Genomic DNA, 243,793 nt, shown 5'->3' on the forward strand with positions numbered 1-243,793 from the left:
CAGGCAGTAGATTACCAGAGAATAAACACAACGACACAATCAGTGGCAGATTATTTGAGTCCATGAATCAGCCACAAACCGGATTTATGAGTAGATATGATACAGACCACTTCCCTACAGTTAGAAAATTTCAACATTTCAAGGAAGAAGGCGGTAGCTTGCATGCACGCACATTCATCGACCAGTTTCAAATAGGCTTACCAAACCACTGGAGCGTAGCTCACAAACTTGACTTCATTTGTGCACACATGTCAGGGACAGTAGCAGAGGTGATGCAAAAGATCGTGGCTACCTCTACGTCTTACCTACAGTTCAGGACAGCATTTCTCGAAAGATATTGGTCTAAGGAGGCGCAAAACAAAATTAAATACGAGTTACTTCAGATGGCACCATATGAAAACTCAGGAGAGAAAAGCGTGGTAAAATTCTTTGATACAACGGACAAAAAGAATCAATGCCTATGCAAACCATACAGTAACGGAGAGCTGATACGTCTGTGTAGAATGAAATTACCGGTAAAGTATCAACAGGCGACAGTAGGAAAAAATGAAAATACTGAAGAATTCAAAGAGGTTTTAAGGGAACTTGAATTTATGTTTAAAGAAGACGAGGTGAAAGAAAAAAGAAAGGAAAGGGAACAGCAAAAGGAGAGGACTAGGAACGAATATTTCAATAATAATAATAATAATCGTAATCCTAACACCAATAATTTCAGGTAATTTAACAGACAAGGACAGTGGCACAATGGAGACAATTGGCATAGAAACGATAACCAGAATAATTGGTATCGAAATAGTAACGGTAATAGACACTCACACAGTGGCGGATATGGGTTTGGGAATCAAAATGCCATCGGTCAAGGGTACTTTGAAAGAGGTCACGATGTTAGAAACAGCAACTGGTGAGACCAGGACGAGAATAATTACCGAAGAAATTATAGTCCACAGAGACAAGAACAACACAGCAAAGAGAAACCAGATGTAGAAGTTAGGCCACCCAATACAGCAAAACGTAAAGATTGAATTGAAAAATGCGGAAGAGGTTAATCAAACTAACGTCCACCCTATCTTATACTAACCACTAAATAAAAGTTAAATTAATATATCAACAAAATAACACATTAAATAAAAGAAAAAGAGACACAGTACACACTAACAATCTCTTGTAGTATCAAGTACAGTACAACATGCACACAAACAATAAATGGTGCACAACAATTAAAAGAATGTTGAAGTGGTAGTACATAATTAGAATAAAGAAAAGAAATCATGTATATACAATAATTTTTGCCACCATCAGAAAATTTTTGCATTATATAAAATAAGAGGTTTTTTTTGTAAATAACAAATATATGTAAAACAAAAATTTTAAATATTTCTATGCATCAGAGGGACACCGCCATCAACATCAATCACCAGCTCCCTTAACACCAGATGCTTCGAGATAGCGACAGAGAGGGTACAGACATGTTGAGAAAGCACTTAGGGCAATAACAACAACATGAAGACCAACGCCACACTGGAAATGCAGGTTGCAACCAGGTTGGACTTCGGGAGGACAACGCACAACACGGGAGGACAACGCACAGCACAGACATTTCATATGTCACGACACTGCTACACAACGGAAGAGCGTGGAGAGAATCATAATACGACGAGATCACAATGAAGGTACAAAAAATTACTAAGATCTACAAACTCAGCAAGTAAATTTGGATAGGCAGTCAGATCCTATAAATCCTTATCACTCCTACACTAAAATTCACATATTCCTAGCCCAAGAAGAACAGAAGAATGCAAGAAAGAAGAGAAGAAAAGAAGGTGCAAGATGAAGAAGGGCAGAAGACAGCACGATACCTTTCTCTCCTACCCTACAAAGCAAATTGCTACAAACGTCTTTCCATGAACTTTGAGGCATGGCAACTGCTACAATCACCTCTCCAAAAATAAACCTTTAATCGTCAAACAAATACAAGCGAATGACAAACGGAATATTAAGTAGTACCAACCAACATTATCTAGAAATAATTCAGCAAAATGAACAGTATTCTCCCTACCATATCATCAAATCATCATACCAAACCAGGTGTGAAGTATCAAGACGTCACAGCACAATATTGGGTGATGATCGTCGGTAGTCAACTACAATCATCGAACTTCCATACCGTCCCAGTTGTGACAACAAAGGAGCACCAAAACATCACTGTTTATGCAGTAAACCACAGTCATCATCATCGGTTAAAACTACCACTCCATGATGACAATGTCAACAAGTAAGACCCAGCATCGCATGCTAGAGTGCTTCTCTCATGATTTGTGACACCCATACAAATGAGTCGACGCCTTCCGGTATTTCAGTGGGGATTGTTGAGCACAGAAACTGATGCAGCAAAAAAGGAAAAGACAGATATAACACAAATGTAGAGTTAAGGAAATGATATATTTGTAAAAGTACCTTTTTCCTTTCTTGTAAAAGTCATTATTTTTATTATGTATGTAAAGTCCACAATTTATAGATACCTTAAACCTTTTGTAAAGAAACTTAGTTAGTATAGTTATATAATCTCGCAAACTCATGGAAAGTCTATTTATTTCTTTTATATGTAAAATTAGGAAAGGATTTATGCAGGAATTTTCTTGAAAGTAACATTCAAACACACCTTTTTGGGGTAATAATATTAATACTGGGGATAGAATTAAGAGGAAACACTCCTTCATTCATACAAAAAAAGGAAAAACACATTGACACATAAAGAAAAAGATAATGCTTAAATAAATAAAACAGAGTAACACAACAGAGCTTTTGCGAACATTTATGCAAACTTAACTAAAGAAAAGATATAACCACACTAAAACATGATACACTGTACACTTACGAGTTTAGAAAAATTAATATTGTAAAACCAAATTTTTGGAAATGAAAAAGAAAAACAGAGACACGTACTGGCAACAACAAAGAATAACAACCTTTGTAAAGTCTATATTTGCCTAACAACAAAACATAAATTGTAGAATTAAAAAAATAGAAACAATAGCTATAAAGAATTCATTAGAAAAAATTGTTAAGAGTGGCTGAGAAAAGCTTATTGGAAAATATAAAAGAACAATTTTTGCCTGACTTTGTCAATGTTTTCCTCGGCATTGACAAACCCCAGACATAAATTTTGTCAGAAGGAGGGAGGTATGTAACACGTCGTGGTCTCCTGACCTTCATTGCTTATATATTCCGCCCTCACAATCATATTTCACACATCAAGACGCTTCATTCGAACCCAAACTCGATGAGATAAAGTCAATGTTGTATGAATTCATGTAAGCAATATGCAAATAACTAATAAATCGCAGGTGCGCACCGTGGTAGTAATACACGATGGTGGCATACACACATACATTCCAGACACGGTGGTCACAGGAGCTTTTAGTTCGAGAGGGGTAACCGCACACCAGGAGGCCAATCCAACTCATCTACGTCGGCTGGTGGCCACCCGTGGAGCGGACAGTGTTCACCCGAGGGAAAGGAGGAACGACCCCGTGTTCGGCTTAAAAGCAAATTCCACTACATTGTGTGGGAGCAGCCAGCCTACGCATTCTTTACACATAGCACACAATTTCAGAGATTTTCACAGGGAGACAGCAAACGCCAAACGCTGACTCTACAGATTTCCAGATTGGTCACCTTAAACGAAACGTCATTCTCCCGTTTTAGAAGAGCAATGCTGATTTGCAAACGATATTTCTGATGCCTTGAGCTGAAGGAGTAATGGAAGAGACCGAAAGATATACCCCTTCACATCTAGTGTGGAGAGGCGCCGTTACGTTGTCACTCTTGGAGCGAGGAACAAGTCTCTCCTCAGTACTTCACTGGGAGAGCACCTCTGTTGAGAGCGAATCAAAGTGCGACTCTCTATACTGAGTCCTTGAGATTAAGCGTTGTTCACTGTGTTGGCCAACACACTTATTGTGCGGTGTGAACGGACAGAGTTATAGTTAAACGCCTGCGAGCAAATTTTTGAGTGGCATCGCGGTGGACTGGTTATCTGACCGGTGTACCACGCCAATAGTTGGACTGGGGGCGAATAGGAGTCCTTGACTTCATCAAGGCATAGGGAGAGTTTGATTGGCGAAGGTCAATCCAGATAGAACGAGAGTTATCTTATTTGTCAGCAGCGAGCGGGCACAGACAGCAGTCATCATAGCTTATGGTATTGTGCGCTACAGCTATTGCGAGCCCCATATTTCCTCCACAACAGTACACTTCACTGCATTTCACATGCGACAGCCTCGACCATACCTAGCAACATTCTAAAGGATAATTATTCAAGTTGAGTAGGTGCGCCTCGCAGCCATTCTGCCAAGTCAACAACAATCTTAAACTTTGTATAGAAATTTCATTAGCGAATCCTATCCTTGAGAGGTAACTTCACATTCCGAAAAGAACCAGGATAAAACTTGTTCAGTTCATAACTAAAAGTGTCATTGTGATTTCTCAGAATTTTTGCAAAATACATAATAACTTTCGTTAGTTTCATGTTTTTCTTACACTAACTAGCACTACTCCAGTACCCAAGTATCCCACTAGTTACGTAAGAAATTTTGTGAATTTTTGTGTCATTTCCTTACAGCGGACGACTCAAGAAGATATTTATTGCTGAAAGTTTTTCAAGAATTTCTCTTTAGAACGTTAGGAGCATCTGTCTGACTTCTGTAGTAGTGTGGAGGTGGAAATTGCATCTTGCAGGAGCCACAGGGTAAAGGGCACATCTCAGATTAATCCGTTGTGCAGAATAACAGAATCTCAGATCAACCCCACGCACACAACATTTCGAGTTATACCTTTCTCTGACAGTGAGTCGTCCCAATTGCTGTTTCCTTGGCAACTGATTTGTATCCTGTACTGTGTAGATTAGCTGCGGCAACAGGATAGTAATACTAGTGAAAGCAAGGAAGCAACATACATAACACTACATTGCTTTGTTTTTCAACATTCGTTTTTGTCTTTCCAGTGCATCACCTGTGGTAATTTGTGATGTCATTTTTCAAAGCCGACAGTTGTATCCCATTCTTGAGTATTCCCGCTTTTTTTGTGAGTAGAAGTCAGTTTATCACGGATGTGGAGAAGTGTATCATTTGCAGTGTACCAGTGCTACAATTATATCAAGAATATAGCTGTAAAAGAAAGAAAATTGAGTTTGGACCTTCTCGTTAACAAATGCTGAGAAGAAAAGTTCATTATTTCAAAATTTAGGTGACTTGGTCAAGGAAGAAGACATACAATGTCGTGGCTACAAGAGATGTTGGAAAAATTTTCGTCATGCACGAAATAGTCACTGAACAAAAGGCTTGGTAAGAAAATACAAGAAACTGCACACACCTTTAATGAAATACGCGGATTCCAAAAATTGACTGAGGAATCAATTGTAATTATTTTTGCAGCATAGATCTAACATTCCGAGATCAGTCACACTGTTGTACCATCACCATTATCACTCTATATATTTCAATATAATGTCTACTGTGACAGGACTTGCATAGAATTCGTATTATTTGCCTTTTATTCGAGTCACACGACAGTTTGGGCCTGGTAAAGACAGAAGTATTAACAGTGTGTGAATACAATTTTTCATAATTACGAGGGTTGTTTTTCAAGTAAGGACCGTTCGCGCAGACACCGCAATAAGCCACCGCGCCACTTGCCGGCTTCCTTTCAGTTCACACTGATGCAAGTTGCAGCTCTGTAGCTGACGTGTACGCATCGCTGTGCTACTTTATAATGTTTACGATTATTGAATCGCCCGCCGCGTGTGAGATACGGTCAGTGATACGTTTTTTGACCGCGAGAAGCCTATCAGCTGCAGAAATTCATCGTCAGTTAACAGAAGTTTATGGCTTGAATGCAATGAGTGAAGGTAAAGTGCGTCAATGGGTTAAAGAGTTTAAAAATGGCCGTCAAAACGTCCAAGACGAAGAACGCTCAGGCCGGCCCTCTGTGATCACTGATGATTTGGTGGCTGCAGTCGAAACAAAGATTAGTGAGGACAGAAGATTCACAATTTCCACTCTTTCTTTGGAATTTCCACAAGTTTCAAGATCGGTTTTGTACAAAATTGTGTCTGAAAACCTAAACTTTAAGAAACTGTGTTCTCGGTGGGTACCCAGACTCCTCACAGAGGACCACAAAGGGAAGAGATTTGCCACTTCATTGGACTTTTTGATTCGTTACGAGGAAGAAGAGGATGACATGTTGAGTCAAATTGTCACTGGAGATGAAACGCGGGTATCCCATATCACTCCCGAAAGCAAGCAACAATCGATGGAATCGCGACACACAACCTCACCCGTCAAGGTCAAAGCCAAACAGACGCTGTCAAAGCGCAAGATTATGACAACTGTGTTCTGAGACCGGCGCGGTGTTTTGCTAGTGGACTTTATGCCACGAGGAACGACAATCAACTCAGATGCCTACTGTGCAACTGTAAAGAAGCTCCGCAGAGCACTTCAAAACAAAAGGCGCGGCATGCTGACAAAAGGAATTTTGCTCCTGCACGATAACGCTAGGCCTCACACCTCTCAAAAGACTCGGGATTTGATTGATTCTTTTGGCTGGGAAGTTTTGGACCATGCACCATACAGCCCCGACCTTGCTCCTAGCGATTTTCACCTTTTCCGGTGCCTGAAACACCATCTTGGCGGGCAGCCCTTCAATGACGACGATGAAGTGAAAGCGGCCGTGAACTCTTGGCTGTCGGAGCAGGCGGCCGAATTCTTTGAAGAAGGAATTAAAAACTTAGTTGTACGGTATGACAAGTGCTTAAATAAACAAGGCAACTATGTAGAAAAATAGGTAAAAGTGTGTAGAATCAGAAAATAAAAGTTTTTTTGCAAAAGTATTTGTATCTTTATTTAAAAATAAAAACGGCCCTTACTTTAAAAACAACCCTCGTATTCGAATGTGACTGTACTAATGCCTATAATTGTCCATTTCACGAAAAAATTTCCGATATATGAACAGAATATAATCATTGGGTAAGAAGAATCTTGGAAAAGTACCAATAATTAAAGAATGTAATAATCAAAGAACGTGTAAGTATTACAGGTAACGACATCTACAAATGTACTCGTCTTTGGAATACGGGAACAGAAATCCAGTTAACATTATCAACTGCATGGTACTGGGCACATTTGCATCCACTTGTACAACTCATTTAGAAGTGTGTTCGTAGTACTTCTAGAAAAATAGTTCTTTCTTTCGTACAGATAATTTCACTCATTAGAATAGCGAATTACAAGTAGTGGCGGATGGCGTAGCCGATTGTGTTGTTGTTACATCCTAGGTTTAGATGGAAACCATCCTGCAAGCAAACTACTCATGTACACAGTAATAAATAGTATCTTTTAGTAAACGTAAACATCACTTATAGAGTTTTGCTATGGAAGTTGTTGTGACGTAACAAGACTGTTACGCCACACTGAAGTAGCCGAAAGAAAGGCACGCGTACACACACACGCCGACGGGCGTGAATTCTGGAACAGGATAACTATTGAATGGTAGCAAGAAAAGTACGTAGCTGCTTTATACTTAACTTTATTAGTTGATGACTACAGCGTTCTTCTTGAGACATTTATACTATAATTCTCAAACTATGTAAGGCTAATGGCGCCTTGCTAGGTCGTAGCCATGGACTTAGCAGAAGGCTATTCTAACTGGCTCTCGGCAAATGAGAGGAAGGCTTCATCCGTATTGTCGCTAGCAATGTCGTCGTACAACTGGGGCGAGTGCTCTATCGTATCTCGAGACCTGCCTTGTGGTGGCGCTAGGTCTGCGATCACACAGTGGCGACACGCGGGTCCGACATGTACTAAATGGACCGCGGCCGATTTAAGCTACCACCTAGCAAGTGTGGTGTCTGGCGGTGACACCACAGAAGTGATTAATATAACTGAAAAACCGGACGAAATAACGCAATCTGACGAAATGAATGTACCGACAATTGATAACGTATCTCCAGAGGAGAGAGCTGAAAGTGGGTCAGATGATAACGGTACATTGAACTCAGAACAAATAGCAAACAAAGGTTTGTCGAAAATATACGATACAACAATAACTAAATGATAAGTAGGAGCCGTGTGGGTCGAGGCAACCGAACGCGTTCTCGCGCGATGGTTTTTATCGAAACGACTCTACGTGAATCACATGTCGTGCGTTCCGTTTTTTTTTTGTTTTTTTTTTTTTTAGTAATTCTCCAGCTGCTCTCGCATACGATTATCAGTGGGGAAAAAAGATTAAGACTGGATGACCGGGTCGCGGGTCGGCAGCGGCTGCTTCTCCAGCGACTCACAGGCCACAAACTTTTGTCATCCGGTCGTCCTCCGCTGATTGTGTTATACAACATTCCGGCAGCTGATACTGAGCACACTGGGCATAAATAAGTGGAGAGGCACAAACCTGCACTGTTATGCTGTTGGTGGCAAATCAATAGACGCGGTAACCAGTGCAAGAAACCCGTGAGAGCGGCAGCCTAGAGGAACCTGAAGCGGAATCATCACACGAAACAAACAAATTACGGGAAACGCAGGCGCCAGGGTGAGATTCATAGCCAGAGCCTTTATGAAATGTGGTTCATCGACGGAAGAAGTGGCTCACAAAACACTTACTCGACCGACTCTCGAGTGCTGCTTGACCGTCTGCGACCCTCACCGCATTGGACTGAGGGAAACGACAGAAGAGCGGCGCGTGGAGTAGAGATGGGCAAACTGAAACACGTAACTGTTTCGAAACAAATGAAACAGTACAATGTAATGTCTCGATACGCTGTTTCGAAACAGTGAAACAGTTTGTGTTTTGTAATCTAATAAACCTACACACATTTTATCATCTTGAATGTCTACTGTATAAGTATGTCCATATAAACTCAAATGAGGTGCGAGAGAGCTAATCACATCGCAGAAAGTATGAAACTATCACTTAGGCGTATTGGCGGTTTCGTATTTCCTGCAGCAAATGCACTGCTTTCGTGTCGTGTGACTTTCATACTTTTCAATTGGCTGAGGACAGCCATAGCTGAAGACAGAAGAACCACAACGAACGGAACTGGAGGTGGGAGCAAACTGCAGAAACTACGGATATGCTGCTGGGATTCCCACATTCCGTTAGTATGGGTAATATACCCATCACGCTAATTTCCATGCACACAAAGGGAATCATTGTGGATAATAGGCACATTGACTATAGACACACAAATAACGCCAAATAATTCGAATAAATAACAAAATATGACAGAGAAAAATTTTGTCTTTCAAGGTGTTTCGAACCATTACTATAAATTCACCATGCTCTGCAGCCCTTCCCGTTCACCATTACACTACCAGTGATATGTCAAACAGATTACCTACATCAAATTTATGTATATGTCTAATAACTGTCACTCTACGCCCTTTTTTATTCAAAATGTTGTAGTTACTGTACTTGAACAGAGAAGCGTATGTTATAAACAAAGTGTAATTTAACTGAATAATTTTCACATATTTATTATTTTGAATGCGAATAGTATGCATTGTTTTATTGTTTGGTTAGTGTTTATAAATCAGATGTTACGCCATTTCGAAATAGGACAGTCAGCTAGAAACGAAGCTTTATTTTCGGATATCTTAAGCTTCATGCTATTGCTTGTCAAAAAGATTTCGACGCTCTTGAAAGTGTCCCATGGAGTGGCATGTTGTGTTTCAGTACCTGTGCCGAGCCCGAATCTCGTCCGACACAGAGCGGAATGAAACATCACTGTTTCGATACAATTAGTCCGTTCCAAGCACAGGTGGACTGAAACAGCCTTATTTTGAAACAACGATACAGTTTCTGTGTCTGGCTCGAGATCGAATCTGGTCCGGTTATCCGAGACAGGGGCGGAGTGAAACACCACTGTTTCGAAACAGTGAACCACAGATGTTCCGAAACACTGAAACAGTTCCACGTATCGATACACTGTATCGAAACATAGAAACAGTGGCCAAGTCTAGCGTGGAGTCGCCGCCACAGCGTTACGGAGACTCCAGTGGCAGGTGCTCCACGAGAGGCATGTGCATTCTGGACAGCTTTAGTACTGAAATGGCGACAGAGTGTGTACCGGGAAGAGTCAGGCGCCACATTGCTTCCTCGCTTATACTTCTCGGGAAATAACCGGAACGAGAAAACGACGAAAATTAGAGGTGATATGGACGTTTACCGACAATCATTTTCCTCACAAGAGAATCGCGAATGCCACAGAAAGTGGGAACCGGAAATATCCTCCGGCAAAAAACTGGCTGTGTTGACTTAGCTGCTGCAGCTACATACAGCTGTGTGCGCCGCCATCTTGGCGGGTGACCTTGAACGAGTTTCGCTCGGCCGCCGCTAGAGCAGCGAGGATCGCGCTATAGTTTCAACTAAGCGCGATCCGCTGGAAAAATGCAGGAAGCGGCCGCCATGTTGGATTTCGAGCGCCGTACTTCCTGCCACGCCTAGTGAACTTCCTGTCGCGCCTTGGCTACTGCTTATTATCTGCAGGAAATGTGATGTATGGCGCTGCTCTTGTCAGTACTTGCAGGCTTGTACGGCATGTAATTCAGAAGAGGGTGTTTATATTGTGTCCCCTCCCAGTTGCGCGTGGCGGAGTTGCCATTGGTCACCACCGCCAGATCCCTGTTCAGCTCCAACCTCTCCTTCCCGACCCCACTGAACACCTGATCCATAGTCTCTTCTTCCCCGGCCTTACCATTACCTGTGCCACCATCTATGTCCACCCCAACGCCCCTCTTCCTTTCGACTTCCTCTCCCACATCGACCGTACCTTCTCCTCCTACGTGATCGCCGCCGACCTCAACATCCATAGTCGCTCCGCTGCCCAGTTATGGCAGTGGCATCGGTTCCTCTCCTCCCTTCAAGGCGACCTCATCCCCATCCCCCAGCACACCCGTCCCGAATCCAACTCCACTCCCGATGTTATTCTCTCCTCCCCCAACCTCCTTGGTCACATTACAGTGGATGTCCTGGAGCCTCTTGGTAGCGACCATCTCCCTGTCCTCCTCACCGTTTCAGACGGTCGTCGCCCCCGCCCCGACCCTCGTACTGACCCTCCCCCTAAGTACATCCATGACTATTCCCATGCCAACTGGAATGCCTACCGGGATACCCTCTCCACCCAGGTCGATAGCCACCCTCTCACCTATCGCCATCCCGATGATGTCACCCATGCCGCCTCCTTTCACCAGCAGACCTTGTCTGAGGCCGTGGAGGCCCACGTCCCTACTGCTGTTGCCATCCACCCCCACCGTCCTACCTTACCCCCACAGGCCGTCCTCCTCCTCCGTGAATCCCATCGTCTCTACCGTGCCTTCCTCCGCACGCGTGACCCGGACACACTACGACACCACTGGCAACTCCAGCGACACATTCGTAATTTGCTCGCGGCTAAGAAACGCCGGGACTGGCGACAGACATGCACCCGTTTAAATGCTACCCTCCCTATAAACTCGTCCAAGTTCTGGTCCGCCTTCCATCGCCTTACCGGAACTAAGCCCTCCCCCTACTATCCTCTTCTCCATGATGATCATCCCTTCCCTGACGCCCTTAGTAAGGCCAATCACTTTGCCTCCTACCTGTCCGATGTGTTTTCCATCCCCGATGATCCCCAGTTCGATTACTCCCTCTTCCCGGATATCCGCGATCGAACTGACACCTCTGTCCCTCCCCTCACTCCTGGTTTCCAGTACTTGGACAACATTGCACACACGGACCTCAATACTCCTATCACTACACAGGATCTCATCGCTACACTCCGCACAAAACGCAACACCGCTCCTGGTCACGATCGTGTCACCTACCGTCACCTTCGTGAAGCTCCTGTCTCTTTTCTCTCCACCCTGGCCAGGCTCTACAATGTAGTCCTGTCCACCGGTTACTACCCCGACCTGTGGAAAACCTCCCGTATCCTCATGTTCCTTGAACCGGCAAACCGCCGTCCGCCGTCTCCTCCTACCGTCCCATCAGCCTTACCTTGGTCTTCAGCAAGGTCCTGGAATCTATCCTCACCCGACGCATCCACCAGCATCTCCGCCAGCACCGCCTCCTTCCCGTTACCCAGTGCGGCTTTCGGCCGTCCTTCTCTTCCGACGATCTTCTCCTTCACCTCACTCATCTCCTTTCCGAACAGATCAATTCCCGTCGCTCCGCAATCTTCCTCTCTCTTGACCTCGAACGCGCTTATGACCACGTATGGCATTCCGGTCTCCTCTTCAAGCTCCAAACCTTCGCCCTTCCCATTAACTACGTCCGTCTGATCGGTTCCTTTCTCTCCCGCCGTCCTTCCTATGTCACCATCCATAACACAGATTCCTACACCTTTTTCCCCTCCGCCGGTGTGCCCCAAGGCTCCGTCCTCTCCCCCCTTCTGTACCTTTTGTACACGGCGGACATGCCGCCGCCGTCACCCCCCATCCACCTTCTCCAGTTTGCCGATGACACCACCTTCCTTGCCCTTGCCCCCACCCTGCTGCAACGCTCCCAACGCCTTCTCCAATCCCATCTTGACTGGTTCACCGCTTGGTGCAACCAGTGGATGCTCAAGGTCAATCCTTCCAAAACCCAGGCGATCATTGTAGGCAAAACCACCCCTTCCTTCCGCCTCCTTGATTTCTATCTCACTGTCTATGGCCGTCCCATCGCCCTCACTCCCACCCTTAAGTACCTTGGCGTCACCCTCGACTGTCGCCTCTCCTGGACTCCCCATCTCCAGACAATCCAAGCCAAGGCACGTTCCTGACTCCGTCTCCTCAAGCTCCTTTCCGGCCGTACGTGGGGTCTGGACCCCTCCACCATCCTCCACACCTATAAATCCCTCATCCGCCCTATCCTTTGTTACGCCCATCCAGCATGGATCTCTGCTCCCCCTACCTATTATAAATCCCTCCAAATCCTTGAACGCCATGCTCTCCGCCTCGCCTATCGCATCCATCTCCCCTCCCCCACGCGGATCCAGTATGATCTCATCCCCTTCCCCCACCTCCTCCTTTTCCTTGAAAGGATACGGATCCTGTACACCTCCCGTAAACTTGATCCTCCTCACCCGCTCGTATCCCCGATCCTCTCCCGTCCCCGCCCGCTGCCGCGCCTGTATTCCCACGTCCCGCCCAGTCTCCATCTCTCCACCCTCCTTACCCTCTCCAAAGGTGGCTTCCGCCAGCTCCCTCTCCCTGATGATGTCCTCGTCCCCTCCGTCTACCCCTCCTATCAACTTTGACCCTGCCCTGCCCCCCACTTCCGGTGTCCTTTCCTTTCGGCACCCTCCCTCCCTTCTCTTCTCTTCCCTTCTTTTTCCTTTTCCCCGTCCCCTCCCTCCCCCTCTTCCCCCGGGCTTCCTCTCCCCATTCCTCCCTCCCCCCCTGTCTCCCCTGCCCGTGGCATCTCTGCTCTCCCCTCTCGCTCTCCCACTCCCCTTCCTCCTCCTCCTCTCTTGGCAGGTCCCCGGACTCGCACACGCATAGTGAACATTCGCGCGCCGGAGATCATCGTCTTCTGTGTCTCGTGTGTGTGACGTCGTTTAGTGTTTTTTGGTGTCCGCCGTCCCACTACTATGTTCACTTGTGCCGTCGGATTCATCAGTGTTCTGCGCGCCGTGCCAACGTGTTTTCAGTGTTGTTATCGCCACGTGTGAACGACTCCATGTTTTTTCTGTTTCTGTGACCTCTCTCTTTTGCCTGTCACTTTGTTCACTATCATTCGCCGTTCTTATACTATTGTAAACACTATGGCTGAAGAGCGGCGTAGTGTGCCGCTGCCAGCCTACCTGATTTGTACTGGTTTTAAAATAACAATACAGTAAAAAAAAAAGTTTATATTGTGGTATGTGCCAAGAAAATCACGAGTAGTGTAATAGCTGCTAGAAGAAAATACACTACTGGCCATTAAAATTGCTACACCAAGAAGAAATGCAGATGATAAACGGGTATTCATTGGACAAATATATTATACTAGAACTGACATGAGATTACATTTTCACCCTATTTGGGTACAAAGATCCTGATAAATCAGTACCCAGAACAACCACCTCTCACCGGAATAACGGCCTTGATGCGCCTGGGCATTGAGTCAAACAGAGCATGGATGGCGTGTACAGATACAGCTGCCCATGCAGCTTCAACACGATACCACAGTTCATCAAGAGTAGTGACTGGCGTATTGTGACGAGCCAGTTGCTCGGCCACCATTGACCAGACGATTTCAATTGGTGAGACATCTGGAGAATGTGCTGGTCAGGGCAACAGTCGAACATTTTCTGTGTCCGGAAAGGCCCGTACAGGAACTGCAACATGCGGTCGTGCATTATCCTGAAATGTAGGGTTTCGCAGGGATCGAATGAAGGGTAGGGCCAACGATCACAACACATCTCAAATGTAACGTCCACTGTTCAAAGTGCCGTCAATGCGAACAAGAGGTGACCGAGACGTGTAACCAATGGCACCCCATACCATCACGCCGGGTGATACACCAGTATGGCGATGACGAATATACGCTTCCAATGTGTGTTCACCGCGATGTCGCCAAACCCGGAAGCGACCATCATGATGCTGTAAACAGAACTTGGATTCATCCGAAAAAATGACGTTTTGTCATTCGTGCAGCCTGGTTCGTCGTTGAGTACACCATCGCGGGCGCTCCTGACTGTGATGCAGCGTCAAGGGTAACCGCAGCCATGGTCTCCAAGCTGATAGTCGATGCTGCTGGAAACGTCGTCGAACTGTTCGTGCAGATGGTTGTTGTCTTGCAAACGTCCCCATCTGTTGACTCAGGGATTGAGACGTGGCTGCACGATCCGTTACAGCCATGCGGATAAGATGCATGTCATCTCGACTGCTAGTGATACGAGGCCGTTGGGATGCAGCACAGCGTTCCACATTACCCTCCTAAACCCCCCGATTCCATACTCTGCTAACAGTCATTGGATCTCGACCAACACGAGAAGCAGTGTCGGGATACGATAAACCACAATCGCCATAGGCTACAATCCGACCTTTATCAAAGTCGGAAACGTGATGGTATACATTTCTCCTCCTTACACGAGGCATCACAACGACGTTTCACCAGGCAACGCCGGTCAACTGCTGTTTGTGTATGAGAAATCGGTTGGAAACTTTTCTCATGTCAGCATGTTGTAGGTGTCGCTACTGGCGCCAACCCGTGCGTGAATGCTCTGAAAAGCTAATCATCTGCATATCACAGCATCTTCTTCCTGTCGGTTAAATTTCGCGTCTTTAGCACGTCATCTTCGTTGTGTAGCAATTTTAATGGCCAGTAGTGTAGTACATAATGTGGTTGCTTACCGTCAATGTTAATATACATAAAAAATTTTACACTGTGTAACAGATAATAATTTTCGTTCTTCCGTTTCTGTTCATTCTACAATAAAGTAAATCATTATTTGCTGTCGTGGTTGGTCCACTGCATTTGGTTTGCTTTCTTTCTATTCTTCATCCAACACCCACTTTGTACGGCTAAACAACATTCCTTTTATCCTAGGATGTCCGATATAGGTGCCCTATACTTCAAAACGCCTTGTAGTACTCTGAAAGAAAGGGAAAAGTAGCTTTCATAACTAAAATTTAGGTCAGGTCTTGCGCGAAAATTTTTGCTCATTTTCCGAGAGGGAAGCCTCTTACACTACTCGTACGTTAAACGCAGATCTATGAGAGAAACAACTTCTGAATGATAACAACTAATGTATTCGAACTATGGCATATTGGCAGTTTCAGTGAATGGATTAGAATAGTTTCAGATATTGCAATACTAAGTTCTTGTTGTTTTTTAGCAGCATGTTGGCAATTGAACTAGAATTCGACAGCAATATATTTAGTGTTCTTGATTACACTCAAAAATAAGAATACTTTTAAAAAAAGGTCGAGAGAAAAACAAGAGAGACGTTCTTCAGTATGTAATAAATGATGAAATGATGAAATTTGATATATCTGGCTTCTACAAGTACCCACACTACTAAGACATAATTTACGTGGTCAACAAGACACTGTGATCACGGTTCCCAGTTATCATGTAGAGAGAGTTGTTCAGATCAGCGTAAGGCACTCTATTCGACATGCGCTACTACAGTACAGTCGTATGTGTGGTGCATTCTCGTACAATACACGTTTCATTAGTATTCACATTGGTTTGATGCGTCCCGCCACGAATTCCCCCCCGGTGCCAACCTCTCCATCTCAGAGTAGCACTTGCACCATACGTCAGCAATTATATATTTTTAAATACTATACACATTTTAAACCTTCGACGTTGCATCTATGACAGTAAAATTGAGACTTAGTCATTACATTTGCTTAAATATGTCATGGAAATGCCGTCAAAGAATTATAGGTAATTCCAGCAATAAATTAAATATTACTTCATTATTCACTTTGCAACAGTAAACAAACTAATTGACAGGACGACACAACAGTAAGTATTTAATGGCCTCAACAGTGCTGTAGGGCCCACGCTGTATTATTATTATTTTTAGTGGCAGTGGTCTAAGAAAGCATTCGCAAACTGAAATCTCTGGCATTTCTGAACCATGGAATACAGCAATCAAATGATTTACAAACAGTAGGTCTAAGTATGTTGGACACATTTTAATTCCGTTAATTGTAAATGGGGGTGTGTAAGGTGTGAGCGAAGAGGGTGCCGGTAGCGGCAGCAGGCGTGTTTTGTAGCGGCAGGCATCTGCCCGCCCTCGATGTGGACAATGAGCTTTCTCTTCTAGAATTGTTTCAACGTTCTACAAAAGAAGGCTGTTAGAAATAAGCAGTGTAAATTGCCTCACTAATTCATTAGTCCCTTGTTTAATAAACAAATTATAAAAATAAGTGTAATTTATCTTTCGTCATTTTAAAAATAAAGTGTTCAAAGAAAATTCCGTTTCGTTCCTAGATTTACTTAGGTGCTGAAGTTCATGTTGACTTGGGCGGGGGGGGGGGGGGGGGGAGGAGTAGGTAGGGAGGCGTCGGAGCTATCAGCTAACATCTGACTGCACTGGGTGGCAGATGTCTCAGAGTGTCTGGGACACACATACCCCTAGCACTGTGCAAGTTGTTCCCTGTTGTCTTAACACACATCCTACCCTTTCTTCTTGTCGTTTTTTTTCCCCAGATGTTCTCTTCTTCGCTAATTCTGCAGAGCCGGCCGGAGTGGCCGAGCGGTTCTAGGGGATACAGTCTGGAGCCGCGCGACCGCTACGATCGCAGGTTCGAATCCTGCCTCGGGCATGAATGTGTGTGATGTCCTTAGGTTAGTTAGGTTTAAATAGTTCTAAGTTCTAGGGGACTGATGACCTCAGAAGTTAAGTCCCATAGTGCTCAGAGCCATTTGAACCATTTGAATTCTGCAGAGTACCTCCTAATTCGTTTTCTCACGAGTACATCAAATTTTCAGCGTCCTCCTATAGCAGAACACTCCAAACTCTTCGATTCCCATCTTTTCTGGTTTTCCCACTGTCCATGATGCACTAGCATGCAAAGCTGTGCTCCAAGCGAACGTCATTAGAAATCTCTCCCTCAAATTGAGAACTAAGTTCGATACTCGCAGATCTCTCTTGGCCACTCTGCTGGTCTGTTTTTGATGTCCTCCTTGCTCCGTCTGTGATGTGTCCTTTTATCGCCACGTGTGAACGACTCCGTGTTTTTTGTGTCTCTGTGACCTCTCTCTTTTGCCCGTCACTTTGTTCACTATCATTCTCCGTTCTTATACTATTGTAAACGCTATGGCTGAAGAGCGGCGTAGTGTGCCGCTGCCAGCCTACCTGATTTGTACAGGTTTTAAAATAACAATACAGTAAAAAAAAAAGTTTATATTGTGGTATGTGCCAAGAAAATCACGAGTAGTGTAATAGCTGCTAGAAGAAAATACACTACTGGCCATTAAAATTGCTACACAAAGAAGAAATGCAGATGATAAACGGGTATTCATTGGACAAATGTGATTACATTTTCACGCTATTTGGGTACATAGATCCTGATAAATCAGACCCAGAACAACCACCTCTCGCCGGAATAACGGCCTTGATGCGCCTGGGCATTGAGTCAAACAGAGCTTGGATGGCGTGTACAGGCACAGCTGCCCATGCAGCTTCAACACGATACCACAGTTCATCAAGAGTTGTGACTGGCGTATTGTGACGAGCCACTTGCTCGGCCACCATTGACCAGACGTTTTCAATTGGTGAGAGATCTGGAGAATGTGCTGACAAGGGCAGCAGTCGAATATTTTCTGTATCCAGAAAGGACCTACATGACCTGCAACATACGGTCTTGCATTATTCTGCTGAAATCTAGGCTTTCACAGGGATCGAATGAAGGGTAGAGCCACCGGTCGTAACACATCTCAAATGTAACGTCCACTGTTCAAAGTGCCGTCATTGCGAACAAGAGATGACCGAGACGTATAACCAATGGCACCCCACACCATCACGCCGTGTGATACGCCAGTATGGCGATGACGAATACACGCTTCCAATGTGCGTTCACCGCGGTGTCTCCAAACACGGATGCGACCATCATGATGCCGTAAACAGAACCTGGATTCATCCGAAAAAAATGACGTTTTGCCATTCGTGCACCTAGGTTCGTCGTTGAGTACACCATCGCAGCCGCTCCTGTCTATGATGCGGCGTCAAGGGTAACCGCAGTCATGGTCTCCGAGCTGATAGTCGATGCTGCTGGAAACGTCGTCGAACTGTTCGTGCAGATGGTTGTTGTCTTACAGACATCCCCATCTGTTGACTCAGGGATCGAGACGTGGCTGCACGATCCGTTACAGCCATGCGGATAAGATGCCTGTCATATCGACTGCTGGTGATACGAGGCCGTTGGGATCCAGCACGGCGTTCCGTATTACCTTCCTGAACCCACTGATTCCATACTCTGCTAACAGTCATTGAATCTCGACCAACGCGGGCAGCAATGTCGCGGTACGACAAACCGCAATCGCGATAGGCTACAATCCGACCTCTATCAAAGTCGGAAACGTGATGCTACTCATTTCTCCTCCTTACACGAGGCATCACAACAACGTTTCACCAGGCAACTCGGGTCAACTGCTGTTTGCGTATGAGAAACCGGTTGGAAACTTTCCTCATGTCAGTACGTTGTAGATGTCGCCACCGGACCCAACCTTGTGTGAATGCTCTGAAAAGCTAATCATCTGCATATCACAGCATCTTCTTCCTGTCGGTTAAATTTCGCGTCTGTAGCACGCTATCTTTGTGGTGTAGCAATTTTAATGGCCAGTAGTGTTACATTTCCTTAAAATTCCTCCTATGAATCGCAGTCTGTCGTCTCTACTCTCAACATAGTCTTTTACACGGTGATTGTACTTCAGGTCGCTCTAGATTGTTACCTGTAGGCATGTAGCAGTAGTTGCTGTCTCCAGTGATGTGTCAGCGGCGGTGTTCTTATGCAGTGGCAGACCTCTTTGCCTGTGTATGCCGACTGTGATATACTCCATCCGTCAGTGCTCTGCAGGTTCTCCTTCAGCGCTCTACAGATTTCTGCCGTCAGTGTCTTCTAACAGCCAGCGGCATCATTGAAAACAAACAGATGCACCTTGTCCACTAGATCATTTATTATGAAGCACCTCGAACAAAACGATATATTGACATATAGTCAGCACGGATTCAGAAAATATAGTTCTTGTGAAACACAACTAGCTCTTTATACTCATGAAGTAACAAGTGCTGTCCACAGGGGATGTCAAATTGATTCGATATTTTTAGATTTCTAGAAGGCTTTCGACACCGTTCCTCACAAGCGTCTTCTAACCAAACTGGGTGCCTACGGAGTATCGCCTCAGTTGTGCTACTGGATTCGTGATTTCCTGTCAGAAAGATCACAGTTCGTAGTAATAGACGGAAAGTCGTCGAGTAAAACAGAAGTAATATCCGGAGTTCCCCAAGGAAGTGTTATAGGCCCATTGTTCCTGATCTATATTAACGACATAGGAGACAATCTGAGTAGCCGTCTTAGATTGTTTGCAGATGATGCTGTCATTTACCGTCTTGTAAAGTCATCAGACGATCAAAACGACTTGCAAAATGATTTAGATAAGATATCTGTATGGTGCGAAAAGTGGCAATTGACGCTGAATGAAGAAAAGCGTGAAGTTATTCACATGAGCACTAAAAGAAATCAGCTAAATTTCGATTACGCGATAAGTCACAGAAATCTGAGGGCTGTAAATTCAACTAAATACTTAGGATTACAATTACAAATAACCTAAATTGGAACGATCACATAGATAATATTGTGGGTAGAGCAAGCCAAAGACTGGGATTCATTGGCAGAACACTTAGAAGGTGCAACAGTTCTAACAAAGAGACTGCTTACACTACGCTTGTCCATCCTATTGTGGAGTATTGCTGTGCGGGTGCGGGATCCGCATCAGGTGGGACTGACGGATGACATCGAAAAAGTACAAAGAAGGACAGCTCGTTTTGTATTATCGCGAAATAGGGGAGAGAGTGTCACAGACATGATACGTGAATTGGAGTGGCTATCATTAAAACAAAGGCGTTTTTCGTTGCGACGGGATCTTCTCATGAAATTTCGATCACCAGTTTTCTCCTCCGATTTCGAAAACATCCTGTTGGCACCCACCTACATACGGAGAAATGATCACAATAAAATAAGGTAAATCAAGGCTCGCACAGAAAAATTTAAGTGTTCGTTTTTCCCGCGTGCCGGCGAGAGTGGAACGGTAGACAGCATGAAGGTGGTTTATTGAACCCTCTGGCAGGCCGTTTATTGTGAATAGCAGAGTAATCTCGTAGATGTAGATGTATTTACATTGTAAACACAAACGTCCTCTGCCGGCCGGAGTGGCCGAGCGGTTAAAGGCGCTACAGTCTGGAACCGCACGACCGCTACGGTCGCAGGTTCGAATCCTGCCTCGGGTATGGATGTGTGTGATGTCCTTAGGTTAGTTAGGTTTAAGTATTTATAAGTTCTAGGGGACTTATGACCACAGCGGTTGAGTCCCATAGTGCTCAGAGCCATTTTTGAACTAACGTCCTCTCACATTTTCTTAGGGTACTCCTGAAATCACATTTACAACTGTCGATTCGTTCCGTTAATAGCTACCTGTTGAGTTCTGTCGCCAGAGAAGTTCCGAACACACTCACATGTCTGCTCGGACATTCGGTGAGGTAATTTTTCTCACTTAACGACAGTGCGGGGCGGTGTCAGACGCCTCCTTCAAGTTAAGGAACACGGCAACTGCCTGAGCAGCTTTCTCACAGAAAAACGGGGCTAGCTGAGTTTCACAATATCTCTGTTTGCGGAATCCATGATCTTTATAGAGGGTACTTCGTTCTAAAATAGCGTCATTATAAGTGAACCTAAATCATGTTCGATAATTCTACAACAAATTGACGTCAGCGACATAAATCTGTGATTATGTTCATCAGTCCTAGGACCATTCTTGAAAATGGGAATGACCTCTGGGATTTTCCAGGTACTTGGCGCCCTTCGTTGCTCCAGCCGGATATTGTAAACTACTGCTAGAAGGGAAGCAATTCCTTCTGCCGGAAGGTTAGTGAGTTACTAGACTGGTGGACAAGCTCGTAGCGTCTTTTCGTAAGTTTAATAAACACAGCAGATACATAGACCAGAGACTTTAGTTATCAGTAATATATTCCCCTTCACTGTTTGCAACAGTCTGCCAACACTGGGATAACTTTCTGATACCGTGAGTATAGAATTACTTTTAAATTCGAGTAGTTATTTTATAAACCGTCGGAGTGGTGCAATAAATTGCAGTCTCAAAATTAATTATTACAACTCTTTCTCCCTATTAATTAATACATATTCAGAAACTAGTTCCTTAGTTACAAAGATATCTGCTTTCCATTTACTTACAGGTACGTATCAAAGTTTATCCATCAAGCAAAAAAAAAATCGAAAACATACATAACAACAATTTAATATTATTAGTGTTTCCTATCAAGTATTGTTGCTCCTTTACAAAATGTCGACAGTTTCTCCCACGGGCACTGCTGCCGAGGCCCCTCGCACATACCCGATGTGGTGGATCCGCTGTCAGTGCAGGGCGAGTGGCGGTCGGCGACACGTCCACACTGCTCGAGGCGGAGAGCCATTGTGGAAGCTGGCGGTCTGGCGTCGCCCCGTGGGAGGGGGGGGGGGGGGGGGGCAGGTGGCCGCCCCTCCGGCACGGTATGAGCAGGAGCCTGGGGGGAGAGGGGGGCGGGGTTCGTAGAGCTCTAGCGTTGTAGACGTTAAACCGTCGGCACACGGACCGTGCTGTCGACCGTTAACGCTAAGCGTGCCAAGTTCAACGTGCTGCTGAACGCTCAGGAACGATGCGACTTGTGCATGCGGTACGTGGGACCAACGTGGTATACGCGATCGCAACGCACTCCAGCGGCAGTTGAGGGATGTTTCTAGTTCGTAAATCACAGTATTTACTCAAAGGGCGCACGTAAAATTCCCACGTTAGCTCTATTAAAACGCACATTTCCTCCATCGTCCACGAAAAGGAAAGTACCAAGTCCAATCAATAAGGACACAGACTTACAAAAAGCTCCATTACAAACAGTGCGGTACAAATTTGCAATACTTCTCCGCATAGCCGGCCGAAGTGGCCGCGCGGTTCTGGCGCTGCAGTCTGGAACCGCGAGACCGCTACGGTCGCAGGTTCGAATCTTGCCTCGGGCATGGATGTGTGTGATGTCCTTAGGTTAGTTAGGTTTAACTAGTTCTAAGTTCTAGGGGACTAATGACCTCAGCAGTTGAGTCCCATAGTGCTCAGAGCCATTTGAACCAACTTCTCCGCATAAGATAAACATTATTCCATCATTCCCACATTTTAGTAAAACCCCAAGGTCAGTCTTACTTGATCACTGTTCCTACCCAGTAGCACAATCTGTGCAACATGTGAATTACGAAGCGTAAAAGAAAAAGGAGCAAAATATCTTTATACAAGTAGCGCAAGCTGACCTGTAGATCAAGCAAATCGAACAAAGTCATCCCTCAAAAAAAGGTGAACTTATATTTACATAACATAAACTATTCTAGTATATACTTATATTAAACTAATAATAAAGTATCAGAACGTAATAAAACGCGAATGTTAGGAAAAAAAGTTTGGAAGTACCAAGAAGCGAACCATCGCCCTATAAATCACCTTCTTTTTTTTTTTTTTAATCTCATTTTGTTCGATTTTTTTCTTTGCATCTGCTCGGGGCGGACGTCGTAAGACACCTGTTTAATTTCGTCGTTGATCGATTAACTGAGTTTTTTTTATTACAGAGGACACGTAACCCTCTGACCGAACACGCTGAGCTAACGTGCCGGCAATATTTGGAAGTACCAAGAGGCGAACCACCGCCCTATAAATGACCTTATTGGTCAGTGACGTTACTCATTACGCTAAACCAACGCAATGTCATTTAGGTCTAATCATATTGTATTACAGTTTCTGAAAACCTTAATGGTAGATGCGTTGCCAATTGAAATTTAATTACAACAAATTGTACCAAGAACAATGCGTTTTGGGTGGATCTTCAGTGTGTCGCTGACTTCAAATAGCCTACTCTCATAATACGCAAGTTACAATAATTCTTTTGCCACGAATATGATATTTCTCATTATTTTATTGGAACGAATCACACAGTTAACGAGTTTTCCAGTGATTCTCAATTTGCTGATGCTCAGAAACGGCATATATACGTATAGGTTTGAAATGAATGCCAATATGGCTTCTCACAACTCTGTAATGAAGGGAGATGTCGCGCGTTTGACGTAGGTGGCGTTGTGCCATCTCATTGGCCAACGCTCAGACGCACGCTGAGAATATCTGACATGCCAGATATTTCTCTGCACGTTCGGAAAGACTCCCGAACGTGCTGTTCAACGCTATGACGTCAGAAACTCGGGACGCTCAGCGCTCAGCGTTCGGATGCAAGGTTCGTGTGCCGACGGCTTTACGGGGCCCCATAGGGAAAGCAGCGTCCAGGGCCAGAAAGAAATCCAGTGTGCACCTGGTGTGTCAGACATGAGGAGATGTGGAGGCGGCCTTCCTTGCCTGTCGCTGCGTAGTGTACAAGGGTGCAGTACCGAGCGAGTTGTGGCTCATTTCTACATACCTACATATATACTCCGCTAGCCACCAAGCGGTGTGTGGTGGAGGGCACAATTCGCGCTGAAGTCATATTCCCCCCCCCCCACCCCCCTCTGTTCCACTCACGGATAGCACGAGGGAAAAACGACTGTCTGAACGCCTCAGTAAAGCTCTTATTTCCCTTGTCTTTGAATCGTGATCATTGCGCGATCTGAAAGTTGGTGGTAACAATATACGCTCTACATCCTCGACGAAGATCAGATTTTTGGAATTTAGTGGCGGCCCCTTCCGTTTAGCGCATCGTCTGTCTGCAAGTGTGTAATTTTTCCTCCTATCTATGTAATTATGTAGTTACGTAGTTCTCAATTCGTTCGAGCAATCATTCATTCATAATAGGAAACACAGTCATAACTCAGTCACTCAAAATGATTCAGAAATTTTACTTGTTAGAATGAAATCAGGCGATGATTCTTCTTCTCTGCAGGCTCGTGCTTTGCGGCAGTCTGCTAATCTGTACAAATAAAATGCGTCGTATTTTAGGGAGCGTTGTATAATCAGGCGGGAAACCTCAGATCAAGAGGATATTTGGCTTTGATGAAGTTTAACCTTCCGAAGAAGTTATGGAGCTCTTGGATTACTAAATGCTGGTTCGTATCCAGTCTTTCGGAAGTTGTCTTCTGATTAACAACTGCGCAATATATCGATGAATATAATTAATTCTCAAATGTCAAATAACGTAAATTGTTACACGCCTTTTGTATGAAGGAGCAATATATATATATATATATATATATATATATATATATATATATATATATATATATATATATATATATACCCCTTTTAATCGTACAATTTCGTATCAGTTATCTTTTGTCATAAATCTCAATATTCAGATTACAATTCTTCAAACAATGCTCAGGCTAATCGGCACGACGACAATCTCGGAAGCTATTTTTCACTAACAACTACCAGAGAGAGTACTACAAAGAATAATAATGCGCTCATGGCATAGCTATTGTATGAAACTACTTTGCGCATGGATTCTGCGAGTATGAAGATAGAAAATTAGTAAGCGTCATTCAAGGGTAGAATTGTATCAGAATAATTCATCGAATATAAAGAGATATTACAAGTGTGTCCCACTTCAAACTTTCTATGAGATTTTTAACGCTCTCGCGATGGCTAAGAGTACCAGTCACGAATCTTGCCGCTCTTCTTTGTAACTTCTCAATCTCTTGAATCAGACCCAACTGGTAAGGGTCACACACACACGAACAATACTCTAAGACTGGACGAAATAAAGTATTGTAAGCAATTTCCTTTGTTGAAGGACTGCATCGCTTCAGGATTCTGCCAATAAACCGCAATCTAGAGTTCGCCTTACCCTTTACTTGTGTAATCTGATCATTCCATTTGAGATCATTTCGAATGGTCACACCCAGATACTTGACTGATGTTACCGCTTCCAAAGACTGATCATTTATTGTGTACTCATACATTAATGGGGATTTACGCCTTGCTATACGCAGTAGGTTACACTTACTAATATTGAGAGATAACTGCCAGTCATTACACCACGCATTTATTTTCTGCAAATCCTCATTGATTTGTTAACAACTTTCGCGTGATACTACTTTCCTGTAGACTACAGCATCATCGGCAAACAGTCTAAGGCCGCTGTCAATACCATCAACCAGATCGTTTATGTAAAGTGTAAAAAGCAGAGGACGTATTACGCTGCCCTGGGGCACACCTGAAGTTACTCTTGTTTCTGTTGAAGTTATCCCGTTCAGGACGACATACTGCTCCCTGTCTGTCAGAAAACTTTCTATCCAACCGCATATGTCATTGGACAAACCGTAAGCGCGCACTTTTTGTAGCAAGCGACAGTGCGGAACTGAGTCGAAAGCCTTTCGAAAGTCGAGAGATATGGCATCAACCTGGGAGCCGGTATCTAGAGCCTGTTGTATATCATTCACAAAGAGGGCCAGCTGTGTCTCGCATAATCGCTTGTTTCCTAAAACCGTGCTGGTTTCTGCAGATGAGCTTCTCAGAGTCTAGAAAAGTCATTATGTCTGAATACAAACTATGTTCCATGATTCTACAACAAATCAATGTCAGTGAAATTGGCCGGTAATTATGTGCATCCGATTTTCTATCCTGTTTATAGATTGCTATGTCTTGGGCCTTCTTCCAATCCCGTGGAACTTTCGGCCTTTGCAATGATCTCTGATAAATAACGGATATGAATGGTGCTATATTTGTAGCATAGTCAACATAAAATCTTATGGGGATACCGTCTGGGCCATATGCCTTTCTGGCGTCTTAGGATCTCAACTGTTTTACAATCCCAGATACGTTAAACACTATGTCAGCCATCCTTTCGTTTGTTAAATAATTGAGAGGGAGAATGGTGCTGCAGTCCTCCATCGTAAACGAGTTTTTGAAAGCTAGGTTTAGAATTTCGGCCTTCTGTTTATCATCATCAGTTACATTACCCGTACTATCAGCAAGAGAAGGTATTGAATTACTTGTAGCGTTCATAGATTTTACGTACGACCAAAATTTTTTGGGGTTATTTTTAGAATCTGCATACAAAATATTGCTTTCAAATTCGTTAAAACAGTCTCTTATTGTCCTTCTGACAACTGCTTTCATTTCACGTAATTTCTGTTTGTCAGCGGGGCAGTGACTACGTTTAAAACGACTGTGCAAAATTCTCTGCTGTCTCAGCAACTTCCTAACATGTTTGTTGTACCAAGGTGGATCCTTTCCCTCCCCTATACTTTTCCTAGGCACATACTTCTCTAGCACATGGTGGATAATACCTTTAAATTCCAACCAAAGATGCTCAATATCTTTGTGTCCCACGGTGAATGCTTGGAGCTGACTACGAAGATATTCATTAATGACACTTTTATTTGCTTTCCCAAACAAGAATGGCGTCTGTTGCTTGGGTTCTGAGGCCATCCCCAGTTCGTACTGGTAGCTGGCGTAAGTGTAGAATACTACTGGCCTTTCATGTGGGGGCAAAGCAGAGCTGACAATGTGCAGCACCGTTTCCACAGTTTATAGGTGTGCTTTGGTTTTGTGCTGAGTAGAGGGTCTCAACCAAACGCTCTGTCGATTCTGTGATGATCTCGGCTGCAGATTTCTGGGCCTGCGTTATGGCGTGGAGAAGCGTAGGTCTGCCATTGACAGATCAGGATTGCACCTTACTAAGGTAGCGGCGTACTTGTGGAGTGTATCTGTATGCGTAGTTTTTTTCCTAGATAGAGCAGATAGGCAGTTATTAGCATCTCACTTAAACAGTGATATGGCATCACTTAGCTCCAGTAAGGAGGATGTAGAGGAATTACAGGCAAAGCTTGAGCAGACTGTAAATCGTGGTCCGGAGAGTTAGATGCCTAGTTGGCTGGTGTTGTTGTTGTGGTCTTCAGTCCTCAGACTGGTTTGATGCAGCTCTCCATGCTACCCTATCCTGTGCAAGCTTCTTCATCTCCCAGTACTTATTGCAACCTACATGCTTCTGAATCTGCTTAGTGTATTAATCTCTTGGTCTCCCTCTACGATTTTTACCCTCCACGCTGCCTTCCAATGCTAAATTTGTGATCCCTTGATGCCACAGAACATGTCCTACTAACTGGCCCCTACTTTTTGTCAAGTTGTGCCACAAACTCCTCTTCTCCCCAATTCTATTCAATACTTCATCATTAGTTATGTGATCTACCCATCTAATCTTCAGCATTCTTCTGTAGCACCACATTTCGAAAGTTTCTATTCTCTTCTTGTCCAAACTATTTATCATCCATGTTGCACTTCCATACATGGCTACACTCCATACAAATACTTTCAGAAACGACTTCCTGACACTTAAATCTATACTCGATGTTAACAAATTTCTCTTCTTCAGAAACTCTTGCCTTGCCATTGCCAGTCTACATTTTGTATCCTCTCTACTTCGGCCATCATCAGTTATTTTGCTCCCCAAATAGCAAAACTTCTTTACTACTTTAAGTGTCTCATTTCCTAATCTAATTCCCTCAGCATCACCCAACTTAATTCGACTACATTCCATTATCCTCGTTTTGCTTTTGCTGATGTTCATCTTATACCCTCCTTTCCAGACACTGTTCATTCCGTTCAACTGCTCTTCCAAGTCCTTTGCTGATAAAGGATGGAAAAGACCCCCCAAGGTTTAATAACGGAATTCGGCGGTTGCTGAGGAAGTAGCGCGATGCATACAAGAACTACCACTGTCACACCTTAAAAGGATTCCACTGACTCTCTGGGCTTCTGGGCCAAGCTGCTTGCTTTTCCCTAAAATATCTCTCATTATTGTGTTGTTGACAGCGCTGGCGCAAGCCATCTGGTCCATCCTGGAACGCTTCTGGCTTGGAAAGTGCCTCATGACCTATTACATATGTTTAGCTTCACCCACTAACGGTAAGTTAGTCATAAGTAGAGATATTTGACATCTCCAGTATAGGTTATACATCTCTAATGAACACAGTCACATCCTCCATCGTTTTACTGCGAAAGGGCGTTACCAAGTTTGCTGTTGATCAATCAAGAGAAGGGGAGGGTACACTCAGCTGCCTCAGCCTCCCCTGACCCATCAGCAACCGCCGTGCCACATCTCGCAGAGATTCGACCTGCCTGTGTAGGCCTTCATTTTCCTGCTCATGCGTCTGTACTCAGTCTGTAAAAGCGGTAACTGTTTCATCCATAGCAGCAGCCCATGTTTCTACCTCTTTGCTTGTTATCCATCTGTCATTACAACAACAGAGATAAGGGAAAAACTAGACTTATATTACACAACAACAACGAAATAGATTAGTTTCTACACTGGATCGTGACCCAACACGGTTCAGAACAGTCCCATGCTAAATGACCATTAGTCTACTAGTGTCACATGTAGATAGTAATGAATGCATGGAAACTCATGCCGGGATAAATTAAAGTTTGCGCCTCACTGGCGTTACTTACATCTCTCTGGTATTTCCCCTAAACAACAAAAAGTCTGCAGATTTCACAAGTGACACTTTGAGACTGGAATTAATGTTCTTACGACATCGCCACACGCATTAAAGGCAACTGGCAAGGCCAACAGAAAGATGCTCACTCACCTCACTGCATCACAGTGCTATGGAAGTCCAGGGGGCGATGACGATGATGCTGCAGATGTGGTTCCAATATGGCGATGTAGACATGTCTGGCATAGATTTCTGAGGACCACGCTAATAAAGTTGTATTAGCAAGACTTACACGTATATATCTATGTATATGTGTATGTATATGCATATACAGGGTGGTCCACTGATCGTGACCGGGCCAAGTATCTCACGAAATAAGCGTAAAATGAGAAAACTGCGAAGAACAAAACGTGTCTAGCTTGAAGGGGGAAACGAGATGGCGCTATGGTTGGCCTGCTAGATGGCGCTGCCATAGGTGAAACGGATATCAACTGCGTTTTTTTTTTAAATAGGAACTACCATTTTTATTACATATTCGTGTAGTACGTAAAGAAATATGAATGTTTTAGTTGGACCACTTTTTTCGCTTTGTGATAGTCACAAACATATGGCTCACAATTTTAAACGAGCAGTTGGTAACAGGCAGGTTTTTTAAATTAAAATACAGAACGTAGGTACGTTTGAACATTTTATTTCGGTTGTTCCAATGTGATACATGTACCTTTGTGAACTTATCAGAACGCATGCTGTTACAGCGTGATTACCTGTAAATACCACATTAATGTAATAAATGCTCAAAATTATGCCCTTCAACCTCAATGCATTTGGCAATACGTGTAACGACATTCCTCTCAACAGCGAGTAGTTCGCCTTCCGTAATGTTCGCACATGCATTGACAATGCGCTGACGCATGTTGTCAGGCGTTGTCGGTGGATCATGATAGCAAATATCCTTCAACTTTCCGCACAGAAAGAAACCCTGGGACGTCAGACACGGTGAACGTGCGGGCCATGGGTGGACCTCCATCATGTTAGAAGTACATCGCCATTCTGTCATGCAGTGAAACGTCTTGTAATAACATCGGTAGAACATTACGTAGGAAATCAGCGTACATTGCACCATTTAGATTGCCATCGATAAAATGGGGGCCAATTATACTTCCTCCCATAATGCCGCACCATACATTAACCCGCTAAGGTCGCAGTTGTTTCACTTGTCGCAGCCATCGTGGATTTTCCGTTGCCCAATAGTGCATATTATGCAGGTTTACGTTACCACTGTTGGTGAATGACGATTCGTCGCTAAATAGAAAGCGTGCAAAAAATCTGTCATCCTCTCGTAATTTCTCTTGTGCCCAGTGGCAGAACTGTACGCGACGTTCAAAGTCGTCGCCATGCAATTCCTGGTGTATAGAAATATGGTATGGGTGCAATCGATGATGATGTAGGATTCTCAACACCGACGTGTTTGAGATTCCCGATTCTCGCGCAGTTTGTCTGCTACTGATGTGCGGATTAGCCGCGACAGCAGTTAAAACACCTACTTGGGCGTCATCATTTGTTTCAGGTCGTGGTTGACGTTTGACACTTGGCTGAACACTTCCTGTTTCCTTAAATAACGTAACTATCCGGCGAACGGTCCGGACAATTGGATGATGTCGTCCAGGATACCGAGCAGCATACATACCACACGCACCTTGGGAATTTTGATCACAGTAGCCATACATCTACACGATATCGACCTTTTCCACAAATGGTAAACGGTCCATTTTAACACGGGTGATGTGTCACGAAGCAAATACCGTCCGTACTGGCGGAATGTTACGGGATACCACGTACTTATACGTTTGTGACTATTACAGCACCATCTATCACAAAGCGAAAAAAGTGGTCCAACTAAAACATTCATATTTCTTTGCGTACTGTACGAATATGTAATAAATAATGGGGGTTCCAATTTGAAAAATGCTGTTGATATCCATTTGACCTATTGCAGCGCCATCTAGCGGGCCAACCGTAGCGCCATCTGGTTTCCCCCTTCAAGCTAGACGAGTTTCGTTCTTTGTAGTTTTTTCGTTTGGTGCTTATTTCGTGAGATATTTGGCCCGGTCACTGTCAATGGACCACCCTTTATATGTATACATGCTTCAAAGTATGTGCACAGGCCCACAGGGGTTCCACACAAATGTGGAATCGTTGTGAGAAACACGTAGTTGAGCATAAATGCAAATTCTGAACGAGTCTGCTGGTTACGTTGTTGTATTTGACTAAGAACCGTACTTGTACAATGTTCTCAATAAGTCTCAAGTGTCAGTCGCGGTGGTTGTGAGTGCGTTATGTCGGAGCTAAGTGTATTCGAACGTGGACAAATCGTCGGTGCTCAAATGACGGGTGCTTCCATAACCGAGGCAGACAAAGTGGCTTGAGAGGCACCATATCAAATATTTATTGTGCATACAAGGAAAAGGAAAAAACATCATCACGGACGAAAGCTTGTGTTGAGTGATCGTTACAGGCGATCATTGGAGAGGTTTGTCACGAGAAACTAGAGGATGACAACAGCAAAAGCCACTGAAGAGCTGAATGTCATACTCGAGTGCCTTGTCAGTACCATGACAACATAAAGGCGCTCCATAAGCAGGGAATTGCAGGGCAAGGTACGATTCCAAAACCACTCATCAGTGATGCAAGTGCCAGTAACAGGGAAACGTGGTGTGGTGCCGGAGCCGTCATACCTGGGCTGCCAAGCACCGGATGAGAGCCGTACAGTCGGAAGAGTCTTGTTCCACGCTGTTTCCTCCTTCTGGACCAGTTTAGGTGCCAAGAGTGAAGCATGGCACCGGTTTGGTAATGCTTTGGGCGGCCACGACGTGGTATTAAGTGGACCCCGAGGTTACTCTGTAAGTTCGCATTACTGCCAACGATTATCTGTCCATTTTCTCTGGTCAGGTCCATCCCGTGGTACAATTTTTGTTCCTCGAGCACAGTGCTCTGTTCCGAGACGGCAGAGCCCCCGTTCACTCATCTCGCATCGTCCAGATCTGGCTTTGTGAGCATCGCGAGGATAAACTGTCTCATCTCCACTGAGCACAACACCTCCATACTGCTGAGTCTTTGTTTTCCACTGCGGACAGAAGTGTGTGTGGTCGCTATGCACCTTAAAAGCGGGGGCTCGTTTTTTTTCAAGTTACTGTTCCTTGCTGTGGGGGCTGTGATTTTTGATATTTTTTGTCTAAACCAGCAAGGCAAAACAGAGGCCACTACTTCCACCACATCAAGTGGACTTAGTGCTCACGTACTCACACTGAGCCGTGAACACTTCCCAGTTTATCAGTGGGGAATAGTTGAATATGATTACTACTGTTATCGGTGCCAAGCGTGCAATGGTCGTGCCAGGCGCGCGATATTGAATCTTTATACTATCGTTAGCGGCGCGAGACCTGCACGACATTATAGCAACCGTTATAGTTCCACATATTCTGTTACACTAGGGGTGAGTTCAAGTAAGGAAAGAGAGAGAATGTAACATTTACGGACTCATTTACTAAACAGTTGAGAATCGAACAATAATACAACCAAATGGGGGTGGGGGGGGGGGGAAGATAGATTCGAGTTCAGCAGCCTGGCCTAACGAACGTTCATAACGCGCCACGATAGCAGGAGGAAATGAATTTTAGTAATGATCGCCGTATTATGAAATAGAATCCCATTTAGTAAAGGAAGAGGTTGCAGGGGTGCAACGACCACCACCAGCATTTAGCCAAAGGCTAAGAAGATACTACTGTGCGTGAATCGCTCGGTAGCCTCCCGTACTAAAGCAATAAAACCCGCAAGACGCGAAACTATTCACAGTGACCTATCAGGTTCCCTCTAGGCCCCAGGGCGCGATCAACAGTGCACGTCGGCGCTCATGCTAACCGAACTTCATCTCCTGGAAGCGGCACCTCCGGTCTCCGGCACGGTCACACTGGAACTGAACTATTGCCCCTTTGTCCACCACCCATCCGCGGAGGGCGGTTGGCGAACGCCGGCGAAAAAACTGGCCAATCATAGGGCCGGAATATCACAGGGAGGCGACCTCGCGACGTTAAAATTGAGCAGAAATAGCGTTTACAAGGTTGGTAAGGCAGGTTGCGGAAATGAGAACAGGAGAAGCTTTGGCCACTACTGAACATTCAAACGACACCACGTGCTACCCTGGCGATCGCAAAAAGGATAGGAAACGGGGAGCCATCATGGCTGCTAGGAAGACTGCTGCCCTCGCCCGTAAATAAAGAAAATTCCTGGCGCCAAGCTCCTCCCACAGATCACCGTGAGACAAACTGTAAAAATCGTCAAATAAATCAGGCAACCCATAGAAATTATTAATATTGCCTGAATTATTATTTTACCGGATACCAGAATGCTGGGATTAGGAATATGAAATATGAGCACTGAATGGTGAATGAAGCGCACGTCTTTCAACCTCCATCTTCGTCACCTGAAGAAGCCACAATTCTGCAGGCAGAAAGGCATAAGATTCACTTGAAAACAGTGCGGGACCTGTGTTTATCCATTTCGAGACGATTGGAAGTCGTTCTGAATGCCAACGGTTTTTCTACGCCGTATTTGGCACGGTAATGCGTTGTGTTTTTGCTGTTTCCATGTTTTTGTCCACCTCCTGAATGTACAAAACTTTTTTGAAAACTGCTGTAATGTTATTTTAATATCTAATGTCTGCTCAGAGAACGTGTAACAATTATGTTGACACAGACGCGTTATGGAGCCTGTGAACACAGTACAAGAAAACAGTACATTAGTATTACGTGTACACCGATGAGCCAGAACTTATGACCACCGACCTACTATCGATATACCAGGTGTAGAAGTATGAACCTGTAATTTTGTTGCATTTTATTCAAAATAATCTCCATTGCTGTTTATACATTTCTTTCTCCCATCACCCATCACGCCGAGGCTATGAAAAAAAAAAAAAAAAAAAAAAAAAAAAAAAAAAAAAAAAAAAAAAAAGGAAGTTATTCTTTTGAACCAAAAATGTCTGCGAGGAATTTTCGTACATTTCCATACGAATTGAAGCGTTGTTCAGCGAGAGAGTGTCTCAGTGATGCAAACAGACGATGGAGACAAGTCTGAGAAATAAAAAGGCCGCGATTCTTTCCCTGACCCGTTTTTCTTTGTTTTGCTTTGTATGATGGGGCGACATTATGGAGAATATGATTTTTTGTTGCCTTTTTCTATATTCCGATTGTTTTTCACGTAATGCTCGATTTAAATCAATCATTTGCCGTTGATAGCGATCAATGATAACGGTTTCACCAGGTTTTAGCTGCTCCTAATAGATGACACCCTTCTCATCCCACCAGACACAAAGCATTGTCTTCTTTCCAAAGCGATTCGGTCTTGCATTGGATGTCAATGGTTTGTCTGGATTCATCCATGATTTAGGACGCTTGGGAACCTCTTAATATATTCATTTTTCATCACCTGTCACTATTCGATGGAGAAACGACTTTCTTTTGCATCTGGTGAGCAGTATTTCATAAGTGATCTTTCGATTTGCTTGCTGTCTTTCATTCGATTCATGCTGAACCTGTTTTCCCACTTTCTGCACATTTACCACAGCTTTCAACTGAAGAGAAACGGCTTTCTGCGTCACCTTCAGTTGTTCCACGAGTTCCTGTTGAGTTTGAGTATCATCTTCATCCAATAAGGCCTGCAATTCGTTGTCTTCTAATTTTTTTCTGTGGTTTCCCGCTCTCGTCGTTTCTCACGTCAAAATCGCCACTTTTGAATGTTTTGAACCACTCGGAACACTGCGTTTTCCCAAGAGCATGTTCGCCCAAAGCTTCGACAAGCATGACGGGGCGACAAGCCATTCTGCAGCAGTTTTCTTCAAATGATAACAGAAAACCAATGCTGTCCGCAGTTTGTAGTTAGTAGGCACAAAACTCGACATGTTTACAAGTTTGAAACAGATATCGATGCATGGACCTTGGGATACTGTGTGTTGACATTCGTCGTCAGCCGTTACAGGAAGCAGACGCGGTCTGACGGGCCCTACACTGGCGGCTAGCACCATCTCATAGGGAAATTCCGGTTTCACGCTTCTACACCTGGTAAACCCGTTCAGGCGACAGCAGAGCCACCTGCCGAGGGATGGCTGCTAGTCAGACACACGCACGGTGGACGTACACTACTGGCCATTAAAATTGCTACACCACGAAGATGACGTGCTACAGACACGAAATTTAACCGACAGAAAGAAGATGCTGTGATATGCAAATGATTAGCTTTTCAGAGCATTCACACAAGGTTGGCGCCGGTGGCGACACCTACAACGTGCTGACATGAGGAAAGTTTCCAACCGATTTCTCATACACAAACAGCAGTTGACCGGCGTTGCCTGGTGAAACGTTGTTGTGATGCCTCTTGTAAGGAGGAGAAATGCGTACCATCACGTTTCCGACTTTGGTAAAGATCGGATTCTAGCCTATCGCGATTGCGGTTTACCGTATCCTCATGGTCTCTTCGCGAGATGTACGTAGTAGGGAGCATACACTGCTTGACTCCTCGGTGATGGTATGTTCTCGAAACTTCAACAAAAGCCCGTACCGAGCTACTGAGCGTCTCTCCTGCAAAGTCTTCCACTGGAGTTTATCTATCATCTCTGTAACGCTTTCGCGATTACTAAATGATCCTGTAACGAAGCGCGCTGCTCTCCGTTGGATCTTCTGTATATCTTCTATCAACCCTATCTGGTACGGATCCCACACTGGTGAGCAGTATTCAAGCAGTGGACGAACAAGTGTACTATAACCTACTTCCTTTGTTTTCGGATTGCATTTCCTTCGGATTCTTCCAATGAATTTCAGTCTGGCATCTGCTTTACCGACGATCAACTTTATATGATCATTCCATTTCAAATCAATCCTAATGCCTACTCCCAGATAATTTGTGGACTGAACTGCTTCCAGTTGCTGACCTGCTATATTGTAGCTAAATGATAAAGGATCTTTCTTTCTATGTATCCGCAGCACATTGCACTTGTCTACATTGTGATTCAATTGCCATTCCCTGCACCATGCGTCAATTCGTTGCAGATCCTCCTGCATTTCAGTACAATTTTCCATTGTTACAACCTCTCGATACACCACAGCATCATCCGCAAAAAGTCTCAGTGGACTTCCGATGTTATCCACAAGGTCATTTATGTATATTGTGAATAGCAACGGTCCTACGACACTCCGCTGCGGCACACCTGAAATCACTCTTACTTCGGAAGACTTATCTCCATTGAGAATGACATGCTGCGTTCTGTTATCTCGGAGCTCTTCAATTCAATCACACAATTGGTCTGACAGTCCATATGCTCTTACTTTGTTCATTAAACGACTGTGGGGTACTGTATCGAGCGCCTTGCGGAAGTCAAGAAACACGGCATCTACCTGGGAACCCGTGTCTATGGCCCTCTCACTCTCGTGGACGAATAGCGCGAGCTGGGTTTCACACGATTGTCTTTTTCGTCCAGAAAAGTCATTATACTCGAACATAATACGTTTTCCAAAATTCTACAACTGATTGACGTTAGAGATATAGGTCTATAGTTCTGCACATCTGTTCGACGTCCCTTCTTGAAAACGGGGATGACCTGTGCCCTTTTCCAATCCTTTGGAACGCTACTCTCTTCTAGAGACCTACGGTACACCGCTGCAAGAAGGGGGGCAAGTTCCTTCGCGTACTCTGTCTAAGATCGAACTGGTATCTCATCAGGTCCAGCGGCCTTTCCTCTTTTTACCGATTTTAGTTGTTTCTCTATCCCTCTGTCTTCTATTTCGATATCAACCATATTGTCATCTGTACGACAATCTAGAGAGGGAACTACAGCGCAGTCTTCCTCTGTGCAACAGCTTTGGAAAAAGACATTTAGTATTTCGGCCTTTAGTCTATCATCCTCTGTTTCTCTGTTTCAGTACCATTTTGGTCACAGAGTGTCTGGACATTTTGTTTTGAACCACCTACCGCTTTGACATAAGACCAAAATTTCTTAGGATTTTCTGCCAAGTCAGTACGTAGAACTTTACTTTCGAATTCATTGAACGCCTCTCGCACAGTCCCCCTTACACTACACTGTGAAGTTCCCTTTGCTTCCGCAGCAGTTTTATAACTCGGTTGTTGTACCACGGTGGCTCTTCTCTATCTCTTACGATCTTGCTTGGCACATACACATCTAATGCGTATTGCACGATGGTTTTGAACTTTGTCCACTGATCCTCAACACTATCTGTACTTGAGACAAAATGTTTGTGTTTAGCCGTCAAGTACTCTGGGATCTGCTTTTTGTCACTTTTGCTGAACAGAAAAATCTTCCTACCTTTTTTAACATTTCTATTTACGGCTGAAATCATCGATGCAGTAACCGCTTTACGATCGCTGATTCCCTGTTCTGCGTTAACTGTTTCAAATAGTTCGGGTCTGTTTGTCACCAGAAGGTCTAATATGTTATCGCCACGAGTCGGTTCTCTGTTTAACTGCTCAAGGTAGTTTTCAGATAATGCACTCAAAAAAAAAATTTCACTGAATTCTTTGTCCCTGCCACCCTTTATATACGTTTGAGTCTCCCAGTCTATATCCGGCAAATTGAAATCTCCACCCAGAACTATAACATACTCGGGAAATCTACTCGAAATATTTTCCAAATTTTCCTTCAGGTGCTCTGCCACAACAGCTGCTGAGCCAGGGGGCCTATAGAGACATCCAATTGCCATGTTTGAGCATGCTTTAACCGTGACCTTCACCAAAATTATTTCACATTTCGGATCTCCGTCAATTTCCTTCGATACTATTGTACTTCTTATCGCTATAATCACGCCTCCCCCTTCTCTGTCCAGCCTGTCTCTGCGGTATACATTCCAATCTGAGTTTAGAATTTCATTACTGTTTACATCTGGTTTCAGCCAACTTTCTGTCCCTAGTACTATCTGAGCGTTGTGGCCGTTTATTAATGAGAGCAGTTCTGGGACCTTTCTATAGACGCTCCTACAGTTTACTATTAGTACATTAATATTGTTATTCCCTGTTGCGTTTTGCCTGCTACTACCTTGTCGCGTCTCAGGAGGCGTCTTGTCGGGCCTAGGGAGGGAATTCTCTAACCCAAAATACCCACATGTGCCCCCCACACGTACTCCGTTACCCTTGTAGCCGCTTCCTGCGTGTAGTACACGCCTGAGCTATTCATGGGGACCCTACATGTCACCACCCGATAGCGGAGGTCGAGAAATTTGCACCCCAGATCTCCGCAGAATCGTCTAAGCCTCTGGTTTGAGCCTTCCACTCGGCTCCAAACCAGAGGACCGCGATCGGTTCTGGGAATGATACTACAAATAGTTAGCTCAGATTCCACACCGCGAGCGAGGCTTTCTGCCTTCACCAACTTCGCCAACCGCCTGTACGAACTGAGGATGACCTCTGAACCCAGACGGCAGGAGTCACTGGTGCCGACATGAGCAACAATTTGCAGTCGGGTGCACCCAGTGCTCTCTATCGCCGCCGGCAGGGCCTTCTCCACATCTCGGATGAGACCCCCCGGCAAGCAGACAGAGTGAACACTGGCCTTCTTCCCCGACCTTTCCGCTATCTCCCTAAGGGCTCCATCACCCGCCTAACGTTGGAGCTCACAATCACTAACAAACCCCTCCCCCCGTGTGCCTGCTCGGACTTTGCTGAAGGAGCAGCCACATGTCCACTCACAGGCAGAGCGGGCGATGCCACACGGCCAGCCTCCACATTGACCCTCCGCCTCGGCACCGCGAACGCCGCTGAACCCGCCACTCCCCTTGGGGAGAGGGTGGCCCAACCGCACCCGGTACCCGCGAAGATGTCCCGACAGCAGGGATTGTGGGCGAAGCATGTAACACCTGGGGTGTACCATGCGACGCACCAGACTCCCCACTGCCGCTACACTCCGAGGCAACAGCCTGAAGACGGCTGACCACGGCCATCAGAACGTTCAGCTGTTCGCGAACAGTGGCCAGCTCCTCCTGCGTCCGTACACAGCAATCACACATCCTATCCATCCTAAGAAATCAATTTACTGTAGAGAGTTAATCAACTTTTAACTAGGCTGCTAATTCACTAAAGGCGGCTGATAGCTGGCTAAACTGTGGTTACTAGACACTTAATTGTTGAAAACAATGAAAATAAGCACTACCAGTCTCTGGACTGTATTCAAAACAAACACTAGCACTACTGGCACTACAGCTGACTAAAGGGACCCTCTCCGGCTATATTCAAAAACAAACACGAAATCTATGGAACACTATTACTCGTACTCGACAATTAAAGCTTCCTAAAAGCAATAACACGCGGAAGGAGAAGTGACACGTAAGAAAAATACCGTTAATACTTAAATTAACGTAGCTCGCTGCACAGTAGTTGTGAAGCAGACAACAGTTACGACGAGACTGACACTACTGGCACTATGGCTGACTAAAGGGACTCTCTCTGACTGAATTCAAAACAAACGCAAAATCTATGGAACACAATTACTAGTACTCAAATATTAAAGCTTCCTAAAAGCAAAACCACATGGAAGAAGAAGTTATAAGTAAGAAAAATACAGTTAATACTTAAATTAACGCAGCTCACTACACAGCAGATGTAAAGCAGACGACAGTTACGACGACACTGACACTACTGACACTTGTTGTTGTGGTCTTCAGTCCTGAGACTGGTTTGACGCAGCTCTCCATGCTACTCTATCCTGTGCATGCTTCCTCATCTCCCAGTACCTACAGCAACGTACATCCTTCTGAATCTGCTTACTGTATTGAACTCTTGGTCTCCCTCTACGATTTTTACCATCCACGCTGCCTTCCAATACTAAATTGGTGATCCCTTGATGCCTCAGGACATGTCCTACCAACCGATCCCTTCTTCTAGTCAAGTTGTGCCACAAACTTGTCTTCTCCCTAATTCTATTCAATTCCTCCTCATTATTTATGTGAGCTACCCATCTAATCTTCAGCATTCTTCTGTAGCACCACATTTCGAAAGCTTCTATCCTCTTCTTGTCCAAACTATTTATCGTCCATGTTTCACTTACATACATGGCTACACTCCATACAAATAGTTTCCGAAACGACTTCCTGACACTTAAATCTATACTCGATGTTAACAAATTTCTCTTCTTCAGAATCGCTTTCCTTGCCATTGCCAGTCTACATTTTATATCCTCTCTACTTCGACCATCATCAGTTATTTTGCGCCCCAAATAGCAAAACTCCTTTACTACTTTAAGTGTCTCATTTCCCAATCTAATTCCCTCAGCATCACCCGACTTAATTCGACTACATTCCATTATCCTCGTTTTGCTTTTGTTGATGTTCATCTTACATCCTCCTTTCAAGACACTATCCATTTCGTTCAACTGCTCTTCCAAGTCCTTTGCTGTCTCTGACAGAATTACAATGTCATCGGCGAACCTCAAAGTTTTTATTTCTTCTCCATGGATTTTAATACCTACTCCGAACGTTTCTTTTGTTTCCTTCACTGCTTGCTCAATATACAGATTGAATAGCATCGGGGATAGACTACAACCCTGTCCCACTCACTTCCCCACTACTTCCCTTTCATACCCCTCGACTCTTATAACTGCCATCTGGTTTCTGTACAAATTGTAAATAGCCTTTCGCTCCCTGTATTTTACCCCTGCCACCTTTTGAATTTGAAAGAGAGTATTCCAGTCAACATTGTCAAAAGTTTTCTCTAAGTCTACAAATGCTAGAAACGTAGGTTTGCCTTTCCTTAATCTAGCTTCTAAGATAAGTCGTAGGGTCAGTATTCCCTCACGTGTTCCAACATTTCTACGGAATCCAAACTGATCCTCCCCGAGGTCGGCTTCTACTAGTTTTTCCATTCGTCTGTAAAGAATTCGCGTTAGAATTTTGCAGCCGTGACTTATTAAACTAATAGTTCGGTAATTTTCACATCTGTCAACACCTGCTTTCTTTGGGATTGGAATTATTATATTCTTCTTGAAGTCCGAGCGTATTTCGCCTGTCTCATACATCTTGCTCACCAGATGGTAGAGTTTCTTCAGGACTGGATCTCCCAAGGCTGTCAGCAGTTCTAATGGAATGTTGTCTACTCCTCCTGGGCCTTGTTTCGACTCAGGTCTTTCAGTGCTCTGTCAAACTCTTCACGCAGTATCATATCTCCCATTTCATCCCTTCTACATCTTCTTCCATTTCCATAATATTGTCCTCAAGTACATCGCCCTTGTATCGACCTTCTATATACTCCTTCCACCTTTCTGCTTTCCCTTCTTTGCTTAGAACTGGGTTTCCATCTGAGCTCTTGATATTCATACAAGTCGTTCTCTTTTCTCCAAAGGTCTCTTTAATTTTCTTGTAGGCAGTATCTATCTTACCCCTAGTGAGATAAGCATCTACATCCGTACATTTGTCCTCTAGCCATCCCTGCTAGGGCATTTTGCGCTTCCTGTGGGTCTCATTTTTGAGACGTTTGTATTCCTTTTTGCCTGTTTTAATTATTGCATTTTTATATTTTCTCCTTTCATCAATTAAATTCAATATTTCTTCTGTTACCCAAGGATTTCTATTAACCCTCATCTTTTTATCTACTTGATCCTTGCTGCCTTCACTATTTCATCTCTCAGAGCTGCCCATTCTTCTTCTACTGTATTTCTTTCCCCTGTTCATGTCAATCGTTCCCTAATGCTCTCCCTGAAGCTCTCTACAACCTCTGGTTCTTTCAGTTTATCCAGGTCCCATCTCCTCAATTTACCACCTTTTTGCAGTTTCTTCAGTTTTAATCTACAGTTCATAATCAATAGATTGTGGTCAGGGTCCACATCTGCCCCTGGAAACGTCTTACAATTTAAAACCTGGTTCCTAAATCTCTGTCTTACCATTATATAATCTATCTGATACCTTCTAGCATCTCCAGGCTTCTTCCATGTATACATCCTTCCTTCATGATTCATGAACCAAGCGTTAGCTATGATTAAGATATGCTCTGTGCAGAATTCTACCAGGCGACTTCCTCTTTCATTTCTTACCCCCAATCCACATTCACCTACTACGTTTCCTTCTCTTCGTTTTTTACTACCGAATTCCGGTCACCGATGACTATTAAATTTTCGTCTCCCTTCAATATCTGAATAATTTCTTTTATTTCATCATACATGTCATCAATTTCTTCGTCATCTGCAGAGCTAGTTGACATATAAAATTGTACCACTGTGGTAGGCGTGGGCTTCGTATCTATCTTGGCCGCAATAATGCGTTCACTATGCTGTTTGTGGTAGCTTACCCGCATTTCCATTTTCCTATTCATTATTAAACCTACTCCTGCATTACCCCCATTTGATTTTGTGTTTATAACCCTGTATTCACGTAACCAGAAGTCTTGTTCCTCCTGCCACCGAACTTCAATCATTCCCACTGTATCTAACTTTAACCTACCCATTGCCCTTTTTAAATTTTCTAACCTACCTGCCCGATTAGGGAACCTGACAGTCCACGCTCCGATCCGTAGAACGCCAGTTTTCTTTCTCCTGATAACGACATCCTCCTGAGTAGTCCCCGCCTGGAGATCCGAATGGGGGACTATTTTACCTCCGGAATATTTTACCCAAGAGGACGCCATCATGATTTAACCATATAGTAAAGTTGCATGCCCTCGGGAAAAATTACGGCTGTAGTTTCCCCTTGCATTCAGCCGTTCGCAGTACCAGCACAACAAGGCTGATTTGGTTAGTGTTACAAGGCTAGATCAGTCAATCATCCAGACTGTTGCCCCTGCAACTACTGAAAAGGCTGCTGCCCCTCTTCAGGAACCACACGTTTGTCTGGCCTCTCAACAGATACTCCTCCGTTGTGGTTGCACCTACGGTACGTCTATCTGCATCGCTGAGGCACGCAAGCCTCCCCACCAACGGCAAGGTCCATGGTTCATTGGGGGGGAGGGGGCGGGGGGGGTACTGGCACTATGGCTGACTAAAGGGACACTCTCAGACTGAATTCAAAACAAACACGAAATCTATGGAACACTATTACTAGTAGCCGGCCGGTGTGGCCGTGCGGTTCTAGGCGCTTCAGTCTGAAACCGCGTGACCGCTACGGTCGCAGGTTCGAATCCTGCCTCGGGCATGGATGTGTGTGATGTCCTTAGGTTTGTTAGGTTTAAGTAGTTCTAAGTTCTAGGGGACTGATAACCTCAGATGTTAAGTCCCATAGTGCTCAGAGCAATTTGAACCATTTGAACTATTACTAGTACTCGAAAATTATAGCTTCCTAAAAGCAAAAACACATGGAAGATGAAGTTACAAGTAAGAAAAATACAGTTAATACTTAAATTAACGTAGCTCGCTGCACAGCAGATGTGAAGCAGGCGACAGGCATCTTATCCGCATGGCTGTAACGGATCGTGCAGCCACGTCTCGATCCCTGGGTCAACAGATGGGGATGTCTGCAAGATAACAACCATCTGCACGAACAGTTCGACGACGTTTGCAGCAAGGTGGACTATCAGCTCGGAGACCATGGCTGCGGTTACCCTTGACGCTGCATCACAGGCAGGAGCGCCTGCGATGGTGTACTCAACGACGAACCTAGGTGCACGAATGGCAAAACGTCATTTTTTTCGGATGAATCCAGGTTCTGTTTACGGCATCATGATGGTCGCATCCGTGTTTGGAGACACCGCGGTGAACGCACATTGGAAGCGTGTATTCGTCATCGCCATACTGGCGTATCACACGGCGTGATGGTGTGGGGTGCCATTAGTTATACGTCTCGGTCATCTCTTGTTCGCAATGACGGCACTTTGAACAGTGGACGTTACATTTGAGATGTGTTACGACCGGTGGCTCTACCCTTCACTCGATCCCTGTGAAAGCCTAGATTTCAGCAGGATAATGCACGGCCGTATGTTGCAGGTCATGTAGGTCCTTTCTGGATACAGAAAATGTTCGACTGCTGCCCTTGTCAGCACATTCTCCAGATCTCTCACCAATTGAAAACGTCTGGTCAATGGTGGCCGAGCATCTGGCTCGTCACAATACGCCAGTCACTACTCTTGATGAAATGTGGTATCGTGTTGAAGCTGCATGGGCAGCTGTACCTGTACACGCCATCCAAGCTCTGTTTGACTCAATGGCCAGGCGTGTCAAGGCCGTTATTACGGCCAGAGGTAGTTGTTCTGGGTACTGATTTCTCAGGATTTATGCACCAAATTGCGTGAAAATGTAATCACATGTCAGTTATAGTATAATATATTTATCCAATGAATACTCGTTTATCATCTGCATTTCTTCTTGGTGTAGCAATTTTAATGGCCAGTAGTGTATTATCAGTGAGCTTGCCGTCCGTTTGTACAATGGGGAAGATAACCGCAATCTATCTGAGTTTGACCGAGGGCAGACTGGGCTTGCCCAGAGACTTGTTACGAGTATTTCGGAAATTACACGACTTGTCAGGTGTTCGAGATGTGCTGTGGTGAGTGTCTTCAGCACGTGGCGAAACCAAGGTAATGGGGTTGGGACACCACACCTCATTTCAGATGTCGGACATTGTAGGCTGGGTAGATTGGTAAAACAGGACAGGCGGCGCACTGTGGGGAAACTACCATCAGACTTTCATGCCGGGAAGAGTACAAGTGTGTCTGAACACTGAGGGTACCGAACGTTCTTAATAATGGGCCTCCACAACCGACGACCTTTGCATGTGCCAATGTTAACACCATGACATTGGCAACTACTACTTTAATGGACAAGTGACCGTTGTACGGTCTGATGAATCCGAATACCTTATTCATATGCCGATGAGAGGGCGCGAATCCTTCGTCTCCCAGACGAACAGCTCTTTGACACCTGTGCTGTGGGATGGAGACAAGCTCACGGCGGCTCCATTATACCTTGGGGAACATTCACAAGCGCACCCATGGGCCCAGTGGGGCTTGGGCAAGGCACAATGACGGCCCAGAAGTATCTTACACTTGTTGCAGACCACATACACACTGTCATGATGGTCGTGTTTCCCAACGGCAGTGTCAGTTTTCAAGAAGATAATGCACCATGCCACTAGTCTAGTAGCATAATGGAGTGGTTTTGGGAACACAGTGCGGAGTTCCAGTTAATGTTCTGGCTCCCCATCTCGCCAAGCTGAACTCGATCGAATATATCTGTGATGTGACGGAATGTGGCATCAAAGCACCCTCCCTGGAATTCACAGGCATTACGTGACTCGTGAGTGCAGATGTGATGCCAACTCCCTCCAGTGGGCTACCAAGGCCTCACTGTTTCCATGCCACGACGAGTCGCCGATTTTATCCGTGCCAAAGGTGGACACACCAGCTATTAGTTATGTTCTGGTTGATGAGTGTATTCTCTAAATACTTATAAATTATTGAAATAAATTTACAGTCCTTGAAAAAGTGACCGAAATGGGTTATAAGCTTCACAGCTCGCTGTTATCCCATAATCACGAGTTATCATTACTAGAAGAATATGCAAGTAGTGCACCTTTTGGTCGCAGGGATATAAAAGTCACATTGCTCTGTGCTCGATTTTCGTTTGATGCAGTACAAATGCTTTCACATTATGAAGGCAACATAAACTAAAATACAGCAATTTTGTTTGTATTGGACGAACTTTATACGTTTTTCGAATGAAGCGTGGACTGTAGCATCGAACCTTCTTATGATACCACTCTTTCTCTTGAGGGGTACACTTATAATTGTATACACTTCATCGCTTAAAATATGCATTGCACCCTCCAGTCTCGCAAAACACAGCTTTGTCAGAGTCAATCTGATCCCGATAATCACGACTACTCTTACACTCCAGCTCACTTCAGTAAGGGAGAACGAGTCGACGAGCAGGAAGCAACCACAGCACCATTGTTTTCAGACTCGTCACAGAAGGAAGGAAGGCAGGAAGCCGGTACAGCACTAGCCCAACAGCGGCGCCTCGATCTGCTGTAGTGTAGGCAACCCTCAACACTAGATTCGCACTCGCTCCACTTCTCAGTTGTAAAAATGACCGACGTCAGAGACGCCAGGGGTAGAAGTGAAACCATTATTATAACTTGGCCTGATTTCAGCAAGGATTTTGACAGTATTGATTTACATACATAACTCATTACAGTGAAATAGCTGAATTTGATGAACAGTGTAATGTGTTGGTCAGACAACTAACTCAAATCAAATATCAATGAGTCACCTGTGAGCAGGAAAAGTCATCATGAAAAAATTTGTTCGCTTGAGTCCCCCCAGTGTTCTGTCCTTGGTTCACTGCTTTCCTCACCGTATATTAATTGAATACCACTTATATACTGATGATATACAGTTGTACCTAAGTAACAAATCCTCAGAACATTGAAGTATGAATAAACAATCATTGTTCAATACTGTGATGGGCAGAATACCTCAGTCTTTAACTAAATTCCAGAGTCACAAGTCAACCTAATGTCATAATGAAAGATGATCAGTGGACATTATCTTGAGTACTTCCTCAAATACTTCTTCATGGTATCCAATTGCTGTTTCAAAAAACAACAATAATATATCTTAGCATTATCGTGAATGAGCATCTAAACTGGGAAGAACAAACTGTTGTAGACAGCAGGAAATATCTTTCTCTCCTACGTAAAATCCAAAAGTTTTGGAAATTGTTTCCATCTCGATGTAAACAAAAATTAGTCCAGTTTTTAGACCCAAAACAGCTTTGTTACTGTCAAATATTTCAACGCTGCCACAAACAGTGAAAACTGCAGATGACTCGAGCTAGATATGAACGCTTTCGTATGATATATGTGCATCATGCGACTTCCCAATTGCATCCAAGGAAGGAAAGAAGGAAGGAAGATTAGGGTTTTACATCCTGTTGACATCAAGGTCACTAGAGACATACCACATACTCCTATTGTTTCAAGGATTTGAATGCAATTCGCCGTGCCCTTTCAAATGCACCATCCCAGTATTTACTGCAGTGATTTAGGGAAATCAGGAGAAAGCTAAATCTGGACACCCAGACGTGGATTTTAAGCTTCATCCTCCTGAATGCCAGTTAATCACTGTGCCACTACACTCAGTCTTATTGCATGGAGTAACATTTTAGAACGAAGTACAAATATTTGTTATTTAAACAATCAGCTTATCCACACAACAGAAGTATACACTTAAAAAACACTTCGTCTCGATATTTTGAACTGTTTATGAAACGTGACAGTGTTATGACTACACAATTCCCGATTCGCCAGGACGGAAAAGGGCATGCCGCGCGCGACCTTCTGTCGAATATAAAAGTCAATAACTCGAGAACGAAATGAGATATCGCTCTGGTCTCAATTTTAAACAAAATTTCAATAGACTTTTCCACATTTAATATACCACAATGTATGAGCTAAAGTCAAATGGAAGCAAAGTTTACGCAAGGCGCTTTTACCTCTGAAATCTCTTTAAAATATCGTGCAGTCTTTTACTTCATTTTATGCAGCGCAGTAACTATGAAATATAATGAAAAGAAATTCAGTCCTTTATGGAGTGAGGATTCAGACTGTAATTTGTGCAAAAATCAATTCTTCAGTGAACAGTTTTCTTAACATCTATGACAAGTATTTCTTAGTGGAGAGAACGCCATCTCTAATCACAGATTCCTGCATTTGGTGACCAGTACAACCACGACAAAGTCGCACTCAACATGGAATACAGAGAGCTCTTGTGTAACAGTGAAAGGGCTAATGACCACATCAATTGTAGCTCTGGTAATTAGGAGGGGTGTTCAGTAAGCAATGCAACACTTTTTTTCTGAAAGCAAGTTGGTTTTATTCAGGATTACAGTACACCATACTATTCCCAAATCGTTTGGTTACAAAACCCTATTTTACAACACAATCTCTGTTCATTGTGACTCCTTATGTTACCTTACTGGGAGGGTCTGTGTGCCCATATCATACCACTCTACTGGTCGATATCAGATCCAACGACATGCTGTATGAATAATCCCCCATCATCCATGTACTGCTTCATTGGGCCAGAAAGATGGAAGGTGCAATATCCAGGTTGCAGGGAGGATGAGGAAGAACAGTCCTTTGAGTACCCTAGCTGGTGGACAAGTCTGTCAACACCACCAACAGAGATGTCCAGTTGAGTTGATTGTCATCCGCCGATCACATTGAATGATGAGTGTTCGAATCTCCCGAAACTGCAAGAGTTACAGCTGTGTGTGCCAACGGGAGGTCGGACAAGTTTGTGCGACCATACTGCAATGCTGACAGACGGCTTGGCCAATGACTCGCCGTGCTTTTGTTTGCTGCCATGTCCCATAGAAGCTCTGCAAGAGCCTATGAATATCTGCGATGCTCTGGTTTTCCGCCAAAATAAACTCAGTAACAACTGTCTGGCTGGAACCCACCTCCGTTGCAGATGCCATTTTGAAGGCTACGCACAATACTGCCACCTATCAGAAATTCATGAAACTATAGGGGCTAAGCTGGAATATTCCAAGATGTCCCACAGCAAATTTCACATTTTTTCAACCGAAACTGACTGAAAAAAAAATGGTTCAAATGGCTCTGAGCACTATGGGACTCAACTGCTGAGGTCATTAGGCCCCTAGAACTTAGAACTAGTTAAACCTAACTAACCTAAGGACATCACAAATATCCATGCCCGAGGCAGGATTCGAACCTGCGACCGTAGCGGTCTTGCGGTTCCAGACTGCAGCGCCTTTAACCGCACGGCCACTTCGGCCGGCATGACTGAAAAAAAATGTTGCAGTACTCATTGAAAATCCCTCACATTTTACTCTGGATTAACATTTCGAAGCAAAATAAGGTGCAGTTTCGTTTGTTTAAACTGTGCAGTATCTTAAATGAATATCATTCTTAATTGACCCAAACATGAATTCAACTAATCAGCAACAATGTGTCAGAACTTGTTCTAAGTTAACATGTAGACTGAAAACAATATTAGATATAAGAACGTAGGCTTCCGCGGCCGGTGTCATAATGATTAAAATTCTTCTGGGTATTATGCCGCGTCATTGCTAAAAACTAACAACAAGAATAAACTAAAACCGACGTTTCGGCCGAATTGCAACGGCCTTCCTCAGGGCACGACTGGTTTTGCATGGGGATAGGTGCTTCTTTTTATTACAGACTATCGATGTCTGACGTCACAGTTGTAAAACTTTTAATTGGCCCTCTAATATGATTGGCCAGTCATGACGTAAGGGAAGATGGAAGGAAAGAGGCTATTCGTGGATGTCCGTGTCGTCAACGATTGGTAGCTGTCCGCCAATCAGCATTCGGCTTCTGGTCGGCAAGTTTTCCTCCTGTGCGCGGAAGTGGACTGACAGTTGCTCTACAGCTGTTTGTGCAGATACGTCCGTGTCCCGTGTAGCTTCTGCCCCGCGACCGCTCGCGGCCCGTTGGACTGGGATGGCCGGCAGCCAGGACGCCGGGACTTTGTAGCCATCTTCCCTGTTGATGTTGTCAGGCTCCTTAACAATTTCGATGGCCTCCCGTATTCTGCGTTCTCGCATCCACGATTCTTTCGCCAATACTCGGGCTTCCTGGAACCTGATAGGTTGTCCACAGTCACGGTGGTGTTCCGCTATCGCCGATTTATTATTTTGTAATCGTACATAGCGTTCGTGTTCTGCTACTCGTAAGCTGACAGGTCTCCCTGTTTCTCCAATTTAGGCAGCTCCGCGCTCACACCGTAATTCGTAAACACCTGCAGTGTTAAGATTGTTGACTACATGCTTGGTGGAACCTATCATTTCGAGGATCCTGTGACGGCTTCGAAAAATCGGTAGTTTTTAGCAATGACGCGGCTTAATACCCAGAAGAATTTTAACCAATATGAAAACAACATTGTGCACAGGTTAATTTATATAATGTTTTTAAATTTCTTATCGTGATATATTGCTTTTTAAACTTCGGAAGGTCTTCTTGAGTTAGGCTAACATTGGTAGGTAAATTTTATCTTAGAAATATCTATATAACTAGGTTTCTTCTTTAGACCAATGGTGGCAAATGTATCCTGGAAGAAGAAAGTTTTCACATTACTATGGTAACAGTGTTAACAATATTCAGTAAATCCTTTATATGGATTGATAGCTTGTTAAAAATCAAATGCACATAATTCGGAGGCAATCATTCGCAAACAGTTTGATGGTTTGATGTAGCAGTGCGAGTAGAGCGACGCCAGGATCTGATTTTTAGGTCTCTAACTTGCAAAACAAATCATACAGGGAACATTTAAAATTGTCCATACGTGGAAGAGCAACTTGCTGTCCTTTTGTGTGTGTGCATAGGATTGAAATAATATTATACACGGGAGTCGAGGTGTGAGATAAAGAAGTATTTTCGGTGGTCAGATGATGGCATTTAGGCGTATTACGACATAAGTAGCCAGTGTGACGTATTGAATGATGTGGCGACGCTCAAAAGCATGAATAGTTTGCAGTACACAAATAATGTCTGCCGCAGCAGGAGATGGGTGACAGGAACTGTTTGGGTGAAGTGGTGTATCGGCTAGATCAGGGGTGGGCAAATAGCGGCCCGCGGGCCAAATGTTGCCCGCGGAGGGGTTTTGTGTGGCAAGTCAAGACATTTACAAAAATCATAGGAAAAACAAAATGTCCCTTCCTTGCGCGACTAAAAAAATCCGCCAGCGTCTGCGCTACTTGGTAGTGCGTACTACCGAAAGATGTCTCTACAGTCACGCAATCAACCTAGATGCATGTGGGCACGGTGGATTATGGGAGCACTACCATCAGCCACCACGGGCACTGAAAAAAGCACTGTGCATCCTGCTGTCGGCGCAAATTTATGCTCCATGCGTTGGCTGATGGGAGCGCTGTATTTCTCTCGTGCCGAGTGAATAGTACTCCTAAGAAGAAGCATAAAGTCGGTGATAAGTGCCGTCTGTTTAATGAAGACTGGACGACCAAATATTTTTTGTTTGTTAATGCAGGAAATAAAGCCACATGCTTACTATGCTATGATACGGTTGCCGTATTCAAGGAGTACAATCTGAAACGACATCACGAAACAAAACACAGTGACTTTGGTTGCAAATTTTCACTGGAAGAACGAAAAAAAAAGCAGCGGAGTTCGTGAAACGCTTGAAGAAGCAACAAGCGTTATTTACGAAGCAAACACCACTTCAAAATAGTGCCACAGAAGCAAGTTTCATAGTCGCCTATAACCTTGCTAAACGAAACAAACCTTTTTTGGATGGCGAGTTTATTAAAACAGTGCATGGTAAAGTGTGCAAGTGTATTGTGTCCTGAGGTTAAAACCAAATTTGAGAGCATTTCGTTGTCAAGGAGGACTATAGCGCGGGGTATTGATTTAATTAGTGACGAACTTGCGGACCAGCTAAAGACTGCGAGCGAAGATTTTGTTTGGTTTTCACTGGCAATGGACGAAAGCACAGATATTGAAGACACTGCACAAGTACTCATCTTTATCCATGGAATTTATGAACATTTCGTCATCACCGAGGAATTACTTGGTATAGTATCCATGAAAGATAGAACCACTGGTCAGGACTTGTTAGAATGTGTTGTTAATTGTGTGGAAACAAGTGATTTATCCTGGAACAAAATGGTAAGCATTACAACAGATGGGGCAGAGCTTTCTGTGGGAAAAATATAGGTATGGTGAAACTTTTAAAAACAAGTTACAAGCCGAGGACACAGACAGTGATATTTTGGATTTTAATTGTATTTTACATCAGGAAAGCCTCTGCAAGACTGCACTAGACTTAATGCATGTGGTAGATCCTGTTGTTGGTGTTGTGAACACAATCAGAGCAAGGGCACTCCATCACAGACAGTTCAAATCTCTTCTTGAGGATGTGGGGGCAGAACATTAAGATGTAATTTACCATAACAGTGTGAGGTGGTTGAGCTTGGACAAAGTATTAGAAAGAATCTGGGCATTACAGGATGAAATTATTTCATTTCTGGACACTAAGGAGATATCTCATGATTCTGTTGCAAAACTAGGATGTGAAGAGTGGAAATATGAGATGATGTTTGCAGCTGATCTTTTTGAAAAACTGAATGGGCTGAATGTGACATTGCAGTGAAATGGGTTGTTTGCTCATGAAATGTGGGCACATGTCAAAGCATTTAAAACAAAACTAGGTATGTTTGCAAGGCAAGCAAATGAAGGCAAATTTTGTCATTTCCCTTTACTAGGGAAACAGAAAGTACCTGGAAGTGTTTCAGCTAAGATTAGGAATTATCTGCAGAGTTTAGAGGCTGAGTTTACTACAAGATTTCAGGATTTTAAGAAAATTGAGCTTCAATTTAATGTTTTATCGTATCCCATCACTGCTGATATTGACACTGCACTACAGGAGATGCAACTTGAACTGATTGACTTGCAGGCAGATCACACAGTGAAAGAAATGTTTAGTGCTGTAACTTTAGTTGACCTTTATAAATCTTTGTCAGCTGATAAATTTCCGTGTATCAAGAAATGTGCAGGCAAAATGTTCTCCATATTTGGATCAACGTATATTTGTGAACAAAGTTTTTCTTGCTTGAAAATCAACAAGAGCAAATACTGAAGCTGTTTAACAGACAGTAATTTGCAGGCTGTGATGAGAATATCAACTAGCAGTATGACTCCTGATTTCAAAAAAATTGTGCAAAATTGTGGTAGGATACATTTATACCATTAAACTTGTTTTAAAATTTAATGTACTTGGAGATGATATTAAATTAGCAAAATAAATGAAATTGAACACAACTATCTTATTTGAGGATGTCAGAATGAAAGAGGTACAGGTGACTTTAGTTTTATCAAAATTATAAGAAGTATACTTACACCCCTTTGCTTCTGACTCTTTCATTTATATCTAATGATTTTTATGATACCTTTTATGAAATGTAAAGTTAACTAATCAATGCATTTTAACCTTTTCACTGCTACACCCGAAATTGCAACTCTGTGTGTGATATGTGATTAGAAATAAAGAAAACTTGCATTGCCGCCAGTATATATAGGGCATTAGAAGTGAAAGGTTTATAAGGTGCGGCCCTCCACTAACCTGTGTGTCTATAACATGGCCCCCGAGCCAACACAGTTGCCCTCCACCGGGCTAGATGGTAAATGACAGCTTATTCAGGTCTGATCGGATAAGGTTGTGGCTTACTTTTAAGGGAGTGGGTGTACTGGGATAGCCTCCAGCCACAGAGTGTTGGTCCATACTCAGTCTTAGGAGACAGTTAAAGTCTGCAAAGTGGGCGAGTGGAGGAATTTCTCCAGGACAAGTTAGATGTTCTTTGTCTTTCAGTCAATAACATACTTGTACTTGGAAATGAGCATGTTCAACCCATTGTTTATTGAGATAAGAAATAATTGATTTCTGAGAACATATATGCTACGGATGAGGTTCGGAAGTTGTTGCAGATGCAGCAGGAACACCATTAGGTGGCTTGTGGAGTATGATGTAGACAAATGAGGGCTGATGTAAATTTCCTGTTTAAGCTCCTCTACTGCAGTCTCAGGATGAAATTCACCAATCAGAGCAGTATGAGGGGACAGGAGCAGGGGAGGTTGGGTTCATTTTAGACATGGGGTTGAGCTGGAGGAGGAGTGGGGGGAAGACGTATAAATCATATAGCAGGCCTCATATCACACCTGTTCCACTCCTGCCTCACTGAGGCGACTGGCGTAAAAGAGGATCGTGCTAAGAAATGGTTCAAAGGCTCTCATCACTGTGGTACTTAACATCTGAGGTCATCAGTCCCCTAGTCCGCCCCTGGTAGCTGAGTGGTCTGCACGATGGAATGTCATACCTAAGGGCCCGGGTTCGATTCCCGGCTGGGTCGGAGATTTTCTCCGCTCACGGACTGGGTGTTGTGTTGTCCTTATCATCATCGTTTCATCCCCATCGACACGCAAGTCGCCGAAGTGGCGACAACTCTACCCGACTGGAGGCCCTAGCCACACTGCATTTCCATCAGTCCCCTAGACTTAGAACTACTTAAACCTAACTACCCTAAGGACACCACACATATCCATGCCCGAGGCAGGATTCAAACCTGCGACCATAGCAGCAGCGCGGTTTTGGACTGAAGCACCTAGAACGGCTAGGCCACAACGGCTGGTGATCATGCTAAGATGTGTACCTATGCTTACACGGCAAAGTCTCTTACAAATAAGAACTGCTGACGCTTTCAAACTTGTACATGCCCCATTAACCACATTACAGAGATTCCGGCAGTATATGTATCAGTTTGCTGACAGACGGGACTGCCTGTATGCTTGTGCACTGTCAACCATCCATTCTGTAGTTATAAATTGTAGCTTCCAGCCGGGTAATACCATGTTCTTCAGAAAAGGGCGATGCAAAACTTCCTTTTAGATTAGTACTTTGTGAAATCAAACGATCATTATTCACTCTTGGGCTTGTGATTTGACATATATATATCTTTATTTTCATCCCTTCCCACGTCCCCAATGAGTCATTGACCTTGCCATTGGTGCGTGCTTCAGTGATACAGACAGCTGTATCATAGTTGCAACCATAAAGAAGGGGTATCTGTTGAGAGGGCAGACAAATGTGTTGTTCCTAAAGAGGGGTGGCAACCTTTTCAGTAGCTGCAAGGACAACAGTCTGAATTAGTGACTAATCTGGCCTTGTAACATCACGCTAAGACTGTGCTGTAAATAGCTGAAAGCAAGGGGAAACTACGGCCATAATTTCTCCTAATGGCATCTAGCTCTGTTGTATGGTTAAATGATGATGGTATCATCTTCAGTTAAATATTCTGGCGATAAAATAGTCCCCATTTGGAGGACTACTCAGAAGGAAGGATTCTTCAGAAGAAACAAAACTAGCATCCTACGGGTCGGATCATGGAATGTTAGATCCCTTAGTTGGGCAGGTAGATTAGAAAATTTAAAAAGAAAAATGGATAGATATAGTGGGAATTAGTGAAGTTCAGTTGCGGGAGGAACAGGACTAGGCGCTACAGTCTGGAACCGAGCGACTGCTACGGTCACAGGTTAGAATCCTGCCTCAGGTATGGATGTGTGTGATGTCCTTAGGTTAGTAAGGTTTAATTAGTTCTAAGTTCTAGGCGACTGATGACCTCAGAAGTTAAGTTGCATAGTGCTCAGAGCTATTTGAACCAGCCAACAGGACTTATAATTACAAAATCAAATAAGGGTAACACAGTAAGTGTAATAATTCGTAAGAAAATAGGAATGTAGGTAAAGAGGAAGCTGCCTGGTAGAATTTTGCACACAGCATGATTTCATCACCACTAACATTTGGTTTAAGAATCATGAAAGGATGTTGCACATGAGGAAGAGACCTGAAGACACCAGAATGTTTCAGACTGATTATATAATAGTAGGACGGACAGTTTGGAACCAGATTTGAAATTGTAAGACATTTCCCGGGGCAGATGTGGACTCTAACCACAATTTATTCGTTGCGAATTGTAGATTAAAACTCGGGAAATTGCTAAAAGGCAAAGCATTAAGTTGAAAGAACCATAGTTTGTTGAGTGTTTCAGAAGGAGCATTAGTCAACGATTGACAAGAACTGGGAAATGAGTACAGTAGGAGACAAATTAGTGCATTTGAGAGAAGAAGTAGTGAAGGCAGCAGAGGATCAAATAGGAAAAAAAGACAAAGCCTAATAGAAATCCTTGAATAACACAAGAGATATTGCATTTAATCGATGAAACGAGAAAACATAAAATTACAGGAAATGAAGCAGGTGGAAGGGAATATAAGCATCTAAAAATGGCATTGACAAGAAATGCAAAATGGCTAAGCACGAATGGTTACAGGACAAACGTAAGGATTCAGAAGTATATATTACTGAGGTAAAGATGTACTCATGTTCAGGAAAAAAACAAAACCAGAACACATTGCATGACTAGACATAGGACGCTCATACTCACAGGACATGCACATTTGCATGTTCTGCGGAAATAATCAACATTTCAGTCACCTCGGTTCAGCATGTGCCCAACTGCCTTGTAGGAACAAGTCCACCATGGGCCCTGATAACTTGTTTCATACTGGATGGCACTGGCGCGTATAAGGCGCGAATAGCGTGTAACACCTATGGACGTCACTGTGTCGAGAAATTATGCTATGGAAAATGAACCATGTTTAGCAGCAGTTGCAGCTGGTTTCCGTGTCCCCAGGAATACTTGCAAAACATAAATTTAAATTAAATAAGATTTATAATTTATTAAACTTGTTATGAAACACTAGGAACTGTAAGTTATTTCGCAGAATATATTACATTTTTCACTGACGCCAGATGGGTTGTGTGTATCTTTCCAGTGTGACAGTACAATTCTTTTTATATTAATTAGTCCACAGTTCCTTTTTAATCATTAATGTTATAAGGAAGCTGTCGTTGAGAAGGGAGTGAGACAGGGTTGTAGCCTATCCCCGATGTTATTCAATCTGTATATTGGACAAGCAGTAAGAAGAGAAATAAGTTAACATCGAGTGTAGATTTAAGCGTCAGGCAGTTTTTTCTGAAAGTATTTGTATAGAGAGTAGCATGTATGGAAGTGAAACATGGATGATAAATAGTTTAGACAAGAAGAGAGTAAGAGCTTTCGAAATGTGGTGCTACAGAAGAATGCTGAAGATTAGATGGGTAGATCACATAACTGATGAGGAGCTACTAAACATAATTGGGAATCAGAGTAATTTGTGGCACAACTTGCCTAGAAGAAAGGATCAATTGGTAGGGCACGTTCTGAGACACCAAGGGACCCTCAATTTAATATGGGAGCGAAGTGTAGAGGGTAAAAATCGTGGAGGGAGACCAAGAGAGGAATACACAAAGCACGTTCAGAAGGATGTAGGTTGTAGTAGTTATTCGGAGATGAAGAGGCTTGCACAGGATACAGTAACATGGGGAGCTGCATAAAACAAGTCTCTGGACTGACGATAACAACAACAACAATCTTAGAATTTAACTGCAAGTTTTTATACAGTTTTCTTTCTGTGTCTGTAGAGATGTTGTCAATAGCAGCATACTGATTACTGTATCTCTTTTTATAAATTATATGAAGAAGAGTTGGTTTATATCAAATTACAAGGCGTTTGAGTACAACTGTATAATAGATTGCCCTGAACATTTCCATTAAAATGACCTCTTAACATTACTGTAGGCACGAATGTCATTCTGTTTGGAAGTTAAACACTTTATAAAGGTACATAATTATTTCATAAATAGCTCAAAATCACAAGAGGGACCCCACTGTATAACTACTATCAACTTCTCATCAGTTGTACATCTAGAGCACGAGCTGAAAAATCGGAGGGTGTGTTTTGCATTAATTCTTAATATAAATGGCAACTCCGTCTACCAATTCACTTCTCCAAGTGGTTCGTGGTCCCTGGATAATATAAAATTCCAAAGCAAATTTCTTACTCAGTGTGGGCAAAGTGAAACGAAACAAAACTGTGTAACTATGCTTCATAAATACAGAAACGAGTTGCTGTCATATTACCACACACCAGTGCTGAACAGCCATGCAGCCAATAGCTCAAATTGCATGCGATTTCCACGCTACAAGCGATCGGCGACCTATAGCCACGGCTTGCCCACACGAATCATTTTATTTGTTTATCTTTATTTTAATCAGTCCTCTTTCAATCTAAATAGTAAGTAACGTAACATTAGCAATTTGTAAATTTCTACTGTCCATTGCTCGTGACCGGGCCAAAATTCTCACGAAATAAGCGTCAAACGAAAAAACTACAAAGTCGGAAACTTGTCTAGCTTGAAGGGGGAAACCAGATGCCGCTATGGTTGGCCCGCTAGATGACGCTGCCATAGGTCAAACGGATATCAACTGCGTTTTTTAAAATAGGAACTACCATTTTTTACTACACACTCGTGTAGTACGTAAAGAAATATGAATGTTTTAGTTGGACCACTTTTTTCGCTTTGTGATAGATGGCGCTTTAATAGTCACAAACATATGGCTCACAATTTTAGAGGAGCATTTGGTAACAGGTAGGTTTTTTAAATTAAAATACAGAACGTAGGTACGTTCGAACATTTTATTTCGGTTGTTCCAATATGATACATGTACCTTTGTGAACTTATCAGAACGCATGCTGTTACAGCGTGATTACCTGTAAATACCACATTAATGCAATAAATGCTCAAAATGATGTCTGTCGACCTCAATGCATTTGGCAATACGTGTAACGACATTCCTCTCAACAGCCAGTAGTTCGCCTTCCGTAATGTTCGCACATGCATTGACAATGCGCTGACGCAAGTTGTCAGGCAATGTCGGTGGATCACGATAGCAAATATCCTTCAACTTTCCCCACAGAAACAAATAAGGGGACGTCAGATCCGGTGAACGTGCGCGCCATGGTATGGTGCTTCGACGACCAATCCACTTGTCATGAAATATGCTATTCAATATCGCTTCAACCGCACGCGAGCTATGTACCGCACATCCATCATGTTGGAAGTACATCGCCATTCAGTCAGGCACTGAAACATCTTGTAGTAACATCGGTAGAACATTACGTAGGAAATCAGCGTACATTGCACCATTTAGATAGCTATAGATAAAATGGGGGCCAATTATACTTCCTCCCATAATGCCGCACCATACCCGCCAAGGTCGCTGATGTTCCATTTGTCACAGCCATCATGGATTTTCCGTTGCCCAATAATGCATAGGCCTATTATGCCGGTTTACGTTACCGCTGTTGGTGAATGACGCTTCGTCGCTAAATAGAACGCGTGCAAAAAATCTGTCGTCGTCACGTAATTTCTCTTGTGCCCAGTGGCAGAACTGTACACGACGTTCGAAGTCGTCGCCATGCAATTCCTGGTGCATAGAAATATGGTATGGGTGCAATCGATGTTGATGTAGCATTGTCAACACCAACGTTTTTGAGATTCCCGATTCTCGCGCAATTTGTCTGCTACTGATGTGCGGATTAGCCACTACCGCAGCTAAAACACCTACTTGGGCATCATCCTTTGTTGCAGGTCGTGGTTGACGTTTCACATGTGGCTGAACACTTCCTGTTTCCTTAAATAACGTAACTATCCAGCGAACGTTCCGGAGATTTGGATGATGTCGTCCAGGATACCGAACAGCATACATACTACACGCCCGTTGGGCATTTTGATCACAATAGCCATACATCAACACGATATCGACCTCTTCCGCAAATGGTAAACGGTCCATTTTAACACGGGTAATGCGTCACGAAGCAAATACCGTCCGCACTGGCGGAATGTTACGTGATACCACGTACTTATACTTTTGTGTATTACAGCGCCATCTATCACAAAGCGAAAAAATGGCCCAACTAAAACATTCATATTTCTTTACGTACTACACGAATAAGTATTAAAAAATGGGGGTTCCAATTTAAAAAAAAGAAACAGTTGATATCCGTTTGATCCATGGCAGCACCATCTAGCGGGCCATCCATAGCGCCATCTGGTTTCCCCCTTCAAGCTAGACGAGTTTTTTCGTTTGATGCTTATTTCGTGAGATATTTGGCCCGGTCACGATCAATAGACCACCCTGTATATGTACGCCCAAAGTTGCTAAATTAAAAAAAAACTATTTTTGTTAAGAGTACAATACTGGGTACCAACAATCTTTTTTGCAACAATTACGTCGTTTGAAGGTAGAGTTTCGCACGATTGCCACCATTCTGCTTTCACTGAGTAATCCTACATATACTAAAGAGCGTTTTAAACTTTTACAAGCAGCCAAGGTATTTTTTGTGGTAATATATCAGCCGTCAGCATTGGGTTAACTGTGGTTTCATGTTGATATGTATTTTACACATATAGTTATTTCAAATTAGGGCCTGAACATTTGTATTTCTAGCGCTCCTTTTCGTTTTCTGTACCAACTTGTGGTGCCAGAACAATTATATTTGTTGAAGTACTGTACTGTACGAAATATTTACGCAGGGTGTTGAACGTCTGTGTTAAATGTACTATATCTTTATTTGTGTCGTTGCAACATTGTTAATCGGCAATGTTGTTACTGTATGTTGTTCTTTTTTCTTTTCTGTTAAAATACTGAAACTTATTGTATAACACGTTACATGCATGTCGAACAACAGCTGGCTTCTAAAGTCCTTTGTTACAACTGTATCACCATTCCCGGTATGTCATCAATTTATGGTTTGTACCGATACTGCATTTCAATTTGTTACTTAACTTTCAGCTAGCTGAACGACCGTTAGCTGCCGGAGGTCAAATAAATAAATAGTACGTTGCCGTGACGACAACTAATATATGCTTTGAACATCTGGTGAACAGTGGCGCTGGCAGAGCTTCTGAAACAAGGAACAATTCGACGGCACTATTAGGTAATAACCAGCACAAATGAGTGACGACTTGGAGCCCGGAGTAATAGACGCCGAACTGTTGAGGCATCTGGTTCTCAAGCAACGGCCGAAAGGGGAAGCTGGCAGAATAAGCGGCCCGGTGATTCTGGAAGAAGTGCTCGTCATACGGCTGGATGACCTCAGTCAGTACAAGACACATTGTTTGCGCTTAACCTTGTTTACTCCTCCTCTAGCAAGATATTTCCTATTCCAGTTGTGATCGTTACACCGGGAATGAGATTGTGATTTTGTTTTCATGGCAGTATGACGACTGGGCGTAATCTTTGCTTCTTTAAATGGCTGTAATATCACTTACGTCGTTAAAACGTTTTGGCATGTTAGAAATGCGTGTTAACTGACCCAGTCAAGAAGCATCAGCACTTCTTTGATTTCTCTGCTTGATGTAATGTATATTTGCAAGGACGGAGTTAGTAGATGTGTCACTGCTGGAATCAGAAATTCCCCTTCGAAAAAGTATTGCTCCCTTGTGGTATTATTTTTCATGTATCGTAATTCTGTTAGCAACTTCAAACTGTTTGAATGCGTGTTTGTTATGGTGCCGAAATTATAAAATTCTCAGACAAGGCTTTATTCCCAGTTTCAGTTTGGAGTGTTTATGAGCGTTCATTCGGTGCTGACAGCAAACCAACCGGAATGGTTCTTCAGTAGTATTATATCTCGCCATTCGTTATTTTCTTCCTGCCTTCGTGTAGAATTGGTCAATAAGGCGAGATATTACGGGAAACAAATATTTCTGTATGTATCAAAATTGTGGTTACCCTAACAGGCGAAGACAGGTAAAACGAACAATGAATAAAATTATTTTAAGTTCAATAATGAACTGTTCAACGACAAGTTCCAAATTCCAGACACTTTCGGTAACTTTTTTCCACTCCCAATAGCAGATGTTTTAGATTTAAACACTTCCTCAGTATGTATAGGCTACAGTATTATACATCATTCCAAAACATGTTTACAGAATTCTGGTACATTGAAAAAACAAGTTTTCAGTGTTAAATGCCTTAAAAATATTTTATCTACCAGTGATTATGAAGAAATCAAATGTTGTTTAGCAAAGGCGTGTAATGTCACTTACCGGCACTTCACAGGAGGAAGGATACAGATCAATAGTGAAGAACAATTGTCCCATGTCATTAGAGACTGTATTTTCAAAAAAAAATTGTAGGTGATCATGTACAGTAAAACTTATAAACACTCAGTACAGAAAACCATTCACAATAATAAGATTTTATTGTCGTTAAGCTTACAGAAGCAATAGACAACCGAGCGAGGTGGCGCAGTGGTTAGCACACTGGACTCGCATTCGGGAGGACGACGGTTCAATCCCGTCTCCGGCCATCCTGATTTAGGTTTTCCGTGATTTCCCTAAATCGCTTCTGGCAAATGCCGGGATGGTTCCTTTGAAAGGGCACGGCCGATTTCCTTCCCCATCCTTCCCTAACACGAGCTTGCGCTCCGTCTCTAATGACCTCGTTGTCGACGGGACGTTAAATATCACTAATCTAAATAACACTAAATAACACTAATATCCTCCTCCTCCGCAATAGACAACGTCAAATTACAAAATTATATGCAGGAGTTATAAGTACAATATTACAATAGTTTTATAAATAGTCAATAGACAGGAGATACAATATGTAAAGTGAGGTAGTACAACCAAATCAATCAGAATGTACCAGTACAAAATACAGGAAAAAGTCAGAATACCAAGACAGGAAAACATATTATATACAAAGAAATATTGCATCACATTATAATAACTGTCCTTTGCAACTGTGCAGAGAAAAACAGATTAATGTGTATTACTAGCTTCTAACAAATAGGTAACTAGAACTGCCAATGAAATAATTAATGTAGTAGGCCTATATCAGTAGCAGCCAAATTTTATAATATTATTTGTTTTTGACTGCAATCAAGCAATTCATCAAGGGAATAAAAAGGGTGCTCGATGAGCCACTCATACAGTTTTGGCTTGATCTTTTCAATAGAACAATCGAATTTACAAAGAGAAAATTTATTACAACATTTGGAACCTATTACATGATAGCTTTTTAAAGACTTAGTTAAACATTGAAAAGGTACATCAATGTGTTTCCTGTTTCCTGTATTATACGAATGTATATTTTCTCCTAATTTCTGGTTTGGTAAATTGCTCATGGTATGTAGAACAACAGTATACAGGGTATTACAAAAAGGTATGGCCAAACTTTCAGGAAACATTCCTCACACACAAATAAAGAAAATATTTTATGTGGACGTGTGTCCGGAAACGCTTAATTTCCATGTTAGAGCTCATTTTAGTTTCGTCAGTATGTACTGTACTTCCTTGACTCACTGCCATGATTTCATACAGGATACTCTACCTGTGCTGCTAGAACATGTGCCTTTACAAGTACGACACAACATGTTGTTCATGCACGATGGAGCTCTTGCACATTTCAGTCGAAGTGTTCATACGCCTCTCAATAATAGATTCGGTGACCGATGGATTGGTAGAGGCGGACCAATTCCATGGCCTCCACGCTCTGCTGACCTCAACCCTCCTGACTTTCATTTATGGGGGCATTTGAAAGCTCTTGTCTACGCAACCCCAGTACCAAATGTAGAGACTCTTTATGCTCGTATTGTGGACGGCTGTGATACAATACGCCATTCTCCAGGGCTGCATCAGGGATTCCATGCGACGGAGGGTGGATGCATGTATCCTCACTAACGGAGGACATTTTGAACATTTCCTGTAACAAAGTGTTTGAAGTAACTCTGGTATGTACTGTTGCTGTGTGTTTCCATTCCATGATTAATGTGATTTGAAGAGAAGTAATAAAATGAGCTCAAACATGGAAAGTAAGCATTTCTGGACACATGTCCACATAACATATTTTCTTTCTTTGTGTGTGAGAAATGTTTCCTGAAGGTTTGGCCGTACCTTTTTGTAACACCCTGTATATGTAGGTAATGATAGTAAATAGTCTGGACCTCAGTTGGGAATGTCACCAGTCTGTTTATATACTACAATAAGTGTGTCAAACCATTTTACCACTGATAGTGTTTTGTGAGTTGGTTAAAGATTTTAATTGCTTGAATGGTGTTGTCATGCAAAAGTTAAAATAGTTTGAAATGATGGACAGAGCTGATTAATGTTTTTGTTTCATAATATGCAAGATGAAAGTAGTTTGTACTGGTATGTGAAATCACACTGCAATACACACTCAGAAATTTGAAGCAAACATACACAATAATCCACAATAATTTTCTATTCTTTTTTGTTTCTGATAGTTACAAATCTACATCAATATCTTACATCGCATGGCGGAGCGTCCTCTGTACCTCTACTAATCATTTACTTTCCTGTTCCACTCGCAAATAGAACAAGGGAAAAACGGCTGTCAATATACCTCCATATGAGACCTAATTTCTCGTATCTTATCTTTGTGGTCCTTATGCTTAATGTACGTTTGAGGCAACAGAATCTTTCTGCAGTCAGCTTCAAATGCCGATTCTCCAAATTTTCTGAATAGTGTTCTGTGAAAAGAATGTCACCTTCCCTCCAGGTTTTCCCATTTGAGTTCCTGAAGCACCTCCATTACACTTAGGTGTTGTTCGAACCTACGAGTAAGAAATTTATCAGGCCGCCTTTGAATTGCTTTAACGTCGTCCTTCAATCCAACTTGGTACAGGTCCCAAACACTCGAGCGGTGCTCAAGAATAGGTCACACCAGTGTCCAACATGTGGTCTCCTTTACAGATGAACCACCCTTTTGTAAAATTATCCCAATAAATTGAAGTTGACAATATGCCTTCGCTACTTTTCTCACCTGCTCATTCCATTTCATAACGTTATGCAACATTATGCCGAAATACTTAAATCAATTGACTGCATTAAGCAGGACATTAGTAACACTGTATCTGAACTTTACAGGTTTGCTCTTTCTACGCATCCGCATTAACTTACAGTTTTCTACCTTTGGAGCTAGCTGCGTTTCATCACTCCAACCAGAAATTTTGTCTCGAATCATCTCGTATCCTCCTACAGCCACTCAACTTCGACACCCTACTGTACACCACAGCAGCAGCATCCACAAACAAGCGCAGATTGCTCCCCAACCTATCCACCAAATCATTTATCTATATAGAGAATAATAGCAGTCCTGTCACACTTTCCTGGGGCAGTCCTGCTGATGCACTTGTCTCTGATGAACACTCACCCTCAAGGATAACATACTGGTTTCTATAATTTAAGAATCTTTGAGCCATTCGTATATATGTGAACCGGAAATACGGAAGCGTCCGATCCCGCCCGTCTGCTTTGACCCATGACATCACAAATATGGCGGAAACAAAAACAAACACACACACTTTCCACAAGAAGCCTAATGACACTAACGGGACAAGCGCGGGAAATGGGGTGTTTTGGGTGGGGGGCAAACTAAATATAAACAAATTTAGACGCCTTGCATAGCTACAACGTGTAAGTGAAGACAGCCATGCATGAACACCCACCCACCTCCCCAGGGGCCGTAACCCCTGCAACCCATATAAAATAAAGATGCTTCAGTAGCTGATTATTGTTTTTTGTCTTTTTAAAAAAAAAATCTCACGGGATAGAACGAACAGATCAGAAAGATAAATATAATAAACTAAAACAGAAATTGGAGGAAACAGATAATTAACATAAGTAATAAGTGTTTTTAAATTTTAAAAAAAATCTCACGAGATAGAACGAACAGATCAGAAAAGTAAATAAAATAAGATAAAACAGAACTGGAGACAGCCACACTCAAACCAAACTCCGCGCCGTCATGACGTCACACACGACAACACCCTTATGTCACGGGTCAAAGCCGACGCGTGGGATCGGACGCTTCTGTCGACCCTGTGAACCTAATCCACATACTCGTACCTTCTTTTAACAGCCTGCATTGGATCACAGTGTCAAATGCTTTCCAGACATCTAGGAATATGGAATCTGCTTGTCGCCCTTCATCAATAGTTCGCAGTATGTCATGTGAGAAACCATGGAAATAAGCTGGTGGGTCTCAAGAAACTTTATTATATAAGAACTGAGAAAATGTTCAAGGATTCTGCAGCAAAGCAATATTACTAATTTTGTAGTTCCATTCCTTTGACCTCCTTATACGCAGCAGTCACATGCACTTCTTTCCAGTTGCTTGGGACTTAGCGCTCATTGAGTGACTCAAAGTAAATGCAAGCTAAGTAGGGGCCAATGCTGTAGAGTACTCTTTGAAAATTTTCCAGACCACAATTTACAGTCTACTTAAACTTCGCCCTCAATACCTCTACATCCATCTTCGTGTAACTAGAGATGTGAATTCACTTTCTAAGTGAAGTATTGACAACTCCTTATCTGCTCTTTTCAGCAGAAACACTCCCCTAGCCTTAACTGATTTATTAACTTTTATAACCTTAGTTGCTATAATGACATCACTATCACTAATCTCTGTTTCTTTACTGATTTCGATGAGGTCTGGCTTATTTGTAGCTACAAGGCCTAAGGTTTTCCATTACATGTTGGCTGCCAAACTAGCTGCTCAAGACAGTTTTCAGAAAAGTTTTCAATAGTACTTCACATGACCGTCTGTCTGTATCTCCTGCAATGAGTCCATTGATATCACAGTCTATACTCCAGAGGCTAAAGCTAACTGGTGATGCATGATCGGGTATTTCTGTGTTACTGACCATAGACATTTCTTTGAATGACTCCAGAACTGTTGGAGGAAAATTGGGTGACCGGTAAAAACATCCAACAGTTAACTCAGTTTCACCTAGACATGTTGTATGTGACCAGATAACTTAACTGTCATATTAGACTTCAACCTCAATAGAGACAGTATTTTTGTCAACTACAGTGAAACTCCACCTCCTATGGCCTCTAACCTGTCTTTCCAACATACATTCCATGACTCGCTAAATATCTTGGAGCTTTCCATTTCGGTTTTTGGCCAGCTCTTTGTCACGAGAATAAATTGAGAGTGGTCCCTCACTTGCAGTCTCAAAAGAGTTTGGCCTTACAGAGGAATGTATAACTTACAGAACAACAATGTGTACCTTTCTATATGGCTGAAAAGCTAACTAACAAGATATTTGTAAACATTGGAGGACTGTTGAAGGCATATGGATTGTTACAATTTTTTTTCCTTTCTTTTTGATGGGGTTCAGGTTTTATAATTCAGTACTCTACAGCCTTTATAAATAGCCTTTTCAAACAGTGAAACAGAAGAGATAGATAGTGTTTAGGTTAGAGAACCACGTATACATTACAACCTTACCTAGAAAAATGACACCAAAAAGGAAGCCTCTTAGTTCGTTTATTTTTGCAGTGCATGTAAGAGTTGTAGATGGTTTCAAAATGAAGAAATCAATTAGTTCTTCATATGTCTGATCAGTAACAAGCTACAGTATAATATTTTTGGAAAACTACACTTACAGGGGTAATGTTTTAAGACTTTGCTAGTTCTAACACATATATGCAGACCTCTATAAGGAAAAAGGTACTTCGATAACTGTTTGCATAGTACGCGTATATTAATGTAAGTTTCATTATCATCTTTTCTGCTTTCTTAGCAAATGGCACAAAATGGGGATACAGTATTAGGCCAAGAAAATAATAATAATAATTTGTACAGTGAAATTATGGAAACTCCAGGCAGGAATATCGACAATGTAGGAAAAGATAGATTGCTACTTACTGCAAAGATAACATGCTAAGCTGCTGGTGGACACAATTAAGACACTTCTACATAAGCTTCCGGCCACAGCCTTCCTTTTTCCAATGGAGGCTGTGGCCAAAAGCTTATGTCTAGGTGTCTTTTAGGTGTGCCTGTCTCCAACTTTTGCATGTTATCTACAATGACATCGGTAGTGTAATAGTAGTAGGGCTTACAGAAAAAGGCTACATGTGGTACTAGAACCCACAAAAATCTTGGTTATGGTGATGGACCGATCTGTAGCTTAGCCAGAGATCTTGGTTAGAATTGAAGTGATAATTTTGTTGAGAATTGGTGAAGCTGACAAATGTGAATGCCAAGTAAAAGTTGTGCTACCAGATTGGTATGTAGTATAGCCCAAAGTTTATATATGCCCAGTATTTAAGCACTTTGTCAATAATGCAATTTTCCTCATAACTAGTAAGATAAATTCAAAAAACTCATGGTATACAGAGAACAGGTCCCTGATGAGTATTGTGATGCAGATTATGTGCATATATCAACAATATTATGAAAAGGCTAAGTTGCTACTCAACATAAAGATGATACATTGAGCTGCAGACAGATGCAATGGAAAGAAGTTAAAAATTTAGCTTTTGGCTGAAGCCTTCTTCAGAAAAGAAAACACAGACATTCGCACAAGTAAGCACACCTGACACTCACGTGACCACTATCTCCAGCCAGAAGGTAGTCTGGATTGTGTGAATGTGTGTGTGTTTTCTTTTTACTGAAGAAGGCATTGGCCAAAAGCTCCTTGTATAATAGTCTTTCACTGTGCCTATTTGCAACTCAACATGTTATCTTTACAGTGTGTAGTAATCTAACCTTTTCAAAATATTATTGATATTTCAACTGGAACATTCCTTTTCCTTTCCTTTGTTTTATTTTGTGGAAATAAAATAACATCATTGGTCTTAATGAAACGTATATACCATATGGCTTGCTTTCTCCATCTAAAAACAGTTCATTGCAAAAGATGTTGGGTTACTTGCCCTTGAGACCACAGCTCTTTTGTGGGTACATGTGTGGCGAGCATGGGTCCCAGAGCTATTACAGCCTTTATTCTTTTCCAAGCTGCTTTACTGTCCCCTACCATCTCCTTTCCTGTCCTCCTTCCTTTCCCTTTGCTCCTTTCTTTCATTGTCTTGGTGTTCTTATTTATGTCATTCTTGCCATCCTCATGACTTTGCTTCACAGTTTTGGTTGGTTGCTTTTTCTCCTCCTTTTTGGCTTTCTTTTTTTTCCCCCACAGGGGTTTGATCTCCATCTCCAAATTTGAAATCTGTATTGTGAACCAGATGGGCAAGAACTCCCTCCTTAGCATCTTTGAGGTGGATTCCTCTCCCCCCCCCCCCCCCCCCCCCCTCCCGGCCAAAACCCTTTGGCCTCTTTGCTAGGTCACTAGCTTAGTAGCCAGGCCGGATGGTCGGCTGTTATCTACCCATCCGGCTGAGCTCCCTGACAACACTGGGATCACATTGCTGGTACCTGTGCTGACGACATCTTGTGCAAGCCTAGGAGTGGTTGCCCATCTTTTTGGGGCGTCAAGACCCCCGACATCGACCGTTGTTCCAGAAAGCCATTGCTATGGCTGGGTGGTGCACACAAGGTGAGCCCCTGTTCTGAGTGGGTGGTGCCAGAGCAGGCATTTGGCACATGAAATGTGTTACTCTCTGTCCATTCTCCTGCAGCCGTGTCTTTTCCTCAACACAGTTCTGTCTTAGTTCCTGTTTCTGCCTTACCCTCCTTGGATACACCCTGGGAGGAGAGCCAGTCCTGCCGGATTGAGGCGAACCTTTTCCACAGTTCTTGGTCTGTATCAGGACTGACTGGGAGACTTTTGCCACCACCAAAATCCTTTTATTTGTGGATCATATTGAGGACAAGTTCGGTGAAGTTGAGTCATTAAGTAAGGCGAGATCTGGCTCTCTCCTTATATAGATAGCTTGTGCCAGTCAGCCTCCCTCTGTGTGTGCAGCCATTTAGTAGACATCTCTGTGACTATTGCCCCTCACAAGCCACTCAATATGACACTGGATGTAATTTTCCAAAGGGACCTTCTCCAGCTCGATGAAGCACTTAAGGCTAATCTGGACTGACGTGTTGTTCATTTTGCCCTTTGTGTCCAGAAAGGCTCTAAGAACCATAGTGCAGACAGTGGTGCTTTCATCATGGCATTTGAGGGGGTATCTTGCCTGAGAAGGTCAAAGTAATGGTGTACAGATGTGACATGAAACCATACATTCCACCTCCCTTGTGTTGCTTCCATTGCTTCAAGTTCGACCACATGTCCTCGCGATGTGATGCCACTTCCATTTGTGGTGACTGTGGCTGCCCTCTTCATGTGGGGAGCCCTTGCACCCTGCTGCCTAACTGTGTAAACTGTTTTGGTATCATTCTCCCCACTCACCGGACTGCCCAATGTACATGAAGGAAAAAAGAAAACATGGAATAAAGATCCTTGACCGTCTCAGCTACTTTAAGGTCTGGAAGAAGTTTGACAGACTTCACTCTGTGAAACTCCCCTCTACCTTTGCCTCAGTTACATCTGCCCTGCCACCCCTCCCCCTTACCCCCATCCTGCCCCCTTCCCTTTCCTCACCCTCAGCAGCTACTGTCCCTTCCCCTCCAGGAACTGCTCCTCGTCCTCCTCCTCCTTCTCCTCATCCTCCTCCTCGGCCAGGAGAGACATCCTCTTCGCTGGCTCCTGCTAGGGATGGGCTTCATCCAGAACACACCTCCCTGGCGTTCTCAGGACAGGAAGCTTGCACCGTGAGGCTGGAGGAGAGACCTGTGTTCTGGGGCCCCAAAACCACTCGCTCTCTGCCCGATCCCGTCACTGCTATCTGTTCCCTTATTGATGATGCCTCCTCCCTCCCTCCAAGGGAGAAGAAGAAGACGCAGCATCACAAGTCAAAGGATCAGGCTTCCCCAGCTTCCTGGAGGGCTTCACCACTTCCACCTCATCCCGAATCGAGACCCAGTTTTTATGGATGTCACCCCATCCTTGTTGGTGATGACCACCGACCAAGTGACATGACCTATCTTTGGCTTCTTTATGCCTCACTGGGACTCTCACCACACCATAATCCAGTGGCATTGCAACGGATATTATTGTCACCTGCCGGAAATACAATGTCTTGTTTATTCGTACTCATTTTTCTGTTTTGCTCTTCAAGAAATGCACTTTTGTGATGACCACCCACCAACATTATATGTTATTGGGTATTCTGTTGGAACCGCACCAGACCCGGAGTAGTGTCTGGAGGGGTCTGCACTTTGGTCTGCACCGATGTCATTACTGACTGGATCCCCTTCATGCCAACCTGGAAGCAATAGCAGTTAGAGTGGAGACACCTCTGGCAATCACAGTTTGCAATGTCTACCTCCCTCCAGGTAGGCCATTTCCTTATTTTGAACTGTCTGCTTTAATACAGCAACTCCGTCCCCTGTATCTTCTCTTTGCGACTTCAGTGCACACCACTGCCGTGGGTAGGGGTCTTCTAATTGACCGACTTACTACAAACTTCGGTTTGTGTTTCCTCAATGACTGTTTCCCTACACATATCTGTGCCACTCATGGAACCTTTACTGGTATCAATCTCAATAATCTCCTCCCCTGCTCTCATAGTGTGCCTGCAGTGGTGAACCCATTTTCATCTTTGTGACTAAGACCACTTTCCGGGCCATTCCCGTGCTGACGCCAGGCAGATAAGTCCCCAAGTTGGGCATTTCACAGGGCCATTGGCAATTATGTACGTCTCCTGTGCACTTCAATGCCTCTCTCTTGAACTGCATTGATGCAGTCTTGCAGGGCATCTCTGCCACTATTCTTCATGCTGTTGATACTGCTGTACCTCTATCCACAGGTCACCCTCCTTGTTGACCAGTATTGTGGTGGACCAAGGATGTAACAGTCACTGTCTAGGACAATCGACAGGTGCTGCAGCGATTTAAATGACATTCTTCACAGACCTGCCGCCTTGCTTTTAAGCATCTCCATGCTAAGGCTCATTACATTACTAAGTGAAGTAAAAAGAAATGCTTGGAGCACTATGTTTCATCCCTGGAGATGTATGACTCTTCATCACAGGTTTGGTCTAAGCTCTGTAACCTTCTGGGCCACCAGTGACAGTCAGCTGTCCAGGGGCTTATCCTCCAAGATGCTCTGTCTACTGATCCATTGGTCCTTTTCAAACACATCGTGTCACACTTTATGAGAGCATCGGCACCCTCTTACTATCCTGCTTTCTTTCTCCAGCACAAACACAGAATTGAACAGACCTCCCCTTCATTTCAACCCTCACCAAGCTGAACCCTATAATGAACCCTTCACTGAATGGGAATTCTTGCAGGCTCCCACCTCTTCACATGAGATGGCCCCAGGCCTGGATTCCGTCCACAACCAAATGATTCAACACTTAGAAATTACACAGGGGCAATATCTGCTCAAAGTCTTCAACTGCATTTGCTAGAGGGTGCCTTCTCCTCACAATGGTGAGGCAGTTTAGTTATCCCCATCCTTAGGCTTGGGAAGAACCAAACATCTCTTGACAGCTACCAACCAATTAGCTTGATGAATGTACTTTGTATACTGCTTGAAGGGATGGTTAGCTTCCATCTATGTTGGGTACTCGAATCTCGGGGCCTTTTTTCCCTGTATCAGTGTGGCGTTTAGGAAGGACGATCTCCAACTGACCATGTACTTAGATTGGAAACTGCAATCCGACAGGCTTTTACTAGCCGTTGGCACCTTGTCATTGGCTTCTTTGATCTATATAAGGCATACAACAAGGCTTGGTGCCATCACATTTTAGTTACCCTGCATGATTGGGGCTTTCACGGCCCCCTTCTGATTTTTATTCACGAGTTTTTATCCCACCGGCTCTTCTGAGTTCGAGTTGGCACTTCACTCAGCACCCCTCGGATTCAGGAGAACAGTATCCCACAGGGTTCTGTATTAAGTGTCACACTGTTCCTCATAGCCATCAATGGGCTTGTAACCTCTGTTGGCCCTCAGGTTACCCCAGTGTTGTACATCAACGATTTTTGCATTTGGTGCAGCTCCCACTTGATAATGTGTGGTGAGTGCCAGCTCCAAGGTGCCATCCAATGTACCTCTGCTATCTCCCATGGCTTCCAATTTTCTCCAACCCAGAACTTTATTTAGGTGATCAGCTCCTCGATGTTGTAGCACAGTCCCCTTATTTTTGATAAAAAGCTGACGTGGTTGCCACACATTCACCACCTGAAGACCACATGCATGCGGAAGCTTACTGCTCTCTGCCTCCTGGCCCACACATCTTGGGGTGCAGACTATACTACTCTTCTCCATCTTTACCGTACGCTCTGGTCTTGTCCAGACTAGAATATGGCTCAGTGGCTTCTTCCACTCTGAAAATACTTGATCCCATTCACCATTGTGAGGTGCGTCTTGGTATTTAGTCCCGTTCAGACTCCTCACAGAAGTGGGGGATTCCCCCTCTACAATACAATGAAGCAAACTCCTAGTCTCTTATGCAATTGCCATTCGCAGATTCCCTGACCATCCTGTGTACCTTGTGCTCTTTACAAGCCAGGGACGCCTCCCTCCTGATCACTGCCCATAGATGGGACTGCCGGTTGGAAAGCGTCTCACTTCCCTCTGTTGGGATCTCCATTCACTGAAATGCACCCCATGTATTTCCTCTCACACCTCCCTTGGATGGTGCCTAGACCACAGATTAGGACTGACCTATTCCAGGGTCCTAAGGTCTCTTCCCCCCGCCCCTCCCCCCCTCCCCCATGGGCTTCCAGTGGCTTGTAGATTCTATCCTTGCTATCATCTTCTACACTGATGGTTCTAAGACAATAGATAAAACGGGATATGCTTTCATCTCTCCTACTGGCTTAGAACACAATTTATTGCTGGAATCATGTAGTATGTTCACAGCAGAGCTGCTAGCCATTACCAGGACCCTCCATTTTGTTACTCAGGCCTTCCTCCACAGTGTTGTAATATGTACTGACTCAACGAGCAGCCTGCTTCTCTTGTCATCCTTTGGTTTCTGCTATCCATGACCTTCTCTCCTCCCTTGGCTGTGGCCCCTGCTCATTTTTCTTTCTCTGGGTCCCAAGTCATGTGGGTATCCCAGGGAATGGACTGGCTGCCCATTTGGCTAGAGAAGCTGATACTTATCCCCCGTTTCCTTTCATGATTCCAGCTGTGGATATGTGGATCTATCTCTCTTTGCCCAAAAGTGGAATGACATCTGTTGCGCTACTGCTCTCAGTAATAAACTCTGCACAATCAAGGAGGCTACTGCAGTTTGACGCTCTTCTTTCCACTCAGAAGGAGTCCACTGCTTTATGCCATCTACACATTGGTCATACCAGCTTCACCCATTGTTTCCTCCTGCATAATGAACCTACCCCCACAATATGGTTGTGGAGCCAGACTGACAGTAGCCCATATATTGGTGGAATGTGGCCTCCTTTTGGCCATTCGTGTTAAGTGTAGTCTTCCTTAATAATAGCTGACAATTCACGGATGGTAGAACTGGTCCTCAGTTTCCTCCATGAAAAGTTATTTCCAGATACAAGGTTTTGCTTTACTCCTGGAGCAGGGGCACGGTGGTTGCGATTGGGGCCTCTCTTCATGTTTTCTCACTCTGGGACCCCATGACCACTCTCCTGTGGAAAGACCACTCTTTTTTCGATTTTTAGATTGGGTCTAACCTTTTATGCCTTTTACTGTGTGTGTTTTAACTTCCTTGTTTTATAGTTTGACTCCTCTGACTGGATCCATCCACATTTAGCAGACCCTCTTTCTTCTGTGAGCAAGTTTGGAATCATGGGACTGATGACTTTGCCGTTTGGTCCCATAAACTGTCTCAATTAATCAAACAATCAGTCTCAAAATTTGTCAGGGAAAAATGCTAGAACTTGTCTGGAAATCAGCGAAATATTAGAGAATTTCACTTGGGGAAATTTGTGGCAACCCTGGTAATGATATTTAACTCAAGGCACTTTCCTGAGAGACTGAAATATGCTGTTGTTAAACCTCTCTTTAAGAAAGGTGATAAGAGAGATGTCAATAATTACAGACCTGTTTCACTGCTGACATCATTGTCCAAAATGTTTGAGTTTTTGATGTACAGGGTGATTCAAAAAGAATACCACAACTTTAAAAATGTGTATTTAATGAAAAAAACATAATATAACCTTCTGTTATACATCATTACAAAGAGTATTTAAAAAGGTTTTTTTTTCACTCAAAAACAAGTTCAGAGATGTTCAATATGGCCCCCTCCAGACACTCGAGCAATATCAACCAGATACTCCAACTCGTTCCACACTCTCTGTAGCATATCAGGTGTAACAGTTTGGATAGCTGCTGTTATTTCTCGTTTCAAATCATCAATGGTGGCTGGGAGAGGTGGCCGAAACACCATATCCTTAACATACCCCCATAAGAAAAAATCGCAGGGGGTAAGATCAGGGCTTCTTGGAGGCCAGTGATGAAGTGCTCTGTCACGGGCTGCCTGGCGGCCGATCCATCGCCTCGGGTAGTTGACATTCAGGTAGTTATGGACAGATAAGTGCCAATGTGGTGGCACTCCATCCTGCTGAAACATGAATTGTTTTGCTTCTTGTTTGAGCTGAGTGAACAAATTCTTGCTGGATGCGTGCTACATTTTCATCACTCGTTCTCAGCCGTCCATAACTTTTCCCTTTGCACAAACACCCATTCTCTGTAAACTGTTTATACCAACATTTAATACACCACATATCAGGAGGTTTAACACCATACTTCATTCGAAATGCACGCTGAACAACTGTCGTCGATTCACTTCTGCCGTACTCAATAACACAAAAAGCTTTCTGTTGAGCGGTCGCCATCTTAGCATCAACTGACGCTGACGCCTAGTCAACAGTGCCTCAAGCGAACAAATGTACAACTAAATGAAACTTTATAGCTCCCTTAATTCGCCGACAGATAGTGCTTAGCTCTGCCTTTTGTCGTTGCAGAGTTTTAAATTCTTAAAGTTGTGGTATTCTTTTTGAATCACCCTGTATTTTAGAATAGTATCTTCATCTTACCAACAATTGTATCCTTAGCAAATCACAGTTTGGGTTTCAGAAGGGTTTTTGCTCTACTGAGAATGCCATTTACATGTCCACTAACCAGATTTCACAAACTTTAGATAGTAAAATAGCACCATTAGGTACTCTCTGTGACCTCTCTAAGGCATTTGACTGTGTAAATAAAAAATGTAAATGTCGTGTGACTAGGGCATCCTGTCGGGTAGATCGTTCGCCGGGTGCAAGTCTTTTGATTTGATGCCAATTCAGCGACTTGCACATCGATGGGGATGATAAGATGATAATTAGGACAAAACACCCAGTCCCTGAGTGGAGAAAATCTGTCGCGCTGATCACTCTGCTACCGGGATCGGAAACTGTAAATCTCAGTATTCACCTAGATAAATTAACAATTTATGGGATTGGTGGTATGGCCAACCAGTGGATAATGTCATCTAACCAAAAGAAAGCAGAAAGTTGTACTTTGTAATTCAAGGACATAATTCGGGCTGGGGGGGGGGGGGGGGGGGGGAAGAAATCAGATATGGGCTTTCCCAAGGTTCAGTCTTAGGCCCACTACCATTCCTTATGTATGTAAACGATATTCCATGTAGTATACAACAAGCAGAATTAGTTCTTTTTTGGAGATGACATTAGTATTGTAATCAATCCAAGCATATGTACAGAAACAGAAGAAATGGTAAACAAAGTTCTTAAAAAGTATTATTGACTCATTTTCTGCAAATGGTTTCACCCTCAATTTTAAAAAGATCCAGGAAATGCAGTTCTGCACTTCTTGAGGTACTACCAATGATAAATGTTACACATGGTGTGGTAATAATAAATAGGGTGGGAACTTCAGAATTCTTAAAGGTTCATATGGATGAGAATTGAAATTGGAAAAAAAACATTTTGGAACTCCTAAACTTAGTTCAGCCACATTTGCAATTAGAATCATTACAAATCTTGGGGGAGAGAGAAATCAGTAAGTTGAAATATTTTGCATATTTTCATTCAGTAATGGCTTTTGGAATAATGTTCTAGAGTAACTCATCTTTAAGAAAGTAAGTCTTCATTGCGCAAAAATGTGCTGTGAGAATAATATGTGGTTCTCACCCATGATCATCTCATAGACATCTGATAATTAAAGGAGTTGGGCATTCTGACTACCTACTCATAGTATATTTATTCTCTCATGAAGTTTGTTGTAAATAAACCACAACAATTTGATAAAATTTGATAACAAACTGATAAAGTTTACCCTTGACAACTCCTTCTATTCCATAGAAGAATTCCTATTATTGTAATGTGTAAAAGGTGGTGGTAGGAATTACTAACTCACTTCTGTATATTAAAAAATCTATAAAAATAGCCATATGTACAAATTAATTTGTGACATGAATGTCTGTCACGCAGAATGATTCATGGAGTATGTTACTAACACAGACATTGTTTTTAATGACTGAGCTGTCAAGCGCAACATCTGGCCTGACCCCTCAGCTTCACTTCTGCTATTATGCCTCTCTTATTTTCCAAAATTCACAGTAGCTTCCATGCATACTTTGCTTGATTAGCTCTATTGGATGAAAGGGTATTGCAGCCTAGATAACGGGTTCCAGAGTGAATATTTCACCCTGAATCTGAGTGTTTGTTGTTCTGAAACTTCCTCATGGATAAAAATTCTGTCCCAAACTAGGATTTGAATCGGACACATTGCAGAGTGGAAGATTCATTCTAGGAACATCTCCCTATGCTGTAGATAATCCATTTATGTGCATTGTCCTTTCCATTTATGTGCAGTATCCTTTCTTCAGGGACTGCTAGTCAAGCAAAATATGCAAAAAAATTACTGTGAGTTTCGGAAAATAGGACAGACATGACAGAAGTGAACCTTTTGGATATTTTGTTAATCTTGCCTGGATAGCTTGTGGATAATGGCATTTCCCACAAAAGTTTATAGAGGTTTCAGTCCCAGTTTCACACACAGTACCTTCTGCTGCAATGCGAAAAAATAATTCTGAAAATCTTTTTGTGTATTATCGAACTTTGTTTTGTTTTCTTGTGAGTTCATTTGGTCCAGTAAGCAAATAAACTTAGTGACTGATTTTTATGGGGTCTCATGTAATTACATTATATACAGATTGTGTACTTGTATGAGGGTCACTCCAAAAGAAATGCACACTATTTTTGTAAAAATACAGTTTTCATTCTGCTTGTGTGAAAGTTTTAGTGTGTAGATACATCCTTCCCACTTGTTTTCAAACTTAGTTCAACCCATTCCCGTGAGTGGCACCATCATAGCATGTCAGTTCAACCTGTTCCTGTGAGTGGTGCCGTCACAGCATGTCTTCAAGACAGCTGCTACACTTGATATTCATCAGAAGCAACATTCTGTCATAGAATTCCTGTGCTGTGAAAACGAGACAGTGGGAAACATCCACAAGAGGTTTAAAAAAGGTGTATGGAGATGCTGCTGTCGATCGCTGTACAGTTAGTCGGTGGGGAATCAGGTTGCGCGATGAAAGCGGGCACAGCAGTATTGAGGATTGTCCTTGCAGCGGCAGACCTTGTTCTGCACACACTCCAGACAATGTGCAGAGAGTTAACGAATTGGTGACTGCTGACAGACACATCACAGCAAACGAATTGTCACACTACGTTGGGATAGGGGAAGGGAGTGTTTGCAGAATACTGAAAGTGTTGGCGTTAAAAAGGTTTGTGCCAGGTGGGTTCCCAGGATGTTGACAGTGGCTTACAAAAAAAAACAAGAAAAACGGTATGCAGTGAACTTTTGGAACAGTACGAGAATGGTGGAGATGAATTTCTTGGAAGAATTGTGACAGTTGATGAAACATGGCTCCATCATTTTTCACCAGAGACGAAGAGGCAATCAATGGAGTGGCATCATGCAAATTCACTGAAGATAAAAAAATTCAAAACCACACCTTCTGCTGGAAAAGTTATGGCTTCGATGTTTTTCGATTCTGAAGGAGTTGCTTGTGGACATCATGCCAAGTGGAACAACCATAAATTCTGATGCATATGTGATGCCACTGAAGAAACTTCAAGCTTTACTGAGTCATGTTCGACCACATCAGCAAAAGCAGGATGTTTTGCTGTTGCACGATAATGCACGGCCACATGTCAGTCAAAAAACCATGGATCACAAAACTCTGATGGACAACACTGAAACATCCACCTTACAGTCCTGACCTGGCTCCATGTGACTATCATCTCTTTGGGAAACTGAAAGACTCTCTTTGTGGAACAAGATTTGAAGATGATGACTCCCTTGTGCACGCTGCAAAACAGTGGCTCCAACAGGTTGGTCCAGAATTTTACCGTGCGGACATACAGGCACTGGTTCCAAGATGGAGTAAGGCAGTTGAGAGGGATGGAAATTATGTGGAGAAATGAAAACATTGTTCCTAAGGGATGTATCTACACACTGTAAAACTTTCAAACATGTAGAATAAAAGATGGATTAAAAAAAAAATAGTGTGCATTTCTTTTGAAGTGACCCTCGTAATATCTGACAGGTCGGGTTAAATTGATATCTTAAAATATGTAGCCTACATATTACAGTACAAAGCAACACCCTATACGTTGCTTGTATTCGTAGTATCACTGTATTCTCCCCCACCCCCTCCCCCAGGGAGCTCACATCTCTTTTGTGAATATGTCCTTGGCAACAACAGGGCCCTGGCTTGTGCAGCACTGCTTCCCTTTCCATGCTACAACTCTGTCCTTCCACTATTCATTTTTCCTGTCTGTCTTTTCATTGGATGGTCTTCTTGGTACTGATTGTATTCGGATCTGGTTTGTGACTTTGGACACTTGTTTTCTTCCCTTCTGTCATACTACAAGTTTTCATTCTTAACTATATGGTATTTTGATGGGTTTGACTTGCTATACCTTTTACAAATTTTACAGAATTGTAGATTGTGCAGGGAAGGTCGTTCAGCATGGCATATATTCCACTTATTGTATCTTCATGCGACGCACCCTTCCTTTCTTGCAAAGAACTATGCCCAAAACCCAGCAAAGTAGCCATTCCATTGTGTTGGGGGGTGATCAAGAACCTGCACAGTGGTAGCCCCCTGATGATGCAGGGATCACACTATTGGTGCCTGAGCTGGAAACTTCCCATTCAAGCCAAAGATTATGTGCCTGGGGACTTTGGGTAATAGTTTATTGGCCAGGTAAATGTCACGGTGATTGGATGCCACCCATGTTGAGAGCCTCCATTTGGGATCGGTGGTACTGTGGCGGAAGATTTGCACATGAAGCAATTCAAACTTTCTTCCCCTAGTGGCCACAAGGCTCCAGTAGTCTCCTCATTCTAATGCAGAGAGATACGACCCCACGATGAAGTTAAGTCTCTGGAGAAAGTGTGGAATGATTCATTATTAATTAAAACTTCCTCTGCCGCCCAGTCTACAGCTCTTCAGTCATGTCATTGTCTAGAGATTAGATTTATTTTCATTCCAATTGACCCATGACCTTTTGTCCCATGGTAAACTTTTAACATGTTCCAAGGAACTAATCTCCAGCAGTGATGTGTACATTTTTTAGGGCATACAAAACCAGCCCAAGGATAATTGTACTGATGCAGGTGCCTTTATCATGCCCTTTAAAGGGAATGTCGTCCCAGATAAGGTTAAGGTCATGATGTACAAGTGTGCTGTAAAACTGTACACCACACCACCTGTGAGGTGCTTCAGATGTTTGTGCTTTGGACATGTCATCCTGCTGCACGGCAGACCCAAAACATGAACCTTTGTCTGTCAACTGCACAGAACATCACCCTCCACCTCCACCAATTTGCCCAGTTGTCAAGCAAGCACAGAAGACCCAGGAATACAAATCTATTGACTATCTGTCATATACTGAGGCACGGAAGAAATATGAATGTCTACATCCTGTGGCTGTGGCAGTCAATTTCACTATCATCACAAACATTGCCTCCCCCCTCCTCCACCTCACCCTTCCCCAGACCAGATTTCCCACCACCTCCTCCATCCTGGTTCCCACAGTACCTTATTTGGGAAGTACTCCCTGCGCCCGGCCAGAGAAGCAGTCTTTTTCTACAGCTTCTACCAGTAACAGGGCTCCCTCATATGGAACGATTTGAAGTGGAATGATCACACAAAATTAATTGGTGGTAAGGTGGGTGCCAGGTTGAGATTCATTGGGAGAGTCCTTAGAAAATGTAGTCCATCAACAAAGGAGGTGGCTTACAAAACACTCGTTCAGCGTATACTTGAGTATTGCTCATCAGTGTGGGATCCGTACCAGATCGGGTTGACAGAGGAGATTGAGAAGATCCAAAGAAGAGTGGCGCGTTTCGTCACAGGGTTATTTGGTAAGCGTGATAGCATTATGGAGATGTTTAGCAAACTCAAGTGGCAGACTCTTCAAGAGAGGCACTCTGCATCACGGTGTAGCTTGCTGTCCAGGTTTCGAGAGGGTGCATTTCTGCATGAGGTATCGAATATATTGCTTCCCCCTATTTATACCTCCTGAGGAGATCACGAATGTAAAATTAGAGATTCAAGCGTGCACGGAGGCTTTTTGGCAGTCGTTCTTCCCGTGAACCATACGCGAGTGGAACAGGAAAGGGAAGTAATGACAGTGGCACGTAAAGTGCCCTCCTCGACATACCGTTGGGTGGCTTGCGGAGTATACATGTAGATGTAGATGTAGATGTAGATCTCTATACCTGGCAATTCGTGGACCAAAGGCCTGTTGGCAAACCATGACAGAAGGACCTGAGGCCTGTGGGTCCCATGTCTGTCTGCTCTTCATCTGTCCCCGCACTCAATGCGGATAGCACCTTGAATGAATCTTGGCCACCAAAAGCTTTGAAGGAAAAGCGCCCATGCGCACGTGCATGCACACACACACACACACACACACACACACACACACACACACACACACACATTCTAAGCTGGTGTTTGTGGGTGTGGTTCCAATCCCCCCTGGTGACAGGCAGTGATCTCCTGCTGCAGAGTGAGGGGGCCCTCTTGGCCTCTTTCCCCCTAACCTGGCCACCAGTCACATGACCATTCAGTGGTAATGTAATGGATACTACTGTCAGCTGCCAGAATTACATCATCTTACTTCCTCCTCTTCTGGAGCCTCCAAGAAACACACTTTGCCGGTAACCATTCGCCAACACTCCGTGGTTATCGTGCATTCTGTCAGAACTGCGTTGGATCCGAGAGCACGTCTGCAGGGTTCTGTACTTTGATTCGTGCAGGTGTCATCAGTGAATTGATTTCCCTTCCTACATTTTTGGAGGGAATAATGGTGTGGATGCAAATGACCTCAGTGGTTACCATTTGCAACATTTACCTATCTCCAGGGAGGCCACTTACCGACGTTGGATTGATCATGTTGATCCGACAACTGTCCCACCTTTCTTTCTGTTTGGGGACTTCAGTGCACACCACTCTCTGTGAGGGAGTACTGCTTCATCCATAGAAGCCTTCTAATTGACCATCTTCTCACAGACTATGATCTGTGCCTCCTGAATGATGGTTCTCCTACCCACTTCATTGCAGCACATGGCACCTTTTCAGCTATCAATGTAATGATCTCATCCCCTAATCTTGTGGCCTCACTAGATTGGTCATTACATGATGAGCTTTGTGACAGTGGCAACATTCCATTGATCCTGTCATTTCCTTGCCACCATCAGACAGACAGAGTACCACATTGGGCAGCATCTCCTTAGGGTCTTTAGTCACCTCTGGCTCGAAGCTACTTCCCCTTGCAATGGTGAGGTAGTACGGTTGTCCCAATCCCTAAGCCAGGCGAGAACCCAACATCTCTTGATAGTTACATGCACTGTGTAAACTGCTTAAAAGGATGGTTGCACGCAGATTATGCTGGGTTCTTGAATCTCAGGGCCTTTCGTCTGCCTATCAGTGTGGCTTCCGGAAGGAATGATTCGCACCATACTGTCTCCTTAGGTTGGAAACAGCAGTCCAACAGACCTTGTTGCAGTCTCTTTTGACCTGTGTAAGGCACATAACATCGTATGGTATCATCACATTTTACTCATCCCCCCCCCATCGACTAGGGCTTTTAAGGCCCTCTCCCGATTTTTATTTGTCAGTTTTTGTCTCTCTGGTTGTTATGGATTAGACCCAGTACTTCATTCAGTTCCCCACAGATCCAAGAAAGTGGTGTCCACAGGGCTCTGTGTTCAGTGTCACTCTTTACCACACTGCCATTACATTGCTTAGTAATCTCTATTTATTTTTTACACTCCTGGAAATGAAAAAAAGAACACATTGACACCGGTGTGTCAGACCCACCATACTTGCTCCGGACACTGCGAGAGGGCTGTACAAGCAATGATCACACGCACGGCACAGCGGACACACCAGGAACCGCGGTGTTGGCCGTCGAATGGCGCTAGCTGCGCAGCATTTGTGCACCGCCGCCGTCAGTGTCAGCCAGTTTGCCGTGGCATACGGAGCTCCATCGCATTCTTTAACACTGGTAGCATGCCGCGACAGCGTGGACGTGAACCGTATGTGCAGTTGACGGACTTTGAGCGAGGGCGTATAGTGGGCATGCGGGAGGCCGGGTGGACGTACCGCCGAATTGCTCAACACGTGGGGCGTGAGGTCTCCACAGTACATCAATGTTGTCGCCAGTGGTCGGCGGAAGGTGCACGTGCCCGTCGACCTGGGACCGGACCGCAGCGACTCACGGATGCACGCCAAGACCGTAGGATCCTACGCAGTGCCGTAGGGGACCGCACCGCCACTTCCCAGCAAATTAGGGACACTGTTGCTCCTGGGGTATCGGCGAGGACCATTCGCAACCATCTCCATGGAGATGGGCTACGGTCCCGCACACCGTTAGGCCGTCTTCCGCTCACGCCCCAACATCGTGCAGCCCGCCTCCAGTGGTGTCGCGACAGGCGTGAATGGAGGGACGAATGGAGACGTGTCGTCTTCAGCGATGAGAGTCGCTTCTGCCTTGGTGCCAATGATGGTCGTATGCGTGTTTGGCGCCGTGCAGGTGAGCGCCACAATCAGGACTGCATACGACCGAGGCACACAGGGCCAACACCCGGCATCATGGTGTGGGGAGCGATCTCCTACACTGGCCGTACACCACTGGTGATCGTCGAGGGGACACTGAATAGTGCACGGTACATCCAAACCGTCATCGAACCCATCGTTCTACCATTCCTAGACCGGCAAGGGAACTTGCTGTTCCAACAGGACAATGCACGTCCGCATGTATCCCGTGCCACCCAACGTGCTCTAGAAGGTGTAAGTCAACTACCCTGGCCAGCAAGATCTCCGGATCTGTCACCCATTGAGCATGTTTGGGACTGGATGAAGCGTCGTCTCACGCGGTCTGCACGTCCAGCACGAACGCTGGTCCAACTGAGGCGCCAGGTGGAAATGGCATGGCAAGCCGTTCCACAGGACTACATCCAGCATCTCTACGATCGTCTCCATGGGAGAATAGCAGCCTGCATTGCTGCGAAAGGTGGATATACACTGTACTAGTGCCAACATTGTGCATGCTCTGCTGCCTGTGTCTATGTGCCTGTGGTTCTGTCAGTGTGATAATGTGATGTATCTGACCCCAGGAATGTGTCAATAAAGTTTCCCCTTCCTGGGACAATGAATTCACGGTGTTCTTATTTCAATTTCCAGGAGCGTATTTATTTACACATCTAGTTCTGTAGGACCAAATTGAGGAGCAAATCTCCAAGGTCATGGAACACATCAGTACATGAAATTACAACATATAACAGTAAAATAAAATGTTTATGAACCCAAAAAAAATCAAGGCATAAGTTTAAGTAAACACAATCAACAATATAATGTAAGATTCCGCTTGATTTTTCGAGGAACTCCTCAGCAGAATAGAAGGAGTGACCCATGAGAAAATTCTTTAGTTTCAGTTTGAAATCACATGGTTTACTGTTAAGATTTTTGGATTACTGTTAAGATTTTTGAATTCTTGTGGTAGCTTATTGAAAATGGATGCAGCAGTATACTGCACACCTTTTTGCAGAAGAGTTAACGAAGTGTGATGCAAATACAGATTGGATTTCTGCAGAGTATTAACTGAGTAAAAGCTGCTAATTCTTGGGAATAAGCTGATATTTAACAAGAAATGACAGTAAAGAATATATATTGAGAGGGCAATGTCAAAATACCCAGACTAGTGAACAGGGGTTGACAGGTTCGCGAACTTACACCACTTATTGCCCGACCTGCCTGTTTGTGAGCCAAAAATATCATTTCTAGAATGGGAAGAGTTACCCCAAAATATAATATCATACAACATAAGCAAATGAAAATAAGCAAAGTAGACTAATTTTTGTGTCGAACGATCACTTACTTCAGATACCATTCGAATAGTAAAAATGACAGCATTAAGTCTTTGAACAAGATCCTGAATGTGGGCTTTCCACAACAGTTCACTATCTATCGGTTGGGCCGCTAGTCATCCCTGTGTTTTAGGTCACCAATTTTTGCATTTGTTACAGCTCCCAATCAGTAACCTCTGCTGAATGCCAACTATGAGCTGCTACCTGGCCAGTATTTGCATGGGCTGTTTCTTTTAGTTTCCAATTCTTTTCTAAAAAGGCAGGTAATGCATTCCTGTTATCATACCATGGACCATTCTGATCCAGAACTCTACTTAGGTACCCAGCACCTGGACATGGCCTGTTTCTAGGGCCACCTCCTTCATAAAAAGCTCACCTGGCTGTGCCATATTAGACACCTGAAGACCAGCAGCATGCAGAAGCTGAATGCTCTCCACTTCCTTGCCCCCTCATCTTGGGTTGCGGATCGTGCTGCTCTTATTCATATTTATTGGGCCCTGGTGTCCTCCTTATTGAACCATGGTTGCAGGGTTTATGGTTTGGATGCTCCTACATCTTTAAAAATTTTAGACCCTGTCCACCATCATGGTGTGCATCTGGCCACAGTGCCTTTTGGACTCATCCCATAAACAGTTCCTTGCCGAAGCAGTGGTTATGCCCCTTAGATTCGACAGTATCAGCTCTTGGGGTGCTATGCAAATCGCTATTCAATAATTCTCTAGTCATCCTGTGTGTCCCATTCTCTTAACATACGAGGGGTACTGTTGTCCTGGCTCACCCTCATGTAGGACTACCAGTTGGAATGTGCTTCTCTTCCCGCTGCTGAAATCACCTTTTCACCTCCTTGGAGTGAGCTCCCATAGTTTTCCTGCACACTCCTCCTTGGATGACGCACAGGCCATGGATTAGGACTGATCTCTACCAAGGTCCTAAAGTCTCAGTTGCTGCCCCCCCTCCCCCCCACCCCCATGACCTTTCAGTGTCTGTTACATCCAGATTTTCAGAAGTTCCAGGGTGCTACCATGTTTTACACCAACTGCTCTAAAACTGTGGATCAGGTGGGATATGCTTTTACATCCCTTGCTGTTGTGGAATACCTTTAGCTCTAGGAACATTTCATGTGTTTATGACAGAGCTGACAGCCATTCTATTACACTAGCCTCCCTTGACCATATTTTAATATGTATTGACTCAATGAGGATTTTTCAGTCTATTGACCAATGCTATTCTTACCACCCTTTGGTCTCCACCATCCATGACCTTCTCGCTGACCATCGTCGTGCTACCTGCCCAGTTGTCTTTCACTGGGTCCCAAGTCATGTGGATATCCCAGGGAATTAACTGGTCAATCTTATGGCTAGAGGAGCACGTAGTTGTTTCCTGTTCACTTTGCTGACCCTAGGTGCAGGTCTGCGGGTGCACACGTGATCTCTGCTTGTTTTAAAATAGAACATGCTGGGGATTGGGTTGCAAAGCGATATTTCCAGTTGACAGCACACGTGAAAGGAAGTAGGTCATTCACCAAAGCAGCATGATTAAATGCAGATTTAGGGCTGAAAGTAAGACCCATGGCTAATACAGATTATGGAGGAAGAGAGAGTGCTTTAGACGAGGAGTTAAGAACATTGTATTGTGGTGCAGAACAAACCTTTCCCACAACAAACCTGACACTGAACTCTGCCTTGAACAGTTCCGACTACAATCTCAGCTTGATCCACCACCACTACCTCAAAATCACCCTTACAAGCCTTCTAAGAATTCCTCACATCCAGCATTGCTTCACAACCCTTCCTCAGGTCCCCACAACATGACCCTAACCTGTCCTCTGCAGAACTCCAGGCTCTGCATTCTCTAAAAGTTGATGACTCCATCATTATCCTCCCAGGAGATAAAGGATCTACCATTGTGGTACTTTACCAAGAGGAGTATGTTTAGCGAAGGTCAGTGCCAGCTGTCTGACACCTCTACATACAGTGTCTGCCATCAAGATCCTATCCCTGTGATTCAAACATCCCCCATGTACATGGTCTGTCTGCTGCTGAACATTTCCTCAGTCAGTGCCCACTTGATTCCAGACCTGTGATATCCTTCCTGCTCACATTAATCATCTTTGTACTTATCCAAGTACTACTTCACCTTTGACGAACAGACATACATAGATCTGGGCTACAGCCATGAGAACAAGGATGGCTCCTTCCTATGCCAACCTTTTCATGAGTCACTTGGAGGGAGCTTTCCTGGAATCCATAGAAGCCTTCAGTCCTTGGTTTAATTTAGATACATTGATGAATCTTTGCCATGTGGACTGGTGGAGAAGCTCATCAGTTAAAATTTCTGGAATCTCTAAATACCTTCTCCCAATTAAATTTCACATGACCCTATTCCAAATCCCATGCCACTTTTCTTGGTGTTGATCTCATCCTCACCAAAGGCTAGCAACACACTTTTGTCCACATTAAACCTACTAACAAGCAACTACGTACATTTTGACAGTTGCCATCCTTTCCATCTCAAATGTTCCCTCCCTTACAGCCTTGGCATTCAACATAAACATATTTGTGGATATAGACTCTTACAGCAATACATCACCATTATGACCTCAGCCTTCACTGGATATAATTACCCCACCAGCCTAGTTCAAAAGCAGATTTCCCAGGGCACCACATCCAATCCTGGTACTCCTGGTCCCTCCAAAAACACAACTTAAGAGTACACCACTTGTCAGTTGTTATTATCCTCGTCTTTAATGTATTAATCAGCTACTTCGATAAGGCCATGACTCCCTAAAATCATGCCCTGAAATGAGATCCATTCTGTCTGAGATTTTGCCCACCACACCCAGAATAGCTTTTCCTCGGACTCCTGCTCTCTGCAAAATTTTTGTCAGACCCCATGCTCCTTCTGCACCCATCTCCCTACACTATGGCTCCTACCCCTGTGACCATCCCCACTGCAAGACTTACCTTATGCACTCTCTTACCACCACCTATACCAGCAGTGTAACTGACATAACATATACTACAAAAGCGAGAGCCACCTATGAAATGGCATTTGTCATATACCAGCTGTTAAGTAAACACTGCTCGGTCTTTTACAGTGGCATGGCTACCACCAAGTTATCAGTTAGGATGAATGGGCATACCACCGACCTGTCTCACCATGTGTGTCATCTGGATTCTTCCCTGAGGCATCAGTTTCTCAGATCTCCACAGGTGGGAATTAGTGCTACAACATATCCTTGGTTCTCGCCACCCACCTGGCCTTAATTTACATTAATTTCTTCTGTCTCAGCATTTCTTCACTCCTTTTTAGTTTTGCACTTCTTTATTTTCTGACCTGTCTGTTTTTCACTGTCCCACTCCCAATTCTGTTGCATACAATGAATTTAACTTTTCACTCTAATTAACTCATGCATAGTGTTTTAATGTCATCCATCTTTAAGCTCTCAGCTTTTCAAATGTTGTCTGGTGCAGTCCCCAACAATTAGTCTTTCCTATTCATACTATCCAATAAGTCTCCCCTGACCTGGGGCTCTGGATAACTTTTCCAGACTCTACTCAATTTCCTAAACCTGTCCAGTTCCTTTGCCTTCTTCCCCCTTCCTTCCCCTTTAACCCTTCCGCCAGAATGAGCCACTTGCTCCAAAAGCTTGCATAAGTAAAATCTTTGTGTGTGTTACCCTGCTGCCGCTTGGTGAGTAGATTTTTTTTATTAGTCCAATTATAGAATATTGTCAAAAATTGATTATTTTAGTGAACGTCAAGCATCTTTTCCAGCTGTTGTCAATTTGTGTGAAGTATTTCTCAGCAGGCTTTTATTTATTGTGTGATATGAACAAACCTCTGCATTTTTCTCCAGTAATGTACCGCCTTTGATTAATGAAATTATTGTTCTGTGTGTGTACATGGCCAATGGTCTTGCTGCAGTGGTAACACTAGTTCCCATCATCACCACAGTTAAGCGCTTTTGGGTGTTTGATGTGTCAAGTACCATCCTCTCCTGTTGATCCTGTCTCCTCTGCAGGAAGTATAGGATCTGTGATTATTTGTCCACTTGACTGCAAGTGGCATGTCAGTGGCAGATCTAGGCATCGTGTACAGAGCGGTTGGGGACCAAGGAGGGCTCATGGTGTTGCACCAATGCCGCAACTGACAAGTTTGAACTGCTATCTCTCACTGATACTTGAAAGTGAGTGGGACTCACTTCATGGGACTTACTTCACTTGTTTTGGGGAAATCTGTTTTGTCTAGTACCAAGAGAAAGCAGATGCAAAAGTGTAGGGTCCATTAATCGTCAACACTTCAAATGTACGGCGAATGATGGTACCACATAGGGAAACGTCAGCAAGGGACAGGAAAGGACACCATGTGCACTCAGTGTGTATGCTTGGGGGCTTCGTTCAACATGTTGAAGAGGCTATTACTACGGCCATTGAGGGAGCAGGATGCAACCAACTCCAGATTGTGCCATACATTCCAACAAAGGATGCCTGTTGTTTGGGCTCTGAGGTTATACTTGGGCCATTCCAATGACTGGCAGTGAAGGTTGAAAAGACCAGCTTCACACATGGAGTTTCAATGAAGTTCACAATTTGCAGCATTTTCCCCAGAACTGGTTGTGGGCCTTTGTTTCTGAGTTGAGGGGGTGGATTGAACCAGAGACTTCTGTGACTTCCTGGACTTGGGCCATAGGGCCGAGAACTGTAATGTCCCCCAAAATGGGTCAGGTGTGCACTTCACAAAAGAGACTGCTACTCAGATACTGACTTTGTGTGGATGCACACAAGGGGTTTTTATATTAGGCTACTCTCCATGCAATCCATATAATGCTGTAGGAAACTCAGAAGTATCAGTGAAAGATCGAAAGAAATCCCTCCCATAGGTGAGAGTATTAAAATCCTAATGGTAAACTGCTGAAGCATTTCCAACAAAGTGCCAGAGTTTGAAGCACCCATGAAAATCAGTGAAGCTCATGTAATACTAGGTACAGAAAGCTGGTTGTAACCTGAAATTGATAGTGATGAGATGTTTGGGGAAAATTTAAGTGCATATTGAAAGGGTAGACAAATCTGAAATGGAGGTGGTGTATTTGTTGCAGTAAATCCGCTGAGGTGGAAATGGAAGCTGCATGTGAGATTGGCAAGACTCAGTATCAGGGGCGGGCATAAAATGATAACTGGATACTTCTATTGCCCAAGAGACTCATCTTCCAATACAACGAAAAACTTTAGAGGAAACCCTCAGTTCACTTGTACATAAGTTCCGCAATCATACCGTAATCATTGGTGGAGACTTTAATCATCCGACAGTTAATTGGGAATATAACATCCTGTGACACATTACTAAATGCTTTCCCTGAAAACTACCTACAACAGGTAGTTAGGAACCTCACTAATAATGAAAATATATTGAATCTAATGGCGACAAATAAACCTGATCTCTCTGAGGGTGTCCACACAAAACTGGTATTAGTGACTACAAGTAGTAACAATCATTACCAAAGTACGAAGGACAGCTGAAACAAGCAGAAAGATATATATGTCCAGTAAATGAGATAAAAAAGTCAGTACTGTCATATCTCAATGAGTAACTTGAAACTTTCAGTGCAGAGCAGGAGCATGTGGAGGAACCCTAGCTCAAGTTTGAGAATGATTGACCATGCACTTGGCAGATATATACACAGTAGAACAGTTCATAATAGGAGGAAACCTCCATGGTATACAGTCACTGTAAATAGACTTCTAAAGAAAATAAGATTACCACATAATAGGAGTAAAACAAAGAGTAGGGCTATGGATAGAGAAATGCTGAATGAGATGCGTTTGCCTGTCGAGAGAGCCATGCATGATGCCTTTAATGACTACTGTAGCAGAACATTGTCAGATAATCTTTCACAGAACCCAGAGATATTCCGATCTTATGTAAAGGCTGTTAGTGGCACCAGAGTTAGTACCCAGGCTCACATGAATGAGACAGAAACTGAAACTTGGGGTAACAAAGCAAAAGGTGAAATGCTTAATTTTGTTTTCAAGTTTCCCTTTACAAAGGAAAACCAGGAGAATAGTCCCAATTTAATCCTCTTACCACTGAAAAGATGAATGAAATAATTATTAGAGTCAGTGGTGTTGAGAAACAGCTGAAATCGTTAAAACTGAACAAAGCTCCAGGGCCCAATGGAAACCCTGTCAGACTCTGTACTGAATTTGTGGCCGAGTTAGCCTCTCTTCTAACTTCAATCTATCGTACATCCCTCGAAGAGAAAACCATGCCCAGTTCTTGGAAAAAAGCATAGGACACACCCCTCTACAAGAGGTTCAGTGGAAGTGATCCACCAAACTACCATCCAATATCCTTGACATCAATTTCTTGTAGAATCTTAGAATATACAGGGTGATTCAAAAAGAATACCACAACTTTAAAAATGTGTATTTAATGAAAGAAACATAATATAACCTTCTGTTATACATCATTACAAAGAGTATTTAAAAAGGTTTTTTTTCACTCAAAAACAAGTTCAGAGATGTTCAATATGGCCCCCTCCAGACCCTCTAGCAATATCAACCCGATACTCCAACTCATTCCACACTCTCTGTAGCATATCAGGCGTAACAGTTTGGATAGCTGCTGTTATTTCTCGTTTCAAATCATCAATGGTGGCTGGGAGAGGTGGCCGAAACACCATATCCTTAACATACCCCCATAAGAAAAAATCGCAGGGGGTAAGATCAGGGCTTCTTGGAGGCCAGTGATGAAGTGCTCTGTCACGGGCTGCCTGGCGGCCGATCCATCGCCTCGGGTAGTTGACGATAAGGTTTCATAACTAACCTTTTTCGTAGGACTCTCCATACAGTTGATTGTGGAATTTGCAGCTCTCTGCTAGCTCTGTGAGTCAATTTTCCTGGGCTGCAAACAAATGCTTGCTGGATGCGTGCTACATTTTCATCACTCGTTCTCGGCCGTCCAGAACTTTTCCCTTTGCACAAACACCCATTCTCTGTGAACTGTTTATACCAACGTTTAATACACCACCTATCAGGAGGTTTAACACCATACTTCGTTCGAAATGCACGCTGAACAACTGTCGTCGATTCACTTCTGCCGTACTCAATAACACAAAAAGGTGTCTGTTGAGCGGTCGCCATCTTAGCATCAACTGACGCTGACGCCTAGTCAGACATATTGAATGTATATAGACAAGGGTAGCACAAATAGTCACAGGTTTGTTTAGTCTGTGGGAGAGTGTCACAGAGATGCCGAAGGATCTGAACTGGAAGACTCTTGAAGATCTACGTAAGCTATCCTGAGAAACACTTTTAACAAAGTTTCAAGAACTGGTTTTAAATGATGACTCTAGAAATATAACACAACCAACTATGTATCGATCACATAGGGATCATGAGAGTAAGATCAGATTAACTATTGCATGCAGAGGGGCTTCAAAGAATATTCTTCCTATGCTCCATACCTGAATGGAATTGGAAGAAACCCTATTAATTGGTACAATGATACGTACCCTTTGCCATGCATCTCAGTTTTTTTGCAGATTATAGATGTAGATGGATGGATGGCTGGTGGATGACCACCTGGACCTGCCAATCACAATTGGCAGCTGGAGTGCACTCGGCCATCGTGAGACCAATTGAGACACTACTTGATTAAGAAGTAGTGATACCAGTAATAAAAACAAATAACAACCAGGAGAGCAGTGTGCTGACCACGTGCCTGCATCTGGCTGAGGATGGCACACTGGTTGGTTGGTAACATTTAGCCTTCCAAGAACTGTTAAGATGGATATGTACATGGATGACAAAGTCAATATTTAGATTATGGAAGGCAATGCTATATATATTCAAAATGGTCCTAATGAACTTTTTGCGAAGGCACAAATGCTTTTTTCATTATCGCTGCTGTACTTCCAAATAGTCACATTCAAATTGAGCATGATATACTGTACATAGAAGTTTTTGTTAGAACAATGTGCAAGCTGTTTCATAATAAATGGTACAGTTCTTAATTAGAATAGACATTGACAATATGTTGTCTGCCTTGGAGCTTATTGTCAACTGTAATTCCCAAAAAATGCTAGGGAGGTAACTTCTTTCAACCTTGTTTCCTCTACGAATTTATCCATGTGATCTTCTTTTTCTCTATTTGTGAACATCATGAACACTGTCTTTATTTATATGTATAATTAAGTAATTCTGAATGAGCCACTGTACTGTTTTATTTGTCGACATTGAGAGGCACCCACATGCCTTGCTCATACTGTGGCATCAAGCAGTCAGGCCTGCAAGATGAGGGGTCTGCCAAGCGAGTGGATTCATTCTTATTTATCAAGTAACATGAGCTCTAGTACTCACAATTAAGTTACAAATTATTCTCCTGTTTGAATATTACGCAACGGAAACGGATAACGCCGATCTGACTATTAGTAACTTACACAACTCTGACTGGTCACTATGCACTGGCAATACCACATTTTCTTTCTTACCCAACGGATTTGATCAACATGTGGCCATCGCACTGAATATGAATGGTGCACACATTATAAATTATGGATATCATGACAGCATACTATTCGAAGGAAAAGGCCACCAATCTTTTTCTTTTCACTATCTTTTTTATTCCGATAAATTCTATAACATAAACACACCATTACATTTTCTACAACAATTACACATGAGAAACTCCACCCAGTGGGCATGGCTTTACATTGGTGATTCTCTATCTTATGGTCTCGTAATTATCTAACACTACAGTGCACTTTCTGGATAGGATGGTGGACCTTTTGCTATATCTCACACTTCGACTCTCACATCCATCATCACGAAAATTTCCTCCAGACCAAGCGGTACAAAAGGAACATGCATAACCCACTGCCTCTAAACCTATCTTGCTACTCTCCCATGCAAACCACACATACTTAAATTACATGAAATACACTACACTGGCAACATGGAATACACCACAAGGAATAGTCACAACATTATAATCACATCACTTTCAGCTTTCCCACTTCAATTAGTATTCATCCCAGTTTCACACGACACTGCCCCACTTCATAACTTTTCTTTCCTACTATGAACTCTGGAAGATATATGCACGTCTTCCTGTGTAATGCAAGCCAAGTGGCATTGCTGGATAGACGGCTGACTCACCTTGCTTCACTCTCAGAGTATTATAATTTGAATCAAGCGTCACACGGAAACATAACACGCAAAGCAATATTAAGAACATATTCGTCACACACGCGAGTCCTCAACTGATACCATGGATGAGTACTTCTCTTTATCCTTTGTCTCATACACAGATTGAGACTCACACAGTACTCACCACGTGGAAGTACTCGTCTCTAATTTTAAGTCCTGCACACGCCCTTTCTTAAATATTTCCAACTTATAGTACACACGCCAGTAATTCAGCTTAACTTTAGCACTCGCAAGTATTTAAACTTATTGCTACATGTGGTTTCAATGTGACCGTTGGTCACTTCCGAAGATTACTATGATCCCCTTAATATTACCAGCCTGACATTTAATTCTCCCCACAAAAGTTCCTGAAATAGAGAAATTATTATTCCACACTACTCTTAAGTATTCCACAAGCATACCATTCTCTCCACTCTTTTGTCTTTACGGAGCACACCTAAGACAGGTCTTACCAACACAAGATCCAGCACCAGAGTGCTGAAACATGGCCGTTCTTCAAGTCAGCTCGCACCTCTGTCAAGGTGGGGGAGCACCTTGCTACCATATTGGTCAGCCACATTTCAGGCGCTCAAAGCTCAGGTAAATTTCATCTCTTTGGTTCCACCAAAGGTGACCAAAGGACCGTCTCAAAGATGATCATATATTGCACATTCACTATCTGTGGTTAGCAGACGACCATACATTCATTCATTTCACAGATCTCACCAAATTGGATGCAGGGATTTATTTTGTGGAAGTGCACATGTGATCAATTAAGTAAATAAATTGTCATTCTTTTCTACACTGGTATCCGGCTTAAGTGTATTAAGTGAAATTGAGTTATTATTACAAAAAATATGTCGTTCTGACAAGAATAACGAAGAATGTTGTACCTATTTTCAATGTTGGGCGGTACTGTACCCTTTCAACATAAACACATCTTTTTCCAATGTTTCCAGTTTTTCCTCTACATTCACTATTGTCATGTCATCAGCATACAGTATCTCTTGATCCTTTTCACTGACTTCAATATTATTTATGAATATATTGAAAAGAAGTGGGCCAAGTACATATACTTTAGGTGCTCTGTATTTAGTATCTCTGATTTCAGATCTGTGTCCAGGTCCTGTTGTCACACACTGCTTTCTGGTACTGACATATGATTTTATCCATTGCACTACTTGTCCGTGTATGTCCCGAAAGCCATGGCTCAAGGCAGTCAGGCTTTTTGACTTCTAAAAAGTGTTTGACACAGTAGCACACCTACACTTACCATCAAAAGTACAGTTGTATGGAATATCAAACAAATTTGTGTGTGGCTTGAGTATTTCTTGGTAGGGAAGATACACAGAGTCATTGGTAGATACAAAAGTGACTTCAGATGTGCCCCAGAGAAGTGTGTTGAGACCCTTGCTGTTTGTGCTGTAAATTAATGACCTTGCAGACATTATTGATACCTTACAGATGACGTGATTACTTATAATGAACAGTCTGAAAAGAACTGCACAGATATTCTGTCAGATCTTGATAACATTTCGCAGAGATGCAAATTTTAGAAACACTCTTTAAATGATAAGAAATGTAACAAAACAAAAACTATTAGTATCTTGTGACTACAATATCAAGGAGTCACAGTTGGAGTAGATCAACTCAAAAATTTCTACGTGTCACAATTTGTGGGGATATGAAATTGAACAGTCAGATAGCTCAGTTGTAGGTAAAATGGGGCAGACTACATTGTTCAAAGTAATAAAAAGCCTGAAACCTAAAATGTCAGCAGGAATATATGAGGTGCCTGTGTATATCATAACAATGACAGCTGCACAAATTATAAGGACCTTGACATACATAACCAATTTATCGTTTAGTGAAGGAGTGTTTCGAGAAAGGATGAAAATGTCAAAAGTGAAGCCATTATTCAAAAATGGCGACAAGCATAAGGTAGAAAACTATTGGCCAATATCCCTCCTTCCAGCATTTTCCAGAATAATAGAAAAATTAATTAAGCGCAGAATCAACAAATATCTAAAGGACCATAAGTTACTAAATAGAAATCAGCATGGCTTCCAGGCAGGTAAAAATACAGAAACAGCACTAATGTGCTACACTGAACAAATAATCAAAATTCTTGAAAAAGACAATTTAGATCTCTCCAAAGTATTTGACACTGTCAATCATGGCAGTCTTTTAGAAAAACTGGAAGCATTAGGTATTCATGGGACAGGGAAAATGTGGTTTGAGTCATACCTACAAAACAGAACACAGATTGTAGGACTGATGTTGGATTTCTCAAACCACAAAATAAATTTAGTATCAGATGCAAAAATAGTGGAAATAGGACTGCCAAAAGGCAGTATTCTAGGTCCCTTGTTGTTCCTTATCTACGTAAATGACTTTCACACCTCAGATGGAGCAGCAAAGGCCATACTATTCGCAGATGACACTAGTGTGATTATAGGTGCACCAAAGCAAATTCTACAAACAACTACTGATAAAGAAATAAAGAATGTCTACACTTCGTTCAACGCAAACAGGTTGACATCAAATGCAAATAAAACAAATTATATGCAGTTTGGGAAAATATGCCAAAATGTAAATCCTGATCTGTTGTTGGGTGACAGGGCCGTAGAAAGAGTGGCATCAACAAAATTGCTGGGGATTCATGTAGACGAAAATCTTAATTTTAATGATCATGTGATGAAACTTTTGCAGACACTTAACTCAGCCTGTTTTGCTCTTAGAACAATTGCAAATGTTTATACTGCAGAGGGTGCCAGATTGGAATATTTTGGGAATTTTCACTCTCTTGCAACATACGGAAAAATACTTTGGGGTTCCACCACTTGCTATCTAAAACAAATATTTCTGTTACAGAAGAGGGCTATCTGAATAATAACACAGTCATCCACAGACACAATGGAAACCCTTGTTTAGCACGCTTAAAGTTTTAACAGTTCCTTCCTTATACAGGGTAGTCTATTGATAATGACCAGGCCAAATATCTCATGAAATAAGCATCAAACGAAAAAACTACAAAGAACGAAACTTGTCTAGCTTGAAGGGGGAGACCAGATGGCGCTATGGTTGGCCCGCTAGATGGCGCTGCCATAGGTCAAACGGATATCAACTACACTTTTTTAAATAGGAATCCCCACTTTTTATTACATATTCGTGTAGTACGTAAAGAAATATGAATGTTTTAGTTGGACCACTTTTTTCGCTTTGTGATAGATGGCGCTGTAATAGTCGCAAATGTATAAGTACTTGGTATCACGTAACATTCCGCCAGTGGGGACGGTATTTGCTTCATGATACATTACCCGTGTTAAAATGGACCATTTACCAATTGCGGAAAAGGTCGATCATGTTGATGTATGGCTATTGTGATCAAAATGCCCAATGGCCCTGTGCTATGTATGCTGCTCAGTATCCTGGATGACATCATCCAAGTGCCCGGACCATTTGCCGGATAGTTAATGTTATTTAAGGAAACAGGAAGTGTTCAGCCACATGTGAAACGCCAACCATGACCTGCAACAAATGATGATGCACCAGAAGGTGTTTTAGCTGCTGTCGCAGCTAATCCGCACATCAGTAGCAGACAAATTGTGCAAGAATCGGGATTCTCAAAAAGTCTGTGTTGAGAATGCTTTAATTAACATCGATTGCATCCATACCATATTTCTATGCACCAGGAATTGCATGGCGACGACTTTGAATGTCGTGTACAGTTCTGCCACTGGGCACAAGAGAAATTACAGGACAGCGACAGATTTATTGCATGCGTTCTATTTAACCCGCACGCTCACCGGATCTGACGTCCCCGGATTTGTTTCTGTGTGGAAAGTTTAAGGATATTTGCTATCGTGATCCACTGACAATGCCTTATAACATGCGTCAGTGCATTGTCAATGCATGTGTGAACATTACGGAAGGCGAATTACTCGCTGTTGAGAGGAATGTCGCTACACGTATTGCCAAATGCATTGAGGTTGATGGGCATCATTTTGAGCATTTAATTCATTAATGTAGTATTTACAAGTAATCGCGCTATAACAGCATGCGTTCTCAGAAATGATAAGTTCACAAAGGTACATGTATCACATTGGAACAACCGAAATAAAATGTTCAGACGTACCTATGGTCTGTATTTTAATTTAAAAAACCTACCTGTTACAAACTGTTCATCTAAAATTGTGAGTCTTATGTTCGTGACTATTACAGCATCATCTATCACAAAGCGAAAATGTGGTCCAACTAAAACATTCATATTTCTTTACATACTACATGAATATGTAATAAAAAATGGGGGTTCCTATTTAAAAAAAACACAGTTGATAACCGTTTGACCTATGGCAGCGCCATCTAGCGGCCCAACCATAGTGCCATCTGGTTTCCCCCTTCAACCTAGACAAGTTTCGTTCTTTGCAGTTTTTTCATTTGACGCCTATTTCATGAGATATTTGGCCCGGTCATGATCAATGGACCACCCTGTATATACACAAATGTGTGTTATATGTTAGGGCCCACCTTGCAGATTTTCAGACAAATGCCGACTTACATAACTACAGTACTAGAAATAGCACAGCACTCCATACTCAGCGAACAAAAAGAACACATACACGAAGGCATGTGAGCCATATTGGTACAAAACTCTACAACATACTGCCAGCCAACATCAGAAAATTAGAAGATGAAAACAGATTTAAAACAGAATTTAAAGGATTTCTACTTGAACAATGTTTTTACTCAGTAAATGACTATTTAGCCCAATAAATAATTATGATAATGTTTATATTAAGGCAAAACTGAAAACACTGTCTTTTATCCCCTAAAGTTTCTGTTAATTTTTTAATTATGATGGACAGCTGTTGAGTGTGGTAAAATCTTTTCTGTATTATTGCAGTGAATATAACAGATTCCTGTTTAGGGAAGACAAAAGTAAAGCCTTAGGGCAAACAGACTATGCAGCTACAATACTGTCAGTAAACATGTAAAAAAAGTTATATTACTGTGATGTGTATGACCAAATATTATTCTTTGTGCAGTTGTTTGTACAATTTTGTATGTATTATACTTTGTACTACTTAATGTAAAATTTTTTTATGTTCCTGTTGCACAAATTGTTCTCATAAATTTACATGTACTTTTGGACAACATCCATACAATATTTATTGTCTACAGACGGATAAATAAATAAAAAATATTTTGCAACAGAATATGTTAATTTCTGACCTTCACTATTTATTTCAATGGTGCACTTATGCACATTAACTAAACATCTGTATAAGTGAGTGTCCAGAAACTGATTGCTATATATATCCATTCTTAAATTGTTATCTTCAATCAGTGGTCATTATCCAGCAAGATTGACAGGAGTGATAGAATAGATTGAAAAGACAATGACAATTTCTTTATTAAGCCAGTGTAAATTTGTTGCATTTGTAGTCATTATACTACAGACAGATGCTGAAGCAAATAAGAATGGTTATCTATTGTCAGGCTATGTTATAATATGATCGAATTGGCATCTGTCTGATTATTTTAAATGAGAAGCTTATTTTGCTAATAAATGGGAAACCTAGAATGAAGATGATACCTAGGTAGTTTTCAGAAGGACATGTTGTTAAAATCTTTTTTCAATTTACAGTTGTAAACTTGCAAAACTTCCTGTGTAAAATCTTCCAGTACTATTACTGTTGCTGTTCTGTGTCTTTATTATCATCATAAATAAAAATTTGGAATTTCAATTTCTCCAGTGATAAAAAGGTAAGACATTGCATTGTGTTGTCAACAAATTTCAGATATCCTAAGAATTGATAATCTGTGGATGATGACGTCCCTTGTGAAACTGCATCTAGCACTGAATAAAATCCAGAAGATAGAAAATTTGGATGCCCTGGTAAATCTGAAAGAATTGGATTTATCCTTCAACTACATAGAAGTTATAGAGAACTTGGATAATTTGACTAAGCTTGAAATCTTCACCATATACAATAACAGCATTTCAAAGGTGGAGAATATGGACAGTTTAGTCAATCTTAGGCTTTTCAGCATTGGAAAAAACAAATTAGCAGACTGGGACAATGTAAGGTTTGTTTTATGAAAATAAACTACATGCTTATAATTAATTTGGAGCTTGATGTTGAGTAGAGTGTAGTAGGCTCAAAGCACCTCAGTAAAGCGAATGTTAAATTAGCTAAATCTCTATACAGGTTTTAATATTCTAAGCATATCATATTGGCTGCAACATCGCTACAGCTTGAGTTTCTCGATACAACATATATTGTCTGTAAATTCAAATAGCTACTTGTTAAAACTAGTTAGCTTTATTTGCATACTAATTCAGTAGTACATATGGCTGTTCATGTATGCCCTACTGTAGCTGTATTTCTGTAACAGTAGGTTGAATTCAGTAAATCAATAACTTCTTGCTTTTTGAATTATAACAGTAATCGACAACCAGTGATTGACAATAAAAAAAAGTTAGCCTTCAGCTGCCAGTTGCCCCCTAAAAAGAGGACAGAAGAGCAGGCAAAAAGGATAAGGACTCTGTCCTACACTTGGAGTGAGAAACTGCCCTTAAGAGGTGAAAGAATCAAGAGCAAGTGAGGAAACTACTGTATTAATGACACAGAAAATACAGCCACAAGAAATGTGGTCTCTAATTATTATTAATGGGCTGCATCAAATGCAAGAGAAACATAGGGAGGGAGGGGGCTGGGGGGGGGGGGGGGGGGGGGGTCGTAATCACAGGCCCAGTTGCAATTTGGTTATCTAACAGCTTCCAGGGACAACAAAAATTTGATTTTCAATATTTCATGCAGCTATTGACTATATGCCATCTTGAGGTCAATGTGCACTTTGTGTATACACATTCAGATGTACCGATATTGGCATACTGGAACCATCAGTATCCAGATACCAGGAATTCGTATATGTCTTGAGTCATCATAATTCATGGTGCACACATTACTCAAACTGTATTCATCCAGTATTTGAGAATGACAACACTTAACGACTCCCAACAAACTTTGCACATAATCCCACACTTTTAAAAAACTTTTTCTTACTGACACCCTCACAAAATGATGAGAGGAGAAAAAGTTCATTGCTTACTACATTTCTACTGTTCAAGCAGTGAAAATGCAGCATCAGGCACAGTGTTTTAATTTATTACTTCTTTCCTGTCAATTTGCAACACACTCTGCACACATACCACTGACTGTACTTGCTGTGTTATGTTATTTTATGACACATAGTTGGGGAGATATGGTATTTTATGCATGAAAATACAATTCTTTACAGGATCAGGAGTCTATCCTAGTCTATGATATTTCAAAAACTAGACCAGTTATTTCTTCATTTGGAAAGGAATGTCTCAACACTATCCAGATAGATACCATTCTCTGCTGCAATAAACAATGTGCTGAGTATCCTGAAGGGCCTTAAACACAAGTTGTGATGTGCAAAAAGTGTGATTCCAGTTTTAGCTATCAAGTAATTAATGTTGGATATTAGGTACATGATATACAGAACAGCAGTGCCTCCAGTGTACGTCAGGTCAACAAAATATTTATTCAGATGGGATTGTAATGATAATACACAAATCATGCCTTTGAAAGGTAAAAGTAGTGTTCTTTGGAATTAAGCATGCATTGTGATGAAACAATATTGATTTCTTCCAAAATCAGCAATAAAGAATAATATAAAGGGTGTCCCACTCAAACCTCCCTTATTTTAAAGACTCAGGAAAAAAAAGTGCAATAGATATGACAATGAAAAATGCACCACACTGTAGAGCATCTCAAAGAATTTATGTATTTATCATCAATACACCTCTACATGTGAACCATTTGTAACTTGAAGAATATCGAGTTGATATTCAGTTTCTTACCAAGTTCTTTGTAACATTTACTCTGTTATTGTTGCATATCACATTAGTGATACGATGTCGCAATGTAGGAATATCGTCCACTTTGGTTGCATACATGCGGTCCTTCACAAATCCCCACATGAAGAAATCAAGCGGTGTAATGTCGGGTGAATGTGGTGGCCAGGCAATGGGTCCTCCGTGTCCGATTCAACGATTGGGAAATTTCCTATCCAGGAACTTGCGAACAGCTGTTGACCAATGCAGCGGAGCTCTATCTTGTTGAAAAATGGTGTTGGGTTGCAAGTCGTGTATCTTGGGGTACACAAACTGCTCCAAAATGTCCAGATACACTGCCCCATTCACTGTTTGTTCTGCAAAGAAGAACGTTCCAACAATCCTGTCATGCATTAGCCCGCACCAGATGGTTAGTTGAGGGCTATCACGAACATGTTCAATGAGAACGTGCAGATTTTGCGAACTGCAAATCCAAGCATTATGCCTGTTAACCCTTCCTGATAGATAAAAGGTTACCTCATCTGAGAATAAACACCTTTCCCAGGAGCTGGCATCCATATCTATATGCTGCAGCATATTCACAGAAAAATGTTGTCGGCATGGTTTGTCGTTCAGCATCAGATGTTGCAGAATTTGCACTTTGTAAGCACACCTATTAAGACACTGGTGAACTACATGATGAAATGTTGATCCAGGTACATCAAGTTGCCTAGATGCTTGACGAATTAACTTACGTGGGCTTCTGAGAAACTTTTGTCTGATGTCCTAAACTGTCTCTTCTGAAACTCCATAACTTGCAATGCCCGAATGTTTCAGAACACTTCCTGTTCCCAGAAACTTCCTATACCATTCCTTAGTTGTTTTCACATCAGGTGGACAACATTCATACTCACAATGATAACTTCTTTGGACAGTAATCAGCGATTTTGTTTCTGCAAACCATGCTACTGCTTGCGCACGCTGCTGTGGAGTCGCCATTTTCACTTCATGCTACCATGCTGCACTCTTGCGATGATAATTGGCACTTCTCACATGGGAATATAAATTATTTGAGATGCTCTACAATGTGGTGAATTTTTCATTGTTGTATCTACTGTGGTTTTTCTCTCCTGGGCTCTTGAAATCAGGGAGGTTTGAGTGGGACACCCTGTATTTTTAGAGAACCAAGGTGTGCCATAAAAAATATGCCTCACAACAAACTTATTATGACACTATATGAAAAGAAGGCATCCCCTTTGAGCTTACAAACCAGAATATGGTATAAAAGTGGATCTGGTACAGTAATTTTTAGATTTTTAATCTCTTTCTTCAAAAACTGTCTAGCAGCTGATGAGCTTTTATTTGGAAAAACATCAAATATTTTCTGCCCTAAGAATCATGATACGTAAATCTTCCTGCCCCATAATACATAATATCCACGTGCTTTTAACATTTGGATTAATTATTAATCAGATACACACAACACTGGTGTAATATTCCACAATATTAATTATTTGTTACCTGAACCAGTTTTTGGCTGTTACACCACCATCAGGTACAAAGATAAGTATGTGGTGCAGTGAAGTTTTGTTGGATCCAAGATTTCAGACTAGTGCATCTACAGAGTATCTCCATATCCAGAGACAAAAAATGTTAATGTTACAAATAGGAATAAAACAGTAGTAATTACTTCTGTGTAAATGCAATGTAGGATTATTTAACTAAGATAAAATGTCAGATACATTAACTAATGAACTATAGACAAATTACAACAGTTGTACGTAGAAAAAAATAATGGAGCAATAAATTTTGGTGACATATTCCATAGATGTGGCTAATACAAATAATCTTGTCTTTAATAGGTCCTAAATTACAAACAGATAAGGTATAGTAGTGATACTGAACAGGTGACTGGAGCATCTGTGATTATAAAATGTAAATTATTTATGTGATGAGAGAAATTATAGTAAGTTAAATAAAGGAAAGTGGGATACATGAGTAAGAGGACTAATTTACAACAAGGCCTGCATGGGATTATGGGTAGCATCTGCAGTTAGAATTGGCAAGTAAGGGAACTGTGTCCAGCCATTCGATACTAAACTTGGGTTGATGGACATATGTTTATTAATTTCCATTAGCTAGTTCATCCTCCATGAAGGAAAGATAATGACCTATCTTGACATGATGGAAATTAACAAACACATGTCCATAAACATAAGCTTAGCACTGAATGGCCAGACTTAGCTCTCTTACTTGCCACTTCTAATTGCAGATATTACCCATAATCCCATCCAGGCTATGTTGTGAATTACTCCTCTTACTCACATGCCCCATCTTCCTTTGTTCAGTTACTATAATCCCCTTGTTGTGTTAAAAAAATTGCTTTGTATTGCTGTATCCTGGTACTAGTGCATGTGGGTGTGAGTGCATCCAGTATAGTGTCACCATACGTGTGTACTCATATCAACTGCCAACTGTGTCAGTGCAACCAGCCCCTAGAGGCCACCTGTAAGAAGCATGCACACAGCACAGTCTCCATTGTGCCTTATACCAGCGACTCGCAGCTATATATGCATGGAGCAGCATTGACTGAATCAGTTTGCACCGTTCACATCAACTGTTCTGTGTCTTGTTAAGTGTGGAGTCACAAGAGGTTTATTTCTGTTATTATGCCAAGTTTTATGAGAAAGCCATATTTCACTTACTTGGATCAGTTTTGCGTATTAAGTGGTTACTGCACAACTGACAACACGTTTGGAATGGTTTCTGGATGTGCAGTCTTTAAGAGTGGTTTCATCAGGTTTAGTAATTATGGACACAGTGCTGCAGGCCCTGAGTGAACAGATTACTTCGGCAGTGACCACTTTGTTGCCTTCCATTAACAGACGGTACCGTTCCATGGGTCCAATCACCCACTTTTCCTCTGTATAACGATTCAGCTGAGGATTGGGTAGTGTACGAAAAAAGAATCGGGCACCTTTTTTTATCTATCAGTGTGACAGACTTAAATTTTTGCAAAACCCTCTTCTGCTCATTGATTCCACCTGAGGTGTATCAGTTACTATGTCAGCTTGCCCCTTTACAAAAACTGGAAACTCTTACTTTAGATCAAATGTGTAGTTTATTGTTCCTTTGTCCCTTTACCATCACAAATGAAAGCATGTCATAGCGGTACAAGTTCTTGTTCAGCAAGAAATCAGACCAATTGTACAGGGTCTGGGCAGCTGAACTGAACAGACTTAGCTGTAAATGTCAATTCATTACTGATGCCCATAATGACTTTTATGCAGACTCTATGGTGCTGACAGAAGTTTTGCAAATAACGCAATCTTTTGAAGTTTCTCAGGCAGCGGGGCATTAAATTGGAACTTGGGGTGATTTGGCAGTAGTGTCACAAGATGTGCCCACTGAGACAACAGATAGCTTGCACGAGGAAGTGGCAGGAAAGATGCGGGCCCAATGCGAAGCAGACCAAGGCCAACACAACAGCCATGATCACCACAGTGACAACAGCAGTGTTCTCTGTTTCCTTCTTGTATTTCTGTTTTGTCCAGTTGAATGTTTGGCATGCTTAAATTTTGGGCTACTTATAAATCTTGTGAGAAGAAGGACCACATCACCTCTATGTGTCATTCACCAAAGATTGCTCAGGATATGGACATGGACGTAAACTGTGCCACTCCAACAATGCTTGGGAGTACTCCCAGCTTGTTTATCGAGTTAAGTGTTTTCACCAAGTGTTCCGTCTACAGTGATGTTATTGAATTCTCAAACCTATATGAGTTTAGGCTCGCCACCGTTCACGTGGAAGCTGATCAGTTATAACAAACAGAACACTATTGCATTGTTGGGACAATTTAAGGCATCTGTCTGTTACAAGTCAGTAGTTTGTTTCATTACATGCTTGGAGGCCATTGATGTTGGTGTTGAGAACTTGTCCAGTAGTGATGCATCTAAGGCATTTGGATTTTCTGTCACCAATGCAGTACACCTTGTGTCTGATCAGGTACTGTATTCCCAATTGGAAACCCTGTATGGGGAGTTTGTGGGCCTGTTTTCAGGAGGTGTAGGGTGTGCTACGAATTTTTCTGTTCATATTTTTCTTTTGAAATCCATGGCTCGTCCTCATTTTTGTCATTCACGTCCTATTCCTGTCGCCTCGACAGACTTCAACCTCTGGAGGTGGTACAATCTGTTATGGATGATGAATGGTCATCCCCTTTGGTTATAGTTTGGAAGCCATTGGGGAAACTTTGCCTCTGCGGCGACTTCAGTATTAATGTCAACACGCAGTCGATTGTGGGTACGTACCCTCTCCAACACAAGGAGGAACTGTTGGCGAAAATATCGTGTGGCCAGTAATTTTCTAAAAGTGATTTGTCTGAAGCACATCTGCAGGTTCCTGTGCACGAAGAGTCTCTGTGAGGTATGGCTTTGAATACTCTTTTAGGTCTCTATCAATATTTGCACCTACCTTTTGATGTGGTTAGTATTCCTACTATTTTCCAATGATGTTTAGAGCAACTGACTATGCCTGTCCTGGGTTGCATTAATTATGTGGATGATGATATTGTTGTCGTGGTTCCTCCATGGCCAGTCACTTGAAAAATTGGCGCGTTTTGTTTTCGACCTTACAGTTTGCAGGTTTACAGTGTAACCTCACGAAATCTCAGTTTTTTTAAAAAAACCTTCTATCGTTTGTTTGGTGTTCGAGATCTCGCATGATGGGGTTTGCCCTAAGCCAGACCACATCTCTACTATTGTGTCTATGCCTCACCCTTCTCCCATGAAGGGGCTTCAGATCTTCCTTGGGAAGATAGCCTACTACCATAAATTTCTACCAGGGGCAGCCACATTGACCTGCTTGTTGCATGTTGTGCTATGCAAGAACATATCTTTTTGCTGGAGACCAGATTGCGAATGTTTTTCAAATGTTGAAATTCAAACTGCCCTTGGCTCCTTGTTTAGCTACGTTCTCTGCAGACCAGCACCTAGTTTTGGTGACTGACGTCTCATAGTATGGCCTTGGAGTGATTCTAGTGCACCAGTATGCCGAGATCTCTGAATGACTTGTTGCTTTCACCTCAGATCTCACCCTCCGGCCCAGCAGCATTACTCTGAGGTGAGAAAAGAGGCTCTTGACATAGTCTATGCTCTCCAGAATTTTTTTGTATGAATCCAAGTTTCACCTTATTATTGACCATAAACCCATGGTTTCCTTGTTATCCTCACACTTCCTCACCTGATAAGGCAGCACACCACCTACAATGCAGGGTGCTGTTCTTGTCTCACTACTATTACAAAATACATTTTCTACCTATGTCTAAATGTGTCATTGTGGACACTTTGTCCCACCTTCCTGTGGGTCCTGATCCTAACTTTGATCACAAGGAATTGCTTTGCTTCCACTTTGATACTGAAACACAGACCAAGTTTGAGGGTTTCCCAATTACAGGCTTGCGCATAGCAGTTGCTGCTGCTGCTGACCTGGTTCTCTATCAGGTGGTTCAGTTTTTTCAACAGGGCTGGACAGAAAAACCACCAGGTCAGGTTACAAACCCCTGTGTAACTATTATACCTATGATATTGCCTCTGTTTTTGACAGTGTTTTCCTGTTATCCATGAGAGACCTCCCTCTCAGAGTAGTCATTTCTGCCACATTACAGAACGAGATCCACGCCACCAGGGCCAGTGGGAAGTTTTGCACACTAAACTGTTAGCTAGGAGACATGTTTTTTGGCCAGGGATTGATGGCAAAATTGTCTGTTTTGTCATGGCTTATGAGCAGTGGGCTCAACGACAGCAGCTCCCAGGGCATCTCTGTTGGTCTGGCCCACTCCATGTCAGCCATGAGAATGAATTGATAAAGGCTTTGTGGGTCTCTTCTTGAATTCTGGTTGTGGATGTATTTTCCTGATTTCTTTGCATTCTCTGGTGTGCACTGAAGTTGGCTGAGGTCACAATTTGAACACTTTCGAGAGTTTTTTCTATTGAGGGGTTGCCTTGTACCCTGATTTCCGATAATGGGCAGCAGTTTGTTTCTCTCTCCTTTCAGTTGTTTTGTTCCCATCACGGCATTCATCATGTTAAGGGTCCACCCTCACTCAAGTGGTGAGGTAGAATGACTAGTACATATATTCAAGTCCCAAATGAAAAAGTTTGTAGTAGATTCTTCAGCAGGTGACACCATTCTCCAACTTCTGAGCACCTATCGCTTCATGCCTACGGACGGACGGAACCCGACTGAGCTGCTTCACAGCTGCCAACTATGCATGCTCCTCCACCTTCTGCAGCCTCCACCACACCTGCTGTGGTGGGATTCGTCTGGCCGCTTGCATGGGGATCACAGGTGCGGGGGCTTGGTTGCCGGCCCAAGTGGATACTGACCACTGTTATCCACCACTGGGGGCACCATCTGTGCAATGTCTGCACGCTCGATGATCCTGTAGCATGCTGCTTTGATCAGTTGTGCCCCCACTCGTGCCCAGTAGCTATCAGTTCATGGGTGTAGCCCCCATTTTCGCAGCCCTCCTTGCTGCCATCCACCTTAAGCCACCATCACCTGCTGTGGAGTTGCCCCCGTCCCAATGGCTGCCTCCTGCACATGCAGTGCCACGGGATTCTAGCTTCCCTGCACTGAGCAGCAGTCTGTCTCTGGCCTCGGGTCCATTGCTGCAGCCTGTTCTTCTGGTTAGGATACCTCGACTGATCACCTTGCCGTCGTTGCCTTTGCCATTGTCACCGGTGGGTCTGGCCCTGTCTCCTCTGCATTGGGACCTGCCTGCTGATGAAGGAACAGAGATAGTGATGGCGCCATCCTTTCCGGTGCCATTGTCAGGCACCTTGCGGGCCCACTGCCCTCTGGCGTGCCCACGTTTCCATGCTTTCTGGTCCCATGCTCCAGTGATCGCCCGGCACACTGTCTGGTCCCACCATCAGCATAAGCTGCCCCTGCTTCGGATCTGACAGACGTGCCTCTCGTAGGGTCGCCTGTAGGAAGTGTGCACACACCGCACCATCTACCGACAACTCACGTCTGTATATGTGCAGAGTGGCACTGACTGACTGTCTCAATGTTCTTCTGGTTTGTGCAGTTCACATCAGTTGTTCTGCATCTTGTTATGCGTAGAGTCACGAGAGGCTTTTTTCCATTGTTGTGCAGAGGTTTATAAATAAAGCCATATTTGTGTTACTTGGATCAGTTTTGTGTGTTACTTGGCTACTACAGTATAATCACAGCCGCTTCCCTCACCTGCTTAATAACATTACTGTTATGTGTCTGTAATGTAGGACCTATTAAAGACAAGATTATTTTGTTCAGCCACATCTTTGGAATATGTTACTTAAATTTATTGTTCAATTATTTTCTTCTGTGAATATTGTATTTTGTCTATAGTTCATTAGTTAATGTGTCACATATTTTATCTTAATTAAATAAGCTTACATCACATTTATACTGAAATAATCCCACTTGTAGAAATAGTGATACTCTGTAGATGCACTAGTTTAAAATCTTTGATCCAACAAAATTTCACTGCGCTACGTACTTATCTTTGCACCTGATGAAAAAAGTGGCGAACAGTGGAAGAGAAATGTGGCCTCAATGTCTCACTGGCAGCACCTGGCAGGACGGTGGACAGTGGTAGACTGAAAGTGCTTCCCCAGCTGATGAGACCATAGTCCGCGCACTGAGTGCTCACCTATGCTCCTTATTATTGGCTGGATGGTTGGTTTGTATAGACAGCAAGGGCGGCCATGTTTGTGAGCATGTGCCCCAGGTTCGTGTGAGTCCCCTCGCTGCGACAGTAGAGAAGCATCCCAGATAATTAATACAACTGGTCACCAAAATATTATGCCAGCAGATTATTGCAAGCAGTGTGAATACGGCAGCGAGTACTTGCACTGGCCAGCTCCAGTACAATTTCGTATCTGAGCTGCAATTGGTAAATGGGATACACAGATCGTGGCCTGCATCTACATAGGAGGGGGTATGACAGATTACCTGAGCATCTCTGTAAGGAGATCCACAACCTGAGCATCTCTGTAAGGAGATCCACAACCACACGAGGAAAAGTACCTGTGATTACTAGAGTCAGATCCAGGTTATAAGCCAGGTAGTCTTGAAAGTAATAAAGTAATGAAAACAGAATTGGACTGTAATGTGTCTATGACTTCCAGAAAAATAAAATTAGTTTCATCAGAATATTAAGAGGCTGAAACACTAGGTTGGTGAGTTTCTGGTTTGTCTAGAAGATACGGAAAATTTTGAAGAGATAGATATTCTGTGCCTGTCTCATCTGAACCTACAAACAGGAGTAGAGAAGGTACGAGGGTGGTTTGAAAAGTTCTTGGAACAGAATAGAAAAAAGTGCTTACATCACTGAAACTTTTTTTATTTTTCAATGTAGTCTCCTTGTAGATTAACGCACTTGGTCTAACGAAGTTCCAGTGCCTTGATCCCATCTTGAAAATGAGTTTCTTCCAGGCTTGCAAAATAGTTGTCAACTCTGGCTATAAATTTTTCATTTGCAGTGAATCTTTGTCCACCAAGAAAAATTTTCAGTTCTGGGAAGAGATGAAAGTCTGACAGAGCCATATCAGGTGAATAAGGTGGGTGTGGCAACAATTCATACCTTAGTTTGTGTAATTTTGCCATGGCGATGGCACTTGTGTGGACATGCATGGTCTTGATGGAAGATGACTTTCTTCCTTGCTAAACCTGGCCTTTTTTCACGAATCCTTTGTTGCAATTTGTCCAGGAGGTTAGCATAGTATTCTCCAGTAATTGTTTGTCCATTGGGGAGATAATCTACAAACAGAATCTCCTTCGCATCCCAGAACACTGATGCCATGACCTTTCCTGCTGAAGGAATTGTCCATGCTTTCTTTGGTGGCAGAGAATCATCATGTTTCCTCTGCTTTGACTGGCTATAGTAGTGCCCCCAAGTTTCATCTGTGGTCACAAACCGGTGCAAAAAATCTTGTTCATTTCTCCTACAACGGGCCAAACATTGTTCGGACATGTCCATTCTCAGTGACAAAAGTCATGGCACCCATCTTGTAGATAATTTTTTCATTTCTAATTCTTCAGTTAAAATGCGATATACCCTTTCAGATGACATCTGGCAAACATGAGAAATTTCATGCACTTTCAATCGTCGATCCTCCGTGACCATTTTGTGAACTTCTGCAATGATTTCTGAAGTAGTGACACATCTTGGCCGACCATTCAACGGATCATCATCTAAGCTCTCCCGACCAAATTTAAATTCATTTGTCCACTTGGCAACAGTTGAATATGAAGGAGCAGAGCCCCCAGTGTATTCTGGAAACCAGCATGAATGTACTTTGCTTTCATACCTTTCTTTACGAAGTAGTTAATCACTGCTCGAACCTCAATATTTTCCATCTTTGCAAATCACTACATGGGAACAACAATAGAGCCACGTCACCATCACAACTTTCTTCCAAGAGCACTGACATGACACTTTTTTACAGGCAACAGTGAAATGATTATCATGTGAACAACTCGTTGCACTAGCATTGACCTCTCGTGGTGATTCCGAGAACTTTTCAAATCACCATCTTAAATATCAAGGAATACAGGCTACCATCATGTTCGTGTAGAGTCAACAAGTAAAAATGAGGTGTTGCTGCACTTAGAAAAGTTGGACACAAAGTTTCTCTGTAGATCACAACATAGAAGAATGTGCTTTTGAGTTCTTATTGCACAATAATTTCACTTGTAATTGTGACTGTTTACAGATCCCCACTAGGAGACACTCAGCAACTTGTGAGAAATCTAGATAACTGCTCTTACAATTACAAGAGAAGTATTCTCCAGTAACAAGTAACAAGCACATGCTTCTAGATTCTGATATATACAGTCACTTCCAAAGAAGGTGAGACTACTTGCATGATAGGCACAAAACAAATTGTAGGGCTGTAAATCAAGAGATGCCAAATGAAATGCTTTTGCCTGTCAAGAGGACAATGAGTGAAGTCTTCAGTGATCATTATAGCAGGATATTACTGAAAGATCTCTCACAAAACATGAAGAAATTCTGATCACATGTGAAGGCTGTTAGGGGTGCCAAAATTAGTGTCTGGACATTCATGGGTGTGACAGGATCTGAAACCAGCAGTGCTGACCTGTGTTACTGAATGTTCCTTTGCAAACAAAAATCCAAGAGTATTGCCCAGTTTAATTCTCACACTGCTAAACACATGAGTAATATCGCTACTAATGGCAATGGTGCTGGGAAACAGCATAAATTGCTAAAATTGTGCAGATCTTCAGCTCCTATTGGAATCCCTGCCACATTCTGTACAAAATTTGCAGCTGAGTTAGCCCCTCTTTTAACCATAATCCGGCATAGACTCCCCACTCAAACAACAAACTACATACCCAGTAGCTGAAAGCAAGGACAGATCTCACCTGCCCACAAAGAGGCATAACAGATATGATCCTGTTGTAGAATCATAGCTCAAACATAATGAGGAACCTCAAACAAAATGACCTCTTCTATGCCAACCAGCATGAGTCCCAGAAATATCGCCATGTGATACTCAACCTGCAGTTTCCTCACTTGAATATTCTGGAATCCACAGGTCAGAGCAATCATGTAAATCCAGTATTTCTTGATTTCCTAAAAGCATTTGACTTGTTAACACACCTACACTTATTTTTGAAAGTACATTCATATGGGTTATTGAGCAAAATTTGTCACTGAATTGAGGATTTCTCAGTAGGGAGGACACACAGCATGTTATCTTGGATGGAGAGTCATTGTCAGATGTAGAAGTAACTTCAAGTGTGTACTTGGAAGTATGTTGGGATCCTTGTTGTTCGTGTTGTGTATTTATGATCTTGTAGATAACATTAAAAGTAATGCCAGACTTTTTGCCGGTGATGCAGTTATCTGAAGTACTAGTTGAAAAAAGCTGCACAAATATTCAATCAGACCTTGATAAGATTTCAAAGTGGTGCAAATATTGGCAACTTGCTTTAAATATCAGATATGTAAAATTGAGCACTTCACAAAACAAAAAACAAATAGTATATTATGACTATAATATCTATGAGTTAGTTGAAATTTGTCCACTCTCAAAAATACTTAGGTGTAATAATTCATAGGCATATGAAATGCAGTGAGCAACAGGGGCTAGGTCATAGATAAAGCAGATGACAGATGTAGGTTGATTGGTAGATAACTAGGGAAATGCTGTCAGCCTACAAAGGAGAATGTTTACAAAACACTTGTGCAACCCATCATGGAATATTATTCAATGGTGTGGGACCCCTATCAAATAGGACTAAGAGGAGATACTGAATATATGTAAAAGTTTTGCATGAATGGTCACAGTTTCATTGGACTTGTGGAAAAATGTCACAGAGATGCTAAAGAAACTGAACTGGCCAACATTTGAAGGTAGGCAGTAACTATCCTGACAAAACCTACTAACATAGTGTGAAATGATGAATCTAGGAACAGGTATCACTCCTGAAGGTATTGTAAAGACATGATTAGATTAATTATACTTTCAACAGATATGTTTAATCAATCATTTTTACTATGCTCCATTTGTGAATGGAACAGTAAGATTGTGGTACAAACAAAGATGCTGTGCCAAGGTTGCTTCATCAGGAAAGAGGGAAGGAGAGGGAAAGACGAAAGGATGTGGGTTTTAAGGGAGAGGGTAAGGTGTCATTCCAATCCCGGGAGCGGAAAGACTTACCTTAGGTGGAAAAAAGGACAGGTATACACTGGCACACACACACACATTTCCATCCGCACATATACAGACACAGGCAGACATATGTAAAGGCAAAGAGGTTGGGCAGAGATGTCACTCGAAGCGGAAGTACAGAGGCAAAGATATTGTTGAATGACAAGTGATGTACAAGGGGCGGCAACTTGAAATTAGTGGAGGTTGAGGCCTGGTGGGTAACGGGAAGAGAGAATATATTGAAGGGCAAGTTCCCATCTGCGGAGTTCTGTTAGGTTGGTGTCAGTGGGAGGTATCCAGATAACCCAGACGGTGTAACACTGTGCCAAGATGTGCTGGGCATGCACCAAGGAATGTTTAGCCACAGGGTGATCCTCATTACCAACAAACACTGTCTGCCTGTGTCCGTTCATGCAAATGGACAGTTTGTTGCTGGTCATTCCCACATAGAAGGCTTCACAGTGTAGACAGGTCAGTTGGTAAATAACGTGGGTGCTTTTGATCTTGTACACCTTCCGGGTTACAGGATTGGAGTAGGTGGTGGTGGGAGGGTGCATGGGACAGGTTTTCACTGGGGGCGGTAACCCTTCTTTCCATCAGTCCCTATACCAGTTCCAAACTGAACAATCCATAGGCCTCACCCACCTAATCCTTCACCTACACATCAACTCAGCCAATGAACACACCCGTCAACTCTTATCCCTAATCATAGTCCTCAATCTTTCCTCTCCCACATCTACACCGGCTGTTCAGATCATCCTCCTACAGGCCAACCACAAATTAGAACAGCATGCCACCCTCCACCTCAAAAAACTATCCAATCTTCCGGTTTCCCACCTCCGGAAAGGCAACTCGCTCACCCTCCACAACCTTTCCAACAAACCTCAACCTCCTCTCATTGCACACAGACCCAGTCTCTCCCATCTACTCAGTCTCCCACTTCCAGCTCCACTCCCCCAAAAACCTCAAAATTCTAGTCAACATATTCTGAAACCACAACACCCGAATTCAGTAGTTAACCTTTCCTCCAAACCTCTCTCCCAATTCGAAACCTCTGTCGTATCCAAAGGCCTCACCTTCAGCCCTACTCCCAGATTCAACCAAACAGCCCTCGTCAAAGATTTACTGTCCTACACTCGTAGTCTCTGTTGGAAATATCACTTTGCCATGAAGAAAAATAATCATAATCCTACTCCTAATGATTCAACTCCTCAAGACACTATCCAAATTGAACCCTGCCTGGAACAGTTCCGTCCTCCACCACAGCGGGACCCACCTCCCCTTCCTCAAAATCACCCTCTCCAAACCTTCCAGGAATTTCTCACTTCCAGCCTTGCCTCTCAATCTTTCTTGTAAAACCTTAATCCTACTCCCAACATCACCACTGCTGAAGCCCAGGCTATCTGTGATCTGAAGGCAGACCGATCCATCGTCATTCTTCCGGCTGACAAGGGTTCCACGACCGTGGTTCTTGATTGTCGGGAGTATGTGGCTGAGGGACTCCGTCAGCTTTCAGACAACACCACATAAAAAGTTTGCCAAGGTAATCCCATTCCTGATGTCCAGGCAGAACTTCAAGGGATCCTCAGAACCTTATGCCCCCTACAAAACCTTTCACCTGACTCCATCAACCTCCTGATCCCACCGACACCCCGCACCCCTACCTTCTACCTACTTCCTAAAATTCACAAACCCAAACATCCTGGCCGCCCCATTGTAGCTGGTTACCAAGCCCCCACAGAACGTATCTCTGCCTACGTAGATCAAAACCTTCAACCCATTACATGCAGTCTCCCATCCTTCATCAGAGATACCAACCACTTTCTCGAAAGCCTGGAATCCTTACCCAATCTCTTACCCCCAGAAACCATCCTTGTAACCATTGATGCCACTTCCTTATACACAAATATCCTGCACGTCCAGGGCCTTGCTGCGATGGAGCACTTCCTTTCATGCCGATCAACTGCCACCCTACCTAAAACCTCTTTCCTCATTACCTTAGCAAGCTTCATCCTAACTCACAACTTCTTCACTTTTGAAGGCCAGACATACCAACAATTAAAGGGAAGAGCCATGGGTACCAGGATGGCACCCTCGTACGCCAACCTATTTATGGGTCGCTTAGAGGAAGCCTTCTTGGTTACCCAGGCCTGCCAACCCAAAGTTTGGTACAGATTTATTGATGACATCTTCATGATCTGGACTCACAGTGAAGAACAACTCCAGAATTTTCTCTCTAACCTCAACTCCTTTGGGTCCATCAGATTCACCTGGTCCTACTCCAAATCCCATGCCAATTTCCTCAACGTTGACCTCCATCTGTCCAATGGCCAGCTTCACACATCCATCCACATCAAACCCACCAACAAGCAACAGTACCTCCATTATGACAGCTGCCACCCATTCCATATCAAACGGTCCCTTCCCTGCAGCTTAGATCTTCAAGGCAAACGAATCTGCTCCAGTCCTGAATCCCTGAACCATTACACCAATAACCTGAAAACAGCTTTCGCATCCCGCAACTACCCTCCCGACCTGGTACAGAAGCAAATAACCAGAGCCACTTCCTCATCCCCTCAAACACAGAACCTCCCACAGAAGAAACCCAAAAGTGCCCCACTTGTGACAGGATACTTTCCGGGACTGGATCAGACTCTGAATGTGGCTCTCCAGCAGGGATACAACTTCCCCAAATCCTGCTCTGAAATGAGATCCATCCTTCATGAAATCCTCCCCACTCCACCAAGAGTGTCTTTCCACCGCTACCTAACCTTTGTAACCTCTTGGTTCATCCCTATGAAATCCACAAACCACCTTCCCTACACTCCGGCTCCTACCCTTGTAACTGCCCCCGCTGTAAAACCTGTCCCATGCACCCTCCCACCACCACCTACTCCAGTCCTGTAACTCGGAAGGTGTACACGATCAAAGGCAGAGCCATGTGTGAAAGCAACTGACCCGCCTACACTGTGAAGCCTTCTATGTGGGAATGACCAGCAACAAATTGTCCATTTGCATGAACGGACACAGGCAGACAGTGTTTGTTGGTAATGAGGATCACCCTGTGGCTAAACATTCCTTGGTGCACGTCCAGCACATCTTGGCACAGTGTTACACCGTCTGGGTTATCTGGATACCTCCCACTGACACCAACCTATCAGAACTCCGGAGATGGGAACTTGCCCTTCAGTATATTCTCTCTTCCCATTACCCACCAGGCCTCAACCTCCGCTAATTTCAAGTTGCCGCCCCTCATACATTATTTGTCATTCAACAACATCTTTGCCTCTGTACTTCCGCTTCGACTGACATCTCTGCCCAACCTCTTTGCCTTTACATATGTCTGCCTGTGTCTGTATATGTGCGGATGGATATGTGTGTGTGTGTGTATGCCAGTGTATACCTGTCCTTTTTTCCCCCTAAGGTAAGTCTTTCCGCTCCTGGGATTGGAATGACTCCTTACCCTCTCCCTTAAAACCCACATCCTTTCATCTTTCCCTCTCCATCCCTCTTTCCTGATGAAGCAACCTTGGGTTGCGAAAGCTTGAAATCTGTGTGTGTGTTTGTGTGTTTTTTATTGTGTCTATCTACCAGCGCTTTCCCATTTGTGTGTGTGTCATTTCAGGTATTTTAGGTGTCTTTCTATTATCTGTAGAAGTAGAAAAACTTTATTAGTGTTTCCACTGCCTTAATGATTGGAAAAAAAGTAATATTTTATGAATGTATGACGTAAAATTAAAAAGAGTGTCACATTTTTTTCAGGTTGTATATTTGAGACGCTTCTCCCTGTTGCGCACACTTAATATGGATGGTAATCCATGTGCAGACATAGATGGCTTTGCTGAATTTGTTTATGCTTGTCTGCCAAAACTGGTGTACTATCATTACCGTTATATTCACCCCCGCGATAAGGAATTAGCACGGGAGAAATACAGGTATAGCTTGATTGCATAATAAAAAGCATTATATCAATCACATATTGACTTGTGATGACCTGTAAGTGAGCAGCTTTTTTTCCTAGTATATATTATATATTTAACAATGTTATGAATAGGATAGACAGCTATTAACCATAAAGATGATATGTTGAGTTGCAGACGAGCACAACAAAAAGGCTGTTTCACATTGAGCTTTTGGCCTTCTTCAGAAAGGAAAACAGACAGGCAAACACATCTCATGCATACATGATCGCTATGTCTGGGCACTCGGCCTGAATGAAACTGTGTTGCACTGAATGGAAGCTGCAATCTAGAGTGGGACAGGGAAGGGGGAGAGATAGCAGGATATGGGTGGGGAGAGAAGCCAGTGCAGTGTGGTGGAGTGTACAGGGACTAGCTGGTAGCAGGGCAAGGCTGCCAGGCACATCATCAAGATGCTGTGGACGTGTGGGGAGGGGGGGGGGGGGGCAGGAAGCAGAAGAAGAGAGGAGCCGAAAAGGGAAAAAGACAGAGAACTGTGCACAGTGAGGATGAGGGGAGTTGAATTGGGAGGAGGTGATAGGACAGAGGGGGCAGAAACTGTTGAGTAGAGGATGTAGGGGCAGTAGATTACTGTAGGTTGTTGGGTGCAATGATCTTGGGAGTGGAGAATGTCTTGTAAGAATAACTCACATCTGCGCAGTTCAGAAAAACTGATGGTGGAGGGGAGGATCCAGATGGCTTGAGTAGTGAAGCAGCTATTGAAAATGAATGTGCTATGACCAACAGCGTGTTGTGCCACAGATTTGTCCACTTTGCTCATGGCTACAGTTTGGTGGTGACCATTCATCCTGGTGGACTTTGAGGACTATTTCGTAGGATAGGTAGAAGGTCAGAGTACAAAACTGTGTCATACCAATTACCAGTGCATATATTGTCAAAAAAATTTTCTTTAAATTAATTATTGTCACAATGGTGAATAGACATTTTTAAGCATATTATGACTACCACCATTCATGTTCCTTCTTTTTCTATTTGCATTTCCTTCTGCTTCTGAAGATTTAGCTACTTTATACTTGTGTATAATATAGCATGTCAAAAAATTATTTTGACATGCCATATTATTCAGGTAGAGGATACAGGATCTTCAGAGAATAATTAGCTATTTGTTGTCACAGGCTTTGCCACAGCTGATGTGTTAATTCTATTGCCAGAACTGTCAAACTTTAAATTGTCAGTGAAGTTCATCTTACTTGTGTAAAAATTGTATAATATACAGTGTTCACAAAATCAAGTAGAATCATTAATGTCTTCAGCTAATGAAATTTGTGAATTTAAAATAACTAATATCCCTTGTGTGTCATCCATTTTTTTTAAATTTCAGCTCATTATTCATTTCTATAAATGTAGCATCCCTTTTATCACACACACAGGAACAGTACTTGTGTATCTGTTTCAGTGATACAATTGCAGCACTTGAAAAGACTGAGACAGAGGCACAGGTTCACATTGAGCAACAGAAAGAAGAAGAGAAAAAATCAGAGCTATATTCTGCAGCATTTGTTGAGCAACTAGACAGTGACCAGCTTTTCAACTCATTGTATGAAGGTGATGAAGAGGGCAAGGCACTCTTGAAAATAGGAGATGAAGCAATGGAACTCTATAACAAGTATCCTTTCTCCCATTCAGGGCAAATGTCCTGCAATTTCATATATTTTTGAAATTGTTCTGTCTTAAGCAACACATATGTGGCAGTCTCTCAAAGACTTTTACTTTAAAGTTACATTTCCTTGTGTTTCATTACAACCATATTTACATTTTATGTAAACTAGTATGTGCAACCATGCTGGGGATGGCAACACATGTTTGTTTTGAGCATGTTGGTAGTCAGGTGAGAGATAGGAGTTTCGTGCTCTCTCACAGAAGAGTGATGTAGACTGAAATAAAACTTAGTCAAATAATGATACCTAATTAAATACATGTATCAGTGTGTTTTTCAAGCTTACAATTAAAGGTTTCACTGTCTTACATGTATTATTCCAGAAAATGTGAAAAGATCACAAAGTAGGGTTACTGTCATATTTTTGTTTACGTTTTGACACAGTAAACTTAAAGACCTCATTTAATTGTTCTTTTTTTTCTTTCCAGCAATTTAAGTATAGCATATCCTTCATTTTTTAATTGTTATTTACAAAACACATTATAAATTTAATTTGATGAACCTAGAAACTTTGCACATAATAGCTTTGTTTACTTACAGTTACAAGTATGCCTAATTTTCATACACGTTTTCTTGTTTTTCAGTAATTTAACTGACTTACTCTCACTAAAGTATTAGTTTTACTGTGAATAAAAAGTGCCTGATTTGCTGTAGAATTTTTAGCTCTAAGATTTGGTGTGATGAATGAAGTTTTTTTTTTTTTTTTTTTTTTTTTTTTTTTGGATAACTGTAGAGGCATGGAAATTGGGAAAGTGAATCAGACTCATCTGTGGTCTTGTAGGATATGAAGTAGAGATAGGAAGACAGTGGCACAGGAGGGGAAAATCGCTGGCCCTCAGGCTGAGTTAAACCTGGCAAGGAAAGTCTTGGACAGGTTAAGAAGGGAGAAGCGTAAAGAAAGGTGGGAAGTGGAAACAGGTAACAGAAGTAACAGGATCAGAACTTCGTTAGACAGCTTTGTGGTGAATTTAAAAAATAACTTTGACCCTTTCCTTCAATTAGAAACTGATGAGCCTCAGGCAGAGGCAGTTGTAGACAGGGTACAACAAATTTTCAGTAGACAATTGAATAAAAATGTAGGGAAATCAGCAAAATGAAAGAAAGTTTTGTTGTTAGGTAGTTCTCATGTCAGAGGTGTAGGCCAGCTTTTGCAGGATGAATTAGGATCAGACTATCAGGTCACCAATTTTTTTAAACCCAATGCTGGTCTGGGTCAGGTGACAGAGGGTTTAGGTTCACTCTGTGTAGACTTCACCATGGAAGACACGGGTGTTATTGTGGGTGGGCTGGGCAACAGTATTGACAAACATTGTGGGTACAATATAGAGTTGATCTGGTAAAGATTGCATTAACATCGAAATATACCAGTGTAGAGTTTGTGTCTGTTTTGAAACGCCATGGCCGACCTCATGTAAACTCTTGTGTCAGGAGAGTTAATTTGGAGTTGGAATGGCCTCTTGGGCCATGTGCAGAATCACATATTGGTGTGGTTCTTGTTGATTCTCTCAGCAGGTGAAGTTATACTGGGCTTGGCCTACACCTCAACAGGAAAGGGAAGGGTAAGCTGGCTGTACTAATAGCAGGAATTTAAATGGGAGGGGGGAGGCACTGCCATGACTGGTAAAATACAAGTGGTTACAGTTGTTGGAGCAGCACCTATTTTAGGATTGGTAGAACAGAAAGAAGTTAAGTTCTAAGAAAGGTCAGGATTAAAACGACTGTTCAGTTTGAGAAAGAAACTAAACAGAATAATGCTGGTTCATTGGATCAGCAAACACAGCTGTTGGTTAAATATTTTCGTCAATGAGCAGAAATTTTATTTCCACCGAATTTTATCTCAGTCATTGTGAAATGCCAACTGTCCTTAGTGCATCAGAATATTCAAGGGCCAAGAAGTAAAATTAATGAACGACCTACCTGTATTGGTCAATTAGAGTCATACAACCCAGTGGACATAATCTGCATTTCTGAACATCATGTGACCATTGGTGTAGACATGTCAAGTGTTGCAGAATTTAGATTAGGTTCTCACTTTTGTAGGACATAAATGGAGGACGGAGGAGTTGACACATTCACCAGGAATTACTATAAGTTCATTAACATAGACATTCATAAATTTTGCCTAGAGGAGCCTATGGAAGCATGTGCAACAGAAATAGAATTTTATAATAAATCATTCATAGTAGTATGTGTGTATGGATTAAAAACAATACTTTTAAGCTTATCATAAATCACTTTGAAACTCTACTGGCTGACAGTAAGAACTCACTGCAGTCAGTAGCATTGTCATTCAACTTAATTCATACTGTTAGCTTTCCAATTAGAGTAGCTAAGAGCTCAAAGATGGCCATTGATAATATTTTTATAGAAATTTCTAACGAACAAAATTAATTATAAAACCACTAATTAGTAGCCTCTGAGACCATGATATGCAACAATATTTACTAAATCTGAGTTCATGAGGGTAGTCAGCAAGTCAGAAACTGATTGTTTTAGGAAACTCTTCAAAGACATGAATTGGAGTCAGTGTACAAAGCTCATAGCATGAATGAAAAATACATTACTTTTATTAATAATATTCTTAACTTAATTGAAAACTGTCTTCCCCAAAACTAACCCAGATTAGACCCAAGTCTATAAAAAACCATGGATTACTCAAGGAGTAAAGGTAATCCTGTAAGACAAAAAGGTAACTGTCAGCCAGAAACAGCTCTGATGTAAATGCTGTGGATCATTACAAAACATATTGCAAAATATTGTAGATAGCAGTACAGACATCAAAGCAAATGCATTATCAGGAAAAGATAGTCACATCATATAACAAAATAAAGACAATATGGAATATAGTGAAGGAAGAGAGTGGTAGAACCAGAGATGATGAGGAGCACATAGCATTAAGAGTAAATGATACATTGGTAACTGATGTGTTCAGTGTTGCTGAACTTTTCAATAAGCACTTCATAACTGTTACTGAAAAGATGGGGTTATCAGGATCAGTATATGCTGCCACAGATACCTCAGAATTTGTCACTACAAATAACTACAATAGTATGAGTATGACCCATCACAATACCAGTAGAAGTAATGTCCACCATAAAACAAAAAAACAAAAAATGTAGCAGCTATGATAACATAGTGTCAAAGTTGATTAAACATTGTGCCTCTGTGTTAAGTTAGTGTCAGTGGAACATTTCCTGAATGGTTGAAATATGCTGAAGTTAAGTCTTTATATAAGAAAGGAGGTAAAGAAATACCATCAAACTTCTGTCCAGTTTCTTTTTTGCCTGCATTTTCAAAAATTTCAGGGAAGTTAATGTTCAGTTCTCTTCTTAATTATCTGGTCACAAATAAAATGTTATCCAAGTCACAATTTGGATTTCTAAAGGGTTCAGATATTGAGAAGGCTATCTATACATACAGTGAGAATGTGCTTAATTCATTACACAATAAATTGCACGCTAGTGGTATATTTTGTGATCTGTCAAAGGCATTTGACAGTGTAAATCACAACATCCATTTAAGTAAATTAGAATATTATGGTATAACAGGAAATGCTGCAAAATGGTTCAAATGCTATCTGAGAGAAAACAAAGGGTGCCAATAGAAAAAACATGTGTATTAAGCTAGCAGGCATCATCCAAGTGGGAACAAGCAAATGTGTTGTCCCCCAAGGTTGCATTTTAGGGCCCTTTCTTTTCAATAGTATCATTACCAGAGCCAAGTTCGTTTTGTATTCAAATGATGAAAACACTACAATAAGTTGTAAATCCAGTGTAGCCTTAGAAAAGTCAGCTAATGAAATTTTCATCGACATTAATAAATTGTTCCTAGCCAATTCTCTGTCACTAAACCTTGAAAATCATACTGTATGCATTTCAGAACATGTAAAAGGTTTCCTGTTGTATATACCTGAAATATGATGACAAGCAGATTGAAGAAGTTGACAGTGCTAAAGTCTTGGGATTTCAGCTTGATAATAAATTTAACTGGGAGGAGCATACCACAGAAGTGGTGAAGTGCCTAAACAAATCTATGTTTGCTATGCAAATGTTGTCAGACGTAGGTGACACAAAAATAAAAAAGTTTGTGTACTATGCTTACTTTCATTCCATTATGTCATATGGGACTATTTTCTGGGGTAACTCATCAAGTCAAGCTAAAGTTTTCTGAGCCCAAAAATGTACAATACAAATTATTTTTGATGTGAACTCAAGAATGTTCTGCAGAAGGCTGTTTAAAGAACTGGGGATACTAACTACTGCTTCCCAATATGTTTATTCCTTAATGAAATTTGTCATTGAATATATACAGCTCAGTTTGTGGAATCAATACTAGAAATAAGATGATTTACAGTCACTTATTTTGGTCCAGAAAGGTGTCCACAATTGAGGAACACACATTCTCAATAACATACCAACAGCCATAAAAAGTTTAACTAATAATAAAGTTGAAAAGAGTTTAAAGAATTTGTTGGTGGCCAACTCTTTGTACTCTGTTGATGAGACCAGTTACATGTACGTTGTTAATTTATCAGATAATGTGAATAATGCTTACAGTGTGACTTATGTACAAATTTTGTGCAGCATTGTGATTATTGTAATTAAGTCTTGTAAATTGTTTTTATTTTATTTTTTATTTGATGATGCCTGGCTACAATAGCCTAGGAACTATCTTATGCACATATGAGTATTGAAATTTAACACTTGGTGACAAGTTTTATATACTTTTAAATGTAAATTTGCTTAAGAATCTTTTATTAATGTTATTTATTTATTTTTAACCAATCCCACAGCCACAAGGCCAATGTCATTTGCGAGCTGTGGAAGGTTCTTTGGCATATCTGTTCTTATTTTGTTAATATTTATTGTGTATTCTTGTGTTCTGACATCTTCCATACCCCAAAGGGTCTTTTGTTAGGCAAATAAAGACTACTCTAGTGCGTCCCAGTACCCACACCTGTGCTACATGTAATGTGATACATATCTGATATTCATCATGAAGGATAGTGAGTATTAATTTTTGTCATTTCTGACTGAACTATACATTACCTAATCAGGAATCAGATGGTGTTCCCAATACTGAGCAAAGGAAGCAGTATTCACTGTTGTCCCCTATGGTATCAATGAATGGAAACAGGATCATACTACTCACTGGTTTGTGGTTTGGTGTCTCAATTGTTAAGTTTCAGACCAATTGGAATACTTGCTAGTTAAATAATTCAGTACCCAGTACACTAAGACAACCAGATCACAAAATATTCAGACATTTTTCTGAAATCATGTGAATTTTAGTTTTTAATAGCCAAATAGTAAAATATTGTTTTATTCACATCAAACTATAAAAAGTTTATGTACAAATGATGCATTTAACATAAATAATGACCACTTAATTGTTTTGCAAATAACATAATTTTTCATATTCTCCATTTAAATCAAAATTGTAATTACATTTGGAATTATTGACATGTTATTGTTATTTTTATTTTTATGGTTTCTCTCTAGATAACACTTGAAAACATTTGTAAAGTAAATTATTTGTTGTATGTGCTTTTCAGTGACTAAAAAATTGACGTGTAAAAAACATCACCTCTGTATTGTGAAACAGCTTTGGTCACTTTTATATCTTTGCTCTTCTTGGCCTAACACATTTTGCCCTATACATCAAAATTGTAGAAAAAAAATACAATTTGCAGTTTCAATCTCTTTGAACTGGATTCTGAATTATAATGTATCAAGTTCTGACACTTGTCAAAAAAAGGAGGTATATTAAGCAGTTCATTACAAGCATGTAAATGTGAGAAAAACTTTGACATAAACATAATGGAACTGCCTAAGTCTGTTTTTACTAAGTAGAAAAAAAAGAGACAGTCGACTTTCTAAACATGAAATGTGTCTTATGTATATTGGGCACTAGGTAATTTTGTAAACACTATAACATAAAACAAACAGACATTTGCAGATACAGTGGTAGCACTCTGGACTCACATTCGAGAGCATGATGGTTCAGATCCACACCGGCCATCCAGATTTAGATTTTCCATGATTTCCCTAAATTGCTTCAGGTAAATGCTGGATGGTTCCTTTAAAAGGACATTGCTAACTTCCTTGCCCAACCTTCCATACTCTGATTGGACTGATGGCTTCGCTCTTTGTTTGGTCCCCTCCCCAGAATCAGGCAACCAACATTTGATATGGCATAAGAGAATGATTAGTTAACTAATTAATGAATACTAAAAACAGATCGATACAGTTAGCATATAAGTTTTTCACAAGATTGTTGATAAATAGAGTTGTTTTGCATTTAGCATACGATGCTTTAGTGTGCATTTACCAGTGTTTCTTACAGAAGTTAAGAACACAAATTATGGGCTTTTGCACTCCAAAAAAAAGCATAGTTACCACTTCACTTCCTTGAAAAAGTATTAGTTTTGGAAAACAAATATTATCACATTCAAACCTGACTTCACTTTCACTTGCTAGGATCCATGTCTCTGGTAATAAATCATATCATTATCTAACTGTGGAAACTGTGGGCATCAGTCTGCAGCTGTTTGCTGCTGATGCTGTGGTGAAAGGGAAGGTGTCAAAGTTCATACAAGATGATATGGTTATAATAGAGGGAAACATTCCACGTAGGAAAAATATATCTAAAAACAAATATGATGTGACTTACCAAATGAAAGTGCTGGCAGGTCGACAGACACACAAACAAACACAAACATACACACAAAATTCAAGCTTTCGCAACAAACTGTTGCCTCATCAGGAAAGAGGGAAGGAGAACGAAAGACGAAAGGATGTGGGTTTTAAGGGAGAGGGTAAGGAGTCATTCCAATCCCGGGAGCGGAAAGACTTACCTTAGGGGGAAAAAAGGACGGGTATACACTCGCACACACACACATATCCATCCACACATATACAGACACAAGCAGACATGTCGAACTTGCCCAGAGGCGGGGAGCTGTGGCGGCTGATCTTGTTGCGCTGGCAAGCGATGCAGCTGCATGCCCAGGTTTGACAGTCCTGTTTGATTTTCTTCCAAACAAAATGTTCTGACACAAGACGTGTGGTGGCTCGAACGCCCGGGTAGGCTAGGATATGCAGGGCGTTGAAAACCTATTGGTGCAGACCGGGTGGGAGCTTAGTGTGTAGGGTACTGGTCAAAGAATCACACCACACCTGAGGAGAGCCTGAGAATCTTCATCAGAAGCTTGGAGGGAGGCCAGATCGGAAAGATCAACGATGTGGGAAACAGCACTGATCCATGAGAAGAAATCCGCAGCGACGTTATCTGCGCCCTTGATGTAACAAACGTCCATTGTGAATTGAGAAACAAGGTCAAAGTGGTGGAAACGTCGAGGGGGTGGGTCCTCAGGTGGGTTGCAGAATGCTTCTGCCAGTGGTTTGTGATTGGTGAGGACGAAAAACAAATGCCCCTTGACATCGGGGCGGAAATGTTTGATTGCCTTATAAACAGCAAGGAGCTCTCTATTGAATGCAGAATATTTTCTCTGAGCCATAGATAGTTTCTTGGTGAAGAAATGGAGGGGTGAAACCGTGTTGCCATTGCGTTGTTGCAACACAGACCCCACCGCCATGTCGCTAGTGTCCGTATTGATGAATAACTCAGCCGAGGGATCAGGGTGGGCAAGTGTCACAGCATGAGCTAAAGAAGTCTTCAGAGCCTTGAAGGCCTCTAGCATCGGAGCAGTCCAAGGGACAAGTTTGATACCAAAAATTGTTTGCCTGCTAGCGCGTCCGTCAGGGGTGCCTGAACAACGGCGGCAGAGGGCAGATGGCAATGATAGTAATTGATGGTGCCAAAGAAATGGCGTCGCTCTTTGTAAGAAGCCGGGGGTGGCAGAGATGTGATAGCCTGCACACGAGATTTGGGAGGCTGTATTCTGTCAGCGGAGACGGTGTAACCAAGGAAGGAGACTGACGCCGGGCGCAACTGAAACTTGTCTTTGTAGGCCTCGATGCCATTGGAGTTCCAGATCTGGAGGACCGTAGACAGATGATTTTCATGTTCCTCCGCTGAGCTGCTGAAAACAAGAATGTCGTTGAGATAAGCAAATCAAAACTTGAACTGTCGTAAGATAGAGTCATTGAAACATTACCACGTTTGCGCCACTTTCCTTAGGCCGAATGGCATGAAGTGGTATTGGAATAAACCGAGCGGCATGATAATAGCCATCTTAGGAATGTCTTCCGGCACCACAAGAATCTGGTGGTAGGCGTGTTTACAGTCAATAACACTGAAAATTATGGCGCCTGATAACATATGAGTGAAGTCATTGATGTTCAGCACTGGGTAATTGTCCATGATGGTACAAGCGTTTAAGCATCTGTAATCACTGCACATTCAAAAATATCCGTCGTGTTTATGGACAAGGTGGATTGGAGAAGACCAGTTGCTGCCTGAAGGTTGCAGAACACCTGCCGCCAAAAGTTCATTAATCTGCTGCCAGGCCATGTGCAACGTGATGGCGTTGAGGCGTCGGACCTTATGCCTAATGGGAGGGCCGTCAGTGGTAACTAGCATGTGTGTCATTCCATCGGTGACGGAAAAAACTGCACAAGAGACTGGTTAATGTCCTGGCGCCAAGTCTTCCGATGAGCAGGGCACGACGAGGCGTAGCTGTTAGCGCGAGTGGGGTAAGGTAGCACGAAAGTCACATATCTCTTACGGGAGAGCAGAGTGCACTTGTGTGGAGGGGGTGGTTGTGCGCACAGAGCCGAGTGAAGGGGAAAAGGCGGCGACTGTCCACTGTTAACCTTGCACTGGACAACTGGCGTGGGCGAGAGCAGTGCTGGCGTCACATGTGGGGCCACAATGGCCGCTGAGACATGTGGCCAGTGAGTAAGAGAGGGGGAAAGTTTATCAACACATGCGGTAGCTGTCCAAGAGGCAGGCACGGTCGCAACGTGTGCGCGACTGTCATTATCAGCACTGTTTGAAACACATGACACTTGTTGAGGCGAGCGCTGATTTTTCTTTCTCCTGATAATGATGTCCTCCTGGGTTGTCTGGAGATCCGAATGGGGGACTACTTTACCTCTGGAATATATTAGCCAAGAGAATGCCATCATCATTTAACCATACAGTAGAGCTGCATGCCTCTGGAAAAATTATGGCTCTGGTTTCCCCTTGCTTTCAACTGTTAGCAGTACCAGCACAGCAGGGCCGTTTTCATTGAAGTTACAAAGCTGGATCAGTCATTCAGACTGTTGCCCCTACAACTACTGAGAAGGCTGCTGCCTCTCATCAGGAACCACACATTCGTCTGACCTCTTAACAGATACCCTTCAGTTAGGGATCATGGACATGCTAGTAAGTGACTGAATAAGTACAAATGATTTTAAATTTACAAAGATCACTATAGCAACAGCAGTGCTTGATGAGAGTGGCAGCTGGGTGGGAGTAAGGAGGAGGCTGGGGTGGGGAGGGGTAGGGACAATAGGGTAGGGGTGCGGGACAGTGAAGCCCTGCTAGGGAGCATGCAGGGACAAGGTGGAGAGAGGCTAGGGCAGCTAGGTCCACTCAGGAGGTTAGATGGGGGGCTGGGGATAGGTGGGGGGGGGGGGTGCATTTAGTGGAAAAGGAGAGAAGTAAAAAGACTGGGTGCATTGGTGGAATGAAGGCGGTGTAGGCCTGGAATAGGAACAGACAATGGGCTGGATGAGTGAGGACAATGACTAACAAAGGTTTGGGCCAGGAGGGTTATGGGAATGTAGGATATATTGCAGGGAGAATTTCCACGTGTACAATTCAGAATAGCTGGGGTTGGTGGGTAGGATCCATATGGCACAAGCAGTGAAGCAGTCATTGAAATGAAGGATGTTGTGTTGGGCAGTATGCTCAGCAATAGGGCGAGCCACTTATTTCTTGGCCACAGTTTGTTGGTGGCCATTAATGTGGACAGACAGCTTGTCAGCTGTCATGCCCATATAGAATGCATCACAGTGGTTGTCGCTTAGCTTGTAGATCACATGACTGGTTTCACAGGTAGCCCTGTCTTTAATGGGATAGGTGATGTTTTGTGACCAGACTCGAGAAGGTGGTGGTGAGAGAATGTATGGAACAGGTCTTGCATCTAGGTCTGTTACAGGGATGTGAGCCATGAGCCATGAGGTGAGAGGGTTGGGAGCAGGGGTTGTGTAGGGATGGACAAGTATATTTTGCAGTTTTGGTGGACATCAGGATACCACTGTGGGAGGGGCGGAAAGGATAGTGGGCAGGACATTCCTCATTTCAAGGTATGATGATGGGTAGTCAAAACCCTGGTGGAGAATGTAATTCAGTTGCTCCAGTCCTGGGTGGTATTGAGTTACAAGGGGAATGCTCCTCTGCAGCCAAACAGTGAGACTTTGGTAGATGGTGGGACACTGGGAAGATATGGCATGGGAGATTGGTTTTTGTACAAGGTTGGGAGGATAATTACAGTCTGTGAAGGCTTCAGACCCTCGGCATATTTCGAGAGGGACCACAAAGGTGTCTTCAATCAAACTGTCCACCTTGGTAGCTGGGTGATCAGTGCAACGGAATGCCATTCTAAGGGGCCCGTGTTCAATTCCCGGCTGGGTCATAGATTTTCTCTGCTGAGGGACTGGGTGTTGTGTTGTCTTCATCATCATCATCTCATCCCCATCGATGTGCAAGTTGCCAAAGTGGTGTCAACTCAAATGACTTGCACCAGGTGACCGGTCTATCCAACGGGAGGCCCTAGCCACACAACATTTCATTTCATATCAGTGAAACTGAACAAGTGAGTGGTTTAGGATTCTGGGTATTTAGGAAGGATTCCTCTAGATGGCTCATGAATAGTTGGCATAGGGTGGTGTCACGCTGGTGCCCATAGCCATAACCCGAATGTGTTTATAGGTAATGCTTTCAAAGAAGTAATTTTGGGTGAGGATATAGTTGGTCATTGTGACTAGGAAGGAGGTTGTTGGTTTGGAATCCATCGGGGGTTTGGAGAGATAGTGTTCAATAGTGGTAAGGTCATGGGTATTAGGAATGTTAGTGTAAAGGGAGGTGACATCAATAGTGATGAACAGGGCATCATGTGATAAAGGGCCGGCCGAAGTGGCCGCGCGGTTCTGGCGCTGCAGTCTGGAACCGCGAGACCGCTACGGTCGCAGGTTCGAATCCTGCCTCGGGCATGGGTGTGTGTGATGTCCTTAGGTTAGTTAGGTTTAACTAGTTCTAAGTTCTAGGGGACTAATGACCTCAGCAGTTGAGTCCCATAGTGCTCCGAGCCATTTGAACCATTTTTTTGTGATAAAGGGACGGGAACTGTGAAGAGTCGGTGGAGAAAATGGTTGGTATCTTTTATATGGGAGGGTAGGTCCCAGGAAGGTTTCGATCTGTGAGAGCAGAGATTCTCTCAGTGCAGGCACAGTAAACGGTCATGATAGGGCGTCCCGGATGGTTGGGTTTATGGACTTCAGAAAGCGTGTAGAAGGTAGCAGAGTGGGTAGTGGTAGGAGTGAGCAGAGAGATGGACTCTGGGGAGAGATTCTGGCATGGGCCTAGGGATTTGAGGAGTGACTGGAGATCCGGCTGGATTTATGGAATGGGGTTTGCAGGCTGACAACAGTAAAAGACTAAAAGTCACTAAAATTGGCGTGAAGTCACAATGCGATCAAACAAAAGATATAAAGAATAAAAAATATGTATTTATATTACTGTGGGTAGCAGTTCTGAGTGTGGATAAGTGTGATGAAGGAGGCAGTGGATATGACTGGATGAGGTGTAATTAGTGGGTACGAACTGGGATAGAACGGAGAAAGAGTGATCCACCCCCACTGCCCTCAGATCACTGCCTGTTAACTTTCCAGAATTTATTAACCTCAAACGTTGTTTCACCATCATTACCAAAATCCCTCAACATACAAACTAACCTTAAATCAGCAGAAAGGACCACAGTTGATGATCTAAAAGCTGATCCTGACCTCATAATCCTACTTTCAGACAAAGGCTCCACCACTGTTGTTTTGAACCACAAGGATTACCTGGCAGAAGGACTCCAGCAGCTGTCAGATACATCCACCTACAAACCTTGCCACAGTGACCCCATTCCAGCAGATTCTCCAGTCACTCCTCAAATCCTTATGCTCAGCCCAGAACCTCTCCCTGGAGTCCATCTCTCTACTCACCCCTACCACTTCCTGTGCTCCTACCTAGTCGCCTTGACCAATTATCCTCACCCACAATTACTTCACCTTTCAAGGCATTACCTACAAACAGGTCTGGTGTACAGCAATGGGCACCCGCATTGCACCATCCTATGCCAACCTATTTTAATACCCAGAATCCTTAACCCCTCACCTGGTTCAAATTCATTGATGACACCTTTGCATTCTGGATTGAGGGTGAGAACACTCTATCCACATTCCTCCAGAACCTCAACAACTTCTTCCCCATTTGCTTCACCTGGTCCTACTCAACCCAACAAGTCACCTTCCTAGACGTTGACCTCCACCTCAAAGGTGGTTAAATCAGTACCACTGTCCTTATCAAACCTGCTAACCACCAGCAATACCTCTACTTCAACAGCTTCCACCCGTTTCATACCAAGAAGTTTCTTCCATGCAGCGTAGCCACCCATGGTCATTGCATCTGCAGTGACAAGCTGTCCCTCTCGAAATATACTGAAGGTCTCAGTAAAGCCTTCACAGACCGTAATTATCCTATCTCATGTGTCATTCTCCCATATCTTTGCATGTTATTTCCTGCACCTATCCTGTGCCACATGATGTTGTATCTTATCTACGACCCCCCCTCCTCCAAATCCCCCATCTTTTTCTGTTCTATGCCAGTTCGCGCCCATTAATTCCACCCCATCCAGTCACATCTGCCGTCCCCCTTCTTCACACTTATCTAGCCTCAGACCTGCTGCCCACAGTAATATCTATTTTTATTATTTATATCTTTTCTTTGATCTCATTGTGACTTCACTCCAATTTTAGTGAGTTCTTGGCTTTCGCCATTGTTGGCTTCCTCCTGTTTTACCTAGTTCCCCCTTTTTCATCCATTTCCTCCCTCTCATGATTTTTTCCACGTATTTGGGTGTATTTTTGCGGATTTTTTCAGATGTAATTCTATGTTATTTAGTAATTTTTTGCAGTTTTTCACCATCATGGATCTTTGCTCCTTTCATCTGCAGTTTTAGTTACATAGAAGTCCCATTGACAAGTAATGTTTGTTGCCAGGCAGATGGTGCTAGATGTTGTGCTGTATACCTGTATGTTAGCTGAGTGTAGGCATAAGGTCGATCTTGGTTGAAATATCAGCGTGCTGCTGACTGGGAGTAACCTTATGTCTAACTTTGTATCCACTAGAGAGTACATTTGGATGGTGAGGTCAAGAATGAAGAGATGTGTGCGTGGCAGTTTTGGTGGAGTGTCCTGTACCCATGTGATACCGGTGTGGCATAAATGGGTATAGTCATTAGGACAGGACAGGCTGTGTGATTAGGTCCATTGTTGGTGTTTGGGCAATATCTGCTGGGGAGTTCTGCACAGTTACAACGTCAAGAATGCACTACTAGTCTCTCCTTTCTCTCCTCCGACAATCCTCCTCCTGGGATGTCAGAGAGGTTTTGACCTCTCAGAGCTCTCAGTATTCCTACTGCTGCTGCCTGCTACCTTAAAATGGGTGGCAGATATTGCCAGCTTTAGCAGTAGTCCAGTAGCTGCCGATCTGAATATAGTACTGTTTTTAAGTTAAAAGCCAATTTCAGATTATCAGTCTTCAGAGGCTTTATAATGTAAAAAGAGTTTAAAGTAAATTTATCGCATTAACCTCTGCCTGCAAACCCATCAATCCAACATAATTTTCTGTTTTATTTTCTACATTATTATTCTTCCTATCAATTGTTTCTTTTATCAAATAGCATAGCATCATTGACATTATCGTATATTATTGACTCAGTTTGGTGTGGTTCCTGTTGATGCACTCTGTAGGTGGGACTATACTAGACATGGCCTACACCTCAACAAGAAAGGGAAGGGTAAACTGGCTGAGCTGACAGCAGGAAACTTAAAGGGGGGAGGAACTACATCTCATGGTGGAAACTCTTTTTTAGTGTAAGATCAGTGTCCAGTGGGAAACTCAGCCAGGCAAGTACTAAAGATGTTGAAAAAGTTCAAGATACTCACAAAAGTAAAGTGAAAAATAATGTTAGTATATTTCATCAAATTATTGGGGGATTGAAGAATAAAATTGATGAGCTTCTGCTTTGTTTAGGAGATATAGAAACTGAGAATGTAATAGATGTACTATGCCTGTCTGAGCATCACATTGTCACTGATATGCAAAAGGTTAGCATCAATGAGTACAAATTAGCTGCACATGTAAGTAGAGATAATATGATGAGAGGAGGAGTTGCCATATATGTCAAAAGCTTCCACAGTGTAAAAAATTTAGAAACTAAAAAATTTTGTGTAGAGCAACATATGGAAGCATGTGCCACTGAACTTAAACTAAATGATGGCACTTTCATAATTGTAACAGTGTATAGGTCCCCCTCAGGGAACTTCCAGCTATTTCTAGAAAACTTGGATGCTTTGTTGTGCTATCTGTCAGACAGGGGGAAGCAAATTATCATTTGTGGGGATTTCAGTGTTGACTCCCTGAAAGAGTGTAATAGGAAGAATGACCTTGTAGTATTACTCAGTTCTTTCAATTTGAGCTCCATCATTGATTTTCCTACTCAGATGACAAAGAACAGCAGTACATTAATAGATAACATTTTTATAGACCAAGATAAGTTTAAGGACATAAATGCTTATCCTGTTGAGAATGGTCTTTCAGATCATGGTGCACAGCTAGTTACAGTACATGACATAGCTCCATGCAGTATATCAAATCAGATTTTCAAAGCAGTGTGTTCAATTAACAATATAAATATTGCAAACTTAAGGAAAGCCTAAAGCGACTAGACTGGGATTAAGTGTATAAGGAACCTGATGCAAACTTGAAATATAACTTATTTCACGATACATTTTTAAGGGTATTTGAAAATTGTTTTCCCAAGAAATTAGTTAAACATAATTCCAAGAAAACATATAAAAAACCATGGCTAACTAAAGGAATAAGAATATCTTGCAACCATAAAAGAGAACTGTATCTAACAGCAAGAGGGAGTACTGACCCCGAAATTGTTCAATATTATAAAAACTATTGTGTGGTACTAAGAAAAGTTATTAAAAAGTCCAGAAGCATGTGTATCATGTCTGAGATCAGTAACTCTGATAATAAAATTAAAGCTAATTGGAATATTATTGAAAGGGAAACGGCAACCAAGAGCACAGGAAGACTTTAGTGCCATAAAACTGAATGACAAGTGTACTAACAAACAATCAGAAATTGAAAATATTTTCAATAATCATTTTTTAAATGTTGTGGAGAAAATAGGACCTAGATCTTCACTAGAAGAGGCAAGGCTACTAATAGAAGAGGCCATACCTGTGCAGTTTGAAACAACTGTAATTCCACCAACCTCTCCCTCTGAAATCAGTAAAATAATAAACTCACTGAAAAGTAAAAGCTCTTACGGAATTGATGGCATTTCCAGCAAGGTACTTAAAGCTTGTTCCCCACAGATAAGTAGGATTCTCAGCCACGTATGTTTTCCCCGATAGACTGAAATATGCCATTGTAAAACCATTGCATAAAAAGGGGGATACGTCGGACGTGAACAACTACCGCCCAATCTCTCTTCTGACAGCTCTATCAAAAATTTTTGAGAAAGTAATGTATTCAAAGGTAGCCTCCCATATTTGTAAAAATAAAGTACTAACAAAATGTCAGTTCGGTTTTCAGAAAGGCTTTTCAACAGAAAATGCTATATACGCTTTCACTGATCAAATATTAAATGCTCTGAATAACCGGACATCACCCATTGGTATTTTTCGTGATCTCTCAAAGGCCTTTGATTGTGTAAATCATGGAATTCTTTTAGATAAGCTAAATCATTATGGTTTGAGGGGGGCAGTGCACAAATGGTTTAATTCATACTTAACTGGAAGAATGCAGAAAGTTGAAATAAGTGGTTCATGTAATGTTAAAACAAGAGCTGATTCCTCAAACTGGGGGGCTATCAAGTACGGAGTCCCACAGGGTTTGGTCTTAGGTCCTTTACTGTTCTTGATATACATTAATGACTTACCATTCCACATTGATGAAGATGCAAAGTTAGTTCTTTTTGCTGATGATACAAGTACAGTAATAACATCCAAAAACCAAGAACTAAGTGATGTAATTGTAAATGATGTTTTTCACAAAATTATTCAGTAGTTCTCAGCAAACAGACACTCTTTAAATTTTGATAAAACACAGTATATACAGTTGCGTACAGTAAATGGCACAACTCCAGTAATACATATAGACTTTGAACAGAAGTCTGTAGCTAAGGTAGAATTTTCAAAATTTTTAGGTGTGTCCATTGATGAGAGGTTAAACTGGAAGCAACACATTGATGGCCTGCTGAAACGTCTGACAAGGGGAGGCCGCCAATTGTGAAATTCAGATTCGATTCATACTGCGCATAATAAAAGCTCATGACCAGAGGTGTAATGTGGCAAAGCACCAAGATGCACTTCTCAGCCGTTGTCGAGAAAATCGACAGTTAAAAGAAACCATTGCGGTGAAATACTCTCTACGATTAATAAATTTCCACAGCATCGTGGTGCAGCGGTAAGGGCTCAGGTTTGTAATCTGAAGGTCGCCGGATCGAATCTCGCACCATGCTACTTTTTTTTTTTTTTTAGTATTTGTTTTTTTGTAATTAATCATTCCCGGCAATCAGTTGCAACAATTATGCATATAATAAGTTGTTGAAAGTCGTTTGTCGTGGAAAAACTGGCGACTTCGAACATCATTATGTTTTCCGCAAACAAAGTTGTATTTCACAAATGTTATTAATTGTCTTCATAATGTTAACCACGTATAGTTAACGGAAGACATAGAAACGGTATTCCGAAATGAATACCTATAGCGTAAGTCAAACATTCGAATTAGAAAAGAGACCCCACGAACACACATTCGCTGTGGCAGGTATGAAATATAAACTCCGTTACTCGCTCGTTACACTTGAAGGACAGATGTTGAATGGGCCGAAGCGAGCCGCCACATAACAGCGTAGTTGCCTGCTAACTTCGAAAGGAGGTAGATGCGGTCCCTAGCGCAACTTATAACATCGTCAAAAAACAGTGCGGACGGGAGAGCTTTGGTACACCCTGTTAAAAAAACGGAAAAATGGAGGCGGTACAACTGGAGAGTGATCCGCCTTCATCAACATGCACAAGCAATTCATTAATATTAAATATATATTTGAATTACAAAAAACTAATAATAAAAAAAATTGCATGGCGCGAGATTCGATCCGGCGACCTTCGGATTACGAACCGGTGCGCTTACTGCTGCGCTACGACGCTGTAGAAAACTATTAATCGTAGAGTGTATTTCACCGCAACGGTTTCTTTTAACTGTCGATTTTCTCGACAACGGCTGGGAAGTGCATCTTGGTGCTTTGCCACATTACACCTCTGGCCATGAGCTTTTATTATGCGTAGTATGAATCGAATCTGAATTTCACAATTGGCGGCCTCCCCTTGTTAGTTCAGCTACGTATGCTATTAGGGTTATTGCAAATTTTGGTGATAAGAATTTCAGTGAATTAGCTTACTATGCCTACTTTCATTCACTGCTTTCGTATGACATCATATTCTGGGGTAATTCATCATTGAGTAGAAAAATATTCATTGCTCAAAAACGTGTAATCAGAATAATTGCTGGAGCCCACCCACGGTCACCCTGCAGACATCTATTTAAGGATCTAGGGATCCTCACAGTAACCTCACAGTGTATATATTCACTTATGAAATTTGTTATTAATAATCCAGCCCAGTTCAAAAGTAATAGCAGTGTGCATAGCTATAACACCAGAAGAAAGGATGATCTTCACTATGCAGGGTTAAGTCTGACTTTGGCACAGAAAGGGGTAAATTATGCTGCCACAAAAGTCTTTGGTCACCTACCGAACAGCATCAAAAGCCTGACAGATAGCCAACTAACATTTAAAAATAAGTTAAAAGAATTTCTAGATGGCAACTCCTTCTACTCATTGGCTGAATTTTTAGATATAAATTAAGGGGGACAAAATAAAAAAAATAAAAAAACTTAAACATTAATGTCATGCAATATTTTGTAACAAAGTGTCGTATTCATGATCTATGGAACAAGTATTAATCTAATCTGACCATAACACATATGAATTCAGGAATGTAAAACCTCTTCAACAGAAAATGTTTTTCGAAACATGACATTTGAAGATTATCCTTAACACAATTCTGATTTCATGATGAATTCTGTGGCCTTACACAGAAATTATTTGAGCTTGGATTAGAGAGATATAAAATACGTCAAGAAGAAATGCAACAGTTTACCAAATGTGTGGATGAAGCAAAAGAAAACAATGCTCAAGAAACTGAAGAGTATGTACCTTCCCTTATCGAATTTTGTAGTTTTTGCAGTTAGAGGATATGCTCATCACCTTCCATTTTTCTTGTATGTATCCTGAGAATAATGCATTTCCATATGATGCTGAATAAAAGTTATAATTTGCCCAAAGTTTCAAACTAATAGCATAAACATCTGTAGTTTTTCCATTAATTGCATTTCATAATGCTACTTACTTATTTCCCTCAAATAATTCACTGTTGATTTCAAACTATATAGGATACAATTTTGTTTTACCATAGTTAATCCTGAGCATATAAAAGTGCCTACCAATGTTCAGCCTCTCTCAGCTGAACTGAACGTTTTACACGTGTACGTATCCAGGATTCCCCGATTTGAAACAAGTGCTGCAGCACTATGCTCCAAGTTCCGGTCGAAATCACTGCAGTGCTTATAAAGCCGATGTTATTGTGTTCAACATGAATTTGTATCAGCACTTTGACAATGCATATATTACATGCGGACAAGTCGAAACAGGATGGAATAATGACAGTCTTATGGAAAGGATAGATTTCTATTTACCATATAGCAGAGAAGTTGAGTTGCACACAGGTGCTACTAAACATGTAAGTTTTTGGCCATAAGGACTTCTGCTGAAATAGACAAAATAAATATGCAAATTAACACAGACGCAACTCACACACATGCTGGGGCCAAACTGAGTCTGGTCATGTGTGTGTGTGAACTGCATTTGCATGACTGTGTGTGTGTGTGTGTGTGTGTGAACTGCATTTGCATGACTGTGTGTGTGTGTGTGTGTGTGTGTGTGTGTGTGTGTGTGTGTGGGTGTGGGTGTGTGTGTGCGTGTTGTCTATTTCAGAGGAAGGCCTTCTGACCTAAAGCTTACTTGTGTAGTAGCCTTTTAATTGTGCTTGCATACAAGTCAACATCTCCTCTATAGGCTGAGTATCCATCTATCTTTCATAATATTGTCAGTGTCGATTTCAATATTCATGAGTCTGTAAAGAACAAATTTATATTTCATCATATATACAGCAGTGCTACCACATTCAAAAAGCATATTGCTTTTCTGTTTTCACCTTCTGAGTAGTTATTTATAATTTCAGCTGTAGCTATTAGAAATACATAAAGGCATATACATCATGTAATAAAACAAACTGTACCATAACTCTCTTTCTCATTATTGAAATGTACAATATCCTCCATTTACCAGTCAGATTTGAGTTCTGTTCCACTTTTAAATTGCACAGACAATTCAAGTAAACTCAAATAACCATGTTTAATTTCTAAATGCTATATTTCCAGTAATTTTTATTTTCTGTCAAATATCAATATTTTTGTAAAAATAGAGAAACTCCTGAAAGTGATTTTCCCAGGCATTGAAGACACCTGTTAAATGAAAACTAAAATATTTGTTTTTAATTACAATGTACAATTACAGTTACTACTAAAACATCACTCATCAATTATGTAAAATATGTTTTTCTTTGTATCAAGATCAATAACAAAGTAATGTAGGAAGGTGCTTACAAATTTTGGCACAGATATTCAAAAAATGGAAAATCCGGGATGGGATGTAACAATATTATGAAAGTGTGGCTTCAGCTACCAGAAACTACAGCCATGTGTGTGTGTGTGTGTGTGTGTGTGTGTGTGTGTGTGTGTGTGTGTGTGTGTGTGTGTGTGTGTGATCTATTTTTAACAAAGGACTTATGAGCCGAAAGTTTTATTTGTGACAGTCTTATTGTTGTGCCTATCTGCGACTCAGCATCTCCTCCATATGGCGAGTGGCAACTTTCCTTTCCATAATACTGTTTCACTCCATCTTGGATATTCCATTGTTTGAAGCATCACAATCAGATACCTGTATGTCTACATAGACAACAAAATGAAAAATGTCGTGATGCAATCAGATCGAATAATACAGACTGTGCTGGGAACAGGAAGTTGGCCATAATTAGAAATTACAGTAATAGCAGTACGAACCTAAATTCTGAAATTTGGAATACATATATCTCACAAAGATAGCAATTATGCGTACCTTAATGCACTGGTTGAGGACCAATAAGCTGATCATAAATTCTGAAAAAACTGTGGCTGTTAACTTCCACATCACACAATACCTCCATCCTGCAAACCCTGTTTTCACTGTCAAAAGAAAAAATGTGTTGAAAGTTAGTCATACAAAATTTCTAGGCATTCATGTTCAGGCAGATCTGAAGTGGGAGGTGCACCTAAATAATTTAAATAAGAGACTGGATTCACTAGCATATGCTGTTAGGATCCTCACTCAGAATACAAGCTGCTTCTCATCAGTGCTGACAACGTGCCGTTGTAGTATACAGTTGCTACTTATGCATGGAATAATTTTTGGGAGAATCCCACAAATTCTACAAAACATTGAACATGCAGAAAAAAATTATGATGGTGATAAAAAAAGCTAAATGCAACTATTCCTGTAGACCCCTTTTTTAAACTCTCAATATATTGCCTCTGCTTTGCTTATATGTACACGAAATACTAATTTTCATGAAAAGGAGCATCTTAAAAAAGGAAAATCTCTTCAGAAACAACCATGATATACACACTTATGAAACTAGGCAGAAGATGAACCTACACATGAACACAGTAGATACAAACTTATGCAAAAGGGGACTATATCATACTGGAGCTACATTATATAACCGTTTGCCTTCTTACCTACAATGCATACCAACATTAAATGCATTTAAAATAAAGTTAAAACAGTTCCTGCTTGACCACTGCTTCTATTCTTTATCCAGATTTATATACTACCATAATAAGTAAGCCTCATTTACCAAATTTTACTAATTCTCAATTCATAATATAGTTTACCTTGTGCTTCTCATGTCATCTCACTTAATACTGCTATTATCACATGTAGAAGCAATGTGGTACACCAACCTACATTATTATGCATTTTGATTATGTCAAAAATGTAGTCAAAATGAGTACTGTATTGTAAGTTAACTAGGTTTACCACTGTCCTATATCACATGTACAAACAATGGACTAAAATGATTCTTGCAAATAAACATAAGCATAAACAACTCCAATGTCAGCAGCATTTTCATTGTTATAAATAAGTCAGTAACAGTTATGGAGGATATTACAGATCCTCACTATTAAACAATTTTGGTGAATTTAAGCATCAGGTGGGGGGGAAAATGTGGATGGTTTTACAGGCCACCTGTCTTTGGAGCTGTTGTGGTGCCTCAATGAAAAAAATCACAGATAAATTTCATACTCATACTCCACTGCTATTGGGAGATTTCATCTTATCACCTATACATGGGGAGACTCACATTATTCAAAGAGATGGAAGGGGCATGGATTCATTTGATATTTTAGTAAATGTCTTGATTGCATTTTACCTTGAGCAGTTAGTTGCGTGAACAAATCGTTAGAACATTGTCTTGGATCACCTGATAAGATATGAAAATTTCAATTTAATTAACTTAGAGAGTGGAGTGGGTGACTGTAAGGCTATAAAGTCAAATTACTACATAAAGCTACTTGCAGGGAAGGCAGATGGTAGGCTGAGATTCATTGGAAGAACCCTAAGAAAATGAAATTCACTCACAAAGGAGGGAATTTAAAAAATATCCGTTCAACCCATCCTTGCGTATTCCTCATCAGCCTTGGACACTTACCTGCTAGGAGTGAAGAACCAAACAAGGGCTACACATTTTGTCACAGGTTTTTTTAGTAAGCATGAAAGACTCCTGAAAATGCTCATCCAACTCTAGTGGTAATTACTGCAAGAAAGCCATGGATTACAGAGAAGTTCACTTTTAAAATTCAGACAATGTACATTCCAAGAAGTGTCAAACAATATATTACTTTCTCCCACATGCATCTTGAAAAGTGGCCATCACAGTAAAATCTGATAAACTGAAGCTCTCACAGAGGTTTGTGAACAGCTATTGTTCCTATGTACCATTCACATGTGTAAAAGAGAAAGGAGAAATGACAGTGGTATGTCAAGCATAGTCTGCCACACACATCGGAATGCATATTATAAATTAGTAGCGCCAATTTTGGCAGAAGGTGTATAATTTAGGAGGAAAGGGGACCACTCACCAAATATCAGGTGGAGCGGGGAGGGGCAGAGAGAGAGAGAGAGAGAGAGAGAGAGAGAGAGAGAGAGAGAGAGAGAGAGAGGGAGACAGAACCTAAATTATTTGCTTAGCACAGATGTAGCTATAAATGTATTGTCAGTGATAGATGTGAATCAAGACTGCCAGTTTTTAATGGTTTTTGTAGAGGATGTTTTTCATTTGAATTAATGTTCACATTATACAAATGTGTATAGTCAAATAATGTTCAGGTATCAAACATAACTTAAAAAAAGGACAATGGAAGTATACAAAGAGATGCATCAAGATTAAGTAGTAAATGTAGACCCATGGATGACTAACACAAGAATAGTTTTCAATGTTCACATTATTTGCTTATTAGGCAAGTTAAAGAACATATTGTTGTTGTCACAGGATCCTGCAGCTGTCCCTGCATCTCGCATCTCCACATTTACATCTACATCTGTAGCTATACTCTGCGAACCACTGTGAGGTGCATGGCAGAGGATAAGTTCCATTGTACCAGTTAGGGTTTCTACCTGTTCCATTCATGTATGGAGTGTGGGAAGAGCAACTGTTTGAATGTCTCTGTGCGTGTAGTAATTATTCTAGTCTTATTCTCATGATCCCTATGTAAGCAATACACAGTTTGTGGCTGATGTACCATCCGGCACAAAGTTTGTCATGCGTTGCTATTAAATATGTCTTAATTCCCACATCATCGCTTTTATCATTTGCTCAATTTGCTATTTGTGCAACAACTTTTGGCAATCAGTTAGGTCCTGATCCGTGTTAACTTTGTAATCCTGCTCCCATGCTTAAGAAGAGCGTTTCCTGGCCATGCGCATGCGCAGTGATTTCGATAGCCATGCATGTGAGCAGCCTGCAGTGCCTCAATTCGGTGGAGAGCCTGTGACCATCGTACGTTGGCTGGGGCGAGGCAGCACACACAGGGTTAAGATAAGTATTATTATTGACTTGGTACATATGTACCATGTATTTGTAAAAAAATTTTAATGGGGTCTTGCCACTGTAGGTGTTGATTTTAGCCTTTGACTATGCCTATTTAGGCAAGCTGTTTTATATTTGTTCTGAAGAAGGCATGGTTACCCACGCTGAAACCTAGGTAAACACCAGGTAGTTTGTGCAGTCGAGACAGAGTTTTCATAATTATTTCGATACTTACAATTGCTGATGCGCTGCCATGTGGAAAGTTCTTGGATTGTAATATATTCCTAGAATAATCAGTTAAAGCTGGTTCTTGAAATTTTATTAATAGACTTTCTCAGGAAAGTTTATGTCTATCTTCAATAGTCTTCTAGTTCACTTCCTTCAGTATCTCTGTGACTCTCTTCCACAGATTAAACAAACCTGTGACCTTTCGTGCTGCCCTTCTCTATATTTGTTGAAGGTCACCCATTGGTCCAATCTGGTAGGGGTCACACACACAATTGCTGATGCGCTGCCATGTGGAAAGTTCTTGGATTGTAATATATTCCTAGAATAATCAGTTAAAGATGGTTCTTGAAATTTTATTAATAGACTCTTCTCAGGAAAGTTTATGTCTATCTTCAATAGTCTTCTAGTTCACTTCCTTCAGTATCTCTGTGACTCTTTTCCACAGATTAAACACTCCTGTGACCTTTCATGCTGCCCTTCTCTATATTTGTTCAAGGTCACCCGTTGGTCCAATCTGGTAGGGGTCACACACACATGAGCAATATTCTAGAACTGGTTGTATGAGTGATTTGTAAGCAATCTTGATTGCAGTTCCCTTATATTCTACCAATAAACTGAAGTCTACCATCTGCTTCACCCACGACTGAACCTATGTGATCATTCCATTTCATAGCCCTACAAAGTGTCACACCCATGTATTTGTATGAGTTGGCTGATTCCAGCAGTGACTCATTGACATTACAGCATTTTAGTCATAGGATACTACAGAGCACTATGTTTTCCTTTTTTTCTTGTTTTTGTTTTGCAAAGTGCAAAATTTTACATTTCTGAACACTTAAAGCAACTTGCCAATCTGTGCACCACTTTGAAATATTATCAGATCTGACTGAATATTTATGCAGCTTCTTTCAGACAGTGCTTCATCGTAGATAACTTCATCATGTGCAAACGACCTGATTTTACTATTAATATTGTTTGCAAGGTCATTAATGTACAACACAATCAGCACGGGTCCTACCACACTTCCCTGGTGCACACTCGAAGTTGCTTCTACATCCAACAATCACTCTCCAATCAAGATAACATGCTGTGTCCTCCCTACCAAGAAATCCTCAATCCAGTTACATATTTTGTCTGATAACCTATATGATTGTACTTTTAGCAATAAGTGTAGATGCATTCCTGAGTCACATGCTTTCCTGAAATTGAAGAATACTGCCCCTACCAGACTGCCTTGAGTCCATGTCTTTCAGGATGTCGCATGAGAAAAGTGCAAGTTGGGTTTTGCATGATTGATGTTTCCACAGTCCATGCTGGTTGGCAAGAAGGAGGTCATTCCTTTCAAGATAACTCATTATGTTCGAACTCAGAATATGTTTTAAGATTCTACAACAAATTGATGTCAAGGACACTGGATGGTAGATTTGTGAATCACTTCTACCACCCTTCTTGTAGTTGTGTGTGACCTGTTCTCTCCTCGAAGAACTAGGTACAGTTTTTTGTTTGAGGGATCTGTGCTAGATTGTCATTAGAAGAGGGCCTAACTCAGCCACAAATGCAGTATAGAATCTGACAGGGATTCCATTGGGGCCTGGAGCTTTGTTCAGTTTTAATGATTTCAGCTGTTTCTCAACACTACTGACACTAAAACTTATTTCATTCATCTTTGTAGCAGTATGAGGATTAAATTAGGGCAATTCTCCTGGTTTTTCCCAGAGCTTCAGCTTTTGCTTTACTACCCTTAATTTCAGTTCCTGTTTCATTCACTATGGACTGAACACTAACTTCGGTGCCACCAACAGCCTTTACATACTGCCAGAATTTCTTTGGATTCTGTGAAAGGTCATTTTACAATACAGGGTGTTTCAGAATGAATATGCCAGTTTTAAGGCATTGTAGCATTTATTACATTCCACTTACAATTATAAACAGTACATCAAATGAAAGAGCAACTCAAACAGTTTTTCTAACAAGTGTTGAATGTGAGGAGTATTTGTCACACATCGAGCCAATAGGGGAGTTCTTCCCAAACCTTGATCAGTGTGTCAAGAGTAATTGTTGCAATAATGCTGTTTCTAAAGTCGAGTTGATATATGATTCCTTATGAACCTTGAAATGAAAAAATTGCATGACGTCTGATCATGTATGAAGGTGGAGGTCAAGTTAAGAAAAAAAAAAAAAAAAAGAAAAGCTGTCATCTGGCCCCTTGCAGCCAATCCAGCAGTCGTGTGCAACGTCGTTTAACCAATTGTGTACTGAGTTGTGCCAGTGAGGCATAGCATCATCTTGCTGTCAAATAAAGTTCTGTTCAACTTATTCCAATTGAGGAAAGGGCCATAGTTGTAGTGTGTCAAGATAACAAACACCAGCTACAGTTGCTTCACCGAAAAAGAAAGGCTCAAAAATTTTCTGCCGGATATGGCACAAGAAACATTCAATTTAAGGGAGTCTCGTTGTGACTGTATCATCTTGTGGGGGTTTGCTTACCCCCAGATGTGTACAAAATGCATTGCCAATTTCCACTTGCGGGAAATGTCAATTTGTCACTGAGGATGACACGATCCAGAAAATCTTTGTCGTCAGGCAGTAATCTTTGGTCTGCATAGTTGGCACATAAACTGTAGTCATAGGCTTTAGAGCTTGTAATATCTGCAAAAGATAAGGATTTAGTTGTAAGCATCTCTTTAAAAGTCTCTGCACAGACATCAGTGGAATTGCTAATTCACTGCAAGCCTTCTGAACTGGTTTCTTGGAGCTACGCTTGAAAGACTCTCACTTGTTCAACACATTCTCCAGTCACTCTTGGTCCTTTCATGCTCCTTCCTTTGCATGCAGGTGCACAAACAAAACTGTCGGAGTTGCTCTTTAATTTGAAATATTGTTTATAATTGTAAGTTGAATGTAATAAATGATACAAAGCCTTAAAACCCATATATTCATTTAGAAACACCCTGTACTGTGCTACAGTAGTCACTGAAGGCATCATGCATGGCTCTCTTGACAGCCAAATGAGTTTCATTCAGCATCTCTCTATCTATAGCCCTATGCTTTGTTTTCCACCTATTATGCCATAATCTCTGTTTCTTTACAGTGACTGTATATCATGGAGGTTCCCTCTCATTATGAACTGTGCTACCTGGTACATATCTATACAGTGCATGGTCAACTATTCTTTTTAACTTGAGCCAATGTTCCTCTACAACTCCTGCCCTGTGCTGAAAGTTTCAAGTTCCTCATTGAGATATGACATTACTGGTTTTTATCTTGTTTACTGAACATATATATTGTTCTGTTTGTTTTAGTTGTCCTTTGTATTTTGGTTATCATTGTTGCCACAGCAACATCATGGTCACTGATACCAGTTTTGATGTGGACATCCTCACAGAGGTCAGGTCTGTTTGTTGCCATTAGAACCAATATTTTTCCATCATGAGTGTTCTATATAGTTTTCAGAGAAGCCATTTAGTAATGCTTTGTGGAATGTCTTATCACAAAATGCTTCAATCTCCTCATTCTTGATCACCTCTTCTATTTCTCCTCTCCCCATCACTTCTTGGATAAGCCATCCATAGTGTTCCTCTATTTTTTCTAAGAGGGGTGCTGCTATGAAAGAACATTCTTTGTGTATCTGTCTTCTTCTTTCCGGCGTAGTCTAAAAATTCTGTCACTGAATAGAAGTAGTGATCTAATAAGAGTGCCCTTAGGGATTTATAAAACTGTGAAAATGAGGAAATAACTTTTATTGTTTGTGGCAGACTATTGTACATTTGTATAGCACCATTTGTAGTGGAGGTTTCAAAGGTGATTAACATTACTGGTTGGATATAGTCTTTGTCTTTTTGCCTGGTATTATGTTTACGCACATCAAAGCTTTATTTATCTCTTTTAAATTCATTCTTACATATTTACAAGTTTCTAGAGTAAAAATGCAACAGAGTGGGATTAACAAGACTTCTGCAAGAGGGGTCTACAGGGATATGTTTGTTGTGCATGGTACATTGCTCTTATACAGAGTGTATATGTCCCGGGACAACCAGGAAATCCGGGAATTTTTTCATCTGGGAGAAAACTGGGAAAAACCCGGGAATTTTTCAGAATTCTGGGAATTATTCATTTTTTAGCTTTCAGTTAAATTTTTATAATTTTGACTGGTAAGAATTGATTCTCTAGCAAAGAAAGTTACTGTATCCTGCTAATGGAGAATGATACTGCAGCAATAAAACATAAACGAGATGAAAAAAAATAAAACTTTAGTGGCAAAGGAAATGCGCAGTTTACAACAACAAAACACTGTGCACCATAAGTGTCTGCAAATAGCAAAAATGATGCAGGTAAAAAGGAATACAAACGTCTCAAAAATGAGATCGACAGGAAGTGCAAAATGGCTAAGCAGTGATGGCTAGTGGACAAATGTAAGGATGCAGAGGCGCATATCACTAGAGGTAAGATAGATACTGCCTACAGGAAAATTAAAGAGACCTTTGGAGAAAAGGGAACCACTTGCATGAATATAAAGAGCTCAGATGGAAATCCAGTTCTAAGCAAAAAAGGGAAAGCAGAAAGGTGGAAGGAGTATATAGAGGGTCTATACAAGGCTGATGTTCTTGAGGACAATATTATAGAAATGGAAGAGAATGTAGATGAAGATGAAATAGGAGATATGATACTGCGTGAAGAGTTTGACAGAGCACTGAAAGACCTAAGTCGAAACAAGGCCCCGGGAATAGACAACATTCCATTATTAATACTGACAGCTTTGGGAGAGCCAGACCTCACAAAACTCTACCATCTAGTGAGCAAGATGTATGAGACAGGTGAAATACCCTCAGACCTAAAGAAGAATATAATAATTCCAATCCCAAAGAAAACTGGTAGAAGCCGACCTTGGGGAAGATCAGTTTGGATTCTATAGAAATGTTGGAACATGTGAGGCAATACTGACCTTACGACTTATCTTGTTGTTGTTGTTGTTATTGTTGTTGTGGTCTTCAGTCCTGAGACTGGTTTGATGCTGCTCTCCATGCTACTCTATCCTGTGCAAGCTTCTTCATCTCCCAGTACCTACTGCAGCCTACATCCTTCTGAATCTGCTTAGCGTATTCATCTCTTGGTCTCCCTCTACGATTTTTACCCTCCACGCTGCCCTCAAATACTAAATTGGTGATCCCTCGATGTCTCAGAACATGTCCTACCAACCGATCCCTTCTTCTAGTCAAGTTGTGCCACAAGCTCCTCTTCTCCCCAATTCTATTCAAACCTCCTCATTAGTTATGTGATCTACCCATCTAATCTTCAGCATTCTTCTGTAGCACCACATTTCGAAAGCTTCTATGCTCTTCTTGTCTAAACTATTTATCGTCCACGTTTCACTTCCATACATGGCTACACTCCATACAAATACTTTCAGAAACGTCTTCCTGACATTTAAATCTATACTTATCTTAGAAAATAGATTATGGAAAGGCAAACCTATGTTTCTAGCATTTGTAGACTTGGAGAAAGCTTTTGACAATGTTGACTGGAATACTCTCTTTCAAATTCTGAAGGTGGCAGGGATGAAATACAGGGAACGAAAGACTATTTACAATTTGTACAGAAACCAGATGGCAGTTATAAGAGTCGAGGGACATGAAAGAGAAGCAGTGTTTGGGAAGGAAGTGAGACAGGGTTGTAGCCTATCCCTGGTGTTATTCAATCTGTATATTGAGCAAGCAGTGAAGGAAACAAAAGAAAAATTTGGAGTAGGAATTAAAATCCATGGAGAAGAAATAAAAACTTTGATGTTTGCTGATGAGATTGTAACTCTGTCAGAGACAGAAAAGGACCCGGAAGAGTAGCTGAACGGAATGGACAGTGTCTTGAAAGGAGGATATAAGATGAACATCAACAAAAGCAAAACGAGGATAATGGAATGTAGTCAAATTAAATCGGGTGATGTTGCAGGAATTATCTGAGGAAATGAGATGCTTAAAGTAGTAAATGAGTTTTGCTATTTGGGGAGCAAAATAACTGATGATGGTCGAAGTAGAGAGGATATAAAATGCAGACTGGCAATAGCAAGGAAAGCGTTTCTGAAGAAGAGAAATTTGTTAACATTGAGTATAGATTTAAGTGTCAGGAAGTCGTTTCCGAAAGTATTTGTATGGAGTGTAGCCATGTATGAAAGTGAAACGCGGACGATAAATAGTTTAGACAAGAAGAGAATAGAAGGTTTCAAAATGTGGTGCTACAGAAGAACGCTGAAGATTAGGTGGGTAGATCACATAACTAATGAGGAGGTATTGAATAGAATTGGAGAGAAGAGGAGTTTGTGGCACAACTTGACTAGAAGAAGGGATCGGTTGGTAGGACATGTTCTGAGGCATCAAGGGATCACCAATTTAGTATTGAAGGGAAGTGTGTAGGGTAAAAATCATAGAGGGAGACCAAGAGGTGAAAACATTAAACAGATTCAGAAGGATGTAGGTTGCAGTAGGTACTGGGAGAGGAAGAAGCTTGCACAGGATAGAGTAGCATGGAGAGCTGCTTCAAACCAGTCTCAGGACTGAAGACCACAACAACAACAACAACAACAACAACAACTCAAAGGCCGTAGGGCGAAGACTATGTAATTCTTCGTAACAATTAACTGCTTGCCAGGGGCACGACGTCACAGCTGTTCAGATTAGGTTCATTTGACCAGTTGCCAGTGTGTGCACAGTTTACTCGCGTATAAGCAGTACCTTCTCCCACTTCCCGCTACTTGAAGTGTGGCTGTTAGCTGTATTTGCAGTAGCAGCAAGCAACCAGATGCCAACGAGAAAAATTTTTCTCGCGCGCTCTAGCTACCAGATTCGCACTTGTGCAGAGTTGTCTGAGTTGTAGTGGGGAGGGGTTAGTCTCCATGTGACCCGTGTTTACGTTAAGTGATTTTGCTGCTTCTCTTCGTTTACAGCTCCCACATAAAATGAAAACAAAACGGATTTCTGTGGCCGGGAGCTATCAAGTGAATTAAAATACATTCACATAATTACGGAGATCAAAAATATATTATTAGTTTCAGTTTTCTGATTTTATTTTATTTCCAAGTTATTAGCAGTCAACCATTAATCGCCTTGTAGAACAATGAAGTTATTTTTGATAGTTTGCTAAATAAATTTGGCTTTATTAATCTTTCCACTGAGGCAATCATTTTATTTGAAACGAAGTGTTTCGTTCCACAGTATTGGCTAGTTCCAACTGCTGAATTTCAAGTGCACATTATCATCTTCTGCCATGTATGGCATTATGCCATAACAAAGAACCAAAAATGAGATTGTCGAGTACTGGTACGCCAAGAAAATTTACATTCCAGAAACTGCACTGAAAAGCTTAATAGCAGATGGGACCTACTTCATTGTGAATTTGGAAAAAACTAATATGCACTGAAGCCGAATTATACATTTTAGTATGGTTTACGAAATTCTGGTGCTCTTTGGAGTATCCTCTGATGCCCTGCTTCTTTTATGGAGTATTGTAAGCTCTCTTACATATGAATATGTGGGATTCCTGCACCACTGCAGCTGTGCACATGCAATAATGCTTGTTTTCTGGCGCTCTCTCGCAACTGGTAAATCGAACCTATTTCTAACAGTCTCCGGATAGTGATGCAAACGGCGGTTCGAAAAGCATTACTTTCAAAGTAAGTTTCTTTTTATGTAAGATGAAGTATGTTATGTGTGAGAAAGTGGGATGGATCTCTAAATCACAGTGCGTTTAAAACTGAACAGTTTGAGGACCAGCCACTTACAAGAATTTAGAGTCCAGACATTTATGTCATAATTTTAAATTTACTGGCACATTTGTGTGATGTATCTTAAAGTATAAGACACCCAAAAAAAGATCAATATTAAATGTGAAAGCTTAGCTTCAGTTGTAGCTTGTTAATCTTAGAGACCAATATTATATGTGAAAGCTCAGCTTTTCTTGTAGCTATACAATGTACATTAATGTAAACCATTAACTTTTCCTCTGTGTGTCTTCGCACTACATAACCAGTGATCTTGCTATTGGCTGATGATAATACGTGTCCTGTGCTCTGAATATCTGCTGTCATCGGCTGGCGAGATCACGTAGCATATGATTGGCTTACAAAAAGACATCGCAATCTCGGTTTCAATGCTCTGGAAACTAACGCGCTGTGTTTGGTGCATTTCGAATTTATGCTTTCGTAATATGAAAATATGCAGCGTATATGTTGCTGCAAATCAAAGGTCTTTCCAAAACTTCTCTCGTTTTTTTTCATTAAAAGTGTTTCCAAAACTTCTCTCCCCTGTCTATTTTTTTAAGTTCTACGCGAGTGTATAAAACTTTAACCATTCAAATGATTGATAAGTTTTACAGTTCCGAGGGAAAATCTACGGAAAACCTACTGTCACTTAGCACAGAAAAAGTGTATTTTCGCCCAGGGAAAAGCATATTTTTTAAACGGGATATCCGGGAATAATCCGGTAATTTTTTTTCTTGTCACCGTATACACACTGTTATAGCTCTTTTGTTTTGGGCAAACAATATCAGGGCAAGTACATATTGCTATTCACTGTAAATATGACACATTGAGTTGCAGACAGGCACAACAAAAACAGTGTTCCACTCTAAGGTTTCGTCAAAGGCCTTCATCAGAAAAGAAAACCACTCACACATTCCCACAAGCAAGTACACCTCACACACATATGATTGCTATATCTAGCTGCTCAGGTATATATGTTCCGGTGATATCATTTAGTTCATGTGTTGTTACTAACTTCTGTTTCTGACTGGTTAAGTAGGAGGAGAATCATTTTAATGCAGTGCCTCTCATACTGTACTTTTAGGTTTTCCAGCAGGATCTGTGAGGATTTTTGTTCTTGTCTAGGGATTTTATTAATCTGTTATACATGATTCATTCAGCGAGTCTGGCAAAAACTGATAATAAAGAGACTGGTCTACAGTTTTCCAAATTTGCTTTGTCATCTTTTTTTAATGAATAATGGTGTCTGGCAATTTTAAGCCAATCAGAAAGGTTCCCATTGTGAAGGGTGAGTTGATTATCTCAGCAAGGGATACTGCAATGTTTATAATACATTCATTTCTGATGAAATCTGGAGTACCATCATTTCCTGCCAACATTTTTTAAATGTGTTTTCTATGTGAATGATTTCATTCAGGGTACCTTCATACATGTAGATTGAGTGGAGGCAAGAATTCACTTTGTTCTCTTGGTTGTTTGGACTATCTCTCTTATTATTGACAATAGTGGGAAAAGGATAGGTTGCCACTTACTGTAAAGATGACACCTTAGTCTGTAGACAAGCAGAATGAAAAGACTCTTACAGTTTACTTTTGACCAAAGCCTTCTTCAGAAATGATTGCTATATCTAGCTGCTCAGGTATATATGTTCCGGTGATATCATTTAGTTCATGTGTTGTTACTAACTTCTGTTTCTGACTGGTTAAGTAGGAGGAGAATCATTTTAATGCAGTGCCTCTCATACTGTACTTTTAGGTTTTCCAGCAGGATCTGTGAGGATTTTTGTTCTTGTCTAGGGATTTTATTAATCTGTTATACATGATTCATTCAGCGAGTCTGGCAAAAACTGATAATAAAGAGACTGGTCTACAGTTTTCCAAATTTGCTTTGTCATCTTTTTTTAATGAATAATGGTGTCTGGCAATTTTAAGCCAATCAGAAAGGTTCCCATTGTGAAGGGTGAGTTGATTATCTCAGCAAGGGATACTGCAATGTTTATAATACATTCATTTCTGATGAAATCTGGAGTACCATCATTTCCTGCCAACATTTTTTAAATGTGTTTTCTATGTGAATGATTTCATTCAGGGTACCTTCATACATGTAGATTGAATGGAGGCAAGAATTCACTTTGTTCTCTTGGTTGTTTGGACTATCTCTCTTATTATTGACAATAGTGGGAAAAGGATAGGTTGCCACTTACTGTAAAGATGACACCTTAGTCTGTAGACAAGCAGAATGAAAAGACTCTTACAGTTTACTTTTGACCAAAGCCTTCTTCAGAAAAGAAAATATAGATACCTCACACATGCATGATTGTCATCTCTTGCAGCTCGGGTCAATTGTACTTGTTGCATAGGAAGAAAGTAGCAATCTCTAGTTTGGTGGGAAAGCTGGAGGGATTGCAGGGTATGAGTTAGGCGGGCTGTGGGTTGGTGGGTGGAAGGGGAGGAGGGGGGGGGGAGGAGAGAGAAGAACACTGTCTGGCAGTGTGTGCAGGGACTAGATTATGGAGGGTTGATAGGACTGCAGTGTTGGGAGGCTGTGAGGAGAGGAGGGAGGGAGTGGGGAAGGGGCAGGGAGTGGAAAAGGGGAGGAGCAGGGAAGGGGAAAGGTGGATGAGTGAGTGAGTGACTTGGCAGAGGGCAGCACACAATGAGGGTGAGGCGATGTGAATAGGACATGGGTGATAGGACAGAGGTGACAGAAACTGTTGGGTGCAGGAAGTGGGTACAATAGATTACTGTAGGTTGAAGCTGGGATAGTTTTGGGAGCAGAGGATGAGCCATAAGAATAAACTCCCATATGTTGGTGGTGAAGGGAGGACCTAGGTGGCCCGGGTTGTGAAGCAGCCATTAAAATCAAGCAGGTTGTGCCACGGGGTGGTCAACCATGTGGTGGCCATTCATCCTGGTGGACAGCTGGTTAGCACCCACACCAATATAAAAAGTTGTACAGTGATTGCAGCAGAGCTGGGGTATGACATGGCTGCTTTCTTGAGACTGAGAAGCTTATATCCACAAATCAGTATGGCTTTAGAAAGCACTGCTTGTGCAAAATTTAGCTTCCCCTTTTCTCAAATGATGCATTGCATACTATGGATGAAGAGCAACAGGCAGACTCTGTATTTCTTGAATTCCAGAAAGCATTTGACACGGTGACCCATTGCAGGTTGTTAATCAAGATATAAGCATATGTAACAGTTTCACAGATGTGTAGGTTGCTCAAAGATTTCTTAAGTTGTAGAACCCAGTTTGTCATCCTCGATGGTGAGTGTTCATCAGAGTCAAGGTTATGATCAGGGAAGTGTGGTAGGATGGCTGTTATTCTCTATATACATAAATGATTTGGCAGACAGGGTGGGCAGCAGTCTGTGGTTGTTCGCTGATGATGCTGTGGTGTAAGGTAACATGTTGATGTTGAGTGACTGTAGGAGGATACAAGATGACTTAGACCAAACTTCTAGCAGTCATGATGAATGGCAGCCAGCTCTGAATGTAGAAAAATGTAAGTTAATGTCGATGAGTAGGTAAAACAGACCTGTACTGTTCAGATACTGCATTAGTAGTGTTCTGTTTGACACAGTCACATTGTTCTTTTTGAGGAACACTGCTGAGTAAATTTAGAGAACCAGCATTTGAAGCTGATTGCAGATCAAATCTCTTGCCTCCAACATACATTGTTGATACGAGAAGTTAGAGCTCATACAGAGGCATATACACAGTGGTTTTTCCTTCACTTTATTTGTGAGTGGAACAGGAAAGCAAATGACTAGTAATGGTAGAGGGTGCTCTCCACTGTGCACCATACGGTGGCTTTCATAGTGGTGGGGTGATTGGGAGTGTTTGGGGAAATGGCAAGGGGGGACTGTTTGTGGACTAGGTCTGTGGGATAGTGTCTGTCTGTAAAAGCCTTGGTGAGACCTTCAGCATACTGAGCAAGTGAGTTCTTGCCACTGCAGATATGCTGTAACCAGATGGCCAGGTTGTATGGGAGGGATTTTCTGTGTGGAAGGAATGGCAGCTATTGAAATACAGATACTGTTAGTGATTGGTGGATTTGATGTGGACAGAGGTGTGGATAGAGCCGTCAGAGAGCAAGAGGTCAAAATCCAAGAAGGTGGCTGGCCAGGTTGAGGAGGACCAGGTGAAGTGGGTGGGATAGAAGATGTTCAGATGGTGTAGGAATGAGGATAGTGTATCTTGGCCTTGACTCCAGGTCATGAAGATATCATCAGTGAACCTGAACCATACCAGTGGTTCAGGGTTATGATGGTGTCCTTTAGATGGACAATAAATAGGTTGGCGTACGAAGGTGCCATGCACTTGACCATGGCTGTGCTGCAGATTTGTTTGTGTACTTTCCCTTCAAAGGAGAAGTAGTTGTGAGTTAGGATGAAGTAAGTAAGGTGTATGAGAAATGAGGCAGTGAGTTTGGAGTCTTAAGGACATTATGAAAGGTAATGTTCAGTAATTGCCACACCATGGGCATGAGGGATGTTGATGTATAGGGAACTTGCATCAACAGTGACGAGTAGGTATCCAGGAGATAAAGGTGGTGGGAATGGTGGAGAGTTGGTGAAGGAAGGGGTTGGTATATTTGACATGGGAGGTTAGATTACAGGCAATTGGATGGAGGTGTTGGTCAACGAGTGCCAAGATTCTTTCAGTGGAGCCCAATAACCAGCTACAATGGGATACCTATGGTTATTGGGTTTGTGGAAGAGTCATGTAATTGACAGAGGCCTTCCGTGAGATAGTCACTGTGATTCACACCAACAATGGTGGAACCTTTGTATGCAGGTAGAATGATTAGATAAGGATTTTTTTATTAGGTTGGGTATGGCTGTCCATTCTTCTGCTGTAAGGTTGTCATTCTTAGGAAGGATCTGGGGAAGGACGGTGAGTCGCAAGTTGGAGGTAATGAATTCCTTGAAGGTGATCTGCAGGTGATCAGGTGGAAGGGTGAGGGAGGATCACAGCTGGACAGTGGTAACTGAGAGAGGCAGGGTTCAGTGTTGGGATTAGGTTGGCTTTGGTTCGAGAGATTGATGGCAAAGAAGTGTTCCCATTGCAAGGACTAGGAGAAGGAGAGTAGTTCTTTGACAAGTGCAACATGGCTAAATTTGGATGTGGGTGAAAGGTGAGGCCTTTCCATAGACTGAAACTTGTGTGGTGATGGGGATTTTGGTGGGAAATTTAGCAACAGAGTTACAGAAATGTTTCAGCTCTGGATTTGGGCGAATGTTGGTATGGAATTTTGGGGGATGTGGCAAGTTGAAAAAGTCAGCTAGTCAGGTTTTTGGTGCTGTCAGCAGTTGATGAATGGAAACACTTTGGCTAGGATAGTGTTTGGATAGTGGTGCCCCAAGGCAGCAGTAGGATGTTAGCAGGTTGGATAACTTTCAGAAGTGGCATCTGAAATGCCCCTTCAGGCGTTGGAGAGCAAGGGATTGAATTTCAGAGATGTGATGTATGTTGTAGGGATTCCGCAGTAGCAGTATCTTGTGGAGGGAGGACACATGGTTCTGGGAGGACACATGGTTCTGGGATGCCTGTGTGATGGAGTTGTTTGCGAGGATCAAGAATTGGCAGAATCTGAAAAGGTGAAGGTCATTGTGATTGGAACGTGGGATCCAGAGAAAGGAATTTTTAAAAAGAGCATTGGTGGGCATTTCATAGTTTATGCAGCATTTAAGGAACAGGATGTGGGGCTGGGTTCTAGCCAGGGAAAGGGATACATTTGTGCACAGGTGCAGAAAGCCGGAGCAGGTATCCATTGGGGCAGGAATAGCATGGAGGAAATAGGAATAATATGGAAATGGACAAATGAAGGTATTAGGTGGTTGTGAGGTGAGCCGTATAACAGAAATGATGTGTAAAAATATGTGCAGATATGTAACCACCATCCTTCCCCAGGTCCCTTCCGTAGAACACCACCATTTTTGCAGAAGAAAAGATGGCTGTACCCAATCTCAAAACAAATTCTTACCTAATCATCCTACCTGCAGACAAAGGCACTACCACTGTTGTTATGCACAGCAATGAGTACCTAGTGGAAGAACTCTACCAATTATCTGACTCCGCCACCTATAAACTCTGCCAGAATGATCTCATCTGAGAAGTCCAGCATAACCTACAATCTCTGTTTAATGCCTTAGACCCTTCCCAGAACCTCTCCCCAGAATCCATTTCCCTCCTCACCCCTATGACACCCTCACACCCACCTGCTACATGCTCCCCAAAATGCACAAACCCGACACTTATGAGTGCCCCATTGTGGCCGATTATTGAAAGAATCTCAGTTGTCATTGACCAACACCTTCAACCAGTCTGAAAGAATCTCAGTTGTCATTGACCAACACCTTCAACCAGTTTGAAATCTAGCCTCCCACATCAAAGATACCAACTACTTCCCTCACCGACTCTCCACCAGCCCCCCTGAATCCCTATACTCTTGATGTAAGTTCCCCATACACCAACATCCCTCATGATCATGGTGTTGCCGCTACTGAATATGTTTCTGATAACCTTCAGACTCCAAACTCACAACCTCTTTCCTCATACACACAATTACTTCTCCCTTGAAGGGATAGTAAACAAGCAAATCTGTGGCACACCCATGGACACTCACATGGCACACTCCTGTGCCAACCTGTTCATGGGCCATATAGAGTAAATCTTCCTATCCTCCCAAAATCGCAAGCCTCTGGATTTGGACTCAGGGCCTTATCACCCTATACTCATTCTGTCACAACCCCAAAAATCCTCTCTTCCTTCCACTTTATCTATTCCTTCTCAACCAAGTAGGTCACTATCCTGGACATTGACCACCTCTTCTCTGTTGGCTTCATCCACACCTTTGTCCACATTAAAACCACCAACAGTACCTGCATTTCAACAGCTGCCGTGCCTTCCACACCAAAAAATCCCTCCCATACAGTGTGGCCACCTGGGGGCAGCATATCTGCAGCAACAAGAACTCTCTTATCCAGTATGCTGAAGGTCTCACTAAGGATTTCATGGAAGGCACTAACCCCCAGATGTAGTATGCAAACAGATCTCCCATCGCATTTCCCCATACAACCGCAATCCTCCCACCACACCCAAGAACCAGATACAAAGGAGCGACCCCTTCATCACTCAGTACCACTCCATAATGGAACAACTGAATGACATCCTTGTCAGGGCTTTGAGAGCCTATCATCACACCCTAAAATGGGGGACATCATTTGTGAGATCCTTTCGACTCCTCCTAAAGTGGTGTTCCGTCACCCACCCAACTTCAACAATGTACTAGTCAATCCCTATGCCAATCCTATTCCCAACCCCTCACTGCAGGGCTAATACCACTATGGAAGATGCAGGCGCAAGACCTGCTCAATCCACCTACCCGGCACTTCCTATTCCAGTCCTGTCACAGGCTTATCCCATCCCATCGAAGGCTAGGCCACCTGTGAAAGCACCCTTGTCATATACCACCTCTGCTGCAATCATTGCACAACTTTTTATATTGGTATGACTGCTAACCAACTCTCCACCAGGATGAATGTCAAACTGTGGACAAGAGTGCAGTTGAGCATCCTGTGGCACAACATGTATGTGGACCTAAGATGCTTGATTCCAATAGATGCTTCACAAGCGAGGCCATGTAGATCCTTCCCTCCACCACCAGCTTTCTGAATTTCACATATGAGAGTTATGCTTACAACACATCCTCCACTCCCAAAACTATCCTGGCCTCAGCCTACACTAAACTACCGTCCCCACACCCTGGACCCAACAGTTTATGCCCCCCTATCCTATCACCCCACCCTATTCACATCCCCTCACTGTCATTGTGTGCTGCCGCCCTCTGCCAACTCACCCATCTGTCTTTCCCCTGCTCCTCTCCTTTTCCACCCCCCCCCCCCTACTTCACAGCCTCCCAACATTGCACCTAACAGTCTTGTCATGCCTCCAGTGGCTTCTTCTTCTGGCAGAAGATTTGAAGGGGAAGGAAGAGGGGTGAAGGAAAAGGACTGGAGAGGTTTAGGAAAAGGGGTAGAGTTTAGAAAAGTCACACAGATCCCCAGCTCAGGGGAGACTTACCAATTGAGATGAGAATGAAAGACCAAATCAGTCTTTCCTCCTCATTCTGTCCAGATGATTATTCACAGTTAATTGTACATTATTAATTTTAGTTTTTGTCTCATTGTTTCTGATTTTATTTACAATTGTCCAGAAAGTCATTGACACATTATCTGAACCTCGTACCTGTTGGTTGATTCTTTCTGATTTTAATCTCCTGACCTCTTTGTGGTACTTATATTTATACTGCTTGTAGAGTTCTTTATGTAACTCTGAGTTAGTCAGTCCATATAAGCTATACATGTTTTCCATTTTTTCTTTCAGATCTTTTGTTTTAAAATCTAATGGCATAAGTTTTGATTTTGAAGGTTGATTTTTTGGATACTCGCTTTTTTTAATGGCATGACTCTATTTAAGTGCTCAGTCATAAGTTCCATTTATTGTTGACCCTAATTGTAGTCATAACTGATTCCCTTGATTCCTGGCTTAGTTTAGCAATGTCGTTTGCAGATAATATTCACCTGTGGTCATACATTTTTCTTGGTTTGAATTTGGTATTGCCCGTAAACAATGTTCCAAGAGACATAGAGTGCTGCCAAAGTAACCTTCAGTATTCAGCAAATAAAATCTCAGTTTCTTAACTTGTCTGTGACTGAACTTATGATGGCATATGAAGAGATACTTGTTACTGAAATTTATTTATCTACTGTATTTTAAACTAATATACAAATTTATGTAGGCATTTTTATTACATCACTCACCTCAGTCTTGTTTGGGGGGGGATTCTGTTCATAAAATAATCATCTGTGCAAGTGCATGGAGTCTTCTTTGGCTCATTGACTTCTGCGTGGTTTCTGCTCTGGGGATTCCCATCCCTGTGATTGCCTCATTAGTGCTGCTGTTGATGGCATCTTGCACTACATCATTTCAACGTACTTCCTTAGCTTGCTGCTTCCAATTTATAGTTTTCTGTCTCATCTGGCATAGCGCTAAATGATTCAGCTACTCTTCTCAAGTGGTCAATTTCTAGAGATCTAAGTCTCTTTTCATTTCTCTCTGTGAGTTTTCGTACTCACTCCCATAACTAGTTACTGGTTCCATGATGAATTTATGTAATTGAATCTTAACCTTTAAATTTTTTTGTTGAATGAAAGAGAGGATTTAATTTTTTGATATCCCCTCTTCCATACCTGATCCATTGTTGGATACCTGTGCCCCAGCTTCCATCATGTGATGGGTACTACTCTTTACATACTTTAATTTGATGTCTGCCAATGTCCAAGCAACTTCCCTCATGTCCACAACATAGGTATTACATTTTCTCAAAATTAATTTTCAAACACCACTTTTTTATATTCTTCCAATAACTTTCTAAGCATATGTGTCCTCTTCATCGTTTTCCACAGCAGCCTGACTGTAAACACAGAAATGTTTGCACGTACCTTACTTCAATCCCCATACTCACACACTTTCCACAGATGTGATCCAGTGCCATCTTCACATACATCTTAATGCATATGAGAGAGGCTGACAGTTTCAGTCCATTGTTTATTCCGAAGGTTTCTATAGAAATTTCTTTCCCCAAATAACAAACTGATAATCACTAGGTTTTCTCCTTCTAATTAGAGGATGTTGAAGAACATATGCCAACCACAATGCTGCTATTGATTATATTGATGAATTTGTGGCAGCTACTTCACACAAATATATTATGCTGCCTTTCAAAGATATCTTTGGCTTTTTACTATTTTTATAACCCACAATGACAGCAGATACAACAAAGTCCATTAGTGGTATGGCATCACAGATGTTGCAATGTGCATTCAAATACACTACCACTCTGTTACCATCCTCTTAGTCACTTCATTATGTTCCCATAAAGAAGTTAAACTTTGAGAATGTGATATGAGCCACAGTATATATTTAAAAAAAGAGAAAGAACCCTTAGAAACTTACACAGTAGATTGCAGTAATGATAAACTGTCCCAAGACAGCTTAGTACTATGTGTGCTTACACCAGCTAAACATGACATAGTAAATTATTAGGAAAAAATCAAACAATTGAAAGCCCAGATTGGAATATCAACAATACTATGAAAAGGGCTGACTGCTACTCACCTTAAAGATGGCACACTGAGACAGGTACAGCACAAAGACTGTTATGCATTGAGCTTTCAGCTAAAACCATTTTCGAGATAAAAAGGAAAATACACACACAACCAGGCACACATCACACAAATATGACTGCTGTCTCCTGCCACTGTAACCACTATCTCCTGCCACTGTAACCAGAATGCAGCTGTGTCACAGCGAATGGAAGTAGCAATCCAGAGTAGGATGGGGAAGGGGGAGGGATATCAGGGTATGGAGGGGGGGGGGGGGGGGGTGCGACAGAGAAAAGCACTGTCTAGTGAAGAGTGCAGAGACTAGACATCATCTTTACAGTAAGTAGCAATCTGTCCTCTCCAAAATATTGTCAATAACTTGAAAATTTACACTTGACTTTCAAATGAGGTCAGTTGTTTTCACCTTCATGTGGCTCATTGGCCTGCCCTCTGTTTTTTTGTATACTAATTTGTTGAGAAGCTCACTGCTTTATGCCTTTATTTTACAAATGTGAGCAGCTACATAACATTACCTCTGTCAGCTCATAGGAGAACTGTCCCTGGGTTTTCTCAAGATTGTCAGATGGCCTCTCTTCCTGCCCCAGATATCTTTTCCTTCATTGATCTTTTGTTGAAATATTCCTTTTACTGCATCTGCAGTAATGTGGAGACAACTTATTCCACACTGTTTGCTTCCATGGTTGGTAACTAAGTTGGAGTTGGAGTTCATCTTCTTCTTCTCTAAAAATGATACAGCATCTGCATCAACTTCCCTGCCTGTGGGTTTGATCTCAGCTCATCAGTACTGCTCATGGGGTTGCTGGTGTTTCCCTGCAAATTATATTTAGAAACTGCAAGGCACAGTGCTCAAGCTGGATGAGATATTTCCATAAAGTGTTGACAGGGTTTGCTGCTGAGATGAACTTTGTTCTTAATCAAGGTCCCAGTTCATTGATCGTTGTACAAGGTGTCCATTTTATAGTTCCAGTTGTAATATGCTGTAGAAAGAGGACAACTGCTCAGAATGGCATCAGATTTGAACGCCGTATTATTGACAAAGAGTGAAACATCGTGGTGGGGGGAGGGGGGGGGGAATAATAAATGGTGCTGTAAGTACCTTAACATAATTGGGGTCACCTATAAATGACAGATGAGACACATTACGACAGCTATTCTCTGAATTGCACGTTACACCATCCATGCAGTTCAATGTGCATGACTGCACCAGTTTAGCAGTCAACAGCTGTGGTACTGTTAGTTAGGTAAGCCCTTCCACCACAACAGGGGTGTACCATAAAGGTTTGTAATTGTCCCAAGGCTAAAACCACATAAAAAACAAAATGATGTTGGTTTTTAATTCTCCTGGTGCTAAAAACTACATAAAACACAAAAAGACATTAGTTTTCAATTTTCCTGGGGCCAAAAATTGCATTAAAAGCAGAATGACATTGGTTCCTAATTGTTATGAGATTGGCACAAGACATTTTCAGTGTTGTTGTTGTTGTTGTTGTGGTCTTCAGTCCTGAGACTGGTATGATGCAGGTCTCCGTGCTACCCTATCCTGTGCAAGCTTCATCATCTTCCAGTACTTACTGCAACCTACATCATTCTGAATCTGCTTAGTGTATTCATCTCTTGGTCTCCCTCTACGATTTTTACCCTCCACACTGTCCTCCAATGCTAAATTTGTGATCCCTTGATGCCTCAGAACATGTCCTACCAACGGGTCCTTTCTTCTTGTCAAGTTGTGCCACAAACTCCTCTTCTCCCCAATTCTATTCAATACCTCCTCATTAGTTATGTGATCTACCCATCTAATCTTCAGCATTCTTCTGTAGCACCACATTCCGAAAGCTTCTATTCTCTTCTTGTCCAAACTATTTATCGTCCATGTTTCACTTCCATACATGGCTACACTCCATACAAATGCTTTCAGAAACGACTTCCTGGCACTTAAATCTATACTCGATGTTAACAAATTTCTCTTCTTCAGAAACGCTTTCCTTGCCATTGCCAGTCTACATTTTATATCCTCTCTACTTTGACCATCATCAGTTATTTTGCTCCCAAACTAGCAAAACTCATTTACTACTTTAAGTGTCTCATTTCCTAATCTAATTCCTTCAGCATCACCCGACTTAATTCGACTACATTCCATTATCTTCATTTTGCTTTTGTTGGTGTTCACCTTATATCCTCCTTTCAAGACACTGTCCATTCCGTTCAACTGCTCTTGCAACTCCTTTGCTGTCTCTGACAGAATTACAATGTCATCAGCGAACCTCAAAGTTTTTATTTCTTCTCCATGGATTTTAATACCTACTCCGAATTTTTTTTTTGTTTCCTTCACTGCTTGCTCAATATACAGATTGAATAACATTGGGGAGAGGCTACAACCCTGTCTCACTCCCTTCCCAACCACTGCTTCCCTTTCATGCCCCTCGACTCTTATAACTGCCATCTGGTTTCTGTACAAATTGTAAATAGCCTTTCACTCCCTGTATTTTACCCCTGCCACCTTTAGAATTTGAAAGAGAGTATTCCAGTCAACATTGTCATAATCTTTCTCTAAGTCTACAAATACTAGAAATGTAGGTTTGCCTTTTCTTAATCTATTTTCTAAGATAAGTCATAGGGTCAGTGTTGCCTCATGTGTTCTAGCATTTCTACGGAATGCAAACAGATCCTCCCCGAGGTCGGCTTATACCAGTTTTTCCATTTGTCTGTAAAGAATTCGCGTTAGTATTTTGCAGCTGTGACTTATTAAACTGATGGTTAGGTAATTTTCACATCTGTCAACACCTGCTTTCTTTGAGATTGGAATTATTATATTCTTCTTGAAGTCTGAGGGTATTTCACCTGTCTCATACATCTTGCTCACCAGATGGTAGAGTTTTGTCAGGACTGGCTCTCCCAAAGCCGTCAGTAGTTCTAATTGAATGTTGTCTACCCCTGGGGCCTTGTTTCGACTCAGGGCTTTCAGTGCTCTGTCAAACTCTTCACGCAGTATCGTATCTCCCATTTCATCTTCATCTACATTCTCTTCCATTTCCATAAATTGTCCTCAAGTGCATCGCTCATGTGCAGACCCTCTATATACTCCTTCCACCTTTCTGCTTTCCCTTCTTTGCTTAGAACTGGGTTTCCATCTGAGCTCTTGATATTCATACAAGTGGTTCTCTTTTCTCCAAAGGTCTCTTTAATTTTCCTGTAGGCAGTGTAATAAATGGTTTAAAGCCAACTCACTGACATTAAAGTTCGAAAAGACTCACTATATGCAATTCAGAACCTGTAAGAGGTTTCCAACCAGCATATGCATAAAGTATGAAGAAGAGCAGATAGAAGAGGTTGACAGTCTTAAATTCCTGGGATTACAACTTGATAATAAATTCAGTTGGGAAAAGCACACCACAGAACTGCAGAAACACCTAAACAAATCTGTATTTGCAATTCGAGTGTTAGCTGACATAGGTGACATAAAAATGAAAAGCTTGCATACTTTGCCTACTTTCATTCCATAATGTCATATGGTATAATATTTTGGGGTAACTCTTCAAGTCAAACAAAAGTTTTCAGAGTCCAAAAATGTGTAATATGTATTATTTGTGGAGTAAATTCACGGACGTTCTGTAGAAAACTCTTCAAAGAACTGGGTATACTAACTACTGCCTCTCAGTATATTTACTCCTTAATGAAATTTGTCCGAAATAGTCCGCCCCAGGTAGCTGAGTGGTCAGCGCGACAGACTGTCAATCCTAAGGGCCCGGGTTCGATTCCCGGCTGGGTCGGAGATTTTCTCTGCTCAGGGACTGGGTGTTGTGTTGTCCTAATCATCATCATTTCATCCCCATCGATGCGCAAGCTGCCAAAGTGGCGTCATATCGAAAGACTTGCACCAGAGGAGCGGTCTACCCGACAGGAGGCCCTCGTCAAACGACATTTCATTTCATTTCAGGTCCTAAATAATATATCTCTTTTTGCAACAAACAGCTCAGTTCATACATACAATACCAGGAACAAAAATGATCTGCACAAGGACTTAAAAGCACTTACTTTAGTTCAAAAAGGGGTCCACTACTCAGGAACACTCATCTTCAATAATTTGCCAGCAAACATAAAAAATTTAGTTACAAATAAAGATCAGTTTAAAAGGAGCCTAAAAGACTTACTAGTGGCTGACTCCTTCTACTCCATTGACGAATTTTTTAATAAAAACAAGTGATGTATTGTATATATTCATACTACTATTAGTATTGTTATTTCAGCTTTTAAAAAAAAAAAAAAAAAAAAAAAAAAAAAAAAAAATAGACATGTTCCACATCCACGAGGATCTCCTCAGCACAGATCTATGGAACAAAAAACTAATCATAATCTAATCTAATCTAAGTATCTATCTTACCCCTAGGAGATGAGCCTCTACATCCTTACATTTGTCCTCTAGCCATCCCTGCTTAGCCATTTTGCACTACCTGTCGATCTCATTTTTGATACGTTTGTATTCTTTTTTGCCTGCTTCATTTACTGCATTTTTATATTTTTCCTTTCATCAATTAAATTCAATATTTCTTGTGTTACCCAAGGATTTCTACTAGCCCTCGGCTTTTTAACTACTTGATTCTCTGCTGCCTTCACTACTTCATCCCTCAGAGCTACCCATTCTTCTTCTACTGTATTTCTGTCCCCCATTCCTGTCAATTGTTCCCTTATGCTCTCCCTGAAACTCTGTACAATCTCTGGTTTAGTCAGTTTATCCAGGTCCCATCTCCTTAAATTCCCACCTTTCTGCAGTTTCTTCAGTTTTAATCTACAGTTCATAACCAATAGATTGTGGTCAGAGTCCACATCTACCCCTGGAAATGTCTTACAATTTAAAACCTGGTTCCTGAATCTCTGTCGTACCATTATATAATCTATCTGATACCTTCTAGTTTCTCCAGAATTCTTCCATTTATACATGGAAGAAAACACGGAAGAGAATTTTCAGTGTACTGTCCACCAATTTCTGCCACAACTTGAAATCAAGAAACAGCATGTTCCATGAAAGATCAAAATGTCTCAGGGGTCACATTCAGAATGCAATGCCTTTAGTCCAGCTGTGCAAAGGGTCACATGGATTAAGACCAGCTGATTTGGCTAGTGAACCTGTAGGGAAATGACTGCTGATAATTCTAGCATTTACGAAATGCCTCAGTAGCATTCACTTCACTGGCTGTGCAGTGTGTGGAGTAGCGTTATCTTACATAAAAATGATCCCACCTGTACATCCACATTGATGAAGTGTTGGAATGATTTTGGCATGCAAAAGATTCTCACAGCATTCACCAGTGATGGTACAGATAACACGATTCACAGAACTCATCTCCTCAAAAAAAAAAAAAAAAGCCCTATGATAAGTGATGCTGTCACCTATACCACACAGTTACATTTGCAGAATGAACTGGTACCCGGTGATGTGCTTGCAGATTTTCTGTTGCCCATATTCTGCAATTTTAGATGTTGACATGTCTTTGGAGATGGAAATGGCCTTCGTCTGTCTACAGAACATTCCACAGCCATTCATTGTACACTTCCATGCATGCAATAAATTCCAGAGTGAACATTTGTCATGCTAAAAGTGCAGCAGGAAGCAACTCTGGAACATGGGTGGCATGCACTGCAAATTTTCATTGAACATTTTTGACATCTTCAGAAATGTCATTTTTGGCTATGTTATGATGATTTGATAAGAATCGAGGGGCACGAAAGGAAAGCAGTAGTTGGGAAGGAAGTGAGACAGGGTTTTAGCCTCTCCCCGATGCTATTCAATCTGTATATTGAGCAAGCTGTGAAGGAAACAAAAGAAAAATTCGGAGTAGGTATTAAAATCCATGGAGAAGAAATAAAAACTTTGATGTTCGCCGATGACGTTGTAATTCTGTCAGAGGCAGCAAAGGACTTGGAAGAGCAGTTGAACAGAATGGATAGTGTCTTGAAGGGAGGATATAAGGTGAACATCGACAAAAGCAAAATGAGGATAATGTAATGTAGTCGAATTATCTTGGGAAATGAGACACTTAAAGTAGTAAAGGAGTTTTGCTATTTGGGGAGCAAAATAACTGATGACAATCAAAGTAGAGAGGATATAAAATGTAGACTGGCAATGGAAAGGAAAGCATTTCTGAAGAAGAGAAATTGTTAACATCGAGTATAGATTTAAGTGTTAGGAAGTCGTTTCTGAAAGTATTTGTATGGAGTGTAGCCATGTATGGAAGTGAAATGTGGACGATAAATAGTTTAGACAAGAAGAGAATAGAAGCTTTCGAAATGTGGTGCTACAGAAGAATGCTGAAGATTAGATGGGTAGATCACATAACTAATGAGGAGGTATTGAATAGAATTGGGGAGAAGAGGAGTTTGTGGCACAACTTGACTAGCAGAAGGGATCGGTTGGTAGGACATGTTCTGAGGCATCAAGGGATCACCAATTTAGTATTGGAGGGCAGCGTGGAGGGTAAAAATCATAGAGGGAGACCAAGAGATGAATACACTAAACAGATTCAGAAGGATGTAGGTTGCAGTAGGTACTGGGAGATGAAGAAGCTTGCACAGGATAGAGTAGCATGGAGAGCTGCATCAAACCAGTCTCAGGACTGAAGACCACAACAGCAACAACAACATGATGATTTGAAAATGGGTCCATGCCCGGAACTAGTCACTGAATGAATAAAAAGTAAAAATTCGTAACTGGGACTGATTTTCTGGTCTACTGATTACCAGAGGTTGCTGGCCCAAGCTACGCCAGCATACTGGAAGTTCATAAAAATGGGTGATAGTGTATGGATAGTGACGCAGGATGTTTTGTAGAATTTGATGCCCTGTGCTCACAGGCACATCCATCGTTCAGACAATTCCCTGTGCAATACACATTTGCACACCACCGCTTGAGCCCTCCTGTAATGCAATGGTCACATCTTCAACAGACATTGAATCAACTGCTTTTCTCCCTCTGCCACAGAGCAACTTCATAAAAACCTGACTTTTCGAATTTTGTAATCATCTTCTCCAGACCTGTAGCAGACATCAGACCAATGCCTTTTTTCATACCCTAGAGTGTCTGGAACTTCCACAAGGCTACTGGCACACAGTCACCGTTCTTGTAAAGGAGTTTTGCCAGCAGCGCACGATCCTTCATGGAAACCGTCATGTTGGCCATCTTAGATTCAAACTTAGGAACAGCTGTGTTCCACACATCTGTTAATTTGACATTCTGAACAGTGGTTCTCTTTCTAAAGCATTTTGAAACTGTAACTTTAATTGTAGACACTTTTATATTGTTTTGATAACTACTTTCATCTTCTGTATGGATATTTATTGCCAGTCTTATAACTAATATCCACTGTTTTCTTTCAGAATGATGGGAAACTTCTTTGAAAAGAAAGCTCTAATATTCCTAGACTTAAAGCGAGTTATGAAAGGCATGGAAAGTTCCGATATTGATGTACAGAGTCATTATGATCAGTTAGACATTACTGCAGTTGAGTTCCACAATTTATGTGAAACAACTGAGACAGAATTGATGGCTGCTGAGTTAATTCTGAATAACCAACTGGAGGTAAGTATGAGGCACAGAAACTTGTAAGGATGTCAACTGTATAATGAAATTTCATATTAACAGCAAGGATTCTTTGCTTCAAGTTAAACCTCAGATAATCATGTTCACTTCAGTTTCCAACATGTTTTTAGTTGCATTGTAAACTGATGATTTCTTCAGATTCTAACACACAAATGACATGATATCTGATAACCAGATATCTTGAAATTGTGCAGTAAGATTTTGAGACAACAGCCATATGTCAGTAATGTCCTGCCATATTAGTTCAGTGCAGAATCTTGTGGTTATCTTCAGGTGTACAACTGTGAAGGTACACCAAACTGCTCCGAGTACATTTGTGGTGTCCTACTAACTTATGGTGTATTTGTAAGCTGGTGTGCACTGTAATGTAATAGATCAAGTTCATTTTAATTGAATCAACTGTGGGTTCCTGGTGGAACATTGTAAATTAACTAAACAAACACTGTTTTTAGCCTTGTTTCACAATTAATTATTAATTTTATTGCACAACCTGGGTTTTGGGTTATAATCCCATTTTCAAGCACATTACTGATTACCAAAGATGATAATACATTGGTAAACAAAATGATGAGGCAAAGATAATCTCAATTTCTTAGGTATCAATCCATAGCTTAATGCACACTTACATCAATGACGATTTTTTCAACAATTACATCCATTATTATATATTCACCAATTATACTACAATGACCGGACTAAAGTTATCCATCAGCTAAGATATTTTTAACTATGATGGACTGGGGCCCAAAATTGTGCTTCTGTCCTGGGGTTGTGATCTCATCTAAAAGAGGTGAATAATTGAATTGGGTTTGCTCATTTAATAATAGGTGTAGGGATATACACATCCGTTTTTTAATTTCTAAAATTTCTAATTGCTCGAGTTTGGCCCCCCTTTCCTCTGTGTGTAGGACTTTTACATTTATTGTGTATTTGTGATTATTGTTCAGGCAATGTTCTACAAAGTATAATGTAACATATTATTATTATTATTGTTGTTGTTATTATTTCTTTCTTTTCTCCCTCATTCCATAGATAATATTGACATACAAACAAAAGAGGTAGAAAGATGCTTCTCAATTTTTTAATTGCTTTAGATTCATCTGTCCGTGTCTACATGGGGTAGCGGGTGGACGTATTACGAGCTCTACTAAGTTAATATTGTTAAAAAGTCTGTTCGTCTCAATAAGTGATAGAAGGTGAACATATTGCGAGTTCTGGTGGGTTAATATTGTTAAAAATTGTGTATTCCAATTGTACATTAAAAAGTGTTATCAAGATAGCAGAGTTTATTTGTACTTTCATGGTGATGATACCCATCTGTTCATCTCTCCGCGACGTGCCGAGAATCCTGCATCAAAAGGATTGAAGCTAACAAGTAGAATTCGCGTGAGCAGAGGAGGGGTGATCCAGAACCAGTATTGTCATACCAATCTCCATGCACAACAGCAGTAACAAGAAAAGGATGTACATAAATTTACAAATGTTAAATGCTGAATATATGTATTCAATATGGAAAGTCTGTTTGTATTAAAGCCAGTTAAAGTTCACTCTGAATATGTGTATGTTCAATCATTCTTTCAAAATTTTCCTTTTAATTATTCAAGCAACAAATTTTTATTCAGTCTCCAATATATATCACATTCTTAGTCCCCCCACCACTATTGAATGGTAACCGTTCAAAGGACGGCGGTGAGTGGAATATGAACAGACCTTTCAATTGTCGGGAAAAAAAGATTTTTTTGAGATAAATGGTCCATTTTATTGTTTCAAGGAACTAAAGAGTCCTTTGTTGCATTTGTTACATGTCCGTGAGATTGAAACTATTAACAATTTGACGGAGAAAACTAAAATTAAATTCTGCCTACAAACGAGATGCACCGGGAATGTGGATTTCAGCGGTTAAGGTAGGAAGCTGCTACGCTGTACGCTTGTATGGCCATACTTGGTGCCATCTCTATCACAGTAAATTATCTCTTTTCCTTCCAATTAATATCCTTCACAGAAAGTGCATTTCTCTACAAATACAAAAATCTGCATAAAGTCCCTCATTAAGGTGCAAAATAATTCTTTCAAATTCTGTAAGACTGTATCAGAGAATAATTAGGTTCATTAAATGAAAACAAACATAAAGCTGCTTTAATTGAAAGATACCGAACAAAATTTCCTGCTTAAAATTATTTCTTTTCATAATTTTATTAAACACTGTTCACAATAGAGTCAAAGAAAATGGCCATAGTTGATAATTTGTTACAAAATGCAATATGCCAAAATTGCGGAAATCCGAGCAACAGTTGAAGGTAATGCGCCAACTCGTGATCTGGCCAACGGCTACCAAAACAACCAGGTTGGCATCCCATTATTAGGAAGTTATGACACTGGTAATACAAATAGTCATGATGCCAAATTTTTTATTTAATTTGTGTTTTGTTAATGATATTTAATAATCACTTGAATTAGCAATATGATAAGTTTGATGCACCACACCCGACAAAGTTAATTTCAAAAGTTGTCTCCTTAGATACCTTCACTGGTTACCCACAATATGGGGTTAGCCTGTCGAAGGAAAATAGTGAAAGTTGCACAATGCAGCAACACTTGCCGGCAGTTGCACCTGTCAAGCAAGCGTAGTTGCCATGCACTATCCCACAAGTAAACATAAACAGGCCTGTCACTGACAGTGGGGCGTGCTTGTCAACATTGCTTGCAGATGAGGGATTACTTAGGCATCAACAATTCCTGATATTTACTTCTCAAAAGTAAAAGAACACACCCTGTGGTCTTTATCAGAGCATTTCGAAATGTTTTACCTCGTACCTGGACTGAAGCCCAGAAAATTAGATTTGTTGTTGGACACACACAGGGTGACATTCTGCTATGAGTTACAGACATAGCGGATTGTTTCCACTATTATGAACAGTTTGAGAGGGCATTTCTGGATAAGTATTGGTCTGAGGCCATACAAGAGAGGGTCAGACACGAAGTATTCAACCCAGCTCCATTCAGTAGCAAGTACAGAAGCTTAAGGGGCTATTTTGAAAAATATTTGAATAAAACCAGATACTGGACCAACCCAGTATCTCAAGAAGAAGTGTTTAAAATTTTCAGGAGCTATCTTCCTGCCCCCATGAGGGAAAAACTCATTACCATCCCAGAACATGACACCAAATACTTTCTATCTGTACTGGACTCAATAGATTTAATATATGAAAAGAGGCAAGTACAACTGAAGCCTGTTAATATGGCAATTGCGACACAGAGATTTACGGAACAACAAGTAAACAACAGATTTGTAGTACAATACAGATACCAACCTTACCCCACGCAGACCTATGGTAACGGTAACAGTAATCACAATGGCAATGGAGGAAGCCATAAATACGAAGTCTAATATCAAAGAAATGGGCAAACATTTAGCAAAAACAATTACAATGGGTGAGTAGCGTATGACCAGCCCGTACAATATGAACAGACACAAGCTACCGGCAATAATCAGCTGATTGCTTCGCAAACGCAAAACAATAACAGACTACCGAATAACCCACAGACAACAGAATTCAGCCAGCAAAGTAACACACATATGCCGAATAACATGTAGAGGCAAAGAGAATTTTAGTCGAGAGCCTCTCAGGACAATAATTGGCGTAACCAAACATCAAGGGTCAACATAGTGGAAGTTCTGCCTAACCTAGAGATCGATGCCACTGTGACGCTGGAAAACTTGAACCAGACGCGGTAGGCCCCCATTCTATGACCTTGGAGGGGAATAGAGACACAAGCTTGATCAAGACTTGCTTTATTAGATACGATCATGGTAATGATGTGAGAAATGATCTACTCACTACCTTGAAGTTCAGTTGATAAATCCCATAGTTATGTTTGTCAACACATACAGTAATGAACAGTCATCAGCAGAAGAAATAATGGTGACATAATAAACACAAAGGTAAGTGAATCATAGTGCTTGTCTAAAGAACAACAAGCAGAACTTAGGGAGCTGATACTTGCTTATATACATGTATTTGAAAAATGACCAGGTATTATTAAGGATTTCGTGTACAAAATGGGAGTTTTATTAAAATCTCAAAGAAGAGGGTATGCAGCCATTTTTGCACCTCTAAGTTGTATATATGTTTAATAATATTAAATTTAGGATCCTGGAAAATCACATCCCAGAATTTATGTTGTTAGTCGGTAAGGAACATTTTTGTTTATGCTTTTTCTTATATGTCAAATGTATAAATGATAAGTTAAGTGTATGTAATACCCCCCCCCCCCCCCCAGAAGAATTTTACTTTTATGTGTCTAGAGATGTTGATACAAGAAACACAACACTTCACCTTGTGCATGGCCCAGTTTAAATGAATAAATGAACTTGTGAAACACACGGTAGTGCGCAATGCGATACACAACTCGCCAAGACATTAGTGGTAACAGAGCGACGCAGCGCATGCGCATTGGGGAGAATGCTAGTCAACAAATGGTAGGCATGTGCATGCCAGACACAGCTGAAGGTGTTGGAGAACCCAAAATAAATAAACCCTATGAGTTACAGCCTGCACTAGCATTCTTAAAGCCTATTGCATAAACTGGGACATATAAAATTAAGGGAAAGTCTATGCTACAACTATTCACACAGTGCACACAAACAAAGATAAGCTAAGTTATGTTACTATGTACATTATATCTATATATTTACAAATTTAAGTATTGAAAGTACATGCACTAATTATAATCAAGGAGCCAGAAAACCCTTGCTGAAGGTAAACAAGCGAGTGCAATATGAGTGGCAAATGGAATAAGAGGTCGCATCATGCCGATAATACACTTTATCTTTCAGATTTATTAGGTAAGTAGAGATGCTCACATGACATTAAATGAGTTTGTGATAGCACGACTGCACACTAAAGTAAGTGAGTATATGGTTGAATATAAGAAACAGGTATTAGTGACCATCGAGCCACTGTACACTTATCTATGAAGATTTAGTGTTAAGTTTTTTCTTCCAGGGAACGATGCATCAACACATCCTAAAGTGAAGAAAGATAAACGCTTGTCAAGTGTTAGGTACCATATAAACATAAGAAAGGACAGCACCACAAGTAAATATAGTTCTAAGTTTATGATATGTATGAATGTGATAGTATGAAAATATGTGTAGAGGAATAAAGTTGCAGTACATTGCATATCACGATGCTGAACTAAGGTGTGGCACTACCAAATAATCAAGGGGCTGAAACCTAACTACCGTGAGCATTGACTACTCATGAAAGCGTCCAACACCTGATTTACACTGAATTTTTTTATACACATTTGCTACTTATATAAACACTGTTTTATGCTCATTGTCCTTGACATATACATAGTATTGATGGTACAACTCTGTATACCACAGCATATAAAATGCTTATCCTTTATATGATGAACATAACAAGTAAATATTGAGGCACACTTTAAACACTGAATAAGTGTTCAATACAAATGGTATTGTCAGGTTTGCATTGTGTTTATGAACAATAAACTATTTTCTTCTTGGGATCACAGTTAAGACCAGCAACAAGGTGTAACTGAGCACATAAATGCCTTTCCGTGAAATTTCCTCAACCCCATAGTGTGTACATCCTTCCTGGAGAATGCTAGAGAGGTGAGGCCATGTGTAGTTATTTAAGCAGCATGTAGAATCTGTTGTAGCAACTATTGTTTACTTCTTTAATTCTTTGAACTTGATAAATATGCTCCGACAGGAAATCACAGTAAATTGAAGTGGAATGTATGTCAATTTATGCCATAAAGGAAAAACAAATCTATTATTGTATGAATGTTATGTAAAGAATGAAAAATCAAATGAGAGCAAAAAGTGTACTCATATTATTGGAACTGAACAACATAAGAAAATTATAATTTAACAAAATGTACTAAACAAAATGATAATCAGACCACAATGTATACAAGTAGCAAAAATCGCATGTTAGCAAATGAATAGGATATGTTTATTTTTGTAGTTGTATTTTTGTTTTTTTTTTGTTATGTTTGTAGTATGTGGAAAGGACACTACAAAAATTTTGTGTAATGAAAGACACTCAAAAACGTAGTGCAAAAACATACAAAACCTGCCTGCAAAGTGTTAAGTGTGCATGTGAAATATGTGGGTGTGCACGTGATAAACTAAAAGAAATGCCAATACTTCATAAAAACATGAATTATCTGTGCTCGATGACATCGTAGAAGTGGCAGGAAACTTACCTTGTTGGCGGATGTCAGATGTACAGCTGGTATCCCCACTGAATAAGAGTGAGTGAAGAGGAGAAATACCTTCCTCGGGCTGCTTATACGGAAACCAGTTATCACCGCATCCAAGACTTCACAAAGGATCATGCCACTGAACACAAGCTTCACGAATTTGTGTAGTAAAAACTATGTGGATGCACAACATGGGCATTCTGACTTTGTATTAAACACGTAAAAGCCAGCAGAGTCGGTAACGGATGTCGAGCTGCACGCGCTTGTTTCGCAAGCTAAACACTGGGCAGATACTGACCGACAATAATGGGACTATGCACTTACAGCAAGCACTTTGTTATGAAGGAAAACTTAAGTATGTATGTGTTAAGGGAGCTGACATGCCTATATAAATTAGTAATTGTGGAGGATAACTCCAATGGCTGAAAAATAAATGCTGTGCCCATACCAGCCAGAGTTATCAACCCATGAAAAGAGAAATAAGCTCAGACACTGTGCACCTCCGCATGACATCAGTGCACAGTGGGGGGCAATTATAATGTAACATATTATTATTATTATTATTATTATCTTCACTTTCTCGGACGTTAAGTCCGGTTAAAAATGGAGTGACGTGGACCTTGATCAAGCGTCGCTTCCTTTTAACTGTAAGGTATGTGTTATATTGCATTTAGGAACTTTCGGGTAATTGAACATGTATCAATAATTACGGATTTCTGTAGTTGTATATATACACTCCTGGAAATGGAAAAAAGAACACATTGACACCGGTGTGTCAGACCCACCATACTTGCTCCGGACACTGCGAGAGGGCTGTACAAGCAATGATCACACGCACGGCACAGCGGACACACCAGGAACCACGGTGTTGGCCGTCGAATGGCGCTAGCTGCGCAGCATTTGTGCACCGCCGCCGTCAGTGTCAGCCAGTTTGCCGTGGAATACGGAGCTCCATCGCAGTCTTTAACACTGGTAGCATGCCGCGACAGCATGGACGTGAACCGTATGTGCAGTTGACGGACTTTGAGCGAGGGCGTATAGTGGGCATGCGGGAGGCTGGGTGGACGTACCGCCGAATTGCTCAACACGTGGGGCGTGAGGTCTCCACAGTACATCGATGTTGTCGCCAGTGGTCGGCGGAAGGTGCACGTGCCCGTCGACCTGGGACCGGACCGCAGCGACGCACGGATGCACGCCAAGACCGTAGGATCCTACGCAGTGCCGTAGGGGACCGCACCGCCACTTCCCAGCAAATTAGGGACACTGTTGCTCCTGGGGTATCGGCGAGGACCATTCGCAACCGTCTCCATGATGCTGGGCTACGGTCCCGCACACCGTTAGGCCGTCTTCTGCTCACGCCCCAACATCGTGCAGCCCGCCTCCAGTGGTGTCCCGACAGGCGTGAATGGAGGGACGAATGGAGACGTGTCGTCTTCAGCGATGAGAGTCGCTTCTGCCTTGGTGCCAATGATGGTCGTATGCGTGTTTGGCGCCGTGCAGGTGAGCGCCACAATCAGGACTGCATACGACCGAGGCACACAGGGCCAACACCCAGCATCATGTTGTGGGGAGCGATCTCCTACACTGGCCGTACACCACTGGTGATCGTCGAGGGGACACTGAATAGTGCACGGTACATCCAAACCGTCATCGAACCCATCGTTCTACCATTCCTAGACCAGCAAGGGAACTTCCTGTTCCAACAGGACAATGCACGTCCGCATGTATCCCGTGCCACCCAACGTGCTCTAGAAGGTGTAAGTCAACTACCCTGGCCAGCAAGATCTCCAGATCTGTCCCCCATTGAGCATGTTTGGGACTGGATGAAGCGTCGTCTCAAGCGGTCTGCACGTCCAGCACGAACGCTGGTCCAACTGAGGCGCCAGGTGGAAATGGCATGGCAAGCCGTTCCACAGGACTACATCCAGCATCTCTACGATCGTCTCTATGGGAGAATAGCAGCCTGCATTGCTGCGAAAGGTGGATATACACTGTACTAGTGCCAACATTGTGCATGCTCTGTTGCCTGTGTCTATGTGCCTGTGGTTCTGTCAGTGTGATCATGTGATGGATCTGACCCCAGGAATGTGTCAATAAAGTTTCCCCTTCCTGGGACAATGAATTCACGGTGTTCTTATTTCAATTTCCAGGAGTGTATGTTTGGATGTAGCTGTATTGCATTGATGTACTGGTGGATATTGTGTGGTATGACTCCTGTAGTTGATAGTATAATTGGTATGATGTCAACTTTATCCTGATGCCACATGTCTTTGACTTCCTCAGCCAGTTGGATGTATTTTTCAATTTTTTCTCCTGTTTTCTTTTGTATATTTGTTGTATTGGGTATGGATATTTCGATTAGTTGTGTTAATTTCTTCTTTTTATTGGTGAGTATGATGTCAGGTCTGTTATGTGGCGTTGTTTTATCTGTTATAATGGTTCTGTTCCAGTATAATTTGTATTCATCATTCTCCAGTACATTTTGTGGTGTATACTTGTATGTAGGAACGTGTTGTTTTAAAAGATTATGTTGTAAGGCAAGCTGTTGATGTATTATTTTTGCGACATTGTCATGTCTTCTGGGGTATTCTGTATTTGCTAGTATTGTACATCCGCTTGTGATGTGATCTACTGTCTCTATTTGTTGTTTACAAAGTCTGCATTTATCCGTTGTGGTATTGGGATCTTTAATAATATGCTTGCTGTAATACCTGGTGTTTATTGTTTGATCCTGTATTGCAATCATGAATCCTTCTGTCTCACTGTATATATTGCCTTTTCTTAGCCATGTGTTGGATGCGTCTTGATCGATGTGTGGCTGTGTTAGATGATACGGGTGCTTGCCATGAAGTGTTTTCTTTTTCCAATTTACTTTCTTCGTATCTGTTGATGTTATGTGATCTAAAGGGTTGTAGAAGTGGTTATGAAATTGCAGTGGCGTAGCTGATGTATTTATATGAGTGATTGCCTTGTGTATTTTGCTAGTTTCTGCTCGTTCTAGAAAGAATTTTCTTAAATTGTCTACCTGTCCATAATGTAGTCAATATAATAGACGGAAACATTCCACGTGGGAAAAATTATATATAAAAACAAAGATGAGGTGACTTACCGAACGAAAGCGCTGGCAGGTCGATAGACACACAAACAAACACTAACATACACACAAAATTCAAGCTTTCGCAACAAACTGTTGCCTCATCAGGAAAGAGGGAAGGAGAGGGGAAGACGAAAGGAAGTGGGTTTTAAGGGAGAGGGTAAGGAGTCATTCCAATCCCGGGAGCGGAAAGACTTACCTTAGGGGGAAAAATGGACAGGTATACACTCACACACACGCACATATCCATCCACACATACAGACACAAGCAGACATATTTAAAGACCAAAAGCATATTTTGGTCTTTAAATATGTCTGCTTGTGTCTGTATGTGTGGATGGATATGTGCGTGTGTGCGAGTGTATATCTGTCCTTTTTTCCCCCTAAGGTAAGTCTTTCCGCTCCCGGGATTGGAATGACTCCTTACCCTCTCCCTTAAAACCCACTTCCTTTCGTCTTCCCCTCTCCAAAAGCATATTTTGGTCTTTAAATATGTCTGCTTGTGTCTGTAAGTGTGGATGGATATGTGCGTGTGTGCGATTGTATACCTGTCCTTTTTTCCCCCTAAGGTAAGTCTTTCCGCTCCTGGGATTGGAATGACTCCTTACCCTCTCCCTTAAAACCCACTTCCTTTCGTCTTCCCCTCTCCTTCCCTCTTTCCTGATGAGGCAACAGTTTGTTGCGAAAGCTTGAATTTTGTGTGTATGTTTGTGTTTGTTTGTGTGTCTATCGACCTGCCAGCGCTTTCGTTCGGTAAGTCACCTCATCTTTGTTTTTATATATAATTTGTCCATAATGTAGGTTTTTTATGTCGATAAATCCCCTTCCTCCTTCCTTTCTGCTTAATGTGAATCTTTCAGTTGCTGAATGTATGTGATGTATTCTATATTTGTGGCATTGTGATCGTGTAAGTGTATTGAGTGCTTCTAGGTCTGTGTTACTCCATTTCACTACTCCAAATGAGTAGGTCAATATTGGTATGGCATAAGTATTTATAGCTTTTGTCTTGTTTCTTGCTGTCAATTCTGTTTTCAGTATTTTTGTTAGTCTTTGTCTATATTTTTCTTTTAGTTCCTCTTTAATATTTGTATTATCTATTCCTATTTTTTGTCTGTATCCTAGATATTTATAGGCATCCGTTTTTTCCATCGCTTCTATGCAGTCACTGTGGTTATCCAATATGTAATCTTCTTGTTTAGTGTGTTTTCCCTTGACTATGCTATTTTTCTTACATTTGTCTGTTCCAAAAGCCATACTTATATCATTGCTGAATCCTTCTGTTATCTTTAGTAATTGGTTGAGTTGTTGATTTGTTGCTGCCAGTAGTTTTGGATCATCCATGTATAGCAAATGTGTGACTTTGTGTGGGTATGTTCCAGTAATATTGTATCCATAATTTGTATTATTTAGCATGTTGGATAGTGGGTTCAGAGCAAGGCAGAACCAGAAAGGACTTAATGAGTCTCTTTGGTATATTCCACGCTTAATCTGTATTGGCTGTGATGTGATATTATTTGAATTTGTTTGGATATTAAGTGTGGTTTTCCAATTTTTCATTACTATGTTTAGGAACTGTATCAATTTAGGATCTACTTTGTATATTTCCAATATTTGTAGTAACCATGAGTGGGGTACACTATCAAAAGCTTTTTGGTAATCAATGTATGCGTAGTGTAGCGACCTTTGTTTAGTTTTAGCTTGATATGTCACCTCTGCATCTATTATCAGTTGCTCTTTACATCCTCGTGCTCCTTTGCAACAGCCTTTTTGTTCTTCATTTATAATTTTGTTCTGTGTTGTATGTGTCATTAATTTCTGTTTAATGACTGAAGTTAATATTTTGTATATTGTTGGTAGGCATGTTATGGGGCGATATTTAGCTGGGTTCGCTGTGTCTGCTTGATCTTTAGGTTTCAGATATGTTATTCCGTGTGTAAGTGTATCAGGGAATGTGTATGGGTCTGCAATGTAACTGTTAAATAATTTAGTTAGATGTGAATGTGTTGAGGTGAACTTCTTTAACCAGAAATTTGCTATTTTATCATTTCCAGGGGCTTTCCAATTGTGAGTAGAATTAATTGCTTGGGTGACTTCATGTTGCAAAATTATCACTTCAGGCATTTGTGGTATCATCTTGTATGTGTCTATTTCTGCTTGTATCCATCGTGCATGCCTGTTATGTTGTACCGGGTTTGACCATATGTTGCTCCAGAAGTGTTCCATGTCTGTTATGTTTGGTGGATTGTCTATTTTAATGTGTGTGTTATCTATTGTCTGGTAAAATTTCTTTTGGTTTGTGTTGAATGTTTGGTTTTGTTTCCTTCTATTTTCACTTTTTTTGTATCTTCTGAGTCGTTTGGCTAATGCTTGTAATTTCTGCTTCTTTTCGTCTAATTGCTCTGTCGCTTCTTGTTGTGAGATTTTACCTAACCTTTTTCGTTTTTTTTCCGAGATTTCATTTCTTATAAATTGTGTTAGCTGTCCGATGTCTTTTCTCAGTTTTTCTATTTTGATCTGTAGCCTGTGTTGCCATGCTGGTTTTGTGGGTTTCTTCTGTGTGTTGGTTGGTTCTGATCTCTGCCTAGTGTGTATATTTAGTGTAGTGAGTGCTCCTATATAAACCAGTAGTTGTAACTCTTCCATAGTTGTGTTTTCATTTATTTTGTTGTGTATGATTGTGTTGATAGTTTTTATTGTTGTTTCGACTTGTGGGTTATTTGGTGGTCTATGCAAGAATGGTCTAATGTCTGTATTTGTGTCTTTGTATTCTATATATGTTAGCTGAAATTTTTCTTCTATATCTAACATCTGTGTCACTTCGTGTTCTATTTGTGCTTGTTCTGGTGGCTGTCTTAAGATTTCGTTTTCCTCTGATTGTTTAATTGGTGCGTGTTGTTCTTTGTTTGTTTGCTCTGGGATGTTTGAGTCCATTACTGTATTTTCTTCTTCTTTTGATTGCACATTATTTTGTTCCAGTATTTGTTGTACTTGTTGTTTGATGTTTTCTAATTCTGACTGGGGTATCCTGTTATTTTTTATTATTACACGGATCTGATCAGCTAGTCGTTGTTCTGTTAAAAATTTTAATTCTGGGTATCTGGTAATAAATGTTCTGTATACTTGTGATCTGTATCCAGTTGTGTTGGTTCCTAGGTTTGTTGCTTGGTAATAACAGAACATGAGGTGTCGATTAACTTCATCTGACCATCTCATCCTCTGTCTTTGTTTTCCTTCTAGGGTGGTTGCAGGAAGCATATCCTGCAAAACACCTCTATTTGGATTTAAATCATTTTCCAGTTGGCTAGCAGTGTCGTTACCATTGTGGGCGGGCATAGGGTTCAAGTGTCGTCCCCGACCATGACGGCGCTTGCCCGAGGCTTCTTTAGTTCTGTCCTGAACCAACTAATCACACTAAAAGGGTGGTTAGCCCTATTAGTGGTTTGTTCTTTTCGTCGCCTTTTACGACTGGCAGAACATACCGGAGGCCTATTCTTTTCCCGGGCCTCCACGGGGATTATTATTATTATCTTCACTTTCTCGGACGTTAAGTCCGGTTAAAAATGGAGTGACACAGACCTTGATCAAGCGTCACTTCCTTTTAACTGTACGGTATGTGTTATATTGCATTTAGGAACTTTCGGGTAATTGAACATGTATCAATAATTACGGATTTCTGTAGTTGTATATATATGTTTGGATGTAGCTGTATTGCATTGATGTACTGGTGGATATTGTGTGGTATGACTCCTGTAGTTGATAGTATAATTGGTATGATGTCAACTTTATCCTGATGCCACATGTCTTTGACTTCCTCAGCCAGTTGGATGTATTTTTCAATTTTTTCTCCTGTTTTCTTTTGTTATTATTATTTTTATTATTATTTCTTTCTTTTCTTTCCTCCCTCATTCTTTTCATTTTATACATCTATATAATTTTGTACCATAGATAACATTGACATACAAATAAAAGAGGTAGAAAGATGCTACTTGATTTTTTAATTGCTTTAGATTCATCTGTGTCTGTATGTGATAGCAGGCAGGTGTATTATGAGCTCCACCAAGCTGATATTGATTAAAACTCTGTTTGTATCAATAAGTAGACATATTGTGAGTCCCACCAGGTTAATATTGTTAAAAAATGTGTATTCCAATTGTACATTAAAAAGTGTTATCAAGATAGCAGAGTTTATTCGTACTTTAACGGTGATGATACCCACCTGTTCATCTCTCCAAGCCAAGCCGCGAATCCTGCATCAAGAGCATCGAAACTAACAAGTATAGTTCGAGTGAGCAGAGGAGGGGCAATCTGGAACCAGTATTATCATACCAATCTCCATGCACAATAGCGGTAACAAGAAAAAGATGTACGTAAATTTACAAATGTTAAATGGTGACTATATTTATTGAATATGGAAGGTCTGTTCATATTAGAGCCAGTTAAAGTTCACTGCGGATACGTGTACATTCAAATTTTTTTCAATCATTCTTTCAAAATTTCCCTGTTAATTATTTAAGCAACAAATTTTTATTTAGTTTCCAATAAATATCACATTCTTCGTCCCCCCATCACTATTCGAAAGGCTGAATCTGGCTTCCTCAATCTCCAGCTTCTGTGGTGTTCCTTAAGCCTGGTACAGATTGACCCCCTCCCCCCATCTGTTCAATGCAGCACTCCCAGCATGTGATTTTATAAACGCTACTTCTTGTGATAGCTGGTTATTTTTCTTTTGCATTGGACAAGAAACCACCTATTGGCTGAGGGACATAGAAAAACACAGAGAAACCCTTTGTCTTCAAGATGTTAATTATGCTATTTGATGTTTTCCCTATAAAAGGTCATGTGCAACATTTCTTTTCCTGTTTGTCTGTGTTTTTCATTGGGGACAGTAGGGACCTGGCTTGCTTCTTCGTTTTTTTACCTAAAATTTTATCAGTGGTGTTGGGGTCAAATTCATCATTCATGGCTATTGTTTTTATTGTGTTAAGTTCCTGGTTAAAATCTTCTTGGGTCTTAGGAATAGAAAGGAGACAGTGGATCATGTGATGGAATGCTGCAAGTCTGTAGATTGTAGGATGTTGGGAGGAAGCTGGGATGAAAGTATCAGTGAAGGAATCTTTTTGGTAAATTTTTGATTTATGGTTACTGTCTACTATCTTTAAGCTAATGTCCAGGCAGTTTATGTTGCCCTCTCCAAATCCATGCTGACCGTCATGTTAGTGTGCCACTGGTTCATATTTTCCACAAATTTATGGAATTGTCTATTGGAAACTTCCCATATACAAAGAATATCATCTGCAAATCTGTACCAATAGGTAGAATAGTCCCCCATTCGGATCTCTGGGCGGAGACTACTCAGGAGGACGTTGTTATCAGGAGAAAGAAAACTGGCATCCTAAGGATCGGAGTGTGGCATGTCAGATCCCTTAATCGGGCAGGTAGGTTAGAAAATTTGAAAAGAGAAATGGATAGGTTACAGTTAGATATAGTGGGAATTAGTGAAGCTCAGTGGCAGGAGGAACAAGACTTCTGGTCAGGTGAATACAGGTTTATAACTACAAAATCAAACAGGGGTAATGCAGGAGTAGGTTTAATAATGAATAGGAAAATAGGAATGTGGGTAAGCTACTACAAACAGCATAGTGAACGCATTATTGTGGTCAAGATAGATACGAAGCCCACGTCTACCACAGTAGTACAAGTTTATATGCCAACTAGCTCCGCAGATGACGAAGAGATTGATGAAATGTATGATGAGATAAAAGAAATTATTCAGATAGTGAAGGGAGACGAAAATTTAATAGTCATGGGTGACTGGAACTCGCTAATAGGGAAAGGAAGAGAAGGAAATGTAGTAAGTGAATATGGAATTGGGTTAAGGAATGAAAGAGGAAGCCGCCTGTTAGAATTTTGCACAGAGCATAACTTAATCATAACTAACACTTGGTTCAAGAATCATAAATGAAGGTTGTATACATGGAAGAAGCCCAGAGATACTGGAAGGTCTCAGACAGATTAAATAATGGTAAGACAGAGATTCAAGAACCACGTTTTAAATTGTAAGACACTTCCAGAGGCAGATGTGGACTCTGACCACAATCTATTGGTTATCAACTGTAGATTAAAACTGAAGAAACTGCAAAAAGGTAGGAATTTGTGGAGATGGAACCTGGAAAAATTGGAAGAACCAGAAGTTGTGGAGAGCTTCAGGGGGAGCATTAGGGAACGATTGACAAGAATGGGGGAAATAAATACAGTAGAAGAAGAATGGGTAGCTTTGAGAGACGAAATAGTGAAGGTAGTAGAGGATCAAGTAGGCAAAAAGACGAGGGCTAGTAGAAATCCTTGGGTAACAGAAGAGATATTGAATTTCATTGAGGAAAGGAGAAAATATAAAAATGCCTTAAATGAAGCAGGCAAAAAGGAATACAAAGATCTCAAAAATTAGATCAACAAGAAGTGAAAAATGGCTAAGCAGGGATGGCTAGAGGACAAATGTAAGGATGTAGAGGCGCATATCACTAGGGGTAAGATAGATACTGCCTACAGGAAAATTAAAGAGTCCTTTGGAGAAAAGAGAACCACTTACATGAATATCAAGACCTGAGATGGAAACCCAGTTCTAAGCAAAGAAGGGAAAGCAGAAAGGTGGAAGGAGTATATAGAGGGTCTATAGAAGGGCAAAGTACTTGAGGACAATATTATAGAAATAGAAGAGAATGTAGATGAAGATGAAATAGGAGATATGATACTGCGTGAAGAGTTTGACAGAGCACTGAGAGACCGTAGTTGAAACAAGGCCCCGGGAGTAGACAACATTCCATTAGAAATACTGACAGCCTAGGGAGAGCCAGGCTTAACAAAACTCTACCATCTAGTGAGCAAGATGTATCAGACAGGCGCAGTACCATCAGACTTAAAGAAGAATATAATAATTCCAGTCCCAAAGAAAGCAGGTGTTGACAGTGTAACGCCGGAAATGCATATCCTCCTATATCCATCTATTGTACTATTATTTTTTTCCTTGTTTTGTTACCTCAAGATATGACATTTCTGTCTCTTTATATATTGTAATTGCTTTACTGTTTGGATATATATATATTTATGCACTTATGTCGATGTATAATTGGTTTGTTTCGTAAATATTATTTGTATTTTTACGCTGGGTCTTGCCTAGGGAAAACTGCTATCGAACGATTACGTCGATGGGTCGTGTGAAGAATCAAAGTGTGTAGGATCTTTGGTAGTGTTAACTCTGCCGCGTGGAGCGCGGGCAGAGCAGTGAGAGTCTGGCGGGAGTAGCGAGTGGAGCAGGTGTTGTGTGACGTTCCCGCGAGTTGCCGCGCTTTCGGGGTTTGGCAGCATGTAATTGCGCTCGACTCGCGATGATAGTTTCTGACATGGTGTTGCGGACGGGAAGCATTAGCTGGCGCACATCAAGAGCCCGTTTCGTCTGGTGACCGTGTCGAGAAGAAGGCGCGCCAATATCCAGCTTCTGCAACAGCGACGGCCGACAATGAGTGACTGTCGCCACCTCCTCGATCGACGGCTTCAAACCTTCAATCAACCAACAAGGAAGACTAAAAGCACGTAAAGTTTCAGAACTGTATGGCAGACCTAAGCTTTTCAAATTGTTCCATTTGCCTCACAAAATTACAGCAACTTAGCATGAACCTTTGTTGCTCATTGTCCCAATTGCATTGCCAAGCAGGGTCCCTTCCTTTTCCGAAATGAACCCGAGTGTCGTTGAAATTCAAACGCCAGCATTAAAATAATATAATTAGATTTCACTGCTTTAATTTCAAAGTTCAGTAGCTGGCTACAATATTTAGGTTACACGAGCACAAATTTAGAGTGCGAGTTTTGTTAGCATATTTTAGCTTACCTGTGACTGCAGCTCAGCTTGGTACGTACTAAATTTTACTATTGTTAATAGTTCAGAATCATTTAATTCAAGTTCAAAGTTAAATCTCTTGTTTCTAAATTGCGTAGAGTCAAGTTGCTTTTGCAATGATTGTTGAGGTAGTCCAAGACTAACCGTATTTTACTGGATTTCGATGTGCTTCAGAAAGAAAGCTCACTATTAACTTCAGTCACTAAATTAACTTTTGATTTTCCGGTTTTATTAATTCTTTTGCTAAATTAAGTCAGAGTGTAGCGAAATTTATTACTTCTGACAAACTTTCAGTTTTCACACTACACGTGTCAACCTTCAGTTGCCACGCTTCTAGTGTTAATTATATGTGTAATAACCTTTCTTTTTCAGTTACTTTAGTAATTGTCCTTAGGACTGGCGACCGTGATTTCCCCCAAATCTCAAATATCTAATTACCGCTAGTTAATTGTTAACGTAACGGCCGCACATTTACTTTCTTTATTAACTTTACCCCTTTTCAAAATTAATTTCCACCAGTATCATTTGCATTTTTCCTTTCATTTAGATGTAACCCTTTCCTCCCTCTTTACCGATAGATTAACTTCGGTGACGATTGCTTTTCCCAAATTTCCATTAGGTACACGCGGTTTAATTTTTCACTGTCATTAAGGTCGATAAGTGAGGGGGGAGGTTACAACAGATGCAAAAATTACCGAACTCTCAGTTCAATAAGCCATGGCTGCAAAATACTAACACTAATTCTTTACAGATGAATGGAAAAACTGGTAGAAGCCGACCTCAGGGAAGATCAGTTTGGATTCCATAGAAATGTTGGAACACGTGAGACAATGCTGACCCTATGACTTATCTTAGAAAATAGATTAAGGAAAAGCAAACTTACATTTCTAGCATTTGTAGACTTAGAAAAAGCTTTGGACAACATTGACTGGAGTACTCTTTTTCAAATTCTGAAGGTGGCACGGGTAAAATACGGGGAGCAAAAGGCTATTTACCAGATGGCAGTTATAAGAGTCGAGGGGCATGAAAGGGAAGCAGTGGTTGGGAAAGGAGTGAGACAAGGTTGTAGCCTGTCCCCGATGTTATTCAGTCTGTATATTCAGCAAGCAGTAATGGAAACAAAAGAAAAATTCGGAGTAGGAATTAAAATCCATGGAGAAGGAATAAAAACTTTGAGGTTCGCCGATGACATTGTAATTCTGTCAGAGACAGCAAAGGACCTGGAAGAGCAGCTGAACGGAATGGACATTGTCTTGAAAGGAGGATATAAGATGAACATCAACAAAGCAAAACAAGTATAATGGAATGTAGTCGTATTAAGTCGGGTGATGCTGCAGGAATTAGATTAGGAAATGAGTCTTAAAGTAGTAAATGAGTTTTGCTATTTGGGGAGCAAAATAACTGATGATGGTCAAAGTAGAGAGGATATAAAATGTAGACTGGCAGTGGCAAGGAAAGCGTTTCTGAAGAAGAGAAATTGTTAACATCGAGTATAGATTTAAGTGTCAGGAAGTCGTTTCTGAAAGTATTTGTATGGAGTGTAGCCATGTATGGAAGTGAAACATGGACCATAAATAGTTTAGACAAGAAGAGAATAGAAGCTTTCGAAATGTGGTACTACAGAAGAATGCTGAAGATTAGATGGGTAGATCACATAACTAATGAGGAGGCATTGAATAGAATTGGGGAGAAGAGAAATTTGTGGCACAACTTGACTAGAAGAGAGGGTTGGTTGGTAGGGCATATTCTGAGGCATCAAAGGATCACCGATTTAGTATTGGAGGGCAGCTGGAGGGTAAAAATCATAGAGGGAGGCCAAGAGATGAATACACTAAACAGATTCAGAAGGATGTAGGTTGCAGTAGGTACTGGTAGATGAAGAAGCTTGCACAGGATAGAGTAGCATGGAGAGCTGCATCAAACCAGTCTCAGAAAATCAGTCTCCCACTTGTCGATGAACATTTCTGCTAGTAAGGGGGATATAGGTGAGCCCATTGCCAGAACATCTGTTTGCTGATAATAGCTTCCCTTGAAAGCAGAAATAATTTTGATTTAAACAACATTCCACTGTACTACAAATGCTCAGCTGCCCTTCTTGATTTATGTTGTGTGAATACAATGATTATGACACAATATCTGTACAGTCTTGCACTGGAATACATATGAAAAAGCAATGAACATCAAAAGAGACTAATTTTGCATGTATTGGAACCTTAACATCTGTTAACTTGTTAACTAAACCTAAACTGTTCTTAATGCTATATTTCCCTTTGAAGTTCAGCTTCTTCTTCAAGATGGTGCTGATTCTCCTGGCAGTCTTGAGTACTGGAGCATGTATTGTACAAGCCACTGGATGCACTGGCACTTCTGGTTTGTGGAACTTCAATAAACCATACAGCTGTGGATGGTCATTGATGTAAGTGTACATTCAGCTATGAATCGATACCTAAGAAGTTGAGGTTATCTTTGCTTCGTCATCATGTTTATTGATGTATTATCATCTTGGGAATCAGTATTGTACCTGAAAATGGGCTTATACCCAAAACCTAGATTGTGCAATAACAATAATAATATATTTTAAACAAGGCTAAAAACAGTGTTTAATGACCTCCTTTGCTATGCACATTGGATGACTGTTAATTGTAATAATTTTTCATGGAGTAATTAAATATTGGCCAAGTCCAGTGGTAGTTTTAAAGAAAAAATACTCATCTCGTTCCTTGAGGATCTCCTTAAATCTGTTGCTTGAATTTCTTCTGTCTGAAAGCCAGGTTCTCTTGTAGGTCTGGATGCCATATAGGTTGATGTGTTTGTAGAATAATGTAGATGACAAAACTGATTCATATGTAATTTTCATATTTAACAGTCCTAGATGCCGTGCTGCCATAAATTTACAATGTTCATTCCATTTGTATGCAACTCCTTCATTACTTCCTTCCTTCCCACCACACACATAACATACAATACACAGGTGCACAGTGAACATCGTTCCAAAGCACATCAGTAAAGATACAGTTATACTAAGATTGAGACATGGAACACTAAATCGAAAATAATTTACAAAAAAATGACATTTACTCAGCAAAACAATAGAACAAATTATGATAACATATATTCACATAAAGAAATATACCTTTTTGCAATACAGTAATTTTATGAAATTTGTTTTTTAATCACAGGGGTTAAGTGTGTTAGCATGACACATACTACTATACAGTCACATTTTAAAACATTTCAGATAAGATCAAAAAAAGGATAAGATCATAAATTTGTGAATATATATGTTCCAAACTGCTTATTGCACATTACACACACCCTCCCCCTGACAGTTTTGCTCGCATTCTGCTGTGAGAGAAAGTCTCACAGGTGCACATGGTATTTACAAATTTGAAAAGTAGAACATGCAGTAACACAAGTGTTTATGAAATTGTAAGTTTCTGTACTGTGAATGGCTGAAAGCAAGGGGAAACTACAGCCATAATTTCTCCCGAGGGCATGCAGCTTTACTGTATGGTTAAATGATGATGGTGTCCTCTTGGGAAAAATATTCTGGAAGTAAAATAGTCTCCCATTCGGATCTCCAGGCAGGGACTACTCAGGAGGATGTCATTATCACGATAAAGAAAACTGGCACTCTACAGATCGGAGCGTGGAATGTCAGATCTCTTAATTGGACAGGTAGGTGAGAAAATTTAAAAAGGGAATTGGGTAGATTAAAGTTAGATATGGTGAGAATTAGTGAAGTTCAGTGGCAGGAGGAACAAGACTTCTGGTCAGGTGAATACAGGTTTATAAATACAAAATCAAATAGGGGTAATGCAGGAGTAGGTTTAATAATGAATAAATAAATAGGAGTGTGGGTCAGCTACTACAAACAGCATAGTGAATGCATTATTGTAACCAAGATAGACACAAAGCCCACACCTACCACAGTAGTACAAGTTTATATGCCAACTAGCTTCACAGATGATGAAGAGATTGAAGAAATGTATGATCGGATAAAATAAATTATTCAGACACTGAAGGGAGATGAAAATTTAATACTCATGGGGGACTGGAATTCCATAGTAGGAAAAGGAAGAGGAGGAGAAGTAGTAGGTGAATATAGAATTGGGGTAAGGAATGAAAGAGGGAGCCACCTGGTAGAATTTTGCACTGAGCATAACTTAATCATAGCTAATACTAGGTTTAAGAATCACGAAAGAAGGTTGTATACATGGAAGGGGCCTGGAGACACTGGAAGGTTTCAGATAGATTACATAATGGTAAGACAGAGATCAGGGAACCAGGTTTTAAATTGTAAGAGATTTCCAGGGGCAGATTTGGACTCTGACCACAATCTATTGGTTCTGAACTGTACATCAAAACTGAAGAAACTGCAAATAGGTGGGAATTTAAGGAGATGGGACCTGGATAAACTGAAAGGACCAGAGGCTGTAGAGAGTTTCAGAGAGAGCATTAGGGAATGATTGACAGGAACAGGAAAAAGAAATTATAGTAGAAGAAGAATGGGTAGCTTTGAGAGATGAAATAGTGAAGGCAGCAGAGGATCAAGTAGGCAAAAAGATGAGGGCTAGTAGAAATCCTTGGGTAACAGAAGAGATACTGAATTAAACTGATGAAAGGAGAAAATACAAAAATGCAGTAGGGAAAAAGGAATACAAAAGTCTATACAGTGGCAATGTACTTGATGGAAGTATTATGGAAATGGAAGGGGGCATAGGTGAAGATGAAATGGGAGATATGATATTGCGTAAAGAATTTGGCAGAGCACTGAAAGACCTAAGTTGAAACAAGGCCCTGGGAGTAGACAACATGCCATTAGAACTACTGATAGCCTTGTGATAGCCAGCCGTGACAAAACTCTACCATCTGGTGAGCAATATGAATGAGACAGGCAAAATACCCTCCAGCTTCGAGAAGAATATAATAATCCCAATTCCAAAGAAAGCAGGAGTTCACTGGTGTGAAAATTACTGAACTATTAGCTTAACAAGTCACAGGTGCAAAATACTGACATGAATTCTTTACAGACAAATGGAAAAACTGGTAGCAGCCAACCTTGGGGAAGATCATTTCGGATTCCATAGAAATGTTGGAAATCTTAGAAAATACACTCCTGGAAATTGAAATAAGAACACCGTGAATTCATTGTCCCAGGAAGGGGAAACTTTATTGACACGTTCCTGGGGTCAGATACATCACATGATCACACTGACAGAACCACAGGCACATAGACACGGGCAACAGAGCATGCACAATGTCGGCACTAGTACAGTGTATATTCACCTTTCGCAGCAATGCAGGCTGCTATTCTCCCATGGAGACGATCGTAGAGATGCTGGATGTAGTCCTGTGGAACGGCTTGCCATGCCATTTCCACCTGGCGCCTCAGTTGGACCAGCGTTCGTGCTGGACGTGCAGACCGCGTGAGACGACGCTTCATCCAGTCCCAAACATGCTCAATGGGGGACAGATCCGGAGATCTTGCTGGCCAGGGTAGTTGACTTACACCTTCTAGAGCACGTTGGGTGGCACGGGATACATGCGGACGTGCATTGTCCTGTTGGAACAGGAAGTTCCCTTGCTGGTCTAGGAATGGTAGAACGATGGGTTCGATGACGGTTTGGATGTACCGTGCACTATTCAGTGTCCCCTCGACGATCACCAGTGGTGTACGGCCAGTGTAGGAGATCGCTCCCCACAACATGATGCTGGGTGTTGGCCCTGTGTGCCTTGGTCGTATGCAGTCCTGATTGTGGCGCTCACCTGCACGGCGCCAAACACGCATACGACCATCATTGGCACCAAGGCAGAAGCGACTCTCATCGCTGAAGACGACACGTCTCCATTCGTCCCTCCATTCACGCCTGTCGCGACACCACTGGAGGCGGGCTGCACGATGTTGGGGCGTGAGCAGAAGACGGCCTAACGGTGTGCGGGACCGTAGCCCAGCATCATGGAGACGGTTGCGAATGGTCCTCGCCGATACCCCAGGAGCAACAGTGTCCCTAATTTGCTGGGAAGTGGCGGTGCGGTCCCCTACGGCACTGCGTAGGATCCTACGGTCTTGGCGTGCATCCGTGCGTCGCTGCGGTCCGGTCCCAGGTCGACGGGCACGTGCACCTTCCGCCGACCACTGGCGACAACATCGATGTACTGTGGAGACCTCACGCCCCACGTGTTGAGCAATTCGGCGGTACGTCCACCCAGCCTCCCGCATGCCCACTATACGCCCTCGCTCAAAGTCCATCAGCTGCACATACGGTTCACGTCCATGCTGTCGCGGCATGCTACCAGTGTTAAAGACTGCGATGGAGCTCCGTATTCCACGGCAAACTGGCTGACACTGACGGCGGCGGTGCACAAATGCTGCGCAGCTAGCGCCATTCGACGGCCAACACCGCGGTTCCTGGTGTGTCCGCTGTGCCGTGCGTGTGATCATTGCTTGTACAGCCCTCTCGCAGTGTCCGGAGCAAGTATGGTGGGTCTGACACACCGGTGTCAATGTGTTCTTTTTTCCATTTCCAGGAGTGTAGATTAAGGAAAGGCAAACCTACGTTTTTAGCATTTGTAGACTTAGAGAAAGTTTTTGACAATGTTGACTGGAATACTCTCTTTCAAATAGTGAAGGTGGCAGGGGTCAAATACAGGGAATGAAAGGCTATTCACAACTTGTACAGAAACCAGGTGGCAGGTGTAAGAGTCGAGAGGCATGAAGTAGGCAAAAACAAATACAAACGTCTCAAAAATGAGATCAACAGGAAGTGCCAAATGGCTAAGCAGGGATGGCTAGAGGACACATGTAAGGATGTAGAGGCATATATCACTAGGGGTACGATAGATACTACCTACAGGAAAATTGAAGAGGCCTTTGGAGAATATCTTGTATGAATATCAAGAGCTCAGATGGGAACCCAGTTCTAAGCAACGAAGGGAAAGCAGAGAGGTGGAAGGAGTATATAGAGGGTCTATACAAGGGGGATGTACTTGAGGACAATATTATGGAAATGGAAGAGGATGTAGATGAAGATGAAATGGGAGATACGATACTGCGTGAAGAGTTTGACACAGCACTGAAAGACCTGAGTCGAAACAAGGCCCTGGGAGTAGACAACATTCCATTAGAACTACTGATGGCCTTGGGAGAACCAGTCCTGACAAAACTCTACCATCTGGTGAGCAAGATGTATGAGACAGGCGAAATACCATCAGACTTCAAGAAGAATATAATAATTCCAATCCCAAAGAAAGCAGGTGTTGACAGATGTGAAAATTATCGAACTATCAGTTCAATAAGTCACAGCTGCAAAATACTAACGTGAATTCTTTACAGATGAATGGAAAAACCGGTAGAAGCTGACCTCGGGGAAGATCAGTTTGGATTCTGTAGAAATATTGGAACACGTGAGGCAATACTGGCCTTACGACTTATCTTAGAAGAAAGATTAAGGAAAGGTGAACCTATGTTTCTAGCATTTGTAGACTTAGAGAAAGCTTTTGACAATGTTGACTGGAATACTCTCTTTCAAATTCTAAAGGTGGCAGGGGTAAAATACAGTGAGCGAAAGGCTATTTACAATTTGTACAGAAACCAGATGGCAGTTATAAGAGTCGAGGGGCATGAAAGGGAAGCAGTGGTTGGGAAGGGAGTGAGACAGGGTTGTAGCCTCTCCCCAATGTTATTCAATCTGTATATTGAGCAAGCAGTAAAGGAAACAAAAGAAAAATTCAGAGAAGGTATTAAAATCCATGGAGAAGAAATAAAAACTTTGAGGTTCACCGATGACATCGTAATTGTGTCAGAGACAGCAAAGGACTTGGAAGAGCAGTTGAAAGGAATGGACAGTGTCTTGAAAGGAGGGTATAAGATGAACATCAACAAAAGCAAAATGAGGATAATGGAATGTAGTCGAATTAAGTCGGGTGATGCTGAGGGAATTAGATTAGGAAATGAGACACTTAAAGTAGTAAAGGAGTTTTGCTATTTGGGGAGCAAAATAACTGATGATGGTCGAAGTAGAAAGGATATAAAATGTAGACTGGCAATGGCAAGGAAAGCGTTTCTGAAGAAGAGAAATTTGTTAACATCGAGTTTAGATTTAAGTGTCAGGAAGTCGTTTCTGAAAGTATTTGCATGGAGTGTAGCCATTTATGGAAGTGAAACATGGACGATAACTAGTCTGGACAAGAAGAGAATAGAAGCTTTCGAAATGTGGTGCTACAGAAGAATGCTGAAGATTAGATGGGTGGCTCACATAAATAATGAGGAGGTATTGAATAGAATTAGGGAGAAGAGAAGTTTGTGGCACAACTTGACTAGAAGAAGGGATCGGTTGGTAGGACATGTTCTGAGGCATCAAGGGATCACAAATTTAGCATTGGAGGGCAATGTGGAGGGTAAAAATCGTAGAGGGAGACCAAGAGATGAATACCTAAGCAGATTCAGAAGGATGTGGGTTGCAGTAAGTGCTGGGAGATGAAGAAGCTCGCACAGGATAGGGTAGCATGGAGAGCTGCATCAAACTAGTCTCAGGACTGAAGACCACAACAACAACAACAACAACAACATCCTTCTGAATCTGCTTAGTGTATTCATCTCTTGGTCTCCCTCTACGATTTTTACCCTCCACGCTGCTCTCCAATGCTAAATTTGTGATCCCTTGATCTCCAATTTAGTCTTGGAGGGAAGCATCAAGGGAAAAAATCGTAGAGGGAGACCAAGAGATGAATACACTAACCAGATTCAGAAGGATATAAGTTGCAGTAGTTACTCAGAGATGAAGAGGCTTGCACAGGATAGAGTAGCATGGAGAGCTGTATCAAACCATTCCCTGAATTGAAGACTACAACAACAACAACAACAGTTGCTACTCATCATGTAGCAGAGATACCTGAGTCACAAATAGGCACAGCAAATGAACAAATGCAACTCACATACACATGACTGCAGTCTCTGGCTGCTGAGGCCAGCTAGAGACTGTGGTCTTGTGTGTGTGACTTGTGCCTTTTTGTTGTACCTGTCTGTGACTCAGCATCTCTACTCTATGGTGAGTATCAAGTATCCTTTTTAAACTTCCTGGCAGATTAAAACTGTGTGCCAGAGCAAGACTCGAACTCGGGACCTTTGCCTTTTGTGGGCAAGTGCTCTACCAACTGAGCTGGCCAAGCACGACTCACGCCCCTTCTTCACAGCTTTACTTCTGCCAGTACCTCGTCTCCTACCTTCCAAACTTTACAGAAGCTCTCCTGGTTCTCAGGAGAGCTTCTGAGAGACTGCTATGAGTCTGACATTGCTGCTGCAAAATTTTATGTGCTATTGGTGCCCTTAGGCAGAGGTTAGAAAAGCAGGCACAAGTGGAGTTAAAATTTGAAAATGGAGCCATTGAGTGCACATTTTTCATTGTGAAGGTGTTATCCATACCATGCTTATTGGGCATAAAATTCCTACAACAGGGAAATGCTAGAGTCGACCTCTGAAGTGAAACTTGCCTACTAAATATTGGGAAGAAAGATAGAGCATCGAATTTAATTTGTAATCAAGCACATCATGATAAATTCTGCTAAAACCTTAAGTTAAAAATAGTCATGAGTAAGGTGCCATTGCCAGACAGTGGCCTTGTTGGCTACAACTGTGATGAGCCTGTGTCAGCAAATGTGGAAAGCGATATTGTCACATAGAAGAAGGTGTAATTAGATGAATGACAAACACTAACTTCACTTAACAAAGCTTTATTCAGCACTTGCACATACAAGAGCACGGAGCAAACTGCCTTCGGCCAGAACACATACAGTATATAGACAGCTACAGAACATTCCAGCACAATGATTCTTGACATTTGTGGATACTTTTAGAATGTACTAGAAACCGAATACAGAAATTAAAATTGTACAGTCCAGGTGAGTTTTGAACTCACAACCCTCCATGCAACAGTTTAGTATCATAACCACTACACCACAGTGCTTCTCAGCTTCTTCTGAGACATTGCTCCCTCCTTAAGAGAACAGCATCTCGATGTTACGTCCTCCTAGTCCGGGAACGAGTCATCGGTCCTGCATACTCTGACTCCTGAAGACTGATTCTCGCCCTGGTGGTGATCTTCTTAGAACTTCTTTTGCCACTACGCTCTTCGTCACCTTGCTCCTTGTTGCTTGTCACTGGAGTTTCAAATTTACCCTGGGTTGCATGATCCTTATAGGGCTTCATTCGAAGGATGTGAACTGCATCTCTGATCTTTCGTCATCTTGTGTCGGGGTCAAAATCTTCTACTTCATAAGTAACATCAGACAATTGTCTTACAACCTTATAAGGTCCAAAGTAGCGCCTGAGGAGCTTCTCAGAGAGACCAGCCTTCCGAACACTAGTGAAGATCCAGACGAGGTCACCAGGCTGTTAGACAACAGGGCGGTGGCTCGCGTCATACCTTCGGCGATCATTTTCTTGAGCCTGCAGCATGCAGAGTCGAGCTAACTGAAGAGCTTCCTCAGCTTGGGCGAACACCTGGCTGATGCTGTTGTCGTCCACGTCATCAGGATGTAACAGAAACACAGTGTCCATCGTCATAGTCGCCTTACGCCCATGCACCAGGAAAAATGGCGTAAATCCTGTGATGTCTTGTTTGGTAATGCTGTAGGCAAATGCCATGAAAGGTAGCACCTCATCCCAATTGCTCTGCTCAACATTGATGAACATTGATAGCATGTCAGCCAAGGTCTCATTAAGGCGTTCAGTAAGCCCGTTAGTTTGCGGAAGGTAGGTAGTCATCATGTGATGAGTAATGTTGCACCGACAGTTTATCCCTGTCACAAGATTCGACTGAAAAACTTTCCCTCAATCCATAATAAATGACCTTGGGCACCGTGTTTTAATACAATTTCTGCCATGAAGAATTTTGCTACCTCAGATGCTTTGGCTGTTTTCACAGCTTTTGTAGTAGCATAGCGTGTCAAATAATCAGTGCAAACAATAATCCATCTATTGCCACTAGCAGACGTTGGAAATCGTCTGAGGAGGTCAATCCCAACATGCTGGAAAGGTGTTTCAGCTGGTGGAATCGGTATGAGTTGGCCAGGTGGTTTCTGAAAAACTGCCTTTCTCCTCTGGCACTGTCGACAATGTGACACATAGTGATGGACACTCCAAAATAAACCTGGCCAGAAAAATCTTTTGCGGATTCTATCATATGTCTTAATAAATCCTAAATGTCTGGCCTCAGGTGTGTCATGGAATTTCTGCAGAGTATCTAAACACATGTGTTTAGGAATCACTGGTAGCCATCTTCTTGCAAAGTAATCCATTAACTACCTTGAATTGTCCTTTCACATCCTCTGACCAATTTAAGGCAAGCATAATTTGAGATATCTTGGCATCCTCCTCCTGCTCAGCAGAGAGATCCTGGAGTGCAGCAAGACAATCACTATCTTCATCAAAGTCTTGATGGTCTTGCACAGGGTTTCTTGAGAGACAGTCGGCATCTTGGTGTTTTCTTCCACTTTTGGACACTATGGCAATGTCATATTCTTGAATACATAGTGCCCACCTGGTGAGTCATCCTGTTGGATCCTTAAGACTTGTCAACCAACAAAGTGAATGATGGTCTGTAACAACTGTGAATAGAGATACGGTCGAAATTTGCACATGGTCCAGATCACAACAAGACATTCTCATTCTGTAGCTGAGTCATTTCTCTCAGCTTTTGTAAGTGTCCTAGAAGCATAGCCTATAACCTTCTCTTTTCCATCTGAAATTTGCACCAGAACAGCACTGATCCCATACCTACTGGCATCGGTCTGTATTTCTGTAGGTGCTCTCTCATCATACAGACCAAGTACAGGGTCAGTCATCAGAGCTTTTCACAGCACATCGAAAGAATCTTGTTGAGCACCATCCCAGATAAATTTAGCATCAGCTTTTAACAACTCTTGGAGTGGCCTGGCTTTGATACAAAAGTCTTCGACAAAACGACAGTAGTAAGAACATAATCCAAGGAAGCTCCTCACATCTCTAATACTTTTAGGAATAGGAAATTCCATTATAGATCTCACCTTTACTGGGTCTGGCCGCACATCTTCATGTGACACAAGGTGTCCAAGTATTTTGATTTCTTTTGCTCCAAAGAGACACTTTCTTGGATTAAGTTTCAGTCCACCTTGTTGGAGACATTTAAGAATGGCCCTCAGTCTTTTTATATCTTTTTATATTTTCATCAAATGTGTCTGAGAACACTATAATGTCATCTAAATAACAAAGACACATTGTCCACTTCAGGTGCCTTAGAAGATTATCCATCATCCGTTCAAAAGTTGCTGGTGCATTACACAAACCAAACAGCATTACCTTAAACTCATTCAGGTCCTCAGGGGTGATGAAGGCAGTTTTCTCATGATCAGCCTCATCTACTTCGAATAGTCAGTATCTCGAGTGCATGTCCATGGTTGAGAAAAACTTAGGCTCCTTAGGTCAATCTAGTGTATTGTCAGTTCATGGAAAAGTGTAAATGTCCTTTTTAGTTATCTTATTAATCTTCCTGTAATCAACACAAAAGCACCAACTGCCATCATTCTTCCTGATGAGAATCACTGGTGACGACGATGGGCTCTGCGAAGGCTGAATGATGTCATTCTTCATCATTTTCTCTACCTTATCGTGAATTATTCGACATTCTGTTGCTGACACACGGTATGCTCTCTGGCTTATTGGTTGATGGTCTCCAGTGCTAATCCAGTGCTTCACATTCGATTTGTCAAATTTGCTCTTCACCTGTGGATTGAATCATTCAGAGAACTCTTGAAGAAGGGCAAGTAGCTTCTTCTGTTGTTCCTTAGTGAGATCTGGTAATAGTTGAGCTAGAAGATCTTGTCTCATAGTCGTAGCCCTAATTTCGCCCACAGACTTGGCATGAGAGGTTTCTATGATGCTCAGCTGTTCTTCAATTAACAGCTCAGTGTTTGCTCTGCACACACATCTTGGAAGGATCTGCGGCTCTTGGCAACAGTTAACTATCCACAATTCACCAAAATTGTTCTTAAACAAGACGACAGAGGCTGGGATGACCAAGTTATTCTTCAGTGGTATGCTTCTCTTACATTCCACTATAAGATCCATTGGTTGATACATGGCATGGCATGTGACAGTTGCCTTTCTAGTGCTGACTGCAGGAATGATCCCTTCATCCAGCACACATAGTCTCCACACACTCAGATGTGCATCTTCCTGTCCACAGTATCTCATCTCATCTAGCATAATCTTCGAGCGACCACAATCTATAATTGCCTAGAAGCTTTGAAAGAGTCCCATCCGAGAATGATGTCATGACTACACTCTTGTAAGGTGATGAATTCCAAGGGCTGTGTATGGACTCTTACACCCACCAGAATGACACATCTTCCTGTAGGTTTTACATATTTCCCATTAGCCACCTTCAGCAAAGATGTTTTGTTGTCGACGAATACAGTTTTCTGCAACTGGCAATGGTACTTCTCTGAAATGACTGAGTATGATGCCCCAGAGTCCACAGGAGCTTGGGCTGGTCGGCCATCCACGAGGATATTGATGTAGTTTCCTATCATTTTTGTAGTAATTGACAGCGGAGGATTTTTCTCTTCGGCGGCCTCACCCCCAAGGAAGGTTGCACTCTTTAGTTTTCCAGGTTACGGCGGCTAGGTGATCGGCTGGAGCTTCTAAACGGTGATGGCGACCTTGATCTGCATGTTGGGGAGCATCCTCTCCAGCGGCTAGCTTGGGTGATGGTAACCTATGTTGTCCTGCACCCACATCTTCTTGTTCGTCTCTGTCGTCCTGGAGTTGGCATCGGCTAAGATTGGTCTGCTGTCTTCTGGTGCAGGCATCATCAAATATCTGCCACCTTTCTCAACAATAGCGCACCATACGTCCCGGTCATCCACAGTTATCCTTGGTCCTCCAGACATTAGTCTTCCTTGGTGCCCAAGCAGGTTCCTCATGAGGCATTGTAGGAACGTAACTCTGCCTGGGTCTCGACTGTTTCATCATTTTAAAGGGAAATGAAGGATGAAAGATTGGGTTCAATGTCTGTTCCACTTCCTCCCTTATGACCTCTTGAAGCGTCTTGGGTTTTTGCTCACCGTGCAATCCAAGTGCCGTCTCAAACTCCTCTCTCACTATCTGACGAAGAACACTTGTGAAATCAGTTGCTTCCTCCATCACAGACATCGATACGATGTTTGGAAGCCATTCAAACTTCTTGTGTGTAATTATTTGTCGAGGCATTGTCGCGATATACTGGCACCATTTTATGAAGTCGTCTGCTGTCGAAACCTCCTTCAGTATTAGGGCTTGATACATGTCCTCAGCAACACCCTTCATGAGATGTGCAATCTTATCTTCCTCCTCCTTTCTAGGATCCACTATTTTACACAGCTCCAAGATGTCTTGAATGTAGGGTGCTGTAGTTTCTCTTGTACTCTGTACCCTGCCCTTTAATTTATCTTCAGCCTCGCACTTCTGTCATTGTGTGTTGCCAAAATACTTGCGCAGTTCTGCCTGGAATACATCTCAGCTTGTGAACTTCTCCTCATTGTTCTCATACCATTGCTTGGCAGTACCCTCCAAGTAGAAAAATACATTAGCCAAATATACGGTGTCATCCCATTTGTTAAATTTGGCAATATGCTCATATACCTTCAGCCACTTCTTTGGATCTAGGCCGTCGTCACCAGAGAACTGAGAAGGATGTCTCATGTGGTGGCACACAGTTGCTGTCATCGTAACATCCTCTTCTTCTTTCTCTGATAGATTTTGATCTGTTGAATATGGCTCAAACTCATGTTTCTCGCCTCGTAAACGGCAGCTCTGTCGTGACGTGATGGGAGCCACTGTGTCATCGATAATGTGCGCTATCACAAGTTCCAATACCCAGCACCTCCACCATAATAATGTCACGTAGAGGAAGGTGTAAGTAGATGAATGATGTACATTAACTTCATCTAACAAAGGTTTATTCAGCACTTGCACATACAAGAGCATGGAGCGAGCTGCCTCTGGCCAGAGCACATACGGTATATATACAGATACCGAACATTCCAGTACAATGATCCTTGACATTTGTGGATACTTCTAGAATGTACTCGAACCGAATACAGAAATTAAAATTGTACAGTCCATATGAGTTTTGAACTCACAACCCTCCACGCAACAGTTTAGTATCATAACCACTACACCACGGTGCTACTGAGCTTCTTCTGCAACAATATGCCTAGTACCAATAGTATTTAAACCAATATATAAGAATCTGGGTTCCTTTATGAACATCAGAGGGCTGAACTGGCAAAGTTTTTACTTTCATTTGTTCAGGTTTTCACTAGCAAACCCATAGTGTGGATGTTAGAAATTATGTTTATATGATACAATGTGCTGTCTTGTTTTGTAACGAACTCTGTGAAAGCCCATGAATTTCATGAAAATGCAATCTTGACCAATGTGTCACATGAACTGTTTGTAAAATGAAACCATAATGTATTCTCATGTTTTAGAATATTGTATTCTAATTTGAACATTTGGTGATTACTCTGAGTGGTTGAGTGATCATAACTATGAAAGTAGATTCCAAGGCACAACTTAATTTAGCTGTGTAATGAAAAATACACTAAGCTAGTAGTAGGCCATTTAGTGCTGCTTCTGTAAATTTCTCTATGTTGTAAATATTGATTTAGAATTTAGATTTATTTTATTACTTAACAGTGAAAATATTTTATGTATAAATTATTCTACCAAGAAGTGACAGAATAGTCAATCAGTGTGGTGAAACAGCCAAAGCCTGAACATAGGAGAAAATTTAAAACTGTATGCTGGTATCGTAATCTATTGGTTATACATAGATCTGGTGCTACGGACTACCTGGAATTGAAAATCTTCTGCCAATAGCAGAGTATTGTGTGTCCACTGAAATAACTGTCTGAAAAATTGTGCACAGTGACATTCTTTGGTTTAAGTGAAAAGCCAAAGGAAATGATTACTTAAATTGTAGATTATTACATCATATTTTTTCTAATCCACTCTAGATTTAAGTAACGACTTGTCTTCTTCTTGTAATGTTGCTTCAGTTATTTTTTTGTACTCGTGCTCGTATGGTATCAAAAGGAAAAGTAAGTCGTGGGTTGTTTTCATAGACATTTGAGAGTTTGAAGTAATTAGGAAATTTCTCTTATACCATGACCATTTGTGTCACTTGTATTCTTTGTGTTTTGCTACTTTATGTTTCATTCTGTAGGTTAGATACCTTAAGTCACATCATGTGCGGGTCTAGAAAACCTGAGTCCTGAGCCAAGATGTAAGTGTCTGGTGAATATATCCCACAACTGGGAAAAGAACCAATGAGTAACAATACCCACACTTAAAAAGATCTGTGTTCTCTATCATTGTACCTCATAAAAGAAGAGCATGTATAATGAAAGTACTTTGTATGTAGTGGTTATCATGTCCCAAGGAGTATTAGAATGAAAGCAATGCTAGTTTAGGCACAGAAAACAATGAGCACAGATGCATGAACGCTGTACTTCAAAATGACGCTTCTGGGGAATGAAATGGGCATACTATAACACTGTGCAAGAATCTTTCTCACTGATGGGAAAAGAGAGTGCCAATGAAGAATATGAAAGTGCACAGTGAAAAGCGCTCACTTCTTCCCAGCTGCAATTGGGTGAAGACGGGTGATGCATTCAGTGAAAAAACGAAATCCTATGAATTTGTAGTTCACTTGTAACACAGACACTTCAAAAAACACCACCATGGCTCTGTGTAGAATTCCCATAAAGAGTTGCATGTGCAAAATGGCAGCCGACAATGCTGGGCTCTGCTACATACCTAATTGTTGCCGTATTGTGTCGAATGTGCATACAAGTTTAAACTACTCGCTGTACAACGGGTTATACCCATCTACCATGAAAGGATTCTCCTGTCATGCATGTTGTGAAGTATTTGAAGTACATAAACAAACACTAAACTGTGGATTCCAGTAGGAGCAAAATAAATCCATTTACTTTTAGTATAAATAGTTTGTAAAGCCAGCAAATACAAATACTAGCACCAACATGAAATCAGTGAATAACGCAAGACCCTATAGTTGTGGATCATGATCTCAAGTAACACCAAGTTTTCTTTAATGACAATAGGTGATTTGTTCAGGTGTCTAGACAGTGGCAACTTTGTGCCTTCCAGCCTCTATCATGCATTGCTACTCCCTTCTCACCTTGTTTCATAATAACTGTCACACACTGCTGAGGCAGGTTGGCAGCACCACCACCAGTCCAACTGTCTGTCTATGATCAACAGCTGTCTCCAGAAGCCTGCTGCAGCTGAGCTGATCATAAGCTGGTGCCTACCTGACACCAACACTTGGTACGGTGGAGCCCAGCCTGCTTCCCAAAGCTGATCCTGATGCCATTGAGTACTTGAGACAATGAGTCTACTTTGCTTTGTATTCAGTAAAAACTTTCTAAATTCGTATACCGTTGCCTATGCATCCGAAATCAGTGGGTCTACTTTGATTTGTATTCACTAAAAACTTTCTAAATTCATCTACCATCATCTGTTCATCTGAAGTAAACATATCTACTTTCATTGTATTCTGTAAAAAAATTCTAAATTCATCTACTGCCAACCAGATATCAGAAAACATCGACTCTACTTTGCATTATACTCAGTCAAATTTTTCTAAATTCATTTACTGTTGCCAGCTCATCTGAAGGCATCAAGTCTGCTTAATATTATATAAAATCAAGATTTAAAATTGTCATTAATTCAATCAAGAAATTTCTTAAAAGTACTCAATCCTTGTAACAAGGAACTGTAGTCTAAATTACTAATCTCATATCAGGAAAAATCACTAATGTTAATGAAAAATACCTTAACATTAATAATAATTCACCTTGAAATGCAACTTAATTCAGTCAGTAAATACCTGTTTTAAAGGTATGTTGAGATAATCAGCAAAGAGAGGAATCTCCTTATCCTCAGTAACCACTTGCTGCAGTTTACATATTTGATTTTTCTACCTGGATTTTTTCTTTTTTTAAAAAGGAAAGCAACTATGTGTTTTGAGCGTAAGTCATGCATTTGGTACTTAGATATTTAGTCTCCAAATGACATTCTAAAAAAATATTCAGACTGATGAAGTACCTCCTACAGCTTTTTTGCTTGAAGCCTTGAAGTATATTCCTTCCAATAGCTTAAAGACTTTGCGGGGTATGAGGTGTTTCCTTTTGAATAATGAATAAAATGCAATGTCAAGCTATTCAGTATAATGTGATGGCAATTGAACTCTGCGACACTGTAGTGGTAATTTATTGATGACCAGCAATACAGAAATAACCTGTCACTGAAACAGAACAAAGTAGAAAAAAATTTCTCTTGTTTTTCGTGTAAGTGCACTGACCAAACATGTATTGCATTCAGTTATTAATTTGCCTTTGTTCAGCAATCAGTGGTGCTAAGATTAAATGCCAATCATTTTAATGTAAAGTTAAAAAAGATTAGGGAATAGCATGTCACATGTGTAATGTAGCAGATGAGGAGAGAGAAACACACACACACACACACACACACACACACACACACGCACACGCACTCTCTCTTTCTTTCTCTCTCTCTCTCTCTCTCTCTCTCTCTATCTCCACTTCTTAGAATGTGCAAATGCCTAGGAGCTGGAGCTCATGCAGTTCAGTAGGCAATACTCAAGAGCAGTGTTAGTTTGAATATTACTGAACATATTGTTGAATGTTACTCTACATGTTGTATTCAGAAAGTTTTGCAAAAGTGTCATTAAAAATGAAAGCGAAAAGTGAAGTTCAGTGTTATCTTTTCATCAGTTTGTCCTAAAATCATTTCTTAGTTTTACAGTAAGAAAAACTGTCAATGACAGAAGAAAATTAAAGATAAGCACTACAAATAAATATTGTAATGATCACAGCTACCACGTTAAATACAAGAATTACGGGTTTTGTAAATGGCTATACAAAGAAGTATAACACTGAGTCATAATTTTTCAGTTTCATATAATCATCTGGTTCGTAACAGCTAGAGGCTATAGATTCAGAGTGTATACGACCTGGGACAACTGGGAGATCCGGGAAAAACCCGGGAACTTTTTCATCTGGGAGAAAACCGGGAAAAACCCAGGATATTTTTAGAATTCTGGGAATTTTTCATTGTTTTAGTTTTCAGTTAAATTTTTGTAATTTTGACTGGTAAGAACCGATACTCTATCAAAGGATATTACTGTATCCTGCTACTGCAGAATAATACTTCAACAATAAAACATAAACAAGACAAAAAAAAGAAAATAACTTAAATTGCAAAGGAAATGTGCCATATACAACAACGACGCACAGTGCTCATGCAAGCGTCTGCCAATTGAAAATGTGTCAAAGGCCTTAGGAAGACTATACAGTCCTTCATAACAACAAATTGCCTCCAGTGAGCATGAAGTCGCAACTGTTTACATTTGATTTGTTTTTGCAGTTACGCGCAGGCTCATATGCATGCGCAGTTGAATCACATTTGAGTAGTAGATTCTCCCACTTCTGGCAACAGAAATGTGGCTGTTGGCTGTGCAATCAGTTGCAGCAAGCAGCTGGATGCTACTGGGAAAAGGGGGCACCAAATTCATATTCTTGAGGAAAAAAACTTGTTTCACAAAGCACCTAGCATCCAGTGCACATTTGCCTATTGATTATTCATATGATTTTGGAATGCTTCCCTGGTGGTTTTTGAACACATTTTAAGCTGATTTCTGAATGAATCATAAGTTGACTTTTGAGTGCATGCTTATCGTATGTGGTGTCTCTGTCAGGAGAATCCTCGTCACATCTAGAAATAAACTTTCTGCAGACAAAAGGGGACAGGGCTATACGAGCTGAGGGAGTAAAGCCATATGGATGAATGCCAATCACTGCCTGATATGTCATTGATTGGGTTTGCGAATGATCAGAATTGTTATAATTACTAGCAAAATCCATACATTCAGACTACCAGAATGGAAATAAACGACTGACAGAAATAACAGGTGAGAACGATTATGTATTATCTTCTTGGTGTATCCATCATCATCATTTAAGACTGATTATGCCTTTCAGCGTTCAGTCTGGAGCATAGTCCCCCTTATAAAATTCCTCCATGAGCCCCTATTCAATGCTAACATTGGTGCCTCTACTGATGTTAAGCCTATTACTTCCAAATCATTCTTAACCGAATCCAGGTACCTTCTCCTTGGTCTGCCCCGACTCCTCCTACCCTCTACTGCTGAACCCATGAGTCTCTTGGGTAACCTTGCTTCTCCCATGCGTGTAACATGACCCCACCATCTAAGCCTGTTCGCCCTGACTGCTACATCTATAGAGTTCATTCCCAGTTTTTCTTTGATTTCCTCATTGTGGACACCCTCCTGCCATTGTTCCCATCTACTAGTACCTGTAATCATCCTAGCTACTTTCATATCCGTAACCTCAACCTTATTGATAAGGTAACCTGAATCCACCCAGCTTTCGCTCCCATACAACAAAGTTGGTCGAAAGATTGAATGGTGCACAGATAACTTAGTCTTGGTACTGACTTCCTTCTTGCAGAAGAGAGTAGATCGTAGCTGAGCACTCACTGCATTAGCCTTGCTACACCTCGCTTCCAGTTCTTTCACTATGTTGCCATCCTGCGAGAATATGCATCCTAAGTACTTGAAACCGTCCACCTGTTCTAACTTTGTTCCTCCTATTTGGCACTCAATCCGTCTATATCTCTTTCCCACTGACATTACTTTGGTTTTGGAGATGCTAATCATCATACCATAGTTCTTACATTTCTGATCTAGCTCTGAAATATTACTTTGCAAACTTTCAATAGAATCTGCCATCACAACTAAGTCATCCGCATATGCGAGACTGCTTATTTTGTGTTCACCTATCTTAATCTCACCCAGCCAGTCTATTGTTTTCGACATATGATCCATAAATAATATGAACAACAGTGGAGACAGGTTGCAGCCTTGTCTTACCCCTAAAACTACTCTGAACCATAAACTCAGTTTACCGTCAACTCTAACTGCTGCCTGACTATCTATGTAAAGACCTTTAATTGCTTGCAAAAGTTTGCCTCCTATTCCATAATCACGTAGAACAGACAATAACTTCCTCCTAGGAACCCGGTCATATGCCTTTTCTAGATCTATAAAACATAGATACAATTCCCTGTTCCACTTGTTACACTTCTCCATTATTTGCCGTAAGCTAAAGATCTGGTCCTGACAACCTCTAAGAGGCCTAAACCCACACTGATTTTCATCCAATTCGTCCTCAACTAATACTCGCACTTTCCTTTCAACAATACCTGAGAAGATTTTACCCACAACGCTGATCAAGGAGATACCTCTGTAGTTGTTACAATCTTTTCTGTTTCCATGTTTAAAGATTGGTGTGATTACTGCTTTCGTCCAGTCTGATGGAACCTGTCCTGACTCCCACGCCATTTCAATCATCCTGTGTAGCCATTTAAGACTTGACATTCCACTGTATTTGATGAGTTCCGACTTAATTTCATCCACCCCAGCCACTTTATTGCACTGCAATCTATCGACCATTTTCTCCACTTCCTCAAATGTGATCCTATTTCCATCATCATTCCTGTCCCATTGTACATCGAAATCTGAAACATTACTGATTGTATTGTCACCTACATTGAGCAACTCTTCAAAATATTCCCTCCATCTGCCCAAGACATCAACAGGATTCACCAGCAGTTTTCCTGACCTGTCCAAAATACTTGTCATTTCCTTCTTACCTCCCTTTCGAAGACTGCTAATTACACTCCAGAATGGTTTACCAGCAGCTTGACCCAAGGTCTCCAACCTGTTACCAAAGTCTTCCCAAGATTTCTTCTTGGATACTGTAATTATCTGTTTGGCTTTGTTTCTTTCTTCAACATAACTTTCTCTGTCTACCTGAGTTCTAGTATGTAGCCATTTTTGATATGCCTTCTTTTTCCTTTTACAGGCTGCCTTGACTGTGTCATTCCACCAAGCTGTTTGCTTCATCCTACCTTTACACACTACTGTTCCAAGACATTCTTTGGCCACTTCTAGTACTGTGTCCCTGTACCTTGTCCATTCCTTTTCCAGTGACTGCAATTGACTACATTCAACTAACTGGTACCTCTCTGAGATCACTGTTATGTACTTGTGTCTGATTTCCTTATCCTGAAGTTTCTCCACTCTTATCCTCCTACACATGGACCTGACCTCCTGCACTTTCGGCCTCACAATACCAATTTCACTGCAAATTAAATAGTGATCAGTGTCATCAAAGAATCCCCTGAATACACATGTGTTCCTCACAGCCTTCCTGAATTCCTGATCTGTTATTATATAGTCAATGACAGATCTGGTTCCCCTGCCTTCCCAAGTATACCGGTGAATGTTCTTATGTTTTAAAAAGGAGTTTGTGATTACTAAGCCCATACTGGCACAGAAATCCAAGAGTTGTTTCCCGTCCCTGTTGGCCTCCATATCCTCTCCAAATTTACCCATAACCTTTTCATACCCTTCTGTTCGATTTCCAGTCCTGGCATTAAAATCACCCATGAGCAGAACACTTTCCTCGTCCTTTATTTTAACAACTACATCACTGAGTGCGTCATAAAAACTATCCATCTTATCTTGATCTGTCCCTTCACAATGTGAATATACTGACCCAATCCTAATTTTCTTGCTAGACACTGTCAAATCTATCCACATCAGTCGTTCGTTTTCATACCCAATTGCAAATATGCTGGGTTCCATTTCTTTCCTGATGAAAAGCCCTACACCCCATTGTGCTATTCCCGCTTTGACTGCTTACAGGTAGACCTTGTATACTCCCACTTCCTCTTCTTTCTCACCCCTTACCCGAATGTCACTAACAGCTAAAACATCCAACCCCATCTTACTTGCAGCCTCTGCCAGCTCTACCTTCTTCCCAGAGTAGTCCCCATTGATACTAATAGCTCCCCATCTCGTTACCATTCGTTCGCCGAGTCGTATCTTAGGAGTCTGTAACGCCGGAAATGCATATCCTCCTATTTCCATCTATTGTACTATAAAATTTTTTCCTTATTTTTGTTACCTGAAGATATGACATTTCTGTGTCTTTATATATAATATATATATATAATATATATAATTGTTCTACTATTTGTATATATATTTATTTATGCATTTATGTCGATGTATAATTGGTTTGTTTTGTAAATACTATTTGTATTTTTACGCTGGGTCTAGCCTAGGGAAAACTATGCTATTGAACGATTACATCGATAGGTCGTGTGGAGAACCAAAGTGTTCAGGATCTTTGGTAGTGTTAACTTTGCTGTGTGAAGCGCGGGCAGAGCAGAGTCTGGCAGGAGTAGTGCAGTGGAGCAGGTGTGTTGTGTGACGCTCCCGCGAGTTGCCGCGCTTTCGGGGTTTGGCAGCATATAATTGCGCTCGACTTGCTATGTTAGTTTCTGACATGGTGTCGTGGATGGAAGGTGTTAGCTGGCACACATCAAGAGCCCGTTTCGGCTGGAGACTGTGTCGATAAGAAGGCGCGCCAACATCCAACTTCTGCAACAGCGATGGCCGACAATGAGTGACTGTCGCCACCTCCGTGATCGGCGACTTCAAACCTTCAGTCAACCAACAAGGAAGACTGGTAGCACGTAAAGTTTTAGAACTGTATGGCAGATCTCAGCTTTTCAAACTGTTAAATTTTTCTCACTAAATTACAGAAAACATAGCATGAACCTTTGTTGTTCATTGTCCCAATTGCATTACCAAGCAGGGTCCCTTCCTTTTCCGAAATGATCCCGAGTGTCATTGAAATTCAAACGTCAGCATTAAAGTAATATCATTCCATTTCACTGCTTTAATTTCAAAGTTCAGTTAAGGTATTCATAGCTGGCTACAATATTTAGATTACACAAGCACAAATTAAGAGTGCGAGTTTTGTTACCGTATTTTAGCTTACCTGTGACTGCAGCTCAGCTTGGTACGTACTAAATTTTACTATTGTTAATTGTTCAGAATCATTTAATTCAAGTTCAAAGTGAAATCTCTTATTTCTAAATTGCGTAGATTCAAGTAGCTTTTGAAATGATTGTTGTACCCCAAGACTAACCATATTTTACTGAATTTCGATGTGCTTAAAAAACAAAGCTCACTATTAATTTCAGTCACTAAATTAACTTTAAATTTTCCGGTTTTATTAATTCTTTTGTTAAATTAAGTCAGAGTGTAGCAAAATTTATTACTTCCGACAAACTTTCAGTTTTCACACTACACGTGTCAACCTTCAGTTGCCACGCTTCTAGTGCTAATTATATGTGTAATAACCTTTCTTTTTCAGTTACTATAGTAATTGTCCATAGGACTGGCAACTGTAATTTCCCCCAAATCTCAAATATCTAATTACCGCTAGTTAATTGTTAACATAAAGGCCGCACATTTACTTTCTTTACCCCTTAATTTCCACCAGTTTCATTTGCATTTTTCCTTTCATTTAGATGTAACCCTTTTCTCTCTCTTTACCGACAGATTAACTTCGGTGACGATTGCTTTTCCCAAATTTCCATTAGGTACACGTGATTTGATTTTTCACTGTCATTAAGGTCGATAAGTGAGGGGGAGGTTAAAAGTCCCTGGTTTGTCAATTAGAGGTGGGACTCCGTCACCTCCAAAGGTCCGAGGCAATTTGCTCTGATTGTTGCCAGCATCATATTTATAAGGGAAGCAGGTTGCTAGCCTTACTTGCCCTGGGTCCCATTGAGTTTTACCCCTAACGGTTGAGGGACTAACCGGTGGCTTTGGTAGTCTTTGCCATCTGAGCACAAAGGTGGCCATGACTCGGAATATGTCCAAGGTGCCCAGCCTTATTCCAAAGTAACTGTCAGGACCACTTACTTGGCCACTCATATGTTGCCCGTGGTTCATGAACTAGTACATGATACCAGGTACCCACACCATGAACTATCCAAGAAAACAAAATTTTGTCAGAAAATTTTTGGCCAGATCACACACTAGTAAGGACCAGGTACCCACACCATGAACTATCCAAGAAAACAAAATTTTGTCAGAAAATTTTTGGCCAGATCACACACTAGTAAGGACCAGTAGTACAGTCCCCAGCTAGCAGCCACGTAAGTTCTATTCTGGAAGTAACACGGAAAACGTGTTGTTCGAACACGTAATAACACCTAACTGGAAAATACCTAAAATTACTAAACCTGTGATTCTGGCAGGGTTAGTGAAGTTAATTGGCAAACAAATTTTGACAATGGCAGGAATTGCTGCAGAATTGGTGATGACACAATTGTTTTCTAGAATGAGGGAGGAGAAGTAACAGGGACATCACACAAATTATGGAAAAATAAGACTATTCCAAATTTACATAAAAATTCCATAATACTACTTTTCAATCTCATGCTTGAGAAGCTGGTGCGTATGAATGAAATGTTAAACTATTTCCTAACATAAAGCTTTTTGCTTGTAGTAGGCCTAATAGGCATTTGATATTGGTACTTATTGGATTATATGCTGCCGTTTTATAAAAATGGCCATTTGTGCCGAAACAGTCTCATTTATTTGGTGTGTTACAAAATTGCTGCCATATTAGAAAGGCCTATTTTGTTTTATCTAGTGGACAGTGACAAAATAGATGTAATTAGATCAAAAAACCACACCAGTCTTGGGTATTATTTGTATTAACAGCTTTTTCAGTATTAGATAACAACATTTCGATTTTTCATGTAGCAAAACGTTTGACGAACTTTGATGAGGTAATAGAGTTGTGGTGACAGTCGACTGCCAGTAACTTCACCGGCGAAGCGCAGAGTAAACGGTCTTTGGAGACTCGAGCTTCTTTGGTAGTCCCGTCTGCGACTTGACTAGTGATACACGTGTCGTGAAATTGTGCATTGTATTTCTTGTGTTTCTGTAAATATATGAACCGTAATAAAAGTGTCTTATCGTAATAAGTTGGAGTTTTCGGTGCGTGGTCCCTCTCTATAGCCATAAAAACCCACATTGGTGACCCCGAGTCGCGAAAATACATTGCAGTCGCACGCTGTGTATCACTGGTTTCGCGCCAATAGACAATGTCGCAGCCTCCAGTTTTTACGGCAGTGCACGACGCCGCGACCGCAGAATGGACATTCGACTGTGAAGCGCAACGCTTCACCCCGTGTGCCACTAATACACCGGGAATGTTCGTATCTCCCGTATTTGCCTCGCCTGGCCGGACAACTCTAACCTCTGCCGGCATACCACACCGGGCACTGTACACATCATCGCGGGCACCTTCTACAGCATTCTACACTTGACAGAATGCCCCTTGAGCACAGGAGCCCGGAAACCCTGAGTTTCTACCGCACAACATGGACCACGCGGTTGGCCAGTTTCTGGGTCCACATGCACGGCAGCCATTTAACGTGCCCCCCTTCGTGCCGGTCGAAGGGACACTCGCGCCAACCGCGCCAGACCATTTATACGCCTATCCGTCCTGCCGCCCCGCGCACACCTCGGGTGACGCACCTGCCGTGGTTCCTCCCCATCACTCAGCCCTCAATCGCGATCTCACGCCTCTGCTCGAGATTTCGGCTGCACCGGCAGTTGACCTGCCCGCGCCTGCCACGCCGCGCCATGCTTGTCGTGTGGCCGTACAGATTCCGTGCCTACAAGGACTGGATACCACGTCTTGCCTACACAGCTAACGGACATTCAACACAACACATTGCCTGCCACTGAGGCACATTTCGCACCAGTGAGCACCGTGCAGAATCCCCGTGCGTTTCATGCCTCTCCTACAGCCCCGCCAACACTGGCCCCGGGCCGTTTTTCAAAGCTGCCGCCATTACAACCGGACAACCCAGTGATGTGGTTTACCTTGGTGGACAACATGTTGGATATACATGGTATTGCAGACGACAGCACCCGTTTCCTGTGTTTAGTGAACCACCTGCACGACCACCCTGATCTCATCAGTGACTTATTGCTGAACTCACCTAAGAGCAACAAATATGCCTCGGCTCGTGCATTACTTATCGAACGCCTCTCTCGTCCGCCGGCCGATACTATTCACAACATAATTTATGATGAGACTTTAGGCGACAGAACACCCTCACAGCTGTGGCGACACTTGCGTGCACAGATCGCTACCGAGATCCTGCCGAACTTAGCGTTCTAGACATTGTGCTTGGTGAAGCTGCCGCAAGAACTACAGTTACATTTGCTTCCACATACCGCAGCGTCACTCGAGGATAAACTACGGCTGGCGGACCAGGCATACGCCATTATTTGACACAGCCACCTTCCCCCGCGCAGCACAGTGTCTAATATTGCCGAGGTTGGTAACCCTGTGGGTATACTTCCACCGTTGGGCTGTAGAGGCCGGGCCTTTGCGTATCGCAGACAGCACACAGAACAGCAGCCACCTAGCGGCCGAGACCGGGAACTGCCAGCAGGTCAGCAACAGCCGCTCCCCACCCCAACCGGGCTAGCGCCTGCCCGCCCCGCCTTCCCCCCACCTGACGCCTTAGCTGGCGGGACGAGTACAGCCGACTCATGCATATGCTGGTTTCACACCACTTTCAGGGATGCCGCTTGCAACTGGCGTCCGCTCTGCGCATTCCCAAACACCGCATGTGGGCCGCAGTAGGCGCCACGGCCTGTGGATACAGGCAGGGGCGCCTGCAGACATTGCATTCTGTCAGATCTCCCACCCCATGAGGACGTCTGTACGCTTTGGATGTAGGTTCGCACCGGTATTTTCTCGTCAATACCAGAGCAGACGTTAGTGTCATACCTCCCACATTTTCTGTAGAGGACACGACACCAACCAAACTGTCCCTACGAGCAGCAAATAAGTCGACACTTCATGTTGAGGATTTGGCCAAGTTACCTACTGAACTCATACCTGGTAAACAGTTCACTTGGTCCTTCTACGTGGCTGATGTCGAAGACCCAGTATTAGGCATCGACTGCCTTTTCCACTTCAGACTGTCTCCAGATCTACAATCAGCTGCATTATTGCACCACGCCTCGTCCACGCACATTGCATGTTCAGTCGCCTCTTCGGCCCCCCCTCCCCCTCAGCTGCCCGACGAATCTGGACACAGCTCCCATCAAGTGCTCTTCATTGGCAGACAGCCTCACAATTTCCACCGCCCGTCTCCAGCCCGAACGCCCTGCAGTCGACGATCTCCGTGCTCACAACACCAAACGGAACCGTGCCAGATCATCGGCTACGCAAGCCCTCACCGAGGCACGACGCCTCCTACAACACCTGCCAACGCCGCCACCACCTGACACCGGAGATGCACCTCATGGAACTTTGTCGCCACCGAAGCAGACAGCTTCCCTGGCAGATCAGGTTAGTGACTCTTGTACGCTACCGATTCCCGTTCACGACGGCCCCCAAATGAGTTCGCCAGCCAAGCTGAACGCTATCACAAATGGCACGACACACAAAATTGTCATGACAGATGGGCCTCCAGTGCACCATAAAGCGCGCTGACTGCCACCACATAAACTACGCCTTGCTAAAGCCGCAGTGGAGGAACTTCTAAGGACAGGCATTGTTCACCCATCAGACAGTAACTGGTCCTCCCCCATACATTTAGTTCCCAAAAAGGACGGCACTGTGCGCTTCTGCGGCGACTATCGTCGCCTCAACGCGCAGACGGTATTAGACAATTACCCGATACCTCACATACCAGACTTTGCGCAAGTACTTAGCGGAGCGTGCATCTTCAGTGTCTTGGACTGCCGCAAGGCATATTTACAGATACCAATGGAACAGAGTGACATCCCAAAGACAGCAGTAATCACACCTTTTGGCCTGTACAAATTTTGTTACATGCCTTATGGGCTCAAAAACGCGGCCCAAACTTGGCAGCATTTTATAGACTCACTTCTTTTTAACTGCACATATTGCTAAGCATACCCCGATGACATACTAATTTTCTCCCCCTCTGAAAGGGAATATGAACTCCACCTGGCCACGATACAGGACTTATTGATACGTAATGGAGTCGAGATCAATAATGACAAGTCACAACTCTGCTGCACCGCTGTCACTTTTCTGGGGTACACAGTCTCCTCGGATGGTATATGCCCCCGCAGGAGCGGGTGACTGCATTCATGAGTGCTCCCAGTGTCGTTTCGCGAATTACCCCAGTAGCACATGGTGTCACTCTCGCCCATCCTTTGCCAGATGCCTGCATCTCAATTACCTCAGATGCAAGTGATTTCGCAATCGGTGCAGTCCTACAACAGCATGTCAATGACACGACTCAACCACTCCGGTTTTTTTCCAAAAAATTATCTACAGCTCAACGTAAATGGTCAGCATTCAACAGAGAATTGCTTGCAGTTTATGAAGCTGTAAAATATTTCTGCACAGACATTGAAGGAAGGAATATAACAATTTTCACGGACCACCGCCCCCTCGCGGAGGCTATCCGTAACCCCGCTACTGACCTTCCCCCACATAGGTTCTGGCAAATGGACTTAATTTGCCAATACACAACAGACATCAGTTACATTTGAGGGTCAGAAAATGTGGTGGCTGACTACCTATCATGTATCACTGCAATTTCATCCCCCATTAATTTTGACAAATTGGCCCACTTACAGGACAGTGACACCGAATTGCACAACCTCCGACAGGACCCAGATACTTCCCTTCAGATCGTTTCATGCAACCTACCGGGCTCAGCCCAGCCACTGTGGTGTGATACATCCATGGGCACCGCTAGGCCTATTGTCCCCCCTGTGCTGCGTCGCCAAGTGTTCACTACTTTACATAACCTGGCACATCCTGGTGCTAAGGCTACTACGCGCCTGGTTACAGAACGCTTTGTGTGTGAAGAGGGATTGTCGTACTTGGGCTCATGCTTGTTTACAGTGCCAGTGCAGCAAAGGCACACACAACCCAGTCTAGGTAAATTCGACATCCCGAAAGGCCGCTTCCGTCATGTACATGTGGATCTCGTAGGACCATTACCCGTGTCGGATGGTTTCAGGTATATCCTGTCCAGCATTGATCGCGTTACACGTTGGGTGGAGGCAATCCCCCTGCAGGACATCACAGCAGATTCCGTAGCACGCACATTTGTATCCTCCTGGATAGCTCGATTTGGCTGTCCTACATCCAACACCACCAACCAGGGAAGACAGTTTGAATCCCTACTGTTTAACAAACTCTGCGTCCTCTGTGGGGTGGACAGATTCCGCACTACGGCTTACCACCCCCAGAGCAATGGACTGGTCAAGCAGTGGCACAGAACACTGAAAATGGCACTCATGTGCCACGGTGGTGAGTGGTGCGATGCCCTTCCCTGGGTTATGCTAGGAATACGCACGGCTTACAAGACAGACCTCCAGGCTTCACTCGCAGAGCTCCTGTATGGCGAGACCCTAGTCCTCCCCGCAGAGTTCGTCAACGACGAAGCAATCGCCGACCTGTCCGACCTCCCCATGCTAGTTGAACGGGTCCGGACACACATAGCCGCGATCCGCACGCCCCCTCCATGGCCACATACCCGCCCTCGCGTGTTCAGCCATGCGGCGCTGGACTCTTGTGAGTTCATCATGTTACGGGATGACACAGTCAAACCGGCTTTACAGCCACCCTACTCTGGCCCACATCGAGTAATGGCTCGCACAGACAATACTATGGACATTCTCATCAGTGGTTGCCGGCAGACAGTTTCCCTCCAACGCGTGAAACCAGCCTGGACGATCGAAGAATCTGTAACACACACCCCCGAGTCGAGTGTTCTTCCATCAGATGGAGACAACCCCGATCCCACACAGACCACCCACCCTCCTGCACCCCACCATGATCGTATGTGCACCGAGCCTACACCTGAGGGCAACTCAGCGGTTGCGTACGATGATATTCTACCCTCGTTCCAAACAGGCACTGCGGGTGACAATCCACAACCTCAGGCTCAACCTCATGTTACGTGTGACATTACACCATCCCAAGTGTTGGTACCCAATACCTCCACAGAGTGTTCCAATATTTCTCCTGAACTACGTTACTTTTCGCCCCCACCCCACCTAGTGCACCCTACATCCACTATCGACGAAATATGCATCGCAATCAACACCTCTGCGTGCCAACGCGATGAGCTTTCCTTGCAGCTCCACGAGGGATCCATCTTCGTCCTCCGCATAGGGGACACTTCACGTGGGTCCACACCCACGTCACACATCACCATCCTGCGCACAGTCCCTTATCCCAAATGGGGTGGATACGGCTGCCATAACTGCAACGTTCAGCACCGACGGGATGCTCAAGATTCGCATCCCCTTCTCCGCCGGTACTGCAACGACATCTCCTGTGCTCGTCCAGTTCACGCGCACTGGTCGACCAGTCCGCCCCCCCCCCCCCCCCACCCCACTGGATGGCGGACTATACGAGCGCTAGTCCACCCTACACAGACAATATGGACACTTAGCACACACTGCTATCAACCAGCGAGCATCCCACAATGCCACTACACAGGAAGACACCCACGTCCTTCCCCCAGTGCTCTGCATTCCGGGGGGGGGGGCCTCTGTGGTGGCGACAGTCGACTGCCAGTAACTTCACCGGCGAAGCGCAGAGTAAACGGTCTTTGGAGACTCGAGCTTCTTTGGTAGTCCCATCTGCGACTTGACTAGTGATACACGTGTCGTGAAACTGTGCATTGTTTTTCTTGTGTTTCTGTAAATATAAGAACTGTAATAAAAGTTTCTTATCATAATAAGTTGGAGTTTTCGGTGCGTGGTCCCTCACTATAGCCATAAAAACCCACAGAGTCTTTCGCAGAAAGGAAAGCATGCCATGTAAAGCTGTAGCAAGATTAGAGAGAAAAAAATGCTAGGAGCTAAGGTTTGAAGAAATGTGTAATTTCTTGCTTATCTCTTGTCAGTATTGGTTTTATATATCCCATATTTAATTTCATGTCACACAAAACAGCAAGGTATTAACTAATAGGCAATAAAGAGTTCACATTTTCTGAAGAGTCCTTGTTCTCTCGATTACAAATAATCCCATCCGCTATTAATTGCGAGATTTTTTTAAAGAGGGGCAGGCTGTCAAACCGGCCGACTGGGAGCAGGAGAGGCATGACAGGACATTTCAATTTCCACTCTCCTGAATATAGTTTGGACGTGTGATAGGAAAATGCTTTATGAAGAGGCATGTCACTGCACTTTGGCATACTTAAGACTAAATAATATGGCTTACATTTCCTCGAATACATGTGTTTTATGTTTCAGACTTTACAGAAAGATGTGCACTACAAGATGAACATATTTTGAAAATTCGATTTTTTTTAGTATTGACCCAGTTCGCAAATGTCGTAGATCCGGGGCTGATGCGCAGAGCAGTCTGAGCTATAGTAGGTAGTCTCCACAGGACCTATGTTTACATTTAGTGATTTTGCTGTTTCCCCTTCATTTACTCTCACATCAAATTTAAAAAAAAAAAAAAAAAAAAAGGATATCTGTGGCCGGGAGCTATCAAGTGAATTAAAACACATTCACATAATTACGGAAGGCTGAAGTATATCATTAGTTTCAGATTTTATTTTATTTCCACCTTTCTGACAGTCAAGCATTAATTACCTTGCGGAATAATGAAGTTATTTTTGACTTTTGTTAACCTTTTCCACAGAGGCAGTCAATGTATTTGAAATGAAATGTTTAATTCTACAGTACTGGCTAGTTTCAATGGTTTGCTGCATTTCAAGTTCACGTTTTCATTTTCTAGCATGTATGGCATTATACCATAATAAAGAACCAAACATGATATAATACAGTACTGGTGCTCCAAGAAAATTTACATCCCGAAAGCTTAATATCACGTCGGGGTCTACTTCATTTGGAATCCGGACATACGAATGTGCCCTTTAAGTATGCACTTTAAATGTGCACATTTTAGCATGGTTCACGAAATTCCGATGCTCTTTCAGTATCCTCTGATATCTTCTTTCTTTTATGACATCATTTATGATCTTTCAATGTTCGTACATATGAGCTTTTTACATCATGATAGCTACCCAAGCACGGTGTCGCCTGTTATCTGCACTCTCTGGCAACTGCTGAAACGAACCTATTTCTAACAGGTCGCAGGAAAATATTGCGAATAGTGGTTTGAAAAACATTACTTTCAAAGTAAATATCCTTTTACCTAAGTTGAGCTATGTGCAAGAATGTATCATGAGTTTATTAAATCACAGAGTGTTTGACTCTCATTTAAAAATCAACTCTTTGATGATGAGCCATTTAGAAGAATTTCAAACCCTGAAGATCAGACATTTATGTCATTATTAAAAATTTTACTGGCTCATTGGTGTGATATATCTTAAAGTGTAACACGTGCAAAAAAGATCAACAGTATATGTGAAAGCTTAGCTTCTCTTGCAGCTTGACACCAATATTATATGTGAAAGCTTTTCTTTTCTTGTAGCAACACTATGCATATTAATTTAAACTATTAACTTTCCCTCTTTGTGTGTTTGTGCTACTTAACAGCGATGTTGCTGTTGGCTGACTACATCACATGTCCTATGCTCTGAATATCCGCTGTCATCAGTTGGCGAGATCACGTGACATGAGCTACGAACGGCTTACAAAAGCAATTGAAATCTCAATTTCAATGATTCAGAAAGTAACATGCAGTGTTTGGTGGAATTCCAATGTATGCTTTCGTAATACGAAAATATGCAGCGTACATGTTGCTGCATATCAAAGATATTTCCAAAAAGTGTCTTTTTCCGTGAGTTTCATTTTCTAAAGTGCCAGGAAATTGTACGCCTGTGTATAAAACCATAATCATTCAAAGGATTGCTAAGGGAAAATATACTGTCACCCAGGAAAAACTGTATTTTTAACTGGGAAATCTGGGAAAAATCCGGAGATTACAATTTTTTGCTGATTTGCAAGTAACAGAGGTAGCTTGGAAATGTCCAAGAGAGCAAAATTATCTAATTGGTAAATCATGGAAGAAAGTGATTAATTCAAAATAAAACAGTCTGTGCAGGAAAACGACTGTCTTTGAGAAATTCAGTGGCTGTGGAACCCATTTATACAAAAGACTGTCAATTCTGAAGCTCAGAATGTTTTAAAAAAACAACTGATCATAACAAATCCACACAAATATTTGCATTCTGGAACATGTGTACAACAGTCCTAGAGAAGGCATTACCCTATCGACATCTCTGGGGGCCAATGTTGTTTCCTGTATGCTTTGTGCAACCATATGGGTTGTATGGAAATATGCAAATGACATGGATGATGAAATAAAATACAATCTTTCTCATTAACTCGCCAAAAATCAGAGCTCTAAACCATTCACAATTTCTATATGAGCTCAGAGCCCACTAATGCTACTATACAAAAAGATTTGCCCACACAATAACAAATCCATCAGATGCCGAAAAATTTTTATGTCTGAAAGCAGGAACTCTGAATAATTCACACACATGAACAGTTGGCTGTTTCACAGCTGATCAGATAAAACTTTCTCAAAACACAGACTAAAAAAGTCTGACCACCTCCAACAGCATCCAAACATAGACCCCCCACCAAAGTGCCGCTGTTCGCCCTGGAAACCTTGGTGAAGCACCATTCAAGTCAGTTAAACTACTGAACATGAAAACTGCTGAGATTCTTAACTTTAACCTCTTATACATATGCAATACATTAAATCACAAGAAATTTTCCATGAAATATTAAGCTTTTATCAGTTTTGTTTTATCTGATATAGCTACATTTCTAACAATAATTTTATGGTTTTCCTCCATTTTCAGATTTATAAGTTTAAATATTAACAAACAATTTAAATTATACATTAAATAATTTTCTATATACCTAAGTTTACAGCATGCGTCTATTTTTAATGTTTCTCTATTTATTTAGTAAGAAAATATGTTTTTAGTTGCACAAAACCCACTTTTCAGCCTCTCATTTAAATATGTAAATAATTTCAGTAAATCTACTATCAAAGCCAATACAATTCTATGAGATGTATCTGTAGACAACTTGTTTGTTGCAATCGGATAATGCATAGCTGAGATATTCACCTTTACAGTTCAGGAATTATTTATAACATTTAATTTTTAATAAATTATAAAGTAATGTGGATATCGAAGGTGCGTCTCCGTGCGCATAGTCATGTGTATTTTTCCAGCTCAAATGAGCTTAGTGGTTCTTCAGTGACAAATTTGGTTCAATATTTATTAATTTTGGGTTAAACTTTTATTTTGAATTGGAATCAAAAAGTGGCCATAAGTAATGAGCAACCACCATGCTGCTCAACGGTTGGGTTTTCCCAGGCATGCGGTCATCTTAGCAGCTGGTGGAAGTCCAGAGACAAACACCATCTGTGGAGCATAGTGTGAAACTGGCCTTCCACATGCTCCTGCATAGCTGGTTTCAGCTGTCAACATGAATGTGATCTGATCTTAGCCGCCGCCTGTGCGTCCAGGTTCTTGTGTTTGTGATTTAATAAACTTTATTTCCTTCACAATAGGCTGTCATGTTAGATTTGCCAGATACCAATTCCGAGTCACTGTGAGATCTTGTCACCAGGAATACAAATGGATTCCTCAAGAACTTAATGTGATCTGTCATATACTTGTGTCTGTATATGTGTGGTTGGATATGTGTGTGTGCGAGTGTATACCCGTCCTTTTTTCCCCCTAAGGTAAGTCTTTCCGCTCCCGGGGTTGGAATGACTCCTTACCCTCTCCCTTAAAACCCACATCCTTTCGTCTTTCCCTCTCCTTCCCTCTTTCCTGATGAGGCAACAGTTTGTTGCTAAAGCTTGAATTTTGTGTGTATGTTTGTGTTTGTTTGTGTGTCTGTTGACCTGCCAGCACTTTCATTTGGTAAGTCACATCATCTTTGTTTTTAGATATATTTTTCCTACATGGAATGTTTCCCTCTATTATAACCATATCATTTATATATAAATAGAGGGAAACATTCCACGTGGGAAAAATATATCTAAAACAAAGATGATGTGACTTACCAAACGAAAGGGCTGGCAGGTCGAAAGACACACAAATGTATATGTGTGGATGGATATGTGTGTGTGTGCGAGTGCATACCCGTCCTTTTTTCCCCCTAAGGTAAGTCTTTCCGCTCCCAGAATTGGAATGACTCCTTACCCTCTCCCTTAAAACCCACTTCCTTTCGTCTTTCCCTCTCCTTCTCTCTTTCCTGATGAGGCAACAGTTTGCTGCGAAAGCTTGAATTTTGTGTGTATGTATGTGTCTGTTTGTGTTTCTATTGACCTGCCAGCACTTTCGTATGGTAAGTCACATCATCTTTGTTTTTTTTTTATATATATATATATATATATATATATATATATATATATATATATATATATATATATATATATATATATATATATATATATATATATAATGTGACTTACCAAACGAAAGGGCTGGCAGGTCGAAAGACACACAAATGTATATGTGTGGATGGATATGTGTGTGTGTGCGAGTGCATACCCGTCCTTTCTTCCCCCTGAGGTAAGTCTTTCCGCTCCCAGAATTGGAATGACTCCTTACCCTCTCCCTTAATCTGTGTGTGTAATTTACTGTAGCTCATCAAAGAATAAATCCAAAAGCCAGAAATTTTTCTTCCTTTTACGTGTGCCTATCGACAAGACAAAGCTTCTTCTGTTTGTTGAGTGGTCCCCTTTAATCCTAAAATATTCTTCACTTTTATACAGATTATTAAAGCCATGTATTTATTTCATTCATTTTTTTTCGATTACTTAGTTGAACTATCTAAAAAATCAATAAAGATAAAAAGTCAAAAGCAAGCCCTAGCCACAAATTTCAAGTTTGGACAAGTAGAATTTCTTTAGATTAGAGACAGTATAATAGTTTTCACAATGTCTTTTACCTATGATACCTTTGTACCAATATCGGTTTTATCACATGAATAAATTTCTTATAATACTGAAATTATTTTTGCTCACAGAAAACAAATGCCGCTTTTGAGAGAAACTTAATTGAACTTGTCTCCACATTTATTAAGGATGCTCAAGCTATATTTGTTGAATGTCGTAATTCACAGCAAATATTCAATGAACAGTTGTCAGACTGTGCAAATCGCTACCTCAGCAATGTTATCACAAAGGCGGATGACCCAAAGCTTCGTATACCCCGTGAACTACAACAGGTAAGTCATATAGATAAAAAGCTAAAACAGTATAGACACACCATTTAATAGGTTGATAAACCCAAATTATTTTTATTTGCACTTAGTAGCATATTCCATTGTGCTGCTTTTTAAAAAAAAAAAAAAAAAAAAAAAATGTGAAGTGATGTTTCAAGCTTTCTCAGTGAAAATGATAATTTTCAGATATTTCATATTCTGCAGTCGAATTAATATTGTCACTTCACAGGGTATTTCGACAGTTGTTCTAGTTGTCTTCTTCAGATGCATGAAGCACAGGTTTTAGTTGCTTGTTGTTTCAAGTCCAGCTATACTATATAGTAGTCATAGTGAGTAATGAAGATTGGAACTTATCTGGCCTAATGTGGCAGAAGGTCAACCCATATAACAAGAAAGCGAGTTCTAAAATTATTTCTTGTGATCCCAGCCATACTATTCAAAATACTTTTTTTTTATATCAAAACCCTGTTTTATTAACGTTTCCTGACTTATTGTGTAATGTTGTTGTTGTTGTGGTCTTCAGTCCTGAGACTGGTTTGATGCAGCTATCCATGCTACTCTATCCTTTGCAAGCTTCTTCATCTCCCAGTGCCTACTGCAACCTACATCCCTCGGTCTCCCTCTACGATTTTTACCCTCTACGCTTCCCTCCAATACTACATTGGTGATCCCCTGATGCCTCAGAAAATGTCCTACCAACCAGTCCCTTCTTCTAGTCAAGTTGTGCCACAAACTTCTCTTCTCCCCAATCCTATTCAATACCTCCTCATTAGTTACATGATCTACCCATCTAATCTTCAGCATTCTTCTGTAGCACCACATTTCGAAAGCTTCTATTCTCTTCTTGTCCAGACTAGTTATCGTCCATGTTTCACTTCCATACATGGCTATGATCCATACAAATACTTTCAGAAACGACTTCCTGACACTTACATCTACACTCGATGTTAACAAATTTCTCTTCTTCAGAAACGCTTTCCTTTCCATTGCCAGTCTACATTTTATATCCTCTCTACTTTGACCATCATCAGTTATTTTGCTCCACAAATAGCAAAACTCATTTACTACTTTAAGCGTCTCATTTCCTAATCTAATTCCTGCAGCATCACCTGACTTAATACGACTACATTCCATTATCCTTGTTTTGCTTTGTTGATGTTCATCTTATATCTTCCTTTCAAGACAATGTCCATTCCTTTCAACTGCTCTTCCAAGTCCTTTGCTGTCTCTGACACAATTACGATGTCATCGGCGAACCTCAAAGTTTTTATTTCTTCTCCATGGATTTTAATACCTACTCCAAATTTTTCTTTTGTTTCCTTTACTGCTTGCTCAATATACAGATTGAATAACATTGGGGAGAGGCTACAACCCTGTCTCACTCCCTTCCCAACCACTGCTTCCCTTTCATGCCCCCCCGACTCTTATAACTGCCATCTGGTTTCTGTACAAATTGTAAATAGCCTTTCGCTCCCTGCATTTTACCCCTGCCACCTTCAGAATTTGAAAGAGAGTATTCCAGTCAACATTGTCAAAAGCTTTCTCTACGTCTACAAATGCTAGAAACGTAGGTTTGCCTTTCCTTAATCTAGCTTCTAAGATAAGTCGTAAGGTCAGTATTGCCTCACATGTTCCAATATTTCTACGGAATCCAAACTGATCTTCCCCGAGGTTGGCTTCTACCAGTTTTTCCATTCGTCTGTAAAGAATTCGCGTTAGTATTTTGCATCCGTGACTTATTAAACTGATTGTTCGGTAATTTTCACATCTGTCAACACCTGCTTTCTTTGGGATTGGAATTATTATATTCTTCTTGAAGTCTGAGGGTATTTCGCCTGTCTCACACATCTTGCTCACCAGATGGTAGAGTTTTGTCAGGACTGGCTCTCCCAAGGCCATCAGTAGTTCTAATGGAATGTTGTCTACTCCAGGGGCCTTGTTTCGACCCAGGTCTTTCAGTGCTCTGTCAAACACTTCACGCAGTATCGTATCTCCCATTTCATCTTCATCTACATCCTCTTCCATTTCCATAATATTGTCCTCAAGTACATCTCCCTTGTATAGACCCTCTATATACACCTTCCACCTTTCTGCTTTCCCTTCTTTGCTTAGAACTGGGTTTCCATCTGAGCTCTTGATATTCATACAAGTGGTTCTCTTTTCTCCAAAGGTCTCTTTAATTTTCCTGTAGGCAGTATCTGTCCTACCCCTAGTGAGATAAGCCTCTACATCCTTACATTTGCCCTCTAGCCATCCCTGCTTAGCCATTTTGCACTTCCTGTCAACTCGTTTTTGAGACGTTTGTATTCCTTTTTGCCTGCTTCATTTACTGCATTTTTATATTTTCTCCTTTCATCAGTTACATTCAACATTTCTTCTGTTACCCAAGGATTTCTACTAGCCCTCGTCTTTTTACCTACTTGATCCTCTGCTGCCTTCACTACTTCATTAGATTAGATTAGATTAGATTTACTTTCATTCCAATTGATCCGTAGTGAGGAGGTCCTCCTGGATGTGGAACATGTCAGAAAAACAACAATACATGACAAATATTTACAACTAAAACAAATAAACTAATGTACCATTCCACAGGTCCCAAGTGGAATGATCGTCATTTTTAATGAACACTAAGAGTCATTTTACAAATACTAATGCACTGAATTTAAAATAAAAAACGTTTTTTATTTATTTATAAGGTAATAAACATGTAATACAACTACTGTAATACTTATTTACAATGAACACATTACTGCACTGAAATGGTGCAGAAGTTAGATTATACTTACACACACACACACACACACACAAATTTTCAGTGAACACATTACTGCACTGAAATTGTGCAGAAGTTATGTTGTACTTATATACAAATCAGTTGGTTTTACTAAGAAATTCATCAATGGAGTAGAAGGAGTTGGCCACCAATAAATCCTTTAGGCTTCTCTTAAACTGAATTTCATTGGTTGTTAAGCTTTTTATGGCTGCTGGCAAGTTATTGAAAATGTGTGTTCCTGAATAATGCACACCTCTTTGTACAAGACTAAGTGACTTTAAATTCTTGTGAAGATTATTCTTATTTCTAGTATTGATTCCATGAATTGAGCTGTTGGTTTGAAAAAGTGATATATTTTTAATGACAAATTTCATTAAGGAATAAATATACTGGGAAGCTGTAGTTAGTATCCCTAGTTCCCTAAACAGGCTTCTGCAGGATGTTCTTGAGTTCACACCACATATAATTCTTACTGCACGTTTTTGTGCCCGGAAAACTTTAGCTTGGCTTGATGAATTACCCCAAAAAATAATCCCATATGACATTATGGAATGAAAGTAAGCATAGTATGCCAGCTTTTTCATTTTTATATCCCCTACGTCTGACAAAATTCGCATTGCAAACAGAGATTTGTTAAGACGCTTCAGCAGTTCTGTGGTGTGCTCCTCCCAATTGAATTTATTATCAAGCTGTAATCCCAAGAATTTAACACTGTCCACTTCTTCTATCTTCTTGTCATCATATGTTAGACATATACTCTTGGGACACCCCTTACAAGTTCTGAACTGCATGTAGTGTGTTTTTTCAAAGTTTAGTGACAAAGAATTGGCTAGGAACCAGTGATTAATGTCCACAAATATTTTATTGGCTGATCTTTCTAAGACTACACTTGATTTGCTATTTATTGCAATGTTTGTATCATCGGCAAACAAAACAAACTTGGCATCTGGTAATGTTACTGATGAAAGGTCATTGATATACACAAGAAAAAGTAAGGGCCCCAAAATGGAACCTTGTGGGACCCCACATGTAACTAGTTCCCAGTTGGATGATGCCTGATAGACATGTATCAAGCTCTTTCCTAATAACACCCTTTGTTTCCTGCCAGAGATATAAGATTTGAACCATTTTGCAGCATTTCCTGTTACACTATAATATTCTAGTTTACTTAAAAGGATATTGTGATTTACACAGTCAAATGCCTTTGATAGATCACAAAATATACCAGTTGCCTACAATTTTTTGTCTAATGAATTAAGCACATTTTCACTGTAAGTGAAGATAGCCTTCTCAATATCAGAACCTTTTAGAAATCCAAACTGTGACTTTGACAGTATGTTATTTGAGATAAGATGGTTATAAAGACGACAGTACATTACTTTTTCGAAAATTTTTGAGAATGCTGGTAACAGTGAAATTGGACGGAAATTTGATGCTATTTCTTTATCTCCCTTCTTAAACAGTGGCTTAACTTCAGCATATTTCAGCCATTCAGGAAATATTCCACTGATAAACGACTGGTTACACAGATAGCTTAATATGTTACTTAGCTCAGAAGCTACCCATTCTTCTTCTACTGTATTTCTTTCCCCCATTCCTGTCAATTGTTGCCTTATTCTCTCCCTGAAACTCTGTACTACCTCTGGTTTAGTCAGTTTATCCAGGTCCCATCTCCTTAAATTCCCACCTTTTCGCAGTTTCTTCAGTTTTAATCTACAGTTCATAACCAATAGATTGTGGTCAGAGTCCACATCTGCCCCTGGAAATGTCCTACAATTTAAAACCTGGTTCCTAAATCTCTGTCTTACCATTATATAATCTATCTGAAACCTGTCAGTATCTCCAGGCTTCTTCCATGTGTACAACCTCCTTTTATGATTTTTGAACCAAGTGTTAGCTATGATTAAGTTATGCTCTGTGCAAAATTCCACCAGGTGGCTTCCTCTTTCATTTCTTAGCCCCAATCCATATTCACCTATTGTGTAATATGTGCTAGTTATAGTGGTTGTTATGTACAAGTCTTTGACAAACAACTGTTGCCCTCTCTTAGCCCTCTTCCGCACTGCCGTATCCCTCCACATATGCAGACAGATGTTATCAACTGACATTGCTTGCTCCCACTCACTAAAGAACTACAGCAACTGCCTCAATCATCCTGAACCATCCCGAATGTGAAACGAGATTTCTCCTGTCGTCTGAGTTTTTGCCTGTTCCTCTTATGTTACAGCCCCTTGCATCACCATTTCCTCAATATCATTGTTACTTAGTTCACCAACTTCATCATTTGCCTATGGTCTAAAAGAATTTTTCAAGACTGTTGTGTTGGCAGAAGAGCCAACACCGTGTTACTAGTGGGGGCCAAAATGCACGCGTTTTAGCTCACGCAGGCTGGCATGAGGAGGGGAGAACTATACTGACGTGAGGTCTGGAACATGACAAGGAATTAGAATTCAGAAAGTGGGCGTAATTAGTTTTATACTTAACTTTAATCCATTAATGATGAACGTCTATCTTGACGGTACATGATTCACAATATTATCTGTTTAGAATACATTCATAGTAACTGAATATGGCACCCTGCTAGGTCATAGCAAATGACGTATATGAAGGCTATGCTAAACTGTCGTCTCTGCAAATGAGAGTATATGTAGACAGTGAGCCATCGCTAGCAAAGTCGGCTGTACAACTGGGGCGAGTGCTAGGGAGTCTCTCTAGCTCTAGACTAGACCTGCCGTGTGGCAGCGCTTGGTCTGCAATCACTGATAGTGGTGACACGCGGGTCCGACGTATTCTAACAGACCGCGGCCGATTTAAAGGCTACCACCTAGCAAGTGTGGTGTCTGGCAGTGACACCACAAAGACCTTACAAGTGAGATGTTTGGCTCCTCCCACACTTTGGCCAATCTCCTTATGACTTCTAGCAAGTCCGTTCTTTTCAGAATGGTTACACAGTCTCCACTGTTATCAACCTCTGATATCAACAAAACGTGAAGACAGGAGCAATACTTCTTCTTTAGCATTTCAAGGCTGCCCTGGTCCATTGGCTGTCAAAGAGCAGTCACATTTGGTGGTGAAATAATGATTTCATATTTCCTTCTGTGAGTTTGCAACAGCCAGGATGCAAAGGCATGTTATCAAGAAATAGTGGCTTTTCTTGGTACGTTGTTGTCTTTCAAATGTTTCTCTACAGCTTGTCTGAATTCATTTTGGAACCAGGGTTTAAATATTTCTGAATTCATCCAGGATTTCTTTTGATAAGTGTAATGTAGGGTCAGTGATTCCTGATTTTTCAGGTTGTTGAAATCTCTTAAGTTTCCGTGCTTTCCCTATTGATGTAACCCTAAGCTTGTGGTTTCCAGTTGCATTACTGCAAGCCCCTATGATAACTCATTCCCTCCTTTACTTGCATCCAAGTGCTGCAGCTTCCCTTTTTGAAACAAACATTTATAGGGAGTATCTTGTTATTTAAATTGCTCTCATCACATATGAAAGCTTCATCAAAAATTCCATCCTCGTCAATTAACTGTGAAAGATAGTCTTTAAAGAATGGTCTACCCTCTCTGTCAGTGGATAAAGCCTCTCCACTAATGGTAATCTGGTGAATACCACTGATCCAGCCATTCATCACGGGCAGTAAAGTCTGAATCTTCTCCTTCTATTTACTGCTGAAATTGCAATACTTTTTCTTGCAATACTGGTCAAGTAATGGGCAAACCTTTTCCTCTGAAATGTTCATGTCACAAAAACAAAGCTTCCTAAACTTCTTTACACTTAACTTTCATCATAGTCTTTCTTACTTTTATTCAACTTCCACTAGCTTGGGAAGCACAATACTTTGCAATTTCTGCTTGATTTTTCTTCCAGTCTCCAACAGTACTTTTTTTCTACCTCTTACCCCAAAGCAACACTTTTGACTGGTACCCCAGAATCCAGTCTTATTACAGCATGTAATTTCTGATCCATAGTCACTACAAGTTTTTTTGTTCATCATCCGTTTTGGACTCTTTCATTAAAACACTGCACAAAAAAAAAAAAAAAAAAAAAAAAAAAAAAAAAAAAAAAAATTAGAAATGCATGCACTGTGGATGTTTGATCTGCAACTGAAAAAACAAAGAACACAGGGTTGCAAATGTACATCCACCTGATAACTCTGCAAATCAAAATGAGTGTCTGGAGGAGGTTTCACCAAATCACCTTTAAGCTATGTCTTTACTGTTCTGCTCTCGAACAGCACACGGGAAAAAATTAAATACTCCTGTGCAAGCTCTGATTTCTCTCACATTATTATGATGATCATTTCTGCATATGTAGGTGGGCACCAACAAAATATTTTCATAATCTGAAGAGAAAGTTAGTGATTGAAATTTCGCAAGAAGGTTTTGTCACAGTGAAAAGCGTCTTTGTATTAATGATGCCACCCCAATTCGTGTATCATATCCATGGCAATCTATCACAGTAACACAAAACAAGCTGCTCCTCATTAAACTTTTTTTCATGTCCTCTGTCAATTCTATTTGATGTGGATCACACACAACACAGCAGTACTCCAGAAGGGGGCTGACAAGCATAGTGTAAGCAGTTTCTTTAGTAGAGACTCACTGACTTGGGAAAATTCATTTAGTGACTATAAATTGTGATACAACTGCAAATTCAAGGAAGAAAATGAACCCAGGACAGTCAGATATGAATGAAAAGTGTTCCATTACACAAGCTAATTGTACTACTGGGCATAGGCAGACTACACTGGACAACTGGCTTGGAAAAATGGGTAGTGAAAAATACCTTGCCCAGACCTTCAACTGAAACTTCTTTTTTTAGAGAAAACAATGTAACTCCTTCTGCTAAGCAAAAGCTGGCAGTTCATCGCCGAAACATTAGAGGTCTCTGCAGTAACATCAGTGAACTTATAATCAATATCTGTGGACCATGGGGTTTAGATTATGCCCAGGTTCTGTGCTTTAGTGAGCACCATATTAATTCTGGTATAGAAAAACGTGATAAATAATTATTAATTAGCAACATCATTTTGTAGAAAGTGTAAAGAAAGAGGTGGTTTTTGCATTTATGTTAAAAACAATGTCACTTGTAGAGCAACTGATGTGCAGAATTATTGTTTAGAACAACATTTGGCAGTATGTGCCCCATATAATTCTTTTTGAATACCTTCGATGTATAGAAGTTACAATGTACAGAGGACCTTCGGGGGAGTTTTGTCTCTTTTGGATTTTGTCTGCCTGCTTTTGTGCTTGTCTGCCTGCTCTCATAATATGCTTATTCATACATAAAAGTGATTTGATGTCGACATATGATTTTTCTTCTGTTGTTAGCTTCGCTACTAGAATAACTTCATGTACAAGCACACTGACTGATAGTATATTTACGCACCAGACCAAAATAGGCGCTAGAGCTACCAGGTAAGTCCTGAATGGTCTCTCTGACAATATTGGACAAAGACTCACTATAAATAGTGCAAGTATCTGTAAGAATGATAGTGGCTCCAACTGGAAACTAGCTAGGACAATTAATGATGAAACCCTCCAGACTTTTAAATCACATCTCCAGTCCACAGACTGGAGACCTGTGTATAATTTCGAAAATGCCATTTACAAGCACAATCTTTTCAGTAATGAAGTGGCACTGATATTTGAAAGCACCTTCCCAAAAAACTATATAAGACCCAAACCACAAAATATACCAAAATGCCCAGGATAACCATTGGTATTAAAATTTGAAGCAAAAGAAAAAGAGAGCTGTACATCGTCACAAAAAATTCTGACAGCTGCAACCAGCTAAAATCAGTATAAAAATACTGTAAAATACTAAGTAATGTTATTCAGAAGTCAAAAAGTTTGTATCTGTGCCCCAAAACTAAAAAATCTAGTAGCAAAATGAAAACAATATGGGAAGCGATAAGGAGTGAGACTGGTGCAAACTGCTCTAGTAGGTCCCAAAACATTGTTCTCAGTAATGAAGATAAACAAGTACAAAATCAAGACTGTGGCAAAAACTTTTAATTAGCACTTTTTAAGTGTTGCTGAGAAAACAGGACACAATAGCTCCTTAGAAGAGGCCTTAAAAATACTGAAAGGTCATTACACAAATTCCATAGAGCAGATAGGTATAGCCACTATAACAGTACAGGAAGTAAGAAAAACCATTATTTCTTTAAATAGCAAAAATTCAGCTGGTATTTACATCTCCAGAAAACTGCTAAAAACCTGCTGCTATCAGTTCAGTGGAGTCATTGCTCATATATTCAGTGCCTCTCTGAAACAAGGTATCTTCCCTGACAGGATGAAGTATGCTATTCTACAAAAAAGGTGATGCCTCAGATGTTATAAACTATCATCCTATCTCTCTTTTCCTTGAAAAATTAATACATGCCAAGATTCTCAGTCACCTAGGAAACATTGCAATAATAAAACCAGTTTGGATCCAGAGAAGGATCTCCACAACCGAAGCTATATTTTCATTTACTGATAATGCTTTGGAATGCCTTGACAAAAAGACATTGCCTGTGGTCAGTCATATTATGTGATTTGTCTAAGGCTTTCGAGTGCATCAGTCATAGGATACTTATACAGAAAGCATGTCACTATGGACTCTGAGGACTATTGGGCAACTGGCTCAAATCCTGACTACAGAGCAGACAACAGAAAATAGTGTAGATGGTAACAACACACAGGGAGGTGGGGTAGAGTCCAATTGGAGAACAGTAAATTTGTGTCCTTGGTCAATTGCTATTTCTCACATATATCAATGACTTCCTTTGTCCTCAAACAAAGCAAGCAAATGTACAATATTTGCTGATGACCCAAGCATTGTGATACACAATAAGACATCTCCTGACCTAGAATTAAATGCCAGCTAGTTATAAGAGCGTGTTCTGAATTGCTTCACAGTAAATTCTCTAGCAATAAACCTAAGCATTCATTTCTATTCTGGTCACAAAACTCCACAGGAAATAAACATTGCACATGAGAGCCATCAGATACAGAGGGTAGATTGTTTGAAATTCTTGGGTTTACATACAGATAACAGGCTTAACTGGGCACACCCCCTGAAAAAGTTTGGTTCAGCAACATCTGTCATTCGGATATTACCAAAATTGGAGACACTAATGTCACAAAATCTGCCTACATTGGCTACTTCCATTCACTTATGTGCTATGGAATAATCTTCTGGGGCAATTCACCACTGTTGAAAAAAGTCTTGACAAATCAGAAAAAGGCTGTCCAAATTTTGTGTGGAGTGCCTACAAGAACCTCATGTCACAACCTTTTTTAACAGATAGGAATACTAACCACTTCTTCACAATATCTCTTTTTGATCATGACATTCATGCTTCACAATCCTTCTCAATATAAAATGAGTGAAACACACCATCATCATAATGCAAGAAGGAAATGTGACATACACTGTGACCTAAAAAATTTGTCTCTGGTGCAAAAAGGTGTAAAATACACAAGCACAAAAATCTTCAGTGCACTTCAAAGCAATATTAAGTGTCTACATGGTAGCAAGTACTATTTAAAAGTAAGCTAAAGGATTTCTTGCTTGAGAAAACTTTCTATTCTCTGGAAGAATTTTATAGCAGAGATAACTAACATTATTTACCATGTATTATTGTGTATTCTGGATTCAGTATATTTTGCTGCTTTAATTAGATCAATTGGTGATCTGTAAGTCAAGAAGATGGTCACTTTTACTTTGTAAAAAATTGTTTGGATAAGATCTGAAAATTGAATCTTAGGCTCTGTTTTTGAGCGTAAACTTACTGATTGTGTTCCTTTATTATTATTTTCCATTTATATTCTTAATCTTTGTTTATTGTCGTGATGGAAAAAATGTAATAATGAATTAAATGTTTTGCCTCATTTCACATCCATCCATTACCAAGCAAAAATTGATCTATGGAATATATAGTGCAATAAATAAATTAATAAATAGATCCGTTACATTTTCTAAGTATTCTGACAATAAATTACACTCTTGGTTTGCTTTCCCCACAACGTTATGTATGTGGTTGCTCCAAATTTAAGTTATTTGTAATTGTAATCCTGAATTATCTAGTTGAGATCACAGCATTTTAGTGGATTCTTTTTGGTGCTCATGTGGATGACTTCACACTTTTCATGATAGAATCAACTGCCACATTTTGCACCATATAGATATCTTCTCTAAGCCATTTTGCAATGTGTTTTGATCATCTGATGGCTTAACATGACAGTAAATGACAGCATCATCTGCAAACAATCTAAGAAGACTGCTCAGATTGTCTCCTAAATCGTTTATGTGAATCAGGAACAACACAGGGCCTATAACACTTCCTTGGGGAATGCCAGATATTACTTCTGTTTTACTCAATGATTTTCCATCAGTTATTATGAAATGTGATCTTTCTGACAGAAATCACAAGTCGAGTAACACAACTGCGATGATACTACCTAGGCACAAAGATTAATTAGGACTTGCTTCTAAAGGAACACTGTCAAAAGCCTTTTGGAAATCTAAAAAATATGCAATCAATCTGAAGTCCCCTGCTCACTACATGCATTCATCGTTGTTTGTGAGCACTGGAAAAGGGCTTCTAAGTATTGTTTGTTGAAGAATGGGTCTGATAATTTATTCAACATTAACAGTACAGGGTGATTCAAAAGGCAAGAACAAATTTCAGTTGTTTCTTACAGATAAACTATAAAAACTGAAATACATTGTGTATGTCAATGGATAGAGGAAGGTCCAGAGTTTTATGTTTGTACAGATACTATACCATACACTCGACATAAGCACTGTGCGTTGCTCAAGAACCATTAAAACAGTAGTTGATTTCATTCCATGCATAAATCAACTGGTCCCTGTATATTGAACAACAATTCTATTTCTCAGCTCTTGAAGATTAGCTGCCATTGATGGGACAAAGGCTTTGTCTTTTATGTACCCCCATAGAAAAAAATTGCAAGGTGAAGTCTGGTGACCTGGAAGGCCAAAAGCGAATAACATTGGATTGACTTCACATACATTCCAACACATAAAATGATTTCTCTTGTGTTGTAGTTGCCATATTGCTCCAAACATACAATGGCACAACTATGTCAAAGCTTTGAACCTTTGTCTATCCAGTGACATGTGCAATGTGTTTCTACACTCCTGGAAATTGAAATAAGAACACCGTGAATTCATTGTCCCAGGAAGGGGAAACTTTATTGACACATTCCTGGGGTCAGATACATCACATGATCACACTGACAGAACCACAGGCACATAGACACAGGCAACAGAGCATGCACAATGTCGGCACTAGTACAGTGTATATCCACCTTTCGCAGCAATGCAGGCTGCTATTCTCCCATGGAGACGATCGTAGAGATGCTCGATGTAGTCCTGTGGAATGGCTTGCCATGCCATTTCCACCTGGCGCCTCAGTTGGACCAGCGTTCGTGCTGGACGTGCAGACCGCGTGAGACGACGCTTCATCCAGTCCCAAACATGCTCAATGGGGGACAGATCCGGAGATCTTGCTGGCCAGGGTAGTTGACTTACACCTTCTAGAGCACGTTGGGTGGCACAGAATACATGCGGACGTGCATTGTCCTGTTGGAACAGCAAGTTCCCTTGCCGGTCTAGGAATGGTAGAACGATGGGTTCGATGACGGTTTGGATGTACCGTGCACTATTCAGTGTCCCCTCGACGATCACCAGTGGTGTACGGCCAGTGTAGGAGATCGCTCCCCACACCATGATGCCGGGTGTTGGCCCTGTGTGCCTCGGTCGTATGCAGTCCTGATTGTGGCGCTCACCTGCACGGCGCCAAACACGCATACGACCATCATTGGCACCAAGGCAGAAGCGACTCTCATCGCTGAAGACGACACGTCTCCATTCGTCCCTCCATTCACGCCTGTCGCGACACCACTGGAGGCGGGCTGCACGATGTTGGGGCGTGAGCGGAAGACGGCCTAACGATGTGCGGGACCGTAGCCCAGCTTCATGGAGACGGTTGCGAATGGTCCTCGCCGATACCCCAGGAGCAACAGTGTCCCTAATTTGCTGGGAAGTGGCGGTGCGGTCCCCTACGGCACTCGTAGGATCCTACGGTCTTGGCGTGCATCCGTGCGTCGCTGCGGTCTGGTCCCAGGTTGACGGGCACGTGCACCTTCCGCCGACCACTGGCGACAACATCGATGTACTGTGGAGACCTCACGCCCCACGTGTTGAGCAATTCGGCGGTACGTCCACCCGGCCTCCCGCATGCCCACTATACGCCCTCGCTCAAAGTCCGTCAACTGCACATACGGTTCACGTCCACGCTGTCGCGGCATGCTACCAGTGTTAAAGACTGCGATGGGGCTCCGTATGCCACGGCAAACTGGCTGACACTGACGGCGGCGGTGCACAAATGCTGCACAGCTAGCACCATTCGACGGCCAACACCGCGGTTCCTGGTGTGTCCGCTGTGCCGTGCGTGTGATCATTGCTTGTACAGCCCTCTCGCAGTGTCCGGAGCAAGTATGGTGGGTCTGACACACCGGTGTCAATGTGTTCTTTTTTCCATTTCCAGGAGTGTATTTTTTATAGATTGTGTGTAATACAATTGAGCTCTGTTCTTTAATCACCGTTTTATCATAGAGTAGTATTATTATATTATTAATTAAGTAGGCTGGATAGCCATGAGTCATATAGTCGAGAGTCTACTGTACTTGAAAATCTATATGTTATGAATGCTTGCTTGTTACCAGAACACATCCAGAAATATTACAGTCAAAAGAAAACAAAGTTAGTGTGAAAGATATTGTAGATAGAAAATAAACTATGGGAAAGAACCACCTATGCCAAGCAATCCACTGCATTTTGCCAAACCAAAGTATAATGCCCCGTTTTTGCAAGCAGACAGTAAATTGTCATGAGGTTGAACTAAAGTTTAATTTTATGAAATTGACTACAAAAAGGTCCTGATATTTCCTGTGCGAAATGAACTACAAAATATGCCTATGGCTGTGTTTTGAGATTTTGGAGTTTGGAATACACAACATATTTCATTTATGAGAAATTCCATTGTAAATTTTGTACATGTAGTTTTAGTAAATTAATTATTCTATTATTTTAATTTTTCACAATAAAGTATTTAAAAAATTGTATATGACAAGCCTCTCTGTCCAATTATGCAGATAATGACTGACAAAGAGGCACTGAACAAAGCAACAGGTGGCTCACACGATTATCACACACAAATAATTAATGGCCGTGAAGATGTACTCGTCAAGAAAGCAAAGAAATGGGCCAGCGATACATGTGCAGATATACACAGGGAAGTACATATTACAAATAATTTTATTTGTGAATAATTTCACATAATCAGAGAACTAAAACTGTTGTCATATAGCTATGCACAACAGACTCTCTAAAGAATTGCATTATAATCAAACAATGGAAACTCCAGGTTGGAATATCAACAATATAAGGAAAATATAGATTGCTACTTACTGTAAAAGTGAGACTTCAAGTTACAGATAGGCCAGGGTGTGATTTGTGCTTCTACCAGTGGGGGGGATGTCTTAGGGGGTTAGTAGAATTATATATGTTACTAGCTTGGACCGTGGCGTTATGCATGGTTAAACAGCTATTTATAGATAGATGTTAATGCCAAAACTCACTATTGACGTGAATGCATTATCAGAAAAGCCATCCCTTGTTATATCTTTAAAAGTACATTATAGGTAAAGCTTATTTACAAAATCATCTACATACGGGTACAGATATACGAGGGGAATTCAAAACGTAGAGGCAAATTTGTGAAAAGTTGTACTTATTCTGATGATAGAAAACTGAAACATATTAATAGTGTTAATAGTAAGACTTATTAAAAACTTTCAGTGTTCGGCTCCACAAATTTACGTTATATGTAAAGTTTTACTCCAGTGCGTGGGAAACAATTATCCCAGGTTGGGATGCATAAACTAAAACCAGAGGAGGGGATGGTCTGATGCAGAGGGGGGGGGGGGGGGGGGGGGGGAATCCACCCCATCCCCCCATGCAAATCACACACTGACATAGGCACAAATAAAAGATACTTACACATTAGCTTTTGGCCACAGCCTTCATCAGGAAAGGAAACACACACACATTCCTTCACACTAGCAAGATTATCTCACGCACACGACAGTCGGGAGTAGCAGTTTCAGGAAGCTGTGGGACTGCGTTGTGAGGAGGGGGCTGGGGGGTACAGGTAGCGAGAACGGGAAATGGAAAAGTATAGGAGCAGGAAAGGGGAAAGATGATAGGTGCATTGGCAGGGGGGGGGGGGGGGAGGGGGGCACACAGAAAGGGTGTAAAATGAGATTAGGGAGGCAGTGATAGGACAGAGGGGCTGGAAACGCTTGGGTGTAGGATGTGGGAACAGTATGTTACCTAAGGTTAACGCCTGGATAATTTCAGGACTGCAGAATGGTTTCAAGGATAACTCCGACCTGTGCAGTTCAGGAAAGGTGGTGGAGGAGGGGAGAATCCAGATGGCTCGAGTAGAGAAACAGGCATTGAAATCAAGCATGCATGTTGTGCTACAGTGTGGTCTACTTTGCTCTTGGCCATAGTTTTGTGGTGGCTGTTCATCCCGGTGGACTGCTGGTTGGTAGTCATACCAATATAAAAATCTCTGCAATGATTTCACCAGAGCTGGTATATGACTTAGCTGTTTCCACTTGTGGCCTGGCCTCTGACGCAGTAGGATAAGCTTGTGACAGGACTGGAATACTAAGTGCTGTGTGGGTTGATTTGGCAGGTCTTGGACCTGGGTCTTCCACAAGGATATGATCCCTGCGGCAAGTGCTTGGGATTGGAAGTGGCATAGGGATGGACTAGGATGAGGTGGAGGTTGGCTGGCGATGGAACACCACTTTAGGAGGCATGGACAGGATGTTAGGTAGGATTTCTCTTATTTCAGGGTATGATGATAGATAATCAATGCCCTGATGAAGAATGCGGTTCTGTTGTCCCAGTCCAGGGTGGTAATGAGTAATAAAGGAGGTGCTACTTTGTAGTGCATCTTGTGTGAGGTGGAAAGATTGGGGTTGTGAGGACAAATGGCATGGGAGATCTGTTTGTGGGCTAGGTCTGAAGGATACTGCCTGTCTGTGAAGGCTGTGGTGAGACCTTCAGCATTCTGGGCAAGGGAGATCCTCTTGCTACAGACCAGGGACCAGGCTGTATTGGAGAAATTTTTTGGTGTGGGAGGGATGACAGCTATCAAAATGCAGGTACTTCATTGGTGGTTGGTGAGTTTAATGTGAACTGAGGTATGGATGAAGCCATCAGGTAGGTGGAGGTCAACATGCAGGGAGGTGGCGTGCTAGGTTGAGGAGGACCAGGTAAAGCAGACGGGAGATAAGGTGTTAAGTTTGTGAAGGAATGAGGATAGTGTGTCTCGGCTCTCAGTCCAGATTGTGAAGATATCATCAGTGATCCTGAGCCATACCACAGGTTTGGGGTTTTGGGAGGCTAGGAAAGTTTCCTCTAGATGACTCATAAACAGTTTGGCTCAGGAGGGTGCCATGTAGGTGCCCATGGCTTTGCCACAGATTTGTTTGTGTACCTTTCCTTCAATGGAGAAGTAGTTGTGAGTTAGGATAAAATCAGTAAGGTGTATGAGGAATGAGGTAGTGAGTTTGGAGTCTGAAGGACATTGTGAAAGGTCATGTCCAACATTGCCAAGACCATTGGCATGAGACATTTTGGTGTATAGGGAAGTGGTGCCAACAGTGACAAGTAAGGATCCAGGAGGTAAAGAGATGAGGATGGTGGAGAGGTAGTGAAGGAGGTGGTTGGTGTCTTTGAGATGGAAGGCTAGATTACAGGCAACTTGATGGAGGTGTTGATCAATGAGGGCTGAAATTCTTTCAGTGGAAACACAATAATCAACTACACTGGGGCATCAAGGATTGTTGGGTTTGTGGTTTCTGGGAAGCATGTAGAAAGTGGTTGTGCCAGGTGTCATAGGGGTTAGGGGGGAAATGGATTCAGGGGAGAGGTTCTGTGAGGAGTCATATAATTGTCAGAGGGCTTCTGCTAGGTATTCACTGTGATTCATAACAATGATGGTGAAATCTTTGTCTGCAGGTAGGATAATTAGGTCAGGATTTGTTTTGAGGTTGTGTATGGCTGTCCTGTCTTCTGCTGAAAAGTTGGCATTCCAAGGAAGGGACCTAGGGAAACATGACGAGTTTAAGTCACAGCTGTTTCCTCGATGTCCACTTCTGTTTCTTGCTGGGCGCTTTATAACTGTCTGCACCGCATCGAGTGTTTCGTTCGTGGTCCACACCCACCAGATGTAGCTCCCATGGTGCCTCCTGATCACTGGTGTTCCAACCAATGTCCGCAGCTGACTTGGATGCCCTCTAGAGTCATGGTTGTCATCTCAGGAGTTTTAGCATGAATCTGTAGTGTCTGGTGCTCTGTCTTGTGGCTGTTTTCTTGGTCCACATCCCTGTTTCTTATGAAATCTTGATGTGTTTTACACTTAGTTTTCAGAAGTTCAATAGCCAGATCCCAGGCCATGCTGAGCTGGTATCCAGTGTCACGGTTGATGAGATTCTCTGTGATATTTATCTCAACGGACTCTTTTACGACATTGTCCCAATATCTAGGGTTCTGTGTGACAATCTTGGTGTCACTGTATTTCATAGAGTGTCTGAGCTCTAGACAGTGTTCTGCTATGGCTGATTTGGTTGCCTGTCTGAATCTGGTGTGCCTCTGCTGTTCTTTACACCTGATGTCCACACTCCTGGTGGTCTGGCTGATGTATGACATCCTACACTCACATGGTATGTTGTAAATGCCTGACTTCTGTAACCCCAAGTCATCCTTTACATTCTCCAACATTGTCCCAATCTTAGTGGGTGGGCAAAATACTCTCTTGATATCATGTTTCTTGAGAATTCTGCTGATCTTAGCAGAGTTGCCACCCTCTTCTCATCTTCTTGTTCACACACACACACACACACACACACACACACACACACACACACACACACACACAATTCTGTCTGCCCTGGCCAGAATGCAGTGGATAAATGGCAGAAAAGGCTGCCAACTACAGTATTCAGAGGCTGTGCAGGGTGGAGGGAGATGGGGAGTGGAAAAGGGGAGGCACAGATGAAGAGAAAAGACCAGTAGCTGTGTGCACAGAGAGCAGCGCACTATGTGGGTGAGGGGATGTGAATTTGGAGGAGGTGATAGTACAGAGGTAGTTGAAACTGTTGGGTAGAAGCTGCGGGGACAGTAGGTTACCACAGGCTTAAGCCGGGATAATTTCAAGAGCAGAGAATTTGTTGTAATGATAACTCCCATCTGCACAGTTTGGAAAAGCTTCTGGAGGAGGGGAGGTTACAAATGGCCTGGGTTGCTGGGTTGTGAAGCAGCAATTGGAATCAAGCACGTTATGCTCAGCTGCATGTAGTGCTATAGGGTGGTCAACCACCTCTTGGTCAGAGTTAGGTGGTGGCTGTTCATTCTGGTGGACTGTTTTTTGGTAGTCATACCAACATAAAAACCTATGCAATGATTGCAGCAGGGCTGTATACGGCATGGGTCCTTTCATGGGTGGCCTGACCTCTGATGCAACAGTGTAAACCTGTGGCAGGCCTGGAATAGGCAGTGATGGGTCACTGGATTGGGCAGGTTTTGGACCTGGGTCTTCTACAGGGATATGATCCCTGTGGCAAGGAGCTGGGGTTGGCCGTGGCATAGGGATGGATTAGGATGTTGTGGAAGTTGAATGGGCAGTGGAACACCACTTTATGAGGGGTGGAAAGGATATTGATTTCAGGGCATGATGATAGGAATTAAAGCCCTGACAAAGGATGTGGTTCTGTTGTTCCAGTCTGGGGTAGGATAGGGATACAAAGGGGACATTCGTTTGTAGCTGGTTCTTGGGGATGGTAGAAGGACTGGGGTTGTGTAGGGAAAAGGCATGGGATATCTGTTTGCAGCTTAGGTCTGGAGGCTAGTACCTGCCTGTGAAGGCCTTTGTGAGACCTTTGGAATACTGGGCAAGGGAGTTATTGCCAATGCAGATAAGCCATCCCTGGGTAGCCAGGCTGTATGGGAGGGATTTTTTGGTGTAGAAAGATGGCAACTGTAGAAGTGCAGGCTGTTTGATGCTTCATGGGTGTCCAAAGTGACTATAAAAAGACCAGAACTAACATTTAAACCAAACGATAGCATCTTGAACTGCTAATCTGACTGGCAAATATGACAGCAGTGTATTTGCATGATCTCTTTCCCAAGGAAATCTTCCAGTGTTGTGACTGGTTAAGAATCTAACAGCATAGAAATTCTAAATCTTTTATTCAATGTTTTCTGGCTGAGTTTGTTTGAAAATAAGAATTTTATTTATTGCTATGGCATCTAGAACAAGTCTCATACTTCTGTCAGGTTTAGAAACTGTGAATAACAAACTGCAATATGGGATCAATTATGGTTCCAAAATTTCTGAAGATAGCATCTTCCTGATCCCTGGCCACTTGGCCCATGGGACATTATAGGGAGCATGACAACATATTTTGTGTGAATAGACATTCACTTTACATTCATATTCATGTATGACCCCAGGTTTTTCTTCAAATACCACTGCAAATTCTTGGAAAATATATATCACTCACTTCTCTGAGTGTCATTGAGATACTCAAATTCATTATCTTTGTGTACAATTTCTCAGCACACTGAAAACAGTTCCAATGTGTTCAGTGGTTTATCACTGAGCTCACCAACATATTGTGATATTGTGTTTTTACTGTTTGGCACAAGTGCCAATGACACTCATCACTACGAATGAAATTGGCAATGATGTCATCACAGCATTTTCTCAAATGGAGTTGGTCCTAGAATCCCCCTGATCTATTAGGTTCATCCCTACCAAATGTTTGATTATCAAACTATTGACTACAAAAAATGAGTACTCTAACTTCATTTCCTCTACTTCAGTTCATAACAGGGCCTGCCACTTCATTGGTTTGGACCTGAGACTAACCACTCCCAGATCCAGCATCCATTTATAGGCATTTTGGTACCTTTGTATGCCCACAAATCATTCTAAAGATACCCACCAACATGGCACTTAATTGAGCACCTGTGAACAGGATTAGGTTATTATCAATTTGGCAACCATTGCATAAAGTCGTATCATCCTTTTGCTATAAATATTGGATCCTATTGTTCACTATCTCACCAATACATCCAACAAAGTCTTCTTGTAAGAGGTGAATTTGCCCCCTGTGTCCTCTAGGATTTTAGATTCTTTTTCAATAGCACACTGCTGCACAGTTTTTGTAAAAAGCTGTATGAACATATTTCTTGTGTGATGAATTGTGGCTAATCATCTGCTAAAAGTTTAATTAATTCTTTTATATAGCTCCTTAAGAGAAGCTATCTGTGCTTTTGATATTTGATCTAAAGCAATTTTGGTTTCCTCTCTTAAACTTTTGACTGGATCCTGTGTTCCAGACTGTGCTGCTGAATACACTTAATTGTGGGATGCAGTTTGCTGTAACTGGCAGAAGGCTTCTCTTACAGCAGAATGCAGTTTAGTCTGACAGTTAGAAAGGTTTTCTTGATTTGTAGCAACAATGACATTAGATTCAGCAATTTGTTGTCTAATTGTTTTAGTTTCATTATGAGATTTTTTGACCTCCTTTATGATGAGCATTTGATTCTTAACAGATTAGCAGATGCAACATTTTCAAAAGAACCTGAAGCAGGCTGCCCTACCAATATTTTGTACTGTTCAGTTTCGCTATCAGAATGCTGATCATTATTTGCATTGATGTCATTTTCAACTTCAGTGAGCTCTGTGTCCACATCCCTAGCATTTCTTTCTGCATGACATCAAGTACTAACAGATATTTTTGAGATGATAACAGATTTCTCCACATACTCATAAAGATATCACATAGCAACACACAAATTTATATAAAAGTAAGTTAACAGGTTTCAGATCAGGAAGCAGTCTAAAATAATGAAAGCAGAGCTTGTGCACAACAAACTTGCATCTACTTAGGCCATACAAAGTATCAGCAAAGAATGTGATAATGAACCCAGTAATTTTAATAATTTGGAAATTGAATT

The 243,793-nt window shown here is 41.7% G+C and overlaps 1 protein-coding gene across 1 annotated transcript; it reads left to right on the forward strand.

Annotated features, from left to right (window-relative positions):
- The first annotated feature begins 60,542 nt into the window (after positions 1 to 60,542).
- On the forward strand, positions 60,543 to 237,021 carry LOC124597022 (dynein regulatory complex subunit 3-like). Its single transcript, XM_047135911.1, is given in 8 exon segments — positions 60,543 to 60,687; positions 99,722 to 100,005; positions 117,280 to 117,452; positions 118,894 to 119,103; positions 137,496 to 137,657; positions 168,233 to 168,434; positions 222,706 to 222,906; positions 236,845 to 237,021. Coding segments are annotated over 8 exon segments (1,554 nt in total).
- Positions 237,022 to 243,793: the final 6,772 nt, after the last annotated feature.

The sequence above is a fragment of the Schistocerca americana genome, chromosome 1 (assembly GCF_021461395.2).
Source record: "Schistocerca americana isolate TAMUIC-IGC-003095 chromosome 1, iqSchAmer2.1, whole genome shotgun sequence".
NCBI classification, from domain to species: Eukaryota; Metazoa; Arthropoda; class Insecta; order Orthoptera; family Acrididae; genus Schistocerca; species Schistocerca americana.